Here is a 266,172-nt window from a genome sequence, read left to right as displayed (position 1 = left end):
TTTACAATATAAAAATAAAGCTTTCCTTTTTGTAAGATTTCTCAAACCCCTAGCATTCAGACTAACGAAGTCGGTGTGGTAGCCATTAAACGCGCCAAAGAGCTGATGCAATTAATGAACCTTAAAGAAAAAGAGATGATGAGCATGCTTGACAGTTTTCTAAAGAAAGATAATCTATCTGAAGAAGAGGAGTCTGTATTCAAGTCTACAACTAGAATTAGAACAGCTTTACACGGATCTGGCAAAGGGTGCCTTTGTAAGGTCAAGAGCAAAATGGATTGAAGAGGTGGAAAGAAACACTAGTTACTTTTTTGCACTTGAAAAGAGAAACTACAAAAGAAAATCTGTAACTGCACTCAAAATTGACGATGTTTTATGCAAAGATCCCATTACAATATCATCATTTGTCAATTCCTTTTATGAAAACATTTACAGCTCTCAATTTCAGGAAGATGGTTGTGAAAGCTACATTTGCCACATTCAGAATTATGTCCCTGTAATTGAGGATGATTTCCACGCAGTTTGTGATTCACCTGTGTCAATTGAAGAAATTAGAGAGGCTCTGAATTCAATGAAAAAAGGGAAATCACCTGGCCCTGATGGCCTGTCAGTTGAATTCTATAGACAGTTTTGGGAGTTACTAGATGACCTGATTTTTAATATGTTTCAAGATTGCATTAAAAGTGGGGAAATGGTCTCCACTATGAAACAGGTCCTTATTTCATTGATTCTGAAGCCCGATAAAGACCCTTCTCTCATTGACAATTGGAGACCAATTACTTTATTAAATATTGATTAGAAATTGATTGCTCTGGTTTATGCCAAAAGATTAAAGAAAGGAATAGATACCATTATAAATGAGACTCAAACAGGATTTATGAAGGGCCGTCACATTAACTCTAACATTCGTTTAGTCTTGGACCTAATATATTATTCAGATGCAATTGACTCAGATGTGATGGTCTTATTTTTGGACTTCTGTAAAGCCTTTGACACAATTGAACATGAATTTCTCTTTAGGTCTCTTAAACTTTTTGGATTTGGTGAAAATTTTATAAAAGTAATTTGCATGTTTTACGAAGGTATTAAATAGTTCTGTGTTACTGAACCTTAATACTTCCAAAAGATTCACTATCAACAGAAGTGTATGACAGGGATGCCCAATTTCGCCATTTTTATTCATTTTGGTTGTGGAACTTCTATCTCTAGATATTCTGAATAATGCAAATTTGTATGGCTTAACCATTTTTAACAAAGAAATCAAAATTTCCCAACTGGCTGATGATACTACTCTTTTCTTAAGAGACAAAGACCAGGTCGCCCATGCCCTTAATGCTATAACTGCATTTTCTATAAACGGAATGTTTCTAAATGTGAAATCTTATGTTTATTTTACTCTGATGATAAAGAAATAGAAAATATTCCTGTAAAGGACTGTGTTAAATATTGAGGACTACATCTGTCAAAAAAACACTTAGTCAGACAACATTTGAATTTCTCTCCTAAAATTAAGAAAACCAAAAAATATATTCAGTAATTGGCTACAAAGAGATCTTCCTATACTTGGGAGAGTACTTCTGTCCAAGGCAGAGGGACTGTCTCGTTTTGTGTATCCCTCATTATCGTTAGGTGTAAATCGTGCTACTTGTAAAGAGATCAATAAGACCTTTCTGACTTCATCTGGAAAAATAAGTCTCACAAACTAAAAAAGTCAGTCCTTTCTAATAAAAGAGCTGAAGGTGGTCTAGAAGTGTTGGATTTTGTTGACACAAATAACACTTTTAAGATAAACTGGTTGAAAAGATTTTTGATCAATACGGATTCAATATGGTATTTCATTCCAAATAATGTGTTTAATAAGTTGGGAGGTCTTCAATTTTTACTGAAATGTAATTATATTCCTGAAAGATTACCTGCTAAATTGGCTAGGTTTCACCAACAAGCTTTAATGGACTGGAAAATATGTTTCCTGCACAATTTTTCCCCACATAAAGCTCTTTTGTGGAAAAAATGGGACATAACTGTAAAGAATAAGTCATTGTTCTACTCTAGCTGGCATGAGAGGAATATTGACTTTGTTCTTGATGTTTTCGACAACAAGGGTAATATTCTCACATATGAACAATTTATAACATTAACATTGAAAGAGTTTCCAATACCTTTCAGAGAGTTTATTTCTGGGATCAAAGCCGTTCCCAGTGGTCTAACTACACTAATGAAAACTCATCTTAGCTTTGGTAATGATCACAAAGTTTATCCAGAACTCAGATTGGAAGGCGTCGGCTTACCTGAGAAATCTTGTTGTAATAAATATATAAGACAAATTCTTCATTCACAAAACCAACTTACACTGGAACATGCTTATTCCTGACATTGTCTGGAAAAATGCATGGTTAAGGCCTTACAAATATTGTATACCAAACAAAGTTAAGGAAGCGCACTTCAAAATTTTACATAAGATTTATCCATGTAATTCTATGATATCCAAATTTGTGGCTATTGATGATATCTGTGTTTTCTATGAAAAAGAAGGTGAGAATCTGTTTCACTTGTTCTTTGAATGTAAATTTGTGTCCGAATTTTGGGAAAACCTTGCAAAATACTTATTTACCATTATGAACACTACCCATGTTTTTGACATGAAAGATATAATATGTTACTACTGCAATGATAACAAGACCATTGAAATGATTGTGATTTTTTTTATTCTTGTTGCCAAATACTTCATACAAAAACAAAAATTCCAAAATTCTATAACAAAATTACACTTTTTTAAAATTGAATTTAACTATTTTATTAAAACATTAACCCTAGTGAACAATAACAAGAATAACATTTCCTAAATCATTACAATAAGACTTTTTCAGAGTGATTACAATTGCACTAGAATTGTTTATTTTTTAAATATTTTTTGTTTGTTCCAGTATTTTATCGTTAATACCTGTGTTCTGTTTTGTATGATGTAAGAATGTAAATTGTTGATCTGTATTTTTAATAAAAATAAATAAATAAAATGAGTATGTGGACACCTGCTGGTAAAACATCTCATTCCAAAATCATGGGCATTAACAAAGGCGACCCATCATTCAGCGCAGGTGGGCAGAGATCGACCGGTTTTGAGCCCCACCTGTTTAGCTACAAAAATATATATACAGTATATATGTTTTTTTTGTGTGCCTGTTTTGCATGTTATTTTGGCATTAGTTCATGTCACATATCAGTTTGCAAACAATGTAAAATATAAATAATAACCATTGAGTTAATATAGCTGCATACAAACATGGTCTCTTTTTTGCTTTCTTTAGTAGGGCAGCTCCAAAATGCAGGTGTTTCAGTCTAGCTCAGTGCTTTCTGTGGTGGAGGGGCAGCCAGCTGAATACACGTAGTGTAGGGGTTGGAAATCTCTAAGGGAGAGCTTGAAAATTCATGCCCCTTGAGTACTGCCATGATGTCAACATACTTTCAAAATCGTAGGTAGCAAGCTAGCAGTCATCAGCAAGAAGTAGACAATCTAATGGCAAATCCTTTCCAATCCTTGTCATATGAAGAGAAATTGTAGATAAAACGTATCGGTGCTCATCGGCCATTGGATATAAAAATTACACATCAAGTTGGAAATTGCAAATTCAACATTGAGTGGTTTGAAAGGAATCAGTGGCTAACTGCAAGCATTGCAAAGCAATCACTAGTCTGCTATTCAGTGGAGTGGGTGTGTGGTCCAAGTTGGGTTTAAGGGTCTCTTTTCCAAGCTTAAAAGGATAAACATTCAACATTTGCCATGCTGTCAATCCAGCATGACTTCTGCCGCGTTCAAAACCACCGGAAACTTGGAACTGGGAAATCTCAGACTTCAGTGAGTTCAAGACAACTGAATTCCAAGTCGGGAACTGAGGCATCTTTCTAGAGCTCCGACCTGAAGATCACTGACATCATGATTCAATCTTGTTTTTTTCCCCACAGAGTTCCCAGTTGTCTTGAAAGCACCATAAATCCAGAGAATGCCAGACTTTGATGACAAAGTTTGATGACAGAATTTTCCAACGAAGGACTGCCACGCCACCTTCCTGTTGAAGTGGGCACAGAACAACAAGGTGAGTCCAAAAATGTCTTGTATGCTGCTACATAAATGATGTAATATGCCAGGGAGATATGTGTACTGTAGCTAAGAAAGTAATACTAAGTGTATATTGTGTAGTAAGCTGTGCCTCACCCTAATAATTTGGTCCCTTTTCCCCTCATAACTGGTGCACATGTAGCCTATAGCCTGTTTCAGAGAAATGTCATCATCGAATATTGTAAGAGCTTTCATTGTCTGTGGTATGGTGTGTGTGGTGTGGTGTGGTGTGGGAAGGATTTCCGCAAGATCAAACCTATTTTAAATGTGGTCACCCTAAGCAGGATAGGAGAACTTATGCAGCAGGTTAGGAGACCAAGTTTAAGGTTAGGAAAAGGGTTAGGGTTAGCAAAATTGAAGGGGAATCTTTCCCTTTAATTGGTCAACTATCACATTTACAGCTACCTCAGTAACCACGCCCTTTCCTTAACAGCAAAACGATTCACATCTCTAGTCCCCATTCGTTTAACATGGAGCGCCTGCTCTCTCTGACCAGCATAAACACAATTCTCACAAGACCATTTCTGGTTACCTTCACCGATTCCACTGCACCCATCTCTGTTTTCACCCACCATGAAACCACAAATGGATCAGCCAAAAGGCAAGGGTCCACTTGTCGCAAAAATGTCACTCCTACTGTCACAGACTCATCTTTATCCTGACCCTCAGTGCAAGCCTCGGGCTCCGAGAACTATCACCTTCGATACTTCGCCCTCATTCACTTCCATTTCTCCTCCTGTCTTCAATCTGGCACACAGCTCACTCAGCTTACCAATCTTCTTTAATAAATCATCTATTTTTCCCGCTATTTTTAACCGACTCAAGCTGACCCTCTTCCTCTCTTCGACCTCCTAGGTCTCTCTTTTTCCCTCCATTCTCCTCCGTATTCCAAGTACACATCTCTTTATTATAAAAATTCACTTCTCCTGACATACATCTTGTTCATGCTCTCTCAAAGGATGCCATTTAACCAGCTGTCACAATCTCTGTACAATCAGCACGAACCCCACGGGATGTAGCGCTTAACAGTGCATCCCACTTATAATGCAGTTTCTTTGTCTTGATGTTATTTTTCATCAAAAGCTACCGCAATACTTTTCCATTTCTAAAAAGCGCTCTCTCTGCCTTCCTTCTCCCTTGCCGGTCACATGACAAGTTCCACTTCCTTGAAACCGGACGCTGTCCTAACCTACTACGAAAGTCACTTTTTATCGAATTGGCGAGAAAAGGGTGTGTCCCCTGTTGCAGAGGACATGTTCTACTGCTGGGTCATCACACTCTCAATTTTATTGGAACCAAATAGCAAAAGAAAACATTACATCTAGTTGTTAATTAGTGTTACAAATAGTATTTGCTACAGGTCACAATAAATGTATGTTTATAGCCTATTTTGACAAATATATTGAACCATATAAGTCTATTAGTAGGCATAATAGAATATAGAGATGAATAAGTATAACTTAAACCCAGCTGTTTCTTATCTTTCATTTTAGAGATTAGGCTATTCAACTAGGGACATGAGTCATGACTTCATAGATTACGGCGTGCACGTCTGTCCAGTGAGTCTACCTTCCCCATGACATTCACTATGGCTGCGATGCGGACAATCCTCCTGTCCTGTCTTCTTTTCACATGCGGGAAAGTTCTGGGGCTGTCAGGTGAGTGCATAAAATGGCCTAACAATATACATTCAACAATTTAAATAATGTATTTAATATAGCCTGATCAACAATAGAAAACAATGCAGCTATGTGTTGTTAGATAACCATTCGATAATGCTGTAGTCGATCTATCTGCGCGTCATCAGCACTTATTTTCCCAGGAAACTTTTGGCACATCACGGATATTCACTGGGACCCAACCTATAAACACACCGAAAATCCTGAGCTTGTGTGTGCATCCAGTGGAAAACGTCCTGCGCCCAGTGCGGGAAAATTTGGAGACTACCTCTGCGATGCGCCATGGGACCTTATTAACTCCACAGTGTATGCAATGAAATACATTCTGCCAGATCCGGATTTCATCGTCTGGACTGGGTACAACAAACTAACATTTATTTTATGTAGCCCTTGTGTGTGTGTGTGTGTGTGTGTGTGTGTGTGTGTGTGTGTGTGTGCGTGTGTAAATTTAACTACTTGTCCATTTACCTTCTTAAAGTAAAATGTTCCATTGAAGAACATTGAGGATGGCTCCCATGTACTGTATATAAAGCTACACATGTGATTGACTTTATCTAAAAGAGGCCCCTTAAAACAACCTGACATTTGCCCTACAGAGATGACACGGCGCATGTCCCTAACGAGGATCTGGGAGAAGAGGCGGTTCTCTCCATTATCAGCAACCTCACCCACATCATAAAGCTTGTTTTTCCAAGTGTGTCTAACCTCCATTGTTTTTGAGGGGGAAGTCCCTCTGGGCCAAATTGAAATATATTTTGTTTTCCTTTTGTTGTCCTTTTGGATCTATTCATCAAAGCCATATGATCAACTCATGTTACCTTTCAGATACTAAAGTGTACTCAGCGCTGGGAAATCATGACTACCATCCGAAGAACCACCTACCCCCAGCCCAGAACAACATCTATGAACAGACAGCACAGCTGTGGCAGGGCTGGTTGGAACCAAAGTCTCAAACAACCTTCCGCACAGGTAAGCTACAACATATCCTGCCTAGGCCTGGTCATGTAAAGTCAAAAAAATATATATTGGTCACATGCCCTGAATACAAGTGTAGACTTTACAGTGAAATGCTTACTTATGAGCCCATTCCCAAAAGTTTATAGTTAAAAAGTAAGACACATATTTACTAAATAAAAAATGTAAATAGTAATACAATAAAAACAATATATATACAAGGAATATCAGTACTGAGTCAATGTGCAGGGGTACGAGGTAGTTGAGGTAATACAGTATGTGGATATGGGTAGGGGTATACCACTTGGGGCCAGTTTCCGGGGCACAGATTAAGCCTTCTGGACTAAAAAGCATGCTCAATTGAAATAATTAATTAAAATAACTTTTCAGTTCAGGACTTGTGTTAATCTGTGTCTGGAAAACCAGTCCATGGAGTCTGGAATGGAATCAATCAACTCCAGTCCAATTAGTTGTATTGTCTTTCCCTTTTTTTCTTTATAGGTGGATATTATACAGAGAACCTGCTGAACCGACCAGGTTACAGGGTTGTAGTCCTCAACACTAACCTATACTACGACCAGAACAAGGCCACAGAAGAAATTGACGATCCAGCCGGTCAGTTCAACTGGGCAGACCATGTTCTTACAGAAGCTGCCAACAACAAAGAAAAGGTCTTACCACGCTCTCTATGTCGCAAGAAATAGCAAGAGAAGATAAGTGCCTAGTAACTCTGCCAGTAAAAGCCAGGCATCTGTTAGAAAATATAGAGATAACATACTCCTGTTTTCTTTATATGTAGTGGAGGTGATTTGGAATCAAGCTCTCATGAAGAGGTAGCCCTGTCTGAGACTTGTAAAGCAGATGTTGCATACAGACTTTGAGGATATCCCTTTATGATTTAATCGCAATCCCACACCGATTTCTCTCTTAGGTTTACATCATTGGCCACGTTCCACCAGGGTTCTTTGAGAAGAAGCGGAGTAAGCCTTGGTTTCGACCCAACTTCAACAAACGTTACCTAGAGCTGATCCAGAAGCATCATTCTCTAATTATCGGACAGTTCTTTGGCCATCATCACACTGACAGCTTCCGCATGTTCTACAGCTCGGAAGGTACAGTGTCATTTAACAGATACACATACTACAAACTTTGTTCCATCATCTCAAGACATTCAACATTAGCCAGGGCCATAGTCTGTTTTTGCTATTTTGCCAACATAGCAATGGAGTTGGCAAGAGCACAAACATATCTGGGACCAGGCTAACTCAACATTTGAACATGATTGTTCAAACATTGGATGCAGAGAAAAATGTATGTGTGCTGCCAACTTATAGTACTTGTGCCTCTCATCTATAGTATCTCACCAACTGTCTTTCCCCAGGTTCCCCCATCAGTACCATGTTCCTTACCCCTGGTGTCACTCCCTGGAAGACCACCTTACCTGGGGTTATAGACGGAGCCAACAACCCTGGGATCCGCGTCTTTGAATATGACACCCAAACTCTTCTAGTCAAAGTAAGAGCCGTTGGACTCTTCTTAAAAGCCCCAAAAATCTGTCAATTTAATGGTTGCTCAGAAACAAAATCTTACCACTCTGCCTCCTCCGTTATTGCCTGATTAATAATATACGGCCGAACCAAACCATACCGTGCTGGCTCAGATAGTTTCTTTTCACATTCTTTCCTGTCTACCTCTCTAGCAGCACACACGTGGTCGACAACTGTGCTGGATGTGCTACCCTGCTGCTACCAGCTTTGTGGAGTATTTTCTGCTTTAATAATAATTTCTTAAACTTCTATAGCACTTTTCATAAAATAAAAAATGTCAAGGCGCTTCAAAAGCAAAAACAAAATGGAGAAGGTCCGTTCATGGCATGATCAGATGACATTTGTCAGGGAGATGGTTGATGGAGATGGAGTCTGGTGATTGTCTTGTAGAGGACATGTTGCCACTGGAGTTCTCCTCCTTCACAATGTGTGGCACCCATAACGAGCCGTCGGTCTCAGCACTGCATTCCTCCACTGCATCTCCTATGCCTCTTAAGCTTAAGCTGACTACTCAATTGATGTTTTTAAAAGCAGCCAGATGCAACAAAAAAGCTGGTAGTGTCCAGATGCATCATTCAAATAAAAAAAATTGCCAGCTAGCAGGGGGTGGCAGGTAGCTTAGCGGTTAGAGCGTTAGGCCAGTAACGAAAGAACCCTGGTTTGAATCCCAGAGGTGAAGAATCGGTCCATGTGCACTTGAGCACCGTTAAGTCGCTCTGGATAAAAGTGTCTACTAAAATTGAATGACTAAAATGTAGCTAGCCAAGCCAAAAAGAGTTGACCTGCCAGTCCATCTGCAAAATTTGTGGGTAACAACATATAGAAGCAATAAAACACACAATGTTATCCAAAACAGCTGATTAAAATAACTACACATTTACAGCAGCTCTGTGCTTAGGCTGCTACTATGGTGCCATGGCTTCTCTCTTTTCCACATTGTTCCTCTTACTTCAATGCTGTTCCCTATTGTTCTTTTTAACGATGTAATGTGCGTTGTGAGTGACCCATGTAAAATGCACTTTAAATAAATTCGGACTTGACTTCACTAAACTAGACTCAGTAGTGTGAAAAAGGTATTAGTGTCTCCAATCTGTCTCTCAACCCACAGGACATGGTGACCTACTACCTGAACCTGACCCATGCCAACATGGCCCAGGCACGCTGGGAGAAAGAGTACCGCTTCACTGAGAGCTTTCGTGTGCCTGACGCCTCCCCGGCCTCCATGCACCAGGCCGTAGAGCGCATGGCCAGCGACCGCTGCTACCTGCAGAAGTACTACGAGTTCAACTCAGTCAACTACGACCTGACAGAATGCAACAGTGACTGCCGCGTCGACCACGTGTGTGCTGCTAGAGAGGTAGACTTTGAGAGGTACGAGCATTGTCTGGAGAAAGAGAAGGCATCATCGACTGGTGTTGCCATGTTGCCAGTTCTCTCTGTGGTGATCAGTCTTGTCTGGGCAAGCTGTTAATGATCTCAATGTCCACCAAAGATATGGACCCATTACTACTGGCTGCCTACAATGAAAGGACTGAACGGCTGCTCCAATCTATGGAGTCCTTCTCCCAAATGTTGCGATTAAGGACATTTACCTTGAATGATTTAATCAGATAGATTACTGTATCCTTTTCTAACATAAGATCTTTCATGAATGCCTCTTTTTGAATATAGCAATCAGAATTCACAGATTGACTGCATGCTGCATTTTCCAGTCTGTGCATCTCAATTTCAACCATGTACCATGCTTGTTAAAGTACGTCATGCTATGAAACTTTAGAATAACATTTTTAATAGGAAGATCCACGACCTTTGATTTCCAAAATCTTTTTCTGACTTATTTTAACTCATGTTAATTGGTGTAAACAAAAATGTATACCACCTGAAAATCTTTTTGATACTCTAGAGTTACAGTTAGTTAGTTAGTTAGTTAGTTAGTTAGTTAGTTAGTTAGAGCTACAGTCTACCATCCTTTGTGGTAGACTGTAGCAAGAATGATCAATGGTTTAATTTCTATATAGTCCCTATTTTAATAAATCACTTAATAATGTTTTGAAGATCGAGTTGGACCTAGGGCTGTGGCGATCATGAACTTGTCAGCCGGTGATAGTCAAGCAAATAACTGCCCTCTCACGGTAACGGACCGTAAAAATTAACATAAAGGGGTTTATCTCCTGGCTTCCACGCATGGCCTACAAGCCACTGATGCAGACCTTTGGAACATCTACACAAATCTAATTAAATGTATATATATATAGCCTACACCATCACAATAAATCCACTATTTATTCTAGACCGGTCTAAAGAAACATGATATGAAGAAAATGTAGTCTATTTTGTCCTTATGTTTGGCCCTGATATGGCTGTGGGCTACAGTAGTTCATTTAGCAGACAAGATTTGCTTAGAATTCCATTGCATTATTTTTATTATTTTCCAGTATGAAGAATACAATTGAACATAGCTGAATAAAATAGAAAGGATATTTTCTCAAATATTTCCAAGGAAGTCCGCACATGCAGGTATTCTATCGAGCGGTTAATGAACAGGTCCTCCAATATGCTTAATTTAGAGTTATTTATGCTTAGTTGTTACAAACGTTGGGCTATATGTTTAGATGAATACATTCTAAGGCTGCATGATGCGACTAATGATGATTTGAAAAAAAGTTATATGAAATGCATGATTTGTTTCTTGCGCAGGCTGCACACACTTCATGAAGCTCTCATTCACTTACCAGGCCTCAAATTTCCCGGTGGCATCCCCCTGTGTGGCCATAAAAATCCATGCCTTTTGCAGCCAAAGTGGCGGTTGTGCCCTTGGGCTGAATATAATAATTAAAATTCCCTCCTCCCGGCTGCAATGCTACAAAGCACCTTTCACTCACATGGCTCTCTCAGATTTCTAAATTCTTATTAGCCAATGCTCGTCACGTGATTGTGTCCTTCTCACAGGCATCTCAGCTAAGAAGTAGGCTACAAGTGAAGACAGACACATCAGGGATGCAACTGTGTGCATCCCATTTATGACATTTTTTTTACATTTTAGCTGACACTCTTATCCAGAGGGCATACATTTCATATATATATATATATATTTTTTGTACTGGCCCCCTGTGGGAATTGAACCCACAACCCTGGCGTTGCACACACCATGCTCTACGAACTGAGCCACAGGGAAGCCATAGGCTAGTGTTTTTTTGAATTCCAAAGCACATATTGAAGACGTTAGAAGAACTGTCCACATTTAGCCTAATTTGTCAGCCAACAAGATGAGTAGGTCTAATGAACAGAAAAAGCACTAGCCTGTAGTGCATTCGGAAGTACTCAGACCCCTTCCCTTTTTCCACATTGTTACTTTACAGCCTTATTCTAAAATGGATTACATAAAAAAATGCTCAATCTGCACACAATACCCCATAATGACAAAGCGAAAACAGGTTTAGACATTTTTGCAAATTTATAATAAAAAAATATATACCTTATTTACATACAGTACCAGTCAAAAGTTTGGACACATCTACTCATTCAAGGGTTTTAATTTATTTTTACTAGTTTCTACATTGTATGGAATCATGTAGTAACCAAAATATTTTCTTAGATTATTCAAAGTAGCCACCTTGATGACAGCTTTGCATTCTCTCAACCAGCTTCATGAGGTAGTCACCTGGAATGCATTTCAATTAACAGGTGTGCCTTGTTAAAAGTTAATTTGTGGAATTTCTTTCCTTCTTAATGCGTTTGAGCCAATCAGTTGTGTTGTGACAAGGTAGGGGTGGTATACAGAAGATAGCCCTATTTGGTAAAAGACCAAGTTCATATTATGTCAAGAAAAGCTCAAATAAGCAAAGGGAAATGACAGCCCATCATTACTTTAAGATGTGAAGGTCAGTCAATCCGGAAAATTTGAACGTTTCTTCAAGTGCAGTTGCAAAAACAAACAAGAACTATGATGAAACTGGCTCTTATGAGGACCGCCACAAAAAAGGAAGACCCAGAGTTATCTCTGTTGCAGAGGATAAGTTCATTAGAGTTACCAGCCTCATAAATTGCAGCCCAAATAATTGCTTCACAGAGTAACCGACACAACTCAACACCAACTGTTCAGAGGAGACTGCGTGAACCAGGCCTTCATGGTCGAATTGCTGCAAAGAAACCACTACTAAAGGACACCAATAAGAAGAAGAGACTTGCTTGGGCCAAAAAGCACGAGCAATGGACATTACACCGGTGGAAATCTGTCCTTTGTTCTGATGAGTCCAAATTTGAGATTTTTGGTTCCAACTGCCGTGTCTTTGAGACGTAGAGTAGGTGAACAGATATCCACATGTATGGTTCCCACCGCGAAGCATGGAGGTGGTGTGATGGTGCTTTGCTGGTGACACTGTGATTTATTTACACTTAACCAGCATGGCTACCACAGCATTCTGCAGCGATACGCCATCCCATCTGGTTTGCGCTAAGAGGGACTATCATTTGTTTTTAAACAGGACAAAGGCCCAACTCACATCCAGGCTGTGTAAGGGCTATTTGACCAAGAAGAAGAGTGATGCAGTACGGCATCAGATGACCTGGCCTCCACAATCACCCGACTTTAACCCAATTGAGATGGTTTGGGATGAGTCGGACCACAGAGTGAAGGAAAAGTAGCCAACAAGTGCGCAGCATATGTGGGATCTCCTTCAAGACTGTTGAAAACCATTCCAGGTGAAGCTGGTTGAGAGAATGCCAATAGTGTGCAAAGCTGTCCTCAAAGCAAAGGGTGGAGACTTTGAAGAATCTCAAATATGAAAAATATTTTGATTTGTTTAACACTTTTTTGGTTACTACATGATTCCATATGTGTTATTTGACCTCCAATAGTAAAATAAAGAAAAACCCTTGAATGAGTCGGTGTGTCCAAACTTTTGACTGGTACTGTAAGTATTCAGACCCTTTGCTGTGAGACTCGAAATTGAGCTCAGATGCATCCTGTTTCCATTGATCATCCTTCATATGTTTCTACAACTTGATTGGAGTCAACCTGTGGTAAATTCAATTGATTTGACATGATTTGGAAAGGCACACACCTGTCTATATAAAAGTCCCACAGTTGACAGTGCATATCAGAGCAAAAACCAAGCCATGAAGTCGAAGGAATTGTCCATAGAGCTCCGAGACAGGATTGTGTCGAGGCACAGATCTGGGGAAGGGTATCAAAAAATGTCTGCAGCATTGAAGGTCCCCAAAAACCCAGTGGCATCCATCATTCATAAATGTAAGAAGTTTGGAACCACCAAGACTATTCTTAGAGCTGGCCGCCCGGCCAAACTGAGCAATCGGAGGAGAAGGGCCTTTGTCAGGGAGGTGACCAAGAACCCTATGGTAACTGACAGAGCTCAAGAGTTCCTCTGTGGAGATGTTTGTCCTTCTGGAAGGTTCTCCCATCTCTGCAGCACTCCACCAATCAGACCTTTATGGGAGAGTGGCCAGAAAGAAGCCACTCCTCAGTAAAAGGCACCTAAAGACTCTCAGACCATAAGAAACAAGATTCTCTGGTCTGATGAAACCAAGATTGAACTCTTTGGCCTAAATGCCACCATCCCTATGATGAAGCATGGTGGTGGCAGCATCATGCTGTGGGGATGTTTTCAGCGGTAGGGACTGGGAGACTAGTCAGGATCGAGGGAAAAAGGAACAGAGCAAAGTACAGAGAGATCCTTGATGAAAACCTGCTCCAGAGCACTCAGGACCTCAAACTGGCGCGAAGGTTAACCTTCCAACAGGACCACGACCCTAAGCACACAGCCAAGACAACACAAGAGGGGCTTCGGGACAAGTCTTTGGATGTCCTTGAGTGTCCCAGCCAGAGCCCGGACTTGAACCTGATCGAATATCTCTGGAGAGACCTGAAAATAGCTGTGCAGCAACACTCCCCATCCAACCGAACAGAGCTTGAGAGGATCTGCAGAGAAAAATGGGATAAACTTCCCAAATACAGGTGTGCCAAGCTTAGCGTCATACCTAAGAAGAATCGAGGCCGTAATCGCTTCCAAAGGTGCTTCAACAAAGTACTGAGTAAAGGGTCTGAATACTTATGTAAATGTCAGATCTGTTTTTTCTAAAAACCCGTTTTTGCTTTGTCATTATGGGGTAGCGGGTAAATTGATGAGGGGAAACAAGGCTGTAACGTAACAAAATGTGGAAAAAGTCAAGGGGTCTGAATACTCCTCCCAAATGCACTGCATGTCAGTCTACTATCCCCCATAGTACAAAAGTTGACCTATTCTATTGGTCAACTTGTACTTCTGCGCAATAAATAAATATTACAAACATAGCCTACAGTTGTGGGATGCAATAGAGCCCAAATTAATACAACCCCTCACATCAAAAAAACATTTGAAAGCAATGAGGCTTATGCAACAGGTTAGAACGTTTAGCTTAAAATGTTGATAAACTATTAGGCTATTTCTTGACATTATATGCGCAGCAATACGCACATGGCAGTAGGCTGTAAGCGCAAATGTTCCTAAATGCAATCAATCAGCGGGAAAACACTGTTCTCAAAAATGACCGCAAATGCAATTGTGTGTAATGCTTAATTATATAGGTGCATTTTTAATGGTGAAAATGATCTTCCCTAAACTTTAAACTCACACGCCACCTACGTATGCTTGCCAGTTTGGCTCTACACCGGTTGTAAAGCAAATTAATGTGCTTAATATTAAGAGGTTATTTGGCCACTTTAGTTGTGATACAAACCTTGTAAAAACGCATAGGCCTATGAGCTAGGATACATGAGGTGTGCGACGATGTTTTTAAAAAAAGTCGCAAAAAAAAGGCGTGCTGTTTCTTGCCTTACTGCACATGCTGGGCATCATTCACAATTGATAATAAATCATTCACAAGTGATAAGCTAAAATTGTCACCCATCAGACTATTCTTAATTTAATGTTGTCTTTACATATACTAAATAATGTGTTAAATTAGATTTGATTTACACTGAACAAAAATATAAAAGGCAATGTGCGAAGTGTTAGTCCCATGTTTAATTTGCTCAAATGAAAGATCCCAGAAATGTTCCATATGCACAAAAAGCTTATTTCTCGCAAATGTTAGTGAGCCTTTCTCCTTTGCCAAGATAATCCATCCACCTGACAGATGTGGCATATCAAGAAGCTGATTAAACAGCGTGATCATTACACAGGTGCACCTTGTGCTGGGGCCAATATTTGGCCACTCTAAAATATGCAGTTGTCACAACACAATGCCAAAGATATCTCAAGTGTTGAGGGAGTGTGCAATTGGCATGCTGACTGCAGGAATGTCAACTGGAGCTATTGCCTGAAAAAGTCATGTTCATTTCTCTACAATAAGCCACCTCCAATGTCATTTAAGAGAATTTGGCTGTGTGTCCAACCGGCCTCACAAGCGCAGACCACTCGTAACCACGCCAGCCCAAGACCTCCACTTCCGGCTTCTTCACCTGCGGAATCGTCTGGAATTTGATCATGTGGAACTTGACTGCAGTCATGACTCGTGACTGCCGATGGCGGTAACATGGTCAGTGTAACAGCTCTAGTTGGACCCTGCAGTATTGTTTTTAAAGTAATAAACCTGTCTAATACGCGTCATGATCGTATTTGCTCGTGTCCATACAACAAGTATTTGGAACTCTATAAAATAGCTTAATCTTTCCCAAATGTTTATTAGTGTTTTACCAGAACACCATCTGTTGCATAACCACATTAGCCTGGTCCCAGATCTGTTTGTGCCGTCTTGCATAGTAATAACCATAGGAGTTGCTAAGACGGCACAAACCGATCTGGGACCAGGATATAACAATGTTACCATGCAGGAGAAATAAACATGTAGACAATACATAAGTTGTCAAGGAATCGATGACCATTCTGAAATAATTTCCAAGAACTGTTGTCAGGAAAGATGACTTAAAGTGGTCCTAATAACATATATAGTGGACTTTGAGTCTCTACGGAAAATACATGTGCTTGAGCAATGTTTTTCCGACAATGATGAAGAGGCAGCCTTGGGGCTGCACCCATTGAACGTGCCGGGACTTCGTTTTGTATGCAGGGTCGTATTCAATTAGCACCCAGTGCAAAACACTGTTTCTTATTAGACAAGTCCAGGTAGTCCCTTCCTGTTTCAGTCCTTTTTCTTCCGTTTGGTGCCTAATGAACAAAACCCTGAGAACAGCTGGGAACAGCTGGATCACACGACCAGGACCTGTTTGGCTGAGGTGAACGGCTGCATGGCAGTGTCCAGTGCTTGCCGGAAGTCTTGGAGGCCTACCTCGGAACAGGCAGGTGCGGTCAGTTTTCCCTGGCGGATCAGGGAGCAGAGCTCATCCAGCAGTCCCCGTAAGATCCCCTCATCTGGGGAGACAGAAAGATATATAGAGACATAACATAAACTCAGCAAAAAAAGAAACGTCCTTTCACTGTCAACTGTGTTTATTTTCAGCAAACTTAACATGTGTAAATATTTGTATGAACATAACAAGATTCAACAACTGAGACATAAACTGAACAAGTTCCACAGACATGTGACTAACAGAAATTGAATAATGTGTCCCTGAACAAAGGCAGGGGGGGTGGGTCAAAATCAAAAGTAACAGTGAGTATCTGGTGTGGCCACCAGCTGCAATAAGTACTGCAGTTCATCTCCTCCTCATGGACTGCACCAGATTTGCTAGTTGTTGCTGTGAGATGTTACCCCACTCTTCCACCAAAGCACCTGCAAGTTCCCGGACATTTCTGGGGGGAATGGCCCTAGCCCTCACCCTCCGATCCAACAGGTCCCAGACGTGCTCAATAGGATTGAGATCCGGGCTCTTCGCTGGCCATGGCAGAACACTGACATTCATGTCCTGCAGGAAATCATGCACAGAACGAGCAGTATGGCTGGTGGCATTGTCATGCTGGAGGGTCATGTCAGGATGAGCCTGCAGGAAGAGTACCACATGAGGGAAAAGGATGTCTTCCCTGTAACACACAGCGTTGAGATCGCCTGCAATGACAACAAGCTCAGTCCGATCATGCTGTGACACACCGCCCTAGACCATGACGGACCCTCCACCTCCAAATCGATCCCGCTCCAGAGTACAGGCCTCGGTGTAATGCTCATTCCTTCAACGATAAACGTGAATCCGACCAGCACCCCTGGTGAGACAAAACCGTGACTTGTCAGTGAAGAGCACGTTTTGCCAGTCCTGCCTGGTCCAGCGACGGTGGGTTTGTGCCCATAGGCAACGCTGTTGCCGGTGATGTCTGGTAAGGACCTGCCTTACAACAGGCTTACAAGCCCTCAGTCCAGCCTCTCTCAGTCTATTGCAGACAGTCTGAGCACTGATGGAGGGATTGTGCGTTCCTGGTGTAACTCGGGCAGTTGTTGTTGCATCCTGTACCTGTCCCGCAGGTGTAATGTTTGGATGTACCGATCCTGTGCAGTTATTGTTACACATGGTCTGCCACTGCGAGGACGATCAGCTGTCCGTCCTGTCTTAGGCGTCTCACAGTACGGACATTGCAATTTATTGCAATGGCAACATCTGCAATCCTCATGCCTCCTTGCAGCATGCCTAAGGCACGTTCATGCAGATGAGCTGGGACCCTGGGCATCATTCTTTTGGTGTTTTTCAGATGCAGTAGTAAGGCCTCTTTAGTGTCCTAAGTTTTCATAACTGTGACCTTAATTGCCTACCGTCTGTAAGCTTATAGTGTCTTAACGACCGTTCCATAGGTGCATGTTCATTAATTGTTTATGGTTCATTGAACAAGCATGGGAAACAGTGTTTAAACCCTTTACAATGAAGATCTGTGAAGTTATTTGGATTTTTAGGAATTATCTTTGAAAGACAGGGTGCTGAAAACGGGACATTTCTTTTTTTCTGAGTTTACTATAAGCCTTATTATAAAGACATTATAGAAACTCATCCATATAACAGGTTATAAAGCAACGTTTGATACTGGACATTCAGTGACAAAATTAAAAGTATCATGTGTTTCACTCATAGCTTGGACCCACTATAATGGAATGTGAAGAATGCAGAGCAAAGACCTGTCTCTCCAGACTCCTACATATTTTGTGTGTGTGTATTGTATCTAAATACTCCTGGCTCACCCCGAGAGTGGGTTATCTTCCACTGGGTGACCCAGAACCCTTGCACTTTCACATTTTTGAAGATCAGGGCACTCTGGAAAGAGGACAGACAATCATTTTTTTTGTAAGTACGTACAACACACAAGTGGTTTCCATAGGTATTAGCATCTAAAGTTATCTCATGTCTGTGAGAGGGAGAGTAAACGGTCTGTTGAAATAGTTCCTAGAGGAACATGGTAGAAAAGGGTAGTATTACAGGAAGTAGCAGTCTTACCACAGGAACAGTGACTGGCTCCTTGGCCATCCCTCCATACCTCACCATCGACCCTCCAACTCTGAAAAAGTGTGGGGGGGGGACTATTTACTTGATCAGATATCAAATCCCCTTGAATCTCAGAACATCAAGCTATGGCAACGAAGAAGGTTCAGCTCAGTCACCTGAATACTTACTGTAAGTGATGGAGGAGTTCCGTTGCACTCTTGCCCCTAACTCCGTTCAGTGCCAGCTTAGGCCTTGGACGGGTCTATAAGGAAATGAAATAATGATATTTTCTTGGACGTAAATTCACTATCATATTTTTTTTTACATTTTAGTCATTTAGCAGACGCTCTTATCCAGAGCGACTTACAGTAGTGAATGCATACATTTCATAATTTTTTTTCTCCGTACTGGTCCCCCGTGGGAATCGAACCCACAACCCTGGCGTTGCAAACACCATGCTCTACCAACTGAGCTACACGGGATCATATTTAAGCCTTCAGAGCAGTGTTGAAATCCACAGACCTTGAAAAGTTCCTTCATTTCATCCCATCTCAGGGTCTCCTCTTTGATCACGTGACTGGCGCCCGTGGCCTTCAGCCTATCAATAAGCTGTGTGAGGTCTGGCCTGTGAAAAGGGACACACAAGTACATGCAGTTCTTCAACACGGGCCTTCTTGAATACGCAACCTTGCTTAATATAATCACTGCTCTCCAAGGAAGTTTCTATAGCAGTCTCTCTCACACATAGACATCACTCTATTAGGGTAGTAGGCAATATTATGACAGTGGGTTACTTACAACAACCCTGTTCTAGAACAAGACTCAGTGCTGTTTTCATTATATCAGATTCCCAGCTGATAACCCAGTGTTATCATGAGGGCTGGAATCCTCCCCCTAAATTGTTTTACTTCAGCTGCTGAAAGGTCACATTCTTAAATCAGTCACTAATTCAGATGTTCTCTTTTTGAAATGTAGCTTAGTGCAGTATGCATTGGTTCTATTCACTCGGCATCAAACCGAAGAAATCAGACTGAAACAGGGAGGGAGTCGAGGGACTACCTGGACTTGACCCATAAGAAACACTCATTTTTGTTTTCTGTTGCAAAAGATTTTCAGTTGCGTGCCCTAATGAATACGAAACTGTCCGTTTGGATTTACCTGTCTCTGACCACGTTGATGGTTTGGATCCCCCTTACAGCAGCAATCTGCATGACAGCCTGATCCACACCACTGTTGGCTGCATTCTGGATCACTGTGTCACCTGGAATGAACTCACATACAAAGAGCAGTGCAATACAAAAATTATATAGTGTACTGTGATGAAGGAAGGTTAGGTTCTGTATAAAAGACTGAAGCTAACTTGTATCCTTTTAACACTATTGGGCCAACCCAAACCTACTTTGCTGGCTCTGACATTTTACTTTCATGTTCCTTTTGATAGGTTTGGAATTATGAACTTTAAATCCTTAGTTGTAATAGAGAAATGAGGGGTGCCATACATTTTTTTACATTTTAGTCATTTAGCAGACACTCTTATCCAGAGTGACTTAGAGTACGTAGTGAGTGCATACATTTCATACATTTCTTTTTTTTTTTCCGGGACTGGCCCCCAGTGGGAATCGAACCCACAACCCTGGCGTTGCAAACACCATGCTCTACCAACTGAGCCACACTTTCCTCCTCCTTCAGATAACCATTAACCTCTGTTGTTAATAGCCCCTCGGCTATCTGAAGGAGGAAAGTATATAATGGGGGCAATTAAGCTCGGAATGTACTGAGTGTAGGGAAAGCGATCACATGTGGCAGGCATTGATAAGGGGAGAGAGCCATGGATTAGGGAGAAATAAAAGTTTATGGCACTTAGGAAAGACACAATGTTTGTACAGATGTGTAGGAGGAGACTCGGAGGAAGGGTTAAATATCAGTGATTGTGTGACAAGGTTTTTGTCTAATGCAGCTGTATTGACCCTCTGGGAAGAATAAACTTGGTTAAGCTTTCATAGTGTCCGTAGAGTTTTTACTCTGAGAATTAGAACCTAACACTTTCCAGCAACTTAGGTGGATGCATAACAAGGTCAGAATCATATAGCACTGCTTGGCTTAGCCGCAGTAGTGTTAAAAAGGTATTGGATAAGGGTACAATGGGCAAAAATGTAGATGCTAAGCTAGCTGTTACACATGTTGAAATGGTGAACTTAGCACACCTGGTTTCAGCTCCTCAAAGTCAGAGAGCATCCTAAAGGCAGTGCAGGGGTTAACCCCCAGTGTGGCTGCAGAGAACAGGGGGGTGTCATTGGGCAGCGAGATCACATCGTCTTCAGCTAAAACCGCTGCTGTCCTCCACGTCCCTGCTCAGAGAGAGGGAGAAAAGGACGGGGTCGTATTCATTAGGCACCAAATAGAAGAAAATGGACTGAAACGGGAGGGACCACCTAAACTTGTCCAAGTACTTGTTTTTGTTTTCTGTTGCAAAACATTTGAATACTCTGTACCCCACCCTAATGAATAAGGGCCTGGGGCCTAATTTATAAACATTGTGTGGGTACAAAATATGTCCCAAAACATAAGTATGCCAGTTCATGTAAAAGTTGGCATTTATAAAAACTGGACTTCACGCAAGAATGAGCCTATCCCCCTGCAAACTTTAGACCATGCATATGCACAGTTTCTAGTGGTTGAAATATTGCATTACAAGAAGGCATGAGTAGCCTAGTAGTAGCCTTGTGCAAATGCGTAATATGATGACACTCTTATTTGTAATAAAAAAACAGGTAGGCCTAGCGAAATATAGTAACAAGATGCAATCATTTGCGGTTAGTGAGAAGAGCGTAAACCCAATTTATATCTTTACATGCTAAAATAATTAGAAATAGGCATATACTGTATATCCTATTATTTCATTTTCATGATCATTGCAGAATAAATTCCTCACCTTTTCTGACTGCGATGGTTTCATAGGCTACTTGCAAAATAGCCTATAGGCCTACAACATGTTAGGATAGATGACCATTTGTCCCATCATTTTTTACATTTACATTTTAGTCATTTAGCAGACGCTCTTATCCAGAGCGACTTACAAATTGGTGCATTCACCTTATAATATCCAGTGGAACAACCACTTTACAATAGTGCATCTAAATCTTTTAAGGGGGGGGGGTTAATTGGACACACTACACACTTAATTGGACACACTACACACTGGTAAATAGTACGATAAACTGTGCTTCAGATTGTAATGGTAGAACAGAAGGTTCACCTTTTCTAAAGACGTTTGTAGGCTACGCCTGAGTACTGTAATGTGAAATGTACTGAGGAGACAATTTCATATAAACATAAATCATACACTATATATACAAAAGTATGTGGACACCCCTTCAAATTAGTGGATTTGGCCATTTCAGCGACACCGGTTGCTGACAGGTGTATAAAATCTAGCACACAGCCATGCAATCTCCGTATACAAATATTGGTAGTAGAATGGCCTTACTGAAGAGCTCAGTCACTTTCAACGTGGCACAGTCATAGGATGTCACCTTTCCAACAAGTCAGTTCGTCAAATTTCTGCCCTGCTAGAGCTGCCCCGGTCAACTGTAAGTGCTGTTATTGTGAAGTGGAAACGTCTAGGAGCAACAACGGCCCCATTGAACACCTTTGGGATGAAAGGTGTTAAATGGGGTTGAGCCAGGTCTAATTGCCTAACATCAGTGCCCAACCTCACTAATGCTCTTGTGGCTGAATGGAAGTAAGTCCCCGCAGCAATGTGGAGGCTGTTATAGCAGCAAAGGGGGGGGGACCAACTCCATATTAATGCCCATCATTTTTTAATGAGATGTTCGAAGAGCAGGTGTCCTAATACTTCTGGTCATGATATGTATATCATAACCTTTTCAGAATAAATTCCTCACCTTTTCTGGCCATGATGAGTTTATATTCCCATAGTATCCATATACCAAATTACCCTACACATCTCTCATTTAATTGTGACTATTAGTTAGGCTATTATAATTTCAAGTTTTTGCTCTGTGCATCAGACAGGGTGTGCGGTTGATAACATACAGTAGAATTTAACAGTCATCGGCAGTGCAGCATATTTAGGTTCGGGAAAAAGTGAGTGCAGGTCTACAACAAATTACAATTGTTTTTGTCTTTCAGAAACGGTCAGATACCGCAAATGTCACTGCAAAAGAAAACATTCTGCCAACACCTCCAAAGACATTTGATCAAGCTCACCATTGCTATTTCCTTTAGATACTATCTTGACCTAATTCCAATACTTCCAAACAGCAAATAAAGGCGTTATTGTGACCATAAACGGTGAATGATGGGAATTCTTCAGGCGGAGTTATAATGCTCGTTCACGCGTGCACAGTTTCACGACAGGTCTGATTTATAACGAGAAACATGCGTACGAATGGCGTCATTTATAACCGTTGCGTAAATTTCACACTAAATATCTGCGTGCGCCATTTCTGTAAAGACTGCACACATACAAAATATTGAGATTTATAAACTTGGCGCACGCCTTACATACGCATGTTTCCGTTATAAATCAGACGCGTCCTGAAACTGTGAAAAACGCCCATCATTCACCTTTTATGGTGACAATTATTCCCTTATTTGCTGTACACTTTGGAAGTATTCGAATTAGGCCGATGCATTTTCCTAAAGGAAATAGCAATAGCAAACTTGATGAAATGTCTTTGTAGGTGATGGCAGAATGTTAAACTTTTGCAGTGACATTTACTGTAGGCCTAGGCTATCTGACAGGTAATGTCACAGAAGTCACTGACAAAACAATAAAGATGACAACAGCAACAGTTTTACAGGCTATACAAACGCAATGCAAAAACAACTACCCACAACTCCAAAGAAAAACACACACACCTATATAGGACTTCCAATCAAAGGCAACTCAACACACCTGCCTTCAATTGGAAGTCCCAATCACCAACACAAACATTCACACACACTAAACTGCCACGTCCTGACCCCAAAACGAATAAAATAGCTCCATCTGCTGGTCAGGACGTGACAGTACCCCCCCTCAAGGTGCAGACCCCGGAATGCACCTACCAACAGAAAACACCAACAACAAAAAATCCCCAACAAAAACCCATTAAACAATAACCCCTAAACAATAAGGGAAGGAAGGGAGGGTGGCTGCTGTCACCGACGGCACTGTGCTACACCCTCCCTCCCCAACCCACCTATCCTGGAGGTGGCTCAGGTGCAGGACGTGGACCTCGCTCCACCTTCGGGCGTCGCCCACTTTGGTGGCGCCGATAGCTGTGCCGGGCAGACGGGCCACTCGGGCTGACCCTGGCAGACGGACCACTCTGGCTGGACCGGAAGACCGGCGGGCCACTCTGGCTGGGCCGGAGGACAGGCGGGCCACTCGGGCTGGGCCGGAGGACAGGCGGGCCACTTGGGCTGGGCCGGAGGACAGGCGGGCCACTCGGGCTGGGCCGGAGGACAGGCGGGCCACTCGGGCTGGGCCGGAGGACAGGCGGGCCACTCGGGCTGGGCCGGAGGACAGGCGGGCCCCTCGGGCTGGGCCGGAGGACAGGCGGGCCCCTCGGGCTGGGCCGGAGGACAGGCGGGCCCCTCGGGCTGGGCCGGGGGACAGGCGGGCCCCTCGGGCTGGGCCGGAGGACAGGCGGGCCACTCGGGCTGGGCCGGAGGACAGGCGGGCCACTCGGGCTGGGCCGGAGGACAGGCGGGCCACTCGGGCTGGGCCGGAGGACAGGCGGGCCACTCGGGCTGGGCCGGAGGACAGGCGGACCACTCGGGCTGGGCCGGAGGACAGGCGGGCCACTCGGGCTGGGCCGGAGGACAGGCGGGCCACTCGGGCTGGGCCGGAGGACAGGCGGGCCACTCGGGCTGGGCCGGAGGACAGGCGGACCACTCGGGCTGGGCCGGAGGACAGGCGGGCCACTCGGGCTGGGCCGGAGGACAGGCGGACCACTCGGGCTGGGCCGGAGGACAGGCGGGCCACTCGGGCTGGGCCGGAGGACAGGCGGACACCCTGGCAGATCCGAGCAGGCGGGCACCTCTGGCAGATCCGGGCGGTCGGGCCACTCTGGCAGACCCGGGTGGTCGGGCCACTCTGGCAGACCCGGGCGGTCGGGCCACTCTGGCAGACCCGGGCGGTCGGGCCACTCTGGCAAACCCGGGCGGTCGGGCCACTCTGGCAGACCCGGGCGGTCGGGCCACTCTGGCGGCTCCGGGCAGTCGGGCCACTCTGGCGGCTCCGGGCAGATGGGCCACTCTGGCGGCTCCGGGCAGACGGGCCACTCTGGCATCTCCGGGCAGACGGGCCACTCTGGCGGCTCCTGACTAGCGGGCGGCTCTGGCGGCTCCTGACTAGCGGGCGGCTCTGGCGACTCCTGACTGGCGGGCGGCTCTGGCGACTCCTGACTGGCGGGCAGCTCTGGTGACTTACGACTGGCGGGCAGCTCTGGCGACTTACGACTGGCGGGCAGCTCTGGCGACTTACGACTGGCGGGCAGCTCTGGCGACTTACGACTGGCGGGCAGCTCTGGCAACTTACGACTGGCGGGCAGCTCTGGTGACTTACGACTGGCGGGCAGCTCTGGCGACTGTTGACTGGCGAGGCTGGGCTGACGCACTAGACTCCTGATGCGTGGGGCTGGTACTGGACGTGCCAGCCTGGAGACACGCACCTCAATGCTATTGCGTTTAGCGGGAAACACCGGACCGTAGAGGCGCACTGGCGGTCTTGAGCGCAGGGTTGGCATCACCCCTTCAGGCTCGATGCTCACACTCCCCTGGCACATGCGGGGCGCTGGTACTGCGCTTACCGGCCTGAAAATGCCAGGCCTCACCACAGCACCTACCCCAAAGCACGGGACCTGTCCAGTGTGTTTTCTTCCAAAAGGGTACGGGGAGCTGGCCTGGGTCTCCCATCTCGCCCCGCCAAACAGCCCTTGTGCTCCCCCCCAAAAAAATTTAGCGCATGCATGCTTTGGGGTCTATTTAGTAGATTTGCACGGTTTATAAATGAGGCCCCTGGTTTCTAAGGCATGAAGGGCCATTGAAAGAGCTTGAATGTAAACCTAGACAGATATTTCAGCTCAGTAGTATCTCGTGAGCATTAAAGTATTAACTCACCTAATCCAGCATCTCTTGGGATCACCTGGGCCACCCCCTCGTTTCCTCCTACTGCTGGAAGGTCAGGTAGGATGGCATGGGTACCTGCAGGACCAAATACGGACATTGGCTTTGGATATAAAACAACTATGGTTAGGATCAATTTCATCTCGATCCAGTTCATTCATGACAGGAACTAAACAAATGTAATTGTGTGTGTCACCAGTGTGTGTTTTTTTCTTTCCTTTTTACCTTGGATCATGTTTATGTGAGAAGGATTGACGGGGGCTGCCAACCATTTTACAAGGACACTCTTAGCACCAACAGAGGGAAACTCCATGCTCTCCAACCTGTAAAACACACAAGACACACTTGAAGTCTTCTGGATTCTCTCTTCCGATACATCTGTAACTATGACAGTACGTCACGGCAGCATTGCATTTACATCCAGACTCAATGGTACATAGTACTCAATATTTTAACATAGCTAACATTCTTACTGAACAATTTGAGAAGGCTCCCCGTGGTTTCTGTACAATAGGGCCGTACAACCATTGATTGAAGATTCAGTTGAATACCTACAAATACTACCCCTCACGCTTGATAGCTGTTGTTGTTGAGTGGTGGATCCACTGGTGAAGGTTCTACATACTGTATGCCTCCTCACCTCAGTTCTTTTACATAATAACCATGCGATACTTGACACCTTCATTTTAAAACATAAAAAGCATAAACCCGTAAACCTAGCCGTCTTGGATTAACCCTTGGCATGTCAAGGTCAAGTAGGCGTTCTACCACTTCCAAATTCGCCAGAGAAAGTTCCGCCCCCCCCATTCATTTTCAACAGGAGCACACAGAGCAATGGGTAGCAGCGGCGCTCTGCTCTACTTTATGCAAATTTCACGTTGCCACCACTGCGGTTAACCAAGCAGGTGAGTAGTAGAAGATTGCTCATGAAACACAGTTCAGCCTGTCATTAGTTCTGGGTAAGCGCAACAAAAAAGATGGGGGAAGCAAATCATTGCTATGTCTGGTTTTCCAATTCTATATGATTTGTCTTTGCTAAACTCAGCAAAAAAACAAACGTCTGTCACGTCCTGACCAGTAAAAGGGGTTATTTGTTCTTATAGTTTGGTCAGGACGTGGCAGGGGGTATTTGTTTTATGTGGTTCAGGGTGTGTTTGTGTATGTGTTCATGTAGAGGGGGTATTTGGTTTATTAGTCCAGGGTTTTGGTTATTGTTCTATGTTAGTTTAGTTCTATGTTCAGTCTAGTCGTTTGTATTTCTATGTTTAGTTAATTGGTGTTGGGGCCTTGGAGGCAGCTGTCTATCGTTGCCTCTTATTAAAGGTCCTATAAATGGGTATGTGTTTTGTCATGGGATTTTGTGGGAGATTGTTGCTGTGTATAGCTTTGTGCCTTACCGGCCTGTTCTTTGTCATCGTGTTTTTTGTATACGTGTTTATTTTGGTTTTCCTTCTTTGTCCGTTAATAATAGAAGATGAGTATACATTTTCCAGCTGCGTCTTGGTCTAAACCCTACGACATCCGTGACAACGTCCTTTCACTGTTAACTGCGTTTCTTTTCAGCAAACTTAAGTGTTAATATTTGTATGAACAAGATTCAACAACTGAGACAAACTGAACAAGTTCCACAGACATGTGACTAACATAAATTGAATAGTGTGTGCTGAACAAAGGGGGAGGTCAAAATCAAAAGTAACAGTCAGTATCTGGTGTGGCCACCAGCTGCATTAAGTACTGCAGTGCATCTCCTCCTCATGGACTGCACCAGATTTGCCAGTTCTTGCTGTGAGATGTTACCCCACTCTTCCACCAAGGCACCTGCAAGTTCCCAGACATTTCTGGGGGAAATGGCCCTAGCCCTCACCCTCCGATCCAACAGGTCCCAGACGTGCTCAATGGGATTGAGATCCGGGCTCGTCGCTGGCCATGGCAGAACACTGACATTCCTGTCTTGCAGGAAATCACGCACAGAACAAGCAGTATGGCTGGTGGCATTGTCATGCTGGAGGATTATGTCAGGATGAGCCTGCAGGAAGGGTACCACATGAGGGAGGAGAATGTCTTCCCTGTAACGTACAGCGTTGAGATTACCTTGCCTTACAACAGGCCTACAAGCCCTCAGTCCAGCCTCTCTCAGCCTATTGCGGACAGTCTGAGCACTGATGGAGGGATTGTGCGTTCCTGGTGTAACTCGGGCAGTTGTTGTTGCCATCCTGTACCTGTCCCGCAGGTGTGATGTTCGGATGTACTGATCCTGTGCAGGTGTTGTTACACATGGTCTGCCACTATGAGGACGATCAGCTGTCCGTCCTGTCTCCCTGAAGCGCTGTCTTAGGCGTGTCACAATATGGACATTGCAATTTATTGCCATGGCCACATCTGCAGTCCTCATGCCTCCTTGCAGCATGCCTAAGGCAGGTTTACGCAGATGAGCAGGAACCTTGGGCATCTTTCTTTTTGGTGTTTTTCAGAGTCAGTAGAAAGGCCTCTTTAATGTCCTAAGTTTTCATAACTGTGACCTTAATTGCCTACCGTCTGTAAGCTGTTAGTGTCTTAATGACCGTTCCACAGGTGCATGTTCATTCATTGTTTATGGTTCATTGAACAAGCATGGGAAACAGTGTTTAAAACGTTTACAATGAAGATCTGTGAAGTTATTTGGATTTTTACAAATTGTCTATGAAAGACAGGGTCCTGAAAAAGGGACGTTTCTTTTTTCGGCTGAGTTTAGAATACAGAGACAAAATCAAGGGCATGGAGGAGGATTGCAGAGATTGTTGGTGTTGATGCTGGGTGAAGAGGGATTTGCGCAATGTTTGCTTGTGCTGCTAGCTACCTATGAACATCAAGCAACCTTAACCTCAAAACTGTGATCAAAGCCACCATTTGTGAATGTGTTGAGTAAATACAATTGTGAAATGTGCCCACCAAAGGACAGAAATCACCAGTAACACACATAACATTGTAAATGAAACACTAACCATTAATTTCCCATGTAATATGCTATCAATTGGATTATGGTATCTTAACATTATGATTCTCATATATTTTAGCTTATTTCTCTTTCATTATACTTGTGTCATGACTGATGGTTATAGCTCACTTCCTGTAAAATACATAGGCCTACATGCACATGAATGGATACTTTGAGTAAAGGAAATTGTGGCTTTGCAAATATGTCTTTACTCACCTTCAACACCAACATCTCTGCAATCCTCTATGTCACTGACCTTCTTTTAAATGTAACCTTTATTTAACTAGGCAAGTCAGTTAAGAACAAATTTGTATATACAATGATGGCCTACACCGGACGACGCTGGGCCAATTGTGCGCCGCCCTATTGAACTCCCAATCACGGCCGGTTGTGATACAGCTGGATTCAAACTAGGGTGTCTGTAGTGACACGTCTAACACTGAGATGCAGTGCCTTAGACCGCTGCGCCACTCGGGAGCCCTTCTGATTTGTTCTCTGTATTTTAAAAGAATCATTGGCAAATAAACACACCCTATGCCACATTATTTTCATTTTTTATATTTTCCATTAACCTATGAATTGCCAGCTCCTTATTTCCAGGTACAGTACTGTACCTAGAATATAAGGGTTGGATTTGCATAAACAATTTCATGTCAGAAATCAGGTTTATGGTTAGCCTGATATACATGATCTACTTCTGTCATTTTAAATGGAGAACATATAGCTAGCTTATCAATATGCAAATGATGTGTGAGTTTAGCTATTCTCTGCTTCAGATGTACAATGACAAGGGGCATATTGATTGCACATGCCCATTAGGCCAGTTATGCCATCATACTGTAGGCCTATGGCTGCACTGGTGATGCATATCACTATGATAAGCTGCAAAATGGGTTCACATGGCTGATATCCTGAGACAGAGTGATAATCAAATAAAACTGATTGGAGAGCTCACAACTGGACAAAAAGGTAATGTTCATTTGAGAAAGCAACACAGAAAGACAAATTAGAGACCGATACCCTTCACACCTTCTTATTGCAAAATTGTGATCTGTGATGAATGAACATTGACACTAGTTCATCATTAAATGTTTTTAAGTTAACAATTAAAACAAGTTTAAACACTTCACTTCAATGAATCAAAATTAAATTTCAAAGTGTACAAATAATCTAACTTGTTTGTGAATGTTAGACATCGTAGTAAATAGGCTGTTATTGCTAAAGCATAATTTTTTGGAACAGAAACATCCATACTAAAGGTGGCCAACCTTGATCCACTCCCTAATCTACATGGGTGAGCAGACTTCTATTCCAGGCCAGCAATAATACACATTATTATCAACTCATTAGGTTTGATAAGTTGAATCAGGTGTGGGCTGGAACAGAAGCCTGCACACTTGGCATACCTCCAAGAGAAGGATTGGCCTGCTACAGTTGTATTATATTTGTAGCCTACATTGTGTGTGACTTTTAACTATGTTGTAGTATACAACATTTGCTAACATAAGTACACAAACAACCCATGGCATCCAAGGATGTGCCAGCAGTTTCTTGGGACATTCACTGGGACCTCTTCATCTGCAGACAGGCTTTTGCAGCTCTCCATATCTGAGGACGAACTTTAAAAAAAACAGGCTTCAATTTATTACAATTAGACAATTATCTCTCTGTCTTTGCAGTTTTCCTCTCGAGAAACTAAAACTGGAGAATATTTTCATGTCATCCCACAACCTGCCCTGTCTAACTACTACACCAACTCAGTGGCGACTCGTCATTCACGGCAGGTGGGGCAAATACCCACCTGTTTTGAGCCCAAAATGTTTTTTTGTTGCCTGTTTTGCATGTTATTTTGGCATTAATTCATGTCACATATCAGTTTACAAAAAATGTAAAATATAAATAATAACCATTGAGTTAATAAAGCTGCATACAAACATGGTCTCTTTTTTGTTTTCTTGAGTAAGGCAGCTCCAAAATGCAGGTGTTTCAGTCTAGCTCAGTGCTTTCTGTGGTGGTGGGACAGCTCGGAGCATAGGGGTTGGTAATGTTCTCTAGTTGCGCCATGATTGGTTCATCGTTCTGTCAGTCATGGGGACACTACATCACCGCAAAATCTACGGGGAGAGCAAAAACATTCAAGCCCCTTGGCTGCTGCCACAGAGTTACATTAGAAGTACCCATCCAAAAAGGCTCAAGGTCATTGGCCACAGATGAAATTATCTACCGTAACTTTGATTGGACTAATCATGTCAACATCATACTTTCAAAATCTTAGCTAGCAAGCTAGACAAGCAGTCATCATCATGAATCACGTTGACAATCTACTGGCAAAACCTTTCAATCCTTGTGATGTGAACAGAATTAATAGATAAAACGTATCGGTGTTCATCGGCCATTGGACATAAACGTTACACAACAAGTTGGAAATCGCAAATTCAACAATGAGTGGTTTGGAGGGAATCAGTGGCTAACTGCAAGTGTTACAAGGCAATCACTAGCCTGCTATTCAGAGGAGAGGGTGTGTGGTCCAAGTCTGTGTTTAAGGGTCTCTTTTCCAAGCTTAAAAGGATAAACATTAACATGCCATGGGCCTGAAAAGTTTTAATATATTGGCCACGTTCAAAACAACTGGAAACTCAGAACTGGGAAATCTCAGACTTCAGTGAGTTCAAGACAACTGGGAACTCTGAAAAAAAACTAGCTCTGACTGGGAAAATACGTTTTAAACGGTCATCCAACTCGGAATTCCAAGTCGGGAACTCTGGCCTCCTAGAGCGCCGACCTGAATATCACTGATGTCATGATTCAACCTTGTTTTTTTCAAGTTCCCAGTTGTCTTGAAAGCACATAAATCCAGAGAATGCCAGACTTTGATGACAAAGTTTGATGACAAAATTTGGCCACAAGAAATTAGCAACTTTCCTGTTCAAATGAACACAGCACAACAGAGTGATGTATTGTATGCTGCTGTATAAATTATGTAATATGCCAGGGAGATATGTACAGTGGCAAGAAAAAGTATGAACCCTTTGGAAATACGTGGATTCTGCATAAATTGGTCATAAAATTTGATCTAATCTTCATCAAGGTCACAACAATAGACAAACACAGTCTGCTTAAACTAATAACACACAAACAATTATACGTTTTCATCTCTTTATTGAACACACCGTGTAAACATTCACAGTGCAGGGTGGAAAAAGTATGTGAACCCTTGGATTTAATAACTGGTTGACCCTCCTTTGGCAGCAATAACCTCAACCGAACGTTTTCTGTAGTTGCGGATCAGACCTGCACAATGGTCAGGAGGAATTTTGGACCATTCCTCTTTATAAAACTGTTTCAGTTCAGCAATATAATTGGGATGTCTGGTGTGAACGGCTCTCTTGAGGTCATGCCACAGCATCTCAATTGGGTTGAGGTCAGGACTCTGACTGGACCACTCCAGAAGGCATATTTTCTTCTATTGAAGCCATTCTTTTGTTAATTTACTTCTGTGTTTTGGGTCGTTGTCCAGTTGCATCACCCAACTTCTGTTGAGCTTCAATTGGGGGACAGATAGCCTAATATTCTCCTGCAAAATGTCTTAATAAACTTGGGAATTCATTTTTCCATTGATGATAGCAAGCTGTCCAGGCCCTGAGGCAGCAAAGTAGCCCCAAACCATGATGCTCCCTCCACCATAATTTACAGTTGGGATGAGGTTTTGATGTTGGTGTGCTGTGCCTTTTTTTTCTCCACACATAGTGTTGTGTGTTCCTTTCAAACAACTCAACTGTAGTTTCATCAGTCCACAGAATATTTTGCCAGTAGCGCTGTGGAACATCCAGGTGCACTTTTGCAAACATTTTGCAAATGTTTTTTTTGGACAGCAGTGGCTTCTTTCGTGGTGTCCTCCCATGAACACCATTCTCGTTTAGTGTTTTACGTATTGTAGACTCGTCAACAGAGATGTTAGCATGTTCCAGAGATTTCTGTAAGTTTTTAGCTGACACTCTACGATTCTTCTTAACCTCATTGAGCATTCTGCGCTGTGCTCTTGCAGTCATCTTTGCAGGACGGCCACTACTAGGGAGATTAGCAACAGTGCTGAACTTTCTCCATTCATAGACAATATGTCTTACCGTGGACTGATGAACATCAATGATTTTAGAGATACTTTTGTAACCCTTTCCAGCTTTATGTAAGTCAACAATTCTTAATCTTAGGTCTTCTGAGATCTCTTTTGTTCGAGGCATGGTTCACATGGTTCTTGTGAATAGCAAACTCAAATTTTGTGAGTGTTTTTTTATAGGGCAAGGCAGCTCTAACCAACAACTCCAATCTCATCTAATTGATTGGACTCCAGGTTAGCTGACTCCTGAATCCAATTAGCTTTTGGAGAAGTCATTAGCCTAGGGGTTCACATACTTTTTCCAACCTACTCTGTGAATGTTTAAATGATGTATTCAATATAGACAAGAAAAATACAATAATTTGTTTAAGCACATTATGTTGGTCCCTTGTTTGTGATTTAGATTAAGATCAGATCAAATTTGATGACCAATTTATGCAGAAATCCAGGTAATTCCGAAAGGTTCACGTTCTTTTTCTTGCCACTGTATACTGTACCTTAGGAATTAATACTAAGTGTATGTTGTGTAGTAAGCTGTTAGGAGCCCATGTGCCTCATCCTATTAATTTGGACCCTTTTCCTCTCTTGAAAGGCTGGTCCCGTATGTGGGATCAACATCCAGCGAAAAATCAGAGCGCCATATTCATAACCTAATCATAACCAAATCAAATTATTTCTGTTTCTCAAACATAGGACTATTTTACACCGTTTTATAGATACACTTCTCCTGAATCAAACCACGTTTTCCGATTTCAAAAAGGCTTTACAGCGAAAGCAAACATTACATTATGTTAGGAGAGTACGTCAAAATAGTACGTCAAAATAGCCACACCGCCATTTTCCGACCAACCACATGCATTAAATAACCAAAAAACAGCTAAATGAAGCACTAACCTTTGACAATCTTCATCAGATGACACTCCTAGGACATCATGTTACACAATACATGCATTCTTTTGTTCGATAAAGTTCATATTTATATATAAAAACAGCATTTTACATCGGCGCATGACGTTCTGAAAATAATTTCCCTCAAATGCATCCGGTTAATCAGCGCTACAATTTACTAAATTACTATTCGAAAACAGTTTTTAAATGTAATATTGTCATTCAAAGAATTGTAGATTAACATCTCGTGAATGCAACCGCATTGCCAGATTTTAAAATAACTTTACTGGGAAATCACACTTTGCAATAAAAGGGGATGCTATGCTCAGAAAAATCGGCTAGGCGATACAGGTTAGCGCCATCTTGGAACCATCTAAAATCAAATATACTATTGTATACTATTGTAAATATTCCCTTACCTTTGATTATCTTCATCAGAAGGCACTTCCAGGAATCCCAGGTCCACAACAAATGTAGTTTTGTTCGAAAAAGTTAATAATTTATGTCCCAATAGCTTCTTCTTGTTAGCGCGTTCCGAAGGCTCCTCAAAATGTACTGTAGCGCGCAGGACTTGTCGTCACGAATGTGCAAAAAATATATATTTAAGTTCGTTCAAACATGTCAAACGTTGTATAACATAAATCTTTAGGGCCTTTTTCAACCAGAGCTTCAATAATATTCAAGGGGGACGATTGCATTGTCTTACTAAACGTTTCGAAAGGGGAGGGTAGCCATGGGCGCCCGCGTCATAGTAGTAATGGCCCTCCCTCTATGACCAACTTCCCAAGCCTCTCTTTCGGTCAGTTTGTACCATAGAAGACTCAAACCACTTTGTAAAGACTGTTGACATCTAGTGGAAGCCTTAGGAAGTGCTCAATGAATCCTAACTCACGGTGTGTTTTATAGGCAAAGTGCTGAAGGTGATTCCACAAATCAGATTTCCACTTCCTGTTAGGATCTGTCTCGGGGTTTTGACTGCCATATGAGTTCTGTTATACTCACAGACACCACTCAAACAGTTTTAGAGTGGTTTCTATCCAAATCTACCAATTATATGCATATCCTAGCTTCTGAGTTTGAGTAGGAGACCGTTTAAAATGGGCACGTATTTCTTTCAAAATTCGCTGTAGCGCCCCCTATCCTTAAGGAGCTATAAGAGGATAACTTAGCCTACTGTTCTGACTTGGTGATGCACATGTAGCCTATAGCCTGTTTTAGAGAAATGTAATCATTGATTATTAAGAGCTTTCATTGTCTGCTTATGGTGTACAGGAAGAATACTGTAAGAATGGCCCAAATTCCGAATTCTGTCGCTATACATTTCAATAGTGCTGAACAAATAGTTATATTGACTACGTCCATCCTAGCTCGCTCATTAATGTCTTAATCGGAATTACGGATTGCCTCTTATGCACTCGTCGTCCCCTTATGCCATAGTTTGTACATCTCAATTGTCAGTTGAAACCACATTTGTTTAAGCAAGTGAGCCATATCGTTTATATTTTTTTGAAAGGCAGTAAATGAGGCTGAATGAACTGTTTCGCTGCCAGACAAAGCTCCGCTCATAGCCAGGTTTAACAGCGGTAAGGATTCACTCCATGGTGCTGAAAAGAAAGTTCTGTTGTTGGGACAGCTTTATGTAGGTCCTAACTGTTTGAGGGCACCGTTTGTCACCGTTATAATGCAACTAATGGGGTTAGGGTTAGTGGCTTTGCTAACCCTAACCCCTAATGGGGTTATTGTTTAGTGGCTTTGCTGGCACGCATATAAAACTTTTTTTTTTAAACTCCCCACCAAGATTTACATGCTAAAATCTCCACTGCACCTACTCCCTTTTTTGACAGCTGGAGCAGAAAATACATTCACCCTCTTCCATTGCTGTTATCTACAAATGGATTTGGAGCACGAGTTTTTAATTTACAATGATAAATAGGCCTACATCAAGATAACAAGCTAATATGAAGTTAACTAGCTGATGATATTTCACTTAGCTATAGTATGTAACGTTGGCTAGCTAGCTACCAAGCCGACAACATTAGCCTACACACAGTGGCCTGCTGTAGCCAGCCAGCTAGAAGCTATAGAGAGAGAATGGCGCCGGAGGGGATGGCTGCTGTTTGACGGGGTCCTAACCAACTGTGCTATTTTGTTTGTTTATTCGAATTGCTTGTAAATTATTTTTTTACTTATTTTGTACATAATGTTGCTGCTACCATCTCTTATGACCGAAAATAACATCAGAACAGCGATTACTCACCTCGAGCTGGACAAAGATTTTTTCTTTAACGAGTCTGACGCGAAGGATATATTGCTTTTTTGGGAACAGGCCCAAATCCCCGTCATTTGCATGAAGAAAAGACGGCGAAAAAGGGGTCCGATGTCGGGCTGCCTTCTGAGAATTCGTAGGCTAGTGAATAAACCTCCACTACCATCCGTTGATATACGATCAAGACTATCCTACCAATGGGACATAAAAAACCTGTAATATCTTGTGTTTCACTGAGCCATGGCTGAACGACGACACGGATAATATAGAGCTGGCGGGATTTTCCATGCATCGGCAGAACAGAGAGGCTGCGTCTGGCAAGAGGAGGGGCGGGGGTGTGTGTCTTTTTGTCAATGACAGCTGGTGCGTGATATCTAATATTAAAGAAGTCTTGAGGTATTGCTCGCCTGAGGTAGAGTACCTTATGATAAGCTGTAGACCATACTATCTACCAAGAGAGTTATCATCTATATTATTCGTAGCCGTCTATTTACCACCACAAACCGATGCTGGCACTAAGACCACACTCAACGAGCTGTATAATGCCATAAGCAAACAAGAAAATACTCCTCCAGAAGCGGCGCTCCTAGTGGTCGGGGACTTTAATACAGTCAAACTTCAATTCGTTTTACCTCATTTCTATCAGCATGTCATATGTGCAACCAGAGGAATAAAAACTCTAGCCCACCTTTACTCAACACACGGAGACGCATACAAAGCTCTCCCCCGCCCTCCATTTGGCAAATCTGACCATAATTCTAAAACAATCAACTATTTTACACCATTTTAAAGATAAATGGTAATAAATCTAACCACATTGTACGATTTCAAAAAGGCTTTACAGCGAAAGCAAAACATTAGATTATGTTAGGAGAGTACATAGACACAAATAATCACACAGCCATTTTCCAAGCAAGCATATATGTCACATAAACCCAAACCACAGCTAAATGCAGCACTAACCTTTGATGATCCTCATCAGATGACACTCATAGAACATTATGTTATACAATACATGCATGTTTTGTTCAATCAAGTTCATATTTATATAAAAAAACAGCTTTTTACATTAGCATGTGTCACGTCCTGGCCAGTATAAGGGTTAATTGTCATTGTAGTTTGGTCAGGACGTGGCAGAGGGTATTTGGTTTATGTGGTTCGGGGTGGTGTGTTTGTTGTAGGGCGTTTGATTTAGTATTTCCGGGTTTTTGGTTTATGGTCTATGTTTATGTATTTCTATGTGGAGTCTAGTGAGTGTGTTTCTATGGTTGATTAATTGGGGTTGGGACTCTCAATTGAAGGCAGGTGTTTTCTCTTTGCCTTTGATTGAGAGTCCCATATATTAGGGTGTGTTTGTCATTTGTGGGAGATTGTTTCTTGTCTAGCGTATGTGAGCCTGAGAAGACTGTCTATATCGTGAGTTCGTTTTGTTATTTTGTATGTTCATTTTGAGTCTAATAAATGTTCAAGATGAGCCAACACAATTCTTCTGCATATTGGTCCTCCTTTTCCGACGATGATTTCGCCATATCGTCTGACGACGACGACGAAATCCCTGTACCCCTGCACATTGACTCAGTACCGTTACCCCCTGAATATTGCCTAGTTATTGTTATTTTATTGTGTTACTTTTGAGGTTTTGTTTACTTTAGTTTATTTGGTAAATATTTTCTTAATTCTTTCTTGAACTGCATTGTTGGTTAAGGGCTTGTAAATAAGTATTTCTCGGTAAGGTCTACACATGTTATATTCGGCGCATGTGACAAATAAAGTTACATTTGATTTAATAATACAGCGTTTTATAACATTTCATATTAACATTTACTTAGCCTATTTACTAGAATAGGTTGAGCAGTCTGAAATCCTGGCACTCCATGTCCTTTCCAACGGCTCTCCTAAAAAACACTCTGTGCTCACATGAAAAAATACTGCCACTCCAAATTCGCTACATTCATTAAAATCACCATTTAACACCCATCTATTTTTTTGAATACCATTTGGTTTTGAAGTATTGAAACCAAACCATATGATTTGAATGAAAGTATTTTAATAAACATGAAAAGGTGAAGGTAAGAAGCGCTCATCATTTCAAATAAGATACATGCAGGGTTGGGTTGGTTACTTTCTAAATGTAATCCGTTACAGTTACTAGTTAGCTGTTCAAAATTGTAATCAGTAACGTAACTTTTGGACAGGGTTGGGGAGTAACGGATTACAAAAAACTGATAACTGTAATATGTTAATTACCAGTAAAAATATTGTAAATATTGTAATATTGTAATCAGACAGATACTTTTGAAAAACGAGATGATTACTTCAAGGATTACTTTTACATTCCGAAAGGATGTTTGCGGACAAAAAATCTTTGACACTTCTCTGTTTTCTCAATGACATTCAAATCAGCATTGAAAATAAGGCGCAAATTTAAGTTTGTTCCACCTAAGCGAGTCTGACCACAAGTCAGAGCCCACTATGATGACACACCAAATGTGTTTGATCAATCACGGGTAAAGCACAGGAATAGGCTTTTGTAGTCTACAGTCCAAGGTATGTCTTCCAATGGTGCCACTGCTGTTGGCATCCAAAGATTATCCAACTTGAATAAACGCTTGGAGGTACGGATGACAGCATTGGTATAGTCTACGGCGATAGGGATATCACTTATTATTGATGTCTACATAGCGTATTGATGTGAATAACATACTAATAAACATACTTTCTGAATTTAAAAGTAATCCTCGAAGTAGTCATCTAGTTTTCTAAAAGTATCTGTAATCTGATTACAATATTTTTGCTGGTAAGGTAACGGATTACAGTTACTGTTTTTTGTAATCCCTTACATGTAACATTTTTTTACATTTACATTTTAGTCATTTGAGCAGACACTCTTATGCAGTGACTTACAGTAGTGAATGCATACATTTCATACATTTTTTTCTGTGCTGGCCCCCCGTGGGAATCAAACCCACAACCCTGGCGTTGCAAACACCATGCGTTGCAAACACCATGCTCTACCAACTGAGCTAATACATTACTTCCCAACCCTGGCTACATGTCATATTACACAGCATATAAACACTCTAAATAGGTCAGGAGCCAGACAGGGAGCCTAAGAGGAACGAAAATGTATTATTTAGGCTATATTATTTCAAGGCTTTAGCCTACAAACAAGTACATTATGAAGGATTTTCAAGTGGGACACACTAGGCTGGTAGGGAGTCATGGACATTAAGCGCTCAGCATTTAAACAACATTTCATTGTATTAAATCATTAGGCATATAGTCTATAAATTGGCTTATAGGCTGTGACTTACTTAGAATTAAATACAAATTAAACGAAAAATGCATTATTTGTCACGGGTGTCGTAGGGTTTAGACCAAGACGCAGCGGGAAAATGTATACTCATCTTCTTTTATTAAAGGACAAAGAAGGAAAACCAAAATAAACACGTATACAAAAAAACACGACGACAAAGAACAGGCCGGTAAGGCACAAAGCTATACACAGCAACAATCTCCCACCAAATCCCATGACAAACACACTCCTAAATATAGGACCTTCAATCAGAGGCAACGATAGACAGCTGCCTCCAATTGAAGGCCCCAATCCCCATTACCAAAACATAGAAATACAAACACCTAGACAGAACATAGAAAAACTAACATAGAACAATGACCAAAACCCTGGACTAATAAATCAAATACCCCTCTACCTAAATACATAGCCCGAACCATATAAACCAAATACCCCCTCTACATGAACACATACACAAACACACCCTGAACCACATAAAACAAATACCCCCCTGCCACGTCCTGACCAAACTACAAGAACAAATAAACCCTTTACTGGTCAGGACGTGACATTATTAGGCTCAGTCTACAGCAGTGTATGTGAGCAGGGGTTGAGTGGTCGGAAATCCCGCTCATCATATATGGAGTGGTGTTTACGCACGACCCGCCACATTCTTTCCAAGCGCTCTGCTAAAAACAGCTCCCCTCACAGGAAAAAAACTGTGGCACCAAATTCGCTCCATTCATTAAAATCACATTTTAACCAACACCTATTTTTGTGACTACCTGGACCAACCGTTTGGTTTTGAAGTATTGAAACCAAACTATATGATAAGAATGAAAAGTATCTTAATAAACATGAAAAGGGGAATGTAAGAAGCTCTCATCATTTGAAATAGGCGACACGTTATATTAAACTGCATATAAACTAAATAGGTCAGGAGCCAGACAGGGAGACTAAGAAGGAACGAAAATGAATTATTTAGGCTATATTATTTCAATTATTTCAAGGCTATAGCCTACAAAGAAATACACTGTAAAGAATTTGCGAGTGCGACACTAGACTAGGGAGGGAGTCAGGGACATTAAGCGCTCAGCATTTAAACAACATTTCATTGTATTAAATCAGTATAGTATTTCAATTGCGCATATAGGCTGACTTACTTATAATTAAATACAAATTAAGCGTAAATGCCTTATTAGGCTCAGTCTACAGTGCCTTTGAATTCATTTTTAGAAACACCAGTTTGGCCTTAACCTGTGGCTTCACCCTCATGCGTTGGTGCCTGGAGAGCAGGCCAGAAACGGAGAATATCCCTTCCGCGTTTCATCCTTGTATGCCATGGGTTGTTTGTGTACTTATGTTAGCAAATGTTGTATATAACACACAATGTAGGCTACAAACGTATTGCAACTGTAGCAGGCCAATACTTCTCCTGGAGGTATGCTGGGTGTGCAGGCTTCTGTTCCAGCCCAGCACTAACATCCCTGATTCAATTTATCAAATCTAATGAGATGACAATAATGTCTATTATTGCTGGGTTGGAATAAAAGTCTGCTCAGATCAGGTAATGGAGCTCTGGTGGCCACATCTGGTATGGACATTTTTTCACACTAAATTATTCTTCAGTTATAATAGCCTACTTATGAAGATGTGTAACATTTACAAATAAGTTCGATTATTTGTACATTTTGAAATATATTTTGATTCATTCATTGAAGTGAAGTGTTTGAACTTGTTTTAATTGTTAACTTAAAAACATGATTCAAAATGAACTAGTGTCAATGTAAATTCATCACAGATCACAATTCTGCAATAAAAATATGTGAAGGGGATCTGTCTCTAATATGTCTGTGTTTCTGTGTTGCTTTCGCAAATGAACATGGCCTTTTTTATCCAGTTGGGAGCTTTCCAATCGGTTTTATTTGATTGTCACTGTCTCAGGATATCAGCCATGTGAATCAATTTTGCAGCTTATCATAATGGCATGCATCACCAATGGAGCCAAGAGGCCTACAGTTTGATGGTATAACTGTGCAATCAAAGTGCCCCTTGTCATTGCACATCTGAAGCAGAGAATAGCTAAACTCACACATAATTTGCATATTGATGAGCTAGCTATATGTTCTCAATTTAAAATGATATCAGTAGATAATGTATATGAGGCTAACCATAAACCTGATTTTACATGATTTTTCCGACATAAAATTGTTTACTGCAAATCCAATACTTGTATTCTAGGTACAGCACTGCACCTGAAAATAAGGAGCTGGCAATTTGTAGCCTAATTAAAAATATCAAAAAGCAAAATACCTTGTTTATTTTCTGAGAATGATTTTAGAATAAAAAGACAAAATCAGAAGGTCAGTGGCATGGAGGATTGCAGCGATATTGGTGTTGATGGTGGGTAAAGATATATTTGCAAAGCCACAATTTCCTTTACCCAAAGTACCCATTAATGTTCATGTAGACCTATGTATTTTACAGGAAGTGAGCTATAACCATCAGTCATGACACAAGTATAATGAAAGAGCAATAAGCTAAAATATATGAGAATCATAATGTTAAGATACCATAATCCAATTGATAGCATATTACATGGGAAATTCATGCTTTCTGTATCATTTACAATGTTATGTGTGTTACTGGTGATTTCTGTCCTTTGGTGGGCACATTTCACAATTTCATTTACTCAACACATTCACAAATGGTGGCTTTGATTACAGTTTTGAGGTTAAGGTTGCTTGATGTTCATAGTTAGCTAGCAGCACAATCAAATATTGTCGTGCAAATTTCTCTTCACCCATCACTAACACCAACAATCTCTGCAATCCTCCTCCATGCCATTGACCTTATGATTTTGTCTCTGTATTCTAGCAAAGCAAAATCATATAGAATTGGAAAACCAGACACAGCGATGACTGGTGGGCTCCCTAGTGGCGCAGCAGTCTAAGCCGCTGCATCTCAGTGCTAGAGGTGTCACTACTGACACCCTGGTTTGAATCCAGGCTGTATCACAACTGGCTGTGATTGGGAGTCCCATAGGGCAGTGCACAATTGGCCCAGCGTTGTCCGGTGTAGGCCGTCATTGTAAATAAAAATGTGGGCTGGCAGGTAGCCTAGTGGTTAGAGTGTTGTGCCAGTAACCAAAAGTTTGCTGGATCAAATCCCTGAGCTGACAAGGTAAAAATATGTCGTTCTGCCCCTGAACAAGGCAGTTAACCCACTGTAGGCCGTCATTGCAAATAAGAATTTGTTCTTAACTGACTGGCCTAGTTATACAAAAAAAATGTCCGGCTTTCTTCCATCTTTTCTGGTTTCGCTTGGCCGGAAATAATGACAGGCGGAACTATGTTTCATGAAAGGAAGATTTTCAAGCAAACATCTAGTCCTCACCTGATTGGTTAACGGCAGCTGTGGCGTGCAATTTGCATAAAGTATAGCAGAGCTGACTTTTTTCTATCGCTCCGCCAATCCCCTGCGCATTGCTCTGCGTGCTCCAGTTGAAAATGATTGGGTGCGGAACTTCGTTTGTTTGTCGAGTTTGGAAGTGGTGGAAACCGTCAGCCTCTATCATCTGGCCGCCATCGAAGTAAAAATAGGACTAGAAACCCTATGGAAAGCGTTATTGACCAGCTTTTGTGAAAGGAAATATGCCATCTGCGGTCATAAAGAGAGAAAGTAGTATTCAACATCTACCGAGAGCGCTAAATGGACCAGAAATAATTGGGCTCGTCGCACGGCTCCGAACAGTTTTCGACCATTTAATGCAAATAATCATTGGCCAGACAAAACTTTTATTCTAAAGTGTAAACAACATGTAAATGCATATGAGCAGCATTGTGCATATTGTTGCATTGGGAGAAAAAACTACACCAGGAAACGCATTGAATATTGGCAGATGTTTATTATTAACTAGTAGGAAATTGTATCTTCACAAATCAGTAAACTGTTAGTCACAGTTTTTTTGGAATGCATGCTTTACACCATTTAACGAAATGAGGAAGTGAATAACAAATTCAACCAATCATCCCAGTTTCCTGAGGTGCCTGAGATACCTGAGCATATGGTTCAAGAGCCAAAGGTTTATGGCAGTAAACATTGACACATTCCTCAGTATAATAAATGCACATTCTTTGGAAATGACAGGCAACATCCCCCATAGATACCACACAACTGCATCAAATGGCCTATGATCACAAATTATGTAATAGCACAAAAATCATAAACATGACACGAGTCATTTGTGTACGCAGTAGCCTATATGTTTTTCTGTGGTATCCATGTAACCCTGAGGACATAATAATATACTCAGTCCTTTGCCTTTTAAGATAAATCTAACCCATCTAACAATCAACAATCAAATCACAATGTGACAACAACACATCAATGGGGAGTCAAAATAGGTTGAGGTAAAACAGTTTTGCTCAAACACACATGGTTCAAAAACAACTTTAGCTGTGCCATACAAGATACCAATTTAGCTAATATAGTTATTGAGGTACAACATAGCTTTGTTTACATTATATTCATTCAGTTTGGCACTTGCATTGCTTATTTCTACTAGTCCAGAACAGTAAAACAGTGTTATGATCTAAGCAATGACATCTGCAGAAATGAGTAATATTACTTTTCATCAGTCCACAGTGGAGAATGTGATAGATATTAGAGGGTGATACATTGTGAAACAACTCCGATGTAATTCAACCATCAGAGGGCTTACTAACCAGAGATGAGCAAAATGCACGTTGAGTGTGTGTCTCTTTTTTAATGAGAAGGGTTTAGGTCATTAGTGGCAATCAGCATTCATGGACATTCATACTGCAACATTTTCTAAACCCGGCAAGTACAAATGTTCATTTAAAAAACTTTAATCTTATTATACACAGGTGGTCTATGTGCGCTATAGTGCCCCACATGACTGAATAAATGGACATGTGCTTTCAACACATTTCTTCACATGACAAAATCCTGAGTTAAAACATGTATCACTTCCTTAAACTTGTACGACTTGGAAAATAATCTATCCCATCACCCAATAACAACAATCTGGGAAATCTTTGATAGTCTGAAATACCATGTTTTAGCCACCTATTGAGACGAGACAACCCCAATGTGTATAATACTACTAGCCCCAATCCCTTAATATGGTAACAATATTCTCATAAACTCCCCCATCAACAACGATTATAGAGGGAAAAATACAATAATAGAGGAATATTATAGGCCTGTCATTACATATTATTATGTAGGGCAAAATAATAGAGAACATCAGCAGATGTGGTATTAGATATGTTAACAAAGTATAAGTATATAATATAGTGTGTAATAACTCATATAGTCTCACATGTCAAAACATTTTAAGACTAGTTTTAAGGACACGCTATGAATTTGTTTTATTCTTCATGATTAACTGCCATTTTAAAGCATTTTGTGCGGATTAGAGAAAAAGAGAGTTTTACTGTTATGCCGAGACATTCAAAACTGGACCCAGAGGTCCTCTACCGTTTTCTTGTCATGCACTTTGATTTGGCACCAGAACACTCCCTTGTCTTTCACTGCACACATACAACTAATATAGACAAACATTGCACCCCAATCCCATCCCTCCCCAACTCTCCTCCATCGCCCCTCCAAGCCTTCGAAAAAAATCGGAAGTATTCCCTGAGTTTTCAGATTTGTGATTCCTGAGAGACGAGCCTGAGTGGAGGTTATATATACGTTTCGTTCACCACCTACATTGTAAATAAAAAATATAAAAATATGGAACGCATATTCATAAGATTAAACTGAATAGAATAGAATACAATAATGCATCTCCTACATGATTAGTGCAAGAGTGACATTTGCATTGGTTTTCTCATAGATAAAAGGAGAAGATTCACAACACTGGAACGCTAATTGTGTGTAGCAGTAAATCATACAAGGCAAAGTAAAGAGAACAAAATAATTATTAAAAGGGTCATTATAAACTTTGTCAGATATTTTTTGACCACAAAAGTAGTCTTATGTCAAGATAAATCCACATCCTATGCCATTGGTGGTGTAGATCCATCTATATGCCTCAACTCCAAATTAATGGAAAAGATAAGCACTGCAATTCCATTTTGGATTATGGCATAGCTGGATACAAAATTTGCCTGGGACATGGACTTATCTCAACAGGAGACCCCTTTGAGGTATCTGACAAACTTAGATTTTAGGTGTTACGTCCCTTTAAACTCAAACAGCATTGAACAAGATAAAGGCAGACACGAGTGGCTAAGATATCTGATGTCTAGTATGTCTAGTATGTCATGGAAAACCCACCACAGTTAACCTGGTCCTAGACCTGTTTTTGTTTGGCGTAACAATGACCATGGGAGTTGGCAAGAGAGCACAAACAGAGCTGGGACCAGGCTATCACGGAGTGACCTTAACCTGAATATGAGGAGAAGCTGCAGCGCAATTTAGATACAAATAAATAACAAGGACTATTTTAAAAAGGCTTCATAATAATTCTAAGTATATATTAATTGGATGTTAGAGGTCTGTCTTTCAGCTTCTCCTGTAAAACGGGAGTAAAGGCTGATTGGCTTAGCTAGTTCTACATGCACCTCCATGCAGGGCTGGGTCGATATTCATTAGTGCACGCCGTAGCAGAAACGATTCGCAACAAACGAAAACAAGCATTTCTTATTGGACAATTCTGGTAGTCCCTCCCTGTTTCAGTCCGTTTTCTTCCGTTTGGTGCCTGGTGAATACGACTGTGGTGTTCCTGTATAGTCCTCACAAGCGATTTGGAGGCAATGTCTTAAATATGTACCTAGTAATTGACGACACTGAATAAAAATGTGTTGCTCCCGCTTTTACTCTTGAAAAAAAAAAATTCTCAAAGGGGTTCTTTGTGGTGGGAAAGGGTTCTACATGAGGCCTTTTTAACTCGAAGAACCCTTATGGTTCTAAGCGGCACCTTTTTTCCCAAGACAGTAGACAACGCCTGATGCTGCTGCTGCTTCGACTGCCAAGTATAAACAGGACAAGTATGATTATGTAGATTAATGAATCAACCTCAGTAATCCATTAAAATCTTGCATCTGATATCTACATGATAAATTACTTATGTTTGATACATTTCACAGGTATTGGTGCGATTACTGGAGTCAGTGATTAAATTCCAAATACTGATGTATGTAGTCTAAGCAGAGGATGATCAAGTTGATTATAGAGATGTAAGATCTTAATTTAAGGCAGTTTGCTACTGCACGAAAATAAATCTGCAGCAACAGGAAATGTGAATTATTATGTGGATTATAATTAATGGACATTTTTTATAAGGGTTGATACATATTTCTTTGGGGCAAATCAAGTCTGACATTTTTAAGTAGAAATTACAAACTTTAGAAGCCTTGAATACACTATAAGTTGCATTTCCTGCTGTGAAGGAAAATTCTCAGCAACAAAAGAGTGATCAAATTAAGATCCTACATCTGTAGGGTTCTAGTGGTATGGTTGTAATGTAGCAGCAGCAGATCAGACATGTAACAGAAATGACGCAACCACAACAACAACAACTGAAAGCTGGCCATAGATGCCATACTTTTTGGTTCGACATTCATTTGTCCCCAGGACATCTGGATGGTCACCTACAATATTGGTAGCCGCCAATATATTGCCTATAGCTATTTCCCATTGCCCCGTCCCGTTGGTTCGTATGTACCCGCCCATTACCACCCATAAGACTAACATTCATTGCAGAGGTGTAGTGTCACAACTCTGTCTTTGTCGGATATAGTGGGGTGTAACAATCAGGAAAGTCAAGAGGTTGTAAGGCAGCAAAAGTGTTTAGCTATCTACTTGACACTGTGATTTTAAGCTTCCTGGTGAGTTTAGTATCGTAGCATGCTAGTGTGAGTGGCATGGTTTCTCATGATCTGCTCTGTGAAAAATAAACAACTTTCTATTCTATAAAGACATCAAAATAATATGCGATGTGCCATAACTTATTACAAGTTTAAACCCCTCAATAGCGGTTCCATACATTTTTACAAATATTTCCTGAGTGTTATAATAATACAGCTGTATTTGTGAGTGTTACACCAAAAAAGATTAACTTCAGTAACATTCTTTCTTCATGATCGTTTTGTTTACAAAAACCTGAGGTAGTTCCAAAAGCGTCTTATACAGTTGAAAGGAAACTTAGCGGCCATCTATCCAGTAAAGCTTCCCCAAGCTTCCTTCCTGTGTCTCCTTGTTCAATCGGAGCTCGCGGGAGGCGGGGGCGAGTGGCCGTGTTCCTCCTCGTCCCCTTTCAAGGAGGAGGGCTTTCCCTGAGAATGTGGCGAGGACTGCTGTGCTTTGATTGGGCAGTTTGCGACCATGTGGGAAATGCTCTGGCAGAAATGGCACTTCTTGGGCTGGGGTGGCAACTTGCACTCCTTGGCATGGTGGTCCAGGCCTCCGCAGTTGTAGCACCTAAAAAACAAGACAAAGTGTGTGTTTGAGATTGAAGACACTGCACAGAATCACTGATCTACATATCCCCTCTCAAATAACTACTCGTTATGTGACGAAGATTAGCGATTCTGCACCTCGCCTTGCTCAAACAGATCCCCTGAACCACGCTGATAAATGTAGGACTGGGCCATAGGTATCAAGCGTTGCAGAGTAGGGGTGCTGATTTAGGATCAGCAGCCTTTATATCACAATGAATAGGATTGTACGGACAGTGAGGAATCTTAATTTGATCACCCTGTTGCAGGAGAACTTTCCTGTGATGCAAAAACTTGTAGTGTATTTGAGGTTTAAAAAGGCTTTTGAAGTTTCAGACTTGATTTTCCCTATAGAAAAATGTATCTCAACACCTACAAAAATGTTCAGTAATTGTAATCCACAAAATAATTTACATTTCTTATTGCTGCAGGATTATTTTCCTGCTTTAGCAAACTGGCTCAAATTAAGATCCTACATTTGATAGGAGCGTTGGCCCAGTAACCGAAAAGTTGGTGGATCGAATCCCCGAGCCAACAAGGTAAAAATCTGTCTCTGAGCAAGGCAGTTAACCCCCAACAACAACTGCTCCCCGGGTACCGATGACGTGGATATTGATTAAGGCAGCCCCCCCGCACCTAACCGATTCAGAGGGGTTGAGTTAAATGCGTTAGACACATTTCAGTAGAATGCATTCAGTTGTACAACTGGTTCTGGGGGTGGGGGGGCAAGGGGGGCTAAGGGGGGCTAGTGCCCCTGTGACAACAACTTTGGACCCCCTTGTGGCCCCCCTGAATGTGGAGTATGAAATCATTTTTACATAACAAATTTTTGCTATCGTTCTTTTTTTTACATCCGTTATTAGACAGTGGCAACGATGATGATTATGAACATGGTCTTTTGCCTGCTAATGCCTAATATGCAGTGAAGAAAACGATATGACAACAATAACGTCTAATGTAACTGTACAACTGGCCCCTCTAACAGTACAACTGGCCCCAGCTTGGCCCCCCCAGTTGAAATGGTCTAGAACCGCCACTGCAACTGACTGACCTTTCCCTACATATGGCCCCTCATCTTGTGTTGCGTGAGATGCGCTGTCACCTGCAATCCACAAGAGGGCAGCATATGCCAGTTAGGCTAGTGCTGCAGCAGCAAACCAAGAAATCTGGCCAGTTCCATGCTGTGGCCTATTTATTTATTTTATTTCACCTTTATTTAACTAGGCAAGTCAGTTTAGAACAAATTCTTATTTACAATGACAGCCTACCCCGGCCAAACCCTAACCCGGACAACGCTGTGCCAATTGTGAGCCACTCTATGGGACTCCCAATGTCCGTTTATGATACAGCCTGGAATCAAACCAGGGTCTGTAGTGACGCCTCTAGCACTGCCTATGACCATCCTTTTTATGAGAATAGGATTAAAAGTGGGTTAAAAAGTGCATATGATCTTTGATCTACCCCATGTGCAAATGCAAATTGAATACAGGTTGTACGCTATTTATAAAAGCATGTTTTCTCTGTATGTTTCAGTAGGCTATTTGTTACTTTGAATGGCCTCCTATCTACAAATTGACCACCCTTTTCATTCTTTATCCACAGTACTTTGCTGCAATGAGGTCTTTTTAGCTACATCAATTATATTCCTTCTCCGTAGAACGTACACTGAGTATCACAGTCCATGCAGAAGGGTTAAAGTCAATGTTAGCCATAAGAGTAGCCTTCCTTTGATAGCTTCGGTTTAAGCAGGACCTATAGAATAGCCACGCGTCCAGGGGCGGCTGACAGATGGGCAGTGGGAGTGGGGCTGTCACCGCTGCTGTGCCACTGAGGCGCTATTGAAGACCTCCTTCCCCCAATGATGCAGATGAGGCTTGGTCAGGGGAGGCTCAGGTAGGTCAGTTGCTTGTACTTGTACCACAGTTGCTTGTACCACTGGCCGTTGGGTTGGTGTCAAGGTGTACCAGCACAGAAGCTCTGGCCTGGCCCAACTGTCTCAACATCGATCAGGGAGCGCAAGCAGGAAAAGGGAAGTGGTCCTTTGTCTAAACAGCTGCAGCAATGATCTCACAACTCTGACCTCCGCAGTCCTCTCTAACCCCCGCAACCCCAACCCCCTACATTTTAGTCATACATGGTTGCCATGGTTACAGTGACCTCTAACCCCCTCCCGGGCTCTTACATCTGTTATCAATTAAATGGACAGGTTTTTTTCCCTCTCCCTGCATCATATTTACCTACTAAAGGCGTCAGCATGCTTCGGATGGCAACTAGGCGAAGTGGGCTTGGCGTACCGAACGCGTGTGATTGCATACTCCCTTGAAATACCTTCACTTGAAAAGAAAAGTGGCAATAGTACTGTTTGTCCATTTTGAGTCGCTGTAGCCAGTACACTTCCTCAAAATAGTCCGAATTAATCTAAGATAATGCAAGAAATCTGTCATTAATTTTGACGTTTTGCAGAGGAGATCTTAGTCACGCAATTTTACATCTAATTAAGATGTTTGGTGCAGCATTTCTCAATAAAAAAATGTGCATGAAAACGAGTCGTCTCTCGTTGAATGACAACAAAGGCTTTACTGATGAACCTTTATTGTTGACCAATCACCAACGAAGGGGCGTAGACTTCGGCTACCGACTTCAGCTTGTCTCAAGAAAACATTTCGTATGGCCGAACAACCGAAAAAGCCCTTACCGAAGTCCAAAATGAACAAAAACATCACAAAATGTCATCATAATATATGCACAAACTTTCCCAAACTGTTTCAGCACGGAAGAATGTGGACACCTTAAGGTGGAATCAGAAAATAAATTGTGGCTGACTATGGCCATATAGAGTCCAGATAACACTGTTGAAACGAGTGCCAGGACCCTGTTTCTAATCCCACTGTTTCTAATCCCATGCAAACACCGCCATATAATAAAGAATATTGAATATGCCATTGACAAAAATCATTGACAAAAATCCTTTAGAACCTTAGACCTATGTACTGACTAATCTTCAAGACATACTATAAAACAGTTGATCTTATTCTCCATTGAAAATGTTGGAGTTGGCCCCATATGATTCCTCTTATAAGGACCAGCATAGTCTTGGGGAGTGAATCGTGCGCCACAGGCCTCCCAGGACTCTTTGAGGCCGTAACAATCTCCATTCTCACCCTGACTACACTCTGGGCATAATCACAACTGACAGGAGGCCACATTGATACCCCTGTCTAACCCATCACAATATCCACAACGGACAAAGGACCCACAATGTTGGCCCTCTCACTTTTACTTTACTTTACGGTGAGAAAAAGCGAAGGGGTTTGTGGATTTTAAAAGGAATGCATTATGCAAGTAGTGGGGTATGGAACCTTTTTCATGCAAAAGGTTCTTCGGAACCTTCTCAATGGAAAAAAGGCTTCTAGAAGAGTTCTTTATGGATAAAATGGTTCTACCAAGAAATATTAAGAGTTCTTTTAAAGGGACAAGCCCAAATAACTCTTATTTTTGTAGATTGGTTATTATAACTAACATGAGTAATATTTCAACATCAAACACTTTTTTTTTATAAATAAAAAGACCTAGAATTAAATATTTCATGTTTTACTAGTTCTAAACTGTAATGACAGGATAATTATAATCCACATCTAAAGTGATTCAGAAACATTCATGTTACCAGTTCAGGTTACAACCACAAAAACACATTTTGTGGAAGAGGTTTGTAAAAGATTTTTCAAAAGAGAACCACTGGGTTTAAATCCACAAGGGACGTCCAGAATTAAACAGCTATTGATCCAGGTCACACGCCAAGCCTGCCTGTGTGACCCTAACCACGGCCAGAGGTGGAGGTCAAGGAAAAGAAGAAGAGGACAGAACAGGATAAAACGGAAACACCATTTTGCATCATATCCAAAATGGATGGACTATTGCAGATGTGAGATCCAAGCACAATAAAGAAAATACTTTGGCCCACCATCTTTTAAGTATGTTAGACCCCTACTATGCTATACATAGTGGTGTGTGTGTGAGATGAATAAGTACATTGTTGCTTATCTGATAAGGCATTTTCTGTGCATTTTCATTTTGTAAACCACCTCTTTTTCACCTAACACCCGTGTTATATAGCTTTTTTGAATATTTGCAGGAATTAGTTTCAGTGTATACAGTTTAGTGTATACCTTGTCCCCATTCGATGTACAAAAACAGTGTGCATACAAGGCAGGCACTCACCTATCTCCTTTGGAGTGCCGTTTCTGGACACTCTTGCCTTTGGGTCTCTTCTCGCTGCCCACACAGTGTGTGCCCTCTGGCCCAGTGACTCTCTGGGACTCCAGGCCTTTGGCTGACTTCTTGAAGGTGAACTCGACCGCCTCACCCTCCTTCAAGCTGCGGAAGCCCTCCATGTGCAGCTTACTCTGGATGGGAGAGAAAGACAGCAGAAAGAAACATCAGAATACTATTAGAAGTTTCACCTTCATTCCTGTGGCACTTTCCAAATTAATCTCAGAGTAGGAGTGCTGATCTAGGATCAGCTCCCGCTATCCATATAATCCTAGTCATTATGATCTAAAAGGAAAAACGTATCCTTTAATAGCACTCCTAATTTGAGACTCTTGTGAATATGGCCCAGTAACCTTTTATAGGTCATATCAAACATCACATTTTGAACATAGAGAGGGACTTTCCAAGGGGCATTTCAAACATATCTTGGAGGATTGTTTAGTCGTTACACATCCTTACGAACAGATCTTAAGTCTTGCTGCATGATATGCTCCAAATCAATGACGACGCAATCACAAAAACCTTGCAGCATCAGCTAACAAATCAACTAATAGTCGGTCAAGGGAGACGCTGAGGAGTGACCCTCTGTGAACACTATGCTATCTTCAAACTTTTCTAACAGAGATAGGCGCTATCTGGCATCTGTCCTATGTCTCCTGACTGTTGATCATTCTGTCTCACCTCATAAATAAACAACAACTACAAAGCCCCTTATTGTCAGGCAGACTATTTGTCCTCCCTCCCTAGTCTGCATTGGTCTGTTGCCCAACACTGGCCACAGTGGCCTGTGAGTCTCTTGTGTTTGAGTGGTAAACCTGATGTGATAACCTTCACCCATCCCCCTCTGCCAAAGGACCGGCATTCCGCACTACAATGTCCCCTACCCCCCAACCTCTCTTCCCAACTACATCACAAAGAACCACTAACACACTAACCACCACTGCAGGATTCTTGCTGGGAGGGATAGGGTTGGGGGTGGGGTAGGGTGTGGGGGTGTGGGGGGGGGACATTCTTTGGATGGTTGTTTGGCAGAGACACGCAGCTAAATTGAGAATTAACACATCGTCACTCCAAATGATAGGTACCTGCATGCTTTTGAGTTAATAATCGATTGATTGTTTTACTCAAATGTGATATTTAGCATGGAATCAATATAAACTCAAAGTCTGAAAGCATTCGACAGCTCAAGAGTATGGACACAATCAACACCATGATCCTTAGATTAACGCTAAAGACTATGCTAATATCAAACCAGATTGGTGTTCATAAGGGCACACAACAGAAAACGTTAGAAACGTTATGAAGCGGAAACCTAAAATAGTCCCATCCTGTTTCATTGGTGCCAAATGAATACGACCCAGTACTTTAAGCGACAGTATCCAACAGACCCTTTCTTTGGATCCCATTCTGCTGCCTTCACCTCAGTTGACCCAGGTAGCACTGTTCAGCAGAGAGAAGTTCAGCCATGAGACAAAAACAGAGTTGGAGGATTGGAAAATGAGGGAGGGAGGGATGAAGAAATGGAGGGAGGAAAGGGGAGTAATATGAAAAAGGGGAATGGGCTGTGCATTAAGCGGTAATGCCAGAGGCAGCCTGGGTAAAACAAGAACCCTCCAAAAGAGCTTTTGGATTGGTGGTATGGTATATCTGCAACCAGGCAGCAGATATCATTGATTTTGATATGATTTGCAATGAAACCTGGTGTTTCCTATCAGAAGTTTCAACTAACCTTTGAGAATTTCACCCTTACAGGGTGATCAATATTGAGCTGCGAACAGAATTCCACAATTGTAGAGCCAAAAACACAATTATTTATCTCATGCTCAGGTCAGTGTCAGGACAAGACTGATGGCTATGCCACATCATTTAGGTATTTCCTAGGCACCAAGTACCATTTGTCTAAATTCTTGGACCCAATTTAGGAGAGGAAAGACATCAGCCATGCTCACCACAGAGGATTTCCTCTCCAGAACTGTCAATGGCTGCCATTGTCAGGCTTGGACGATCTTATATTATTTGAGGCAATCTTAAGGATATATTTAAAAGACTAGGGGGTGGATTCCCAGACCCAACCTAGTCCTGGACTAAAAAGCAAGCTCAATACATTGAAAATGCCTTTTAGTCCAGGACTAGGACTAATCTGTGAATGGGAAACTGCCACTATCTGATTTATCCTTCTTTGACAGCTTTCTCTGCATATTGCTTCAAATATCAACAACAACGTGTGTGTAACTGTGCAGCTGCTTTGAGGGGAAGGTTTAAACAGTTACAATTAGGCTACCTTGAAAATAAAAGCATAAAAAAATCATGTGCCATAGTTCGTATTTTAACCAGGACACTAATTCAAATACAAGCCACATGGTCAACAAAGAACTGCATCTATTGTGTAATGAAAACTAGCAATGCAATAGCATCTGTAGGAGGAAAATTACAGTAAAGTGAACCGTTCCTTAATACTTTAATGGTCACTGATGAGCATCTGCTGTGAAGTTTACAAGCAGATCTTGGACACAAGATGGGTCATCCATAACTCCATTTGGGTGACAGAAGTTCCCACTTGAAAAGCTGCTCCATTGTGAGTTGGCCCCAGTGACTGTTAACCCACTTCCCCTCACACGTGTGACCTCCCCTGCTCCACAGGAGTGAGTAGATTCATCCATACGCACCCCCAACACAGAGAACATACCATGTGGAAAGAGGAAGGAGACTCCTAGTATGGCCTTAAACCCTACCAACCTGGTGAAGTGCATTGGAGGGCGATATGAAGCTCTACTGTAGGCTATGTCCATACTAGCTTGAATAAAACAGAGTGGGGTAGATGAATGAAGACATACGATGAGAGAGAGAGAGAAAGAGGACAATGGGAAGGGATTGCTGCTAGGACAAAGAGGGGCTGAGGGGCTCGGTCACGGCCGAGAGGAGCATGCTTCATTGGGATTCGTGGTCCTATTGTTCACCTGCACACTCAGCGACTCATTTCAGGGCCAAAGCCCCATTGCCATAATACACCGTAGCCATAACTACCATCCGTCCATCATGGATGAACATTGGACACACATGATCTCGCCTTCCTAACAATGGCTAGCAGGGTTGGGGTCGCTACCATTTCAATTCAAGATGTAAACTGTAATTCCAATTCCGAATTTTTCAAGCATTGAGTTTGCTTCCTGAATTCAAATGAAATGTAATTGACCTGAACCCTGATGGCTAGGGGAGGAAATCAGTGGAGAAGTCACTATTTAAGATGTCAAAGGACAGGGTTCAGGAGGACATTGTCCCAGTTACATCGTTAACAGATATTGTTCTACTTATTCAAACATATGCTTTAAAAGGCTTGGAATCTAGAGTGGCAGCACTAGAAGAGAGATGTCTGCACTCAGGGAAGAATGAAATAAGTATTTAGTCATACAAATTACTTATTGAGAAATAGATTTATATTAAAGGAAGGTTTTCAGGAAGAAATCATTCATTTGGGGCGTGATTGTAGTCCTGGCCATTTCAACAGATGAAAAGTTCAAATAGCTGAAATAAATGGTCTAAAAAGCAGTGGTTCTGAAAAGGAGGAAAGAGTTATAATTACATGTAATGGCTCAGATACACCAATACCGTTTGCTGGAGTACTTCGCACTTCTGAACGTAATTTGCGTAGCGAGCGTGCACTGATTTTACATGTAGAATCGGATTAAAAAGGTTGTCAGTCAGAGGTCTACAGCTGGTGGTTCCTAAAACACTGCGTGCTAAACGATCGGCAGACAAAAGATGGATCCACTTTCGGCGCAATGTGCGTGAGCCTTAGGACTCTACACAGTCTATGTATTAACAATAAAAAACAGAAATACCTTATTTACATAAGTATTCTGACCGTTTGCTATGAGACCCGAAATTTAGCTCAGGTGCATCCTGTTTCCATTAATCATCCTTGAGATGTTTCTACAACTTGATTGGAGTCCACCTGTGGTAAATTCAATTGACTGGACATTATTTGGAAAGGCACACACCTGTCTATTTCTTATTTTACCTTTATTTAACTAGGCAAGTCAGTTAAGAACAAATTCTTATTTTCAATGACGGCCTAGGAACAGTGGGTTAACTGCCTTGTTCAGGGGCAGAACAGCAGATTTCTCCCTTGTCAGCTCGGGGATTCGATCTTGCAACCTTTTGGTTACTAGGGCTCTAACCACTAGGCTACCTGCCGCCCCACTAAATAAGGTCCCACAGTTGACGTTGCATGTTAGAGCATAAACCAAGCCATGAGGTCAAAGGAATAGTCCGTAGAGCTCCGAGAGAGGATTGTGTCGAGGCACAGATCTGGGGATGTTTTTCAGCCGCAGGGCCTGTGAGACTAGTCAGGATCGTGGGAAAGATGAACGGAGCAAGGTACAGAGAGGAAAAGCAATTTAATCAATTTTAGAATAAGGCTGTAACGTAACAAAATGTGGAAAATGTCAAGGGGTCTGAATACTTTCCGAATGCACTGTAGAACCACAGTATGTAGAGAGCGCCGCAAACAGACCTCCTTTGGCTCCGTTTGGGGAGACTGTGTAGACCCCTTTAAGGAGCATTTATTCCTGGCTATCTTAACAAGCGGTTTGCTGATGTCAGCGTTGTGAACAGAGTGCCCCATGGTGGCTTTGGGGTTATGGTATACCTCAAATCTCCCTCCCTCCTTCACCATTAACATAGATTTGGCAGAGAGGAGAGCAGCACTGAGGCTTTAATCACTTAGATTTCAGGAATCTGAAGTGAATGAGCAGCTAAAGTGGACTTCTCTCAATGAGATGCTAAGCCTTTAACTAGGAGGGATAAGGATGCCCCCTCCCCCCCTTCACTATTGGCCAGGATGGGTTAACCTGGGTAGTTTCCCAATTCACTCATGGAACCTGGACACCGTGAGGATGAAAAGACACTGGTCATGCTCGAGAGCTTCAAATTCTTGATGCGTAGTGGGTAAATTGCATCTGACTGATCAACAAATAATGAGTAGTTATCATTGAAGCAAAGTGATTTGTTGATTAGTCAGTCGGCAACTTCCTGCAATGTCGAACAAGCCCATTGCCTCATAGGTAGGCCTCTTGTCTTCACTTGGAATAAATTACCATGCAATGAACTTTCAAGTGTCAAGACAAAAACACAGTTAAAAGGGAAAATCTGTATTTTAGATGGCTCCTCACCTTAAAACTCGCCTATGGGCCAAAAGAAACTGTAAAAACACAACAAACTTCAGATAACTTCAGCCATCACCAGCAAAACATCAACGTAAGTGAATAAGGCATGCATTACCTGGGTAAAAAAGTGACTAACTCACTTTTAAAGCTGCACTATGCAGAAATTGCGCCGCCAATTGTTGATTGCTAAAATTCTAATAGTTCGCCTAATTTCAGTTTATGTGACAAAACAAACATGTACAGTGCATTCGGAAAGTATTCAGACCACTTGACTTTTCCACATTTTGTTACGTTACAGCCTTATTCTAAAATGGACTAGATCCTTTTCCCCCCTCATCAATCTACACACAATACCCCATTTAGACATTTTTGCTAATTTATTCAAAATAAAAACTGAAATATCACATTTACATAAGTATTCAGACCCTTTACTCAGTACTTTGTTCAAGCACCTTTGGCAGCGATTACAGCCTCGAGTCTTCTTGGGTACGACGCTACAAGCTTGGCACACCTGTATTTGGGGAGTTTCTCCCATTCTTCTCTGCAGATCCTCTCAAGCTCTGTCAGGTTGGATGGAGAGCGTTGCTGCACAGATATTTTCAGGTCTCTGCAGAGATTTTCAATCGGGTTCAAGTCCAGGCTCTGGATGGGCCACTCAAGGACATTCAGAAACTGCATTGTCTTGGCTGTGTGCTTAGGGTAGTTGTCCTGTTGGAAGGTGAACCTTCGCCCCAGCCTGAAGTCCTGAGAGCTCAGGAGCAGGTTTTCATCTTTCCCTCGATCCTGTCTCCCAGTCCCTGCCGCTGAAACACATCCCCAAAGCATGATGCTGCCATCCATTCTTCACCGCAGGGATCGTGCCAGGTTTCCTCCAGACGTGACCCTTGGCATTCAGGCCAAAGTGTTCAATCTTTCATCAGACCACAGAATCTTGTTTCTCCTGGTCTGAGAGTCCTTTAGGTGCCTTTTAGCAAACTCCAAGAGGGCTGTCATGTGCCTTTTACTGAGGAGTGGCTTCTGTTTGGCCACTCTACCATACAGGCCTGATTGGTGGAATGCTGCAGAGATGGTTGTCCTTCTGGAAGGTTCTCCCATCTGCACAAAGGAACTCTGGAGCTCTGTCAGAGTGACCCTCAGGTTCTTGGTCATCTCACTGACCAAGGCCCATCTCCCTTGATTGCTCAGTTTGGCCGGGGGGACAGCTCTAGGAAGAGTCGGTGGTTCCAAACTTCTTCCATTTAAAAATGATGAAGGCCACTGTGTTCTTGGGGACCTTCAATGCTGCAGACTTTTTTTTGTAACCTTCCCCAGATCTGTGTCTCAACACAATCCTGTCTCGGAGATCAATGGACAATTCCTTCAACCTCATGAATTGGTTTTTGCTCTGACAAGCACTGTCAACTGTGGGACCTTATAAAGACAAGTTTGTGCCTTCCCAAATCATGCCCAATCAATTGAATTTTCCAAAGGTGGACTCCAATTAAGTTGTAGAAACATCTCAAGGATGATCAATGGAAACAGGATGCACCTGAGCTCAATTTCGAGTCTCATAGCAAAGGGCCTGAATACTTATGTAAATATAGTATTTCTTTTTTTTTTTTTTTTTTTAATCTTTTAATACATTTGCACAAACAAAATCAAAAAAACATTTGCAAAACAAATGGGAAATATTTTTTTATAAATTAGCAAACATTTCTAAAAACCTGTTTTTGCTTTGTCATTATTGGGTATTGTGTGTAGATTGATTAGGAAAATTGTTTATTTAATAGATTTTAGAATAAGGCTGTCACATAAAAAAAATTGGAAAAAGTCAAGGGGTGTGAATATTTACCGAGTGCACTGTATAGTGTAGAGAATTATTGTACCATCTAAACCGCTGTGAAATTCCTTTTCCATAAACCAAAATATTGTATTTTCAGCTGTTTGAAGCTGAAAGTAAACGATGCAAAAACAAAACTTAAGAATGGGAAGCATAGAAATTGCACACATAGAACTGATCTACTGCTTCTTAGACTTGCTTTTAATGAGAATGACAGATCTTTAACTCACATTTCTATGTGAATTTGTCAGGTTAAACGTTAAACCCAGGCGCGTGAGGCACAGGAGTGCCCAGGCGTACTGGGGAGCCAGGCCCACCCAATCAGATCGAGCAAATATCTCTATTTGGCAGTGTTCCAAACGGACATTATTTGTCTTTTTTACCTATACATGTAAACACCATCAGATATAATTCATAGCAAGCAGTGCACTAGAATGACATTCAGATGAACTGGAATGACATTCACTACCATAGGATTGGTGGCCAAAAATCAAGTATGAACACAATGAGGCATATGTCACTGTGCTTCTATTCCTATATGCACTATGCCACTGCCTACTTCATTTGTTCATTTAGCAAACAAGACAGCTCATAATACAGTGCCTTTATCAGCCAATAGGATCCTGAGTGGCGCAGCGGGCTAAGGCACTGCATCTCAGTGGTAGAGGTGTCACTTTGGGGGGAATGCCCACATGCAGGAACGGCCCGAATTGCGGGCTGCAGTTGCACACTATTGGAAATTGTTTACACCCTTGATAAAGATGAGCAATAATGAATAATTCAAATACTGAGCTATTTTGTACGTACCTACATTTTTTATTTTTATTATATTATTTCATACTAATACAATTGCTCAGAGAAAGAAAGGTAGGGGTCAAAATTACTCTTGAATGAATTGTGAATAATGATGAGTGAGCAAGTTACAGAGGGTCAAAGATCATAACCCCAAGACATGATAACCTCTCACCATTACCAATAACAGGGGAGGTTAGAATGTCTTGGGGGTATGATCTTTGACCCTCTGAAACACAACCAAAACGAACTGCAAATGCATCCAACAAGTTTGTAAAGTCACAAACTTGATGTAGTTATTAAGTGCTAGGGATATGGGACCAAATATTAATATTTTGACTACATGATTTAATTGACACCCAAAAATATTACTTGTTAAACTAGGCAAGTCAAATTCGTATTTACAATGAAGGCCTACATCTGCCAAACCCCTATGACAATTGTGCGCAGCTCTATGGTTCTCCCAATCACGGCTGGTTGTGATACAGCCCAGATTTGAACCAGGGTGTCTGTAGTGATGGCCCTAGCACTGAGATGCAGTGCCTTAAACCACTGGGCCACGGAGCTTCGTTCTTTCCTTGTTTTTCCTCAGCATTCATAACCCTTAGCTAGAAAACGGGGAGAAATCGTTGCAAAACTGATTGATATGTTACGATCACCCTAACCAATTTGATCAATAACCAATAATATATATTTCTCTGAGCAATTGTACTAGTATAAAATAACATAATTTCCCTTTTCTTTTTTGCATACAATATAGCTCAGTATTTGAATTATTTATTTTATACAGTCATTATTGCTCATCTTTATCAAGGGTGTCCATGATTTTGGACCCCACTGTACATGACCACGAGGTCACATGGTAAGCCAGCAACGCGTGTTCGTTTGAGATGAAAAACTGCCTGAAAATGTTATTCTGTGTCAATGTATAGTGGGCCACCATTCACCACATATTTGTTGTGAGAATTAGACGGTAAGACAGTTCATTTTAAAACCAAGGCGCCCCTCTTACCTGATGGACGAACACATCGACCGGAGACTCGAGCGGGACCCCCTCTCGGTTGGTCATGGACAAAAACCCAAAGCCCATGCGCACGTTGAACCATTTACATACGCCGACACCGTGGAAAGATTCCGAGTCCTCCTCGGTACTTGGTGCTTCATCCTCTTCCGTCTTGCAGACTCCTGTAATTTCGAACAATATGTTAAACAATGTTCGTTTTACTATTTACCTGAACACTAAGAAAGGAGTGTGCGCGTAAAATTGCCATTCAGCTTTGTTCTTTCCTTGTTTTTCCTCACGCATTCATAACCCTTAGGTAGAAAACGGGGAGAAATCGTTGCAAAACCGATCGATATGTTACGATTTGATCAATAACCAATCATATCCATAGGCCTAAATATAGACCTATCTACAAACAATTTCAATACATAAACAACAATATTGTATGGGTCCATAATGACAATTATCTAGAATTCAATCTATGGCTCGAATTATTTGTTATTCTCCCATCTTATATTTTAATATTTCACAATTAGGACCTATATGTTTCACACTCATAGTGAGTATATATTAAGTGTACTGGTATGTGAGGAAACAACACAGGCCGACACGAAACGAATGACGAAACCTAGTATATCACTAAATGGCTGGCCAATGTTGAACTGAATGATATGGGCCTCTTGTTAGCTGCGTTTGTGCGACAGAAAAAAGTTACGTTGTGAAAATAAAACCAATTAATTTGCATTTACAAGACTACATTTGAAAATTCGTGTACAAAAATGACATGTACATGTATAAAGTGCCTACTTTGTCAACAACACGAGAGCTTGAGTCGGGTTAGCCTATTGCGAACAAAATAACGCATGTTTTGGTATTGACTAGGCAATTTAAAAAGGAAAATAGTTCCATACTGTACACAATTTTAAAATCGTAAGCTGGTATTCATTCTGTATCTCTTTAGAGACAGAGACTACACTAAACACAATATATCGTCAGATTTTTACTCAACCTGGGAATTCCTGGTTAGAAACAGAACCCATCTTGCCAATTCACGCCTTGATTCAAAGGAAGCACCCAAGTTAATGTTGGCTATCCCTTTCCCCTTTCGAGTAGCGTAATGCCCACGGGTTCCCACTTTCGTGCCAAATGCGCTGAATAGCAAAAGCGTAACTTCGGTGGGAAAGTGGGAGGGCGAAATAAACAAAAGGGTCTGGCAACTTATCGCCCCAAACAATGAGGGGTGGGAGTCACAAGGAAGAATTTGTAGAATAATTACCCAAGATCTAAAAGACAATGCAAGGTAACCCAGCCCCCTAAACCTCTTCATCTATGGCCATCAGAGACTCATTGGCTATAAAGCATCAAACCAAATAACCAATCAAAGTGTTTTAGTCCAAATTATTGGCCTACCTTCTGCCATGTTCGGGCCCGCTTGTCTTCTGCCTATATCAGTCCCTTTTTCCCCGTGTTTTTGCCTGGACGTCTCGGGCCCCGCTCCGCGTTGGATCACGTCTTTATCCCTCCCCTGGTCAGTTTTCACTCTTGGTCAATATAGAAAGGACCAGGGAGCATCTTCTTCCTACCACCAACCAACCCCAACCCTCTCGGTCATGTCTACGTGATTCCCAATTAGCCTACATGATTAATTGCACGTTCTTGATGTTGGAGGGCCCCACATATGCCGAGTGGCCAATCACAAATCAGAGAGACCACCGCACAGTTGCTTATGCAGAGAGACCACCGCACACCACACCACTGCTTATCACTGCGCTAGCCCTGAGCCCCCACCCCCTTCATCTCTCTCTGCCCTGAGTGCGTATTTAGTGGCCATCGACCCCACACAGCCGAATAAAATACAACGCAAATGATCAGGGGCAACTGCAAACCCACCAGACAACATTACACCCGAACATGGTCCATATATGGGAGATGTTGAATTTCAAATGTATAAATCAAATGTGTGCGTAATTTATGTTGAATAAATATCCCTTAAATAACAGAGGATATAATAGGCTATTCAAAACAACTCCATATTATAACTAGGCCTATTTTTATTTCGAAATTGGGTGACGAGATTAGGTGTAAAGTGATTGGGTTAATGTTGAATACTCGATGTGTTCTATCGCAATCAGTCACTTTGCTGTTGTCGCAATGTTGCTGACGGATGCAAAAAGTTGGTTTGGAGAGGTAAGTACACCAGTTGTGGTTCATTTGAGGTGACGCATGGGAGGGGGATGGGACTGGATGGCCACTTTAGCCACGAAGAGGTTTGGATCGGTCATCATCAAACCACTGCATTTTGATGTAGCCAGTGACTAAATCAGCCAAATCTTCAGCAGGAAGTTCGAAGAGTAGCCTAAAGAAATAAAACCGCGACGACTCAAACGAAACAATTGTCTTTAGCGTACACCTCTTCTGGAATTGTGGCATGAAAAGACAGGCCTATCTGGTCAAACGAGTTCCCAGATCGATGATGATTGATCACACAATGTTAAGTTGTTGTTGACTGTTTTCCTTGTAGAATGATTAATGAAGCAAAAATGAAACAAATAACTTCCCCTATTTAATGCTCTCATTGACCTTTCTCTGAGGTGGTATAGGCCTAATAGTTATATAGTAATGCAACATTTGATGGTTAAAATATAGTAAAAATATAATAATACAATATAATTATTTGTATTATTATATATCTGCCCATGATTTAATTAATATACCAATGATATTAACGAAATACTTTATTATAATGACTAAGTTATGCTGTTAAGATAAGCCCTGCAGTGTTAATTAGCTAACTTTTTACAATCGTGTTAAAAACATAATAGTGACAGGGAAACGTGTTTCAGGAAGAGATAAACCATTTTAGCTTCCACATTTGGTTGTGTTAGATATCCTTATCACCACGACCCTCTGTGGGTATTTGAAACAACGTGTTTGAAAAGATAACCAAGGCAAGTGATTGAAACGAAGGAGAGAGGTTGAGGTTGACAGAATTCAATAAACTATGTAATGTATTCTTGATTACAGGACCTAAGAGAGTTTTCTTATGTAGGCCAATGGTTTGTGTATTCCCTTACCGAAAGACTGGAATTAGGAACCAAAACCAAAGCGTGGATGACACAGACAGGGGTGCCATACTAATAAAACTAACGGTTTATTTTTATTTTCTTGTTTTTGGCATAAAGTAAACATCCAGAGAGCCTCTTAGAGATGGATGGGAGTCTCTCCTGTCTGAGGCAACACTGATTGCTATGCAAATGAGGGTTGCACCTCAATTTAGAAAGGAACACAGCTGCCAGAGGAAAAGGAAGAGATTCCATGATGAGACCTCTCAAGAGGAGACAGCTCAGGACAGTGCAGCAACGGTGTTTCAAAACACAGTGTTTTTTACTGATGGACAACATCCTATTGCAGTGGTGTGGACACTAAGTTCTGCAAAAATTGTAGGATAATTTTCTGCTGTTTTGAAAGTTGGGCAGATTAGTGAGGATAAAGTCCCTTCTGTGTGCCAACCACTGATCATGAAGTATTCCAGAGACCTTACACCTGAGTTTCAAAAGGAAGTAAGACACCTGAACACTGTATATGCTGCCACTTTCCCCCCCTAACTTGTCCCCTCTTGGTCTCCTGAATGCAATTTGTAAGATGCAGCTGCAAAGCATTTTTGGAGAATTGTGCATTGCTTTACGTATATTTTACACACTGTCTGTGACTGTTGCTGGTGGCGAGAGAGCTTTCAGTAAGCTAAAACTTATAAAAAAATATATTTGATGTCCACTATGTCCCATGACATGCTTTGCAGTCTTGCCATGCTGTCCATTGAAAGTCAGTTAGCTAGAAAGCTGGACTTCAAAGACTTGATCAGTGACTTTGCTAGCAAGAAGGCTCGGCGCTGGGCCCTTGGTGAGTAAGGCTGAGCAAGGGCCAGTGATAACTGTTAAATGGCATGACTATGGATATTGGATCACTACACACATGATGCACACAGGCTGAGAACAAGACTGAGAACAAGATATGTCTCAAAGTAATGGCTGGATTGCCATAAAGTTTGTTGTGCACAATCAAGACCCCAAGTGGAAGAAACCTATTGATTTGGTGACCACTTGACATTTCCTCTAGCGCCACCATCAGGCCTTTTCATTTCCATTTAGTTTTCCATTTTCCATTTCCACTTTTCCAGCTGCTTATTGTCTAGTTGGTATGTATACTTAGTTCAAACATCTGCTGCTGATTGTATTATTTTGTTTGTTATATCATTCTATAGATGATAATGTTACTTTATTTTAATTGAAGAAGTTAATGTATATTTAAGTTATATTTATTTTAAGTTATTCATTAATGTTAAGAGAATTTTCCATAAAAAAATGTTCCCATTAAAATGACATTTAGACTGTAAAGATGTCCTTTAGCACATTTCTTATAGAGGGTATCAGTCTTGCATCAAATAGTGAATTCCACTGCATGCAGAATGTTGCATGCATGTCTGCACAGTGTTATATTTTCACAGCTCACTGTCAGTAAATATCGTACAGTAAATATTGGACTACAAGAGAGTTGCAAGCCTGCAAAGGTAGAGATATTTAAAGCTTTGAATGGGTCGATTGGGTTCTGGTGGTGTGTGGTTACAGAAACTGCGCAGGGTTGGTGTGGCCTGTGGTGGTGGTGCCCAATGTGATATCTTTTCATGGGGCCCAGAATCTCTGGCGACGCCCCTGGATACAGAGAACGCCATCGACCGTTATCTTTATTGGTTAATAGCCCATGAGCCATATATGGATGGTTCTGTTCATAACTTTAATTCTAGTTGGCAGTTGGTCCTATATCATCCATATAAACTTAGTTGTCTTGTTTATTGTACAACCTGCTGTTTCTTGTTCGAAATAATTGTATTGCTTGATTAGGATGCGTCATACAATTCCGAATTGATTAATAAAATGTAGTTGAAGAGAACAATGGCAATTGCTTCCAGTGGGAATAAGGGGACACCATCATTTCTGCAAAGTTTTAATTCTAAAAACAAAATACAAAAAAAAAGCATGTTAAGCTATAGGTTACAAAGTGCTTATGTTAAATCTCTATTGTAAACAAACGGCTGTATAAGGTTCCACACATCAGTAAGCGTTCATAAATAGCACAGTCGCACATAAGCTCCACACATTGAACTGGTTCACAACCTGTTGCTCAACTAAAGCTGTGTTTACACAGGCAGACCAATTCTGATCTTTTGCCTAATTATTTGCAAAAAAATCTGATCTGATTGGTCAAAATACTATTAGTTGAAAAAGGTCAGAATTGGGCTGCCTGTGTAATGTAGCGTACAACTACTAGGGGAATGCAGACAACTGCACAATAGTGTTGTCAATTACAGCGGAAACCTCAATGCCATCTGCAAAAATAATGATTTACTATTTCAAACCATGGATAAGTCATTTGCCAATATGGTCAAAAATAATATGCACCGCCCCCCCAAAAATGAAGACCATCATTTATAGGCATATACAACAGTGTTTCATCAAATGCTTTTGCAATCCCTTATGGATAAAAAATAAATAAAAAATACACATGGCCAAAAGTATGTGGACACCTGCTCGTCGAACATCTCATTCCAAAATCATGAGCATTAATATAGGCTTGGTCCCCCTTTTGCTGCTATAACAGCCTCCAATCTTCTGGGAAGGCTTTCAAGTAGATGTTGGATCATTTCTGCAGGGACTTTCTTCCATTCAGCCACAAGAGTATTAGTGAGGTTGGACACTGATGTTGGGCGATTAGGCCAGGCTCGTTGTCTGCGTTCCAATACATCCCAAAGGTGTTCGATGGAGTTGAGGTCAGGGCTCTGTGCAGGCCAGTCAAGTTCTTCAACACCGATCTTGACAAACCATTTCTGTGTGGACTTCGCTTTGTGCACGGGGCATTGTCATGCTGAAACAGTTAAGGCCCTTCCCCAAACTGTTGCCACAAAGTTAGAAGCACAGAATTGTCTAGAATGTAATTGTATGTTGAAGCGTTAAGATTTCCTTTCACTGGAACTAAGGGGCCTAGCCCGAACCATGAAAAACATACCATTATTCATCCTCCACCAAACTTTACAGTTGGCACTATGCATTGGGGCAGGTAGTGTTCTCCTGGCATCTGCCAAACCCAGATTCGGCAGTTGGACTGCCAGATGGTGAAGTGTGATTCATCACTCCAGAGAACTAATTTCCACTGCTCCAGAGTCCAATGGTGGCAAACTTTACACCACTCCAGCCAATGCTTGGCATTGCGTATGGTGATCTTAGGCTTGTGTGCGGCTGCTCGGCCATGGAAAACCGTTTCATGAAGCTCCTGACGAACAGTTGCTTACAGAGGCAGTTTGGAACTTGGTAGCCACACCTGTCAGCAACAGGTGTGGCTGAAATATCAGTATCCACTATTTAAAGGGGTCTCCACATACTTTTGGACGTGTTGTGTATATATAAATATGACACAAAGGCATTATTCCAACACCTACATCAAGAGTATGAAGACATAGTTGCATTATTGTGTATTTTATATATTAACTGAAGTTGAAAATGTACTATCCTGATTTGAGTCTTAACCATGCCCTTCCCACCAAATACACATATGCATGTTTTTAGCACATTCACATAGATTGATGAGCAAATCTGAACAAATAGGCTACAACGATATGCAGAACCATCAAGGAACACCCTGGTGTAAGCTACTGACAAAGCCAAACTTTTATTTATTTATTTCACCTTTATTTAACAACTGCGACCTGGCCAAGATAAAGCAAAGCAGTGCGACAAAAACAACAACACAGAGTTACACATGGGATAAACAAACGTACAGTCAATAACACAATAGAAAAATATATATACAGTGTGTGCAAATGTAGTAAGATTAGGGAGGTAAGGCAATAAATAGGCCATAGTGGCGAAATAATTACAATTTAGCATTAACACTGGAGTGATAGATGTACAGATGATGATGTGCAAGTAGACATGCTGGGGTGCAAAAGAGCAAAAATAAATAACAATATGGGGATGAGGTAGTTTGGTGGGCTATTTACAGATGGGCTGTGTACAGGTGCAGTGATCGGTAAGCTGCTCTGACAGCTGATGCTTAAAGTTAGTGAGGGAGATATAAGTCTCCAGCTTCAGTGATTTTTGCAATTCATACAGTCATTGGAAGCAGATAACTCGAAGGAAAGGCGGCCTAATGAGGAGTTGGCTTTGGGGATGACCAGGGAAATATACCTGCTGGAGCATGTGCTTCGGGTGGGTGTTGCTATGGCGACCAGTGAGCTGAGATAAGGCGGTGCTTTACCTAGCAAAGACTTATAGATGACCTGGAGCCAGTGGGTTCGGCGACAAATATGAAGCGAGGGCCAGCCAACGAGAGCATACAGGTTGCAGTGTTGGGTAGTATATGGGGCTTTGGTGACAAAACGGATAGCACTGTGATAGACTGCATCCAATTTGCTGAGTAGAGTGTTGGAGGTTATTTTGTAAATGACATCACGGAAGTCAAGGATCGGTAGGATAGTCAGTCAGATGTTTAGCAGCATGAGTGAAGGAGGCTTTGATGCGAAATAGGAAGCCAATTCTAGATTTAACTTTGGATTGGAGATGCTTAATATGAGTCTGGAAGGAGAGTTTACAATCTAACCAGACACCTAGGTATTTGTAGTTGTGAACGTACACATACACAGGCCTACCAAGACATAGTTAAAAAGAGGAAAAGATCCATTCACAATTCTCCCATTAAAATGCCCCGGTATAAAGGAGTGAAGATTTCGTCCTTGAGTTTGTTTTAGAATTTTTAGAGTTGAGCATACTCTGCTGGATGTTCATGCTAATGACGCACAGTGAGCCAAATATAATCTACCACTAGAGGCCAGTGTAGTTCTTCCACAATACACATAAGGTTTGCCATGTGGAATTGTTGAGATAATATATGCTAATGAACACACAATACACGTTGGTTATACAGTAGGCTGCCCTCTACCATTAAAACGAAAACAGTGTGTAGGTTGACTTTCCAAAATGATCAGATGCACTTTGTAGGAATACCCTACTATGATGCTTGATGAGACTCATTCTGGGAGGATCAAGACTGAAGGAATGCCATGCACTCAAATCAAACGTTATTGGTTACATACACATATTTAGCAGATGTTATTGCGGGTGTAGCGAAATGATTGTGTTCTAATCTTGGTTACCCAGAAGTAAAATTCTCCCACAAGAGATTACACTCTAGGAGAAAAAGGTGTTATATAAAACTTAAAGGTTCTTCGGCTGCCCCCCTTTGAAGAACCCTTTTTGAACCCCCGTAGCTTACTTAATAAACACAACAGTCTTATAAAAATGTTCTACAGCTGGCTTCATGCAGTATAATACAGTAGTCCTAAATCTGCTTTTTTTTTACAATATCCACACACAAATAGTTCAGGAAAGTAAAGTTGTGTACGGCCCAGTACATCACTGGAGCCAAGCTTCCTGCCACCCAGGACCTCTATACCAGGCGGTGTCAGAGGAAGGCCCTAAAAATTGTCAAAGACTCCAGCCACCCTAGTCATAGACTGTTCTCTCTGCTACCGCATTGCAAGTGGTACCAGAGCACCAAGTCTAGGTCCAAGAGGCTTCTAAACAGCTTCTAACCCCAAACCATAATACTCCTGAACATCTAATCAAATGGCTACCCAGTGATTTGCATTGCACCCCCCCCCCCTCCCGCTGCTACTCTCTGTTGTTATCATCTATGCATAGTAACTTTAATAACTCTACCTACATGTACATTTTACCTCAATTACCTCGACTAACCCGTGCCTCCGTACATTGACTCTGTACCGGTACCCCCTGTATATAGCCTCGCTATTGTTATTTTCCTGCTGCTCTTTAATTATTTGTTACTTTTATTTCTTATTTTTTAGGTATTTTTCTTAAAACTGCATTGCTGGTTAAGGGATTGTAAGCATTTCACTGTATGGTCTACCTACACCTGTTGTATTTGGCGCATGTGACAAATCAAATTAGATTTTTGATTTGATATTATGATGCTTTTGAAGTTTTGCAAACCAACGAACAAAAGCAAACAAACAAGCATCAGTCCCTATGAGTTATCAACAGCCCTCGCTTTCTATGTCTACTCTTATGTGCCCTTATTTGACACCCGACGTACTGACGCTGACCGCTGCGCTGCGGTTCATCTGTTGTAGGTAGACGTACGGCCGCTGATGAGAATGTTGAAACGATGTGACAGACACCCTGGAGCCTTTTCCCCTTTCACGAAGGTTAGAAATATGCCAATGAACTAATGAGTTCATACTGTCTGTGTGTGAGTGTGTGAGTGAGTGAGAGAGAGTCGATGTCCGCGCCCCTGTGGAAATCTAATTAGTATAATAAAAATATCCCCATAACAATCAGTAATTTTAAGATAGAGATATCTTTTTTTGTTGTTGCATTGGATGCGTCTCAATCCACCACATCTGCTGATGTCGCAATTCTGCATCTGTGGTGAAAGGTGACAGAGCTAGTGCTATGTTTGTCAGACCATGAGACATCCCCCAAAAATTGGTCTTGTCACAAAATCACCTGTACAGTCCGAACGGTTTGGCCTAGAAACTATGCCCACAGGCCTCACAAGACTAATCTGAAGGTTCCCAGTACCAGTTAAAAAAAGTGTGGAAGTACATATGGAGTTTGTTTAATGGCAAAAAAAAGAAGTGGTTAAATACATGTAAAAATATATACACTACACACTAAAAGCTTGCGGCCACTTAGAAATGTCCTTGTTCTTGAAAGAAAAGCATTTTTTTTTGCCCATTAAAATAACATCAAATTGATCAGAAATACAGACATTGTTAGTGTTGTAAATGACTATTGTAGCTGGAAACAGCAGATTTGTAATGGAATATCTACATAGGCGTACAGAGGCCCATTATCAGCAACCATCATGCCTGTGTTCCAATGGCACGTTGTGTTAGTTAATCCAAGTTTATCATTTTAAAAGGCTAATTGATAATCAGAAAACCCTTTTGCAATTATTGTCACACCTGATCAGTTTCACCTGTCCTTGTTATTGTCTCCACCCCCTCCAGGTGTTGCTTGTCATCCCTGGTGTATTTATCCCTGTGTTTCTTGTCTCTCTGTGCCAGTTCGTCTTGTATGTTCCAAGTCAACCAGCGTGGTTTTCCCCGTGCACCTGCCTTTTCTATTCTCTTTTACTATTCCTCCCGGTTTTGACCCTTGCCTGTTTTCTGGACTCTGTACCCGCCTGCCTGACCATTCTGCCTGCCCTGACCTCAAGCCTGCCTGCCACTCTGTACCTCCTGGACTCTGAACTGGTTTGGACTTTTTGCCTGTCCACGACCATTCTCTTGCCTACCCCTTTTGGATATAATAAATATCAAAGACTCAAACCATCTGCCTCCCGTGTCTGCGTCTGGGTCTCGCCTTGTGCCCTTATAAATATGTTAGCACAGCTGAAAACTGTTGTTCTGATTAAAGAAGCAATAAAACTGGCCTTCTTTAGACTAGTTGAGTATATGAGGCATCAGCATTTGTGGGTTCGATTACAGGTTCAAAATGGCCGGAAACAAAGAACTTTCTTCTGAAACTCATCAGTCTATTCTTGTTCTGAGAAATGAAGGCTATTCCATGCGAGAAATTGCCAAGAAACTGAAGATCTCGTATAACGTGTACTACTCCCTTTACAGAACAGCGCAAACTGGCTCTAACCAGAATAGAAAGAGGAGTGGGAGGCCCCGGTGCACAACTAAGCAAGAGGACAAGTACATTAGAGTGTCTAGTTTGAAAAACAGACACCTCACAAGTCCTCAACTGGCAGCTTCATGAAATAGTACCCGCAAAACACCAGTCTCAACGTCAACAGTGAAAAGGCAACTCCGGGATGCTGGCCTTCTAGGCAGAGTTCCTCTGTCCAGTGTCTATGTTCTTTTGCCCATCTTAATATTTTATTTTTATTGGCCAGTCTGAGATATGGCTTTTTCTTTGCAACTCTGTTTCTCAAACTAGACACTCTAATGTACTTGTCCTCTTGCTCAGTTGTGCACCGGGGCCTCCCATCCTCTTTCTATTCTGGTTAGAGCCATTTTGCGCTGCTCTGTGAAGGGAGTAGTACACGGCGTTGTATGAGATCTTCAGTTTCTTGGCAATTTCTCACATGGAATAGCCTTCATTTCTCACATGGAATAGCCTTCATTTCTCAGAACAAGAATAGACTGACGAGTTTCAGAAGAAAGGTATTTGTTTCTGGCTATTTTGATCCTGTAATCGAACCCACAAAAACAAGGACATTTCTAAGTGACCCCATACCTTTGAACGGTAGTGTGTGTATATATATATATTATATATATATATATATATATATATATATATATATATATATATATATATATATATATATATATATATATATATATATACGTTTCCTGATCTTTCATATATATTTCTCAGATATAGGACAGAACTTCCTTTAGATGTTTTTTGGGGACTATCTGTTGTCCCGTGTAGTGAATATGTTATGTAATGCGTTTATATGGTCTAATAGAAGTTTAGCCCAAAATAATTTAGCATCAATTTTTTTTAATATATATTTTTTGTTATACTTAAAATTCAAAATCAAATAGCAAAATTGTCCTTGGTATGACCTTAAAACGATTCAAATGAGCTTAGTAGACCCCCGGCTTAGACTGTTATGGGTTAAGGCAATACCACTTCCCCCGATGACCACCTCATTGGAAAGGAAGAAGGCATTAAGTATAAGTTATTAGTTAAAGACTGGAGTCTATATGGCTTCATTGTTCATTTGACAGCATGTTCATCGTGTAGGCTACACTGCAACTTTGCAACTCTGGCCTTATTGTGTATGTAACTTACAGTCTATTATCATCATCAATAAGGCTCCAATATCCTACTTTGTGTAGGTACATGCATAGCCTATAGTTGCCATCCATCAGTTCCCTTGCGCCAAACGTAATGTAAAACAAATCTCAGTATAACACCAGGCCGGCCAAAGCTCCGCCTCCATGTAGCAAAACATGGACGGTAAAAAGCAGCCATCGCTGATGGCGAATTGCTACCATGGACAGCGACCACGGAGTGTGCACGTCCAGGATCTTGTTGCATTGAATTTAGAACGTTTTCGTTGCTGTCACAACTTGGGTTTACTTCCGAGCCTAATGTAAAGCATTAGGTAGGAGATACATCGAGCCAAGCAGCGAAATAGCGTAGCAGCGAAATAGTGTACCAGAGTGATGACAATTCAGCCACCAGGAGCCAACATCTAACTGTAGCCTATAGACGATAGAAAGATATCAGAGAGATTTGATCACTTGACATGGAGGCTATTCTTAACTCGAAATGTGCACATTTTCTCCAAGAGCTCATATAATCAGATGGTGGTATAGCCTTCACCATTGCAATTGGGGGAAACTAATCAAAATGTGTCATGTATCCTTATTTCACATTCTCCACTACAACAAGGTAAAGTGGGCTCCTTAAGACAACGATATTCTGTTAACTGGTTGAATTGAGCAAGTTAACTCCGCTTGAGAACCTGATAAAGGGACAAATAATTTCACATCACTGAGATCTAAATGCAATGCCAGATTCCACTGCGTCATGCAACGCGACCATTAGGCTTCGTCCGCAATCATGTAGGCTAATAGTTATTAGGCTATTAATCATAAAGTTGTACATTTTCTGCGTTCCGACAGCGACTGCATTTATGAATAGTCTATATGAAGGCCTGCATTGTATACTTTTCTAGAGTGTGGGTGGTGAACTTGTAAGATAGGCTAACTGTTATAGTATACTGCCTATAGGCTATACGACGTTTGGAGAAAAGCAAGTCTTATCCACATCGCTGACTTCAGCCGACCACGAACCCCCGGTTCACTCCAGCAGGAATCACATCTGAGAGACAATCTATCCGCAATGGCCAGGCTGCGAAAGAAAGCGTGCATAGCTCTGTTTTTATTTACACTCTTCGTTTTTGGAACCATGATGGGTTTGAGAACTCTGAAGCCCAGCGATGGGTTCTCAGACCTGGCCCCGGGGTTGGACCTTATGCCGATGATTGGAGGAAGGATGGACCGGCGCTCGGTGTCCCAAGACGTCGTCTCCTCCCCGGGGCAGGTGCGCGCCAAAGTAGTTTTATCAAACTCGGGACCTGAAGGAACCATATTTTACGACGTCCACATATTTTACAGCGTGTGGTACGGGAACCCGTCGATGGATGGGAAATACATGCACTGGGACCATGTCCTCGTGCCACATTGGGACCCCAAAATCGCCGCCAGCTACCCGAAAGGGAGGCATATGCCGCCGGAGGACATCGGCTCCAGTTTCTACCCCGATCTTGGTCCGTACAGCTCGAGAGATCCCGATGTATTGGAGTCACACATGGAGCAGATTGGAGCGGCTGCTGCAGGTAGAGTGCAAAGGTGCAGTGGTTATTCTATACTGAAACGTACAAACAAGTTTTAACATTCGTATTAGTTTTGTTGCTGCAGTGCCTGTCCAGTTAACTTTAAAGTTGTAACATTTTGTTCAACTTTGAGCACAGCTACAATAGGATATATATGGGCCAACGACTTGAATTACTAACTTTGATGCATATAGGCTATATATTCTGCCAAGTGTATACTGTTATGGCTCATTTGAACCCATTGCTTGTGTTGCATATTGCTCGTGTTGTCTGTCTCCCTTATTCCAACAGACAACCATTCTACTATATCATTAGACAGAATAAGTGATGCCTTATTTCTGAGTGATGAAATATGCCTTCCTACATGCAGTGAATCTTTAGACACTCGGTTTTAATCGTAATAGTGCGTATCTTCCAGTACACGCATGAAGTGACAGCTCATAAATGTATGTTGCAGCCAGATATATTATTGTCCACAACCTGATAGAGGGGAATGTCAAAAACGGTTTTTGTCAAGCAGCCAGTACAGCAGGCCACTGGCACACACAGTATGCATGCAGCTAATTGATCAAGCCATGTCCACTTTGGTCACAAGCTGTGTGGAATATTGGATTACAATATCTAAAAAGCCATGGTCGCGTGTATTAAAAAGTTATGGCCGCACAATTCATTTTATTCACTTCTCTTGCGCTTTGCCGGTTTATTTCAGCACTCATGTAGTGGACAGCTCCGCATGCTCACCTAAACCCACCAGCAGCCTTTTCTCACAGTAGTTTTAGAACGGTGTTAATTTTGACATCCACTTCCAAGCAATCTTGAATGTGAACAATTGAACACTTGAATAATATATGTTTACTGCTTATCTGTATTTCACTGAGATCGAACATACAAACAGATGAACGTCAGGCCGCGCGAATAGGAAGTCCCCTTTTGACTCTAAAAAGTTATTGAAAATCCATCAGTCAGTGGAAGGAGCACGTAAGTCTTATCAGTACGTGGCCATGACAGTCCACTGCAAAGGTCAGCACTGAAAACCATAACCGGAAGTGGCATGTACATTGTCTGAAATAAGGAGCCTATGTTTTCAACGAAAAATGTAAGCTACTTGTATTGACCAAAATGGGAGTGATGATGCCTTGGAGTTGGGTGTGAAAACGACTGATGGGACAGACAATCGAGCCATGCTAATGTTGTCTGCCTTCGGCTGAACTGGTTATTGTACACCATCCGGAAAATGATCGTCCCTTCCCCTTTCTTTCCCCTCCCTTCCCCTTAAACCGAACACTGTGACAGATGGAACACAGAAAGGCCAACTGAATGTGCTTGGTTAAAAGGAGTCAATTTAATTAAAGCCACTGGCACAAAGACCCATAAAAAATTCCAAATAATATCCTGCTTGCAGCGGTGACTGATTCCACTCCGCGAGGAGCCCATAATAAAATGAATAGTGCGGACATAACTTTTTAATACATGTGACAATGGCTTTTTAGAAATTGCAATCAAATATTCCACACAGCTTGTGACCAAAGTGGACATGCCTGCCTTGCTGGCTACTTGACAGAAAGAGTTTTTGATATTCCCCTCTATGAGCGTGTGGGAAACAATTCCTCTGGCTGCAACATAGACATTTATGAGCTGTCACTTCATGTGTGTACTGAAAGATACTCGCTCTTACGATTAAAACAGAGTGCATAAAGATGAACTGCATGTAGGGAGGCATATTTCATCACTCAGATATGAGGCATCACTTATGTTGGAATAAAGGAGACAGACAGCACGAGCAATGAATGCCAAATGAGCCATAACAGTATACAGTTGAAGTCGGAAGTTTACATACACTTAGGTTGGAGTCATTATTAAAACTCGTTTTTCAACCACTCCACAAATTTCTTGTTAACAAATGATAGTTTTGGCAAGTCGGTTAGGACATTACTTTGTGCATGACACAAGTCATTTTTCCAACAATTGTTTACAGATTATTTCACTCATAATTCACTGTATCACAATTCCAGTGGATCAGAAGTTTACATACACTAAGTTGACTGTGCCTTTAAACAGCTTGGACAATTCCAGAAAATGATGTCATGGCTTTAGGAGCTTCTAATAGGCAAATTTTCATAATTTGAGTCAATTGGAGGTGTACCTGTGGATGTATTTCAAGGCCTACCTTCAAACTCAGTGCCTCTTTGCTTGACATTATGGGAAAATCAAAAGAAATCAGCCAAGACCTCAGAAAAAAAATTGTAGACCTCCATAAGTCTGGTTCATCCTTGGGAGCAATTTCCAAATGCCTGAAGGTACCACGTTCATCTGTACAAACAATAGTACACAAGTATAAACACCATGGGACCACGCAGCCATCATACCGCTCAGGAAGGAGACGTGTTCTGTCTCCTAGAGATGAACACACTTTGGTGTGAAAAGTGCAAATCAATCCCAGAACAACAGCAAAGGACCTTGTGAAGATGCTGGAGGAAACAGGTACAAAAGTATCTATATCCACAGTAAAAAGAGTCCTATATTGACATAACCTGAAAGGCCGCTCAGCAAGGAAGAAGCCACTGCTCAAACACCGCAATAAAAAAGCCAGACTACGGTTTGCAACTGCACATGGGGACAAAGATCGTACTTTTTGGAGAAATGTCCTCTGATCTGATGAAAAAAAAATAGAACTGTTTGGCCATAATGACCATCATTATGTTTGGAGGAAAAAGGGGGACGCTTGCAAGCCGAAGAACACCATCCCAACCGTGAAGCACGGGGGTGGCAGCATCATGTTGTGGGGGGGCTTTGCTGCAGGAGGGACTGGTGCACTTCACAAAATAGATGGCATCATGAGGATGGAAAATTATGTGGATATATTGAAGCAACATCTCAAGACATCAGTCAGAAGTTAAAGCTTTGTCGCAAATAGGTCTTCCAAATGGACAATGACCCCAAGCATACTTCCAAAGTTGTGGAAAAATGGCTTAAGGACAACAAAGTCAAGGTATTGGAGTGGCCATCACAAAGCCCTGACCTCAGTCCTATAGAAAATTTGTGGGCAGAACTGAAAAAGCGTGTGCGAGCAAGGAGGCCTACAAACCTGACTCAGTTACACCAGCTCTGTCAGGAGGAATGGGCCAAAATTCACCCAACTTATTGTGGGAAGCTTGTGGAAGACTACCCGAAATGTTTGACCCAAGTTAAACAATTTAAAGGCAATGCTACCAAATACTAATTGAGTGTATGTAAACTTCTGACTTCAACTGTACATCTGGCAGAATATGTAGACTATATATATCGAAGTTAGTCATTGAAGTCTTGAGGGATGTTGGCCCATAGAGATCCTATTGTAGGCCTACAACTGGCAGCAATCACATCAATAAGTCCTTCAAGCCAATCCAGAACCCTTAGGGGATGTAGGCAGCTATCACATATATCAATGTCAACGTCACACTGACCAATACGACTTAAAATGGTGTAACAGGGACATCATGAGGTTCAGGATTGGGTATCAGAGATGTGTGGTAATTGAAATATAATGACTAGAATGGTCAATCCCATTGAAGTCAATGTTCTGTGATAGGTGGACCAGCAGCCATATTGGGTGTATTGTAAAATTGCCATGCTCTGAGGGGCTTTTCCCTTTCTAGTCATTTTATTTCCCCATTCTAGTAATTATATTTTTGTGTGGGGTATAGCCAACCTGAAAGGTCCTGTGTGGAGACTTAGAGAGACTTGCCCTGTGTGGTCTAGGGGTGCTGGTGCTGTCCTGGTATCCTCCGGGCCTGGCCGATGACAACGGGGAGCCCACAGAGGACCTGGTGCCGGCCATCCTGGACGCTGCTCACAGACACAACCTCAAGGTAAGGAACAGAGAGACAGAGAGACAGACAGACGCTTTGCTTTGGAATCAGTTTTTGGGATTCATGAGCGCTGAATAAGAATGTGTGTTTTGGTAAGGAATCTTCGAAAGAACAAAGTTACACAACCAACTGGTAAACATATCCTAATACTGTACAATAGTATTATAATACACAATAGTGTACCATTACTTCAAAAAAGTTGATAGCCAAGTGTGACATGACTTTGAGTAGGCCGAGGGGAAGGAGGATGAGCACATCTCTAACTAAGAGCAGAGGGGACATAATAAAGCTGCCGGCGGGAACTGTTGTTTATGGGACTGGATGAGCAGGGAAACACATCATGACCTATTGCCAATTAGGTCGGAAAATGCGATCCCAGAGATAACGACTGCATCAACGTCGACACGTCGAGTCCCCTCTGCCTGCTGTCACGGACTGCATTGAAGCTCATGAAACTTTTAGAGGGCCCCTTCTTCGTAATTCGATACGTGTAACATCAGATGGTAGATGCACATTAGATGCAGCAGAGACGTAGTAGCTATTCAAGATGTTCAAAGGAAAAAAGATACTTCAAGTGAGCTGTACTGGCTTGATCCGGCAGCATCTTGGATGACATAACCGATATATAAAAACAGCCACACAGCCGTTTAAGTGGTGTGTATCCATTCACCCTGAGTGGTTGGAAGTCTGTGAGAATGTGTCTAAGACGCTTTAAGGCATTTTAAGTGGTGTACATTACGCATGCTGAATTTTGGTATATAGAACTTTGGGTGGTATATCCAGGGGTGAATTTCTCAAACACCTGAAACAGCATTTTCCTGCAATCTAGAGCAATATTCATTATGCCTAATTCTATGTAAAAGCAATGTATATTGTTCTCCATGGGTTATCTAAGCATACCTCTTTATGTGTGTGGCCCCTCCGCAAAATACCGCTGACAGATCTTTTTTTATAAATAATTATGATAAAGCGTAGGCTTAAAAATTAAGTTGAGTATTTCATTTAACATCTGAAAAATAAAAAACAGGACAGATCTGAGGGGGCACTAGGGGCAGGACACTTCTGGGTATCTGTGTGTCAGTAGACAGCTGTGCGGCAGGATGACTTGCATTTGTGTGTGTGTTTGAAAGATCCATTGCAGCCGTTTTTATTTCAATAAAATCAACGTACTGTGATTGTTTTCAATTAAAATGGTCAAAAATAAACAAAAATAGCTTCTTAGCAAAAAGCAATTTCTCAAGCAAGAATATTGCTAGGACTGTCTAGGGGTGGTAGGGAGGGGAAAACCATAAACTACTTGTTATTGGCAAAGGTTTGGAACTCGTTCTTATTTGTCTATTAAGTAATTTACCACCTGGTGATTTATTTTTTATTTTTTATTTAACCTTTATTTAACTAGGCAAGTCAGTTAAGAACAAATTATTATTTACAATGACGGCCTACCCCGGCCAAACCCTAACCCGGAGAGCACTGGGCCAATTGTGCGCCGCCCTATGGGACTCACAATCACGGCTGGTTGTGATACAGTCTGGAATTGAACCAAGGTCTGTAGTGACACCTCTAGCACTGAGATGCAGTGCCTTAGACCGCTGCGCCACTCGGGAGCCTGGTGATGTCACCAGGCAGGCCAAAATTCCATCCTACTGCAACAGGCTGAAATTTCAGGCGGTCTTTTCAAACAGGTCTTACACTAAAATGGCATTATCATGATTTTCAAAATGTCATAATATTATTCCAACCATATAGTATTGAAATATATATAAAACACAGGCAATCACATTTGTGACTGCATTGGGCCTTTAAAGACGGCACAGGGGCATTGCGAGCCTCGTGCCTGTGTGAATGAATGCGGACTGAGTGCAGTGTGACAAGAGAGACAGGCTTGAGCTAGAGTCCCTTTCTCCAGCCGCGTTGCATCGATAATACACACGCTGTTTGCTCAACACACGGTCGCATTTAAAGACAATTGAGAGGGGATTTGTTTTTGTGTTTGCATGAGAATCTCTGCTACATAAAACCATGCAAATAATGCAGGCCGATATTCAAAATTAATATTTATAAGAGCACAAGTACAGAAAATAAATGTCTGTTGTACATGTAATGTTGTGAACGTTATTCCGCAATCCAGTCCGTGTACAGTCGTGGCCAAAAGTTTTGAGAATGACACAAATATACATTTTCACAAAGTCTGCAGCCTCAGTTTGTATGATGGCAATTTGTATATACTCCAGAATGTTGAAGAGTGATCAGACGAACTGCAATTAATTGCATAGTCCCTCTTTGCCATGCAAATTAACTGAATCCCCAAAAAACATTTCCACTGCATGTCAGCCCTGCCACAAAAGGACCAGCTGACATAATGTTAGTGACTCTCTCGTTAACACAGGTGAGTGTTGACAAGGACAAAGCTGGAGATCACTCTGTCATGCTGATTGAGGTCGAAAAAACAGACTGGAAGCTTCAAAAGGAGGGTGGTGCTTGGAATCATTGTTCTTCCTTTGTCAACCATGGTTACCTGCAAGGAAACAAGTGCCGTCATCATTGCTTTGCACAAAAAGGGCTTCACAGGCAAGGATATTGCTGCCAGTAAGATTGCACCTAAATCAACCATTTATCGGATCATCAAGAACTTCAAGGAGAGCGGTTCAATTGTTGTGAAGAAGGCTTCAGGGCACCCAAGAAAGTCCAGCAAGCGCCAAGACCGTCTCCTAAAGTTGATTCAGCTGCGGGACCAGTACAGAGCTTGCTCAGGAATGGCAGCAGGCAGGTGTGAGTGCATCTGCACACACAGTGAGGCGAAGACTTTTGGAGGATGGCCTGGTGTCAAGAAGGGCAGCAAAGAAGCCACTTCTCTCCAGGAAAAACATCAGGGACAGACTGATATTCTGCAAAAGGTACAGGGATTGGACTGCTGAGGACTGGGGTAATGTCATTTTTTCTGATGAATCCCCTTTTCGATTGTTTGGGGCATCCGGAAAAAATCTTGTCTGGAGAAGACAAGGTGAGCGCTACCATTAGTCCTGTGTCATGCCAACAGTAAAGCATCCTGAGACCATTAATGTGTGGGGTTGCTTCTCAGCCAAGGGAGTGGGCTCACTCACAATTTTGCCTAAGAATACAGCCATGAATAAAGAATGGCACCAACACATCCTCTGAGAGCAACTTCTCCCAACCTTCCAGGAACAGTTTGATGACGAACAATGCCTTTTCCAGCATGATGGAGCACCTTGTCATAAGGCAAAAGTGATAACTAAGTGACTCGGGGAACAAAACATCGATATTTTGGGTCCATGGCCAGGAAACCCCACAGACCTTAATCCCATTGAGAACCTGTGGTCAATCCTCAAGAGGCGAGCGGACAAACAAATACTCACAAATTCTGACAAACTCCAAGCATTGATTATGCAAGAATGGGCTGCCATCAGTCAGGATGTGGCCCAGAAGTTAATTGACAGCATGCCAGGGTGGATTGCAGAGGTCTTGAAAAAGAAGGGTAAACACTGCAAATATTGACTCTTTGCATCAACTTCATGTAATTGTCAATAAAAGCCTTTGACACTTATGAAATGTTTGTAATTATACTTCAGTATTCCATAGTAACATCTGACAAAAATATCTAAAGACACTGAAGCAGCAAACTTTGTGAAAATTAATATTTGTGTCATTCTCAAAACTTTTGGCCACGACTGTATTTGTACAGAAAGATTCCAATTCCATGTTTTACACGCAACCGATAGTTGTGCTAGGAAGCCTTGTGAATAAATATGTAATGCCAGCGTACTCTAAGTAAAGTTCAACTAAACTATATCAAACTCCCCGACCTCAGTTGTTATAAGCATAAGTAATCAAACTAATAGTTAATTCCGGAGGATTCAGAATTGGCTATATTTTTTCCACAAGAATATTGCAGTTTTACTGATACAAGAGAGCAGTAAAGAAATAAAGCCAACGTAGGGAAAGATAACTTTAACAAACAACAACCAAGTGGTCTCCGCCACTTTTTTGTAAACAGCTAAGGGATGGGGCCTATATACACTATATACACTGTATGTGGACACCCCTTCAAATTAGTGGATTTGGCAATTTCAGCCACACCCTTTGCTGACAGATGGATAACATCGAGCACACAGCCATGCGATCTCCATAGACAAACATTGGCAGCAGAATGGCCCGTACTGAAGAGCTCAGTGACTAGGGTGCCACCTTTCCAATAAGTTAGTTCGTCAAATTTCTGCCCTCCTAGAGCTGCCCCATTCAACTGTAAGTGCTGTTATTGTGAAGTGATAGGCCACACAAGCTCACAGAATGGGACCGCATAGTGCTGAAGCACGTAGCGTGTAAAAATAGTCTGTCCTCAGTTGCAACACTCACTATCGAGCTCCAAACTGCCTCAGGAAGCAACATCAGCACAATAACTGTTTGTCTGGAGCTTCATGTAATGGATGCCAGGAGAACGCTACCTGCCCCAATGCATAGTGCCTACTGTAAAGTTGGGTGGAGGAGGAATAATGGTCTGGGGCTATTTTTCATGGTTTGGGCTAGGCCCCTTAGTTCCAGTGAAGGGAAATCTTAATGCTACAGCATACAATGATATTCTAGACGATTCCGTGCTTCCAACTTTGTGGCAACAGGTGGGGAAGGCCCTTTGCTGTTTCAGCATGACAATGCCCCCGTGCACAACGCGAGGTCCATACATGGTTTGTCAAGATCGGTGTGGAATAACTTGACTGGCCTGGACAGAGCCCTGACCTCAACCCCATCGAACACCTTTGGGATGAATTGGAACACTGACTGCAAGCCAGGCCTAATCGCCCAACATCAGTGCCCGACCTCACTAATGCTCTTGTGGCTGAATGGCAGCAAGACCCGCAGCAATGTTCCATCATCTAGTTGAAAGCCTTCCTAGAAGATTGGAAGCTGTTATAGGAGCAAAAGGGGGACCAACTCCATATGAATGCCCATGATTTTGGAATGAGATGTTTGATGAGCAGGTGTCCACATACTTTTGGTCAAAGTATTGTATTATTATTTTAAAAGTCCAAAAATTGATGTACCAATCCGAGATTGACCCTTTAATAACCTTGTTATAGAACATTTAGAGTGGTACTCTGCAGCAGTATCCTGTTCAAGTGCCCACTTGCTCCCGACCACATTCTCCCACTCCCACTGCACATAAGGACATCTATTGTTGGAGTGCCTTTAGTGCAAAATCTTCACAAACTGCTGACCGTAGAAAAATAAGTCTTGGGTCTCTAATAATTTTGAGCTACGACGCAATTATTATTATTTTTTCGAATGTAAAAGAGGCCCTCTTGCATTACAATCTTCCTGGAATTTTCTGCAAAGACAAGGCAGATTACAAGGTATAATTGTGCCTCCTCTTTCACACCAATATGTAAGACGGGGTATTAGCAGTAGAATGCATTATCGCTCTGGGTTGAGCCCTAACATAAGATCCATGGGCATAACTTGTCCCATTGTTATCAATGCATGGCTTATGCAAAAACATGTAAGCGTATGGATTTCAAGTTAGGATTCGGCCCTTTATACTCAGTGGCAGCATCTCACCATGCATTTCACTTCATCATGGGGCTCTTTGACTTGCATATACATTCTAATGTACTCCTTCTGAGGGATCCTTAGGGGCAAAAGTGAGCAATAATTTGAGGTCCCAATGTGTGTAGCCTCTTCAAAGGAAATGTGAATGCGGTACATGAAAGATAAATTATGTTATATTTCATGGACACAAACAATGTTGTCAAAGAAAGAGACTAGAAGAGAAAGTCTTTAGGGGCCACCAGCGTGAAGTGTTTGTCACTGTTGCAGGTGAACGTCTGACACGGTACCTGCTCAGTCAGTCCATCTCTCTGTTTATCAGTCTTGTCATCCCTCTCCTGTCAGATCTGTCGTGACGGAACTTCTCTTTACAGTCTGACCTGAGGTGATCACAATGAGCGGAGGCTACAGAGCCTTCATAACTTGCTGCTTGACAGAGCAATCTAAGGGAGCTCTGTGTGTGACGTGGTCTGAATAACAGCAGACAGTCCCGAGACAGTCATGCTGAATCTTCAGTCTGAAAAAGCCTTAGAAACACAGGCCAGAACAAGTCTAGACTAGTCTAACATGGATGTGGGGTCATCAGCAATTGGATTGTCTCAAACCAATCAGAGTATCAAACCCACGTGTGTTCTGGCTCTGGCCCAACCCATCAGTTTCTGGACCAGTCAGAAGGCCAGAGTGTTCACATTCGGTGAAGAGTTGAGGAGGTACTCAGATCCAGACTCATTGCGGAAAAGAAACTAACCTCTGTGGCATAGCATTTGGCCGGAGCGAGGAGTCTGGGTAGCCAGGCAATACTACAATGGCACTGACTTAGACTCCTAAATCTGTGACCTTACACTAGATGACACTGCAGAAAACAGACCGTTTTGTTTATATAAGAATAGTATTAGAAAAAGACCCTAAATCAAGTCTGGGCACCCACACAGCTTTTGTATTATGTATGTAGGGTTGGAGTTTAAGAGCAGATCCTCTTGCGGTTGAAGGCTTCAGAGCTCCACTGAGTAGGAACAATCGTGGTCACACTGCTTGCTTGGAGAGTAGCTCAGGCTGAAACTCCCCTTTGGACCTTGAGGGGCTGTGTGTGGGCTCTGGGGGGGGGGGGGGTGACGGTCCCATGACTCAGTTTTCCTCCCTGAACAATCCGGGTCCCAAGGGGCAGAAAAGTAGGGCATGTTGCACAGCAGCAGTGCAGAGTTGCCCATCTGTGGGCAGGCCATGCTGTCAGGCACACTTCCCCATCTCCAGATGCCCAGCACAGCATGCAGCTTCCATCTCACAAGACTTTGACTGCATCCCAAATGGCACCCTATTCCATTCATAGTGCACCAATTATGATGGGCCCTGGTCAAAAGTAGTGCACTACATAGGGACTAGGGTGCCATTTGGGGTGCATGGTTAGTGTGCCTGCAAGACTTCGATGTTGATGAGAAGTTGACAACCATAGCGTGTAGAACCCTACTGAAATCGAACTAATATAACCGAAAACGTTCTTGGAAGTACGAAGCGGCAACATCTCATGATACGTTCAATACTGTATGGTGTTGACTCTTTTGAAATGCTGTCTGGGTAGTTTAACGGATGGTTGAAATCCCCTCCTAAGGGCCTGTTACAGTGCATTACGTTGTATTGTACTCGATTCAGCCAATTCTATGCTCTGGTGATGGTGATAGGGCTGGGTCTGTCTGTGAGAAATGCTCTTGGTTTGCTTGGGTCTCTCATTTCCATCTAAATTGCTGCTGTGTAATGGCCTTATGTGTCTCGGGTGGAAAATGAGCGGGCTATTCCAGAAGCAGCAGTCATCTGTGGTGAGCGGAGTTGAGATGGTGACAGCTCTTTTTCTTAGGGAGAAATAATTAGACAGTCAGTGAGACGGCAGGCTTTAAAAACTATAATGACTTTTTTTTCCGGCCGAGTCACTCAGCTTTCAATCTAAGTTATTAGCACAGAAAGAGTTGTAACTTTCCCTCTAATGATACCTTGCCTCGAGACATTAATCAGATTACGGAGAGTTGTTCCTGCATTTATCGCCCTTCGACACTGATTTCAGACGAGTGGCCTACACAACCATAGTGAGCTACCCTGCCACGGGTGCTCCAAATTAAAATATATTTTCATCCGACACTGAAGCACTTAGCTGCCACCATTAGCGACAACAATGATTTTCTCCCCATGACCACATTTAACTATACAGGACAACAGTTTAAAACCGCCTTGCCTCCCATCCCTAGCCAGCACAACTCCTATCCATTAGCGCACTTCTGTCCCAATGTCATGGTGACACTTTGAGCCCTTGGTGTCACCAAATTACATCACCACGGCAACTGGCTAGGAAGACCCAGTAGCCACTCACTTTCATTTCAATACTGCCATACCCCCTACTCCAACCTATCCCAATCTAATGCACTATACTTGGCTAGTCCCTCTCCATAATAAGACAAAGACAATTCCCAGTCATGAAAACTACAAAACATGCATAGCCTAAGAACGTGTAAAATGTTTAGCACTTTATTCTCCATAGTGAATGGTATCCGAACCGCATCATGAAAAGTATTTTTATAGCATAAAAGACAATTCTCAGTCATGAAAAATGCACAACATGCTAAACCTACATGTTTAGCACTTTATTCTCCACAGCCCATGGTAAACATTAGCTAACCCCATAATGACAAGAAAGTATTTTATAGGGTAGTGCTATTGTATCTGGCAGACAGAACCAGGTAGTGGCGAGGCAGAGCTCAGACAGGAATTTTATCGAGCGTCAGGTGGGAATGATGGATCTACAACAAAAGCAGCAGACTTATGTTAGCAAACTGGCGAGGTGTTGCTGCTTCCATTCTGCTTATGGCTCTATCCATCCAGTTTCCTTCATGCTGGGTCCCTGGGGAACCAGTTGTGGGAGAAGAAAAGTGGTCCACTTCGATCATATATAATTCAAAGTAGTGAAATTCTCCACGCTTACTCTTAAAAATTCAAGTTAAACATTTTTGTATTTGTTTCATAGCTGATCCATATTGTGTTCAGCCACTCTGTTCCTCATTGAGGAATAGTCAGCTGGAATAGAACTATGATTTACTGGATGACAAATGAACTTGGGATAGATGTGTCAGGTTATTTGTCATGGCACAACACCAGTGCTGAAACAGTCATCGTCTGAGACAATCCTATAACACAGTCTGTAAAGGTTGTACAACATATTAACACCACCACTGTGTGCTTTTATTGTCTCTTATGAAGACATTTCTGGGCACCAACTTTGTCCACTTCTTTTGGCCGAGAAATGTGACTGTTGCGAAAGCCGCAGCTACTCTTACTGGGGTCAACACTTACTTACGTACAGACTTTATTGTCCGCATGGGGAAATTTTGTTGCAGAGTCATGAACACATTTAAAGTGGCATTAAAATACAAAACAAAATTGACAATACAACTTTCATAACAGTTACATACCAATACATTTTTTAAATTATAATAATTATAATAAATAAAGAAATAAAACATTTTAAAAAAAAGACTAGCCTGCTGGCCTTACTGGGTCGATAGGAACATTAGCCTGAGCTATTTAGGAGGGATATCACACCTGGCACAAATGATTGTCTATTTCTGTTTTTCCTGCCGAGGGGTGCCCTATACCTGCGCCCAGAGGGGAGTAGTTCAAAGTCCGAGTACAGGGGGTGGCTTGGGTCTAAAAAATGTTTGTGAGCCTTACGGAGGGCCCTGACCTTAAAGATCACATCCAGGCCTGACTGTTTGACTCCAAGTACCTTGCTTGGAGAACATGAAACATGAGATAATACAGAACATTAATAGACAAGAACAGCTCAAGGACAGAACTACATACATTTAAAAATGTCACATAGCCTACATACAGTATCAATACATACACAAAAAATATCTAGGTCCAATATGGGAGAGACGTGGTGTGGGGTGTTGCTTTATCTGTTTTTTGAAACAAGGTTTGCTGTTCATTTTAGCAATATGAGATGAAGGGAGTGCCATGCAATAATGGCTCTATATAATATTGTACACTTTCATGAATTTGTTCTGGATTTGAGGATTGTGAAAAAGACCCCTGGTGGCATGTCTGGTGGGGTAAGTGTGTGTGTGTCAGAGCTGTGCGTGAGTTGACTATGCAAACAATTTAGCATTTTCAACACATTAATGTTTCTTATAAAAACAAGAAGTGATGCAGTCAGTCTCTCCTCAACTCTTAGCCAAGAGAGACTGGCATGCATAGTATTTATATTTGCCCTCTGATTACAATGAAGAGCAAGACGTGGCGCTCTGTTCCGGACCAGCTGCAGCTTAACTAGGTCTTTCTTAGCAGCACTTGACCACATGGCTGGACAATAATCAAGATAAGACAAAACTAGAGCCTGCAGGACTTGCTTTGTGTGGTGTCAAAAAAGAAGAACATCTCTTTACCACAGACAGACCTCTCCCCATCTTTACAACCATTGAACCTATATGTTTTGACCATGACAGTTTGTAATCTTAGGTAACACCAAGAAATTTAGTCTCCTCAATGTGTCAAACAGCCACAGCATTCATTACCAGATTCAGCTTAGGTCTAGAGCTTAGGGAATGATTTGTACTAAATACAATGCTCTTAGTTTTAGAGATATTCAGGACCCGTTTATTACTGGCCACCCATTCCAAAACCGACTGCAACTCCTTGTTAAGGGTTTCAGTGACTTAATTAGCTGTGGTTGCTGACATGTATATGGTTGAATCATCAGCATACATGGACACACAGGCTTTGTTTAATGTCAGTGGCATGTCATTGGTAAAAATATAAAAAAAGTAGGGGGCCAAGAGAACTGCCCTGCGGTACACCACACCTTACATTAGAGAAGCTAGAGAAGCTTCTATTTAAGAAAACCCTCTGAGTTTCATTAGATAGATGGTTCTGAGTTCACAATATGGCAGAGGTTGAAAAGCCTTTAAACATAAAAAAGTTCTCTCAACAGGTTATGGTCAATAATATCAAAGGCTTCACTGAAATCTAACAGTACAGCTCCCACAATCTTCTTATTATCCATTTAGTTCAACGTACATGTTGAGTGCCTATCTCTATAAGCATACTGAAAGTGTGTTGTCAATTTGTTTACAAAGAAATGGAATTGTATTTGGTACAACACAATTTTTAGAACCAGTAAAGGCTGCTTTACCACTCTTGGGTAGTAGAATAACTTTCTCTTCCCTCCAAGCCTGAGGACAAACACCTTCCTCTAGACTCAGAATAAAGATATGACAGATAGGAGTGGCCATAGAGTCAGCTACCATCTTCAGTAGCCTTCAAATCTAAATTGTCAATGCCAAGAGGTTTGTCATTATTCAGCGCAAAAATGTTTCCACCTGTCACACACGAACTATACACAATTCAAACTTTCAATGCTTTTCTTTCATTATTAGTTTTTTTATGCATGAATACGATGGCTCACTGTTCATTGTTGACATATCCTGCTTAAGTTTGGCCATTTGCCAATTAAGTAATCATGAAAATAATTGGCAACATCAATGGTTTTGTGATGAATAAGCCATCTGCTTCAATGAAAGATGGAGTTGAATTTGTCTTTCTGACAATAATTTAATTTAATGTACGGCAGTTTTTTTCCCATCATTCTTTATATCATCGATCTTGGCTTCATAATAGTTTCTTCTTCTTTTTGTAAAGTTAAGTCACATAATTTTTCAAATTGCTGTAAGTCAGCCAGTCAGATGTGCTGCCAGACTTATTAGCCAATATTTTTGCCCCATCTCTTTCAACCATACAGTTTTTCATTTCCTCATCAATCCATGGAGCCTTAACAGTTCTAACAGTCAGTTTCTTAACAGGTGCATGTTTATCAATAATTGGAAGAAGCAGTTTCATATATTCAAGTGCAGCATCTGGATGCTCCTTATTAGTCTGTTCAGACAAACAAATATCTTTACATCATCCACATAACAGTCACAGCAAAAACTTTTGTATGATCTCTTATACACTATTTTAGGCCCAGCTTTTGGAACCTTGGTGCTCCTAGATATAGCCACTATATTGTGATCACTGCATCCATTGGGTACGGATACAGCTTTAGAGAAGAGTTCTACAGTATGAGTAAACATTTCATCAATACATGTGGATGATCTACTTCCTGTAGTGTTTGTAAACACCCTGGTAAATTGATTAATAACCTGAACCAGATTACAGGCACTGGTTACAGCGAGAAGCTTCCTCTTGAGCGGACAGCTTGATGAAAACCAGTCAATATTCAAATTCCAAAGAAAGTAGACCTCTCTGTTTACATCAAATACACTATCAAGCATTTCACACACATTATTTAGATACTGTTAGCACTTGGTGGCTTATAGCAACACATCAAAATAATAGGCTTTAGATGAGGCAGGTGAACCTGTAGCCACACTACTTCAATAACACTTGACATGAGATCTTCTCTAAGCATTACTGGGATATGGCTCTGAATATACAGTACCAGTCAAAAGTTTGGAAACACCTACTCATTCCAGGGTTTTTATTTATTTTTACTATTTTCTACATTGTAGAATAATAGTGAAGACATCAAAACTATGAAATAACACATATGGTATTATCTAGTAAGCAAAAAAGTGTAAAACAAATGAAAATATATTTTATATTTGAAATTCTTCAAAGTAGCCACCGTTTGCCTTGATGATGGCTTTGCATACTCTTGGCATTCTCTCAACCAGCTTCATGAGGTAGTCACCTGGAATCCATTTCAATTAACGGGTGTGCCTTGTTAAAATATAATTTATGGAATTTTCCTTCTTCATGCGTTTGAGCCAATCAGTTGTGTTGTGACAAGGTAGGGGTGGTATACAGAATAAAATCGAATTTTATTAGCCCCATGCGCTGAATACAACAGGTGTAGACCTTACAGTGAAATGCTTACTTACGAGCCCCTAACCAACAATGCAGTACAAATAGGAATAAGAAATAAAAGTAACAAGTAATTAAAGAGCAGCAGTAAAATGACAATAGCGAGACTATATATAGGGGTGTACCGGTACAGAGTCAATGTGCGGGGGCACCGGTTAGTCAAGGTAATATGCACATGTAGGTAGAGTTATTAAAGTGTGGCAGTTGGGGGGGGGTGCAATGCAAATAGTCTGGGTAGGCATTTGATTTGATTTTAAGGAGTCTGATGGCTTGGGGGTAGAAGCTGTTTAGAAGCCTCTTGGACCTAGACTTGGTGCTCTGGTATCGCTTGCCGTGCGGTAGCAGAGAGAACAGTCTATGACTAGTGTGGCTGGAGTCTTTGACAATTTTTAGGGCCTTCCTCTGACACGCCTGGTATAGAGGTCCTGGATGGCAGAAAGCTTTGCCCCAGTGATGTACTGGGCCATACGCACTACCCTCTGTAGTGCCTTGCGGTCGGAGGCCGAGCAGTTGCCATACCAGGCAGTGGTGCAACCAGTCAGGATGCTCTCAATGGTGAAGCTGAGGAACCTTTTGAGGATCTGAGGACCCATGCCAAATCCAAGTCTCCTGAGGGGGAATAGGTTTTGTTGTGCCCTCTTCACGACTGTCTTGGTGTGCATGGACCATGTTGGTTTGTTGGTGATGTGGACACCAAGGAACTTGAAGCTCTCATCCTGCTCCGCTACAGCCCCGTCAATGAGAATGGGGGTATGCACGGTCCTCTTTATCCTGTAGTCCACAATCATCTCCTTTGTCTTGAAGATAGCCCTCTTTGGTAAAAGACCAAGTCCATATTATGGCAAGAACAGCTCAAATAAGCAAAGATAAACGACAGTCCATCATTACTTTAAGACATGAAGGTCAGTCAACCTGGAAAACATCAAGAACTTTGAATGTTTCGCAAAAACCATCAAGCGCTATGATGAAACTGGCTCTCATGAGGACCGCCACAGGAAAGGAAGACTCAGAGTTTCCTCTGCTGCAGAGGATAAGTTCATTAGAGTTACCAGCCTCAGAAATCGGAAATTAATTTCACCTCAGATTGCAGCCAAAATAAATGTTTCACAGAGTTCAAGTAAACAGACACATCTCAATATCAACTGTTCAGAGGAGACTGCATGAACCAGGCCTTCATGGTCGAAATGCTGCAAAGAAACCACTACTAAAGGACACCAATAAGAAGAAGAGACTTGCTTGGGCCAAGAAATATGAGCAATGGACATTAGACCGGTGGAAATCTGTCCTTTGGTCTGAGGAGTCCAAATGTGAGATTTTTGGTTCCAACCGCCATGTCTTTGTGAGAATGGATGATCTCCGCATGTGTGGTTCCCACCATGAAGCATGGAGGAGGAGGTGTGATGGTGTGGGGGTGCTTTGCTGGTGACACTGTCAGTGATTTATTTAGAATTCAAGGCAAACTTAACCAGCATGGCTACCACAGCATTCTGCACAGATACGACATCCCATCTGGTTTGTGCTTAGTGGAACTATCAGGCTGTGTAAGGGCTATTTGACCAAGAAGGAGAGTGATGGAATGCTACATCAGATGACCTGGCCTCCACAATCACCCGACCTCAATCCAATTGAGATGGTTTGGGTTGAGTTTGTCCGCAGAGTGAAAGAAAAGCAGCCAACAAGTGCTCAGCATACGTGGGAACTCATTCAAGACTGTTAGAAAAGCATTCCAGGAGACTACCTCATGAAGCTGGTTGTGAGAATGCCAAGAGTGTGCAAAGCTGTCATCAAGGTGGCTACTTTGAAGAATCAAAAATATATTTGATTTGTTTAACACTTTTTTGGTTACTACATGATGCCACATGTCATTTCATAGTTTATGTCTTCACCTTTATTCGGCAATAATAAAAATGAAGAAAAACCCTGTGTCCAAACTTTTGACTGGTACTGTATATAGCAACACCTCCCCCATAAGCATTCCTGTCTCTTCGATAGATGTTATATCCTTGTACTGCGGCTACTGCTGTATCATCAAAGGAATTATCTGAGTCTCAGAATTGGCTAATATATGAACATTATATGATGTTAGCAAGTTATTGATTTCATGAACCATATTTCTAAGCCTACATATATTAATATGGGCTATTTTCAGCCCTTTTCTTGGCAGCTTCTCAGAGATAGACACAATATGGAAAAGAACAAAAAGAAAGAGAAAAAAAACACATTTAGCAGTCCATTAATCAGTTGGTGTGTGTAAGTGTGTTTGTGTGTGTGCTGTGGGGTTGAAGCTACAAATCCATAGGCTTGGCTCACTCATCCCTTTCAGGCTTTTGGGAGGGAGGGTGGACAATGAGCCTGTCATATTGGATGGAAGCATGTCCCCACGCACTCTGGCAGCTTTCATGGCCGGGATAAGTCATTTTCTCTTCAGGTGCACAGTTTCAGGATAGTCCTCGTTACGGAAGATGTACATTCCTCTCAAGTTCATGGCTCTTTCCAGAACCGCTACCATGTCCTTGAACCTCAGAAACTTGATGACTATCGGCCTGTGCCTGGCACCTGGGCTGGTGGTGGGTTTTCCAGTCCTGTTGGCGTGCTCCAACTCAATCTTCCTGTGGTCCATCTTCAGTTTCACCTTGATCATTTCCCTCACTTTGTCCTCAGACTCTGTCCAGGTCATGTGGAGATTCCGCAATTCCATCTACAACAATGTTGTTCCGCCTCGACTGTCCTTCGAGATAATCTGATTTCTCTGTCATTGTTATCATGGATTCACATACAGAACTAATGTCCTCTCTCAAATGCTTACAGATTGTTGTCATCTTGACGTTTTCCTGTTTAAACTCACTGAGCAGACGCTGGGAGAACTGCAAACTGTTCTTCAGGTCCTGAACCTCTCTGGTCAGATTATGTTATTAGTTGACTCCACCAGTATTTGGACACAACAATTGAAGCTATTTTCTTGTTGTTGTAACAACTGCTTATTATAATGGCGGCATAATAATGGCTGTCATGCTCCTCCTGCATCCTTAGGCTTTGAATAGCTCTCAATTAGACCCAAGGGGCAGCTGAACACAGCCCAGCTCCTGTCACCTTTCCAAATGTGAATATTCTCTAGAGTTTGAGTCAATACAAACTCATCACCTTAGATGGTTGGGTTGGCTGCATAGGCACACTTACAAATATGTGACAACAATGCAATGAATGGAAAGCTGTGGACTAAGATGTTTTTCATTTTCTTCCCAGGTTGCATTTCACCTCCAGCCTTACAGAGGGCGGAGCGACCACAGTGTCCATGACAATATCAAGTATATCATCGACAGGTAGGTGTTGTCTTTGTTTAGAATAACTTTAAACTGAAGTGGACACAAAGTAAAACCTTGTTGAACTTTCCTGTTGAAACAGTAGTTTTCAGACAACGTAGACCCTTTTAAAGGACTGAGACACAGTTCACTTCAAATCAAATTCTATTGGTTATTTACACGTTTAGCAGATGTTATTGCGGGTGTAGCAAAATGCTTGTGTTCCTAGCTCCAACAGTGCAGTAATATCTAAAAATACACAGATATCTAAAAGTAAAAGAATGGAATTAAGAAATATAGAAATATTAGGACGAGCAATGTCGGAGTGTGTGTGTAATATATATATATATATATATATGTGTGTGCATATATATATATATATATATATATATATATATATATATATATATATATATATGCACACACACACACATATATATACACTCAGCAAAAAAAAAGAAACATCCTCTCACTGTCAACTGCGTTTATTTTCAGCAAATTTAACATGTGTAAATATTTGAATGAACATAACAAGATTCAATAACTGAGACATAAACTGAACAAGTTCCACAGACATGTGACTAACAGAAATGGAATAACGTGTCCCTGAACAAAGGGGGGGGGGGGTCAAAATCAAAAGTAACAGTATCTGGTGTGGCCACCAGCTGGATTAAGTACTGCAGTGCATCTCCTCTTCGTGGACTGCACCAGATTTGCCAGTTCTTGCTGTGAGATGTTACCCCACTCTTCCACCAAGGCACCTGCACATTTCTGGGGGGAATGGCCCTAGCCCTCACCCTCTGATCCAACAGGTTCCAGACGTGCTCAATGGGATTAAGACCCGGGCTCTTCGCTGGCCATGGCAGAACACTGACATTCCTGTCTTGCAGGAAATCACGCACAGAATGAGCAGTATGGCTGGTGGCATTGTCATGCTGGAGGGTCATGTCAGGATGAGCCAGCAGGAAGGGTACCACATGAGTGAGGAGGATGTCTTCCCGGTAACGCACAGCGTTGAGATTGCCTGCAATGACAACAAGCTCAGTCCGATGATGCTATGACACACCACCCCAGACCATGAAGGACCCTCCACCTCGATCCCGTTCCAGAGTACAGGCCTCGGTGTAACGCACATTCCTTCAACGATAAACGCGAATCCGACCATCACCCCTGGTGAAACAAAACCGCGACTCGTCAGTGAAGAGCACTTTTTTCCAGTCCTGTCTGGTCCAGCGACGGTGGGTTTGTGCCAATAGGCAACGTTGTTGCCGGTGATGTAAGGCAGGTCCTCACCAGACAACAGGCCTACAAGCCCTCAGTCCAGCCTCTCTCAGCCTATCGCAGACAGTCTGAGCACTAATGGAGGGATTGTGCGTTCCTGGTGTAACTTGGGCAGTTGTTGTTGCCATCCTGTACCTGTCCCACAGGTGTGATGTTTGGATGTACCGATCCTGTGCAGGTGTTCTTACCCGTGGTGTGCCACTGCGAGGATGATTAGCTGTCCGTCCTGTCTCCCTGTAGCTCTGTCTTAGGCGTCTCACAGTACGGACATTGCAATTTATTGCCCTGGCCACATCTGCAGTCCTCAAGCCTCCTTGCAGTATGCCTAAGGCAGGTTCACGCAGATGAGCAGGGACCATGGGCATCTTTCTTTTGGCGATTTTCAGAGTCAGTAGGAAGGCCTCTTTAGTGTCCTAAGTTTTCATAACTGTGACCTTAATTGCCTACCGTCTGTAAGCTGTTAGTGTCTTAACGACCGTTCCACAGGTGCATGTTCATTAATTGTTTATGGTTCATTGAACAAGCATGGGAAACAGTGTTTAAACCGTTTACAATGAAGATCTGCGAAGTTATTTGGATTTTTACAAATTATCTTTGAAAGACAGGGTCCTGAAAAAGGGACGTTTCTTTTTTTGCTGAGTTATATATACACATACAGTTGAAGTCAGAAGTTTATATACACCTTAGCCAAATACATTTAACTCAGTTTTTCACAATTCCTGACATTTAATCCGAGTACAAATTCCCTGTCTAAGGTCAGTTAGGATCACCGCTTTATTTTAAGAATGTGAAATGTCAGAATAATAGTAGAGAGAAGGATTTATTTCAGCTTTTATTTCTTTCATCACATTACCAGTGGGTCAGAAGTTTACATACACTCAATTAGTATTTGGTAGCATTGCCTTTAAATTGTTTGCTTTGGGTCAAACCTTTCAGGTAGCCTTCCACAAGCTTCCCACAATAACTTGGGTGAATTTTGGCCCAATCCTCCTGACAGAGCTGGTGCAACTGAGTCAGGTTTGTAGGCCTCCTTGCTCGCATATGCTTTTTCAGTTCTGCCCACACATTTTCTACAGGATTGAGGTCAGGGCTTTGTGATGGCCACTTGTGATGGCCACTCCTCTCATTGTCCATTTGGAAGTCCCATTTTTGACCAAGCTTTAACTTCCAGACTGATGTCTTGAGATGTTGCTTTAATTTTTCTTTCTCATGATGCCATCTATTTTGTGAAGTGCACCAGTCCCTCCTGCAGCAAAGTACCCCCACAACATGATGCTGCCACCCCGTGCTTCACGTTTGGGATGTTGTTCTTTGGCTTGCAAGCCTCCCCCTTTTTCCTCCAAACATAACTATGGTCATTATGGCCAAACAGTTCTATTTTTGTTTCATCAGAACAGAGGAAATTTCACCAAAAAGTACGATCTTTGTCCCCGTGTGCAGTTGCAAACCGTAGTCTGGCTTTTTTATTGTGGTTTTGGAGCAGTGGCTTCTTCATTGCTGAGCGACCTTTCAGGTTATTTCGACATAGGACTCGTTTTACTGTGGATATAGATTATTTTGTAACTGTTTCCTCCAGCATCTTCACAAGGTCCTTTGCTGTTGTTCTGGGATTGATTGGCACTTTTCGCACCAAAGTATGTTCATCTCTAGGAGACAGAACGCGTCTCCTTCCTGAGCGGTATGATGGCTGCGTGGTCCCATGGTGTTTATACTTGCATACTATTGTTTGTACAGATGAACGTGGTATCTTCAGGCATTTGGAAATTGCTCCCAAGGATGAACCAGACTTGTGGAGGTCTACTATTTGTTGTCTGAAGTCTTGGCTGATTTCTTTTGATTTTCCCATGATGTCAAGCAAAGAGGCACTGAGTTTGAAGGTAGACCTTGAAATACATCCACAGGTACACCTCCAATTGACTCAAATGATGTCAATTAGCCTATTAGAAGCTTCTAAAGCCATTACATTATTTTCTGGAATTTTCCAAGCTGTTTAAAGGCACAGTTAACTTAGTGTATGTAAACTTCTGACCCACTGGAATTGTGATACAGTGAATTATAAGTGAAATAATCTGTCTGTAAACAATTGTTGGAAAAATGACTTGTGTCATGCACAAAGTAGATGTCCTTACCGACTTGCCAAAACTATAGTTTGTTAACAAGAAATTTGTGGAGTGGTTGAAAAACGAGTTTTAATGACGCCAACCTAAGTGTATGTAAACTTCTGACTTCCACTGTACACACACACGATGGGATGTATAGACCAGTGACGCCTTTAAATCCCATTTTTTCACTAGCATGGCCTTATTTCTATTACATGTTATTGCATGACTCTCATTCATATTCCATTCACCCAGTTCAATGTAACAGTGTTAGGTTTAGGCTACTACATGACAATTTTCCCTATACAGATCATGAGGTTGCTACAACCTAGCTTTTGAATGAAAGTTTACAACGTAGGTGCACACAGGTTGAGAGACAAATTTGTAATCAAAGTGACCGCCTTGCACACTCTTGCCTCCATCTAGCTGATATAGTTTGTAATCAGTAGTTTAACAGTTGCAAACGAGAATTTCCATTGGACAAATTCAGGTATGTTTATCCCCGTTTTGTTCCGTTTGCTAGTGACAGTGACTAAGTTCAGGGCAGGGTACTGGGTGGAGTCCAGCTAGTGATGGCTATTTAACAGTCTGATGACCTTGAGATACAGACTGAAAAACAGCTTCTCAGACCCAGCTTTGATGGACCTGTACTGACCTCGCCTTCCGGATGTTAGTGGGGTGAACAGGGTATGGCTCGGTGGCTGAGGCCCTTGATGATCTTCTTGGCCTTCCTGTGACACCGGGTGCTGTAGATGTGCTGAAGGGCAGGCAGTGTGGTTCCGGTGATGCGTTGGGCTGTGGACGATGCAGTTGTCATACCAGGCGGTGATACAGCCTGACAGGATGCTCTCAATTGTGCATCTGTAAAAGTTTGTGAGGGTCTTTGGGGCGAAGTCAAATGTATTCAGCCTCCCGAGGTTGAAGAGACAGCGTTGCACCTTCACCACACAGTGATGTGTATGCCGAGGAACTTGAAGCTTTTAACATTCTCCAATGCGGCCCCATCAATGTGGATGGGGGCGTGCTCCATCTGCCGTCTCCTGAATGCTAGATTACATGTACATAAATCTAGAATATGCTTCCTATCTTATTAGGTTACTTCTAGGTAATTTTTTCCATGCAAATATTCAAATCTGTACCAATAATCTCCTGTCCATTTATTTGTGTTTGAAGGTACGGGGACCACGGAGCCTTCTACAAGTTCACCTCTAGCACGGGGAATATCCTGCCTCTGTTCTACATTTATGACTCGTATCTGACGCCACCCGAGAACTGGTCCGACCTACTCCACCCCACGGGCTCCCACAGCCTGCGTGGCACGCCGTATGACAGTGTCTTCATCGCCCTCATTGTGGAGGAGCGCCACAAGCACGACATCCTTGCCGGGGGTTTCGATGGCATGTACACGTACTTCGCCTCCAACGGGTTTTCTTTTGGTTCGTCCCACCAGAACTGGATCGCGGTCAAGGCGTTCTGCGACGGTAACAACCTGTTATTTATACCTAGCGCCGGGCCGGGCTACATCGACACCGCGGTCAGACCGTGGAACAACCACAACACGCGCAACCGCGTCAACGGCCGCTACTACGAGACGGCCTTGCAGGCGGCGCTGAACGTGCGGCCCGAGATCGTCACTATAACGTCGTTCAACGAGTGGCACGAGGGCACACAGATCGAGAGGGCTGTGCCAAAAAAGACGGTGACCAGGTTGTATTTGGATTACCAGCCGCACCAACCTGAATACTACCTGGAGCTCACCAGGAGGTGGGCAGAGCAGTTCAACAAGGAGAAAGAGACATGGCTTATGTGAGCTGGCACTGTGTGTGTGAAAGAGAGAGAAAAAGCATGAGTGACTGTAGAGGTTTATGAATGTGTGAGAGACGTGCGTGGGAATTGGACTGGCAAAAAAAAAAAAAAAAAGAGAACAGGGAGAAATCCTCTTGATTTAACTTTTTTGGTAGCGAAAAATTGCATTTTGTGGTACATTTGGGATATTCTACAGTTGACACTTATGTGCAACAATAAGCTCCCCATCCTGCTTGCCATATCTCTGCCCTGGATTCTGTCTCCTGATAACCTCCAGACAAACCCCATCCCTGCTACAAGCATGGATGGACACATCAATAGTCCAATATACTGTATACAGTACACTCTGTCCTACTTTGACAAACCACTGCAACCATCTGTTTGATACAATGCAACCTGGCATGACTTCTCTTTCTGCACAATCCTTTTAAGTTTTAAAATGATAATTCCAATAAAATAGACCGGGTGCCATTTCTAGGATTTGACTTTCATCCCCAGGCCATCTCTTTGTTGGAAAGTGAGAGTGTGAGTGAGTGAGTGAGTGAGTGAGAGAGAGAGCTAGTGGAGCTGGACGATTATTTTTTCCTCTCCATTAAGTAGTCTTTTCTCTTCACTCAAATCAAGTGTGCTCGGTGCCAAGTAAAGGGGTATTTCCTGTGTGGCTGAACAAGGATGTGGAGCTCAAAGATGTAGGGTGAAGCTGCCCCCTAGACACTGATCTTGGGTCAGTTCCACATTTCCCCCACTAATGGCTAAGGTTTAGATTGGGGGAGCTGATCCTAGATCGGTACCTAAAGCAACTTAGGTACTGATATAAACATAAGTGTAAGGGAAAACGGCATGTTTGACCACCAAATTGTTTAATGTCAGTGCACTAGGGAGAGTCTAAGTGGTTCCACAGAGATTTTGGGGTATCGGAGCGTGTGATTGCAGCCAGACCAATTCAGCCAAGAGGAAACGCCATGTCCACAGCAGTTTACGTTTATCTGAAGACAGAAAACAACCACCACCAGAGAAACTACATTCAACAATTTCATAATTTAAGTCGAGCACAATTACCAATCTGTTCAAAACAAGTTTTTCAGATTCATTCAACATCACAGTTGGGACATCGTCCTTTAAAATATTTTGACATTTTATAGAAATAAACGGTCACTCTTATATGCAGGCAATGTAAATGTATAGTCAGGTCTGGCTGGGTACTGGAACATGAATGATAAATGAAGTGTGTATGACCAATTTGTACCTAGGCTTACTGAAATCTTGCTGTCCATCACTAAAATGAAAACAGACATTTTAGGAATAAAAGGATGTGCCCTCTGACTTATCTTTAAAACAAAGACTATCCATTCTATGAGGCAAAAAAAACAACTTACAGCTGCAGTGTTGTGTGAGCCATTGCGCATTAACGAGTCATCTGATCCAGCTTGGCAGTCCACACAGCCACTGTTCGTCATTCACTAACTAGCAGAAACTAGTAGGGGAAGGGAAAACCTACTCAGTTGCACAACATAATGCATTCAACCAAATTTTGTCTTCCACATTTAACCCAACCCCTCTGAAGCAGAGGTGTACCGGGGGGCTGCCTTCGACATCAACGGCGCCCGGGGAGCAGTAGATTTTGGGAACTGCCTTGCTCAAGGGCAGAACAGCTGATTTTTCCACCTTGCCGGCTCAGGGTTTTCAAAACAGCGACCTCTCGGGTTACTGGCCCAACGCTCTTAACCTCTAGGCTACCTCCTTAATGTATATGCATTGCTGAATACTGACCATTTACATTCCCAACATGTGAGAAGACACAAAAAAAAAAAGCAATTGAGAGTGTTCTGTTGACGGGAGCTTCTGCAGTAGTTCATCCACCACACTGACATTAACCCAGTACTACAGGCGAGGAGAGAAATCCAACAAGCCATCAGGATCAGCATAATGCATGCTATTTATTCTCAACAACATGCTCTCATTGGTCCATTAAACAAACCATTAATCAAGTACTCATAACCGTCAAGCAATAATACACTAGATCACGGCTAACAGGCTGCGTTTACACAAGCAGCCCAACTCTAATATTGTTTTTAACCACCAATTGGTCTGCCCAATCACATCAGATCTTTTCACAGCTGATCTGATTGGTCAAAAGACCAATTTGTGAAAAGAATATAAAAAATTGGGCTGTAAGTTGTAAATGCAGCCTTAGTCTGAAATTGGTTCCAAACCATGTTAAGTAAATTCTCTATGAAAATAAAATGCATTTAAACAATGTTCACATCCCTGAAACTCCAGAATCAGTTCATAAAACACAGACTTGATTTAGAAATGCATGAAATAGACACTTGAAATATCTCAATAAAATAGAAGCTTTGCTTAACCTAGCCATAGCTCAAAATGACAGTAACAGGGTAGAACTCCAACTGTTACTCTGTGCCAAGTCTGCCATTTTGACCCAGTAGAGAGGAGGCAAGAGTGGGGTCTTCTGTTGGGTGTAAGCATGCTTGAATAAAACAACCTAGTTTCCACACAATAAAGTCAATTTGTAAAGCAAAGACCGAGTTCAGTTCCCTGGGTTTTCCCATAGAAACAAGAATGCTTGGACAACTAATAACCCAGAATGACAAAACAAATCCCTTAAGTGAAACCCAGAGCTTTCCACAATAGCCTGCAATGTGCAAAAGGACAGTCCTTCCTTTAGAAAGATGAGCGAGCTCGATTTCGTCACTCGCCTCAGCGTTGCAGGCATTGCCATCATTCATAGTTGTATTTGGCCATGGTAAGCACAGGTTCTTGCTGGTTGTACATTTCAGCATGTGGTATGAATTTGGAGCGGGCAAACCTCACTGATCCCGTGTGTCTTCTGACAGTCCATATTTGTGCTCCAGCACCTCAACTGTGGAAGAGAAGGCACTGAAAGAAAAGAGCAGGGGGTTATCACTTCCACAGGTCATTTTCACTATACTGCATGTTTAAACTCCCACTCACCAAATGTGCTCATGTACTTTTAACTTTGATAAATTAACAACACAGAATTACCTGAACATAACTTGATTGAAATGTATTAGGCAGTGGCCTATAATCTGCTGAGCAGGCCAGTATCACTACTCACCAGCCAGGTCTGATGATGCGGTATTTGCCGAGCACCGATAGGTCGACCACTGTTGACCCCAACCGACTCTTGTCTCCTATTGGTCCGCCATCCACCACCACTGCTAACCGGGGCCACAGATCCTGGAACTCCTGTGGAGAAAATCCCTGTATAACTACTTTTGCCAAAGTCCTTTTAAGCACCAGTGGAAAAATGATGCAGTGATAAACCTTGGTTGGTTGTAGATGATGCAGTCCCACCTCCCCTCCAGTTCATGTTCTAAAAACAGTTCACACACACACACGGTGGGTTCTCTCTACATACATGTACAGCCACAGTGCTGGAGTGTGAGCTGATGTTGGCGCTGGTGAGGGCAAGAGGTTCCCCGCACATCTGGCAGAGGCGTCTCATGAAGGCATGGTCCGGGATGCGCACTCCTACTAACTGGAAGGAACAGGTAAACAGATCATCAACAGCCCAATACATGCAATAAATTAACTTATGAAGTGCCAGACCAAAATCTAGCATGCAGAAAAGCAACACACATTTTCAAATTGAGTGGTTTATGAATTCTAGTATATTTTGTCATCTTTTAGGGGCAGTGAATTGTCCGTGTCTGTGTAATGGTCCGTGTCTATGGAAGTCTTACCGGAGTGAAGGGATTGAGGTCAGTGTTGAGTACTTCAGCTCGTTCCAGAACTAGAGTGACAGGGCCAGGCAACAGTTCCCCTATCAGCTCTTCCTTGACTGACACCTTACAGTACCTGCCACCACAAGGAAAAAGGTCAAAAATAGAACATTTAGGCTAGGTTGCAATATTGCCTTTGTCACATTATAGGGCCGACCCAAACCTTTCTGTGCTGGCACCGATATTTTAATTTTGTCCTTTCCAGCAAGGTAGATTTTAATCAACTACGGTGGATGCGTAACAAGGCCAGTCCAGCTCAGCTTGGCTCTATAGTGTGAGTCAGGCATGTTGCAAGACATTGAGCCACAAGGACAATGATATGAACACCATCAAGGCACACTTACTTGTAAATGTCTTTGATTTCTCCAACACAAATGGCCAGTGGTTTCTGACCATTACGTCCTTTGATGTCATACACCTTTTTGATGGCATTGGAATTCTGAGCCAAGCAAGCCAGGCCATATATTGTGTCTGTTGGCACAGCAACAACTTGCCCATCCTTTAAAGCCTTCACTGTTGAATTCAGGATTTCAGCACCATCTACACTTCAAAAGCAAACCATTAGGAATGAATGGTCTTATGCAAACAGCTTACATAGATTGATGTATGATCTCATGTCATCACGAGTAGACATTCGACAACCTCCCCCACAACAGAACGTGGCTAATGCAAAGCATTTGACAAAAAGTTTAAGATTTATTTATTGCAGAATACATCAAAAATTTAAATGTAACCTTTATTTAACCAGGCAAGTCAGTTAAGAACAAATTCTTATTTACAATGACGGCCTACCCCAGCCAAACCCGGACAACGCTGGGCCAATTGTGCGCCACCCTATGGGACTCCCAATCACGGCCGGATGTGATTCAGCCTGGATTCCAACCAAGGACTGTAGTGATGAGTCTTGCACTGAGATGCAGTGACTTAGACCGCTGTGCCACTCGGGAGCCCTAACATGCTCATCACACTGCTCGCGTGTTGCAAAATGAATTTAAACATACATGTTATTAAATTACTCAAAATTAGAAGAGGGCCTTGCCTTGCCCCCTTATAATTGCCTTAATTTGGGGGCTAGAGTCAAATACTTTCTATAAAACAAACTTCACATTAGGATAGGCAACCGGAATTAATAATTCATGTATGCGTGCTATATTAAACAGAGGGAGTAAAATGTAGGCAAGCAATAAACATTTCTGAACAACTACAAGATGAATAAGACATGGGAGAGATGACGAACTTTGGCAGAGATGTATTTATAGACTAATACACTTGAAACAAATAGCCAACCGAAAACTGCAGACATTACTAGTGCCTCCCCCGCGATCAAACCGACAAATTAAACGCAGCCTAACGTGATCAGAAATCTCAACAAGCAAGTCGCAGCAATGAAGAATGGAGTGCGTGCGCGTTCAAGCGAAAGGGGGGGGGGGCGTACAATTCTGTCAGGGGGGAGCTTTTCGGCACAACACCGGTGTAGGTACGGTGTAACACGTGCACTTAGATGAATCCATGAGAATAAGATAGTTAGCTTCTCATATGGACAATCATGACCTCTATTCAACTTACAATATTTTCACTGTAGAACCTTGGCGTTTGAGTTTGAATGGTGACATATTGAACCTACCTTGCAGTCTTTCCTCACACTGGGCAGATGGTCCATTCATGACGGACTGCGGTGACAAGCGCAGCATTTTAGTCATCAGTTCTTTGTACCTAGCTCTTCCGTCTCGGGTCGCTAAGGCTGACTTATAAACGCGTCTTAATATCATGAAGTAAGAACTAAACTTAAAGGGATTCATAGAAAGTGTTGGTGCTACATGCTGTGTCGGCTGATGAAATAACGTTGACCGTCTTCCGGGTAACGCCCTCAAAACAATGACACGCATTTCCTTAAAGTGAAAGCACACAGCGTTAAACGTTTATAAAATTCCAGTTAAATTAGTATAAACAAGGTCAAAATGTTATTTGTAATTTGTATAACAAGTGGGTGATATTCATCCAAACTAATAACAAAATAGTACATGCCCATTACATCAAATGAACAAGGATAACTTCAGTTATTCAACTTGAACAATGCCTCCAATCAATTACTAATTAGTACAACTATATCACGTGTAACAGAGAAGTGTACAGGCCAGGGGTTTTCAAGAGAAACAAAAATTACGTCGGTTCCAGGTAACAGTTTACTACACAAATAACCATATATCTGTTTAATTGTAATGTAATTTCCATTGTAGATAATATGGTGAGGGCTCCAGCTCCCCAAAATGATGAGACAGACTCTTTAAACACACAGGTTGGCAATGGGACTTTAATTTATTCTTCAAAAAGTACCTCTAATTGGAGGTAGTAAACTGAAGGTATCCAGACACTAAATCTAAATAAAATTCATAACCTTATTTATGGTCAACTACATTTATGTGCTTTACTGAATTATGAGGTTTTACATTCTATTGGTTTCTGGTTTGTAGGGTAACTTTTAATTTTATTACCAAAAAGTCAACTCCTTGTTTTGGTCAGCACAGTTTACTTGAAGACCTCCAAGACCAGTTGGTCTCCCTGAAGGAACAGATGGATCTCTGCAACACTGTTCTGAAGGACTTGGTGGACATGCAGGGTATTTTAAGGGTATGTTTCTCCATGCTTCAAACTCTGAAAAAATGTGTCAACCACCAAACCGAAGTATCTCTCTGAACCCCACAGGAGAAGAACCTTAGTGATGGATCATTCCCTGCTCCGAAGTGACTGATTTTACTCATGGTGGAAATGTGAATCATTTGGTATGTCAATAAAATCTATCATGGTTCATCTAACTTTTTCGCTTGGGCAAAAATGGGAGACACGTCCGATAAGATTTCATCACTATTATATTGCTCTCAATTCAAAAAGTAATTGCTTTATTATACAATACTACTTCATACAAAACAAACGTAAGCAAACCAATTTCACGATACATTCTTTTAAAAATAGAAATCCTTCACAACTTCTCACTCTTTGGGTGTTGAAGACATTCCTCTGGAAGCATTAAGTTTCCCCCTCATTTTACACATTGAGTATTAAAACAATCATGTGTACTTAACTATGAACAGAATTCCAAAATACAAACTGCTTTTTCAAAACCTCAACTGCCAGTGTTTTGCACCCATGAACTCACCATTCTAAGCATCTGACCAATGGCTACAAAAAAAGAACAAAATCCCGATTTGAGCTGTTATTCGCCTGACAATTGAACCTACAGGTTAAGTAAAATGTATTCCATAAAGGCTGAACATGACAGACTCAACCCTTGTTTACACAGCTCTACTGGGGGTCAGAACCATGGTTACGTTTACATTTTAGTCATGTAGTAAACGCTCTTATCCAGAGCAATTAGGGTTAAGTGCCTTGCTCATTGGCACAGACAGATTTTTCACCTGGTTGGCTTGGGGATTCGATTCAGCGACCTTTCGGTTACTGGCCCAACACTCTTAACTGCTAGGCTACCTGCTGCTCTGGCCACTGTGGAGCTGGCGCGAGATGTGTCGGAAAACGTACCTCTGGGATATTCTACTGCACTCAATTTTACCTTTACACAGATCCATAGAGAAGATTGAAATACTGCTAGTTTTCCCTGAAAACTATAATTTTTGTGCTCCTGCTAGCTAGCAGTATTCACCGTAGCCATTTTGGAATGGCAGTGTCAGCCAATCAGCTAGCTTCTTTGTTCAATGTGACACACCCTTGGTCATCACTAGCTGCTACAGACATAGACCCTGCCATTTCTCTTCTCAAAATGTGATTTTAAACCTAATCACATTGCCTACCTTAACTAAAATTTGCTTTTCTTAATTTTTCATGAATTCAGTCATAAACCCCACCTATTTCTTCCATTTCTCTCCTCAAAATATAATTTTAAAACTAACCTTAACTGCACTGCTAATCTTATGCCTAACCCTTTCCTTAAATTAAGAAAGCTTGTTTTCATGACGTTTTACAATATAGCCAATTTAGACTTTGTGGTAACTAGTGGATATCTGTGCCATTCCATAATGGCTGCTGTGGCTACTGCTAGCTAGCATGAGGATTAAAAGGGCAGTTTTTTGGGAGTACAGTGGCATATCCCATCCCTGCATTGAGGTACGTTTTCCCACCCATATCTGGTGCCGGCTCCAGTGTCTTAATGTAACATGATTGCGTTTTTAGCCTAGTGCAGCTCAGTGTAAACAAGCATAACAGTAGGGTCAGTATCTTCTAGCAAAGGTAGAACCAGCACTTTCAATTCTAACAATTGGTCTAAACTGTTAAATTGGGTTAACAAATCGGGTCCAAATTTGTATCACCCTTACAGATTAACATAAAGTTAAATGAGATGACTTGAGCAAAAACAGCACATACAGTATGAGAACAAGAAAAGATTGTTTTTCACCCAAAACTTTTAAAAAGATGCAGCGTACAACATTTGACACAAATAATTCTTACAACAGAATCATATATTGTAATTTTTTCCCGAAGCAAATCCAGTTAGTGTTTAACCAGGTAACTCACATGGGAGGCAAAACAAGTACATGTAAAAAAAAAAAAAGAGACACGATTCAATATTCAATGGAAAGCAATGGGGGTAAAAAAATAATTAAAAAAAAAACCTTTCAATGCCCAGGCTCACAGCCCCACCTCAAACATCACACATAATAAATTGGACCTTCACATAAAATGGATGATCATGGTGATCAAAATAGGATGCCAAGTTGGTCATACCGCTAAGTTGAATACTGAAAGATTGGTGAGCAAAAATGGTTACATACATGGAGCTTCGCAAATGAGAAAGTTGAGCCTTGAAAGTTGACATTAGCAAACATGAATATTGATTTAACAGAATTACTTAGACCAAGACATTGATGTAAAAGGTTGGTCATGATTTGTTGTTGTTGCATTTTGTACTTTAAGGAATACTGCAGTCAAATCATTGCATAGATATTTTCTTTAAAAAGGTATGCATCGAATTGGATGTGAACATGTTGAGGGCAGTAAGAGGGTGGGTCAGGGTTCATATTTACAATACATCAAGTTATTGACCAGCATTGTTGGGGGAATACCTATACTGAACAAAAATATTAATGCAACATGTAAAGTGTTGGTCCCATGTTTCATGAAAATAAATAAAACATCCAAGAAATGTTCCATACTCCCAAAATACTTCTCTCTAATTTCGTGCATAAATTTGTTTACATCCCTGTTAGTGAGCATTTCTCCTTTGCCAAGAGAATCCATACACCTGACAGGTGTGGCATATCAAGAAGCTGACTAAAAAGCATGATCATTACACAGGTGCACCTTATGCTGGGCACATAATGCCACAGATGTCAAGTTTTGAGGGAGCGTGCAATTGGCATGCTGACTGCAGAAATGTCCACCAGAGCTGTTGCCAGAGAATTGAATGTTCATTTCTCTACCATAAGCCACATCCATCGTTTTAGAGAATTTGGCAATACGTCCAACCGCAGACCACGTGTTACCACGCCAGCCCAGGACCTCCACATCCAACTTCTTCACCTGTGGGGTTGTCGGAGACCAGCCACCGAGACAGCTGATGAAACTGATGATTATTTAGGTCTGTAATAAAGCCCTTTTGTTGGGAAAAACACATTCTGATTGGCTGGGCCTGGCTCCCTAGTGGGTGGGCCTATGCCCTCCCATGTGAAATCTATAGATTAGAGCCTAATGAATTTATTTCAAATTTACTGATTTCCTTTTCTGAACTAACTCAGTAAAATCTTTAAAAAATGGTTGCGTTAATATTTTTATTTAGTATAAATATCAATAAGAAACTAATTATTTAACATTTGATAATTCACATTCTAGTGGACCCAATTTTAAGTGCTAACTACATGAATCAATATTCCAGGTTATCATCAAGTTTTGATATCGGTTAAATCTCAAAACAGGAAAAGGGCAAAGCCCATGTTAGTTTACACATTTCTCCTACTCAGGTCTGCCAGACAAAGATTTCCTGCGTACTCTGTTATCCTATGATACATGATGAGGCCTAGGTTGGATCTCAGCCCCTCTTTCCATGCTAAATAATAGAACATGATAGCTGCTGTCCATCAATGCCTGTGAAGTAGCAATTAAAATGTTGATGTAATTACAATTTCCAACTACAACATTGATGTAGTGATCTGTAAAATAAAGTATTAAGTTGTCTACAATACAGTACTACAAAAAAATCAAGAGAAACAATTTCAGTCTACAGTATATTTCTGCAGTAACATCTTCACATAAAAAAATTAAAACAGAAAAATAATAATTGGGGGATCATTTGATTTTTTGGCACATTTATCCGTTAAATCTTCAAACCAAAAATGAAGCATTTCTTTTCAATGTAATTTTGTCCAGGTGTAGACAGCTGCTAAAAGGCATTGAACAAGACTAGATGAACAGGAGGAAGTAGTCAGGCAGCGTGTCCAAATCAAGCCATAGGCAAAGATTGACAAGACAAGGAGCCAGCTCAGTAAGCCACAGCAAGTGAGATATCCTGTAGTAAGGCAAGGTTGCTCTACACATGACATTTAGGCATAGTGCCTTCTCTCCAATTTTTTATTTCTTTGTTGTAATCATTGCATTATGTCCCATGTGAAACAATATCGTCATATACTCTAAGAAAGTTACACTTGCATTTGAAAATAAATACTATGTTGACTGCACAGAAGCCAATGGCCCTAAAACTAACCATTATAAGGCTTCATTTTAAACTCTTCTGCATAAGATGTGTGAGCATCTGCATGGGGGCAGAATGCAAAGACAAAAGGGCAGCGCAGGGGCTATTTTCTTTAGTCTCCAAGGTTCAAGTCTACATATTCAAAATGTATATACAAAACAAATACATTCTAAAAACAATCTGAAGGAATAAGTGTTCATATATTTAAATGTATTTACACCATCATCAACACCCTTCAGAAACCCCTTCTGACAGCAGTGGTATTTAAATATTGTCATAGTAATAACGCAGATAACTAGTCATATTAGACAGTGCACAAAGAGGGGAGAGTGCAGCCGAAAAAGGGGGCTACTACAATCGATGGGCATCCGGGCAGTTGACTGCTAAAATGTCTAAATGGACAATCTCTTATTAAATAAAAGGAAAATCTCAAGCTGTATAAATTAGATATGCCATGATGCATCCCTGAGTGGGTCATAATTCATAGAGAAACAGTGTTGTGAGCTATTATTTTCATAATTGATTCATGATTTCACTGTGAAGAGGTTTTGCAGACCAAAACTCAATTTAGGACCTTTGACAACCTTGATATACAATTAATTGCAATACGGTGCAGTGTTGAAACAGCTTTCTGAAACAGATTGAGAGGGGCTCCATAAAACAGAAATCAGTAACGGGGGGGGGACTAAAAAAGAAAACTTGGGCGAAAAGTGGAATAAATTAGCAATGATGATGAATAAGCTGTGACTTGATAACAGTCTAAGGTCAGAGATTTAGATTTTTTTTCTCCAATAAATAAAAATAATTGACAAATTAAATATTAAGTTATAGGCTTATTACTAATGTATTTACTTCTAAATTATATTTAAAAGGCAAGCAACTTCTGTCACAGGCAATTTCTTTTTCAATTAGTAAATATACCTGTAAAGAAAGACAAAAACGAACAAAGCGAGACAAGACAAAACAATGATCTGGACTACAGTAGCTAATTTAGGTAAAACACTGGAAATTACTCTTCACATTATGGCATTAGCAAGACATTGCTTTTAAGGGAATGGCAACACTGCCACACTAATTCCTTGTAGGAAATATAGTTGATGAAATTCCAATTCACTTCACATGCAGTGCATTCTGGTCAATCACTTACCAACTAATCATAATAGTTACAGTTAAGAACTATTGTACAGTACATGGATATAGACAATGTTTTGTTGCTCTCAGGAATCAGCTTCACGCCATATTAGAAGCACACAATAGTTCCTCGGGCCTTTCAAATGATCAGTGCTTAGGACCTTGTCTTGTTTGATGGAGAGCCAGCCAATTAAGAACACTTTTCTAGACTGGCATTGCATTTTGCTGCTTTTTCAAAATAAGCCCCCTCATTAAGTTTCACTTACAGTAATTGAAAAGCGGATGCGTAGTGGGTAAATCAGCAGGTACGGCTGCGTCCTGATTCTATATCCTTCTCCTAAAGTGTGCATATGCACACTCCCTTTAATTTAACAATGGTAGAAACTCCCTCTGCCCAATGCTTACACAAAAATGCTTTTAAATCCATGACTGGGAGTATGCAAGAGAAGAGTGGAGAATAGGAACGAAGCCTGAGTGTCCACTAGGGGTTGGTGGTAGTGCTAGTGCCAGCGGTGGCCATAGTGAAGTCATCACTGCTGGTCACCAGTAGCAGAGCCTCGATGTTGGCCGTGCTCTCGGGGCTCTGCAGGGACAGGAAGTCCGACACGGATGGTTTGGCCACCATGGACGTGATAGGAGGGGGGTTGGTTGCCGTGGCCACCCCTGGGGGGGACGTCTGTACAGAGGTCGAGGGGCTACCCAGTCCTAGTACCGCTCCTGTTTGGGGAAGAGGAGGGGACTCATTCACTTCCGAGGTGAGCGGTGGGAGGCAGCACAAGGGGGAAGAGGGTGCCGGGGGGAGTACGGGGGGAAAGGGCAGTGCCACGAGAGCGGGGGGTGGTAGAGGAGCGGAGGCCACTGCGGGCTGTTGTTGTGCTGCTGCCGAGGCGTTGCTGCTCTTGTTGGAGAGCTTGTCTTTAGCAGAGTCCCTGCAGGCACACTGGCACTGGCAGGACTCCTCCTGTTTGATGATGATGACGGGCAGGCTGAGGCCGATCTGCTGGACAGAGTTGCCTGTAACACATTACAAAACAAAGGTTGTATTTCATTAGGCACGAAATGGCTAAGGGCTGTTCTTATGCATGATGCAACGCGGAGTGCCTGGACACAGCCCTTAGCCGTGGTATATTGGCCATATACCACAAACCTCCGAGGTGCCTTATTGCTATTATAAACTGGTTACCAACGTAATTGGAGCAGTAAAAATAAATGTTTTGTCATACCCGTGTTATACGGTCTGATATACCACGGCGGTCAGCCAATCAGAATTCAGGGCTCGGACCACCCAGTTTATAATTAAGCAATAAGCCCCGAGGGAGTGTGGTATATGGCCACTATACCATGGCTAAGTGCTGTTCTTAAGCAGGACGCAACGCGGAGTGCCTGGACACAGTCCTTAGCCATGGTATATTGGCCATATATCAGAAAACCCAGAGGTGCCTTATTGCTATTATAAACTGGTTACCAACATAATTAGAACAGTAAAAATAATTTATTGTAGTATCACTGTAGTGTTTTTTTGTGTGTGGACATGACTAGTATACCGTAGTATTTGCATAAAGTGGGAGCTTTCTCCTTGAGGAAACCTACCGGACAAATACTAAAATAGCACATTTTCCATAACCTGTAGGTAGGTAGGACTGTGGTCTGAACAAATAGTTCAGAGCTTCTGCTCTTTTCTAAAACCTGAAGAGAACACAATATTTGTAGGTTTCTCACTTATGGGTGGCACAAATTGGGATATGGGGAAGGGGAACGGGCAGACTATATGCAAATTAAATACAGCTGTATTGCTATAGTTAAAAACGAGTGTTTTTGCAAACTGTAGTGTTTTTGCAGACATTACTGTAGTATTTACTATAGTGTTTTACCATATACTACAAAATGATATAGTGAGTACTGTACATGATCAAGGAATACTACAGTGTGTGGTATATTATTCTACAGTATACTATAGTATTTTTTAATGTGGGTCAGTGTAGCATTATTGCTGTTAATAATCACACTGGTAAAAGTACAGGACAAATCTCACCTGAATTTCCTCCTACTGGTATGGCTGTGGTAAAGAAGACCTTCTCCACTTTTGGACCTCCGTGTGGCTGAAAACAAACAACATTGATGTCCACACAAATGCATCAGCACCCACCCAAACTATCAATTCAATGTTAACCGGCATGTCAAACCGGCACTCTTACCGCTTGCTCTGGGTTCTGTTGGCTGTTGGCAGCGGTGTTAAGGATCCACTGCAGGTTCTGGTCAGACATGACGATGCTGGGCTGCAGCAGGCTCTGGGTGTGGCTGTGGCTTGGGGCGATGGTGGGGGCAGAGGCTGGGGGCGCCAGGGCAGGGTTGGTGTTGCTGGCCAAAGGCACGGTGTGAGTGTGAGCCACGGCCGGCAGCGGCACAGTCTCTGTGGGGGTGGCAGCGACTACAGCGCCCAGAGCCGCGTTGGCGAGGGCTGGGCCTGGCACCACTACTGGCGCAGCAGAGGGCACTATTGGAGCGGTCTGGGCGGGCAGCGCCACGTAGGGGGCAGGCACATCTGGTGTCTGCAGGGCAGTGGGTAAGGGTACGAAGGTGGTGAGGGGCTGGGTGGAGCTGATTGCGGTAACATTACTAATGGTGGCAGGAGATGCTGGCGGTTGGGAAGAGGGGGTTTGGCTAAGAGGGAGCTGGGAGGAAGTCTCCAGGACAGTGGTGGAGGTGGTGTCGGAGTGAGGGTGAGAGTGTGGGTGGGAGTGGGAACAGGAGGATGAGGAGGAAGGGACGAGGGAGAATGAGAAGGAGATGGGGGTGGATCCATCGCCCATGGTGGACTGACCAGTCTCCTGGCCAAAGGCTTCGACAAGGCTCTCTGAAAAATATTAACAAATACAAAGAGCAAAAGTTAGCTTGAAAATGCACTGAAATCAACCCGAGTTACAGTTTATAGATTGTGATGGGTACTTGCCGTGAGGATGTGCATCGTCTTGACTAACACTGTTCTCCGGACTCTGGAACATGAGCTCGAAGATCCTCACGGGGGTAACACTGCTCAAGTCCAAGTTCTGAGACTGTAACACAGATGTAACAAAGCATTACACGATAATACATGTCTGTCTTACAATAAGCCTTTATTGATCCTTTATACAGAAACAAAACAAATATGGTTGTTTTTGCTGTCATAGTACCCCACCACAAAATAAATTGTTCATACATGGACCTATAAAGTCAAATAAGGGCTGATGAAATAATGCGCGCACACTCACATTGTGGATGTTTTCTCTGAGCTCCGAGTCAGTCGAGATGAGGCTCAAGTCACTGAGGCACAGTGAATGGTTTGCATCCTGTAATTAGAGAGGAATAGGCCCAACTTACATTTTCCAGTGCCTAGAAACATTAACAGAACGAGACATTGGAGAAGCCAAGAAGCCTTCCATTATTGAGCAAAAGCCATCTAAAGTCATAAAGATACATAAGGATAGAATGTAGATCATAAAAACAATCAAAACAGACTGTACTGATTGCAGGCACAATGTTGTAGGTACAAATAAATTACTTTACCCATGAAAAACACCCCAGATATATTAAAATGAATACTAACAATACACTCTATTCAGCCACTTTCATCGAACAGTGAGTGCATACTTCTTTTTAAATTGGTGGCCGTAGCAGGAATCGAATCCACGGCTATGACGTTGCTAGCGCCATGCTCTTACCAAAAATGAGCCACACGTGACCTGTCTGAAATAGATGCTTTGATTTACGTATGGCTCACCTCAGACAGGGGGTGAGTGAGGGTGACACTGAAGGGCTGGCCCTTGTCCCCATGGCCCCTGACGTGACTCTTCAAACTGTACTGGCTGCTGAATGCTTTCTCACAGCCGTTGCTGGGACAGTTGAAAGGCTTCTCCCCTGATGGAAGGAAGGATGGAGGGGGAAGGGCGGGGGGAGCGAGACGAGAGAGAAGGGAGGAAGGAAGAGGGTCACCTTCACTGTATGCCAAGGGAAATGACTGTATGCCAAGGGAAATGACTATTCGGTCTGCTTGACAAACATTTTCCAATCTAAAAGTAATGTTAAATCAAACGCTATCATTTCCTAATATAAAATATTAGAAAATGTTAAAATTGAGATATTAAGCGCTACTCTCTGTCTCTGAGGTGTGGAATGTGGATTAATGATTGGTTGACTGTCATTCTGAGATTTGACAGAGAATTTATTTTCCAAACAGAAGTAGTAGTAAAGCGTACCTGTGTGTGTCCGCACGTGCGTCTTTAGGTGATGGCTGGCAGCAAACGCCTTGCCGCAACCATCATGGTCACACCTAGAGGGAAGATCACACAAATGATCGGTCAATGTAAGGCAAACAGCAATAGAGAAAAACATGTGGAGATTAAGCTGACGAAGAATAATAAAAAAATGCGGAAATTAGAAAACCTGATGCATAATATTTTTTTTGTTTGTTGTTGGTGCGCCACAAAGCAGTGTCATGCCCCTCACCGTTCTTCCAAAACCAAAACTAATCAGAACAGATGAAAGATATAATTTCCTCAATGTGCATTTTCCCCCACTCCTTTAGGCTACATTTGTTTATATGCAAAGAAGATCTCATATCAAGAAAAAGGCATCCTCATCCAAACATGACCAGATAATGTCCTTGCTTTATATCCAAGGCAGCGGTCTTTCCTCCCCTTGTGAAACATAAACCACAGTGGGTGCGTGGAGTCGGAGAACTCACCGGAATGGTTTCTCCCCTGTATGAGTGCGAATGTGCTTCCTCAGGTCACTGAGCGTGGTAAAGTACTTTGTGCATCCCTCCGATTCACAGTTGAACGTCTTCCCCGTGTGCAGTCTCTGGTGCGCTTTCAGTCTGCCGAGAGGAGATAATTACAATCAACCACGGGGAAGATTTCAAAAGGAGCTACGTGTCACGTTTGGGGGATAAATTCAATTTCCTTGTCGTTTTGGAAGAATACGTCTTAGAGATAGATAGCTTATTACTGCTTTCTAACCGTGTCATAATCCCCCCAAAAAAGTTGCATGGACGTGAAGTTGTGTACTATTGTTTATGTTTTCAACCTCAGCCAACGAGAGCCAATCGAGAAGCAGGAAGCAGTGGTCCGGACCGGAGAGTTACAGTATAAAATCAAAAACTTAAGGGTGAAAAATTATGTGCTCCTTTCGTCAAATTTTATTCCTTTACCTCAAATATAATAATTGACATTTAAATGGTAGGCCTACTTCCAAGTGGAAATGTAGCTCTGTTAATAAGAGCAAAAATACTGAGCTGCTGAAAATGTTCTCACCGTCTTGAATTAAATAAACATTCCAAAAACATTAGAACACAGACTGTTAATGTGCAAACACTCGGGCCTAGAAGATTAGGTAGCACTCCTTTCTCTGGAGAAAGAGACCAAATTGGAAAATAACAACCTAAACTTGCTTTAAAAACTTTTAAGGACACAATCCAGGGTCATGTTGATTAGGGGAAGCAATGGAAAACCAAAATTAGCAATTCTTATTCGGCAAGTGTAGGTAGTCCTTCCCTGTTTCAGTCGGTTTTCATCTGTTTGGTGCCTAATGAACAGGACCCGTAGCCTAGTAGAAATGTAGTGCCACCGTGTTCCTTATTGGAGAGGACAAGGCAGCATGGTTCTGATAAGAGCAAAGTAATGTGTTTAGGGGGAAACAACACATTGGCTTGGCTGTGCTGATAAATGGACCCTGACAGGGGAGTCGATGGTGGCACGCTTCCACCACCGCCTGTCTCAGTGGCCTTCGGTTCAATGTCACAACACTAGAGCCACTGGCTGACTAGCCTACTACTGGCCTGGCTGAGGGCCTCCATTTATAATGCCTTCATTGAGTGCTAAACCGAAGAAGCTAAATGCAGCAGACACTACAAAACAAAGAACTCAGTCAAATTAGAAAACTAAATTGGGAGATAAAACAAAGTCCATATCACTGTAAGGTCTACTACACCTGTTGTATTCGGCGCATGTGACTAATAAAATGTGATTTTGATTTGAAATTAGGCTAGAACACCCAACAATGCATAAAAGCACTCACTGTTCAGTACTTGGACTGACAAAACGCTTGGGGCTTGTCGTGGAAAATTGCAATATTATGTTATAATGCTTGTATTGTATAATAATGGTTGTTTTATTCGACAGAATAGAGTATTCTGTTAACTATTGTGTGTGTGTGTGTGTGTGTGTGTTTTACTGAGGATGGGCCTCTATGAGATAGCACTGAGAGGAGATTTACGATGTCTTTGGGTGATAAAACCTAAAGAGCGTTCCAGAATAACATGAGGTAATGTTTTTGTGCTATGAAGTACCAGGAACGAGATTAGAACCTCGTCTTAGGGACCAAACTGAATGATAATTTATAGCGAATGCATCTGGCTATGGGATACTCCTCTCTCAAGTAAAAGTCTTTCTTTGTGAACTGTTCCTAAGATCTGTGGTTCGTCATGTAGGTTGAGAAGGGTGTATCTTGGCTATAAAAGATCTTTGTACTTTTGTGTTGTCACTTTCAATGGCGCATCATTGAAAGTAAAGTGCTATTGCAAAGCTCTTATTATTAAAGATGTAGTTTAAGTATAACTCTGACTGGTGTGTGAAGTTTGTAACTCTCCTCATTTGCTAATGCAGAAATGAACCACCACAGCCTACAGACAAAATGTGCTGTAGATAAGAAAAGCAAGCACATCCTCTTTTTGATACATCCTTCTTTATGCAATCTCAGACTGAATGAAGAAACTAGGCCTAGGGCTGGCACGATTACCATATAACTGCATAATTGACGGTTATGGATGAAGACCGTCATAAAAATAGCCGTTTTTTTTTGTGGAACTAACAGCTGACTGAGGATGGGAAAGGTTTTGCTATTAGAACAGCTATTACTATGACATCGATAAATTAGCTGACCAATAACAGTCAACCAAAAATCCATGACTGTTACAGCCCTAAGCAGTGTTGCCAACTTAGCGACTTTGTCGCTATATTTAGCGAGTATTCAGACCACTCTAGCGACACATTTTCAAAAAAGCGACTAGTGACAAATCTAGCGACTTTTTCTGGTGTTATTGGAGACTTTTGGAGACTCTGACGTGAAAGCACGTATTGTTCTTACTCTTCTCAACGAGCAGCGGGTGCTGCCGTGGGCCCCACCTCCGTCCCAAAGCACTCACAGGCGGCCCAGTCCTTGCGCAGCAGTCCCTCCCAGCTACAGTCAGAACAGGAGATGTTCACCCCTCCGCGTCCAGACTGCAAATTAATTGTGCATGCGGGAAGCCGCCGCTGGCTGATCCCGCCCTGGCTTACATTCAGGGCGGGATGTAAATGTAAAAAACTAAACTAACAAACAAAAAAATTTAATAAAAATCTAAGTAACTCTGGTCCCAAGCCCGGATAAAGGAGGAGGGTTGGAATTGTGACAAAAAAAACAAAAAAACAAGAATCGACAGAAGTTCATTTGTAGTTCTAAACATATTTAAGGTGTTTTTTACTCACTTTCTGTCTCTCCCACAACGTTATTCCTCTCTCCTACAGCGTCCATCACAATTACATGCACATGGCCAATTATGCAAATTAGGTGATGACGTCATTTGGCGACTTTTAGGACAGCCAATAGCTACTTTCCTTACTGAGGAGTTGGCAACACTGCCTAAGCCTACACATTGTTTGCTAACCTACTATGGAAGAATACCTCTGAATGGGTGTAGGCAGGGCATAAAATGAACACCTGCCACATGCAAGTAGATTTAGGTATTGGCGGGTAAGAATGTCTATTTTACCAACAACTTGCACGGCTCTACAGTGAGAGCGTTACATTCGCAAATAAAAATAGTAAAAAGTCAAGTATGAGCATGTGCGGGTTAGAAAGATGTTGCAGTAGCGTTTCCAAATTATTTGTGCTGTTTTGTTTCATAACTACTAATCATACAAATAATGACGAATCTTATATCCCACCTCGCGTAGCAACACTGCCTGGCAGGGGAGCTGTGCGCCCTGAGTGAAGCGCTGATAGATTCATTTTTGGAGGCGCTGCAAACACACTGCCAGCACGCTCATTAGGCAGGATTAGGCGTCCGTTTACGGCGGCAGATTGACGAGGGCGGCATTTTCTAAGCCAAATTGGCCAAGATGCACCTCCAACAACACATAAAACCTAACTTAATTCTTAAAATAATGACAATTTCTCTCAACCAGTGGCATATTGGCTTTTTAGGTGAGCACTGATGCCGCCTTTTGATAAGCAGTGAGTGCCCCTTTTTGAAGGAAGGCCGCAAGATATTTTGCCTGTCCATTCCCAACACGCCGTCTATGTTTGGTTCAGATTTTGTACCGTCTAAACCAGCCTTGATTTGGGGCCAAACATAAGTAATTTATAGTTGTCTATTTTTAACTTTCAATCAGAACCCAAAAATTTGCCTGATTTCAACATCTGGAAAATACATTTTCAACATCAGGAAAAGAAGTATCTTTTCACCTTTCATTCAGAACCTAATTTGAACATAACTTCAATGTCTGGAAAATAGGTATTTTTTTCAACGCCATTTTGCTTAATGGGACGGGGGGACGGGGTAAAAATGAAAAAAATGTGTCTAATTTAGTCTTTGTCCTCGTGTTTATAGGCTATTCACATTGTTTTGTTCACAAGCTCGGTTGTTTTTCAACGTTAGTTGAGTCTGCTGCTTCAACTGATACCGACGAGATGTCCTAGTCTGATCCCAAATCACAGACACGTGTGACACGACTCAAGTGGCCCCATTACTACTGTAACCTCCCACCCTTAAAGGGGCTGCTGAACATTTTGGATAAAATAATGAAATTGAGTAATATACCACATTACTTCTAATACATTTCTTGTTTAAGAAAATTAACAAGCATGGTCATCTGTTGTTTTGTGTTTTTATTATGGTAAAGAATCTGAGTGGCATTTTAGGCCCCAAGTGTAGGCTAGATATGTCACTTTACATATTTTTATATTGTATCTATTATCTTAGTTATTATCTATTTTACATATCATTTATTACCTGTTACCTTTGATCTATTATCTATCCATCTTTAGTATAGGCCTACATATACAGGTAACTGCCAAAATAAAAGAGTAAATGAGGGATACAAAGTATACTGAAAGCAAGTGCTTCCACACAGGTGAGTTAATTAAGCAATTAACATCCCATCATGTTTAGGGTCATGTATAAAAATGCCCAGTTGCCCATTATTTTGGCTACCATGACTACAATAAGAGATCTCAGTAACTTTGAAAGAGGGGTCTCAAAAGAGCTTAAAGGGTGTGTGTGTGTGTGTGTCTCAGTCACCAGCTCTCAACCCAATTGAACACTTATGGTACATTTTGGAGCGGCGCCTGAGACAATTTTCCACCACCATCAACAAAACACCAAATGGTGGAATTTCTGGTGGAAGAATGGTGTTGCATTCCTCCAATAAAGTTCGAGACACTTGTAGAATCTATGCCAAGGTGCACTGACGCTGTTATGGCGGCTCGTGGTTTCCCAACACCCTATTAACACAATTTATGTTGGCGTTTCGTTTATTTTGGCAGTTACCTGTAAATAGATAGTCATCCGATTAGTCAGCATGTCTGGGAATATTTCGACATGCAGCTGGTAAACTTTGTGTTAGTCGAGCCTCACCTGTATAGAGTATTGAAGGCCTTCTCGCAGCCCTGCACGTCGCACTCAAAGGGCTTCTCCTTGGTGTGAACGCGCACGTGGATCTTCAGGCTGTAGGAGGTGAGGAAGGCCTTGCCGCAGCCCAACTGGTTGCACACAAACGTGTACTCGCCCCGGTGGGTCTTCTGGTGCGTGCGCAGGTTGCCCGCCGTGCTGTAGGTCCGTGTGCAGCCCTCAAACATGCACTGGTACCGCTTCACCTAAGTGACAAACAAGAAGACAATTCCTTTTTCTTAATTAATCTTTCCTTGATTCTTTGCGACATCTCTCCTCGCCTCTCAAAAGACTTTGGATAATAAGGTTCGAGGGGAGGGACCTTGGACCTTCTCCTCCTCCAATATGGTTGAGAAGGAGGCGAGGCGATAGGATGAGAGCCAGAGTGAGAAACAAACGGGGTATGTTTGCACAGGCAACAATGACACGGCGCATGAGCGGGTAAGCGCACATGACATCAGTGACTTGACCCCCCCATCCATTTCCATCGGACTGATTTTGATGTGCACCGTGTTTCAACTCAGCAGTCTCCGCATGCAGCGGCCGTGGCAGTCAGTCCTACGGCTCTGTTCTGGTCTCACACAAAAGGCCCCGGGGAGAGAATAAAGCTGGCTCCTTTCCCCTCCTTCGTATACCCATAGAACACACTAGCTTACATTGTCATAACACAAAGCCTTCCCATCCAAGCTTTATCCCCCCCCACCAAACAAATCTATTTTCAGAGCTTGCGTTATACCCCATAACTTAATGCCTTGATCCTGTTCTAGACTGGGGGTAAAAAAAAAAAAAACGCTTTGTTACACAAATTTCAAGAGAAAGTCAACCAGCCCTGACCGCGTAAAAACAACACTCTTTTCCCTTAATAAATAGTCAACAATGGCTTACATCCCCTTACGTAACTCCTGGATCGCCACATCGCACCCTACTAGACACAATAGTGAGGCAGCCTGTCCAATTCAAGTTATTTTTTAGAGCTAGAGGTCTTCTATTATTTCTCCAAAAGGATGGATTCCAGCCATGATAACTGGTCCACTAGCAGGCTCCGCATGACCCTACAAATCACTGGAGCCTAACAGAAACGCAGCGCGAGATGGCTAAGACAACTGTTGGCCTATGTTTAAGGAGGAGATAGAAGGAAAACCCCCCAGCCGGAGGTCATATTCATCAGGGTCCAAACGGAAGAAAAGTGACTGAAATACGAAAGGATTACCTGAACTTGTCCGTTGCGAAACGTTTTGCTACATTGTGCACTAATGAATACGACCCAGCATAACGTGTCCCTTGGTGATACTAGGCCTAATGACTGACTGGTTGTGCTATTCATTCAAGTTTCAATGTCATGTGCACAAGTACAGTGAAATGCTTTTCTTGCAAGCTCTAAACCCAACAATGCAGTAATCAATATCAATGTAGTAAAAATAACACAAGGTAGCGCAAAAACACACAAGAAATAGAACTAAGAACATGAGAAAGTAAGAAGGTATATATAGGATCAGTTCCAATGCCATATTTACAATATGCAGGGAGTGTACTGGAGTGATACGTATAGGGGCAAGGTGACTACGCATCAGGACATATGATAAACAGAGTAGTAGCAGCGTATTTGATGAATGTGTGTGTGCGTGTAGAGTCAGAATAAATGTGTGCATATTATGTGTGTGTGAGCAAATTAAGTGATTATGTGCGTGTGTGTGTGTTGGAGTGTCAGTGTGCGTGAGTGTGTAAGGTCTTATGAATGTGCATAAAGAGTGCAATTATATATATTTATCTAACACAAGAGAGAAGGAAGGGAAGTAAGAAGTATGAACATGCACCCCACACAGTGAGGAGCCTGGCTGCAGTGCTGCTACAGCGGATCAGCTGTACTGTGTTGTTATTCAACCCCCACAGCTTCACGACCGACTCCCCCACTTCTGCAGCATCACTTCAAATCACACAGGTTAACTAGATTGGCATGCCATTGCCTCCCACATGCACAGCGGGGAAAGAGCACTCCAGTAGTAAGCAACACAGAGAGTGTCTAATGCAACTAGATGCTGCAAAGCCTACTGAAATGGTATGTAAGAATGCTGCAAGGCCTACTCAAATGGTATGTAAGAATGCTGCAAGGCCTACTGAAATGGTATGTAAGAACGCTGCAAGGTCTACTGAAATGGTATGTAAGAATGCTGCAAGGCCTACTGAAATGGTATGTAAGAATGCTGCAAGGCCTACTGAAATGGTATGTAAGAATGCTGCAAGGCCTATTGAAATGCTATGTAAGAATGCTGCAAGGCCTACTCAAATGGTATGTAAGAATGCTGCAAGGCCTACTCAAATGGTATGTAAGAATGCTGCAAGGCCTACTGAAATGGTATGTAAGAATGCTGCAAGGCCTACTAAAATGGTATGTAAGAATGCTGCAAAGCCTACTCAAATGGTATGTAAGAATGCTGCAAGGCCTACTCAAATGGTATGTAAGAATGCTGCAAAGCCTACTGAAATGGTATGTAAGAATTCCGCAAGACCTACTGAAATGGTATGCTAAAGACTGCTTTGTGTTGCATTGAGACATGTATAACACCTAGGCTAGATAAACATTGAAAATAACATCTGCAATGTTTGGCATCCACATCTGCAATTATGACAAAAGTCAAAAGAAAATGAGGACAGAAATTTTGGAGAAGCAACATGAACGGATGCCAAATCATGAGTTGGGAGAGGAACAATCGTTTGGGGTGATTGCATCTTTGGCTCAGAGTCTGTAGATGAGATTTCATAAATCCAATTGTAAGTAAGCAAAACACATTTTCTCTCCCTCAATGACATCATGCAAGTAGCTAGGCTAGGAGGAGGAGGAGTGGTCTGACTCCAGCAGAGCACTTCAACACAAAGACAGCACAAGGACCCTAATGGCACTGGCCAACATGGTGACAAAGGGGGACCTGGTAACAAACAGGAACTTTGTTGCATTGAGGGTGCAATATTTGGCCGGGCCTCATCATGATTGGTTAGGAGTAGTTTTGAACTGACCACTGGTGTGACCCTGAGCTAGCCTGTTGTTACGGTGCTGCTTTGCATTTTAGGAAGAGATAGCCTAGAGGTGCAACCCTCCAACAAGCTCCATTGTACTCTTCTGCACACCAGCGTGCCTTACACAATGATTAAGAACTAGGCGTAAAGTCTGAAGCCACTAGACCTGCCATCATAATGACACTGCACAAGCTTCAGATGAGTCATTTACTATGTGTGCTGTACGGTACACAGGGGAGGAGGGGTTAAACATGTATCATATAAAACAACGCAGTGGTAGAAAAAGTACCAATTGTCATACCCATGTAAAAGTCACCCAGTAAAATCCCACTTGAGTAAAAGTAAAAAAGTATTTGGTTTTAAATATACTTAAGTATCAAGAGTAAAAGTAAAAAAGTATTTGGTTTTAAATATACTTAAGTATCAAAAGTAAAAGTAATTGTTAAAATATACTTAAGTATCAAAAGTTAAAATTATTTCAAATTCCTTATATTAAGCATGATTTTCTTGTTTTTTTTAATTTACGGAGAGCCAGAGGCACACTCCAACACTCAGACATAATTTACAAACAAAGCATGTGTTTAGTGAGTCTGCCAGATCAGATGCAGTAGGGATGACCAGGGATTTTCTCTTTTCCTGTCCTGCTAAGCATTCAAAATGTAACGAGTACTTGGGTGTCAGGGAAAATGTATGGAGTAAAAAGTACATTATTTCCTTCAGGAATGTAGTGAAGTAAAAGTAAAAGTCGTCAAATACATAAATAGTAAAGTAATGTACAGATACCCCAAAAAACTACTGAAGTAGTACTTTAAAGTATTTTTTTACACCACTGAAACCAGGTGGAAGCAGAAAGGTCTTGAGGAGAACGTAGCTCACTAGGCAAATCAAAGCATTTCGTTCACCCAGTGAATTTACTCTCCCTGCTCACGCCTCTCGTTGCTCTCTCTCAACATGGGGTCTCTAGTATTGTTACTTAACACAACACACTAGGCTAATTGTGTGTTGAGATCAAGTACATTTAATTCAGGCAGTGCAATATCCCTGATCTACAAACCACCTTGGATTCTGAATGACTACTCATTATGTGATCAAGATTAGTGATTCTGCGCCTTGCCATGCCCAAACTAATCCCCTCAAACACGCTGTATGACCTCCACACAGCGTCACACCACGCATTTCATTGGTGAGGGGGCACGTAAGCCAACATACCTCTCTTTGCTTGGTCTCCGGACACTCCGAGTGCAGGGTGAGGGTGGCCCCCTCGATGTTGCGCGGCATGGCCATGGACCCCGGGTTGATGATGAACTGGATCTGGTCAGGCGAGATGGTGTGATGCACGTATCCCTGCGACATGCCGTCCTGGTCGCCCATGAAGGTCATAGAGCCTTCCTCCTCTTCCTCCTCCTCCTCATCCCCGTCCACCAGGAAAGCGCCCCCGTCGTCGTGGTCCCCCCCAACGCAGTGTCCATGGTCCTCCTCTCCCTCCTCGTCCAGCCGGATGGGGTCCTGCTCGATGAGCACCGTAGTGCGGTCGTAGACGCGGGAGCCCGAGGGTGCCGACATCAGGTCGTCGTCATCTTTGTCGTCGTCGTAGTGCGCCATCTTGTCTTCATCGTTGTCCTCTTTGTCATCGCGCTCGAAGTGGTCCACCTCCACCTGCAAAAACATGGAGGCCTCCGTGCGAGGGCCACGCTCGCTCATGGTCCCAGCTGGGCTGGCCGCCTCTGGTGGATGAGTGTGCACAGAGGACGGCGTGCTCACTTGTTCCTGCACAGTGGAGGATAGACAGGAAAGTGTGAGGGTGGTGGCTATTAGGAGTTGTGCTGTGCCCCTTCAAAAATCAAAGTGTTCATTTTAAATGCAGGGCTGTGAGTGCTGACCTACCTCTTCCTGAATTTCAAAACAATTCTGTTAACAGAAACAATCTCTCTGCTTGCTACGTCTAGAGCCATTGAAGTAAAGAATATAACAAATTATGATTCCTTGCAATGAAAGTAGCTAGAGCCTAGCTTCTGACAGTGACCTGGGCAAACGCAGTAGCTATTTGGCCAAAAGGGGAAGGCCTACATGACTCCAAATAAAATACTGTAAACAGGAAATTTGAGGGGAAAAACAAAAAACAAAAAGGCTTTGACACTTGAGGCTAATTTTTCCACCTTCCAAGAGCAGAATATAGATACTTGGAAAGTTATTTGGTTGAGTATTGCAAAAGTTAGGTAAAGTTGGACAATGCAGAGCAGCTATTTTTATGCCAAAGACAAGCATGGCACACTTGCTCTAGAAGCAAACACCTAACTGTTGAGAATGCAGCTAGAGAAGATACCTGAACAGTTCTCTGGCAGTACCAGTTAAAAACCATAAAATCTATAGCCTAAAGTTTGGTTACTAAAGTGGTATAGTGTAGGCTACTCGTCATCTTCAAACATGCCATGCATAGCGCCATAACACTTGTCTAAAAGGTAGACAGTTATACCTATTCCCTAATGCTGGAGTGAAATTATAAAACTCATCTATTCTCTACGATGCATTGGAATAAGGTCTAGATGTAGCTATAAATGGAATTTGTTGTATGAATTAGCCTGAGTATGACTGTTACATGGGTAGATTTGAACCATTTCCAATAAGGAGCCAGCTCAACTGCAGAAGGCTACTAATTCGATGTAGAAAATGTGTCAGAGTGGCTAACAAATAGCAAATAAATCCAATAACACCCAAATGGACCTCTATACCAGGTGGTGTCAGAGGAAGGCCCTAAAAATTGTCAAAGACTCCAGCCACCCAAGTCATAGACTGCTCTCTCTGCTACCGCACGAGAAGCTGGACCGATGAACAAAGTCTGGAACCAACAAGAGCCTGAACAGCTTCTACCCCCAATCTATAGACTACTAAATACTTTAGTTAAATATTTAACCAAATAGCTACCCAGAGTATTTGTATTGACCGTTTTTTACACTATTTTGACTAATCCCATACGCTGCTGATACAGTTTATGATCTATCCTGTTGCCTAGTCACTTTATTCCTACCTACACACACTTTTTGTTTTATTTCTACCTATATTATTATCAGTTAAGAACAAATTCTTATTTACAATGCTGGCCTACCCCAGCCAACACCGGGCCAATCATGGCCAGATGTTATGCAGCCTGGATTTGAACCAGAGACTGCAGTGATGCCTCTTGCACTGAGCTACAGTGCCTTAGACCTCTGGGGAGCCCATATATATATATACTGGTCAAAAAAATAAAGGGAACACTTAAACAACACAATGTAACTCCAAGTCAATCACACTTCTGTGAAATCGAACTGTCCACTTAGGAAGCAACACTGATTGACAATACATTTCACATGCTGTTGTGCAAATGGAATAGACAACAGGTGGAAATTATAGGCAATTAGCAAGACACCCCCAATAAAGGAGTGGTTCTGCAAGTGGTAACCACAGACCACTTCTCAGTTCCTATGCTTCCTGGCTGATGTTTTGGTCACTTTTGAATGCTGGCGGTGCTCTCACTCTAGTGGTAGCATGAGACGGAGTCTACAACCCACACAAGTGGCTCAGGTAGTGCAGCTCATCCAGGATGGCACATCAATGCGAGCTGTGGCAAGAAGGTTTGCTGTGTCTGTCAGCGTAGTGTCCAGAGCATGGAGGCGCTACCAGGAGACAGGCCAGTACATCAGGAGACATGGAGGAGGCCGTAGGAGGGCAACAACCCAGCAGCAGGACCGCTACCTCCGCCTTTGTGCAAGGAGGAGCAGGAGAAGCACTGCCAGAGCCCTGCAAAATTACCTCCAGGAGGCCACAAATGTGCATGTGTCTGCTCAAAACGGTCAGAAACAGACTCCATGAGGGTGGTATGAGGGCCCAACGTCCACAGGTGGGGGTTGTGCTTACAGCCCAACACCGTGCAGGACGTTTGGCATTTGCCAGAGAACACCAAGATTGGCAAATTCGCCACTGGCGCCCTGTGCTTTTCACAGATGAAAGCAGGTTCACACTGAGCACATGTGACAGACGTGACAGTCTGGAGACGCCGTGGAGAACGTTCTGCTGCCTGCAACATCCTCCAGCATGACCGGTTTGGCGGTGGGTCAGTCATGGTGTGGGGTGGCATTTCTTTGGGGGGCCGCACAGCCCTCCATGTGCTCGCCAGAGGTAGCCTGACTGCCATTAGGTACCGAGATGAGATCCTCAGACCCCTTGTGGGACCATATGCTGGTGCGGTTGGCCCTGGGTTCCTCCTAATGCAAGACAATGCTAGACCTCATGTGGCTGGAGTGTGTCAGCAGTTCCTGCAAGAGGAAGGCATTGATGCTATGGACTGGCCCGCTCATTCCCCAGACCTGAATCCAATTGAGCACATCTGGGACATCATGTCTCGCTCCATCCACCAACGCCATGTTGCACCACAGACTGTCCAGGAGTTGGCGGATGCTTTAGTCCAGGTCTGGGAGGACATCCCTCAGGAGACCATCCGCCACCTCATCAGGAGCATGCCCAGGCGTTGTAGGGAGGTCATACAGGCACGTGGAGGCCACACACACTACTGAGCCTCATTTTGACTTGTTTTAAGGACATTACATCAAAGTTGGATCAGCCTGTAGTGTGGTTTTCCACTTTAATTTTGAGTGTGACTCCAAATCCAGACCTCCATGGGTTGATAAATTGGATTTCCATTGATTATTTTTGTGTGATTTTGTTGTCAGCACATTCAACTATGTAAAGAAAAAAGTATTTAATAAGATTATTTCATTCATTCAGATTTAGGATGTGTTATTTTAGTGTTCCCTTTATTTTTTTGAGCAGTGTACATAGGGAGCCTATATGTACATATATACACCTATTACCTCGCACATGGTACTGGTACTGCCTTCGTCCCGCACTATAGAACATTCCGGATTGATAACTTTTTCTATTCTCTGCATTGTTGGGAAGGGTCGTAAGTAAGCATTTCACAGTTATTCTGCCTGTTGTTTACAAAGCATGTGACAAATAACATTTGATTTGGTTTCATTTGAATGGTCTGTATGTTCCTAGGCACTAACCATCTCGCCACCCATATAGTTCTAGAACTTCCTGATTTCGTTTGACAGCACAGTGGTGCCAGCACTAGCGGTTCTGGGGGGGGCAGTGCCCCTGTGACAACAATTTTGGACCCCCTTGTGGCCCCCCTAAATGTGAAGTATAAAATAATTTTTACATAACTAATTTTTGCTATTGTTCTTTTTTTACATCCATTATTAGACAGTGGCAACAATGATGATTATGATCATGGTCTTTTGCCTGCTAATGCAGTGAAGAAAACGATATGACAACAATAACGTCTAATGTAACTGGCCTCTCTTAACAGTACAACTGGCCCCAGCTTGGCCACCCCAGTTGAAATGGTCTAGAACCGCCACTGGGTGCCTGCCAAAGTTGATTTATCATGGACAGTGAGTATTACCTTAGCTAGGATTACACACCAACGATATTTACAAACACATTCAGGAGACAAGTTAAAGATGGCATGTCACACATCTGTGATTTCGCCTTTTGACTAAAGGCTCCATACAACGCGACGACATCACTAGTAGCTAGCTAGAGCGTTTGTGAATAGTTGTAATTATTTGGCTAGGTAGCTAACGTTCGTTGGGCAACTAACTTTAGCGTTGCAAGGACAACCAACTTCCATCCTGATAACGTTCGTAATAACTAGATAACCTTAGGTAAATAAAGATATCAATAGTTAGCTAGTTGACTTCGATCGACATGACAGTTCAATTAACTAACTTAGCAAACTAGCTAACGTTAATATGTAAATGTCTCGCTAGTTAAACACTTTTACATAGCATGTTAACTCAAATGAAAACATGACAGCTATTTTTTGACGCTATTTTGCTAACGTTTAGCTAACGTAACGTTGGCTTGTACGATAGTGTTAGTTGAAAATAATGTCAATCTAGCTAACGTTAATCATCAACGTTTCAGACTAGCTATAATACCAACGAACAAGTGCATGATAAGCAGCTACCAAGCATGCAGCATAAAACAACAAGCAGGGTATGTTATGCTTAGATATCGAACGTTACTAGCTAACTAGTTCGGCAACGTTACCGCTAGCTAAAAATCTGTGAACTAACGTAGTGCTAGCTTGCCAGCTAACGTTAGTTTGACTGGCTGTCTATCGATAAATCTCCCGTCGAAGCAGATAAAATTGGCAAAGTAAAAGTTCAGGGCTCCACTAGAAACAAATATACAACACAGAAAACATTTACCGGTGCAGCGCAAATGCCGACTTGGTTTATGTTTCGGGTAGCTTAGCACTTTCTTCCCATCCCCTCCCTAGTGGTACCATGATTAAATATAAACGTCATATTTCAGCCTCTCCTCGTGTTGTATTCTGGGAAATATACCCCTCCCATGTACACCAGTCCCCCATAATGAAATCGAAACTACTGAAATGAAATAAGCGATCTAGAATCATGCAAAGCTATCATTTGATTTGTAATTCCCAAACAGTACTAACAGCCAAAGGACCACATTGGATAGGCCAAGGGCAAATGTGACAGTGGGTTTATTAAATAACAAACCAACCTTTTCAATTTGCTTGATAAATGGGAAAGAAAAAAAAGCCAAACCACAACTGTTTGAAATACTTTCATATATAAAATAACGATCCGCTGTTTTGCCTTCACAAAACAGCACAACAATTTTTTTTTTCTTTAAATAAACTGGTAAATATACATTAAAAATGGTCAGTTTACTACAGCTGCTCAGTGATATAATAAAAGCTGTGCATCAACAGCTTACAGGTTAAACATAGTTTGTCAAAACATAGTTGATTTCAAATCAAAGGAGCGTAAGCCTAATCAATTTGACTGACTGTACCTATACAAAGAGCCATTTATATGAATAGGAACTTATTACATGTATTACAAATACTGAGCTGTACATTAAACTACAAATAGTGTCTAAAATAGTTTGTAGCATGTAAGACATGGCAGGAAAACACTTCTATTCAAGAGAGGTCCTGGACTAGGAAATGCTGAAAAAACTCTTGGGTCTTCCTCTTCTCTGCAAGGTCCTGCTTTGTGGGTGACCTCAGTAGCAAGGCAGCAAAAATGGTGGCTGTGAGGGATGACACAGGGCATAATGTCAATAACATAATAATTACTAACTGGCACTTGAAGTAAGATTAAATAACTGCTTTTTTATTTTGTATCATAAAATATTAAATAAAAGGAGAACAATGAAAAAGGAACCAAATCCAGAATCTGACCCAACATTATTACAGGAAGTTTATATACACCTTAGCCAAATACATTTAAACTCAGCTTTTCACAATTCCTGACATTTAATCCAAGTAAAAATTCCCTGTCTTGGGTCAGTTAGGATCACCACTTTATTTTAGGAATGTGAAATGTCAGAATAAGAGAGAGTGATTTATTTTAGCTTTTATTTCTTTCATCACATTCCCAGTGGGTCAGACGTTTACATACACTCAATTAGTATTTGGTAGCATTGCCTTTAATTTATAAACTTGGGTCCAATGTTTTCGGGTAGCCTTCCACAACCTTCCCACAATAAGTTCCTCTCGACAGAGCTGGTGTAACTGAGTCAGATTTGTAGGCCTCCTTGCTCGCACACACCTTTTCAGTTCTGCCCACACATTTTCTATGGGATTGAGGTCAGGGCTTTGTGATGACAACTCCAATACCTTGACTTTGTTGTCCTTAAGCCTTTTAGCCACAACATTGGAAGTATGCTTGGGGTCATTGTCCATTTGGAAGACCCATATGCGACCAGGCTTTAACTTCCTTACTGATGTCTTGAGATGTTGCTTCAATATATCCACATCATTTTCCTTCCTCATGACGCCATCTATTTTGTAACGTGCAACAGACCCTCCTGCAGCAAAGCACCCCCACAACATGATGCTGCCACCCCCGTGCTTCACGGTTGGGATGGTATTCTACAGCTTGCAAGCCTCCCCCTTTTTCCTCCAAATATAACGATGGTCATTATGGCCAAACAGTTCTATTTTTGTTTCATCAGACCAGAGGAAATTTCTCCAAAAAGTACGATCTATGTCCCCATGTGCAGTTGCAAACCGTAGTCTGGCTTTTTTATGGCGGTTTTGGAGCAGTGGCTTCTTCCTTGCAGAGTGGCCTTTCAGGTTATGTCGATATAAGACTCGTTATACTGTGTATATAGATACTTTTGTACCCGTTTCCTCCAGCATCTTCACAAGGTCCTTTGCTGTTGTTCTGGGATTGATTTGCACTTTTCGCACCAAAGTACGTTCATCTCTAGGAGACAGAACGTGTCTCCTTCCTGAGCGGTATGACAGCTGCGTGGTCCCATGATGTTTATACTTGCGTACTATTGTTTGTACAGATGAACATGGTACCTTCAGGCATTTGGAAATTGCTCCCAAGGATGAACCAGACTTGTGGAGGTCTACTATTTTATTTTATGAGGTCTTGGCTGATTTCTTTTGATTTTCCCATGAAGTGAAGCAAAGAGGCACTGAGTTTGAAGGTAGGCCTTGAAATACATCCACAGGTACACCTCCGACTGACTCAAATGATGTCAATTAGCCTATTAGAAGCTTCTAAAGCCATGACATTATTTTCTGGAATTTTCCAAGCTGTTTAAAGGCACAGTCAACTTAGTGTATGTAAACTTCTGACCCACTGCAATTGTGATACAGTGAATTATAAGTGAAACAATCTGTCTGTAAACAATTGTTGGAAAAATTACTTGTGTCATGCACAAAGTAGATGTCCCAACCGACTTGCCAAAACTATAGTTTGTTAACAAGAAATTTGTGGAGTGGTTGAAAAACGAGTTTTAATGACTCCAACCTAAGTGTATGTAAACTTCCGACTTCAACTGTATAGCTAGTATTACATTACTAGGCTATATTTTTAACAAAGTAAATAAATGATAACTGATTGCCCTAAGGTGAAAAAGGGGGGAAAAAGCATATGCACAGTATCACAGTACAGAAAGACGACAATGGCCTTTCTGGTTATTTGGAATATAAAACCCAAACAAGCTTGCATAACCATTTGCATGCAGTGGAATAAATCAGGCATTTTATCACAACAGTCCCTGGTGCTATTGTTTCATTGCATATTGTGACACATGGAAATGAACAACTAGGTAACCTTGTTACGGCTTCTGATCTTAAACTTGCACAGCTCGACTTTGTAAACATTGAACCTCTTTGGTACTGGTCAAGAAGAGCATGAAGTTTCATTTAACCCTTTCAAAACACATTTCAGGCAATTGTTTGTGTTAGACAATTCTTCCATTTCACCTTACCTAAAATGTTGACATCCAGGTTATTGTGTGTAGAATGCTTCAACAACTCACGGAGAAAAGCCGCTATATAGTTAAACACGTTTTTATGGCACTGAGGTAACAAGGATACAACCTGAGGATGAAGAAAAACATCACTCAATAGCAAATCAACACCATAGACAAGCTAAAACACCACAACATGAGAGCAAATCACAGACTAATTCCCCACGACTGGGTTGGGTTCATTAGGGCACGCAACAGAAAGCGTAAAAAAAAAAAAAAAAAAGTGTATATATGTTAGACCCTCCCTATTTCAGAACGTTTGAAGCCTAATGAACAAGACCTAGTACAGTAGACAATCATTACATACAGAGTATCCTACTATAGGGGCACTGAGAAAAGTAACGTCTACTTTTAAGAGTGAGTTGCATTGGTACTGACCTTTTTACACTGACTGGTGTTGGAGCAGCACTCCAGGCACTGCTGGTACAGGGAGAAGGGGACCACAGGCTCAGGGAGGGCATCGAGGAAGAGGAGCAGTGCTTCTGCCACAGAGTGGTTACTGCCAGCTAGGGGTCAACATGGGTCAAGGGGCACCACTTAAAAAAATACAGAGTAGACACTAAGACTTAATGGACACAACCCTGGATAAACTAAGGCACAAAATGGAAAACTTTTGCAAAAGAAAAAGAAATGAGCATTTCTTATTGGACATGTCCAGGTAGTCCTTCCCTGTTTCAGGCCATTTTCTTCCGTTTAATGCCTAATGGACACAACCCAGGTGTATATCAGTTGTTAAGGATACGGAGCGAGTCTGGCATGCCAGTGTCAAGGCAATCTCTTATCTCCACAAATTCACTGCGGAGCCCAGGTTGTTGAAATAGTTCCCCCTTGAAATAGAGGCAAAAAGTTAGTTGTACTGTAAACACATAACTTCAAAGCGCACAAAAGGTAGCCGGCAAAATGAGCAGCATTTCAACTGATCGGGGATTAGTAGAACTGTATTCATGTCAATATTGTAGAGTATTATGCATTTTCACTTTTTTAATTAATCAACTAATAAATCTATTTATTTTACCCTTAACATTCAAAGCCAGGTTTTACAAAAAAGCGAACCGGCATCACAGAGACAAAATCGTTCTGTTGAGTCATTCCAGCCTGTTGGTGGATGCCAGAGACAAATAATGTTTCCAAACATTCCTATTTTCACTCTGCTGGTTTGCTGTGGTGAAAAAGACTAATATGTCTGTCCTTGTTAAAAAAAAATTTTTTTTAAAAAAGCACACAGCTGGGAGGATGCCAAAAGCTGCCCAACTCACTTTGAATTATTTGAGGCTGTGCAACCAACTTGCTAAAGGGGAGTTAAGTAGGCAAAAGGTACTAGCCAATGTCCTTGAAAACTAGTGCATTGTCAAGAACCGAATGCCTGATTCCGACCCTGTACTGGTTCTGATTTTTTCTTTTCACATTGTCCTTTCCAGGCAGCAACAACAACGATTGTGGAGGCATAGTACAGCTTAGGGCCAGTACAGCTCAGGGCCCGTTCTCACAATATTTTGTATTTAACTATACAAGCCAGTTAAGAACAAATTCTTATTTACAATGACGATGTAAAGCCCCCCTCCAGATCACAGGCCGGTTGTGATACACCCCGGGATCGAACCTAGGTCTGTAGTGATGCCTACTAGCACTGTGATGCAGTGCCTTAGACCACTCAGGAGCCCCTAATAGCCATGCAACTTAGGCTTACGAGTGTGTTAAAGATGCATTGTTCTGACAACGGCCGAAGATGGAACATGCGTTTCCCCAAAACACCACTCAGAAAGAACTTTCACCACGTGTGCCGTTGGAGCATGAGTTGATACTGATAGGATTGAAAGAAAGGCAGCGCTTCTCTCCGATTTAGCTTTCTCCATTCAAATCTTACCTTAACATTAGAATTATTCTACAATACTGACAACAGATAAGCTCCTTGAGAGATCACCTTACGCCTGCTAATTCTAATCCTTACCCTATAATAATGCACATCATTGCGCACGTTACAATTCATGAAAATTTCCAGAGTGTAGCCTACAAATAGAACTCAATTGACTGTACATGAAATTGATTTCAATAGGTTTGAAATATAAAAGGCCTATATAGCCTATTGTAGGCCTATTTATTAAATAATGCAATCTCAGTTTCTATTTGAAGCATCTTTTGCTTGTTCAATTGTAAAGACATTGGCAACTTTGTATTTGTAGTCAACTTCGTTCTGTTAGAGGTCACAGAGAGACAGATAAACAGCTTAATTCTATGTTTAGAGGAGATTTTCTGTGTATAAAGTGAGGGGCAAAAAAAGCATCCAATGACGCACCTAGATGTTCTAGGTTTGGTTCAGTAGTGCGTAAATGGTAAAAGATTTCTGTGAGTCCTGACCTGTTTTAGAGCATTACGGTATAGGTGGTCCACCATCTGCCATATCTCTTTAGGGATATCCATGGGCTTATCGATGATTACGGTTCTGGTCTCATCGCCTGATGACGTCTTTAGAAAGAAGACAAGAAGAATTGACAATTGAGTGAAATGGGTTTAAATCCTGGACCTAACCTTTAACAACATATCCTGAGAGGACAATGTGTTGTAGCTATTTATGCTGCCTGTATTAATAACTAGACATTTTTGGCCTTGTTTATTCTCAGAATCTATCATCTTTTGATCTGGTCAGTTTAAGCATAACACTGACTGAAGATCAAACACAGGAGCTTCTGGAGAGGGTTGCTCTAGCGTACATGACAGCCATACTGTTTTGCAACACTAATGACCCTGTGGATATTCTCCCCTGGCAACAGTGTGTTCTGGGCCAATGGGTGATTTGATTCCCTGTTTGGAAACCCACTTCAGACACAATCTCCTATTTGGTTCACACAGTGCAAAAAAACAATACAAACAGTTTCTGTTTTTACACACGACGTAGGCTTAGTAAGACAAAAAGGAAATGGGGGGCTATAACGAAAAGCTTACGAACAGAATTTCCTTTTAGCTTCTGTCTTTAGTGCAAATGTGTCTAGTCTCTTGTCTCAATGAATTTGGGGAATATAGACTGCAGCTAGTTCAACATTCACACTTCCTGGTCATTTTTAGATGACTGTGCATTTACATACAAAACAAAATCATACAAAAATTATCCGCAGGACAGAATCCCCCCAGAGCACTTTCACTTTTAATTGTTTTTACTCTGGGCAAGGCCTTTCATATAAAATGGCCCTGAAGAGGGCGACATTTCCATGCCACGGTCAGGTGTTGTGATTCCTGATTCTCCACCCTTTTCCCAACGTGTGCACTTTCATACTCCATATTTCACAATGGTGGAAACTCCCTTTAGGTTACACCAATCTAATACTTTTAAATCCACGATGGGGAATATACCAGACCACTGCACACTTTTGGAGAAGTGTGAAGAATGGGAAAGCAGTCTTCTGAGTCAGACTGCACCTGGGTCGTATTCACTCAGAACCATGAATTTGTCCAATAAGAAATGCACATTTTTGCTTTCCATTGCAAAATATATATACAATAATGAACACACTCCTTGCTGGCTATAATGAACTCACCAGCTCCCGGATGGTCTCCAGGGGCATTTCCTGGATGGGGTCCCTCAGCTGACACAGGGTCTGGATGGACGAGCCAAAGCAGCTGGGCAGGTAGTTGCCTGTCACAGAGAGGAAGTAGTCCTTGCCCCGCTCCAGGTGGAGCACCAGGATGTCCTCGATTTGCTGGCGGCCTGCGTTGAGCTCCGTGGCGGTGGAGCGGTTCACAAACACCTCCAGGTCGATGTCCATGTTGCCGCCTTGGTGAACAGCGCATTGATGGGATCAGGTATATTTCAATGATTTATCAAATGGAAGAAAATTTAAGAAAGCCACCAATTCCTGATGATCAATTCCCTGAGACACAGATGAACAGGGTTGTGTTCATTAGGGATCAAATGAAAGAAAACTCCACTGACAAACTGAAGGAGGGACTACTTGGACATGTCCAATAACCCAAAAGATTCCGTTTCAAAACGTTTGAAAATGTTTTCTGTTGCATGACCTAATGAACATGACCCTGCTCTATGTAAATGTGCTTTGTGGAAACTTGTTGACTAACCACAAGCAAAGGTTGTACTGTACACTAAGCATTACTAACTGCATGTGAATGTGTGAAGGAAACCCTATTCATTTACATCTGCATCACTACATTGACAACTCCAGAACTAAATGAGACAAACTGTTAAAAACACAGACTATCAGCAAGACCCAGAGAGGCAAAGAGCACTGAGGCACATCCACCACTCCTTCCATCCTAAGCCTTGAGATCTCTCCATTATTTACAAGTCTCTTGTGCTAGACAGATCTGAAATTGCTTCCCTACCATCAAACACTGAGTTGAGAAAATGCCTCTATCAATTGCAGTCACCGGGAAAATTCAAATCTAATCATTCACTCAGAATACAGAGCTATGATGTGGTCTCTCGCGTCATATGTCATAGAGCTCATGACATTACGTCAAACATAGCGGGGAGGCCAGGTGTTTATATAGATTGATATCCATTCCTGAATGTAAGTCTTAGGCCCTGTTCTAATACTTCAGAAATGCCTTCCGACCTTCCTTGAAGTACTCAGGTTGAAGAAAGTAATGGGGTGGCAACCTTGCTTTCACCCAGCTAAACTCTTGATCTGGGGCTGTATGTATCAGACGTTTTAGAGTAGGAGTGTTAATGTAGGATCAGTTTTACATTTGAGATCACAATGAATTGGATGGACGGGAATGGGGGGGGGGGGACCTGACCCTAGATGAGCACTCCTACTCTGACACACTTGATGCTTACCTCAAGAAAACACAGAAGAATAGGACCACGGTCCTGCTATACTCACCCTGAGCGATGAAGCCCTTGGCCGGGTTGGCGGTTAGCCAGGGCTTGCAGTAGGTGGGCTGATCCAGCTTCTGGATGAACTCAAACTGGCACGGGACCTGCCCGTCATTGAAGAGGGTCAGAGTCTCTGCCTGGTGCTGCATGAACTTCACGTTTTTGAACTGTAACTGGGGAGGGAGAGTGAGTTGGATTAGGTTTCACAGGTAGGGTGTAGGGGTGTGAAAATCACAGCGCTGATTACAGAAATGATTGCAGTTGATATGCAGCCATTGTCAATGGTAGAGGATGTTGGCTTCATTACCCTAATGATATATCTAGAATCAGACTACAAGATGACATGTCGAAAAACTGTGACGGCCCAGATGGAGAAATTGCATAATGATTTTTCTGCAAGTACAAGTACAAAGCGCGAGCTCTCAAACACCATACGTGGCATTAACAACAGATTGTTGGACGTCTATGAACAGGCTGTTATACATCACTGCAATGAGCAGTGGGACATGATCTCCGTACTGACAACATGGAGAGGCACACAACAAAGAACCTAAAATGACATTAATACCATTGTGAGTGGGGGCGAGCGCCGTCTGGTAGGATTTCCTCTAGTTACCGCAGACAAAATTGTCAATATTGTAAAAATTCATGAAAACTTCATGTAAGGTTAGGCTTAGACTAAGGTTAGCAGTGTGGTTAGGTTTAAAATCCCATTTTAAGAAGATAAATTGTAGAAATAGGCGGACTTTGTGGCTGTGGTAACTAGTGACAACCAGTATGTAGCAATTCCAGGACCGCGGTAGTTTGAACTGCATTGACCCCTAGCCGTCCTACACAGAACCACATCTGAATTGTGAATTCACGTCACTTGAATTATTTTTCTTTGAACGTTCAATTAATTAAACAATAAAAAAAGTGCAGTTTAAATGTGAAGAGAAAATGTAAATTTGTACATATAGCACATTTCCCTCAATTTTAATCCTGTTCGTTAAGAGCAGAGCTCAATTGATACGCGTCGTTCACAAGGTCCTGCTGCTGTCAATGTTCACTGATAATGTTGTATTGTGTATTACGAAAGACCAGAGCAATGTTAACATATTCTTCACCTATAACAATTCAAGTAGAATCACTTAACTCTTGACCACTCACCTCTCGCCTGGATAGGGTTAGGGATGGAATGCACTCGTTCTCCATCTTGTCCAGCGACCGTACAATTTCCTCAAATGTCTTTTTGTAGGACTCTTCGTTCACCAGCTTTATCTGAGGAAGCAGCAGAGTAGGGAGGTTAGAACACAGATTAATAGGGGAAACTAGAAGCATATCGTTATTTGAACATTCAAAAAAAATACCATGCAACAGAATATCTAGAATTACAATCCAAATACTTGTCATGAATGGATAAATGAAATGCTCAAATGCACAATGCTAAAAAAGTTGTCTGAACTCTAAATATATGGCTCTGGGGGAAACTCAGACTGGTCACAAGAACCAAAAATTTAAATAAAACTCACATAAAACTCATTTCTAATACTTGGTAAACTGGTAAGGCATTGGGAGAGGATGAAGCAAGATGAAACACCTCCTTGCTTGCTCTGCCCACCTCCTTGCTTGCTCTTGCTTGCTCTGCCCTATAGTGTGACTAAGATCGTAAAAGGCCCACCTGAACAACCTCGGATTAGCTAGCTATAGATTCTTTGGTTATGACCCCCAGGGTAAACCAACCAAAACCTCATGGTCTCTAAGAGGTCTAAGGACAAATGGCGGAAACTAATTCTCACCCCTATCTCCAGAAGGGAGCTGACTGGCTTGTGGTCGCTGGTCTTCAGGGCCATGTGACTCTGGTAGAGCAGCTGCCGCACATTCTTGCCTCGCCACAGGATCCGGTCGCACCACGCCGGCACGCGACACTTTTCACTGAGGGCGTGAAACATGAAACTTTAAGACATTTCAGAGACGAATTCCACGCAATAAGATATTTAAGAGTTTTGCAACACTTTATTCTGCAGCTATAATGCTTTAAAACGTATTATAAGAATGTAGGAGCCTTTGTAATGCATTATAATAAGGATTATAATATATACTGTCTCCCTATGTATCAATATTCCAACTCAAAACGCCTTAGGCTCATAATGCGACAACCATAAGACATTATAAGGGGTTCATACATGTTCTTACGAGGCATTATAATGCAATATATCTGCAGGCTTTTAGTAAAGTGTTATTGTTTTCTCCATTGACTTTATAGATAATACTAGACACTTAGAGAGGAGAAGTTACCTTGTGTCCCATTGGTCGGAGCCGGTGTCGTATTTGTAAGTGGGCAGGAAGCCGATTTCTCCCTCCACAAAGCCCACGAAAACAGCCTTCTCATCGATCTGCCTCTTCAGCTGAGGACCACAGAGCCACAAGACAGCTTGACAATTACCACACTCATCAGGGTGTAATGTGACTGGCACTGAACACAGAGATTAGCAGAGTTATTCATTAGGGCATAATGTTGCAAAACGTTTTGCAACGGAAAATTTGTGTTTCTGATTGGACAATTTCAGGTAGTACCTCCCTGTTTCAGATCAATTTTCTTCTGTTTGGTGCCTAATAAATATGACCCTGGGAACAATGTTGTGGAACTTTCAGATATTATGTAGAACAAACCTCCCTGTCTGACAAGTAGAGTAAGGAATCATGTCAGCTCTATTCATGACATTTCTATCTGCAGCATTCTACAACATTTGCCTACTGAACACACCCCAGAAGTAGACATTTAAATGGCTTGAAGTTAAGCGGCTTGAGATTACCTACCTGGTCATAACTGTGCAGCGTTTCAAAATCCTTCTTGGCGATTAAGTCCTTCACATTGTCGACATCAAGGTCACTTAGCCTGTAGTTGAGATCTCCCAGCCATAGGACCACACTGTAAGCAAGGAAAATATGACGCATTGAGAATATGGAAAATCATAGAATTATAGAAGAGTAGTTATACACTGCTCAAAAAAATAAAGGGAACACTTAAACAACATAATGTAACTCCAAGTCAATCACACTTCTGTGAAATCAAACTGTCCACTTAGGAAGCAACACTGATTGACAATAAATTTCACATGCTGTTGTGCAAATGGAATAGACAATAGGTGGAAATTATAGGCAATTAGCAAGACACCCCCAATAAAGGAGTGGTTCTGCAGGTGGGGACCACAGACCACTTCTCAGTTCTTATGCTTCCTGGCTGATGTTTTGGTCACTTTTGAATGCTGGCGGTGCTTTCACTCTAGTGGTAGCATGAGACGGAGTCTACAACCCACACAAGTGGCTCAGGTAGTGCAGCTCATCCAGGATGGCACATCAATGCGAGCTGTGGCAAGAAGGTTTGCTGTGTCTGTCAGCGTAGTGTCCAGAGCATGGAGGCGCTACCAGGAGACAGGCCAGTACATCAGGAGACGTGGAGGAGGTCGTATGAGGGCAACAACCCAGCAGCAGGACCGCTACCTCCGCCTTTGTACAAGGAGGAGCAGGAGAAGCACTGCCAGAGCCCTGCAAAATGACCTCCAGCAGGCCACAAATGTGCATGTGTCTGCTCAAACGGTCAGAAACAGACTCCATGAGGGTGGTGTGAGGGCCCGACGTCCACAGGTGGGGGTTGTGCTTACAGCCCAACACCGTGCAGGACGTTTGGCATTTGCCAGAGAACACCAAGATTGTCAAATTCGCCACTGGCGCCCTGTGCTCTTCACAGATGAAAGCAGGTTCACACTGAGCACGTGACAGACGTGGCAGAGTCTGGAGACACCGTGGAGAACGTTCTGCTGCCTGCAACATCCTCCAGCATGACCGGTTTGGCGGTGGCATTTCTTTGGGGGGCCGCACAGCCCTCCATGTGCTCGCCAGAGGTAGCCTGACTGCCATTAGGTACCGAGATGAGATCCTCAGACCCCTTGTGAGACCATATGCTGGTGCGGTTGGCCCTGGGTTCTTCCTAATGCAAGACAATGCTAGACCTCATGTGGCTGGAGTGTGTCAGCAGTTCCTGCAAGAGGAAGGCATTGATGCAATGGACTGGCCCGCCCGTTCCCCAGACCTGAATCCAATTGAGCACATCTGGGACATCATGTCTCGCTCCATCCACCAATGCCACGTTGCAGCACAGACTGTCCAGGAGTTGGCGGATGCTTTAGTCCAGGTCTGGGAGGAGATCCCTCAGGAGACCATCCGCCACCTCATCAGGAGCATGCCCAGGCATTGTAGGGAGGTCATACAGGCACGTGGAGGCCACACACACTATTGAGCCTCATTTTGACTTGTTTTAAGGACATTACATCAAAGTTGGATCATCCTGTAGTGTGGTTTTCCACTTTCATTTTGAGTGTGACTCCAAATCCAGACCTCCATGGGTTGATAAATTGGATTTCCATTGATTATTTTTGTGTGATTTTGTTGTCAGCACATTCAACTATGTAAAGAAAAAAGTATTTAATTAGATTATTTCTTTCATTCAGATCTAGTATGTGTTATTTAAGTGTTCCCTTTATTTTTTTGAGCAGTATATTTCTACTTCAACATGGAAAACGGTGGCGGTGGCTTTGCATGTGGCGGTGGCTTTGCATGTGGTTCTAGAACTCATCCCATTCTACGACTGCATCAAAACACTGCATTCATTTCAAATGTTCATGTAAGCCATTATAAAGTTATGTGAAATTGGCAAGGTGCACTGGTCTTGTGATCAAATGTTTACATAATACATTCGCTCATTTTGTTCCCTTGAGAAAATGGCACCATGCTGGAATAAATACAAAGGATGATGTACCACCACAACTATCAAATCCAGGGTCCTGTTCATTAGGCACACAAAAAACAAACAAAAAAAATACTGAAAAAAGGCAGGGGTTATCTGGACTCGTCCAATAAGAAACACTCTTGTTTTCCTTTGCTAAATATTATCGACGTGTGCCCTAATGAACACAACCCAAAACATATCCAATAAGAAATGCTCATTTAAATGTTTTGGTTCCAAAACATGTAAAACATTTAAAAAAATCATGCCCTAATGAACACAACCCTGAAAAGTGGAAATACTGCTTTGTACTAAAGACTTGTTCATACTCATGCTTCATGATGGCGAGTGGGGCCACGGCGGGGTCGTGCTGGCGGAAAAGCAGCCTGCTGCAGATGTCCTTGTAGTCCTGGTTGCGCCTCTCGTACTCCTCGATGTGGGCGGCCAGGTGGGAGTTGACCACACAGATGTCAGAGTTGTGGAAGCGGAAGCGGATGGCCACAGCACCTTTGTTTCCCTGAGAGGTGTTTGTAAAACATTTTACATTATGTGCCTTTATAGAACAAACCATTTCCCTGCTGTGTCATGAAAAGTAGCACACGCAGTACAGTTTCAGAAAAAGCTTTGTTTATCTAGCAGTGGATACGATCACATGCAACTTCAAATGCAGCTCGTGTAAGTTATTAACAAACATGAATCAGATGGTCATTGTCAAAAACATTGCAGATGTCAGAGGATTGGATAGCTAACAAGCCTGTGAGGCAAGGTAAACTATCACAAATAGAGCTAGATAAAGCCAGAAGAATAATCAACTGGTTGAACATAGCTATAGCCATCAGTCTGTTTTCATGGTCATCCCTCACTCACTGTTAAGTTTGTCAAGGTCCCGACTTTAGCGTTAGCTATCCTGCTACAGAGCTTTTTGGTACCGGGATGTGAGCGCGTCACTCGAACGCGACGTCTGTATACAAAAAAATATAGCTCTATGAACAATAGGAAATCTAATATGTTTTCCAAACATACCTTGGTTCCAAGTCTGGTGTATTTGGGGCTACAAATGTGAGGAAAACTGGTTTTCTAAACCCTGGTAAAAGCTGAGTTTGTAGGTAGAAGGGGTTGTAGAGCAATATAACGCCTTATCTAACTGTAAAATGGAAGGTAAATGAAACTAGTGGACGCCACCCAACCTCCTGCTACTCTAAACTTCCAAGACTGCTAAGCAATTGATTACAGCCCGCTTAGCGGCCAAGGATAAGTACTCCTACTATACCCTCACTGGACACACACAACCTACCATTCTACCCATGATGCCGGTGCCCACGGTCTCTGCCTCCATCTCAGAGATGTGCTTGGCGTGCTCATTCCTCACATAGAACAGCAGCATGATGCCCACCAGACGAACCAGTTTCACCTGTAGGGATACACAGGGGTCATAGGTCACAGACAGGACAATACAAGCATTAGCTATTAGCCTGATCCTAGATGTGTTTGTGCTGTTTACGAAACACCTATGGTTGTTCACGTAGCGTTAGCGGAAGGAGTAAACAATAGAGATCTGGTCAGGAGGACCGCAGTGAAGTGGAATACAGGACGACGCAATATTGTTCATGTCAACACTGCAGGAGCAAAAATGCGAAATTGCTAACAGCAAGACTGTTCCACATTCAATCCTGTCAAGGGTATAAACCTAAGTAGGATTTAACACAACATTATCATATTCATGTGAAACCAGCCATTTCACAGACTCTTGACCTATGCTATGTCAATTACGAAGTGACCAAGTGTGCTAAATTCACACCAGTGACAGAGGACTGACAAATTACATGTCATCATACTGGGCGATTGAGTGAGAAAATCTTTACGAGCCTTCAAAGAGGAAGAAGCAGTTTGGCTTGAGTCTGCAATTTATAAAAAGGGGAAATAAGCCTAGATAAAAAGAAGATCGGAAGAGAGAGAAGCTCATGTACAAGCTATCACCAGGTTAACAAAACCACACTTTACAGTATAAAGGGAAGCAAATAAGTCATTACAACATCATAACACTTTGCTTTGGAAACATTTGTAGTACAGAGACACTCAGTTGTACAAACTGTGACCACATGCATCCTTCCTTCCTCACTGACTTGAGGTAATCACTGACATGCATGTGCTTGGACAAGTGAAAGCAAGATTAGCACCCCGCTTCTTTAACCAATCCAACCCTCTCACATCGGTGATTATTTTATTTTAAGGAAGGAAGGATGCGTTTTTGGCGTATTCAAACAGGGCCTCAGTTATAAAGAAGAAACATGCAAGAAACCTTCCCCACAGGACCATTAGGGTGATTTCTCCCCTTCTCTGCTGTCTGTTTCAGCCAATCAGCGTGCCCAAATGGACATTTGGACTCTGGCCCCTCCCACTCTAGCTCAGAGTGGTTATCATCTTCAGCCGATGAGGACGCAAAGTTTGGCTGGGGACCAAGTTTTCAGTGTGTTTTCTAGACGTGTTTGTGCGTGCATCCACAATGAAAATTGGGGCCTTCTACTGTTGTGGATGTTTAATGCATGCTACTGAAACCTTGCTAGAGTTGGTTATCTTGTTACATATGTACATTTGTTCTGTCGCCAGCTGGTAGCATTGTTTACCTCATGCATGTCGTCTAATTACAGAACTGCCAGCCACTGTAACTATTGCATGTCTGCAGCTATTATCACAAGAATTAAGTGCATGTTTCAACTACTGCAAGAGAGTGTGTTATATTCAAGCTAAAGTAAGTTGTGGAAGATTCTAGAAAGCCTGGTGCACTCGAGCATGTGCACTTGATTTACAGCCTTGGCCCAGTAATTATTATAATTTTTTTACCTTTATTTAACTAGGCAAGTCAGTTAAGAACAAATTATTATTTACAATGACAGCCTATACCAGACTATGCTGGGCCAATTGTGCGCCACCCTATGGGACTCCCAATCATGGCCGGTTGTGATACAGCCTGGATTTGAACCAGGGTGTCTGTAGTGACGCCTCAAGCACTGAGATGCAGTGCCTTAGACCGCTGCGCCACTCGGGAGCCCCAAATTAAGCAAAGGTGCCTCCTAAAAATCAGATAAGATCTCTAGCTGGTTGGAGAGACATGGCCATAAATCCTGACTGTCAGCTAGCCTCATCAGTGATTAGCTCCTCTCTCAGCTGATATGCTTCTGTAGTAGGCCTACTGTGTTAGTGTGCCTAATGTGTGTGTAATGCTATGTTATGTACAGACCTGACTATATAGCCGCATTACCAGTTAACTTCCTTTCTTTGTGGATATGGACACGTGCCTGGTTCTTCCTGGACCGCCTGTAGTGGGTCAGACTAAAGTGGAGTCGGCATTAAGTCACTAGCAGATGAGGGCGTCTACAGCTAGATGTTTTTACATTGGTATTAGGACACACAACCTTGTGGCAGTAGCAAGACTGGGCATGCCAAGTGGCCAGTGGTTAACTGAAGGAGAGGGAGGTTCTTACTAAGGCGTACTTGGCGTCTGGATGCAGCCCCTCAGACACAGCCTTCATCCACTCGGTCTCCTTGGGCGTGTCGTTGAAGAAGAAGGCCTCCTTGCTCAGGTCCAGCTCCTGGAACCTGCAACACAGGCTCATGTTCAGTAGGCACGGAACAAAATGGGGGAGGTACTATCCGAAGGTAACCAATTAATAATTATTTTGGTTTTCCGTTGCTAAGCGTTTTGAGACAGCGTGCCCTGATAAACATGATCAAGGAGAGCGTGAGTAAACTCTTCTCAACTGACTGTCTCTTCTACGGTTGAAAACCTTGTGTTAAAGTTCCTAATTCGCAGATTACATAAATGTTTTTTATTTTTATCATCTGCAACACCACAAGACTAGTCGTGCACACTGGGAAGGAGACACGATTCATAGAGGTTTGGCTGAATTGGCTCTGTTGCTGCTGTAGCAACAACGACTGTCTTCCCACTGCACACAATCTATGACTTAACTCACCCTCTTGTAGTGGGGTCTCAGACGGTACAGTCAGTGTCTATGTGGGCTATGGATTTAGAGGGGAATTGATTTGTAATGCCTGGGTGGATGGGATGGGACTTACCCCACACAGTACATGTCAGGGGGAGTGGATGTGGAGCCCAGCCAGGGACGGAGGCCTTCTTTGGGGGTTTGGCCGTTCACATTGTACGTGCCTAGGAAGAAACTGAGAGGAGTGGTAAGTACAAAGTAAGAGAGTGGGAGCAAAGCCTAACACTGCCTAATATAGGCGTAACTGGTGAACTGTGCGGGTGTCTGGCAGACATGACCTTAGCAAGCCCCTTCAGATGGTGCAATGGGCGTTAAGAACCTAAACACTTCACAGAGCTATGTGTGTGTCCACCACCAGAGGGCATTGTAGTATAAATCACTTGTCATCATGACACTGTCCATGATCTGTACTTGTTATCATGGCATCTGTACAAACCTCCTGCATCCTTATAATCTTTTCTTCCTCCTGAAGTGTGTACTTTTCCACTACTGCCCACAAATGTAAAAGCATTGGATTGGTGTAGACATGGGCTAGACGGAGTTTCCATATACCAGTCACTTTCAAGTTCGTAAAGGTATTTGTACAAGTGGGTGGAGAGATTGGGATAGAACCAAACGCTTGTTATCACCAAGACATTTGTAAAACCCTTTTGCTTAAAACCTGCATTAGAAATGAATTACTATGAGTATGGATAGTAATTCGAGAGCAACCATTTCCTTCAACATTACATGGAAATGGACAATTCTTTAATTCGTCAGTTATAGCTATGAGATGCTTTCTCACAACTCTACACTGACATCCTGTTTACCGCAAAATGTGTCAACCCTGTAGCTTGCGTTTTGACTGCTGTTCCTGATAATTGTGATGAGTCATCGATGTTGGTTTGCATAGAAGTTGGATACTACAAATACAAAAACTGGGTGGGTCGAGCCCTGAATGCTGATTGGCTAACAGTCGTGATATCAGACCGTATACCACAGGTATGACAAAATATTTATTTTGACTGATCTAATTACATGGGTAATCAGTTTTTAATAGCAATAAGGCACCTCAGGGGTTTGTGATATATGGCCAATATACCACAGCGTTGCGTCATGCCTAAGAACAGCCATTAGCCGTGGTATATTGGACATATACTAAACCCCATCCGGCCTTATTGCTTAAACATACCTTTTTCACACTATTGTGCCAACCCGGAGCAAATTGTGGTAGGTGGGATATTTAATTTAACAAGGTCCTTTCCAGCAACTGGATGTGTTACCAGACCAGCACAGTACCAGTCGGCTTGGCTTGTGAATAAAGTAATAGAGTAGCGGGCTAGTCACTGGTCCAGCAATGGTGGATGCTTAACCAGCCCAGCAACATGAAAAGGATATAAGAATACATGTTACAGTGACTTTGATAGGGACAGAGGCAGTGGGGTTACCTGAAATTCTCCAGGTAGGTGTAGATGTCCTCGTTCTTGAGCAGCTCACAGCGGACGAGGTTGTCGCGCAGGCCAAACTGCGGCATGGCTAGCATTGTGGCTTTGTTGGACGCTGTGTGACTGGACTGACGTACCAGGTCATCCCTGCCCTCGCACTTCAGCTCATCCCAGCCCTCACGCTTCACTTTCCCTTGGCTGCGGGGCCCCCAAGATGGACGTTTTTACTTGCAATGATTGTGCTATGTGGAGGTTTCAGCTACCTTAGTTGAATGCACTGATGGTAGATTGCTCTAGATCAGAAAGTCTGCTAAATGACAAAATGTGAATATAAACACGGTCTGGGTGGGGGGGGGGGGGGCAGGAGGGCCAGAAATGTAGTTGCACTCCTTTACTACTGTATAACATCTACTACCACTACACATCTCCTTTCAGAATAAACCAACTAAAGGTATCACAAGAGTGTGTTTGCACTCGGCACCAAGTTCTTTCCTATGCAGAGCTACAATTAGGCTATCATTATTTAATGTCTAGGATGGTTTGTGTTGTGGATGTTTTTTTTTCTTAAGTCATGATGTTCATTAGCCTGGACGGAAGCTAATGTTGTGAGAGACATTATATAGTGATTTTGTAATAGGGTCAAGGCGGGCTACACATGCAGTATAGCTTCCAGCCGGGCTAATGAACAACATGGCTAATGAATAATCGCAACATAAACATTTCAATGTCATCAATACAGGACCGGGGTTAGAGGACGAGAGCAGAAATGCAACATGGCACACTCGTCCATTTTATCCTTCGTCAAGCGCCAACCATTTGCATACCACTGTCAGAGAGAGGAGAGTGGTGTTCAGTACTTACCTCTCTGGGCTGGACTCCACTCTGGGGTGCTCCACTCCACTGTTGACCCTTTTGTTTCCTTCTACTGGGGATCTGCTTACTGCGTTCAATGAGTTCCCTGTTGAGTGAGAGACAGACAAAGCAAGAAAGAGAGCGTGGGAGGGAGTTGAAAGAGCAGGAGATAAAGAGAAAGAGTGAGCGAGCAAGAGAAAGGAAGAGAGACAACAGGAGTTGTAAACCAAGTCATTCTAATCAGGCAAATACATTGCCATGTGCAAACACTAATCCTATAAAGGCCCCTGGAGCTAGCAATGCAAATGCTTCGCCGGTGAAGAATCAAATCAGCTCATGCCTGAAATAGACCACACAGGTCAATAGTGAAGTCGATTTGGTCCTTGCCAACTCGGATGTATGTAAAATGGACTGAGGCTGTCTTCAAAGGCATTGCATTAGATATAGCATTTTATAATATTCTATAGTGAAACATATAAAAAAATATATAAAAAAACGCAACATGTAAAGTGTTTATGCCATGTTTCATGAGCTGAAATAAAAGATCACAGAAATGTTGCATACGCACAAAAAGCTTATTTTCTCGCAAATGTTGTGTACAAACTTAACATCCCTGTTAGTGAGGATTTCTCCTTTGCCAAGATAATCCATCCACCTGACAGGTTTGACACATCAAGAAGCTGATTAAACAGCATGATCATTACACAGGTGCACCTAATGCTGGGGACATTAAAAGGCCACTCTAAAATGTACAGTTGTCACAACACCATGCCACAGATGTCTCAAGTTGAAGGAACGTGAAATTGGCATGCTGACTGCAGGAATGTCCACCAGAGCATTGAATGTTAATTTCCCTACCATAAGCTGCCTCCAAATGTTGTTTTAGAGTATTTGGAAGTACATCCAACCGGCCTTACAACCACAGACCACGTGTAACCACACCAGCCCAGGACCTCCACATCCGGCTTCTTCACCTGCGGGATGGTCTGAGACCAGCCACCCAGACAGCTGATGAAACTGTAGGTTTGCACCACAAAATGATTTCTGCACAAACAGTCTCAGTGAAGCTCATCTGCATGCTCGTCGTCCTCACCAGGCTCTTGACCTGACTGCAGTTCAGTTCAGTGGGCAAACGCTCACCTTCGATGGCCACTGGTACGCTGGAGAAGTGTACACTTTATGGATGAATTGCGGTTTCAACTGTACCGGGCAGATGGCAGACAGATGGTATGGTGTTGTGTGGGCGAGTGGTTTGCTGATGTCAACGTTGTGAACAGAGTGCCCCATGGTTGCGGTGGTGTTATGGTATGGGGAGGCATAAGCTACGAAAAACAAACTGCATTTTGTCAATGGCAATTTAAATGCACAAAAATACCATGACGAGATCCTGAGGCCCATTGTCGAGCCATTCATCCGCCACCATCACCTCATATTTCAGCATGATAATGCACGGGCCCCATGTCGCAAGGATCTGTACACAATTCCTGGAAGCTGAAAATGTCCCAGTTCTTCCATGGCCTGCATACTCAGACATGTCACCCATTGAGCATGTGGAACATTCTGTACGGCAGTGTGTTCAAGTTCCCGCCAACTTCGCACAGCCATTGAAGTGGAGTGGGACAACATTTCACAGGCCACAATCAACTCTATGCGAAGGAGATGACGCACTGCATGAGGCAAATGTTTGTCACACCAGATACTGACTGTCTTTTTCAAGGTATATGTGGCCAACAGATGCATATCTGTATTCCAAGGCATGTGAAATCCATAGATTAGGGCCTAATTAATTTATTCCAATTGACTGGATTTCCTTATATGAACTGTAACTCAGTAAAATCTTTGAAATTGTTGCATATCGCGTTTATATTTTTGTTCAGGCATAACCTTTATTTATCCAGGTTAATCTCACTGACATCAAATCTCTATTGCAAGATACCCTAGACAAGACATTGCATTTTAAGTTGTTTAAATCAATGGAAGTGTGAAAGCCTGAGTCTAACACAATAAGGCCACTGTCTGCTACTGCTTGGCAGAAGAAACTCTACGAACATGGCAAGTGTATTAAAGAGGAAATTGCTTTAGAGGGAGTATCGTTTTTTTTGTTTAACCACCAACCGTCTTACATAGCTGTATCAGATTGCGAGTTGATTGTTTATTGCATACTGTTTTCGGGAATCAACTCAATACAAGCTGCTGTGCAAGAAAATAGCCAACATGTTTTCATGCAACAGGCCTACAAGCTTTTGAGATTTCTTATCCAGTATGAGGACAAGATAGCAAAAACAAATCTGGGACCAATGGTGTATTCACTAGGAACCAAATGAAGCAAACAGGAATGAAAACTGGGAGACCTAACTGAATTTATCCAATAGAAACTCTTGTTTATTGCTAAATGTTTTCCATTTGCAACGGTTTGGACTAATGATTACACCCAAGGCTAAGCACAAAATGTATTGAGTTGCTTCGTGAACTAGACCTAACAACTTCAGGAACCAATAGCTTCCTGCAATAGGATAGGACTTGGGCCAACCTTTCCTTAGAAAAACAGTTGGAAGTTCACATAGGCTAATACAACGTAAACATAGGCTCATCCTTTAGCAAAGCCTAATTCGAATCACACACACACACACACACACACACACACACACACACACACACACACACACACACACACACACACACACACACACGTTCTTACCATCTCAGGGTAATTCCTTGCATACTATACACTCTCACAAGACCGTCAAGATAAATGTTAGCTTTATCTATTGTTTATGGAAAGTGACTGCAAACCAATACCAGAGGAAGAACACAAAGTTATGTAGTGCAATGAAATCGCTTAGAAATCAGAGGCTACAGCTACAGCAGTTACAATTCCTGATAAAGACTGCAGAAATAATGGAATATATTGTTTTAACAGCTAACCAAGAGTGAGAGGGTGAAGTATAGGCTATTGAATGCTGTCTTTAGGCATACTGGTGTCCAAAACAGGGGCATTAGAGAGCCAGTACGCTATTTTGAGTAAACAAAATGGCGGTATCAATTACAGTGTAGTGGGGGGCTGTGGCACAAATTTCCATTTGTAGTGTGTGCGCGCGTGCTATTGGAACACAGGAAATGGAAACAAACTATGCCCTGTGAGATCAGACGGAAACTCCCAGAGAGCTGTGAGAGGCCAATGTGGAGGAGGAGTAAGCCCCAACACACAAGATTCCTAGTTCCCAACTCCCTAGACAGCTTCCCAGTCACCAAGCCAGGCTCATGTTGAAAGTCAACATCTAGACCAAGGACTACAGTGGATCTCAGCTATTTCCGAAGTATGACTTACTGCATTTCACCTGAGTCCTAAATAATACACAAGATTCCAACTCCCAAGGGAGCTTCCCAGTCCTTGACCTAACCTAATATTGAAAGTAAACATCTACGCCTACATTGGCTTTCAATTGACCTATTTGAGAAGAATGAGTCACTGCATTTTACCCTTGTCCTGTCCACAGAGAAGGGAAAATGAGCTAGCCTATAAAGTGTCTTATTAGCAGGACTTACAGTAATCCGCTGCATGCTTTATACTCCTCTGTGGTCATTGTAAGGCTCTTTAAGCCTGTTAAATGCTACACCAACAAACAATCCACTGTAAAGGCAAAATTACAGTGCATGATCAAACCCTATGAGAATTGAATGGATAGCTTTCAGACTTCTGCATACATATACCACACATGAATTATTATACAAAAATGTCAGTGAGACCAATCCAACGGTTGGAACTATTGATAGCATGCCTCCACTATTCATTCTATACAGCAAGCTCCACTTTCACCATTCAGTCTTGCTATCACTTATTGCAGTCTTAAAATAGAAACATGAAAAGTGAGAGTCAACCACTTAGCTGTAGTATACTAGAGTGTGGGTGCACAAAAGTCGGTGCAAAGAAGTCAGAGCTCATCACAAAGTTCAGCATTGCATATAATAACCCTTTCTATCTAGGAATAATAAAATGGGCAGAGACATTTAATGTTCTTATCTGCAGTCTACTAGTATGGACACTTTCCAAGATACAAAAATAAAGAGAACCCAAGACAATCACAAACTACAGTGTCCATCCATTTCCAATGGAAAATGGTAAGTGGCTACTAATTGCCCGTCTAGCTTTACACGTTCAGTTGACAGATACTGCGACAGGTAAAACAGTGAAAATCCCAAAGCTGCTGGACGTCAGGTTTGCATGGTGCATTACCAAACCCAAATCAGGACACAATGACAGATGAACTGTCGCAAACGTACAGCATATGCCCTAGTTTAGCTAGCTTACAAATATAGATGGCGAACCTTTACAAACCATAATATTGACATGGTAATTACTTAGCTAGTGCGCTTGTTCCAAACCACAACTCTGCTCAACACATACACATAAAGAAAGCCACTTAGCTAACTAGAGTATATAGTTATTTCACCTAATACGCTGGCTAGCTAGCTAGCTACATATCATTTTGTCAATGTGTTAACATGAACCAAGGAATGACAAGTAACGTTAATCTGTGCATATTTAGCTAGAGGCAGAAAGTAGAGCTAGCAACAAAAGCTAACAGAAGTTAGCTTCTTAGCTAAGCTAGCTAACGTGAAAAAGCACTGCTGCATAAAAATAAAAAAGTTACTTGCGTTTCAGACTGCGGTAGCAAATATACCATCTAAATATACCAGTAAATCATAAACATGTCCCCATACCAGTGTCTTTAATCACCCTAGACATCTCCAAGTAGTGCTTCCACGCATTATGTGCAGTGCAATGTCCAAGGACCTGTTCGTGCAAGGAATGTTGAGAATACATTTTTTTTCACGCGCACTCGCGCAAGTGAAAACGTGCCACAGACCAAACTAATCAACCATGAAAACATTGGACGGTCTCTGGTAAGTGGCAAATGAAAAAAAATCTTCAGTACAAAAGTTTACACAACTATAAAGCGTTTATGTCGGCCAAATACAGTCTTACAATTATTTCCATGTCAACCAATGTTTGAACTAATGTGAAATGATATGCATTACACATGCATAAAGAAATTGCATATGGGTAGGCCTCGCATGAAATAATGAAAATTATGTTTCAGTTGCAGGAGAAAATCTAACGAGATACAACAACAACAACAACAACAACAACAAAATCAACATTGCAAATAGCATGTAGATGTACAGGTTTGGGCACTTTGCTTATCAATGGGAGTGCCAGAGGAAATAGCTTCCTTTGACATTGGCTGACACTGACAGGCACACCAGTGCGATAGCTTTCTCACAGTGTGAAGATAGATCCATTGTGAAATAATTTTTCTAGACTTAAAGCCAACATGGAAGATAATGTTGTGACTCTCCCCAAGGTTGAACAAGACCAACTAACATCAACTTTTTTTTTTTTAAACAATTTGTAAAATAAATAGTCTACATCTAAAGCCACGACCTAGATTCGCCCCAATGTCTTAAGTAGCTGTGCATGTTATTACGACAACCTCTTGAACGTGACAAACTGTCCCGTTTTCATTTTCATCAAAAACAACTTTATATCGAAGGAGCGCCTTTGATTTGACGAAATGCACATGCCCAGTTCGGTGCGAGACGACCGTTAGACCTGGTGAAGCGTTTCTGTGCATGAGCTTAGCTAGCCAACGTCGCCATCACATCGCCTACAAGCGCGATCGGGGATTTCTATTGGAGAAGCAATTACTACATACACTATGTGGACACCCCTTTAAATTTGTTAATTCGGCTTTTTCAGCCGCACCCGTTGCTGACTGGTATAAAATCGAGCACACAGCCATGCAATCTCCATAGACAAACATTGTCAGTAGAATGACCCGTACTGAAGAGCTCAGTGACTTTCAACGTGGCACCGTCATAGGATGCCACCTTTCCAAAAAGTCAGTTTGTCATATTTCTGCCATGCTAGAGCTGCCCCGGTCAACTGTAAATGCTGTTATTGTGAAGTGGAAACATCTAGGAGCAACAACGGCTCAGCCGCGAAGTGGCTGACAGAACGGGATTTTGGAATGAGATGTTCAACAGGCAGGTGTCCACATACTTTTGACCATGTAGTGTATCGTCATTCGAAACCATATTTGGTTAGGTTGACAGTAAGAGATTTCCGTTTTTTTTAAGCAGTGTTAAACCACAGTATTTCCTCATTAGAACTTTGTCATATCATTGGGATGATTATTTTGGGATGGTTTCTTTTCTTTTTGCGAAAAAGCCCGAGTGCCTGCCCGTAGGTATTTTCCCTTAGCTCATGTAAAGTGATAGGTCACTACAAAATCAGCGTGGACTCCACATTTTAATATTTGAAAATGTCTGAAAATTAACATTAAGCTCAGTGACCAAAATAACTATGTAAAACAAGTCCTTTAAAAGAATGTGGTTAAGAAAATCACTTGTTTAAGGTAAGCCACTCGAATTTGGTGAAACGTATAAATGGAACACTAGTCACTTTAATAATGCCACTTTTGGCTCAGTTGGTAGAGCATGGTGTTTGCAACGCCAGGGTTGTGAGTTCGTTTCCCACGGGTGACCAGTACGGAGAGAAAAAATGTATGAAATGTATGCATTCACTACTGTAAGTCGCTCTGGATAAGAGCGTCTGCTAAATGACTAAAATGTAATGTAAATGTAAATGTAATCAACAAGAGACATGTCACACAACCATAGATACAACAACAACAACAACAACAACAAAATCAACATTGCAAATAGCATGTAGATGTACAGGTTTGGGCACTTTGCTTATCAATGGGAGTGCCAGAGGAAATAGCTTCCTTTGACATTGGCTGACACTGACAGGCACACCAGTGCGATAGCTTTCTCACAGTGTGAAGATAGATCCATTGTGAAATAATTTTTCTAGACTTAAAGCCAACATGGAAGATAATGTTGTGACTCTCCCCAAGGTTGAACAAGACCAACTAACATCAACTTTTTTTTTTTTAAACAATTTGTAAAATAAATAGTCTACATCTAAAGCCACGACCTAGATTCGCCCCAGTGTCTTAAGTAGCTGTGCATGTTATTACGACAACCTCTTGAACGTGACAAACTGTCCCGTTTTCATTTTCATCAAAAACAACTTTATATCGAAGGAGCGCCTTTGATTTGACGAAATGCACATGCCCAGTTCGGTGCGAGACGACCGTTAGACCTGGTGAAGCGTTTCTGTGCATGAGCTTAGCTAGCCAACGTCGCCATCACATCGCCTACAAGCGTGATCGGGGATTTCTATTGGAGAAGCAATTACTACATACACTATGTGGACACCCCTTTAAATTTGTTAATTCGGCTTTTTCAGCCGCACCCGTTGCTGACTGGTATAAAATCGAGCACACAGCCATGCAATCTCCATAGACAAACATTGTCAGTAGAATGACCCGTTTCAACGTGGCACCGTCATAGGATGCCACCTTTCCAAAAAGTCAGTTTGTCATATTTCTGCCATGCTAGAGCTGCCCCGGTCAACTGTAAATGCTGTTATTGTGAAGTGGAAACATCTAGGAGCAACAACGGCTCAGCCGCGAAGTGGCTGACAGAACGGGATTTTGGAATGAGATGTTCAACAGGCAGGTGTCCACATACTTTTGACCATGTAGTGTATCGTCATTCGAAACCATATTTGGTTAGGTTGACAGTAAGAGATTTCCGTTTTTTTTAAGCAGTGTTAAACCACAGTATTTCCTCATTAGAACTTTGTCATATCATTGGGATGATTATTTTGGGATGGTTTCTTTTCTTTTTGCGAAAAAGCCTGAGTGCCTGCCCGTAGGTATTTTCCCTTAGCTCATGTAAAGTGATAGGTCACTACAAAATCAGCGTGGACTCCACATTTTAATATTTGAAAATGTCTGAAAATTAACATTAAGCTCAGTGACCAAAATAACTATGTAAAACAAGTCCTTTAAAAGAATGTGGTTAAGAAAATCACTTGTTTAAGGTAAGCCACTCGAATTTGGTGAAACGTATAAATGGAACACTAGTCACTTTAATAATGCCACTTTTGGCTCAGTTGGTAGAGCATGGTGTTTGCAACGCCAGGGTTGTGAGTTCGTTTCCCACGGGTGACCAGTACAGAGAGAAAAAATGTATGAAATGTATGCATTCACTACTGTAAGTCGCTCTGGATAAGAGCGTCTGCTAAATGACTAAAATGTAATGTAAATGTAAATGTAATCAACAAGAGACATGTCACACAACCATAAGAAATGACATAGCTTTGTGATGTCACTTTGGAGGGCACCTCCTAGGCTTTGGATCAGATACAGTTATCATGATCCAAGAATCATGGTTAATTATCAATCATGTGCTTTCTTAGTGTAGGCCTGTAATTTCTTTCAGCTGCCAGCAACACGAATTTGCTAGATATTACCACACTGAGAGGGATATGACTGAGAGGGACACAAAGAGGGCTGTTGGCTTACCTGTTTTCTTATGCTGGCTGATCTTGGTGTGTGTCGTTCCCAAGGGTGCAAGGGTCTGTTTGACGCCACCTTGGCCTTTGGAGGCTTTGCGGTACTTGTGGAGCCACTCAAACTTTGGCGCTTCCTTGGGAGACTTGCAAACATCTGAACGAGGAAAAAGGGAAGCATGAAAAAGGCACTTACATAAATCAAAAATATGCCATTTCAATTGTAGGCTATAAACATACTTTGCTATTCAAATGGTTTATATTTGTTGCTCCAATGCTCCATAGAAGTGGAGAAGCTGGAGGAGCATCAATGATAAGGAAACAATTCCAAGAGATCCTCAGCAGCGATTCACAGAACACACAATGAGGATAATTATCAATAATACAGTAAACTGAAAATGACCCACAGCATTTGCTTCATTCAAATAGGTACTCAAAAGTAGAAAGTGATTCAGGGGCAGGTTACTTCACATTCTCACGAGCTGGTTGTCTTACAATTGTTTGTTGACTAAAAACTTTTGTTACTGTGTGGTTGGAAAAAGGTGTTCAGTTATGTTCCCTCTTTCATGTGGTTCACACACACAAACACACAGACACTTCCTCTTACACGTACATCTGAGCTTCCTTGAGAATATTATCGCACCAAAATCACTCACTCTGCTATTTTACTTTCAATAAGACGACACACTTGTACAAAGATGTTACTTTTCTGCTTACCTTGCGAGTTTCTCACATTCTTCCTGTTCACAACAATAGCTGCCAGGTTACCAAACCTTTCCATCACTGTTTCCTCTCACAGAGTAAAAGTGAGTGTGGCCCTTTTTAAAAAAGAACTTTAGTCCTCCATCTTAAATTTAAGAGCTCCATTTGGTAAAGTAGTGAGCTAATGCCAAAAATGACACATGCATAGCAAAGTGGACTCTGTCTCTCAACGAATCCAGTGGCTCATCCGATTGAGATGAACAGGAAAAAAACACGTAAAAGCCGAATGCAAATATATAATTCAAATGGAAGGAAATATTAAATAGCAACAGACATATACTACACAGGAAGAGCACACAGCACTAAAACTCTGAGCCTCCACAGTCTCTTTTCCTTCTTTCACTTGCTCTCTTTCTCTGATGCCATCTCTCTCTCGCTCGCTCTCTCTCTCTCTCAAGTATGCATCACATTTGGCTGTTGTCTTATAGGTGAAGTGAGAACTGGTTCCCTTCTTTTTAGAGTTTTGTGTAACTTGTGGTGTGTCTTTGCCCATCTATTACATCACTTGTGCTTTTATCAACTTGAATTAAGGCTATTGTTGTCAACTGAACATTTTCTGAACCATCTGCCATTTTTCTGAGTAGCAACAAGTACATACAGAACACAATATACTTATGGTTAAAAAATATGTGATTGTCAGGGTTGGGTATGTTCCTTTCTAAATGTAATCCGTTACAGTTACTAGTTACCTGTCTAAAATTGTAATCAGTAACATAACTTTTGGATTACCCAAACTCAGTAACGTAATCTGATTACATTCCATTACTTTTAGATTACTTTCCCTTTAAGAGGCATTAGAAGAAGACAAAAATGTATGTTACCAATTGAACGACATCTATTGCTGGATAAATCAATGTTAAAGTTTACATAGCTGGCCATATATGGATTTTACTTTATGGGTTGGTTATTTAGGCTTCATTCTAAACCATTGCTTTCTACTACATATAATAATACGATTAAATTATATCTTTACATTAAAGACCAAAGTTTTTTAGAATTCCAGTGATTCCAATAAATGTTATACCCCTTGATCTTCAAGAATAGGACTTGGAAATATGAAAGTATAGATTAGCCAAATAATTCTTCTGTTGTTTATGATTTTGTTGTCATGGAGGACTGATTGGGCTCATTGAGTCAAATGCCATATGCTGCATTTGCTATAGGCCTATTGTTTACCTGGATATTATTTTTATATTTAACCAGGAAAGTCAGTTAAGAACAAATTCTTATTTACAATGATGGCCTACCCCGGCCAAACCCAGACGACACTGGGCCAGTTGTGCACCGCCCTATGGGACTCCCAATCACGGACGGATGTGATGCAGCCTGGATTCGAAACAGGGACTGCAATGACACCTCTTGTACTGAGATGCAGTGCCTTAGACCGCCGTGCCACTCAGGAGCCCTACTAGTAGTTCATGACATGAAATAAACTTACTGGCAAAAAAAAAGAAAAGTGTTTTATGTGATCCGGTATCTACCGAATGACTAAAATTGAGAATAAAATTTGAATCCATTATTTTAGGGCAGTTCACTTGCAACTGCACTGAAATGATCATATATTAAGTGGCATATATTAAATTATATGTCATACAGAAATGAGCACACATCTCAAATTACTGGCCAGATTTTATTATTGCAACATAAACAAGTAAACCACGGTCGTGTTCATTAGGCCCCCACCAGAGGAAAACAGACTGAAACAGGGAGGAACTACCTGTGCTTGTCCAATAAGAAGATTTCGTTTTTGTAATGGTGTGCATGACCCTTTACTTGGTTATGTCCCAATTATTTATCCTTCCTTCTAAAGTGTGCACCTGTTCACTTCCCCTCACTGATTTGAAAGGAAATTACTGGTTTAAGAAATATGGTGGAAACCCCCTCTTGCCCATGCCTCCACCGATCCAATGCTTATAGATTTGTGGTAAGTAGTGACCAGGTGTATACTTCAGGAGAAATAATTTGGATGCAACACTTGTGATACATTTATGGAGAAGTAAGTCATGTCTTACCACTCCAGGCTCTGTTGACCTCACTGAGGAAAAGGCGAGAGTGGGAGCCAAAGGGAAGCCTCACCTCCAGCTCCCCATCCTGGAAGTTCAGCCTCACTCTAGTGTCTGCACCTATATAAATATCATGTAACATATATTTAATAACTTGGCCCTATGAACATACCAGAGGGAAATTGACCCAGGGAAAAAAAGAAATCTCACCCACAAAAGAGGGTTCATCTGCTGAGGACACTGAGGAAAGAATAACATATTATTACAATGCATTATGAGGCCCATGCCTTCACCTCAGTGCATATTATAATAATCAAGTTAAAACCAATCCATTAACTTTTTCATACCTTCCACAACCGCAAAGTCATTAGAGATGGGAAAAATGTCATACAACGTGACATCTTCACCAGTTATCGCCATTCTTCTATGGGTAAAAACAAACAGCCTATAGGAAACAAAGGTGGAACATTACTATGGGCAGGTGTAATGCATTTTTCAGAGCATTTATATTTCATAAGTCTGGTGGAAGAGCATCAATTTCAACTCACGCATGTTCCTTGGTGCGCTCCACCAAACCCAATAGTCTGCTTTCAGTGACATTGTCCACATAGACAAGACATTGAACAGCATGTTTACAACAATCTGGTTAAGGGAATTGCATAGATTTTTGCACAATGTCACACTTGAAAATAGGCCTACACAAGTGTTGATATCAAAATGAAAAGCGTTTTTTTTATATATTGGGAAAAACATTATGCATCATGTACCTTCAAAGAGCAGAGGCCTAGTCATTGCTATAAAAAAAATCTCATGTCTGGAAAATATGTAGGTCTACAGTAGGCTACAGTTAAGGATTCGGCCCATGTGACAAATACAATTGAATTTGATTAGCTTGTATAAGATTGCCACCCAGTGGAGGACCTATCATATTGTACACAAAAAGCTCAAACTGTTCTGTTTCCATCTACTTAGCCAGGGACCTGTGTCTCATTGGCCATGGCTCCAGCAGTCCTGCTCTCACTTGGGGCCAAAGCCAGGTGACTGGTACTTTTCAGTTGTCATTTACATAACAATGGCTAACTGTGAACTTTAACACCTTCTTATGCAGAGGTTGTTGATTCTGCTCTTCACAAATCCCCAGTCAGCCCTAGCTATTGAAACACAATGTCCATAGCATAACATAAGGGCGTATACTAGTGTTACACTTGTTTTACAATCGAAAAGCAGCACCAATGTCTTCATTAAGCAATTAGCAATAACTTTTCTTTATACTCAAAGCCTATTAAATCCAAACAATTGTACTATTGAATAAAATATATAAAATATCACCACATTAAGATACACACACGTATAGCCTATTAGGCCTTGACAAACAAACTCCACGGCCTCGCCTTGGGTGAACTGCCGGTAGGCTACGTCGGAATGAAACATTGTCTTCTTCCAAAGTAAGTCAAACATCAGCCTTTAGATAACGCACTCGTAACATCGGAGTGATACAAAAAACATTTAGTGTGCACTATAAAGGATACTATGACGCAATTTTCGTCTTGTGGCAAAATCTCTTGAATTGCGAAGGATTGATCCATTTTTTAAAACCGTTACTTTCGTGCAAACTCTCTCACTCCCACAAAATACAGATTGAAGCGAGAATAGACACAGTCCAATCGTTTCTCTCACAAAGTTGGGCTAGACCACCTACTTATCGAGAACACAAAACAACAAATCCGACCACATTTTTGCTTTCACAGTGCGTAAAAGTGTATTGCCGTGTTCTGACATGATTCCATATTCTTTTAGACGTCCTTATTCCTTTTTTTCCGAGATGTTTGTGGACCTGCCACGCAGAGATTTCAGCAACTAAAACTGACGTCATGTTTTGGCTGTCGTTTGAGGAAATATTAATCGGATTACTCACTGTTTAATCGGACAGATGCAGTTGTAATACTACATTGTAGATGTGCTATCTACTTCATACACACCGGGGTTGGATAGGTTACTTTCTAAATGTAGTCTGTTAAATTACTTGTCCAAAATTGCAATCAGTAATATCATTTTTGGATTACCCAAATTCACTGTCATTTTAATACTTTCAGTTGCTGTTGGATTACTTTAATTTAAGAGGCGTTAGAAGAAGACAAAAAGGGTGGTCAAACGCATTTGGTGTGTCATCATAGTAGTGGTCTCTGACTTTTGGTCAGACTGGCTAAAGTGGAACAAACTAAAACTTGCACCTTTCTTCAAATCCTAAATGTAATGTCATTGAGAATACATAAAGGTGTTATAATGTATTTGTATGCAAACATCCTTGCTGAATTTAAAAGTACTAATCATCTAGTTTTTGAAAAGTAGCTCTAATACGATTACAATATTTGTTGGTGTTAATGTAATTGATTACAGGTAAAAAAAATAAATAAATCAGATTACATGTAACTGGATTACATGAAATGATTTACTCCCCAATCCTGATTCACACACATATCAAAAGCTTATTCATCAGGCAAAAGAAAGATAAATTATTATATCATTTGGACAGTATTGTGTAGCCATGCCTAGCCAACAATCATTTTGTAGTTTAATCGGAAAAAACATTGACCTTTTTATTAAAATAATCCTGCATTGGATTGAAGTGTTGTAGTTATTGTACTGGATAGCATTTCTCAGGAAGAAATCTAAGGAAAAAAATGTCACAATATTTTATTATGAATGTCTTGTTGTACTGTGGCCCAGCTCTATTCTGGTGCCTATTTTGTGTTCTATTAATGTGCCTCATGGCCCCATGAGAGCCAATTGGACATTCATTCCTGGCTCTCTTGCTGGCAGGCCAGTCCTCTGCATCACACCCCAGGCAGTGGCACCTCTTCCTATTGTTGGACTGAGACTCAACTCTCAGTCTCTTGAAGGAATGCAGAGATCTCAACTGGAGAGGCAAAGCCCATCTGAAGTCCTGGGCTGAGGATCACGAGGGACAAAGTGTTAGATGATGAAAATGAAGAAAACAAAGCAGTACACAAATGTAAGGATCTCTAAACAACAACAAAAAAGTACTATAAGTGAATGGACAGTATGTTGCCTATTGTGTGCATATATTATTTTATTTTTAATTTGCAGAGTCTTATAAGCATATGTGGGCTGGGCATCCTGAAGATGCAAGACACTATAATAATAAATGAAATCATACTACACTACACCCTAAGAGCCCTTACGTGTATCTGTGTTCCAGAGGTGCCATAGGTCCTCCTTAGTGAATGCAGAGCATACATACATCTGAGATCCACATATTTCTCAGTTCCTCCTAAGTAATATTTTTATTTAACTAGGCAAGTCAGTTAAGAACAAATTCTTATTTACAATGAGAGCCTAGGAACAGTGGGTTAACTGTCTTGTTCAGGGGCAGAACGACAGATTTTTACCTTCTCAGCTCAGGGATTCGATCTAACAACCTTTTGGTTACTGGCCCAATGCTCTAACCACTAGGCTACCTGTAATAGTAGAGCATACATTTCAGGTGGCTGTCTCAGAATGCTTGCTGTGGGTGGAGCCAGAGTATCGGGAAATATCCCGGGACTCCAGGAAGGACCTGGTGGTTGTTGACATGTAACATTTTATTTAACTAGTACAACACATCATCCTCAGGAGTTAAAAAGCAACGGGGACTGTCCTGGGGAGTCCAAGCCCTCTGGTTAAGAGTCTCCCTGGGGCTGTTGGGCTGCTCAGGGCTCCCTGCTCTGCTGGAGTCAGGAGTCCAGACACAGGGTGGCTCTGTGGATCAACAGGGACAACGTGAGAGTGAAACAATACTCAAACAAACCAATCCAATGCAAAATCAAGCCAATTAGACAAATTAAGCAAACTAGCACACGAGACAGAGGTAGAACTCGTAACTGACAGGTAGCCAGGGTTGAAATAGTGATCATAACCAGACTGGAACGATTGGCTCCAGGCATTCAAATGAGGCAAGACCCAATCTGTAGATCAAGAGGGGAAAACAATAGCTCGTAAAGAGAGTGGATCAAGCAATTTACCAGAAAAATTAATTTACCAATATTCAAAGTTTAGCAGACTAAGCAGCATGGATCTTACCCAAGAGGGGGTTTGAGCTACTTTGGAGCTCCTTGTTCCTACTAGGGGAGCAGACATCAGTGGTCTCAGACCAATAGGACTGGGTCAACCCAGAGTGGCGAAGACGTTCCTGGGGAGTCAAAGCCCTCTGGTCAGGAGACTCCCCGGGTCTCCAGAAGCAGGGTAGGTATGTGGATCAACAGGGACAAAGTGTCAGATGGTAAAGAGAGTGGAACAACACACTGAAACAAACCAATTGTTAAGTTCCCCAGTTTCTGTGTTGTGGTTTTGTTTGTATGTGTGTGTTTCAGGATGGCTTCCGGAAATTCTAAGCAGCTGATTGGTCGGCCCCATCAACGATTGGAGATCTGACCCTGCCCTCTCGTCAGGAGATACAGCTGTCTTCAATTATCGACCTCTTCTGAAGCTATAAAATCCAGTGTTCCTTTGTTAGGAGAGAGAGCTGATGGTTATGTCATTGTCACGGGTGTCGTAGGGTTTAGACCAAGACGCAGCGGGAAAATGTATACTCATCTTCTTTTATTAACGGACAAAGAAGGAAAACCAAAACAAACACGTATACCAAAAACACGACGACAAAGAACAGGCTGGTAAGGCACAAAGCTATACACAGCAACAAAATCCCATGACAAAAACACTCCTAAATATAGGACCTTCAATCAGAGGCAACGATAGACAGCTGCCTCCAATTGAAGGCCCCAATCCCCATTACCAAAACATAGAAATACAAACACCTAGACAGAACATAGAAAAACTAACATAGAACAATAACCAAAACCCTGGACTAATAAATCAAATACCCCTCTACCTAAATACATAGCCCGAACCATATAAACCAAATACCCCCTCTACATGAACACATACACAAACACACCCTGAACCACATAAAACAAATACCCCCTGCCACGTCCTGACCAAACTATAAGAACAAATAACCCCTTTTACTAGTCAGGACGTGACAGTAATGTGTTGGTTGTTGCTCAGAGACAGGTTTTTGTTAAGTATTTTGTAGCTGCTGCTTCTAAGGTATGTGTGTCCCCATAGGACGCAGTGTTTTTGATTATTGAAATTGTTTGTATTCGGTTTCATTTGTTCCCAGGGGGGAAGGGGAAGGCACCTTGGGAGTGCTTAGGCAAGAGGCCTGCGGGCATAAATATACCAGAGTATGTACTTTGTCTATGCACACTAGGTAAGACCTGGCCGGACCATCCCCTGTATTTTGGTTAGTGCGCTAGGTAGGTAAGTTGTGGGTAGGTAAAGTAGGAGAGGGGGCTCTTTAACTTGAACTTTCTTTGCTTTGGTTCCATCCAGCCCTTTTTCCAAAATTACCGTGTGACGGAATAAATTCCCTGTGAACGGTAAATTCTCTGCCTTTGTCATCCTTACCCGCACCTACAATCCCATTCATCTTTCACTCCACGGGGAGTTGAGTTGTAGCAGGGTGTTGCGTTCCCTCTTCCTAGAGGCATGCGTCACACCAATCCAATACCAAATTCAGCAAATTAGATCAAGTACCACACTAGACAGAGATGGAACTCATACCCTTTAGGTAGTCAATGTCTTCGGACTGAGAGTACTGGTCTCTATTGGATAAGCTGTCCTGAGACATGTCCAGGAAGGAGGTTGGCCCATAACTCTCCCAAGCTGATTACCACATAATTGACATCCTCATCAACTATTGATTATGCAACAAACTGAACCAAATCTTCAGGGGTACTCATATAATGTCAGGAATCAAAATAAAATGGAGCAACCTACCGGAAAAAATAATTTACCAATATTCAAAGATTAGCAAAGATCTCTATTCGTAGAGCTGTGTTTAAAAAAATAATAATTCTTAGCTCTTACCCGAGAAGTGGTTCACAAAATTGGTTGCATGGATCACATTGTCATCCTCATCAACACCAGGGTTGGAGGGAATGGAGTCATCTATGAACTTAACAAGATCTACAGGGGTCCTATTGGAACCCAAGCCTGGTGTTGAAAAGGATGGGTGAACATTTGCATTCATAGTTGCATCCATAGTCACATCTGCACTGTATGAGCAATATGTCTGTTCTGAATTCATTGTGTTAAATTGTGTCTTTTGTTTCAATATGACATTTATGCTGGTAAGATGATGCAACCTTTACAATTGTATTGATATTTCAACAACATTGCTTTAGCCATAGACAATATACCAATAGTGTTTTATATCTATGGCTTTCGCCACAGCTACAAAATAAATGTTTCTATGTGGTTTTAACAGCCATCTCCATGGTAATCAAATTCTAATGCATGGTGCATAGAGGCACGGAATACAATGTTTTGCCATTTAAATGTTTTACTTTATGTATGAATTCTGAATGGCCAATACTTTATAAGGTACAATTACTAATTAAGAGCAAGTCCACAAGGACCTGGCCTGTTCCCTTGTAGATAATCTATTTATTTTGACGCAGTATTTGGTATATAAGTCTAGTTGACTCAAATACAGTTACATCAATCTCTTAACAGGGGAGCTCTGCAGACAATTTCAAAGAAAATATTAATCTTTTGTTTTGGTCAAACATTTATTTAATTCATATGACTTTAAAAGCAGTTGTTACAGTTTGTACACTATACACAATGTAGAACGTATCCAACATGACATTTCTTTTAGTAACTTTTCTCAAAATATTATATATGACATATCAGGTGTTGTATGCCAACTTTCCATGAAACTACTGCAAAAATATACGCTTAGACATGTTGATAACCCAATTTTATAACCCATTTTTATGAATCAATTTCCACATTGTTATGATGGTCAATTATGAATACAGCTAAATAGTAAAAGGCGTAAAACACATATTACAGTTGTACAGTGTATGACTACGTTCACAGATATGAATTACACCTCAATGCGTCAGCAGAAATATTTCAAAAACCTTCTATAGCCAAATATATGTTTAAAAAAAGTGCATAAATTGTCAATCTGTCCTTCACAATATGCTAGTGAGGACTAGGTAATAACTGAGTTATTATGCAATATCTGTAAAGAACAGATGTTTGCTTTTGTATTGGAGAAAGTCTTTAGCCTGAGTGCCAGTCTGTTTGTGCTATCATGCCAACTCCTTGTCCTGGGCATGTTTGGTTTGTCAATGAGCAATTGAGTTAGCAAGAGCACAACCAGATCTGAGACCAGGCTAGAAGGTCTTTGCAAGAGAAAAATCAAAGAAAACATGCAAGTCATCATGCAAACCACTGGCAAAAGAAAATGTGCCTAAAAAAATAGGATATTTATGAAAATGTCATAATTGTAAACTTCATCTTACAGAAATCTCAATAAGTAAGAAAAAGCAGATAATTAATTACCGTAGGATACATTAGGTGAGTCATCTATGATCGTAATTAGCTATCATCTTCTGTGTATTATGTTTTACGCAGTACTGATTTATACATGGGTATGATAGTATGGTCGAATAGCTTTCTGTAGCCATATTATTCGTCATATTCTTCAATAAATCCCTTTAAACCCATTTGGTTTGGACTCACATAGGGGAATCATTATCACTTATTAAATCACCTAAATCTCTCAAAAGCACATATGAGCCCTCACATACAGTATCTCAATACATCTCATATACAAGCAAACAAACAAACAAAAACAGCGTAGGCTAGACCTACAACCAGTATAGTATTCATGTGGAATGGAAACCAGGTTTTGCTGCGCTAACTACTACCGCTGCTGTTTAAAATTCAAGCAATGGCCCAGTGGGTCGACACAGGGTTGTGTTCATTAAGTCACACAACAGGCAACGTTTTAAACCATTTTACAACGGACAAGTCAAGGTATTTCCTCCCTCTTTCAATACATTTTCTTCCGCTTGCTACCCACTGAACACGACCCAGTTTAAACCAGAGAACCAATGCTGAGCAGACAAACCAGCAGAGCAGCAGTGATCAATGCTAAAGGGAAGTGAGGACCTCTAGTGGCAGAAGAAGGAACGTTCAGAGTACCGTCCAGCTTGAGGCAGGATGTTATGGAGGTGTTGCAGCACTCTTGGTGGCATGTATCTGTTGTGGTCGTACACCAGGTGTTTTTTGTGCAGTCGGCATTGCAGCCTCCCATCCAGGTCGTTGTTGAACCAGTTGTGATCTTTTTCAACTGAAAAGAGAAAGGTGGATTGAGAATGCATGGAGTTTGATAAGTATAAGGATGTACGAGATTGGCGAAAGGAAATTCTCTCTTGTCTGAGTGATGTTATTGAGATTATAACAGATAATCGTTCTTGTCGTGGCCAAATGTATTTTCCTTCTTTCGTTATAAAATACTTAAAGTGTACATTTGTATCCTACAGCATTTACAGTTCAATGAAGCATGTCTAGTTTGTCTACTATGGGTATAGAATGATGAATAGAGTGGGGGTGCACTATTAAGCCTACCTCACAGTAGGGCTGGTTGAGGGGACAAGGCATTGGGTCTTTGGTTATCCAAGTCTTGTAACAGTTCTGCTCTGTGCACTGAAACATCTGGCACTTCTTAAGTTTCTGTAAACAGATGGATGATGTTAACAAAGGCTGGTAAACTCACAGACATTGAGCCCTTTGCACGCACACACACACACACACACACACACACACACACACACACACACACACACACACACACACACACACACACACAGACACACGTGTAACTGACGATTATAGATGAAGACAGTCATGAAAATAAAATAAACTTTATAACAGTTGTAAAAAACAAAGTATTCCTACTCTTTGACTTTTTCGACATTGTGTTGTGTTACAAGTGGGATAAAAATGTATGTAAATGTAATTTTTTGTCAACGATCTACACAAAATACTCTAATGTCAGAGTGAAAGAAAAATTCTAACAAGACTAAAGAATTTACAGAAAATAAAACGCTAATATGCAGTATCTTGATTAGATAAGTATTCAACCCCCATAACATGATGCAGCCACCACTATGCTTGAAAATATGGAGAATGGTACTCAGTAATGTATTGGATTTGCCCCAAACATAACACTTTGTATTCAGGACACTAAAGTGCCTTGTTGAAAACAAATGCATGTTTTGGAATATTTTTACAGGCTTCCTTTTTTTCACTCTGTCAATTAGGTTACTATTGTAGAGTAATTGCAATTAAACTCATGGTGAAATCAGACCAAATGACAGATTTCAGACTAATCAGACCAAAGGACAGATTTCCACCGGTCTAATGTCCATTGCTTGTGTTTCTTGGCCCAAGCAAGTCTATTCTTATTATTGGTGTCCTTTAGTAGTGGTTCATTTGCAGCAATTTGACCATGAAGGCCTGATTTAACCCAGTCTCCTCTGAACAGTTGATTTTGTGTCTGTTACTTGAACTCCGTGAAGCATTTATTTTGGCTGCAATTTCTGAGGCTGGTAACTCTAATGAACTTATCCTCTGCAGCAGAGGTAACTCTGGGTCTTCCTTTCCTGTGGCGGTCCTCGTGAGAGCCAGTTTCATCATAGCGCTTGATGGTTTTTGCGACTGCACTTGAAGAAACTTTCAAAGTTCTTGAAATGTTCCGTATTGACTGACCTTCATGTCTTAAAGGAATGATGAATCGTCGTTTCTCTTTGATTATTTAAGCTGTTCTTGCAATAATATGGACTTGGTAATTTACTGAATAGAGCTATATTCTGTATACCACCCCTACCTTGTCACAACACAACTGATTGGCTCAAAAGCATTAAGAAGGAAAGAAATTCCACATATGAACTTTTAACAAGGCACACCTGTTAATTGAAATGCATTCCAGATGACTACCTCATGAAGCTGTTTGAGAGAATGCCAAGTGTGCAAAGCTGTCATCAAGGCAAAGGGTGGCTACTTTGAAGAATCTCAAAAACACTTTTTTGGTTACTATATAATTCCATGTGTTATTTTATAGTTTTGATGTCTCCACTATCATTCTACAATGAAGAAAATAGTCCAAATAAATAAAAATGAGTAGGTGTGTACAAACTTTTGCCTGGTACTGTATTTATACAGTGGGGTGCTGAATAAGTGGATCCCTTGATAAAGATGAGTAAAAAAAGACTATAAAATAAATAATGCAAATACTGAGCTATATTGTATGCTCCCTTTTTTAAAAACATAGAATTATTTTATACCAATACAATTGCTCAGAGAAAGAGATTTTGTTTTAACAAGTAATACAAACAATCTAAAAAAGATAATGGTCAAAATGACCGGATCCCCTGTTTTCATTAGTTCCCTTGCGACGATAACGACACTTCTCTAAAATGTTAGGAGATTTGAGAACACACTGGGAGGGATCTTAGACCATTCCTCCATACAGAATATTTTCAGATCCTTGATATTCTACATCTGCACTTATGGACATGCCCTCTTCAATTAAAACCACAGGTTTTCAATGGGGTTCAAGTCCAGAGACTGAGATGGCCATAGCAAAATAATGATTTTGAGGTCAATTAACCCTTTCTTTGTGCTTGGGGTTATTGTCTTGCTAGAAGATTCACTTGCAGCCAACCTCCTGTCAGAGGCAACCAGGTTTTTGGCTTAAATGCCCTGGTACTTGGTAACGTTCATGATGCCGTTGACCTTACAATGGCCCCTGGAACAGTGGAAGCAAAATAGCCCCATAACATCAAAGATCTCCTGAGTCGCGCAGCGGTCTAAGGCTAGAGGTGTCACTACAGACCCTGGTTCGATCCCGGGCTGTATCACAACTGAATGTGATCAGGAGTCCCATAGGGCGGCACACAATTGGCCCAGCGTCGTCCGAGTTAGGGGAGGGTTTGGCCGGGGCAGGCCGTCATTGTAAAATAACAATTTGTCCTTAACTGACTAGCCTAGTCAAATAAAGGTTAAATAAATAAAAATCTACCACCATATTTTACAATAGGGACGAGTATTTCCTGCCTAAGCATTGTTCTTTTCAAAGGCCAAACCCACCGCTGGTGTGCGTGGCCAAAGACAGATGGTCAGAGGACATGAAAATAGACCTCTTTGGCCACACCAGAGAGAGTTACAGAGGGTCAAAGGTCATACCACCAAGACATGCTAACCTCTCACCATTACCAATAACAGGGGAGGTTAGCATATCTTGGGTGTATGATCTTTGATCATACACCCAAGATATGCCTTCATGAAGACAAACAATGTACACGAAACGCTTCAGTCTGGTTTTAGACCCCATCATAGCACTGAGACTGCACTTGTGAAGGTGGTAAATGACCTTTTAATGACGTCAGACCGAGGTTCTGCGTCTGTCCTCATGCTCCTAGATCTTAGTGCTGCTTTTGATACCATCGATCACCACATTCTTTTGGAGAGATTGGAAACCCAAATTGGTCTACATGGACAAGTTCTGGCCTGGTTTAGGTCTTAACTGTCGGAAAGATATCAGTTTGTCTCTGTGAATGGTTTGTCCTCTGACAAATCAACTGTAAATTTCGGTGTTCCTCAAGGTTCCGTTTTAGGACCACTATTGTTTTCACTATATATTTTACCTCTTGGGGATGTCATTCGAAAACATAATGTTAAATTTCACTGCTATACGGATGACACACAGCTGTACATTTCAATGAAACATGGTGAAGCGCCAAAATTGCCCTCTCTAGAAGCCTGTGTCTCAGACATAAGGAAGTGGATGGCTGCAAACTTTCTACTCTTAATCTTGGACAAAACAGAGATGCTTGTTCTAGGTCCCAAGAAACAAAGAGATCTTCTGTTGAATCTGACAATTAATCTGGATGGTTGTACAGTCGTCTCAAATAAAACTGTGAAGGACCTCGGCGTTACTCTGGACCCTGATCTCTCTTTTGAAGAACATATCAAGACTGTTTCAAGGACAGCTTTTTTCCATCTACGTAACATTGCAAAAATCAGAAACTTTCTGTCCAAAAATTACGCAGAAAAATTAATCCATGCCTTTGTTACTTCTAGGTTGGACTACTGCAATGCTCTACTTTCCGGCTACCCGGATAAAGCACTAAATAAACTTCAGTTAGTGCTAAATACGGCTGCTAGAATCCTGACTAGAACCAAAAAAAATTGATCATATTACTCCAGTGCTAGCCTCCCTACACTGGCTTCCTGTTAAGGCAAGGGCTGATTTCAAGGTTTTACTGCTAACCTACAAAGCATTACATGGGCTTGCTCCTACCTATCTTTCCGATTTGGTCCTGCCGTACATACCTACACGTACGCTACGGTCACAAGACACGGGCCTCCTAATTGTTCCTAGAATTTCTAAGCAAACAGCTGGAGGCAGGGCTTTCTCCTATAGAGCTCCATTTTTATGGAATAATCTGCCTACCCATGTGAGAGACGCAGACTCAGTCTCAACCTTTAAGTCTTTACTGAAGACACATCTCTTCAGTAGGTCCTATGATTAAGTGTTGTCTGGCCCAGGGGTGTGAAGGTGAACGGAAAGGCTGGAGCAACAAACCGCCCTTGCTGTCTCTGCCTGGCCGGTTTCCCCTCTTTCCACTGGTATTCTCTGCCTCTACCCCTATTACGGGGGCTGAGTCACTGGCTTACTGGTGTTCTTCCATGCCGTCCCTGGGAGGGGTGCGTCACTTGAGTGGGTTGAGTCACTGACGTGGTCTTCCTGTCTGGGTTGGCGCCCCCCCTTGGGTTGTGCCGTGGCGGAGATCTTTGTGGGCTATACTCGGCCTTGTCCCGGGATGGTATGTTGGTTGTTGGAGATATCCCTCCAGTGGTGTGGAGGCTGTGCTTTGGCAAAGTGGGTGGGGTTATATCCTACCTGCTTGGCCCTGTCCGGGGGTTTCATCCGATGGGGCCACAGTGTCTCCTGACCCCTTCTGTCTCAGCCTCCAGTATTTATGCTGCAGTAGTTTATGTGTCGGGGGGCTAGGGTCAGTCTGTCACATCTGGAGTATTTCTCTTGTCTTTTCCGGTGTCCTGTGTGAATTTAAATATGCTCTCTCTAATTCTCTCTCTTTCTTTCTCTCTCTCGGAGGACCTGAGCCTTAGGACCATGCCTCAGGACTACCTGGCTTGATGACTCCTTGCTGTCCCCAGTTCACCTGGCCGTGCTGCTGCTCCAGTTCCAACTGTTCTGCCTGCAGCTATGGAACCCTGACCTGTTCACCGGACGTGCTACCTGTCCCAGACCTGTTGTCCCAGACCTGCTGGAACCCTGACCTATTCATCGGACGTGCTACCTGTCCCAGACCTGCTGTTATCAACTCTCTAGAGACAGCAGGAGCGGTAGAGATACTCTCAAAGATCGGCTATGAAAAAGCCAACTGACACTTACTCTTGTGTTACTGACTTGTTGCACCCTTGACAACTACTATGATTATTATTATTTGACAATGCTGGTCATTTATGAACATTTGAACATCTAGGCCATGTGCTGTTATAATCTCCACCCGGCACAGCCAGAAGAGGACTGGCCACCCCTCATATCCTGGTTCCTCTCTAGGTTTCTTCCTAGGTTTTGGCCTTTCTAGGGAGTTTTTCCTAGCCACCGTGCTTCTACACCTGCATTGCTTGCTGTTTGGGGTTTTAGGCTGGGTTTCTGTACAGCACGTTGAGATATCAGCTGATGTAAGAAGGGCTATATAAATAAATTTGATTTGATTTGATCCTCTAACTTTCTCACACATCAGTATTCACGGTTTATTCAGGATTATGTGTAATCATACTAGCATCCACTTTAATGTAGAAGTATTTAAAATATATTCTATTCTTATTTACAATAAAAGTGATTCCAAAATGACAATACATTACTTACATTGGGCATATAATGATCTGAAACACAACCAAAAGAGTCACAAGCTTTATGTAGCCATACTAGGAATATGGGACCAAATACTAAACCTTTGACTACTTTATTTATAAAGATCTTTGGTAACACTTTACTTGACGTCCAGTGTCATATGTTATGACACGGTCATAACCATGTCATATGTCATAACATTTTTGCAAATGTATAAAAATATATAAACCTTATTTACATAAGTATTCAGACCCTTTGCGATGAGACTCAAGTGCATCCTGTTTCCATTGATCATCCTTGAGACGTTTCTACAACTTGATTGGAGTCCACCTGTGGTAAATTCAATTGATTGGGCATGATTTGAAAAGGCACAAACATGGAATTGAGGGAGAAGGGTCTTGGTCAGGGAGGTGACCAAGAATGCGATGATCACTCTGACAGAGCTTCAGAGTTCCTCTGTGGAGATGGGAGAATCTTCCAGAAGGACAACCAAGATTCTCTGGTCTGATGAAACCAAGATTGAACTCTTTGGCCTGAATGCCAAAGGTCACATCTGGAGGAAACCTGGCACCATCCCTATGGTAAAGCACGGTGGTGGCAGCATCATGCTGTGGGGAAGTTTTTCAGTGACAGGGACTGAGAGACTAGTTACGATCGAGAGAAAGATGAAGTCCTGAGCGCTCTGGAGCAGGTTCTCAGACTGGGGCGAAAGTTCACCTTCCAACAGGACAACAACCCTAAGCACACAGCCAAGACAACGCAGGAGTGGCTTCGGGACAAATCTCTGAATGTCCTTGAGTGGCCCAGCCAGAGCCCGGACTTAAACCTGATCGAACATCTCTGGAGAGAGCTGTGCAGCAACGCTCCCAATCCAACCTGACAGAGCTTGAGAGGATCTGCAGAGAAGAATGGGAGAAGCTCCCCAAATACAGGTGTGCCAAGCTTGTAGCGTCATACCCAAGAAGAGTCAAGGCTGTAATCACTGCCAAAGGTGCTTCAAGAAAGTACTGAGTAAAGGGTCTGAATACTTATTAGGTATTCAGACCCTTTACTCAGTACTTTGTTGAAACACCTTAAGCTTGGTGATATTTCAGTTTATAAAATGTTTATATATTTTGCAAAAATGTCTAAACCGGTTTTTGCTCTGTCATTATGGGGTATTGTCTGTAGATTGATGAGGGGAAAAAACTATTTCATCCATGTTAGAATAAGTAACTTAACAAAATGTGGAAAAAGTCAAGGGGTCTGAAAACTTTCCCGAATGCACTGTTTATATTTTGGGGGGGAGGAACGAACAGCTGACGACCGGGCATTCATGCAGTTGAGCCCGTTTCCGCGCTAACATGGACTCATTACAAAGTGATTAAGCTTTGTTCCTCATTGCTGAAACAAGCAAGGTGTCTTTGGTTGCCTAGACAACTCCCCCTCTCTGCAACAGCAGCACAGGAGCGGTGGAGAGGACAAAATGTGCGTCTTTAAAACTATTATAATGGTGACCGCTGTCCCTTGGCTGAACAATAACAACTGTCATCCAAAATTCCATGACCGTCACAGCCCTAACACACACACACAGTCCCAGATTGCCCCTTCAATGTGTATAGAAATGTACCCTAACATATTGGGAAATTTACTGTAGTAGGCCTACATCAACCTGAGAACTTCAAGTTGCCGCCCAGAAGCTAGTTCTTACATTGGTTGGAATAGCAGTTGTAGTGGTGGTGGTGGCTGCTGCTGCTGTTGTTGTTGTGGTGGTGGTGGCCATCATCACTGTAGTCACTGGAGGAACAATTCAAATAAGTTTTTTTGTGATGACTCATGTCTCAATACTGTATATAGCACTTTCATGCACATATAATGCAGTTCAGATTTATTCAAAGTAAATAGCATGTTTTACAGATGTGTTGAAATGAAAGGAATCGTGATAAGATACTATGTATTGTACTTGCACCCCAGTATTTCTACCTGCACCTTCATCTTCTGCACATCAATCACTCCAGTGTTTAATTGGTATATTGTAATTACTTCGCCACCATGGCCTATTTGTTGCCTTACCTCCCTTATCTTACCTCATTTGCACACACTGTATATATACTTTTTCTACTGTATGTTTGTTTATTCCATGTGTAACTCTGTGTTGTTGTATGTGTCGAACTGCTTTGCTTTATTCTTGGCCAGGTCGCACTTGTAAATGAGAACTTGTTCTCAACCTGCCTTCCTGGTTAAATAAAGGTGAAATAAAAAAGTAAAAAAAAAAAAAAACATTGTCAGAACTAATAGTTCAACAGACCAACAGACATAGCTCAGCACCATACAGTAACAGTCTCCCAATGGTTGTGGTGGTGATACATGTAAGCATTAATCTCTCACAGTAAAAGACAGGGTTTTTACAGGTTCACCAACTCCAACACTAAGGACACCATAGTACGGTTTGACTGAGTCTTGCACACAGTTTACAAGGAAACTGAAGAAATGCAGAATAGCATAGAAAACAGTCATTATACAGGGCACTTAGATATCAAATCTAGGACATGTATTTTTTTAATGAGTGAGCTAGTCCCACTCCTTAGGTATTTTTTGTGTTTATTAGACAGGATGGATAGAGGAAAGCAAGGAGGAGAGAGGGTGCTTGAGCAGTGGGATGGATTTGAACCCATGCTTTCAGAGATACACAGTGCGTGTGATCCAGAGGCAGCGGTTTAAACCAGTGGACCACTGCAGGCCACAGGACATTGATTTTCTTTATTGGAAAAAATATATATATATTGGAAAAACGAAAAAAGGTTTACCTGTTGTAGTGTTTGCGCGAACCATGGAGGCCAGAGTAGAGCTAAGACAGCCAGTGGAGTTGCAGCATCCCATGGTACAGTTGGTCTGAGTGTTATTGACACAGGCATTCCTGCAGGAGGAACTGCAGCCACCGGTGTAAGTCATGTCTTCCTGTCTCTTCAGCTGAGAAGGCATCACACACATTTTGTTAGCACACTCTTAAAAACAAATACCATTACATTTAAATGGTGTGAAACTTTTAGTAGTAGGGCCAGGAAGATTATATCTAAAATAGGTGTGACACGAATTAATGACAGCAGATGCAACATGAACTATAGCATGCAACAAAAAAATTCTAGTTGTGTAGGAAATTGTAAGTACATTTGTATTATTCAAATTCTAAAAATCTGCAATTCAGGCATAGCGTATACTGTACCTCACAGAAGGTGATATTAGCGTTGCATGAAACAGAAGTCATATTCATGTACACATCGTAGCAGTCTGAGTAGTTACAGGAGAACTGGCGACAGGATATCTATGAGAGAGAGAGAGAGAGAGAGAGAGAGAGAGAGAGAGAGAGAGCGAGAGAGAGAGAGAGACGATCAGAGCACCGCATCTATCTATGCTTTCTCTAAACAATCAAACAGCAATATCGGTCCGACTTTGTATGAAGTACAACTTAGAAAATCTATACAGCATACATAAAGTCTACACTACACAGATCAACTGTACTTTTATGTCATACTCTATAATAAAGGGTGCATAAAGGCTGCCATGACCAATGTAGAGGGCATTGCTAAATGTGACATAATTGGCTAATTCCTCCCAAAACTGTGCTTTATAAAGGGCGACGTGCTAATTGATGTGAAATTGCTTGTCTTGAGGAAAGCTCCCAGATACGGCATTAAAAGGGCTGGAAAGCGGACTACGTGTATCATGAAATAATCTCTCCCACCAAGTTACTTCATTCCTCAGTGCCAACATGCACTGACACAAACACTGACCCAGTCATCAGCCCCTCAACCCCCTCACCCACACCCAAGCACTGTGGTGATGTACACTCAGTGGTTGAAGTGGACAGAAAAAAACGGTCTGTATTCACTTAGTTTTTTCTCCAATCAATTTGGCACATTTTTCAGATGTAAGGGGGTGTATTTTCAAAACACTGAGTAATGCCCATTATCTTATATTCAGAACCTGTCACGTCCTGACCCTAGTAAGATGTAATTTTCTATAGTAGAGTAGGTCAGGGCGTGACAGGGGGTTGTTTGGGGTTGTTTGGATTAATCTCCAATTGGAGGCAGCTGATCCTCGTTGCCTCTGATTGGAGATCGTATTTAAGTAGGGATTTTTCTTCCTGGGTTTTTGTGGGTAGTTGTTTTCTGTTTAGTGTATGTCACCTGACGGAACTGTTGTCGGTCGTTTTTGTTGTTTTGTTAAAGTGTATTCATTAAAAGGAAATATGAGCACTTCACACGGCGCACCTTGGTCCCCTTTATACGACCAATGTTACAGAACCTTTCATTGTGCATTAATTGGAGTTGAATACATATTTAACCCCTGAGTCATACATGCAAAATCTAAGTTTTTCATGAAATACCATAACATTTAGTTTAGTCACCTATACATCAGATAATGATAGACTCGTCATTTAACTAACATTTAATCCAACATAAAAAAATACTAGATACAATTTTCGAAACTGTTCTTTTTAGTAGATGGTAAATACCATTTTCCATACAGTATTTAGCTATAACTTGATGGCAAAGTTTACGGCAAACCAATTTTTTTATCAGTTTATCAGTATCCTTAAACAGTACATAAGTAAAATAAATAATCAGATGTAAGGGTAGTATGTATTGTAAAGCTGATGCAGTATAACCCGTCTCTCTGCTTGACAAAATGAATCATGTCAGGAATTCCGCTTCCTGAGTCTGTTTCTGCCTGAGCTGACTGTTTTTTTGTTTGGAGTGTTGTCTAAGGTTCCTGAATGCACCCTGTCTGGTTGCTAGGCAACGAAGTTAGGCGGGAGATCTAGTGATTACCCGCACCTGCATCTCATCAACCTTCTGCACACCTGGTCCTGATCATCACCTCTTCTTAAGCCCTGAGCTGACATCCATTCCCTGCCGGATCGTTAGCAACGAACAGTATGTTGTGCCAGCGTATCAGCCTAATGTTTCCTGAGCTTGTTTTGTTGTTTTGTACTTGTTGCTGGTTACTCACTCCCGTTTACTCTGTCTACAGTCATTCTCCCGGAACATTCAACTCCCTTGCCTGGCCGTCGGTGGATAAAGTGACGTCATTGGATCAACCCATTTACTCTCATCAACTCACCTCCGCTGCCGCTCCGTCTCCTGGATTACTCAATATACACATCAAGACTACCAATAAATACTCACTTTCATTTTACTCACCTTGTCCTGGTCTGCTTCTGGGTTCTGTCTTAGAGAATCGTGACAAATCAGGTGTATCAATTACATTTAGATAAAGAGTGGAATATATTGTTATACAATATATAAAGGGTTTATTGTTTCATTGGTTTGTTTAAGCTTGTAGCCTACACATTTGCAGCTAAAAGCTGAATTGCAGTAAAGGTCAACAGATAAAAATGTAAATTGACATTAAGTTAGGGTGACCAGACGTCCCCGTTTTTGGTGGCCTGTCCCCGGCTGGAGCTGTACCCGGAAATGTCCCTGTTTTTAACTGTGCGTTAAAAACAAACTGCAAAGTGAAATAATATTGTAATGACCCGGCTGGGTCATAAAGGAAAAAGAGACGGACTCTAGGTGTGCAGGTCAGAACACAGGTTTATTCCTAAACTGGGCTATTGTTCAGTCCACAGCCCACGCCGCTAAATGCCGAATGTACACAACTATAGCAAGTCTAATTAATGTTTACTCCCATAGGAACAGATCAAGGCCCCGAACAGAAAGAGAGAGAAGATGAGACAGTAATCCCTATTTATCATTTCCAAATCCCGCGGGATTACCCATCATACCCCCCCAGCCTTTCCCTCTGTCCTGACATATTTAACCCCTGCTAGTAGCCATGAGAACCATAACACACCCACAAACACAGAACACAATACCGGGTCGTTACATAGCCCCCCCCTTTCTAAACCCTAGCCCCTAGGGTTACACAACAAAATCCTTAAAACGACCCGGAGGTCGCATCAGTCTCTTGGGCCTCCCCGTGGCTCTCACCGGTGAACCCCCAGAACACTCATCTGCCCCAATGTCATTTCCAGCGCCCTCCGAAGAAGCAGCCCCCATCCCAGGCTCAGGTTGCGCTAGAGTCTCCTCGTTAGACTGTTCCCGTGGGCTCACATCAGAGACCTCACTCCCATTTCCTACCGTTTTCCTCCCTCTGTAGGGTGCCAATCGGTCCCGGTGGACCACCACCTTCCTGCTCCGTGGGGGGACCTCCACCCGGTACGTCACCTCCCCCACTCTCTCTATCACCAGACACGGCCCCACCCATGCACTGTCCAGCTTTGGGCACCGCCCCTTCTTGCGCGTGGGGTTGTGAAGCCACACACATTCTCCCGCTCCAAAGTGCCTCCCCCTAGCGCGCGAGTCGTAGTGGCGCTTTTGGCGCACCCCTGCGTTCTCGAGTTGCTCTCTTGCGAAGGTGTGAGCCGCTTCTAACCGGTTCTGCAGACGACACACATAGTTCAGGCCAGGCAAAACCCCGTCGTCATTATCAGGAGGCCGGCCAAACGTCAGTTCGGCTGGGGTGCGCAACTCACGACCTAACATTAGTAGCGCTGGGGAGCACGCAGTCGATTCTTGAACAGCCGACCTACATGCCATAAGAATAAACGGTAAGTGGGTGTCCCAATCTCTCTGGTGTTTTGAGGTAACGATGGCCAGCTGCTGTGCTAACGTTCTGTTAAATCTTTCCACCAGCCCATCACTCTGGGGGTGAAGCGGAGTAGTGCGCGTCTTCTCCGCGCCTAACCGTCTACACAACTCTGAGAACACCCGTGACTCGAAGTTTCTCCCCTGGTCGCTGTGAATAGACTGTGGCACCCCAAACCGACTGATTATTCCCCCCACCAACGCATCAGCTACTGTCTCTGCCTCCTGGTCTGGGAGAGCGTAAGCCTCCGGCCACTTGGTGAAGTAGTCCATAGCGGTTAGAATCCACCTGTTACCTCTGTCTGTGGTTGGAAACGGCCCCACTATGTCTACCCCCAGTCTCTCCATGGGCTCCCCTACTGGGAATTGTTGTAGGAGGGCGTGTGACTGACCTGGAGGTCCTTTTTTAGCAGCACACTCGTCGCACTGCCTACAAAAGTCCTCAACATCCCTCCTGTGCCTGGCCCAATAGAAGCCTTTACGCATGCGCTTTAACGTTTTGGAGACCCCAAAATGCCCTGCGCCAACTCCCCCATGAAGCTGCTGTAACACGCTCCCCTGCAGCCTTTTGGGCACCACTACCTGCCACGTAATTTCTCCAGTCGCTGGCTTTTTCCACCCCCTCTGGAGCACTCCCTCAGCCACTCTAAGGACTGTGAATTTAGCCCACAGTCCCTTGGTGACTGGTGATAGAGGGGCTACTTCCCCCCATGGCGGTCGTCTTCTCTCTTCCACCCACCGCAGCACAGGACGCAGCTCTGCGTCCTCCTCCTGGCGACGCCTCCACTCCCCAACGTCCACAGCCTCAAGCTCCCGGCACTCTGTCACACTCAGCTGACTCACCGTGGCGGTGACTCCCTCCTCCCTGCACAGTTCTCTCTCTCGCTCCACCCGTTTGGCGCAGTACCCACAGCCATCCTCAGCACACGGGCGGCGGGACAAGGCGTCTGCATTGCTGTGGCGAAGGCCGGCTCTGTGCTCCACCTGGAAGTCGTAGGGTGGCAGCTCCTCCAGCCAGCGGGCAATCTGACCCTCTGGCTCCTTGAAGGAGAGAAGCCACTGCAGGGCGGAGTGATCCGTCCGGACCACAAACGGCAGGCCCCCCAGGTAGTACTTGAAATGGCGTACTGCTGCCACGACAGCCAAAAGCTCTCTCCTTGTCACGCAGTAGCGTTTTTCAGCCTTATCAAAAGTCCTGCTGTAATAAGCTACTACGTGTTCCCCATCAGGACCACGCTGAGCCAGCACAGCCCCCAAACCCTCATTGCTTGCGTCGGTGTCCAGGATGAACGGACGGTTCGGGTCTGGTGAGGCCAGGACAGGGGCCTCCATCAGGGCACGTTTGAGAGCCTCAAACGCCCGCTGGTGCTCTTCGGTCCACTGAAAAACAGTGTCCTCCTTGAGAAGGTGGTTCAACGGAGCCGCTACCCCCGCAAACCCCTTCACAAACCTACGATAGTAGGATGCCAGCCCCAGGAAGCTCTTAACCTCTTTTTTCCCCCCTGGAACTGGCCACCCCCTCACAGCCTCTACTTTGTCTGGCATCGTGCTGATGCCCTCACCACCCAGCTGATGCCCCAGGAACGCCACCTCCCTTTGCATGAAATGGCACTTTCCCGGATGTAATTTTAGCCCCGCCCCCGAGATCCTCTCTAACACTCGCCTAAGTGCCCCCAGTGCCCCCTCAAACGATGTGCCGTGCACCAATATGTCGTCTAGGTACACAACACACTCGTCTCTCGGAACCCCCGCCAGCACTCTGTCCATGAGCCTCTCAAAGGTGGCAGGAGCATTACAGAGCCCGAAGCACAGCACCTTGAACTGCCAATGGCCCCTATCTGTGGAGAAGGCCGTAGCCACTGCGCAGATCAAGGGAGGAGAACCACGAGGACCCTCTCACGTGGTCTAGCGACTCATCAACCCTCGGTAGGGGATAAGAGTCTTTAGTGGTGACAGAATTTAGGCCCCTGTAGTCAACACAAAACCTAAGTTTACCCCCTTTCTTAGGCACCATGACGACCGGCGCGGACCATGGGCTATCTGATGGCTCAATGAAATCAGCCCGCAACATGTCAACAATAGCTGTGTCTGCTGCTTCCCTCCTGGCAAGGGGAATACGACGGGGCCGAATTTTAATGGGTCGGGCGTCCCCAGTGTCTATTTCGTGCTGAACTAGGTGCGTTTGTCCTACCTCATCTTCCCCCCAAGCGAAGCTATCTTTAAAGTCCAACAGCAGCTGCTTTAACTGTCTCTGTTGTCTGTCATCCAGACCCTGACAGTTCTTCAGCCACACAGCCTCGACGGCGTCGATAGCTTCCTCCTTCCCCCCGTCGGGCTGATGGGGTGAAGGAGCCAGTGTGTTTTGGGCTACTGAGCTGCCTGTGCTTGCACCATGATGGGGAGTGAAGGCCGTCGCCGCCGGAGACAGCTGCTGGAATGGCACAACGACCAAGGGAGCAGCCGGGATGACCGGTGGAGTTTCTGCAAGCTTGGAGGAAGACGGAGGGACAGCCCTGCCCCCAGCTGGCTCTCCCGAAGGCGACATTCCCACTGTGGGCCCCCCCGACAGCCTCAAAGTGCCCGACGCTAAGTCCAACTGAGCCCCACAGTTTTTCAAAAAGTCCATTCCCAGTATACAGGGGTCCTGCACCGCTGCTACCCACGCCAGACACCCCACAGTTCTCCCCCCCACAGTCACAGATAGCTGACACTTCCCTAACATGGGGGCTAGCTCCCCCGTGACAGTCCGTAGCTGGACAAGGGTCGGCTCCACCCGCACCCCAACAGGTAGTATGTCTGGTCTCACCAGGGTTACTGTAGAGCCCGTGTCGACCAGGGCCAAACATTCCACCCCCTCTACCTTGACGATGACATTGCAGAAGTCCCCAACGGTGGTACGTCCCACCACAACTACCGGACTAGGAAACACGGCGGCAGCTACACCCTGGGGGAGCAGGTCCCCACCCTCTTGTCTGCGCTGCTGGGTACCTCTTTTGCTTACAGTGGGTTTGGGGGCGGGGGGGTGGGTCCGCGCTGCCCCCTGCGCGAGAACCCGCCGTCGTTTCCCTGGTGACGGAGGAATCTGCCACACTCCCGCTGAATGTGGCCAGGCTGGCCACAACCCCAGCAGACAATAGGAGTTGAGCTGACACTGCGACGCTGCCTGGAGCCCCTCTCCATGACAAGCGAAGCAGTCTTGACTAGCCCGCCCAACTCGTCGACCCACTCTGGTTTCGTGACCCCTGGCACCCCAGCCACCACTGCTCTCACCTCTGGTTGACTGGCGACTTCCACTCCCACTCCCTCACCCCAGATCAGCTCCCTCTTCCTAGCTATCTCCACTGCAGCCCGCAGAGATGGTGGGTCCGCCATCTGAACATGCTTACCCAGTTCGGTGGAAGAGAGCGCTCTAATAAAACTGTCCCGTGCCAGCTCGTCTTGCACCCCAATCGGCATAGTTGCATAAGCCCGCCTGGTCAGGCTCAGAATACCACTTGCCAACGCCTTTAATGATTCCCCCTGAAGTCTCTTTTTGTTACTCAGTTCAATCCGCAGCATGTTGGGCTGCGCGTCGCTGCCGAAACGACCCCCCAATGCCTCCACTAGCGCACCGTAGTCGCCCCTCTCGTCCGGGGCTAGCGTTAACAGGCATTCCGACGCCTCCTCTGTCAGGCTCAGGGCAAGCTGTAACGCTTTCGTCTCGTCAGACCACCTCCCGGCTCTAGCCAACAACTCGAATTGAGTGAAAAAAACTTCCCATTTACCTTGTCCATTGAACTTTGGCAGTTTAGCCGCTACCGTGGCTAATGGCAATAGGCCGCTGCCATCTCTGTTTACATAAGCAGGCCCCGCCATTTCCGCACCTGGTGACGTCGATATCCCCGTCGCCGTGACGTCTGCTCTCGAGCGGCGTGAAGGAAAACCCGCCAGTTCTGCCATCTTGCTGACTGACAATTTAACTCCCGCCATGTGGCCCTCCAGTTCTTCCACGGCAGTCGCCGCCCGACCCTCCCGACCGGGTACCCCCGAGCCCACAACGGACACATTGTCCGACACTTCCTTAATTTTCCGCCTCGCCCCAAGCATCATGACCGTAGATGCGAGTCACGCTAAAGCTAACCCAGCCTATACTAAACAGCTAACTCGCCTAGTCTTGGTCCCGTAGTTCGAAAGCACTTCTGACACCAATGTAATGACCCGGCTGGGTCATAAAGGAAAAAGAGACGGACTCTAGGTGTGCAGGTCAGAACACAGGTTTATTCCTAAACTGGGCTATTGTTCAGGCCACAGCCCACGCCGCTAAATGCCGAATGTACACAACTATACCAAGTCTAATTAATGTTTACTCCCATAGGAACAGATCAAGGCCCCGAACAGAAAGAGAGAGAAGATGAGACAGTAATCCCTATTTATCATTTCCAAATCCAGCGGGATTACCCATCATACCCCCCCAGCCTTTCCCTCTGTCCTGACATATTTAACCCCTGCTAGTAGCCATGAGAACCATAACACACCCACAAACACAGAACACAATACCGGGTCATTACAATATTTTAGGTGGCAAGAAAGACCGGGCAGCAGAGCCTACCGGTTGACGTCTCAATCGCGTTCTTGTTTTGTCCAGCAGAGGGGGCTGCTCGCTATAGCAGCTTAATTCACTCTTCTACCTACTTGTTCGCGCTAATTATAGAGAACTGCTGTGGAAAACTCGTCCAGAAGCTAGCAAGTGTCACTGGAATCCACAACATCACCACAAACGTATTTTTAAGCCATATAAATTACAATCGTTTGAGATACTAGCTAATGATGTTATAATATCACAATTTATTATATAGATAGATGATCTGCATTATAAGGTTTTAAATAGGTTATCCTAGCTAACATTAGCAATGTCGACTAAGTTATCTAGCTAGGTTAGCTAGCTACTGTCATGGTAGCTAGGTTAAAACACGTTCACATGTAAACATGCAGTGGACGGGCTAATTTTGAAAATATGACTATTAAATTAATGCACAATTAATTATGAGAATATTTATTTGTAGATTACAATTTTAATGGTTTGGCATAATAAGTAGTGTGAAAATATATTTTGAAATTTTCATGGATAACATTAGCATAATGTTTTCTGTTAGAGAGTGGAGAGGACAGAGACTGGATAGGAAGAAGAGTGAAAGAGAGAGAGGAGGAAAGGTAAAGATATGATTACAGAGCCTGACAATTTATTATTCCAAACAATGTTTTTGAGATAAAATACTTTAATGACCTAAAACATGACATTTCTACCTTTAGATTTTGTGGCATAGAGAAAGTCAAGATATCAGACAGGGGAGGTGACATTAATAATACTCTGAGCAGAACAGAATGTTTTTGGATTTTCACCCTCCAGACATTATTTCCTAAAGGACTTAATGATGAAATGCCCATGTATGTTATGTTGTGAATTTGAACATGAATTATGTGCCTATTTAATATTACTCATGTTTTTCGTATGATGTACCCAATGATTAATGAAAAATTGCTATGTCCTCATTGTGGTTTTATGGACGTGTTTAATGCGTCTTATTTATACACGTTTGAAGTGTTTGTGAAATACATATTGTTATGTTTGGTAGCACTTATTTATTTTTCCTTTGCCTCCAACCCCTTTCCATGCGTGGAACGGATGTGGGTGGGGCTAGGTCTACATAGGGGTGCTGATTTAAAAAAAATCACAAAAGCTCTGACGAAGGCCATGAGGCCGATACGTAAGCTTATTAAATATCAGTGAGACTATCAAGAGCAGTGTGCGGTTTCCTTTTTCCTTCATCCTGTTTCAACTGTTGCCATGCACCTGCAAAAAGATTGCTCAGATGTGCGAGTGCCTTTTGAATTTTGAGATAAAATAAAAATAAGCAATGGGAATCTGTTAATAACTAAAGTATTTTATCTAATAGTGTACTCTTTATTATTAAAGATTGGAGAGGAAGGAGAAGGAAAAATTAAGGGAGTAAAAATAGTGAACCGAGGAGAGTGTGGAAGAGTGAGGTGGAAAGGTAAAGAGAAGGAAAGGAAGAAAGAGCAGGAAGACGAGTGAAGAAAAGAGGAGAAAGATAAGAGTGTGAAGAAGAGTGACACAAGGAGAGTGAAGAAGAGCAGACAGAGGAGGCACAATGGCTCTTTCCAAGAAACGGAAAATGCCATTTTTAATGACAACATGATGAGAGAATTTCCATTTATACGCTCAGGTCAAGACGATAGAATGGTTAACTGCACCCTTTGTAATTTTTATTTTTCAATTGGCAGCGAGAGAAGAACGGCAGTGGTAGAACATCAACAGACGAAAAAGCATAAAGCCTCTCTGATTGCCACCACATTCTTCATGAAGGTAGAGCCTTCCCAAGAAGATTATGATTTAGCTGTGCAGGAGGGTGTCTGAATACCACACTATGCGACACAATCATAGTTACAGATCTATGGACTGCACAGCACAACTGGCACGGAAGCTTTATGAGCCAAAGTTTACATGTGCTAGGACAAAATGTGAAGCCATAGTGAGTAACGTGTTAGCAACATGGGAAACTACTTTGGTAACACAGGACCTAGACCAGGTTGAATGTGTGTCCCTATCCATTGATGCGTCCAATCATGGACATGTAAAGCTGCTGCCAATAGTAGTCAGATATTGTAAGATATATGATGGCAGCACGTCTGTGGAAACAAAACTGCTTGATTTTGTTGAATTGAAAGGAGAAACAGCAGAGGAAATTGCATCTGAAGTCCTGGTGGTCATCCCAAAATTTAACCTGGAAAACAAAGTTGTGGCATTCTCTGCCTAAAACACAAATACCAACTTTGGAGGACTGAATAGGCTGGGGAGGGTCAATGTCCATACCAAAGTTAAAAATGCTCTGCAGCGGGAGGTGATTGGCTTAGGTTTTCTTGCCCACATCATTCATAACATGGCCAGAACAGCTTTGGATATGATTCCCCTTCATGTTGAGTACTTGCTCACAAAGATATTTGGATTTTTTCACCGTCAGAGTAGAAAGACTGAAGAGCTTTTGTGAGTTTGTTGGCCAGCAGTACCATAACATTTTAGGACACAGAAATGTTCGCTGGCTGTCCATGATCCCTGCTCTAGAAAGAGTGCTGAAAATGTATGTGCCATTTGAAATCCTTTTTTTTCTGAAGACAAATGCCCTGTTGTCCTGCGAACAATGTTCGAAGATCCACTGACTGAACTTTGGCCTTTGTCCATGAAAACCTCACCGTATTCAGTGACACGATCAAGATGCTTGGAGGCCAGGACTACTGTGCTGTGGAGTCTGCTGCAATTCTGAGAAACATTGAGGCAAAATTGACTGTAAGACGTGATGACAACTTCATTCCAGTTTTGGTCAGAGGACTTCTGAGCTAGAGGAAAATGGAGCCTTGTCTAAAGAGAGCTTTCTCAAAACATTCCAATCATTCTTCACTATGGCTGTGAACTACTTGCAAGCATGGGGAAAGCACACAGATAATCTAAAAGATTTACATTGTCTCCTTTTAAAAAGGAAACCTCAGCGTGAAGAGATCCAGAAGGCAGCAGCCACACTGCAGGAAAACTGTGACCATCAATGAGGATGCATTGTTTGACGAGGTTACTGGCCTGCAAGAGTTCCTAAAGGGGGGAATCGCTTGAAGAATGGAAAACATCTGAGACACCGCTTAGTCAGAGATGGAGCACGGTGGTTACCCACTTCAAAGAGAACGACATCCCACACACTAACCTGGCTAGATTAGCATCTGTTGTCATGTGCTAACCTGGAAGTAATGCACCAGTCGAGAGAGTGTTCTCCCAAATTAATGATATATGGACAGCAGCAACAAACAGGTTCACTGTTCCGACCGTCAAGGCCATGCTTATTGTGAAGACAAACTTCAACCTCCCCTGCCAGGAGTTCATGGAGAAGCTGGCAAAAGACAGAGCAATCCTGAAGAAGATACGTTCTTCTGAGAAATATACAGATTAGGTTGGTATAAGTATATTATGTAGTTACCAATCTCATCGTTTTATTTCTTTATTATGTTGTTAAGTATTTCACATATACTATTGTCTCTGTTTTTTCAATTTTGCTCATGTTCTCTTCTGCTCTTATTCTACCCAGACTACCAGGACCACTGAATGGCTGTTCAGATTGGACAGTTCTGTCTTGTCTGTAGTGTTTCTGTAATATAGTTGTTTTCTCTATCACAGTGTGCCTGTTAGACTAAATACATGAAACCGGAATTTTCCCCCATTTTTATTTCATAGATAATAACATTGGATATTTTAATGATATATTGACTGCCGAACTGGAAATGTCCCCGGTTTTAATTTCAGAAATCTGGTCACCTTAAATTAGGTAGATTAACAAAACAAAGAAATTGATGTTGATGAAGCCAGCTCTGTGTCACGTTCTGACCAGTAAATGGGTTATTTGTTATTATAGTTTGGTCAGGACGTGGCAGGGGGGTATTTGTTTTATGTGGTTCAGGGTGTGTGTTTATGTAGAGGGGTGTTTGATTAGATTAGTCCGGGGTTTTTGGTTAGGTTCTATGTTGTGTATTTCTATGTCTGATCTAGGGTGTTTAGTTCTATGTTTAGTTAATTGGGATTGGGGCCTTCAATTGGAGGGAGCTGTTTCTCGTTGCCTCTGATTGAAGGTCCTATAATTAGGGGTGTGTTTGTTATGGGAATTGTGGGAGGTTGTTATTGCATAGCTGTGTGTCGTCCGCATTACTGTTTGCCGTCCGTTCGTTTTTTTAGTTTTTGTTTAAGTGTTCAATAAATGTTAAAAATGAGCACTCAACCCGCTGCGCCTTGGTCCACTTCCTACGACGGCCGTTACACTCTGAGAGTTCCTTCACAACAGAGTGTACCCGCTTATGACAGAGACTGGTGCTTCTGACAACCCACTGGAGTTATGCTAGATGATTTGATGATGGTGATGCCAGATGATCGATGCCAGATGATGCAGTTGAATTGTTTTCTAAGACAATTTGTAATAATTCCAAGCACTATTTACTTAGTGGCCTCATGAATGATGTTGAATAAAACATGTGTAATGAAGGTTGCTATTAATGATACTGCAACATTCACAAAGGTGTCATGATTGGCTTCATAAAGATGATATAGAATCATTATGTATACCCCCTTCAAATAAAGTGTTAACGTAATATCATATCATATATTAAATCTACTAGACGACTAAAGTATTAGACTCACCATGGTCATGCCACTGGTGCCCCATGAAGTAGTATTGTCCGTGCTTGTGGTTCCACTACCTGTGTTAGCAAGGACAAAATGTAGTGTGAGAGCACAGTGGCAAAAAAAATATATCTACCATATATCCTGAATGTGAATTCATAAAACAATCAGTATTTTGTATTACCCGCCACTGTATTCCCTGAGTTGTCAATGGTTCCACTTCTTGAAGTGGAGGTCATGGCTGTTGTCATTGACTTGGAGGTAGAGGTAGCCGTATTAGCAGCACCTTGAACCATGGTAGCTGCCTTTGTAGTTGCTGTGTCCGATGTCACTGTAGTATTCATAGAAGAAATGCCAGACAGGGTTGGGGAGTAACGGATCAGTTACATGTAAGGGATTACAAAAAACAAACTGTAACTGTAATGCCTTACGTTACCAACACAAATATTGTAATCAGATTACAGATCCTTTTAAAAATTACTTCTACGATTACTTTTAAATTCAGAAAGGATGTTCGCAAAAGAAAATCTTTGACACTTCTGTTTTCTCATTGACATTCAAATCAGCATTGACAAACACTGGTAGAACAAAATAAGTTTGTTCCACAAGAGCGAGTCTGACCAAAAGTCAGAGACCACTATGATGACACACCAAATGTGTTTAATCGATCGCGGGAAAAGAGCACAAATAGGTTTTTCTAGGCTACAGTCCAAGCTATGTCTTCCAATGGTGCGACTGCTGTCAGCATCCAAAGATTATCCAACTTGAATAAACGCTTGTAGGTAAGGATGACAGCAGTGGTGTAGTCTACGGCGATACAGATATCACTTATTATTGTTATCTACATAGCTCATTGATGTGAATCACATTGCTGCTCTCTCATTTAGCTACTTGCACCTTACGCATTGTGGTTGTTGTGCATGGCTGTTCACAAATCTAAATGTGTATTTGAATCCAATAATGGTTGAATTCAAGAAGTTTAAGCTGCCTATCAATCATTGTTTTTGAAACCAGTGGACAGCCAGTGAAAATGTGCTTTTGCAACAGCTGCATAGTGCGGATCCCAGCCTATGGAATAAAAGTGGGGCTTTTATTGCTAAATTTGGTTGAGGCTTAACCAAATTGAGATGGTTTGGGATGAGTTGAATCGCAGAGTGAAGGAAAAGCAGCCAACAAGTGCTCAGCATATGTGGGAACTCTTTCAAGACTGTTGGAAAAGCATTCCAGGTGAAGCTGGTTGAGGGAATGTCAAGAGTGTGCAAAGCTGTCATCAAGGCAAATGGTGGCTACTTTGAAGAATCTCAAATATACAATATATTTAGATTTGTTTAACACTTTTTTGGTTACTACATGATTCCATATGTGTTATTTTATAGTTTTGATGTCTTCACTATAATTCTACAATGTAGAACATAGTAAGAAATAAAGGAAAACCTTTGAATGAGTAGGTGTTCTAAAACTTTTGACTGGTAGTGTGTATATATTGTCACACTCCATGAGAACTCAAAATATAAGCTTGTTTTTCTCCAATGTTTGTATACATTGTAAATGGAAACACACTGTATAGCCAATCATTTTGATATCATGATTGGTCAGTCACTGTATTCATAGCTCTGTGTATTAATCTGAGAGTGGTTACATTTCTCCAGGCCCATCCCTCAGCTTTTTACCAAAACAGGTGGGGCGACCATTTTGGAATTGTTTCATCTGTGGATTTTCCCTTTTTTATTTTCCCTTTATTTAACTAGGCAAGTCAGTTAAGAACAAATTCTTATTTTCAATGATGGCCTAGGAACAGTGGGTTTACTATTGTCCAGGGACAGAACGACAGATTTTTTACCTTGTCAGCTCAGGGATTCAATCTTGCAAACTTTCGGGTATTAGTCCAACACTCTAACCACTTGGCTACCTGCCGCCCTGGTGGATTTGCCCTTTAAAAGGTTGCATATTATCACGATATCAAAGTGTCACCAACAAAAAGGTCAACAATAGGCCTATAGCAAATGCAGCATATGGCATTCATTTTTCACATGTAAATAGCACATTTCAGTAGTGCTCAAAGCATGCCATTTCATGAGCGCAGCATTTATTTTTCAACGGGAATCAATGAGCCCAATAAGTCCTTAGTTTTGGGGTTATGCTCAGGTAAAACAATTTGTCTAATCTATACTTCCATATTTCCAAGTCCTATTCTTGAAGATCAAGGGGTATAACAATTATTGTAATGACTGGAATTCTGATAGACGTTGTTTTTTTTATGTAAAGATTTACTGTACTTTAATGGTATTATTATATGTAGTAGAAAGCAATGGGTTAGAAGAAGCCTACATAACCAACCCATAAAGTAAAATGTAACATCCATATATGGCCAGCTATGTAAACTTAAACATTGATTTATCCTGCAATAGCTGTGGTAGTTGTCACGGTAGTTGCTGTATAGACTGTACTCATGGCAGCTGACGTAGTTGATGCATCCACCGTGGTTGTAGTATTGGAAGTTAAGGTTGTGTTTTGTCCTGAAACAAATGACGATGGCTGCAGTCCCAGTAGTAAGAAGAGCAGGAGGCCTGTTCAGAGAGAAAAGAGAGGCATACAGCTGTCATCATTTAGCAGGTCCTGTATATTAAACATAACAAGCTCTTAACCATGCGTTTGCTTTCAGAGTGCAGTATACCTGCAGGACACTGCAGTATAACTCCAGTAATTTTGCAGTTTAACTGCAGTTGCAGGTACGGTCTGGAATCTTAAAGATACAATCTGGCATCTGAAAATCTGTCCATTTCAATTATTGATATTTACCCACTGATTCTTGAATAGTATAACTTCTATAACTTTGATTCACGTTATATAAGTTATATTCTTCAAGAATCAATGGGTAACTTATGTAACTTTGATTAAACTTATGTCATTCAAGAATCAGTCGGTATGTGTCTATGCAAATTTTTTAGGCAATGGGCATACTTAGAAAGTAAACATACCCGTGCCTTTAAAAAAAGCAGTTAAGGCCATAGTCTTCTGGAGGGAGTAGGAGCCCTTAGTCCAGTCTAGAAAGGAAAAGAGAAGTCATGATGAGTTCATTTCGACCCAGTATATGTTTGAACATGATATTCATTCCCTCCAGCTCCATACCACTATCTACAGTACATACAGTATGTGACTATGATGATTTTGTACAAACAATAAGAAGAAAAGTTCCTAAGAAAATGAACCCCTATAATCTTAAAACAATATAAGTAACGATTGTGTCCCTTTAACGATTAACACTGCTACAGTAGGACTTAGGCACAGAAGATCTTACATTTAGAAATAAACTGAGAAACAGTGAAATGTGACACCCTGAACATGGTGATATAATAGTTCCTTATTGTCTTCTAGCATCGTGGTTAGCTGACTATTGAATAATGCTACCCGGAGCATGAAGAGGACAAAAGTAATACCACAAACCACATAAGTAAAGACCCAAACCCATAGGTCTATTATGCCTTTGCTGTTGACACATGACCCAAGTCAGATTCGGTAGAGCAATCAGACTGTTTACACATCTCCATTCATTATGTCCCACCTGGATTTATCCGTTGATCTTATGCCATCATCTATCTGAGGGCTCCTCCGCAAACAATTCCCTAATTGTTCTATGGGGAAACTGATCTGATGGTTTGCATTGGCCGCAGCGCCTGATTTGTAAGTCACATTTTGTTAAGTGTAGGAAAGAGAGGTAGAAATGAGAGTTAGGAATAGAAAGATGGTGAACTGTAAAACAACCATCTACTCACAACAACATTGTGGCTGGTAAATTATAATATTGACCATTGCCAAAAAAATCTGACACAAACGTGTGGCATCAAAGGACATGATTTTGTTCTGTAGTGTCGGTTGGCAGCCGTTCAGCCATGAACACAATTAAAATGTGTTTATTCCTCATGATGTCCCCGGTGCAATATCACTAAGCACCGCATGTTTTTCATCCCTCCCTAGGAACCAACCACAGTCTCCTTTGGGCTCACCACCCTGGATACTGAGGGTCAAACAGTTGCCAATAGTGTCATGTTGTATAAATGATTGGAGACAGGCGCAGGAATATGTAATAGGGGGATTTAATACTCCACCCAAAAATACAACATTCCATGAAAGGCACGGGGACGAAGCCCAAAACAAATACATATACAAAAACACAGGGATGTAAACCAAACAAAAGAGCGAGGTTAAACCTCTAATAAATACATGAGACAAGACCGGCAATACACAACACGGGGCGAGACCCGTAATAACAAATGCACAGCAATACACGGGACGAGATCCGTAATAACAAGTGCACAATACACGCAGCACGAAAGCCGAAATAACAAAGCACAGGTACTCACAGACCAACGGACATGGGAACAATAACCGACAAGACAATGGTGAACAGAGGGCACATATATACAATTACTAATCAGGGGAATTGGATGTGCGTAATGAGACAGTTCAGTGACGCCGAGAGGCATGTGACGTAGACCTCCGGAACTGGTGCACAGAATGAGCAGGAATACCAGGGAATCCGTGACAAATAGTACCACTTTAAAAAAAAGTAGGCCAAGTTATAGGTGTGTGTGTAGAGGAGAAAGTTCATATTACTTAAAGTATATCAAATGTAATATACGATGCCATCGGAAAGTATTCACATTTTTCTACATTACAGCCTCAATCTAAAATGGATGAAATAAAAAATACCTCATATTGACAAAGTGAAAACAGGAGTTTAGAAATGTTTACAATTATTTTCTAAAATAAATACAGAAATACCTTATTTACATAAGTATTCAGACCTTTGCGATGAGACTCGAAATTGAGCTCAGGTGCATCCTGTTTCCAATGATCATCCTTGAGATGTTTCTACAACTTGATTGGAGTCCTCCTGTGGTAAATTCAATTGTTTGGACATGATTTGGGAAGGCACACACCTGTCTGTATAAGGTCCCACAGTTGACAGTGCATGTCAGAGCAAAAACCAAGCTATGTGGTCGAAGAAATTGTCCATAGAGCTCCGAGACAGGATTGTGTCGAGGCACAGATCTGGGGAAGGGTACCAAAACATTTCTGCAGCATTGAAGGTCCCCAAGAACACAGTGGCCTCCATCATTGTTAAATGGAAGAAGTTTAGAACCACCAAGACTCTTCCTAGAGCTGGCAGCCCGGCCAAACATGGAATCGGGGGAGAAGGGCATTGGTCAGGGAGGTGACCAAGAACCTGACGATCACTCTGACAGAGCTCTAGAGTTCCTCTGTGGAGATTGGAGAATCTTCCAGAAGAACAACCATCTCTGCAGCACTCCACCAATCAGGCCTTTATTTATCATGCTTTGGGGATGTTTTTCAGCGGCAGGGACTGGGAGACTAGTCAGGATCGAGGCAAAGATTAACAGAAAAAAATACAGCGAGATCCTTGATGAAAATCTGCTCCAGAGCTCTCAGGACCTCAGACTGGGGTGAAGGTTCATCTTCCAACAGGACAACAACCCTAAGCACACAGCCAAGACAACACAGGAGTGGCTTTGGGACAAGTCTGAATTTCCTTGAGTGGTCCTGCCAGAACCCGGACTTAAACCTGATCGAACATCTCTGCCGAGACCTGAAAATAGCTCTGCAGCAACACTCCCCATCCGACCTGACAGCTTGAGAGGATCTGGGAGAAAAGAATGGGAGAAAATCCCCAAATACAGGTGTGCCAAGCTTGTAGCGTCATACCCAAGAAGACTTGAGGCTGTAATCGCTGCCAAAGGTGCTTCAAGAAATTACTGAGTAAAGGGTGAATGCTTATGTAAATGTAATATTTCCGATTTTTTATTCTTCAATAAATTAGCAAAAATAAATAATTAACTTTTTTTGTTTTGTCATTATGGGATATTGTGTCAAAACATATTGTTGATCATTGCTAAATAGCCATGTTCATCTCTTGCCATAGATTTTCATGCCAATTTAAGACAAACTGTAACTAGGCCACTCAGGAACATTCAATGTTGTCTTGATAAGCAACTCTAGTGTGTACTTGGCCTTGTGTTTTAGGTTATTGTCCTGCTGAAAGGGGAATTTGTCTCCCAGTGTCTGTTGGAAAGCAGACTGAACCAGGTTTTCTTCTAGAATTTTGCCTGTGCTTAGCTCTAATCCCTTTCTTTTTATCCTAAAAAACTCACTATTCCTTGCCGATGACAAGCATACCCATAACATGACGGGGCCACCACAACACTTGAAAATATGAAGAGTGGTACTCAGCAGAGGTGGGACCAAGTCACTATTATTTGAGTCACAAGCAAGTCTCAAGTCACAAGGTCCAAGTCGCAAGTCGAGTCCCAAGTAGAACGGCTCGAGTCAAGTCCAACTTGTGCATTCTAAGAGCAAGTCAAGTCGAGTAGTCACACGTTTTTTCAAGTAAAGTCTCAAGTCAAGTAAAACAAATCTATACATGCAATGAATTGCAACTACAAATCTTTGCCTATTTATTGAGTCTTCCAGGCGGCCCTTTTCATTATTTTATCTACAACACATTTGAATTTTGTAATTGTAAAATAGGGTCCTTTTAGCAGTCATAAGGGCATGAAATCAGCAGAAGACAAGGCAGGTTGACTGCTCAGAGTGTAGATTTATTTACAGGTCCTGGTGATCCAATGGTGAAAGTGCCTTATCATACAAAATATACAAGCAGATTGACCAAATATACACTGGCAATAGCCCAAAAGAAATAGCCTCGGTATCAGGCTTAACCTAGCCTATATGAAAGGACACAGGTAGAGGGTAAGACTGCACAGCCTCCGCTTGAGAAAGCAAATTGAATCTGTGTAACAGGAGCTCAAACAGGTACATATAAGCACTTGGCTCCTCACAGGACCATACAATTAACCAATTGCCAATTACAACACAAACACTGGGTTCTCCGATGTAAAATGCCATTTCCACATCAATTGTTACATAGGAACCTTCGTGTTAATGAGGCTTAATGATTAGTAGCCTAATGACATTTCATCACCATTCATTCATGGAACAGTAATTTTCTCTTATTCAATGTACTGACTGCAAAGTGTGGCGCATTTCTATGCGCACTGAGGCATGTGCTACTATTACTGACAACCAGAATGACAGACCTAGGACCATAGAAATAGATAGAGGACTCATCTTTGTATCTGTGACACTTCAGTGTTTGTGACAGCATGGGGAGTGGGGCAGCACCATTGAGGCAATCTCAATTTTGAAGTAGCCAATTTTGATCTGGTTTGACATGACTCCAACAGGGTCAACAGGAGGGATCAGCCAATAACATTGGAAGTCCCACCCAGTTGACTACATTAACCTCTGAAGGATCCACCCCTTATTTTAATTTTCACCTAAAATAACATACCCAAATCTATCTGCCTGTAGCTCAGGACCTGAAGCAAGGATATGCATATTCTTGATACCATTTGAAAGGAAACACTTTGAAATTTGTCGAAATGTAAATGAATGACTACATTAAAATGGTGGAAGCACTCAATGAAGCTACCCATGCTAAATAGCCTTTTGGCCACTAGAGAACTCTATCATTCTCTATGCATAGGACACAGACACTTGGAACTCCGGCATAACCCAGTAAATATGAACAAAGGAAACCAATTGAATTAAATAACATAGCTTCTACCTCAGGAGTCTTGCAAACGTTCATGTAAACAATAAACATCGCCCCCACTCAGAGGGTAAGACATGCTAAATTAAAATGTATCTTATTAAACGTCATGAAACATAAATGTATAAGTGTTGCAATAAACGCTACGGGGAAGGAATGACGAAACCCTAGCAATTATTGTAGGATTGAATGGAATATAAATGTGCCACATATTCATTAAAACGTGTGAAAGCAACAGCAAACATTTCAAAAAGAGAACAAAGTGTTCTCCACTGGCGGGAGTTTGTAGAGCACAAGTGGAAAGACGCGCCTATGGTGCATATTCTCTGCAGTAGGCTAATAATACATTTTAACAACACATTTCAAATGTAAGCTTCATGAGTAAATTATCAATTTCAATACATTTTGACATACTGAAAGACCAATAGGAGAAAACTGAGATGGATAAACGTTGTAGTTACTCCACAATATTAACCTAATTGACAGAGTGAAAAGAAGGAAGCTTGTACAGAATAAAAATATTCCAAAACATGTTTGCAATAAGGCATCAAGCTTACTTTAGTGTCTTATTGCAAACAGGATGCATGTTTTGGAATATTTGTATTCTGTACAAGCTTCCTTCCTTGTGGAATAACTACAATGTTGTTGATCCATCCTCAGTTTTCACCTATCACAGCCATTAAACTCTGTATCTGTTTTAAAGTCACCATGTTGAAATCCCTGAGCGGTTGCCTTCCTCTCTGGCAACTGAGTTAGGAAGGACGCCTGTGTCTTTGTAGTGACAGGTTGTATTGATTCACCATCCGAAGTGTAATTAAATACTTCACCATGCTCAAAGGGATATTGCATGTCTGCTTTTTTTTACCCATCTACCAATAGGTGCCCTTCTTTGCAAGGCATTGGAAAACCTCCCTGGTCTTTGTGGTTGAATCTGTGTTCGAAGTATTTAGGCTTGCCATTACTAATGGGTTGAAAACTTATTGACTAAAGACATTTTTGCTTTACATTTTTTATTAACTTGTAAAAATGTCAGAAAAACATAATTCCACTTTGACATCATGGGGTTTTGTGTGTAGGCCAGGTACAAAAACATCTCAGTTTAATACTTTCAGAAGGCACTGCACTATGTGAAAATATGAAAGCATTCGATGCCAGTAACATAACCTTATATTTATTGTTGTGAAGTAAACGTAAGCAACATTATTCTCTACTCTATCATCTTTAAGCAACCAAGGCAACCCTCCTTGTTGAACTGAATCAGTCTGAGATAAGCAGGTAATGGCACAGAATAACGCAAACAAATGTTGAACTAAATGTTTTCCCGGAAAAACAACAACAAACGCTTACCCGTGTGTAGCGTTGAGCAAAAGTCTGAGGATGAAACGGTCTGTATCAGCTGTGGATGATGTGTAGAGCCTCTCTCTCTCCGTCTAACCTCTTTCCTTTTCTCCTAGTGCCACTACCCTCTGTTCTTCCTAGTGACAGCACAGGAGAGACAACCTATTAAGTGGAAACTCTCACCTGCACACCCACTCAATTACTAGTAACAACTAGCAGAGAGGAGGAGACTACAGGCAGAGAGCTGGGTGGGTTTAAACTACCATACAAGGGCCCAGAGATCAAATTAGGGTAAACTTCTGGCCCGCTAACTTAATACACACCTATAATCTCAGGAACCAGGACCAAATCTGGAGTGCGCTGGCCAGTTGACAGATGGTCATGGGAGACTAATTAATACAATTATGTAATCCGACATATTTATGAAACAAAATGTCAATGGAGCAAAGTGATACAACAGGTCATAATCATGTCATTAACATCTGCAACCCAAAACAATCTTAGAAAAATTCTACATCTCTTTATAAAAATCATACATATTTACCTATCACCTCATTTTCTTTTTTTTTTGCAAACAAAATGTTCCCACAGTCTTCATCAACTTAACAGAAAGCCCTTCAAAATGGTCATCTACTGTATAGGACTACATTTAAAAATGTTTGTCTGAAAAGAAAAGCAACAGGATTGTAGTGAAGCCCTTGCTGCCTCATGGGTTTCTTGTGAGATAATTCCCAGACTGGTGAGGTGATTTTGGGGAACCTTCTGGTTTCTGTTCAACACAATGAGAAATCACCCCCTCCCCCCTCTCTGCAGAATAAACCCCCTTGACAACAATTACCTCTTTGTGGCATTGTGGCTCTTGGAATGTGGAATACCTAACCTGGGCACCACACAAAGGCACCTGGGCCACTCAGGTGACCAAAAAAATCCCTCCTAATAAACCTGAACGTTTTGTGAGAAGAACACCTAAAAGAAAAGACACACATAGGCTGGTATAGCTTTTAGTTCTCTCATGGAATTGTACCTACTCCAACCACATACAATTATTTGCACAAATCCATTCCGTGTTAGTTTTCATGGTCAAAGCTATAGTTGGCACAAAGCCATTACTCATGGAAGTGTCTATCATTGTGAAATTGTAAGAATTACAAATATTTAGTTACCTACTGTATTTATATTACAAATACATTATTTCATATTAGTTTAAACGTATTTTGTAATTGAAAAACGTTAAGAAAATGTATGTGTGTGTGTGTTGTTAACATAAATATTATCCATGGAAATCCCTACACCAAGCTATTGAAACTACAAGGATATGTGATATAAACATGCTTTACATTTGATTTGATTCCATCACACCCTATGTGTTGTTTCCTTTACATTTGTTATATGTTCGTTATATATGTTTCCTTTACATTTGTTATATGTTCGTTATATATGATTCCTTTACATTTGTTATATGTTTGCTATATATGTTTCCTTTACATTTGTTATATGTTTCCTTTACATTTGTTATATGTTCGTAATATATTTTTACTTTACATTTGTTATGTGTTTGTTTAAAATGTTTCCTTTACATTTGTTATATGTTTGTTATATATGTTTCCTTTACATTTATTATATGTTCGTTATATATGTTTCCTTTACATTTGTAATATATTTGTTTCAAATGTTTCCTTTACATTTGTTATATGTTTGTTATATATGTTTCCTTTACATTTGTTATATGTTCGTTATATATGTTTCCTTTACATTTGTTATGTGTTTGTTTAATATGTTTCCTTTACATTTGTTATATGTTTGTTATATATGTTTCCTTTACATTTGTTATATGTTCGTTATATATGTTTCCTTTACATTTATTACATGTTCGTTATATATGTTTCCTTTACATTTGTAATATATTTGTTTCAAATGTTTCCTTTACATTTGTTATATGTTTGTTTCATATGTTTCCTTTACATTTGTTATATGTTTGTTTCATATGTTTTCTTTACATTCCCAGCCGGGATTTTCATCAGTTATCACCAAGTATCATCATGCAAAATGTTGCCTCGGTGTAAAAGACAACAATAATAAGAGCTTTACCAACAAGCCAATAGCCAAATGAGGTAGGCATACACTGTGCATGACTGAGCTGTGATGATAACTCTCTAATACAGATTCACCCTACTTGTCTGTGTTTCATAATAGTGAGAGGGGTCAACTTTACCAGGCAATAGGGTTGCCAAATTTGAAATTTTGCACCACCGACCGAACACTGTACAAACTCTTTAAAAACCGGCCCGTCTTTTGGAAAATTTGAAAATCTGGCAACTCTACAAGGGCAAGTGAAGCCTCACAGTTTCACTTGAAACAGGGAAAAGTAAGTCATAGTTACTGTAATAGTAATAGCTAGTGATGCTATACCATTAAAGAGATGATTCACAAGTGAATAGAGTAAATACTTTATTGTCCATTTTATGAGAACAACAAGCACAATCCTACATTGTGCTTCAGCACATCCTCCCATTTGTCCAGCTATTGACAGACAAGGACATGCCTTGTAAACTAAAAGTGGATTGTTTTTCCTTGCTGTGTGTAAGCAATTATATGATTTGCATACATTATACCTTAGTGGGGGGTGAGTGTGTGAGGGCTACAATTATATGAACATTCAAACACAAAACAGTCACCCTCCCAGATATTACTTACAGGCTCACATTTCATCTGAATGCTGTGCTTTACTTTGAAACCAAAGACAATTCTTCTCCACAATGGAGAGAACAGGAAACCAGGTGAAAAATAATGCTGTCATGCTCGATGCCCCAATAGTATGATGTGTGATGCAAGTTGCTATGGGCTGAATTACAGGCCACTTGTAAATAAATCTCTCGTTCCAAGTAATGAATGCATGAGTGACTTATTTCAATGGGGATTTATTGTAAGTACTGTACAGGTAACGAATGTGTAGAAAAGGTTGAAATTGTCACCACTCGGAAAACAGTGTTATCCGTCCCTAAATAATATTTCTCCACAACAACAACCCACCACTTCTCTTCAGCAGCAGGCAGGTCAATAATTTGGCTACACCATTAGTAACGGTAATGACCTGTGACCTATCTCCTTTTCTTGAGTTGTGTTAGCCAGGCGAGACCTGTTCAATGCAAAACCAAATTGAGCTATTCAAGGGAGACAAGTTTACATGTTTGTGTTTACGTGGTATACTAGCAGTCATTGACAACGGAAGCAAAGTGAAACAATAAAGTATGATGGTCATTGTTAATATGTTTGTAGGACAAAATATGCATATTTTCTAATGAAGATGGGTGAAATTAGTATACAGCATATTTTATGATCTAATGATTTTCTAATGTTACACAGTAGTCATTCAAATCAGGAGTGTATACAGTATCCGGTGCCTATCAAATGTACTTTATTATAAATCTGTGTAAGTGGTGTTGTACATACAGAGAAAGTGTAAAAACATACAAAAGATCACACATGTAGATAGCAGAGTTGAAGAACATTACATCCGAATTCCTATCACTTTAATTTCTCCTTGGTCACTAGAAAATGTGATCATCGAACTGAGATTCAATCATATTGCAATGTCAAGTGAAGATGGGAATGTTGCCGAAACTATAAAGTGTGTATTGTAATATTTTTGATTATGATTGGGTATTATTGCTCATGTAAAAGTGACACAATATACCATACGCTCTTCAGATGCAAATAAATTAGGATGGAAAAGAGAGAGATCCTGCAGAAGGTATGCAAAATGGCAAGATGTTGAATCAAAGAAAATAACTTGTTTTGCATTGCCATTCAGAGCCATGACCATTCATTTATTTACGGCATAAACAAAGGCCATCAATGCAAAATGATATGCAAACAAAGGGCTGTGTTTCAGAGTGACAGGATGTCTGTGCTTAAAGCAAACGCATGCCGTTGACCTTTAGGTCATTATTTTGTACGGTGTCCATATTAGGACAACCTAAGCATGTCTTGGCTGTCCGAATATTGATACCATAAATATAATATAACCCTATATAATACAATGCGTTCTGCATGCCTATCAAATATTAAGAGAAAATATCAGCCAGTACAACAATTCAGGACTGTTTACTCAAATATGCCATTGAATGGAAGATTTCCCCACCAGCTCATCAAGATATGCCTACAGTAGTTTGTAAAATGATTGGAATTGACAGTGGCCAGCATTAAACTGCATCAACAACACCACCCACCTACTGTGATTTTATGAGGAGGCTCGGGAGGCAAAATTAAGCTGCTGTCTGGAAGGACATGGCCCGGGACGCAGCCTGACTAAGAAGATTAGATAAGATTTACTTGTCAGCAACACTGCTCTCACAGCACTGGACATAGCAACAGGTCAGTGGGTACTGTATGGTGTTCTAGCATTCACCATGGAGTGTGACGGCATTGACCTGAAAAGAGCAGAGCTATTTTCATTCTGACATTCTGACTTTCATTCTCTTCACCTTTATTCCTACCATCTGGCTGTTGGGAAAGGTCTGTATTTAGCCTCCTATTTGTCTGTATAAAGGGTAGTGCTATTACATGTTTGCTAGTGCTATTACATGTTTGTTAGGGCTATTACATGTTTGTTTGTAATGGTTTGTTGAAGCTCTCAGTGAATGAATCTCCAGAACTGCTGTATTACAGAGACATCATCCGAATGGAGGTGGTAGAATTGTGGATGCAGTACTGATATCAAATAGCCTGGTCCCAGATTTCTTTCTATGGGCACACCTCAACAACAACTTTCTTTTCTCAGGTAGGATAGGACAATGTGAGGTGATACTACAACAACATGGTGACGCACATCCTGTGGCGTGCGCTTGAATGGACATTCAAGGGTCTGTTATGTACCTGCAGGTTCTTCTGGGTGAGTGTGTGTCCAATAGCCAGGTCGCAGATCTGTTTATGCAACTCTTTTCCAAGAATGACAATTACCATAGGAGTTAGCTATACAGTACAAACTGGGCTATGTGTCCTATCTGATAATTATAGCTTTGGCAACCCTCTTGCTCTGGAAATACTGTATGACTGTCATTGATTTTTGATGCAGGTGAGCCCATACTACTCAATCAAATACATGCCCAATGAACCTCACAGAACGGGGAAGGATCAAGTGGAACAAAAAACAGGTAACGGATGAGGGTTGTCCTCAGTAAATAATGAAAACAGAACAAAATGTAGACTACTGTGATACAGACTGGCATAGGATTGGTGTTCTAAAGGACTCTACTCTAATCCTCTCATCTATGTGTGTTATAAACTCAGCAAAAAAAGACACATCCTCTCACTGTCAACTGCGCTTATTTTCAGCAAACTTAACATGTGCAAATATTTGTATGAACATAACAAGATTCAACAACTGAGACATATACTGAACAAGTTCCACAGATATACGACTAACAGAAATGGAAAAATATGTCCCTGAACAAAAGGGGGGGGGGGGGTCAAAATCAAAAGTAACAGTCAGTATCTGGTGTGGCCACCAGCTGCATAAAGTACTGCAGTGCATCTCCTCCTCATGGACTGCACCAGATTTGCCAGTTCTTGCTGTGAGATGTTACCCCACTCTTCCACCAAGGCACCTGCAAGTTCTCTGATATTTCTGGGGGGAATGGCCCTAGCCCTAGCCCTAGCCCTAGCTCTCACCCTCCGATCCAACAGGTCCCAGACGTGCTCAATGGTATTGAGATCGGGGCTCTTTGCTGGCCATGGCAGAACACTGACATTCCTGTCTTGCAGGAAATCACGCACAGAACGAGCAGTATGGCTGGTGGCATTGTCATGCTGGAGGGTCATGTCAGGATGAGCCTGCAGGAAGGGTACCACATGAGGGAGGAGGATGACTTCCCTGTAACGCACAGCGTTGAGATTGCCTGCAATGACAACAAGCTCAGTCCGATGATGCTGTAACACACTGCCCCAGACCATAATGGACCCTCCACTTCCAAATCGATCCCGCTCAGAGTACAGGCCTCGATGTAACGCTCATTCCTTCAACGATAAACGCAAATCCGACCATCACCCCTGGTGAGACAAAACCGCGGCTCGTCAGTGAAGAGCACTTTTTGCCAGTCCTGTCTGGTCCAGCGACGGTGGGTTTGTGCCCATAGGCGACGTTGTTGCCGGTGATGTCCGGTGAGGACCTACCTTACAACAGGCCTACAAGCCCTCAGTCCAGCCTCTCTCAGCCTATTGCGGACAGTCTGAGCACTGATGGAGGGATTGTGCATTCCTGGTGTAACTCAGGCAGTTGTACCGATGCTGTGCAGGTGTTGTTACATGTGGTCTGCCACTGCGAGGATGATCAGCTGTCCATCCTGTCTCCCTGTAGCGCTATCTTATGCGTCTCACAGTATGGACATTGTAATTTATTGCCCTGGCCACATCTGCAGTCCTTATGCCTCCTTGCAGCATGTCTAAGGCACGTTCACGCAGGTGAGCAGGGACCCTGGGCATCTTTCTTTTGGTGTTTTTCAGAGTCAGTAGAAAGGCCTCTTTAGTGTCCTAAGTTTTCATAATTGTGACCTTAATTGCCTACCGTCTGTAAGTTGTTAGTGTCTTAATGACCGTTCCACAGGTGCATGTTCATTAATTGCTTATGGTTCATTGAACAAGCATGGGAAACAGTGTTTAAAACCTTTACAATGAAGATCTGTGAAGTTATTTGGATTTTTACAAATTGTCTTTGAAAGACAGGGTCCTGAAAAGGAGACATTTCTTTTTTTGCTGAGTTTAGAATAGAATAGAATAGAATGCTCTAATTCTGGTCTCTGTATGTGTTGGATTGTGGATTTCCAGGCTCTGCGAATCAGGAAATACCAGGAAGTCATGATAGCAGTGCCATGCAGAGGAGACTGTCCAAAGCTGAGAGGGAGATTCAGGCCCTCAAGACCCAGATCACCTTTGAGAGGGCAACATGGGAGAGGAAGTTTGTGGAACTGCAGGTGAAACAGCAGGACCTACGTTATCAGGTTTGTGTGTGTGTGTGTGTGTACCCAGCTTGAGAAAGCTGCAGTAAGGGGCGAGTTTTGTCGCTCTATTGCTGAAGGGCTGAGGGAGACTGAGCCTCTTCTGAGCACAGAGGACACCATGGACCAGAAGTGGTCATCTATTAGCTCAGTGCTCTATCAGGCAGCGGCCCACTCCATTGGCTACAGAGGTAGGAAACATCAGGACTGGTTCAATGAGAACTCTGACACCACAACAACCTTATTGGACATTATGCACAAAGCACACAGGGCTACTCTCAACAGCCCCACATCTGCTACCTTCCGCCAGCAATAGCGTGCATCACTCAAGGAAGTGCAAACAACCTTGCATGCGCTGCAGAACGAATGGTAGACGAATAAGGCACAGGAAATCCATATTTATGCCGAAGAAAACGACATGCACAATTTCTACAACTCAGCTAAAGCTATCTATGTCCCTAGAAGTTGCTCCATCACCCCCCTGAGAACAACTGATGGTCTGACTCTCTTGAAGGACCAAAATCAGATCCTGATGAGGTGGGCTGACCACTGTGAAGCACTACTTAATCAGCGTTCTTCTACAGACCCCTCCATCCTGGAAGAACTGCCTGTCCGTCCACCCATTCAAGACGTCCACCATTCACCAACCTTCCAAGAGGTGTTATCAGCTATCCGTTCCCTCAAGAACAACAAGACTCCTGGCACTGAGAGCATCCTGGCAGAGCTACTGAAGAAGGGAGGTTACTTGTGCACCAGAACGCTCCACCATTACATCACTGAGGTTTGGGATGGGGAGATCGTCCCACAACAGTGGTGGGATGCAAACATTGTCACCATCTATATGAACAAGGGTGCCAAGTCCATCTGTGACAAGTCCGGCAAGGTCCTGATGCGCCTTCAGAAAGAACAGGAGTACGGTCGACATGATATTCACTGCACGGCATCTCCAGGAGAAGTGCTGTGAACAACATCAGGACCTTTTCATGGCCTTTGTCGACCTCTCCAATGCCTTTGACACAGTGAGCAGGGAACTACTATGGGGCATTCTACTGAAATTTGGCTGTCCAGACAAATTTGTCAACATCCTTTGCCAGTTCCATGATAGGATGATGGCTCGGGTGGCCATAGTAGGGCAGGAGTCAGTGCCCTTTGGAGTAAGCATCGGTATGAGGCAGGGGTGTGTGCTGGCACCTGTACTATTTAACATCTTCCTCCTATGTGTCACCCAGCTTCTCCACAAGGAGCTTGAGGACAGCAGCGGGGTTGCGGTGGACTTCAGGCTAGATAGAAACCTATTCAACATCAGGAGGCTCCAAGCAACCACCAAGGTTTTGACGGAGCAGGTTCTTGAGCTGCAGTATGCTAATGACTGTGCTCTTGTGGCCCACACTCCAGAAGACCTTCAGTCTGTGAGGGTATATAGCAGGATGGGACTGTCTAGCAACACCACCAAGACAGAGGGGGTCTGCCAATGGAGCTCCAGCCCTCCACCCACCATGCCTGTCTTCACCATTGAACACAAATCACTGGCAATAGTCACATCCTTCAAATACCTGGGCAGCATCCTCTCAGAGAACTGCAGCATCGACCTCGAAATTCAAAATAGGATCAAGCAAGCATCAGCTGCCTTCAGGAAACTCAGACGCAGGGTCTTCCAAAACAGGGATCTCCACCTCCACACCAAAGTCGCCATCTATCAAGCCGTCTGCATCACCACACTTCTTTACAGCTGTGAATCCTGGGTCACTTACAGTTGCCACAACAAGCAGTTTGAGCGATTCCACAGAAGATGCCTGCAGTTCATCCTGGGAATCACCTGGTGTGACCATGTGCCCCATACAGAAATACTTGCTACTGTAAGACCAACTGCAAGAGTATGGAGGCCATGGTCACTCAACACCAACTGCACTGTCTCAGGAGCGCTCGCAGCGGAAGATCCTGTATGGCCAGCTACATCTTGGCCGGCAGTCTATAGGGGGGGCCAGCTACATCTTGGCCGGCGGTCTGCAGGGGGGCAGATGAAGCGCTACAAGGACCAGCTGAAAACATTGCTGAAGAAGTGCAACATCAAACCCACAGACCTGGAGGATGCTGCTGCTGACTGTTCCACCTGGCGGCAGCTCTGCCAGAGCGGTGTACAGAGGTGGGAAGAGTGGAGCACAAAGAGACAGCAAAAACAGTTCAGGAGACATACAACCACGCCTGCCCCCGCCAACACAGACTGCATATGCCCCACCTACAATAAAGTTTGTGAATCTCGGATTGGACTCTACAGTCACCAAAGAATTCACCGTTAACTCAGAAGTGGAAGTCATCATCGGATACGATGAACTAACGTAGCGTAACGTGTGTCTGAGTGTGTGTGTGTGTGTATGTTTGTGCGTGCCTGTATGATTATGTGTGTATGTGTTTCATAATTTAGCCATAATAATAATTTGATGACAGCTTTGTTTCATTTTGATCAGCTGATCTCTGAGACTGTAGCCAGGCCTGGAAGTTTACTTCAGGTGGGCAGCTTCGAGGACCTTGGCGAGTCAGAGGTGGAAAACAGACAGTCTTACGATGGAAAGGACCAGGACAGCTCAAGTAAATCACATGATCAACAGTACTTGATTTGCTGTAATCATCATATGGGATTTAAAGGGACATTGCACTCCAACATAAAAGTTTGTCAGATGTTGCCATACCTCAAAAGTAGACTAGTGTTCAGATAGGTCCACGTCACAGGCCATTTGTTGCGTTGATCAAGCTGTATGCTTTAATCCCAAATTAATGGAAAAGATAAGTGTTTTCCTACTTGCAGATTTTATTCGGTGCTCATCTTTTCCATTAATTTGTGTTTAAGGCATATAACTAGATCTACACACCCAAAGTCTTGGAACATGTATTCATCTTGCCATTGGACTAGTTTTGAGGTCTGAAAACATTGGACAAATGTTTATTCTGAAGTGTAATCTCCCTTTAATATCTGCATTTTGAATAGCAAAGAATAATCTTAACCATTACTTAAAATAACAGGCAGCTTGAGCCATTCCAACCGAAGCAAAGGGTCTGTGAGGATGTCATCAACAAGCGACACATGCCAAAGCAGCTTGTCTGGCAGCCAGGTCTCATTGAACTCAGCATTTGGCTCCAGACCCATTTCTGCTCTATCTACAGCCACCAGGTAGAGCCATTTCTCTTCACCTGCTCCCAGCTGTGTCAAAAGGCCATTACACTTAAAAATCTGTTTGACACTTGTTTTCAGACCTCAAAGTTGGTCCATGGAAAGCACCATGTAATTTCCAGATTTGCAGTGCTTATCTTTTCCATTAATTTGGAGTTGAGGCATGTAGCTGGATCTACGCCCAAAAAATTACTACTTTTGAGGTCTGTAAGGCTGTCTACACAGCCAGCCCAATTCTGATATTTTTTACACTAATTGGTATTTTGACCAATCACATGAGATCTTTTTCAAAGCTGATCTGATTGGTCAAAAGACCAATTAGTGAAACAAAGATCATAATTGGGTTGCCTGTGTAAACATAGCCAAACAGACCTGGGTTAAAATACATGCGTAGTTAAGTATTTGTAATTTAAATATTTATTTGAATATTTTAAAATAATGTGGCTAAAATCAACCACTTTGATTTGAAGTATTTAAAAGTATTTTTTTTAAATAATCTTATAGCCTACTATTTAAAACAATTTTCTAATATTTGTTTCCAAATTCATTATTTCAAACACCCCTAGGACCAAACAGACCTGGGTTTAAATGCATGGAGTATTTAAATATCAATATCAAAATCCTTACTTCAAAATGTCTTTGAAAGTGATTGAATAGTATTTGAACCCAGGTCTGATCTGAAAACTTTGATTTTAGAGTGTAATGTCCCTTTAAATCCTATTCATTTTAAGCCATCTAAAAAGAGCAAACCTTCCGTCCCCCCAGTGGGAGCTCCTGGAGGAGCTACACCGGTCCACACCGGGTCTTTGTGCCTCACTCCCCCCTGGACCTGCAGACGGGACACCGGGTTCGAGTCCTGCTGCCCTCGGGACGGATCAGCACAGGCACGGTTCGTTACCTGGGCCACCTGGAGGGGGAGCCAGACTTCCATATGGGAGTGGAGCTGGAATCACTTGAACATGGGCAGCAAGATGGCACACACATGGGACAGTGCTACTTTGAATGGTAAGTACTCTTCATTTACCAATAATTTTTTGTCTTAAATCAGTTATTCTGTAAATAAGGGATGTTTCATCCTTACATTTTTACATTGGTAGAATTGCTAGAGATCTGCTGTCGAGTATAAATATGTCTCTATTTTTAGAGGTGACAGGAAAAGGTTCAACAGTGCTTTTAGTTATAACTGAAGGGCTTATTTACTTGAAATAAGTTATCCACTGAATCTTGTTGTTTACAGTAGTAGGGCCTCCAGGCTGCTCACACACACAAGTAACAATTTGAAATAATTGTTTATTGAAAAATCTATTTATTTTCTAAATGACATTGTGGACATGGATGGAAAGTTGTTTGATTTTGAAACAGTGTTTAGAGCCTATGGGGATGTTTGTACAAAACATATGTATGCTCAATTGCTCTCTGCTATATCCCCCACATGGAAAGCTAAGATGAAGAAAGTAAAGCATAATTTAACTGTATGTAATCCTACTATAAAAAAACAAAAGAATTGATTCAAAAAGCTAAAATCAACTCTGAAATATACCAACTCACTTTCCATCACCTATCTGCAATTCCATACAAATTTCAAATGTTTTGGACAGATCCCAATACCATGGAACCCAATACCATGGAAGCAGGTCTTCAATTTCACATACAAAACATCAATAGATACTCAAGAGACTTTCAGTTACTTTTGTATTTTTCTTAGCCAGTAGTTCTGAAAGTAGTGCCCACAAGCAAAAAGTGGTACCTGAAAATTGCATACTACATCACATATGTGGAGATATTCTCTCTCTTGCTCTGCTGTGTGTGATTCTTTCTAGCTGTCAACAAAGAAAATGTTGTCCATTTAGTGTATTGAGCAAGACTCTAAATTAAGGTTCTGTAATGAAGAGGAGGAGGACATAATGCATCTGTTTTGGTACTGTCAGACAGTGAGCTCATTTTGGCTACAGTTTCACTCCATCAAACTACGTATTAACCCCCAATTTATCATCTTGGGTGACGTCAATGTCCATATCCCCTCAATTAATGACACAATACTTCTGCTAGGTAAAATATTCATATTCAAAACACAAAGTTATACATCTCTAACACCCAACCTGATTAAACAATTAATTAGAAATTCCCGGGGCCACCCACACATAAAATGATTGCACACGACTGTAAGTCGCTTTGGATAAAAGTGTCTGCAATATTATATTATTTGGGTAGTCAGGCAATATTTATTTGAGAAAGTCCACAACATTGTTATTGAACAATATAAATTCAAATGAACATATGCTACTATAAGGGTAAAATAATCCATATGCCATGGAGTGTAAGCAAACAACGTTTTTCCTTATTTATTTTTGTATTAGAATACTACACCATGGCATTGCTGATAACTGTCTTGTCCAAATGTGTTGCATCGTGTGCTTTTCATTTTGAGTATTGTCATGATTGTACATCATCCTCCGTTTTTATGCTTGTCTTGTCACTGTATTATCGACTTGTTTGTATTTTGTAAAAAAAAAAAGAATAACAAATATGGTTCCGTGCTCAAGACACACTTTGACATGTGCTGCTGACGTTGTCATTGTTTGACTTAACATGCAAATATCAACCTCAAAGAAAACGTGAGTAGCACGTGTTTGTCAAAAGAGGAGAACAAAATGATATGAAATACTATGTACATGTATACAATGTAATATGTGGGATGAGTACTAACACTGTTTTCTTTGTGTTCGGAAATACAATAATAGTCTTGTAGCATCAAATAGTAATTGCTTATTATGCATTTCGATAAAAGTACTCTATACATACAAATGTATGTGGACACCCCTTCAAATTAGTGGATTGAGCAATTTCAGCCACACCCGTTGCTGAGAGTAAAATAAAATCGAGCACACAAGACATGCAATCTCCATAGACAAACATTGGCAGTAGTAGAATGGCCTTACTGAAGAGCTCAGTGACTTTCAACATGGCAACGTCATATGCCACCTTTCCAACAAGTCAGTTCGTCAAATTTCTGCCCAGCTAAAGCTGTCCTGGTGGAAACGTCTAGGAGCAACAACGGCTCAGCTGCCAAGTGGTAGCCCACACCAGCTCACAGAATGGGACCGCTGAGAGCTGAAGCGCGTAGCGTGTAAAATCGTCTGTCCTTGGTTGCAATACTCACTACCGAGTTCCAAACTGCCATTGGAAACAACTCTTCATCGGGAACTGCGCAATGCCAAGTGTCGGCTGTAGTGGTTTAAAGCTTGCCGACATTGGACTCTGGAGCAGTGGAAATGCGTTCTCTGGAGTGATGGATCACACTGGGTTCGGCGGATTCCAGGAGAATGCTACCTGCCGCAATGTATAGTGCCAAATGTAAAGTTTGTTGGAGGAGGAATAATGGTCTGGGGCTGTTTTTCATGGATCGAGCTAGGCCCTTTAGTTCCAGTGAAGGAAAAATGTAACGCTATATTATACAATGACATTCTAAACGATTGTGTACTTAGGGAAGGGAAGGCCCTTTCCTGTTTCAGCATGACAATGCCCCTGTGCAAAAATCGAGATCCATTCATAAATGGTTTGTTGCGATCTGTGTGGAAGAACTTGACTGGCTTGCACAGAGCCCTGACCTCAACCCCATCGAACACCTTTGGGGTGAATTGAAACGCCGACCGCGAGCCAGGCCTAATCACCCAACATCAATGCCCAACCTCACTAATGCTCTTGTGGCTGAATGGAAACAAGTCCCAGCAGCAATGTTCCAACATGAAAAGTGAAAAGCCTTCCCAGAAGAGTGAAGGCTTTTATAGCAGCAAAGGGGGGACCAACTCCATATGAATGCCCACGATTTAGGAATGAGATGTTTGACGAGCAGGTGTCCACATACTTTTGGTCAGTTAGTGTAGTTATTCTCTTTATCGGGAAATATGATATTTAATAGGGATATTTTTATAACACTGTGTTATATTACCCAATGGTCTGCCTAATTCTTACTCTAAGGTATTGAAATCTAACTGCCATGTGGTGACTGTCTGTTTCCCTTCCCTTGCAGCAAGGCTGGCCACGGTGCCTTTGTGCCATTCACCAAGCTGTTGATGGCCTGGGAGTGATGACATCACAGTCTCTATGGTGGAGGGTCACATCTGGATGAATCATATGGACTCTTTGGCATCAATTACGAATGGTCTCTGAAAGTAAACTTACACTACTGGTCAAAAGTTTTAGAACACCTACTCATTCAAGGGTTTTTCTTTATTTTTACTATCTTCTACATTGTAGAATGATAGTGAAGACATCAAAACTATAAAATAACACATTAAATCATATAGTAACCAAAAAAGTGTCAAAATATATTTTATATTTGAGATTCTTCAAATAGCCACCCTTTGCCTTGATGACAGCTTTGCACACTCTTGGCATTCTCTCAACCAGCTTCACCTGGAATGCTTTTCCAAAAGTCTTGAAGGAGTTCCCACATATGCTGAGCACTTGTTGGCTGCTTTTCACTTACTCTGCGGTCCGACTTATACCAAACCATCTCAACTGGGTTGAGGTCGGGGGATTGTTAAGGCCAGGTCATAATGTAGCACTCCATCACTCTCCTTCTTGGTAAAATAGCCCTTACACAGCCTGGAGGTGTGTTAGGTCATAAATCACAGACAGTGTCACCAGCAAAGCACGCCCACACCATAACACCTCCTCCTCCATGCTTTACGGTTGGAAATACAAATGCGGAGATCATCCGTTCACCCACATCGTGTCTCACAACGACACGGCGGTTGGAACCAAAAATCTCCAATTTGGACTCCAGACCAAAGGACACATTTCCACCTGTCTAATGTCCATTTCTTGTGTTTCTTGGCCCAAGCAAGTCTCTTCTTCTTATTGGTGTCCTTTAGTAGTGGTTTCTTTGCAGCAATTCGACCATGAAGGCCTGATTCAAACAGTCTCCTCTGAACAGTTGATGTTGAGATGTGTCTGTGAAGCATTTATTTGGGCTGCAATTTCCGAGGCTGGTAACTCTAATGAACTTATCCTTTGCAGCAGAGGTAACTCTGGGTGTTCCATTCCTGTGGCGGTCCTCATGAGAGCCAGTTTCATCATAGCGCTTGATGGTTTTTGCGACTGCAATTGAAGAAACCTTCAAAGTTCTTGAAATGTTCCGTATTGACTGACATTCATGTCTTAAAGTAATAATGGACTGTCGTTTCTCTTTGCTTATTTGAGCTGTTCTTGCCATAATATGGACTTGGTCTTTTACCAAATAGGTCTATCTTCTGTCTAACACAACTGATTGGCTGAAATGCTTTAAGAAGGAAAGAAATTCCCCAAATTCACTTTTAAGAAGGCACATCTATTAATTGAAATGCATGAGGTGACTAACTCATGAAGCTGGCTGAGAGAATGCCAAGAGTGTGCAAAGCTATCATATATTTTGATTTGTTTAACACTTGTTTGGTTACTACATGATTCCATATGTGTTATTTCATAGTTTTGATGTCTTCACTATTATTCTACAATGTAGAAAATAGTAAAAAATAAAGAAAAACCCTTGAATGAGTAGGTGTTCTAAAACTTTTGACCGGTAATGTATAGGCACAAGTTTACTGGGAATATGGCACCCCTGATGTAGCTACTGTACAACCAACATGCTTCAAAGATCATAGAACTGTCAATATCGGCCCTGTATTAAAGACCAACATTGGCAAAAGAAAAAGAGAACAAAATTATAAATACTATATACAGTAGTGTATGCTGTACATGTATACAGTGGTGTATGTGGGATGAGCACTAACACTGTTTTCTTTGTGTTCAGAAATAAAGTAACACTCTTGTAGCATCAAATAGTAATAGCTTATTATTAATTTCGATAAAAGTACACTATACAGTATATCTTGTTCATGACATGGCCAATAGAAATATTTGGAATTATGGATGTGCAATAAACATTTAGAGTGCAATAAACATTTAGAGTCTCCCAATGACAAATACTAGAACATACAGTGCCGTGAAATAGTATTTGCTCCCTTTTTGATTTGATCTGTTTTTGCATATTTATGATACTGAATGTTATCAGATCTTTAACCAAAACCTAATGTTAGATAAAGGGAACCTGAGTTTACAAATTACAGAAAAAATATATACTTATTTGATTTACTTAATTAACAAATTTAAGGAGCACCCAATTCCCCTGTGTGAAAAAGTAATTGCCCCCTTACACTCAAAACTGGTTGTGCCACCTTTTGCTGCAATGACTGCAACCAAATGCTTCCTGAAATATTTGATCAGTCTCTCACATAACTGTGGAGGAATTTTGGCCTACTCTTGCGTGCAGAACTGCTTTAAGTCAGCGACATTTGTGGGTTTTCAAGCATGAACTGCTCGTTTCAAGTCCAGGTCTGGACTTTGACTAGGCCATTCCAAAACTTCAAATTTGTTGCTTTTTAGCCATGTTCATGTGGACTTGATCGTGTGCTTTGGATCATTGTCTTGCTGCATGACTGAGCTGCACTTCAGCTTCAGCTAACAGATGGATGACCTGACATTCTCCTGTAGGATTCTCCGATACAAAGCAGAATTCGTGGTTCCTTCTATTAAGGCAAGTTGACCAGGTCCTGAGGCAGCAAAGCATCCCCAAACCATCACACTACCACCACCATGCTTGACCGTTGGTATAAGGTTCTTACTGTGGAATGCAGTGCTTGGTTTTTGCCAGACATAATGGGACCCATGTCATCATTAAAGTTATACTTTTGACTCATCTGTCCATAGAACATTCTTCCAAGAGTATTGATGATCATCCAGGTGCTTCCAGGCAAACATGAGACAACTTTTTGGACAAGATGGGTCCCATTATGTCTGGCGAAAACCAAACACTGCATTCCACAGTAAGAACCTCATACATGGTGAGTGGTAGTGTGATGGTTTGGGGATGCTTTGCTACCTCAGGACCAGTACGACTTGCCTTATTAGAAGGAGCCAGTTCTGCATGGAAGAGATGCAGAGAGTGGTCCAAAATTCCTCCACAGCGATGTGAGAGACTGATCGTTGCAGCTAAAGGTAGCACAACCAGTTATTGAGTGTAAGGGGGCAATTCCTTTTTCATACAGTGGAATTAGGTGTTGCATAACTTTGTTAATTAAATAAATAAAATAAGTATACATTTTGTTATTTGTAAACTCAGGTTGCCCTTATCTAATATTATGCTATTAAATGATATCAGTTGACCTGTGAATGCCTTACAATGAGAGATTTACACGAATATATTAAAAATCATGAATTATGATACTGTCAAAACTGCTGGATCATGTGATTAGCATTTATAATTCAGGACTCCAAAATAAAAGCTCACCCTCACGAGGTGTCATAACATACATCGATTCTGGAGATATCCAAGCATTAAAGTGATAATTCACTTTTTTTTGTTGAAGTTCTTGTTTATTTTTGTGAACTATCCCTTTATCTATCACTTTAACGCAGATGTCAATGAAAGGACTTATTGAATGACCAATACGAGTTTCATCAAGCTGTTGTTATTACTGGATTATTGGTTATTGTACTGGGCATTGTACAAATGTTTGATAATAGGGATCGCCAGAGTTCGCATGAAGTGTTTACACATGGAACAACAGGTGCAGTACTATAAAGTGTGTCAGAACTAAGTTATGTGGTATGCTATGCATCATCTATTCATTCCCAGCTTCAATTAATTCAATTCTTCTTCCCTGCAACTCTTCCCCAGGTTGTTGCTGTAAACGAGAATCTGGTGAAATAAGGGTAATATATATATATATATATTTCAAAATGTGCATAGTGTGTACAAATGACTCATATCTTGGGTTGTATTTGGCTGATCATTGCGAAATAAATTCGACCCATTTCCTCAAGCAGAACATCTTTATGAAAGAGTTATCCTCATTACCTGTAACTAGGTTGTGCAACTATTTATGAACTATCTTTGAGTCACACTGTACCTTTATGAGTCACACTGTACCGTACCTTGGCCCGGTTTCCCACGAGTATCTTATGGCTAAGTTCATCTTTATAACCCTCGTAGGAGCATCGTTAAATCTACGAGCTGTTTCCCAAAACCATCGTTTCTAAAGCTGCTCTTAAAAACGATTGTTATTTAATGATTGCCTCAGACCGCACGTAGAACAGCTATGTGCGTCTTTAGAGGCTTTTTTTACCCTTCCGCGTCACTGTATTCACAGGTCTACGCTAAACACAAAATCCAGATGTTTATCTGTCTTTCTGTGACCGCCGATAACTTCAAAACGAATGTGATTCCTACAATTACGTTTCTAATTTCTTTGCAAATGTTACTAACAAGCGAAGAATATACCGATGCTTCAAATGAGATGACTGTATTAAAAGATAAATACAAGTCTTTCATGTTCATTTATTCAAGTTTTATTTAGCTATTTGTATGCTACTGCCTGTTATTTTTTGCCACAATATATTTCATGATATGTAACGTGCGCAATAATGTGCTCCACGTTGATTTAGTTTATAATTATAGGATAAGCATTAGAATAAGTCTCCTAAATATTTGTAGCTGTAGGTGATAATATTTCTCTAGGAGCTGATCTGTCGTCAATATTGTGGAATAATTCTAATGTTAAGGTAAGATTTGAAAGGGAGAAAGCTCATCCGATAGTGAGAGCCGCTGCCTTTTCTCTCTCTCGGTCCTATGAAATGCCTCAACAACGCACTTGGCGAACGTTCTCTCTGTGTGGTGTTCCATCTTCGGCCGTTGTAGGAAAGATGCCTTGTTTAAACATTCCTAAGCCTAAATTCCAAAGTGGACTATTGTTTTTATCTATCGGAACGGATTGCAAAAATCAATGAAGCTGGAGACATATCTCCCTAACTAACTTTAAGCATCAGCTGTCAGAGCAGCTTACAGATCACTGCACCTGTACACAGCCCATCTGTAAATAGCCCACCCACTCAACTACATCATCCCTATATTTATTTTTGCTCTTTGCACCCCAGTATCTCTAATTGCACATCATAATCTGCATATCTATCACTCCAGTGTTAATGCTGAATTGTAATTATTTTGCCACTATGGCCTATTTATTGCCTTACCTACCTAATCTTACTACATTTGCACACACTTCATATAGGAGTTTTCTATTGTGTTATTGACTGTACGTTTGTTTATCCCATGTGTGACTCTGTGTTGTTGTTTTTGTCACACTGCTTTGCTTTATCTTGGCCAGGTCGCAGTTGTAAATGAGAACTTTTTCTCAACTGGCCTACCTGGTTAAATAAAGGTGAAAATAAATAAATCATTTCCTCATAGCTTTTCATGCCCCGATGATGCATACATGTGTCTTTCCAAGAAGTGCATCACATTACAAATGACAGTGAATTGCATTTCCTTATTGATTCCATCAAGATTTCATAATCTGCTCTCACACGTACCACATACGCGCACACACGTGTGTGTACACACACACACACACACAGTCTTGTACAACTAACCTTGTGGGGACACACAATTCAGTCCAATTCAAAATCTTATTTTCCCTAGCTCCTAACCTTAACCCTAATTCTAACCATAGATCCTTACCCTAATTCTAACCATAGATCCTAAACCTCTAGGAAATAGCATGTGAGCTTGTCGGGACTAACAAAATGTCCTCAGTTGGTCACATTTTTGTTTGTTAACTATTAAACACGTCCACCCACCCACCCACCCACCCACCCAATAACTGTCCAGGGCTCTAATAGTTCCCCAGCTGATCTGAAGGCTCAGTAACGTAGGCTGACATTGATCCCAGACAAGTGAACACATTCAACTGTAAACAGTGGAGAGCTGTTCAGGTGGATAACATTAGTCCTCACATAAATAACGAGTCATAATGACTGTATTAATAAAGCAGGAGTGAGACACTAGAAGGACAACAGCACACATAACATCGAGATAATATAATATATGCCATTTAACAGACACTTTTTCCCCAAAAAGGGACTTACAGTTGTGCTTGCATACATTTTCACATGGATGGCCCAAGCGGGAATCGAACCCACAATCCTGGCATGTAGCGCTGCAGGAAGTGAGCCACACAGGATCCCAATTTCTTCGATTTCACATTCTATACATGTACAGTCAGACATATCACATCTGTTTGTTTCCACAAAGCCTTCACAGTCTGACAATAAAGCAGCCCCTTGCCCTGAGACATGGCTGCTTGCCCCAACACACAGCTGACTTCAATAAGGTCTACAGTCATGTCTCAGGGCAAGTAGCCTTGTGTCACTTAGGGCAAGGCAGCCCCCATCTTGGTATCTCTATAACTCAGAATATGACATGAAAATGCACTACAGTCACATACCTGTGCAGATCTGACAGGGGAATATTAGTGGGAGGTTTTCAAGTACCTACACTAGCATTCCTTAAAATAAAGGGCAAAGGGAAACCCGTAGGGCTTCGGAGTTGAGGCTTGAGATCTGAGGCTGCATGTCACCGGCTTAAAACATCAGAGAAAACTGTCGGGAATTCAGTTTGAGTGTTTTGCTAAAGCTTGCATTGTGAATCATAACCGCACAAAGATCAGATTTGAAAACCTATGCTGGATTTTCAAAGAATATAGGGTGTGTGTATGGGATAGAGTGAGGAGGCCGATGTGCGGAAGAGCATGAGCATGATAGATGTTAGCTTGGCATATTCAATAACTAGCTTCATCAAATCTGGCATGAGTCTAAGCCTTAAAAAGGCACAATTTTGCTACATCCATTTTTGGATTTATAAATTAATGATATACCCAGTGATTCTTGAAGAATATAACTTATTAATGCCTCATAATTTCAACTGTAATACTCGCCAGAACCCAAAATAAAATACTTTACTCCAATGTTTGTAAACAAAGTAAACGTAAACACTATGTAGCCCCAAAACATAGTTGAAGCTATCATTTTGATATCATGGATTGTCAGTCCTTGCCACCATAGCTCTTTCTCTGAATTTGAGAGTGGTTATATTTCTCCAGCCCCGTCCCTCAGCTTTTTAGCAAAACAGGGGCTGGGAGGACGCTTTGTTAAGGTTTCAACTGCTGATTGCCCCTTCAAAAGGAGACTTCCAGCTCTATCCAATCAGATCTGCTTTAGCCGACATCTGCATAGCGGTTGTTTTGGTCCGAGGTGGAACTGCGTTAGAGCTGTCAAATCCACAAGCGGCTCCTGGCATTATACCTAAAGCGGACATTGCCATTGGTTGCACTGAGTCGCATTAAGAGAAATCTTATGCAGCCTTGTTTACAAGTTCGAACACTGGAATGTGATATGTAATCTACACCTAGATTAGGCTGATAGAAAATCATTAAACGAAATAATGAGGATTTCTATTTGAGTGACATTATTTCTATTTAGCCTACACTTCCTCATTCTGAACTTCTAACGTGAGTGGAACGTGTGTCTTCCTGACAATGATCAAGAGCAGCTGCTCACTGATTTGACATCTCCAATGCAGTTACACCTCCGACACCGTCAAAAAAATAAAATAAAAATCAGCTATGCAGATGTCGGCTATCGCCGGTTAACGCTTGATCTGATTAAATCTAGGTGTCACACCACATTTTACCCTCCTGTTCAGCACCATAATGAACATGAGGTTAATAAAATGGTGGAATTACACTTAAAAAGGTAACTCTGTACGACATTCAATTAAATTAAGATTCTTTGTTACACTGTGGGCCTAATGTATATTTACAGAATGACAGGGACATGCCATCACGTCTCACACCATGTCTAAAATATCTACATGACATGGCATATTTAAATGTTATTTAGCTAATCTATCGCAGCAGGCGTAAAACACCTGAGCGGGACACCCCACATCGGGTCATGACGAGAGAAAAAAAAAGAACTGTTTGGAGAGGTTCTCTTCTGCACTGTTCAACCAATCCAGGAAATGTGGAGGAGTTAAGATAGTGTCGCTTTGCTAACATTTTGGATGGAAACATCTTCAAAGAGCAAGCTAGCTAGCAGACATGACGTAGCTAGCTGCTAGACAGATATTAGCTAATGTTGTCAAGCGATAATGGAATATCCAGGAAAGTTGACACGAACGAAATTGGTATGTAGTTTGTTGACTTTGTGGCAAGAACTTAATCTTGCTAAAACCTAAATGAGGGTGGCTTTCCAGGAACAGGTGTCACGCCCTGACCATAGAGAGCCCTTGTTTCTCTATGGTGTAGTAGGTCAGGGAGTGACGAGGGGGTGTTCTAGTTTAAAATGTCTATGTTGGTGTTTTGGTTTAGTCCCCAATTAGGGGCAGCTGGTAATCGTTGCCTCTAATTGGGGATCATATTTAAGTAGCTATTTTTCCCCACCTGTGTTTGTGGGATATTATTTTGTGTTTGTGCACCACGTAGTCACATTTTGTTGTTCGTTTATTGTTTTGCTGAAGTTTCACTTGATATTAAAGATGTGGAACTCTACGTACGCTGCACCTTGGTCCAGTTCTTACGACAACCTTGACAACAGGGTTGGAGAGCCCTGAGCTATGGTCATCATCAGATCCTCATCATGGAGCATATGACCGTCTACACTCTCAGGCACTGAAACAATAGAAACAATGGACGTGCCATATCATAGTGCAGTAGCTTGAAACAATACAGAGACATGACATTAGAAAATACAGACAGGTATATTTCAAACCTTTCATTTTAGTGTGACATGATTTCCCAACATTCAAAGGCAGTGGTTAAGTGCTATATAAAATGAATAGAAAATGAGTGAGTAACCCTTTATTACAGATAAGTACTAGGTACTGGTAAATACTTGGCAACAAATTGAACTATTTGGTATAGTAGCTATTTGTAGTCTGAAGAAACAAAGTGGCCTACTCTAAAAACATATAAGAATTGCTGAGAAATAAAATGCCTAGTGTTACCTGTTAATTATTTCAAGTACCATGTAGTTATGACTGCATTAACACTAATAACCTGATATGAAGCTGGTGGTACCATGAGATGTCAGAATGTTATTATTATGCTTTTAAAATACCTAGCTAGTACTTACCGTGCTGTTAAATAAAAAGTATAAAATAAAAAGTTTAACAATTTGTTTAGACCAAGAACTCTACTCCAAATATCCATGATAATAGAATGATACATTTGACATATTTAGGCACTTAAAAATCTACAAAAGTGGATAGCCAACAACTATCATAGAAACATTGTTAAAGTAATTGTCCAGTGAAAATCTCACTTAAAAAAAAAGTTAATTCTGTTAACTCATACCAAAATAATGTTGTTGACTCATATTATACTCGTATGTGGCCAAAGCATAAATTGCAGAAACCATAATAATAAAAATAAAAAAAGACCCTTAAACTCAAACAAACAGCAAGCATTTTATGAAATATTTCCTCAGAGGATGATGTCATCCTCCTGAGGAGCTTGAGCTGGCCAATCAGCAGTCTATTCGCATGAATATTTAAAAAAAACGATACACGCCCACACCATTCCAACACAGAAAAGCTGCTTTTTAACATACTTAAAACATTTTGGAATTAAAACTATTCACTCATACTGTATTGTAATTAATTATAGGTCATATTTCATAGAAATCGGGAAACACTGGACAGTTACTTTAAAGATCTATTGGATTTAGTGTAGTGTAGTCAGCTCAGCTTCCCCCATTGAGACCGTGTCTGTGCCTCGATCTAGGTTGGGCAAAATTAAAAATGGCGGTGTTCGCTTTAGCAATCTCACTAGTATAAAGACCTCCTCCATTCCTGCCATTATTGAAAGAGATTGTGATACCTCACATCTCAAAATTGGGTTACTTAATGTTAGATCCCTCACTTCCAAGGCAGTTATAGTCAATGAACTAATCACTGATAATAATCTTGATGTGATTGGCCTGACTGAAACATGGCTTAAGCCTGATGAATTTACTGTGTTAAATGAGGCCTCACCCCCAGGTTACATTAGTGACCATACCCCCCGTGCATCCGGCAAAGGCGGAGGTGTTGCTAACATTTACGATAGCAAATTTCAATTTACAAAAAAAAAAACAACAATGACGTTTTCGTCTTTTGAGCTTCTAGTCATGAAATCTATGCAGCCTACTCACTCACTTTTTATAGCTACTGTTTATAGGCCTCCTGGGCCATATGCAGTGTTCCTCACTGAGTTCCCTGAATTCCTATCGGATCTTGTAGTCATAGCAGATAATATTCTAATTTTTGGTGACTTTAACATTCACATGGAAAAGTCCACAGACCCACTCCAAAAGGCTTTCGGAGCCATCATCGACTCAGTGGGTTTTGTCCAACATGTCTCTGGACCTACTCACTGCCACAGTCATACTCTGGACCTAGTTTTGTCCCATGGAATAAATGTTGTGGATCTAAATGTTTTTCCTCATAATCCTGGACTATCGGACCACCATTTTATTACGTTTGCAATTGCAACAAATAATCTGCTCAGACCCCAACCAAGGAGCATTAAAAGTCGTGCTATAAATTCTCAGACAACCCAAAGATTCCTTGATGCCCTTCCAGACTGCCTCTGCCTACCCAAGGACGTCAGAGGACAAAAATCAGTTAACCACCTAACCGAGGAACTCAATTTAACCTTGCGCAATACCCTAGATGCAGTTGCACCCCTAAAAACTAAAAACATCTGTCATAAGAAACTAGCTCCCTGGTATACAGAAAATACACGAGCTCTGAAGCAAGCTTCCAGAAAATTGGAACGGAAATGGCGCCACACCAAACTGGAAGTCTTCCGACTAGCTTGGAAAGACAGTACCGTGCAGTATCGAAGAGCCCTTACTGCTGCTCGATCATCCTATTTTTCCAACTTAATTGAGGAAAATAAGAACAATCCGAAATTTCTTTTTGATACTGTCGCAAAGCTAACTAAAAAGCAGCCTTCGCAAATGGAGGATGGCTTTCACTTCAGCAGTAATAAATTTATGAACTTCTTTGAGGAAAAGATCATGATCATTAGAAAGCAAATTACAGACTCCTCTTTAAATCTGGGTATTCCTCCAAAGCTCCATTGTCCTGAGTCTGCACAACTCTGCCAGGACCTAGGATCAAGGGAGATACTAAAGTGTTTTAGTACTATATCTCTTGACGCAATGATGAAAATAATCATGGCCTCCAAACCCTCAAGCTGCATACTGGACCCTATTCCAACTAAACTACTGAAAGAGCTGCTTCCTGTGCTTGGCCCTCCTATGTTGAACATAATAAACGGCTCTCTATCCACCGGATGTGTACCAAGCTCACTAAAAGTGGCAGTAATAAAGCCTCTCTTGAAAAAGCCGAATCTTGATCCAGAAATTATAAAAAACTATCGGCCTATATCGAATCTTCCATTCCTCTCCAAAATCTTAGAAAAAGCTGTTGCACAGCAACTGACTGCCTTCCTGAAGACAAACAATGTATACGAAACGCTTCAGTCTGGTTTTAGACCCCATCATAGCACTGAGACTGCACTTGTGAAGGTGGTAAATGACCTTTTAATGACGTCAGACCGAGGCTCTGCATCTGTCCTCGTGCTCCTAGATCTTAGTGCCGCTTTTGATACCATCGATCACCACATTCTTTTGGAGAGATTGGAAACCCAAATTGGTCTACATGGACAAGTTCTGGCCTGGTTTAGATCTTATCTGTCGGAAAGATATCAGTTTGTCTCTGTGAATGGTTTGTCCTCTGACAAATCAATTGTAAATTTCGGTGTTCCTCAAGGTTCCGTTTTAGGACCACTATTGTTTTCACTATATATTTTACCTCTTGGGGATGTCATTCGAAAACATAATGTTAAATTTCACTGCTATGCAGATGACACACAGCTGTACATTTCAATGAAACATGGTGAAGCCCCAAAATTGCCCTCGCTAGAAGCCTGTGTTTCAGACATAAAGAAGTGGATGGCTGCAAACTTTCTACTTTTAAACTCGGACAAAACAGAGATGCTTGTTCTAGGTCCCAAGAAACAAAGAGATCTTCTGTTGAATCTGACAATTAATCTGGATGGTTGTACAGTCGTCTCAAATAAAACTGTGAAGGACCTCGGCGTTACTCTGGACCCTGATCTCTCTTTTGAAGAACATATCAAGACTGTTTCAAGGACAGCTTTTTTCCATCTACGTAACATTGCAAAAATCAGAAATTTTCTGTCCAAAAATGACGCAGAAAAATTAATCCATGCTTTTGTTACTTCTAGGCTGGACTACTGCAATGCTCTACTTTCCGGCTACCCGGATAAAGCACTAAATAAACTTCAGTTAGTGCTAAATACGGCTGCTAGAATCCTGACTAGAACCAAAAAATTTGATCATATTACTCCAGTGTTAGCCTCCCTACACTGGCTTCCTGTTAAGGCAAGGGCTGATTTCAAGGTTTTACTGCTAACCTACAAAGCATTACATGGGCTTGCTCCTACCTATCTTTCCGATTTGGTCCTGCCGTACATACCTACACGTACGCTACGGTCACAAGACGCAGGCCTCCTAATTGTCCCTAGAATTTCTAAGCAAACGGCTGGAGGTAGGGCTTTCTCCTATAGAGCTCCATTTTTATGGAATGGTCTGCCTACCAATGTGAGAGACGCAGACTCAGTCTCAACCTTTAAGTCTTTACTGAAGACTTATCTCTTCAGTAGGTCCTATGATTAAGTATAGTCTGGCCCAGGAGTGTGAAGGTGAACGGAAAGGCTGGAGCAACGAACCGCCCTTGCTGTCTCTGCCTTGCCGGTTCCCCTCTTTCCACTGGGATTCTCTGCCTCTAACCCTTTTACAGAGGCTGAGTCACTGGCCTACTGGTGTTCTTCCATGCCGTCCATGGGAGGGGTGCGTCACTTGAGTGGGTTGAGTCACTGACGTGGTCTTCCTGTCTGGGTTGGCGCCCCCCCCCCCCCCCTTGGGTTGTGCCATGGCGGAGATCGTTGTGGGCTATACTCGGCCTTGTCTTAGGACGGTAAGTTGGTGGTTGGAGACATCCCTCTAGTGGTGTGGGGGCTGTGCTTTGGCAAAGTGGGTGGGGTTATATCCTGCCTGTTTGGCCCTGTCCGGGGGTATCATCGGATGGGGCCACAGTGTCTTCTGATCCCTCCTGTCTCAGCCTCCAGTATTTATGCTGCAGTAGTTTATGTGTCGGGGGGCTAGGGTCAGTCTGTTACATCTGGAGTATTTCTCTTGTCTTATCCGGTGTCCTGTGTGTATTTAAATATGCTCTCTCTAATTCTCTCTTTCTCTCTTTCTGTCTTTCTCTCGGAGGACCTGAGCCCTAGGACCATGCCTCAGGACTACCTGGTATGATGACTCCTTGCTGTCCCCAGTCCACCTGGCCGTGCTGCTGCTCCAGTTTCAACTGTTCTGCCTGCGGCTATGGAACCCTGACCTGTTCACCGGACGTGCTTGTTGCACCCTCGACAACTACTATGATTATTATTATTTGACCATGCTGGTCATTTATGAACATTTTAACATTTTAACATTTTGACCATGTTCTGTTTTAGTATCCACCCTGCACAGCCAGAAGAGGACTGGCCACCCCTCATAGCCTGGTTCCTCTCTAGGTTTCTTCCTAGGTTTTTGGCCTTTCTAGGGAGTTTTTCCTAGGGAGTTTTTCCTAGCCACCGTGCTTCTTTCACATGCTTTGCTTGCTGTTTGGGGTTTTAGGCTGGGTTTCTGTACAGCACTTTGAGAATATCAGCTGATGTACGAAGGGCTATATAAAAATAAATTTGATTTTGAAAATTTGAAATTTGATTTACCCAGTCTTTGACGATACAAGAGACCCTCACAAGCCATACAGTACATATTACAGTACGCATATTTTTATACATTAATCTTGCTGAATACATTACATTCTGGTCTATGAGGTAATTAGAACATTTGGATCAATGACAAAGTGCTTCGCCAACATTAATTCAGTTCTTTGGCAGCTTCTTCCACATATACTCTTGGTTAAAAGGATACTGTATAGTGTTTGGGGCTCTTTGGGCGTAGCTTTATACACAGAAAAAGGTATACCATTGCATTCCACACTGCATAAAGAGATGGAATACAAAATATTTGTCAATGAGACAAGAAATACATTATGGCCATCAGAACCACAATATTAAAAAGGTGGCATTTTAGACAAGGACAATATTTTAGACAATTATTTCTTATTGCATGAGAGCTGAATTTCGGACAAACGAGAGATCACATACCATATATCTCAAATGATGATACAATATGCATCAACAGTCAAACACTCTAGATTCACTTTTGCCGTGGTACTGAGTCTAGAGGCAAGATTTGACAACACTGTTATAAATGTATACAACTTCAATAAGTCAAAATCTCAAATAATCCAGTTAAAACACGACAGGGGATTCATCCCGATTCTACACACTTCTCCCAAACTGTGAACACACTACCTGTCATGGATTTCACATAAGTTATGCAAGCACATGACCGCGAAGGAAGGACAACATCAACAACAAAAATGTTGCCCTTTCACTTTCAAACAGCTCAAACCTTTAGAGTAAATGAAAGGAAAAGCGCAAGAGAATTACCCAAGGCACATTTTCACCCAAGTATCCCATTGACATCAATGAATGATTTACGTGGAAGTTAAACTTGCACAACTCTATCTCAACCCTGAAATCAACCCCTTAGACAAGATGCTTAGAGGCATCAGAAGGAACCTCTCTGAGATTTGAGGTTGAGGATCTCTGCAGCCAGCTTCTGGGCATCCATCAGGTGAGGGAACATCCCCATGACCGTATCCACCTGGTGGGGGTTGAAGATGGCCTGCAGTTTCTTACGGAGCTCCTCTCTCTCTGTGTCAAATGCAGAAGGTGGCTGGGCCCAGGAGTCGTGTTCCTGATGATCCCTGTAAGAGGAGCATGAGTGGGGGGCTCCATGCGGGGTAGGGGGCTGATGGAGATGGGGGCCGGGGGGGAGGCTACAGGACGCCCTAGCCTGGGGGACCCCGCCATGGAAGGGGTCTGACCAGTACTTCTGGGGGTGCTGATCGGGGTGGAAATGGTGTGGCCCCACTTCGTCTTGCTGGAAGTTGCAGGGGAGGCTGTAGTGGTGCATGTTGGGTGGGAACAGAGGAGGCGAGTAGGTGTCATACCTCGGCTGGGATTGGGAGTCGAGGTGTGGGTTGCTGTGGTGCTGCTGCTGGGGACCTGAGGAAGGAGCCAAATGGAAACAACACCTGCAGGGCTGGGGGCTGTCCTGGGCCAGCCTCTCTGGATGCATGCCTGGATGTCTGGAACCAGAGGGGAAGCCCTGCTGTTGCTGCTGCCTGGGCCTGAAGGCCTTGCTGTGGCCTTGGGACACATCCGAGTACTGGCTCTGGCTCTCATAGGAGCCAAAACCAGAGTCCAGGCACTCATGGGAGATGCTGGCATAGGGGAGGTCAGTAGCAGTGGAGGGGGAGAGCATACTGGGCATACTGGGCCAGTCCATCTGTCCTTGGCCTACTGCTGTGGGGATGCGGGCCTGCTGGTTCCTACAGGAGCGTGGCCCATCCCAGTATAGCAACATGTTCTCAGTTACCTGGCTCTTGGGACCCTCCCTCAGGGAACCGCGGTGCTCCAACGTCAGCCTGTGCTCCAGGTCATTCTCCAGAGAAAAGGAGGGAAAGGATCCTGGGTCAGACTGGGGGCCCCTCAGGTGTGACATCATGGGATTCCGGTCCTCTTTTACCGAGGAGAGCCTTGCCTTCTCCCTGAGCTCATCAGCCAGCGAGGAGTGGGATTGGTGAGCGCGCTCAGGGTGGTAGAACTTACACTTTACGCCGTAGGTGCACTTTTTACCTGAAATAGAAAACATAAATGACAGTTATTACAGTATTACTACCTAAATCTAAAATAATACTGTTAACTCTACAATTCTACAGGAGAAAGTATCTGGACTCTTCACAACGAGTCTCTGATTAGAAGTGCTGATATAAAATCAGATGTGCCTAATGGAGACCTGATCCTAGCTTAGTACTTTGTTTCAACAAGACAGGTTTTAAACTAAGCTTCAGTGTTCAGACAATCAAATTAGAACCCTATGGTACCTCACACACATATTTCTATGGTTGATATCTTACCATAAGGACAGAGTTGGCGCTTGTGTTCCGGCAGCAGAGGCTTCTTCCTAAGGAAGTTCTCCAGACTGGGACCATGACGACCAAGCGGGTCATCTGGGGGCATGAATCTGGGCCGGGAAATGGGTAATATTGATCAGAAAACCATACAGGTAGAGAAGTGACAGAGGATCTAATCTATATCGATAAGAACAATAAAACCTGGTGCAGTCAGAGGGAATGTTCGCTTTTCCTATCTGAAATAATGACATGAATACATGTCTCATTAATCATCCTTTAACCATACAGGAGTGGTCACCAACCTTTGAGTCAAGATGCAAGCTGAGACCTACAGATATTTTTTTAGAAGGTTACATAAAAAACAAAGCCTCTGCAATATTAACCTATTAAAAACAGTACTGTAACAATTAGGCTTATGCTGTAGGCTATAGGCCCAATACATTATCACCGCATATTGGCTTTGCTTGAATTGTCCTGCAAATGTATTGTTGTTCGCACTATTTTTATACATTTTAGGTAGGCTATACAATCACACCGGCAATAGATCAGTTGTATTACTTGTGAGGCACAGCTGAGAGAGCTACATTTAAATAATAATGTATTTTACTGGGCTGATGGTGCCTGCATCTGATGGTCAGTCTCAGTAGAGGGAGAGAGCAGCAGACTGAAGGTTCGCCTCTTAACGTCCCTACGCTTTCCCTTTCCGCCGTAGACCAAAAAGGGACACTGTCTTCCAGCTGATGGCAAAACTCGAGTCCCACAACATTATTTCTGCCTCTGGACAAATACATGTTGTTACTCCTTTGAACAGAGAAAGTGAAATATTCCTCGATATTAAAAAAGACCCAAGCCGCTAATAATAACAACAACGCAAGCCTATCGATACACCTTCCTACTCATTCATTACAGCTGCAGTGCTGGTTGTAGTGCGAGTGGAAGTAGGATGAACGTGCATTTTATGGCTTATAAAAGTGTTGAATAAAAAGCGTTGACAGTGCTGAGCAAGAACTTAAACATGAACACACTCATAAAAACACCAGCTCGTCGCTGTATTTGTTGAGTCATGGTTTTAAAAGTTCTGAAATCTCAAAATATCAACTTTGCTGTATCTGAGCCATCCGATTGGCCGGCCTATAGTACACTTGATTTACTCTCCGGGCCCGCCAGGAAGGCAGAGTTTGTACCTTCAGACACATGAAGCGGTTTAAAATGGAACACTTCACACCTATCTGGCACGCAGGGCAGTTGAATCGGGTGCACCTGCCACAAACAGCGGAACGCAAGGCTTTATCTTTGGGTTTTCTTTGGGGGGGGGGGGGGTGTTGAATCCCGTCCCCGCCTCTTTACCATTGCATCTTCTCTATCTCCACTTAATTCATGCCTGCCACTGTCAACCCCCCAGTACTCACTTGTCATTGACGAAAGAGTACATAAGCAGCCTCTCCTCGATACAGCGCTTCCACTCCGGACGCTCTCCCTGCAGGTCCCTATAGGTGTCGTTGGACACGATCACGCCGTCCGACTCGTAGGCATGCTTCACAATAAAACGGTCGTCGTAGCAGACCACCCGTTTACCACCGACGCGTCTCGAGGGAGTGAAGACGACTATCTTCTTCTTCTCCAGCTCCATTAGAATGTGTTGGTCTGGAAATAAAACGTGCAGATGTTTCACCAAGTGTTTTACTATGGCCCAGTCTAGGGCCTGTACTCATAAAGCTTCTCAGAGTACGAGTGCTGATCTAGGATCAGTTTTGCCGTATAGATAATAATCAATGAGATTACATGGACAGCTGTTGTTGGTGATGTAAGAAGCAGAGATGGTTCGCTTTATGTTTGGTCTTTCATCATATTGGAATTCTGTTTGACAAATTATTTCCACTGCCTTAACGGTTAATGTCTTCTTAGTACACATTAACATGACTAATATTCCAAAACAAAAACATATTCTATACCTTTACATGATGAACAAGCCAGGTGACACTATGATAATAAAGGGTTGCATAACATTGCTTCAGTCAAATATGGTATAGGTGTCCCAAATCAAAACAGGGGACACTGAAAACAAATCCATCAACTGCGGAAATAGAACCCCTGAGACAAAACATACAGAGTACAAATCCATCAATCATTTAAAACAAATATTACATGACTGGCTAATTATTACATAAGCTGTTCAAACTTCACAACCCACATCCCCAATATCATATAACATGGAAACCTCCCAGCAGACTAAATTAAAGCATTGACAAATACATTCAAAATGAATGTTGAATAAATGGACCTGTGTGTACACACAGTGTGAAAATGGACAATGGAAATTGTCCTTTAAATAAACAAAATGGGCAAGCTAAAGGCAAAAATGTTCAGTAATCCAACTTTGGAAAGAACTGGCGCCATATTCATATGGTGTCTCAAAGTAGGAGTAGCGATCGAGGATCTGTTCCCTCCTGTCCAGGTCATCTTATTCAATAGGACCTAAAAATAATGGTATTTTTGTCCTAGAACTGCACTCCTAATGATACACTTGAATATGGACCCTGACTTAAATAAGTGAGAGACATAGGGCTCCATATTGAACCATTTTCTTGAGGTTTTTAGAGACTACTATTGACTAAAGCCTGAAAAGCACTCACAAATGTCAACTGTCTGTGTCAAAAATGCTTTGATTGTTACCTGAACGATTACTTAACACTTAAACCTTAACGCAATGCTTGATTGGAAACAGTTAAAGACACAGACAGTAACCTGGGTGTGTGAGAAAAACAGTTGCACTTCCTGGTTGGGGATTTCCCAATTCCTAGATAGGACTGACTGTCGTGTCATTTTTACTTCCTGGTTACTGGGATTGAAAATAACTTTTGGCTTGCTTGCTCCACCTCAGACAAATTCACTGAACCATGCAAGCAGCGGGTACTAGGTGATGATGCATCAGCTTCAAATAGTGGTCCGCCCTACTGCACACTGGCTTTGTACGCTAGGTTAACACAAACACCTAACAACTGATAACCGATTGCCTTCAGGTACATGGACAAGAGTCACTGCTGTGTTCGACAACATGTGGGTTGAAGCAATCACAATTGGGACAATTTAGAATTTTTTTCAGAAAGTCTAGAGAATGACATCAGGCAGTAGTTCTGGATTTCAGTATTTCAACATTTGTCCAACAATACCCTCCGGTGGAGTTTCCCAATGCCTTTTGCCTCAGTCTCATATTACAGACACATCACATGACTGGAAACATACTGTAGGTGCAGTGAGTGTACTTACCAAACCTCTGCATACCAATGAGATAAGGGAATGTATTGCATTATTTTAAAGCAACAGTCACAATGAATACTGTACTTTATTGTAGTGTGTTGATTTTCTGTGTCTAGTATTTGTATGTATTGCTGACCTCAACAAAATGTATTTCCAGAGTCCTGAACTAAAAAGAGAGAGATTAATCTCTGTCCCGGAAACTGGCCGTAAAAGCATTGTTTCATATTGTACATGAACATAGTTTGTTTTTAAAACTCCCTGGTATTAAATAAGTATTAATATTCAGAAAGAGAGACTAGTTTAATTTGAACTACAGTGCATTCGGGAAGTATTCAGACCCCTTGACTTTTTCCACATTTTTTACTTTACGGCCTTACTTCTAAAACGGATTAAATGTATTTTTTCCCCCTCATCAATCTACACACAATACAACATAATGACAAAGAAATGTAAATAAGTATTCAGATCCTTTACTCAGTACTATGTTGAAGCACCTTTGGCAGTGATTACAGCCTTGAGTCTTCTTGGGTATGACGCTACAAGCTTGGCACACCTGTATTTGGGGAGTTTCTCCCATTCTTCTCTGCAAATCCTCTCAAGCTCTGTCAGGTTGGATGGGGAGTGTCGCTGCACAGCAATTTTCAGGTCTCTCCAGAGATGTTTGATCAAGTTAAAGTCCCGGCTCTGGCTGGGCCACTCAAGGACAGAGACTTGTCCTGAAGCCACTTCTGCGTTGTCTTGGCCGTGTGCTTAGGGTAGTTGTCCTGTTGGAAGGTGAAGCTTTGGCCCAGTCTGAGGTCCTGAACTCTCTGGAGCAGGTTTTCATCAAGGATCTCTGTACTTGTTTCCCAGTCCCTGCCGCTGAAAAACATCCCCACAGCATGATACTGCCACCACTATGGCTCACTGTAGGGATAGTGCAAAGTTTCCTCCAGAAGTGATGCTTGGCATTCAGGCCAAAGCGTTCAATCTTAGTTTCATCAGATCAGAGAATCTTGTTTCTCATGGTTTGAGAGTCCTTTGGGTGCCTTTTGGCAAACTCCAAACGGACTGTCATGGGCCTTTTACTGAGGAGTGGCTTCAGTCTGGCCACTCTATCATAAAGGCCTGATTGGTGGAGTGCTGCAGAGATGGTTGTCCTTCTGGAAGGTTTTCCCATCTTCATAGAGGAACTTTGTCAGAGATGACCATTGGGTTCTTGGTTACCTCCCTGCCCAAGGCCCTTCACCCCCAATTGCTCAGTTTGGTCAGGTAGCCAGCTCTAGGAAGAGTCTTGGTGGTTCTAAACTTCTTCCATTTAAGAATGATGGAGGCCACTGTTCTTTGGGACCTTCAATGCTGCAGAAATTTGTTGGTACCCATCCCCAGTTCTGTGCCTCGACACAATCCTGTCTCAGAGTTCTGCAGACAATTCCTTTGACCTCATGGCTTGGTTTTTGCTCTGACATGCACTATCAACTGTGGGACCTTATATAGACAGGTGTGTGCCTTTCAAAATCATGTCCAATCAATTGAATTTACCACAAGTAGACTCCAATCCAGTTGTAGAAACATCTCAAGGTTGATCAATGGAAACAGGATGCTCCTGAGCTCAATTTTGAGTCTCATAGGAAAGGGCCTGAATACTTATGTAAATAAGGTATGTTTTTTATTTTGAATACATTTGCAAAAATGTGATATTTTTTTTTATATTTAATTAATTTTAGAATAAGGCTGTAACGTAACAAAATGTGAATGCACTATAAATCTGAATGCACTATTTGTGAATCTCACCTGTGATGGGGACATCAGGCCTGGGCTGCTCCTTGCGCCATGAGGGCACAAACACAATGACAGTTGAGTGACCTCTATCCAGGAAATAGATCACTGCCAACTCAATTCCCCTACAGGAGAACACTTGTTTGTTACCATGACTGGAAGGGAGACAAGAGAGCAGGAAATGGGATAAATAAATATGTCATTACTTTCGATGAATCAACAAACATTTCTAGTGAAGAGGGCAGAGAGGTGAAGGTGCAGTTTTATGTCGATCTCTGATTGTTTCATTGTTTAAAAAAAAGGTAGAGCAAAGCTAATTTGACCAAATCATTTCTTGTCTGTCTACAATGCATTCGCTTCACAGTGGCAATGCAAGCGAATGACAAGGTTTGCACAGTTTTAAAAAATTAAATACAGGAACACAGGCACGCAGCTAAACAAGTACTCTTTCTGAGGAGTAAAGTAGCACGACATCATTAAAGTAACATATCTGTTAAAAGATAACATATGACAGAATGACAGCTATACTGTACATCAAGGTCCTATTTTACGCATAGCAGAGCTAAATAACACTTGCAGAGAGACCTTTGAACTTCATTGGACAATAAATATAAAACACCAGGTAAAAAAAATATCTTTGGCAAAACATAAAACCATCACATGGTAGGATGATTGGGTGACAACAAGCTTTGGTGAAGACATTTTACCAAGACAAATATGATTCTTTATGTTTAAAATCATTCAGTCGGGTCTCTCCAACATATCATTAACATTATATCCAAAAAGTCCGATTTTGCACCCTAATGTATCCAAAAATAAGCACTGAGCTCTGTTGACAGAGCGTTGACGCTCCTTGCAGCAACTTTTTAGGATTTGACATGTTGTGCTCTTCTGCAAAGTTGTTTCTGTGAGTCGCAAAAAGCGAAATAAGCACGACACGAGTGGAATTAAGCATGAAAGTCTTAGGATCAAGTGCCTTGCTCAAGGGTACATTAACAGACTTTTCAGCCAATCGGCTTGGGGATTTGGACCAATGATGTTTTGTTTACTGGCCCAATGCTCTGAACTGCTAGGCTACCTGTCACCACATGTGAATCTGACATTCCTTTGAACATACACATGGATTGTGTCTCCTTATTGGTTTATAACTTGAATAGAGTACAAAACACACACTGTATACTCAAATAGCTAGGTAATCAAAAAAATGTTGGCTTGGGTCCATCCATGTAATAAGGAGCAGGCAGTTAAATGGTCGTATATGCAAATACTTGAACTAAGAAGACATAAGACTTGAGTGACAATGTCGTCTGGCCTGTTCAATATGAACTCTATCCTGACAATATAAACACCGCCTTGACACATAGCGATCACTGGGAGCCAGTGCGAGGCAGAGACTTGCATAGGAGATTTGCATATAGTACAGCATTAACCTTAGCAAAGGCATGCACAGGCATGGCTAACTACCTCTTCAAACCCAGCTGACAAAATTGCATTAAGGTGTATGAGAAGAGCGTGCGGTTCTTGTGTTGAAGGGTCATAGTTCATCAGCTGATAATGAGTAGTTGTACACCTGTAGTTTTACAGGCATTTTTCACATAGCTGGCTGTCATTATCATTGTGATGTACAACCAACCACACGAGGAGAACATAATGCAGTACAGCTGCTTCATCTAATTTCTCAACCACAATAACACCTTAACCCTTACAGGACAGGACTGTCATGAACATGACATACACGTGCGCACCAACACAGCTGAACTCATTGAAACACTTCAATTGAATGCTAGCTCTTACAAACATAACGAGACAAATCACTTCCTCTCTTTTCGACTCGCTCACCTCATGGCCACATTGCTGCCGTCAATAACGATTGGTTTCAGTCCACTGTCTGTGTCCCTTCTGTCTTCCAGCGATGAGACTGGTCTGTCTCTCTGGAGGCCATGGGTCCTAGAGGAGGCCATGCTGGAGCCTGTGTGGCTTGTGGGGCCAGTAGTATCGTCACCACTATCGGGGATGGTTGAGTTAGAAGTACTAGTGCTGGCTCCGCTGCGGACCAGCTCCCCCAGTACAGAGTTGGTGTCTGTATTCAGGCCTAGCTTCAGCAGGGCGGTCCGAACCTCCATCGGGGAGTAGCCCAACTTTCTGAAGAAGTCTACCCTGAGCTGGAGCTCTCCTGGGTTGGGTTCAAACGGACCAGTGGCTGGGGTCTGGAGGCTGGGAAAGGCCTGGTCCATGCTCTACTACTGTCTGTCTGGGCTTTCTTGTACAGCATGGGAGGGTTATGACCTATTTTTCATGTTGATACTGTTGCCTGGATTGAACAGAGAGAGACTTCAGTTAAATTCAAGACAATGTTATGCATATATACACTGAACAAAAATAGTAAAAAAATAAATAAAAATAAAATAATTATTGATGAACATCCAGGTGCTTTTTGGTAAACCTGAGTCAACTTTTTGGATAGCAGTTCTCCCATTATGTCTGGGGAAAACCAAACACTGTATCCCACTGTAAGAACCTCATACCAACGGTCAAGCATGGTGGTGGTAGTGTGATGGTTTTGGGATGTTTTGCTGCCTAAGGACCTGGACGGCTTGCCTTAATAGAAGGTAAAAGGAATTCTGCTAAGTATCAGAGAATTCGACAGGAGAATGTCAGGCCATCCATCTATAAGCTGAAGTGCAGCTGGGTCATGCAGAAAGACAATGATCCAAAACACACAATCAAGTCTACATGAAAAATTGCTAAAAAGCCCCTAAAAATTTGTTTTGGAATGGCCTAGTCAAAATCCAGACCTAATCCCAATTGAGATGTTGTGGCAGGACTTGAAACGAACAGTTCATGTTTGAAAACCCAAATGTTGCTGAGTTAAAGCAGTTCTGCACGCAAGAGTAGGCCAAAATTCCTCCACTGCGATGTGAGAGACTGATCAACAACTACAGGAAGCATTTGGTTGCAGTCATTGCAGCTAAAGGTGGCACAACCAGTTATTGAATGTAAGTGAGCAATTACTTATTCACAAAGGGGAATTGGGTGTTGCATAAAATTTTACATTTACATTTTAGTCATTTAGCAGACGCTCTTATCCAGAGCGACTTACAGTAGTGAATGCATACATTTCATACATTTTTTTCCCTACTGGTCCCCCGTGTGAATCGAACCCACAACCCTGGCGTTGCAAACACCATGCTCTACCAACTGAGGCACACGGGACCATGACTTTGTTAATTAAAAAACAACAAAAAACAAATAAGTATCCATTTTTTGGGTTATTTGTAAACTCAGGGTCCCTTTATCTAATATTAGGTTTTGCTTGAAGATCTGATAACATTCATCATAAAAAATATGCAAAAACAGAGAAAATCAGAAAAGGGGCAAATACTTTTTCACAGCACTGTATAAAACGGCACAATTTCTAATATTTTACTGAGATACAGTTCACATTAGGAAATCAGTCAATTTAAATAAATTCATTAGGCCCTAATCTATGGATTTCACACGACTGGGAATACAGATTTGCATCTGTTGGTCACAAATAGGGGCGTGGATTCGAAAACCAATCATTATCTGGTGTGACCACCATTCGCCTCATGCCGTGTGACATCTCCTTCGGATAGAGTTGATCAGGCTGTTGATTGTGGCCTGTGGAATGTTGTTTCACTCCTCTTCAATGGCTGTGAGAAGTTGCTGGATATTGGAGGTAACTGGAGCACGCTGTTGTACACGTCAATCCAGAGCATTCCAAACATGCTCAACGGGCGACATGTCTGGTGAGTATGCAGGCCATGGAAGAATTGGGACAATTTCAGCTTCCAGGAATTGTGTACAGATCTTTGCAACATGGGGCCGTGCATTATCATGCTGAAACATGAGGTGATGGCGGCAGATGAATGGCTCGACAATGGGCCTCAGCATCTCATCAATGTACATCTGTGCATTCAAATTGCCATCGATAAAATGCAATTGTGTTTGTTGCCCGCAGCTTATGCCTGCCCATACCATAACCCCACCGGCACCATGGGGCACTCTGTTCACAACTTTGACATCAGCAAACCGTTCTCCCATACGTCTGCCCGGTACCAGGGGCGGAAATCCCGGGGGGGACACAACCACCCCATCCTGGGAAAAATATGATTTGTCCCCCCCAATATATTACTGAAACATAACTATGTCATTTAAATAATATTAATAATACGCAATGAAAGCAATTGTGCTGATTATAGACACTTAATAGCTCGTTTTTAAGTTTCAAAAGATTGCGACCCCCCCACCCTTTGCCTCACAATGGTTTGATCCACTGCCAGTTCCTTAGCTTGCGAGATAACGTAGAGGTCGTATCTACTGTCTGAAAGGCACTCAATGCACGTAACTGATGTGAGGTTAATCCAGTCAATCGCGCACACACACTAGCTGAATATGCAGAGCTAGCGCGCAAATATTAACTATTAAGCTAGCTAGTACCTATTCCATTTATGTGGCGTCGTCAAAGATGGAATCTTTGCTATCGTCAATTTATTCCAAGATCAGCATGCATGTAAGTTAGTGCTTCAAAGTCCCTGTGATAAGGTTAGCGATAAACTGAACAGAACTACACTCTCTTCTACCGTTGTTTTAAATATATTTAATGGTCTCGTTGCAAAAGCTAAATTGTCGCAAGGGAACTTTTATTTATACATTTTATTTCACCTTTATTTAACCCGGGTAGCAAAGATTATAGCAAACACCACTGAATTGGTGCTCGCTAGCTTTGCAAATTCAGCTATTGTTAGAAGCCAGCCAATATGAAACAAACTATTAAAATTACAAAAGGTTGCAGCATATGTTGTGTAAATGGTGAACTCATACAGCTGTCAACTCTTGTCACTGCAATCCGTTTCACATTTGCTAGCTACCTTTTAGATCGAAGACCATATAGAATGACAGAAGATAAGATGATAGAAGCCCATCTCCTACTGTAAATAACCTACATACTGTGTGTGTGTAGCCAACCAGGTAGAAAAATGGCAGAAAAATGGCAGAAAAAAGACGGACATCAGAGTATTTTTCAGTACACCAAAACACAAAGTAAGAACCCTAGTAGCCTAATATCTCAAAGACTAGTTGATAAAATGTTCATAAGAAAGAAATGAAATTCTAATGGAAATGTTTCACAATGATGTCATTAGGCAGAGCAGGCAACAGATGGCACACAGACAGCAGAGTTGGGGACAGATATGCAGGGACAGACTGGCAGAGACAGGGAGTCTCAGGTAAGTTTGTTGAGTCTTTGTTTGGCAACATTATGAAAGGTTCTCAATTTTTTTACTTGTAAAATAGGAACATAATTGGAAAATGCCACTCTCAACTTAAACTGGTGACTGAACTAAGATTTGTTAAAGGCAATGGTATTGCTGTTGTGATTAGTTGTGTAGTTTTGGGTACCGGTGGTTAGGAGTACGGCAAACACCTTATTTCTTTGGTTCCTCAATATACATTTACCATATTAAACGTAGGCTATGTGTTACAGCACTACTTTTGGTGTCCCCCTCAGGAATTGCTCTTGAGAAAATGTAATGTAATTGTCCCCTCCAAAGTTGATATCAGATTTTCGCCCCTGCCCGGTACAATTGAAACCAGGATTCATCCGTGAAGAGCACACTTCTCCAGCGTGCCAGCGGCAAGCAAAGGTGAGCTTTTGCCCACTGAAGTCGGTTACGAAACCGAACTGCAGTCAGGTCAAGACCCTGTTGAGGATGACGAGCATGCAGATAAGCTTCCCTGAGGCGATTTCTGACAGTTGAAATTCTATGGTTGTGCAAACCCAGTTTCATCAGCTGTCCGGGTGGCTGGTCTCAGACGATCCCACAGGTGAAGAAACCGGATGTGGAGATCCTTGGGTGGCATGGTTACACGTGGTCTGCGGTTGTGAGGCCGGTTGGAAGTACTGCCAAATTCTCTAAAATGACATTGGAGGTGGCTTATAGTAGAGAAATTAACATTCAATTCAGCTCTGGTGGACATTCCTGCAGTCAGCGTGCCAATTGTACACTGCCTCAACATCTGTGGCATTGTGTTGCACATTTTAGAGTGGCCTTTATGGTCCCCAACACAAGGTACACCTGTGTAATGCTCATGCTGCTTAATCAGCTTCTTGATATGCCACACCTGTCAGATGGAAGGAATATCTTGGCACAGGAGAAATGCTCACTAACATTTTTACATACGCTCTGGAGTGATTTACAGGTGCTATTATGGTTAAGTGTCCTGCTCAAGGGCATGTCAGATTTTTCACCTAGTCGGCTTAGGGATTCGAACTAGCAACCGAAACCCAACACTCTTAACCTATCTGCCACCCACTAACAGGGATGTAAACAAATGTGTGCACAACATTTGAGAGAAATAAGCTTTTAGTGCATATGGAACATTTCTGGGATCTTTAATTTCAGCTCATGAAACATGGGACCAACACTTCATATTTGTGTTCAGTGTAGTTTGGCTGACATACTGTATTATGTTAGAGTAATATGCAAATTATTCAGTTGACAACTTGACATAGACTTTACTGCATTACATTTGTATTACGTTGCAGGCCTAATATGATTGTATTCACATTAGGCTACAGTGTCACAAGTCTACAGCAATTGCAAACGGTTCTTAGATTATTGCAATGTATCACAGAAACCACACAATTAAACTGGTAAACTTCCCAAATGTAACATTACCATAGCCTGAAGCACCCTGGACGAATCAAAGAACTAGATTAATCCCACACGAATATTAAGTATTTACCCATGTAAATAATAAAATAGCATATACAAAAACTACATTACAAAGGCCGACAATGCATTCACTGTCGTGAGAAAAACACGGCGCCAGGCTCTCCTGTACCAACGAATACCTTAATCCAAGGACAGGTGACACGTAAATCAGATTCATGTGACGTTTGAGTGAAAATAAGAGTAAATCATGATCTTTGTACAAATACACAACGCTGACAATAGTGTTTAGAATTTACCTTAACTTTCAATTAGTGTTCCTCTTCGTGGTGCTCCATTTTCACCTCGACCATACGTTTAGCATTTCCGATTTACGCTATGACTTCGCAACCGCAGCACCTCCCTCTCGTACTCAAAAGTGTCTTTCCTTTATTCCTGTGCGGCCACGGGCCCAATTTGTTGAAGTCCTCCCAAGTTTCCTTCAAATTATAGCCTACACTACTGTAAAGCTACATTTTTTTCAGTCCTAGCCTTGAAGTCAAATTCAATTCTTGAATTTCTGAAACTGAAACTAACCGTGCCCTGTTAACTTGAGGTAAAGTCTGATTTCTAAATCACTTCACCAAAATTATGGACATGTTATACCTGTAGGTATAGCAGCAGTAAGTAGGGGTGCTGCATCCATAAAGATCTGAATAAAAAATAATAATTGAAAAAAAGAAACGTTTATTTTTTTCTCACAAAAGTAGTGCACTGGGCCTTTACTAGTCCTGTATTAGCGGACCAGCTCCCCCCTCCCCCCCCCCTTCCCCCCACGGCAGCTCCACAACCCCCAAACCATCTTCCTGCAGCTATGCCTGTAGGCCTATTTCATTGTCTGACTGGATTTGCTCTCCATGAAAACTTTAGAATATTTTAGACATTAACAATGGGCTACAGTGATGATCTAGGCTTAACCTACAGTGTAAATGTATTTACAGTGATAAGTATCTGCCCTTGTGAAATGTAGGCTCTAGTTCACTATTGATATACTCTATGGTACAGAACAGATTTTCCCACTAGATGTCATGCTTTACATTGTCTCATGCTGGGTTGATGCACTCTTAGGCCTACCTTGTTAGGGAATACCAATCCAAAGCCATAGTGTGTGTGTGTTTTGAGTATGTGAATAGGTGGCATGTGGGTTTCAAGTTTGGGGGAAGCTAGATTTTTCACAAAAGTATGTACCTTTTATAATAAAGCATTGCATGGATCTATCATCGCATTTGCAGACTAATATAAAATAGCCTACTATTGCTAAAGTGATGAGTAGATTGGATAGTCAGAAATTAAGCTAATAATATAACTCACTGTTCACAAAAAACACCGTTCTGCTTTTCTTCTCCTTTCTTCGCTCACATCCAGAGCTCAGCCCCAGCTAGAGGGACATTCTTTAGCAGGATCCGAGAAAATATAGAGTTTTATAAACACATTTCGTGCAATTCTACAACACTTACTTGCCATGACTGGAGACATTGGCATAATCTTTAATACCACAAAATGACAGGATAGGCTGATCTGCTGACAATGACAAACTGAGATCAATAAAAACAAACTTGTCTTCAATGCAACCGTCTAATTGAGGCCTTTGAAAATTGGAGACATTGTAGGCTATGACGTCCATCTAGCCTGGATGAGGAAATTATTGTCCCAAAAAAAGGATAAAGACAGTGAATATGTGAATATGCACACTCACCAGGGATATGTCAATCAGCTCTGATATTTGCTGCACTCCTGCCCAAACTGCACGCTTCCCTAAATTGCGCACTTCCCGGCTGTATGTGCTTGTAATTTCAAATAATCCACAGCAATTAAAAAGAAATAAGCTAATAAACCTCTGTGGCTAAATCATGTTCTCTGGTGAAGTTATTTAAAAAATATATATATATATTTTTAACTTTTATCCCCTTTTCTCCCAAATTTCATGGTATCCAATTGGTAGTTAAAGTCTTGTCTCATCGCTGCAACTCCTGTATGGACTCGGGAGAGGGAAAGGTCAAGAGCTGTGCGTCCTCCGAAACACAACCCAGCCAAGCTGCTTCTTGACACAATGCTCGCTTAACCAAGAAGCCAGCCTCACCAATGTGTCAGAGGAAACATCATGCCCCTGGTGACTGTGTCAGAGTCAGAGTGCATTGCACCCAGCCCGCCACAGGAGTCACCAGAACTGATGGGACAAGAATATCCCTGCCGGCCAAACCCTCCCCTAACCCGAACGATGCTGGGCCAATTGTGTGCTGCCTCATGGGTCTCCCGGTCGCGGCCAGCATGTGGACTCAAACAAGGATCTCTAGTTGCACAGCTAGCATTGCGATGCAGTGCCTTAGACCACTGCGCCACTCGGGAGGCATTCTGGTGTAGTGTTTTGAAGGAATTTATTTGTGTTTAGACAGGGGTATATCATTTTGGCAAGTTCCATTCAATTTACTTTAAGGGAAGCTTAGCTTATTGGACACGCTGCCTATGAGTATGTGTAAAGTTTTGCATGTGTAAGGCTATGCATGTGTTTGATATGTTACAACAAAGGTGAGGTTAGGCAAGTATGTGGATGTGGCCAGTTTGTCTGTGCATTTCAGGTTAATGAATTTGTTTGGTTGGTACCCGGGTGGTAGCACTTTAGTTTAGAGTGCTAAAACAACAGGGTAACATCCGGAAAGTACTAGGAAACAACAGCGAAATACGACGGTAACGACCAGGTAAGAACATGGTAATAACCCGTTAATAGTTACTATGTAGCTGCTAAATACTGATATAAAGATCTATACATTTCTCTGGTTGTTATGTAGAAACAATTATTCCTTACTGAAGAATTATCAATAATAGAGGCTAAGTAGCAAAAGTTACATAGTAAGTATTTAAGGCCATTTTCCCTCTTCTCAGCAGCACCGTCTATACTCATTAAGAATGTACTTGGAACTCTCGTAGAAAGACTATTTATTTAACAGAAACATTTGAGAAATGACATCATACTTATACTGTACAAAACATACATTGTGTGTCTTTGGTTATAGCTGGGTAGTTACCTTGTTGTTGCCGTCTTGTTTCGCTGTTGTTTCCTATTATTTTCCGTGCATCACCAAGTTATTTCGGCACTGTACTTAAGTAACTATTATGTAACTTACTGGTCATTTCTTTATAGTTTCACCATAGCTTCAGTATACAATGCATTTAAAAAGTATTCAGACACCTTCCCTTTTCCACATTTTGTTCCGTCACAGACTTATTCTAAAATTGATTAAATATTTTTTTTCCCTCATCAATCTACACTCAATACCCTATAATACCCCATATTTAAAATACAAATCAGAAATACCTTATCTACATAAGGATTCAGACCCTTTGCTATGCGTCATGAAATTGAGGTCAGGTGCATCCTGTTTCCATTGATCCTCCTTGAGATGTCTCTACAACTTGATTGGAGTCCACCAGTGGTAAATTCAATTGTTTGGACATGATTTGGAAAGGCACACACTTGTCTATATAAGGTCCCAGAGTTGACAGTGCATGTCAGAGCAAAAACCAAGCCATGAGGTAAAAGGAATTGTCCGTAGAGATCCGATAAAGGGTTGAGTTGAGGCACAGATCTGGGGAAGGGTACCAAAACATTTTTGCAGCATTGAAGATCCCAAAGAACACACTCCATCATTCTTAAATGGAAGAAGTTTGGAACCACCAAGACTCTTCCTAGAGCTGGCCGCCTGGCCAAACTGAGCAATCAGGGGAGAAGGGCCTTGGTCAGGGAGGTGACCAAGAACCCGATGGTCACTCTGACAGAGCTCCAGAGATCCTCTGTGGAGATTGGCGAACCTTCCAGAAGGATAACCATCTCTGCAGCACTCCACCAATCAGGCCTTTATGGTAGAGTGGCCAGACTGAAGCCACTCATGAGAGCCCGTTTGGAGTTTGCCAAAAGGCACCCAAAGGACACCCAGACCATGAGAAACAAGATTCTCTGGTCGAATGAAACCAAGATTGAACTCTTTGGCCTGAATGCTAAGCGTCACGTCTGGAGGAAACCTGGCACCATCCCTACGGTGAAGCATGGTGGTGGCAGCATCATGCTGTGGGGATGCTTTTTAGCAGCAGGGACTGGGAGACTAGTCAGGATCGAGGGAAAGATGAACGGAGCAAAGTACAGAGATATCCTTGATGAAAACCTGCTCCAGAGCGCTCAGGATCTCAGACTGGGGCGAAGGTTCACCTTCCAACAGGACACAGCCAAGACAATGCAGGAGTGGCTTCAGGACAAGTCTCTGAATGTCCTTGAGTTGCCCAGCCAGAGTCCAGACTTGAACCTGATCGAACATCTCTGGAGAGACCTGAAAATAGCTTGGCAGTGACACTCCCCATCCAACCTAACAGAGCTTGAGAGAATCTGCAGAGAAGAATGGGAGAAACTCCCCAAATACAGGTGTGCAAAGCTTGTCAAAAATCACTGCCAAAGGTGCTTCAACAAAGTACTGAGTAAAGGGTCTGAATGTTTACGTAAATGTGATATTTATTTTTTATTGTTTGCAAACATTTTCTGAAAACCTGTTTTTGCTTCGTCATTATAAGCTATTGTGTGTAGATTGATGAGGGGGGAAAAAACTATTTAACCCATTTTAGAATAGAATAACATAACAAAATGTGGAAAAAGTCAAGGGTCTGAATACATTCCGAATGCACTGTATCTCCTGTACATAAGTGTGGAGGTATCATTTATTTAACCAGGTAAGCTAGTTGAGAACAAGTTCTCATTTACAACTGCGACCTGGACAACCACCTCAGTCTCCTGAGGGGGAATAGGTTTTGTCGTGCCCTCTTCACGACTGTCTTGGTGTGCTTGGACCATGTCAGTTTGTTGGTGATGTGGACACCAAGGAAGTTGAAGCTCTCAACGTGCTCCACTACAGCCCCGTCAATGACAATGGGGGCGTGCTCGGTCCTCCTTTCCTTGTAGTCCACAATCATCTCCTTAGTCTTGATCACGTTGAGGGAGAGGTTGTTGTCCTGGCACCACACAGCCAGGTCTCTGACCTCCTCCCTATAGGCTGTCTCGTCGTTGTTGGTGATCAGGGTTACCACTGTTGTGTCATCGGCAAACTTAATGATGGTGTTGGAGTCGTGCCTGGCCGTGCAGTCATGAGTGAACAGGGTGCACAGGAGGGGACTGAGCACACACGTCTGAGTGGCCCCGGAGTTGAGGATCAGCGTGGCGGATGTGTTGTTACCTACCCTTACCACCTGGAGGCGGCCCGTCAGGAAGTCTAGGATCAAGTTACAGAGGGAGTCCCAGGGTTTAGTCCCAGGGTCCTTAGCTAAGTGATGAGCTTTGAGGGCACTATGGTATTGAACGCTGAGCTGTAGACAATGAACAGCATTCTCACATAGGTGTTCCTTTTGTCCAGGTGTGAAAGTGCAGCGTGGAGTGTAATAGAGATTGCATCATCTGTGGATCTGTTAACTGAGTCACTGGTGCTTCCTGCTTTAATTTTTGCTTGTAAGCAGGAATCAGGAGGATAGAATTTTGGTCAGATTTACCAAATGGAGGGCGAGGGAAAGCTTTGAACGCATTTCAGTTTGTGGAGTAAAGGTGGTCTAAAGTTTTTTTCCATCTGGTTGCACATTTAACATGCTGGTAGAAATAAGGTAAAACTGAGTTAAGTTTCCCTGCATTAAAGTCACCGGCTACTAGGAGCGCCGCCTCTGGATGAGCATTTTCCTGTTTGATTACGGTGGAATACAGCTCATTGAGAGCAGTTTTAGTGCCAACTTCACTCTGTGGTGGTATGTAGACAGCTATGAAAAATACAGATGACAACTCTCTAGGTAGATAGTGTGGTCTACAGCTTATCATGAGATACTCTACCTCAGGCGAGCAGAACTTTGAGACTTCCTTAGATATCGTGCACCAGCTGTTGTTTACATAAATGCATAGGCCCCCGCCCTGTGTCTCACCAGAGGCTGCTGTTGTGTCTTTCCGATTGAGTGTACAGTGGTTCCTCCTTTAAAATTTGTGTCATACTGCAGCATACCTTGCGGGCTGCTGCAGTATTCTGTGGCACATTATTGAATTGTCAGCCATTTTGTCTGTTAATGCAAGTTACTGCTAGTTTGACCACCAGAGGGTATCTTTGAGAAGCATTTGATATTCTTCCATATTGGCATTACCAAAGAATTTAAAAGCTTTTTTGTAATAACATAGTATATGGGATTGATTTTAAGAAATTTGGCTTAATTAATTTGATTAATATTATGGTGTTTCTATTCCGATAAAAACGAAAAACGAAACCGGTAGGATGGAATGGACAATATGGTGCTGTACGTTGTGATGGTCAGGAGTAGGCTACAGCATAAGAGGATTGGAGGATTCTAAATTAATATCTAAGGGGCATAACATTTCCACCCCCAAATTGTAGTGTAACCAATACCCCAAAATCTCATTGATTTGTCAAGACCAGTCCCCATGCTTGACTCAGAGCAGCGTGAAACCACCTCCATTTGTTTATTAAGCTACTGTGCAGTCTGACAAGTAAACATAGCCTACAATACATGCTGTAGTAAACATGGGAAAGTGCCTAATTCCTTACATAAGGGAGAGCAGGCCATGTCCAGACATTCTCTGTGACCTCAAGTACCTTCAATAATGGCTGTACTAAAGAATGTGGGCACGCGGGAGACTGGTGTTCAATTCCCTGACGGGGAGGGGATGAAGTATATCTGTGCTTGTAAATAAATAAGAATTTGTTTTTAACTGATTCCATATGTGTTATTTCAAAGTTGTGATGTCTTCACTATTATTCTACAGTGTAGAAAATTGTGGCTCAGTTGGTAGAGCATGGTGTTTGCAACGCCAGCATGGTGTGTGCAATGCCAGGGTTGTGGGTTCGATTCACGTGGGTGGCCAGTATAAAAAAAAATGCATGAAATTAAATTAAATGTATGAAATGTATGCATTCACGGCTGTAAGTCGCTCTGGATAAGAGCGTCTGCTAAATGACTAAAATGTAAGTCGTGGAATGAGTAGGTGTGTCCAAGCTTTTGACTCGTACTTGCTAATTAATTTGATTCATTTTATGGTGTTCTATTCCAAGAAAAACGAAAAACCCTCTGGGTTTTCTTAAGCATGTAACGGAAAATATGGCGCTGTACAACGTGACGGCCGGCAGTACAGTACTGGGCTATTTAGCTAAAGAATCCCTGTGTCGTGTGGCCAGAGTACGCAGGAGACCGGGGTTCAATTCCCTGATGGGAAGGAAGGAGTAGGCTGTCCTTGTAAATACAAATTTGTTCTTATCTGATTTGCCTAGTTAAATAAAGGTTACACTAAGAGCATAACATTTCTGCACCCTCATTTTTTTAATTTTAGTTTAACCAATACCCAAACGGAGATTAAGTGAGAATAAAAATCTCATTGATTTATCAAGACCAGTCCCCATGCTTGTCTCAGAGTAGTGCAAAACGTTGCTAAAATAGTTGTAGGCTTTTGCTTCAAATCCTATTGCTTCTAACTTCAATATGCTCTTTAAATAAATAAGACCTACACCACTTTTAACAGCACATTACTCAACACTAGTGAGACTCATGCCGCCTACGGTAGGCCTACAGTATATTGAAAAATATGACGTGACTCTCCGCCAATAATTACATATAGAGGATTGGAGGATTCTAAATTAAAACCAAAAGCCACCTCATTTTATTTAACTAGGCAAGTCAGTTAATAAGAACAAATTCTTATTTTCAATGACGGCCTAGGAACAGTGCCTTGTTCAGGAGAAGAACGACAGATTTGTACTTTGTCAGCTCAGAGATTTGAACTTGCAACCTTTTGGTTACTATCCCAAGGCTCTAACCACTAGGCTACTTGCCACCCCGCTCATGGGTCTCTGCTCTTGAAAATGAAATGTTAGTCTAAAAGAAATGTGAGATAATGTCTAAATTCTTTTTACAGTGGAGATCAAGTTTATAAAGTGCTTGGCTGGGCTGATGAGACGGAACAAAGTAAATAGGCACTTTAACATCATAGATTTAGCCGGTGGTAACTTGTCGAATAGACACGGCTGGAATGCGGTTTCAACCAAACAGCATTCAGGATTAGACCCACCCGTTGTATAATTAAGCAATAAGGCCCGAGGGGGTTAATTAAAGCAGTACAAATACATGTTTTGTCATACCTGTGGTATATGGTCTGTTATAAACTGGGTGGTTTGAGCCCTGAATTCTGATTGGCTGAAAGCCATGGTATATCAGACCGTATACCACGGGTATGACAAAACATTTGTTTTACTGCTCTAATTACGTTGGTAACCAGTTTATAATAGCAATAAGGCTCCTCGGGCGTTTGTAATATTATTGCCAATATACCACAGCTAAGGGCTGTGTCCAGGCACTCTGCATTGCGTCGTGCAGAGAACCATATATTGGCAATATACCACACATCCTTGGGCCTTATTGCTTAAATATACCACGGCTGTCAGCCAATCAGCATTCAGGGCTCAAACCACCCAGTTTATAATATGCTATTAACTGTCTCCAGAACCACCGAATAGTTTTCAACTTTGAAACCACCCAAGTCCCGTTTTGTCCACGGCAGGCAGTGATTGGCCCCTTCGAGCCATGACTCATATTGCCCTGCTGCCGAGGGTATAATACGCACTGCCCTGCCAGAGATTGTCACTCTAGCAACACATTCAGCCCCCGTAAATACTGACAATCGAGATGTACAAACTATGGCATAAGGGAACGACGAGTGGATAAGAGGCAATCCGTAATTTCGATTAAGACATTAATGAGCAAGCTAGGACAGACATAGTCAATTTAACTATTTGTTCAGCACTTTTGTAATGTATAGCAACAGAATTCAGTACATAGGCCGTTCTTACAGTGTTCTCCCTGTCCACCAAGTCAGAACCATAGGATAAATGAATGAGGTATATAAGGACACAATGAAAGCTCTTACAATATTTGATAATTACATTTTACCAAGTCAGAACAGTAGACTAAGTTATGAGGGGGAAAGGGACCAAATTATTTGGGCTACTAACAGTTTACTACACAACACAGACTTGATATTACTTTCTTAGCTACAGTACAAATATCTCCCTGACATATTACATAATTTATGTAGCAGCATACAATACATTTTTGGACTCACCTTGTTGTGCTGTGATCACTTGAACAGGAAGATGGCGTGGGGCTCCTTCTTATGGGCAAATTTTGTCATCAAACTTAGTCATAAAAATCTGTCATTCTCTGGATTTATGGTGCTTTCAAGACAACTGGGAACTCAGAAAAAAACAAGGTTGAATCATGACATCAGTGATCTTCAGGCCGAAGCTCTAGAAAGAGGCCTGAGTTCCCGACTTGGAATTCCGAGTTCGATGACCGTTCAAAACTTATTTTCCCAGTCGTAGATAATTTTTTTCCCGAGTTCCCAGTTACATTATCTTATCCAGAGCAACTTACAGTAGTGAATACATACATTTCATTTTGATTTCATGCATTTATTTTTTTTGTACTGGCCCCCCGTGGGAATCGAACCCACAACCCTGACGTTGCACACACCATGCTCTACCAACTGAGCCACAGTTGTCTTGAACTCACTGAAGTCTGAGATTTCTCAGTTGTTTTGAACGCGGCAGAAGTCATGCTGGATTGACAGCATGGCCATTGTTTTCAATCTTTTCTGGCCCATGATGTGTTGCAAGTGAATGTTTATCCTTTTAAGCTTGGAAAAGAGATTCTTATTTTTTTTGTTTTTATTTATATTTTTTTTATGGGGTTCTTTTTTGTGATATCCAATTGGTAGTTACAGTCTTGTCCATTGCTGCAACTCCCATATGGACTCGGGAGAGGTCGTGAAGGTCAAAACACTATCCTGCCAAGCCGCACTGCTTCTTGGCACACTGCTCGCTTAACCCAAAAGCCAGTTGCACCAATGTGTCGGAGGAAACACCGTACAGCTGGTGACCAAAGTCAGCGTGCATGCGCCCAGCCCACCACAGGAGTCGCTAGAGATCGATAGGACAAGGAAATTCTGGCCGGCCAAACCCTCCACTAACGCCGCTGGGCCAATTGTTCGCAACCTCATGGGTTTCTCGGGTCGCAGCCAGCTGCAACACAGCCCGGAATTGAACCCGGATCTGTTGTGACACACAGCCTAGACCACTGCACCACTCAGGAGGCGGAAAATAGATTCTTAAAACCAGACTTGGACCACACTGAATAGCAGGCTAGTGATTGCTTTGCAAAGCTTGCAGTTAGCCACTGATTCCTTCCAAAACACTCATTGTTGAATATGCGATTTCCAATTTGTTGTGTAATGTTTATGTCCAATGGCTGATGAGCACCGATACATTTCTGTAATTTGTCTTCATATGACAAGGATTGAAAAGGATTTGCGAGTAGATTGTTGACTTGATTCATGAGGATGACTGCTTGTCTAGCCTGTTAGCTAAGATTTTGAAAGTGTGACGTCAACATGATCAGTCCAATCAAAGCTACGGTAGATAAGTGATTTGATAATTTTATCTGTGGCCAATGACCTTGAGCCTTCTTGGATGGGCACTTCTAATGTAAATATATGGCAGCCCCCAAGGAGCATGACATTTTTAGCTCTCCCCATAGATTTTGCAGTGACGTAGTGTCCCCATGAGTGGCAGAACACTGAGCCAATCACGGCCTAACTAGAGAACATTACAACCTCTATGCTCCGCATTTTCCACTAGCTGCCCCGCCACCACAGAAAGCACTGAGCTAGGCTGAAGCATCTGCATTTTGGAGCTGACTTACTCAAGACAGCAATAAATAGACCATGTTTGTAAGCGGCTTTTGTCACAACTGTAGAGGAGTAGGCAGGAGGCAGTTGCAGGTTTAGAACTACTGAATTTATTAACGCACCATATGTAAAAGCGGGACGAAACCCAAAGTGCAAAATAATAAAGTACTCAGGAAATAGTAGCAGAGATTCCCCTCAGGAAAACAAGCAACATTTACAATGCCCAACAAAGACAAATGACAGAGGGAGTATATACAGTTGAAGTCGGAAGTTTACATACACTTAGGTTGGAGTCATTAAAACTCATTTTTCAACCACTCCACAAATTTCTTGTTAACCTACTTTGTGCATGACACAAGTAATTTTTCCAACAATTATTTACAGACAGATTATTTCACTTATAATTCACTGTATCACAATTCCAGTGGGTCAGAAGTGTACTAAGTTGACTGTGCCTTTAAACAGCTTGGAAATCTCCAGGAAATTATGCCATGGCTTTAGAAGCTTCTGATAGGCTAATTGACATCATTTGAATCAATTGGAGGTGTACCTGTGGATGTATTTCAAGGCCTACCTTCAAACTCAGTGCCTCTTTGCTTGACATTATGGGAAAAATCAAAAGAAATCAGCCAAGACCTCAGAAAAAGAATTGTAGACCTCCACAAGTCTGGTTCAAGCCTGGGAGCAATTTCCAAACGCCTGAAGGTACCACGTTAATCTGTACAAACAATAGTACGCAAGTATAAACACCACGGGACCACGCAGCCGTCATACCGCTCAGGAAGGAGACACGTTCTGTCTCCTAGAGAATTAACGTACTTTGGTGAGAAATGCAAATCAATCCTAGAATAACAGCAAAGGACCTTGTGAAGATGCTGGAGGAAACAGGTACAAAGTATCTATATCCACAGTAAAACGAGTCCTATATCGTCATAACCTGAAAGGCCGCTCAGCAAGGAAGAAGCCACTGCTCCAAAACCGCCCCAAAAAAAACAGACTACGGTTTGCACCTAAACATGGGGACAAAGCTCGTACTTTTTGGAGAAATGTCCTCTGGTCTGATGAAACAAAAACAGAACTTTTTGGCCATATTGACCCTCATTATGTTTGGAGGAAAAAGGGGGAGTCTTGCAAGCCGAAGAACACCATCCCAACCGTGAAGCACGGGTGTGGCAGCATCATGGTGTGGGGGTGCCATGCTGCAGGAGGGTCTGGTGCACTTCACAAAATAGATGGCGTCATGAGGCAGGGAAATTATGTGGATATATTTAAGCAACATCTCAAGACATCAGTCAGGAAGTTAAAGCTTGGTCGCAAATGTCACGGGTGTCGTAGGGTTTAGACCAAAACGCAGCGGGAAAATGTATACTCATCTTCTTTTGTTAAAGGACAAAGAAGGAAAACCAAAACAAACACGAATACAAAAACACAACAACAAAGTTCAGGCCGGTAAGGCACAAAGCTATACACAGCAACAATCTCCCACAAAATCCCATGACAAACACATTCCTAAATATAGGACCTTCAATCAGAGGCAACGATAGACAGCTGCCTCCAACTGAAGGCCCCAACACCAATTAACTAAACATAGAAATACAAACGACTAGACTGAACATAGAACTAAACTAACATAGAACAATAACAAAAACCCTGGACTAATAAATCAAATACCCCTCTACATACATAACCACCCCGAACCATATAAACCAAATACCCCCTCTACATGAACACATACACAAACACACACTAAACCACATAAAACAAATACCCCCTGCCATGTCCTGACCAAACTATAATAACAAATAACCACTATTACTGGTCAGGACGTGACAGTACCCCCCCAAAGGTGCAGACCCCGGATGCACCTCACACATAACCAAAAATAACCCCCAAAACTACATGGGAGGGAAGGGAGTGTGGCCACCGTCACCGACGGTGCTCCTGCAACACCCCCCCCCCCCTTTCCCCAATACTCCCCCCTCAGGAGGTGGCTCAGGAGCTGGACGCAGACCCCGCTCCACCCCTGGCTCACTCCACTCACATAACGTCTCTACAGCGATGTCCCTCTCCGTCGACCCCGGACTGTAGGGCGACTCTGTGAGCTCCGGACCGTAGGGCCGACTCGGGGAGCTCCGGACCGTAGGGTCGACTCTCCTGGTTCAGGACAGTGGGCCGTCTCTCCTGGTTCCGGACAGTGGGCCGTCTCTCCTGGTGCCGGACAGTGGGCCGTCTCTCCTGGTGCCGGACAGTGGGCCGTCTCTCCTGGTGCCGGACAGTGCGCCGTCTCTCTTGTTGCCGGACACTCTGGACGAGGCACTGTTGCCGGACACTCTGGACGAGGCACTGTTGCCGGACACTCTGGACGAGGTACTGTCGTCGGAAGCTCGGGTCTGGGCTGACGCACTGAAAGCCTGATGTGTGGGGCTGGTAGTGGAGGTACCAGACTGGGGACACGCACATCAGGGCTAGTGCGGGGAGCAGGAACAGGACGAGTTGGACTGGGCTGACGCAATGGAAGCCTGGTGCGTGGTGCTGGTTTAGGAGACGCCAGACTACGCACCTCAGGGTCAGCACGAGAAGCAGGAACTGGATACATCGGGACATGGGTAAGCACTGGAGGTCTGGAGCGCACGTCTTGCACAACCCGTCCTGGCTGGATGGAAATAGCAGCCCTGCACAAGCGGAGTGCTGGTACAGGGCGAACTGGGCTGTGCAGAGGCCTGATGGTTGCCGTGCGTAGAGCAGGAGTAGGGTAGCCTGGGCCTAGGAGGCGCACTGGTGGCCAGATGCGCTGTGCAGGCATCCTCCTTCCAGGCTGGATGCCTACTCTAGCACGGCACTTGCGAGGGGCTGGGATCGCTCGCACCGGACTGTGCGTGTGCATTGGCGAGATCGTGCGCACTACCGCATACTCCGGCGCTCTCCACTCCAAATGCTTCCCATAATAAACACGGGGAGCTGGCTAAGGGCTCACCCTTGGCCCAGCCAAACTACCCGTGTGCCCCCCCCAAAAAAATTATTGGGGGTGCCTCGTGCTTCCCCGTCGGCGCATACAAAGCTTCATACCGGCACCTCTCCGCCTTGGCTGCCTCTATCTCCTCCGGTGGGCGACGATATTCCCCAGCCTGGTGCCATGGTCCAGCCCCGTCCAGAATTTCCTCCCATGTCCATGATTCCACTGGGCTCTGTTGCTGCTCCCTTCTCCGCTGCTTGGTCAGTGTTTGGTGGGAGATTCTGTCACGGGTGTCGTAGGGTTTAGACCAAGACGCTGCAGGAAAATGTATACTCATCTTCTTTTATTAACGGACAAAGAAGGAAAACCAAAACAAACATGTATACAAAAACACGACGACAAAGAACAGGCCGGTAAGGCACAAAGCTATACACAGCAACAATCTCCCACAAAATCCCATGACAAACACACTCCTAAATATAGGACCTTCAATCAGAGGCAACGATAGACAGCTGCTTCCAACTGAAGGCCCCAACACCAATTAACTAAACATAGAAATACAAACGACTAGACTGAACATAGAACTAAACTAACATAGAACAATAACCAAAACCCTGGACTAATAAATAAAATACCCCTCTACATACATAACCACCCCGAACCATATAAACCAAATACCCCCTCTACATGAACACACACACAAACACACCCTAAACCACATAAAACAAATACCCCCTGCCACGTCCTGACCAAACTATAATAACAAATAACCCCTATTACTGGTCAGGACGTGACAGCAAATGGGTCTTCCAAATGGACAATGACCCCAAGCATACTTCCAAAGTTGTGGCAAAATGGCTTAAGGACAACAAAGTCAAGGTATTGGAGTGGCCATCACAAAGCCCTGACCGCAATCCCATAGAAAATTTGTGGGCAGAACTGAAAAAGTGTGTGTGAGCAAGGAGGCCTACAAACCTGACTCAGTTACACCAGCTCTGTCAGGAGGAATGGGCCAAAATTCACCCAACTTATTGTGGGAAGCTTGTGGAAGGCTATGCGAAACATTTGACCCAAGTTAAACAATTTAAAGGCAATGCTACCAAATACGAATTGAGTGTATGTAAACTTCTGACAAACTGGGAATGCAATCACAGAAATAAAAGCTGAAATAAATAATTCTCTCTACTATTGTTCTGACATTTCACATTCTTAAAATGAAGTGGTGATCCTAACTGATCTAAGACAGGGAATTTGCACTAGGATTAAATGTTATGAATTGTGAAAAACTGAGTTTAAATGTATTTGGCTAAGTTGTATGTAAACTTCCGACTTCAACTGTATACAGTGATTGAGTGGGGATTGGAACCAGGTGTGTGTAATGATGACGAGACAAGTCCAGCGTTGATGAGTGAAGGGCGTTTGCCAGCAGCAGGTTCGGCAGCAGCTAGAAGGCCAGCGACGCCGAACACCTGAGCTGGGCAGGAGGGGGAGCCAAAGCAAAGGCTGGTGTGACAGCTTTCTTAACCCAATGATTTATTGTTGTTTGCAAACTGATATGTGACACTCATTAACACCAAAACAACATGCAAAACAGGCAACAAAAAACACACACATATATATATATATATATATATATATATATATATATATTCAGTACCAGTTAAAAATTTGGACACACCTACTCATTTAAGGGTTTTTCAATTTGTTTTACTATTTTCTACGTTGTAGAATAATAGTGAAGACATCAAAACTATGAAATAACACATATGGTATCAAAATATATTTTATATTTTATATTCTTCAAAGTAGCCACCCTTTGCCTTGATGACAGCTTTGAACACTATTGGCATTCTCTCAGCCAGCTTCATGAGGAATGCTTTTCCAACAGTCTTGAAGGAGTTCCACATAGGCTGAGCACTTGTTGGCTGCTTTTCCTTCACTCTGTGGTCCAACTCATCCCAAACCATCTCAATTGGGTTGAGGTCAGGTGATTGTGATGGCTAGGTCATCAGATGCAGCACTCCATCACTCTCCTTCTTGGTCAAATATCCCTTACACAGCCTGGAGGTGTGTTTTGCGTCATTGTCCTGTTGAAAAACAAATAATAGTCCCACTAAGCGCAAACCAGATGAGATGGCGTATCGCTGCAGAATGCTGTGGTAGACATGCTGGTTAAGTGTGCCTTGAATTCTAAATAAATCACAGACAGTGTCACCAGCAAAGCACCCCCCCACACCATCACACCTCCTCCTCCATGCTTCATGGTGGGAACCACACATGCATAGATCATACGTTCAACTACTTTGCGTCTCACAACAACACGGCGGTTGGAACCAAAAATCTCAAATTTGGACTCATCAGACCAAAGGACAGATTTCCACTGGTCTAATGCCCATTGCTCATGTTTCTTGGCCCATGCAAGTGTCTTCTTATTATTGGTGTCCTTTAGTAGTGGTTTCTTTGCAGCAATTCGACCATGAAGGCCTAATTCACATAGTCTCCTCTGAACAATTGATGTTGAGATGTGTCTGTTACTTGAACTCCGTGAAGCATTTATTTGGGCTGCAATGTCTGAGGCTGGTAACTCTAATGAACTTATCCTCTGCAGCAGAGGTAACTCTGAGTCTTCCATTCCCGTGGCGGTCCATATGAGAGCCAGTTTCATCATAGCGCTTGATGGGTTTTGCGACTGCACTTGAAGAAACTTTCAAAGCTCTTGAAATTTTCCACATTTACTGACCTTCATGTCTTAAAGTAATGATGGACCATCATTTCTCTTTGCTTATTTGAGCAGTTCTTGCAATAATATGGACTTGGTCTTTTACCAAATAGGGCTGTCCTCTGTATACCACCACTACATTGTAACAACACAACTGATTGGTTTAAACACATTTAAGTTGGAATGAAATTCCACAAATTAACTTTTAAGAAGGCACACCTGTTAATTGAAATGCACTCCAAGTGACTACCTCATGAAGCTGTTTGAGAGAATGCCAAGAGTGTGCAAAGCTGTCATCAAGGCAAAGGGTGTTTACTTTGAAGTATCTCAAATATAAAATATATTTAGATTTGTTTAACACTTTTTTGGTTACTACATGATTCCATATGTGTTATTTCATAGTTTTAATGTCTTCACTATTATTATACAATGTAGAAAATAGTAAAAATAAAGAAAAACCCTTGAATGAGTAGGTGTTCTAAAACTTTCTATATATACACTGCTCAAAAAATAAAGGGAACACTAAAATAACACATCCTAGATCTGAATGAATGAAATAATCTTATTAAATACTTTTTTTTTTACATAGTTGAATGTGCTGACAACAAAATCACACAAAAATAATCAATGGAAATACAATTTATCAACCCATGGAGGTCTGGATTTGGAGTCACACTCAAAATTAAAGTGGAAAACCACACTACAGGCTGATCCAACTTTGATGTAATGTCCTTAAAACAAGTCAAAATGAGGCTCAGTAGTGTGTGTGGCCTCCACGTGCCTGTATGACCTCCCTACAACGCCTGGGCATGCTCCTGATGAGGTGGCGGATGGTCTCCTGAGGGATCTCCTCCCAGACCTGGACTAAAGCATCTGCCAACTCCTGGACAGTCTGTGGTGCAACGTGGCGTTGGTGGATGGAGCGAGACATGATGTCCCAGATGTGCTCAATTGGATTCAGGTCTGGGGAACGGGCGGGCCAGTCCATAGCATCAATGCCTTCCTTTTGCAAGAACTGCTGACACACTCCAGCCACATGAGGTCTAGCATGGTCTTGCATTAGGAGGAACCCAGGGCCAACCGCACCAGCATATGGTCTCACAAGGGGTCTGAGGATCTCATCTCGGTACCTAATGGCAGTTAGGCTACCTCTGGCGAGCACATGGAGGGCTGTGCGGCCCCCCAAAGAAATGCCACCCCACAACATGACTGACCCACCGCCAAACCGGTCATGCTGGAGGATGTTGCAGGCAGCAGAACGTTCTCCACGGCGTCTCCAGACTCTGTCACGTCTGTCACATGTGCTCAGTGTGAACCTGCTTTCATCTGTGAAGAGCACAGGGCGCCAGTGGCGAATTTGCCAATCTTGGTGTTCTCTGGCAAATGCCAAACATCCTGCACGGTGTTGGGCTGTAAGCACAACCCCCACCTGTGGACGTCGGGCCCTCATACCACCCTCATGGAGTCTGTTTCTGACCGTTTGAGCAGACACATGCACATTTGTGGCCTGCTGGAGGTCATTTTGCAGGGCTCTGGCAGTGCTCCTTCTGCTCCTCCTTGCACAAAGGCAGAGGTAGCGGTCCTGCTGCTGGGTTGTTGCCCTCCTACGGCCTCCTCCACGTCTCCTGATGTACTGGCCTGTCTCCTGGTAGCGCCTACATGCTCTGGACACTACGCTGACAGACACAGCAAACCTTCTTGCCACAGCTCGCATTGATGTGCCATCCTGGATGAGCTGCACTACCTGAGCCACTTGTGTGGGTTGTAGACTCCGTCTCATGCTACCACTAGAGTGAAAGCACCGCCAGCATTCAAAAGTGACCAAAACATCAGCCAGGAAGCATAGGAACTGAGAAGTGGTCTGTGGTCAACACCTGCAGAACCACTCCTTTATTGGGGGTGTCTTGCTAATTGCCTATAATTTCCACCTGTTGTCTATTCCATTTGCACAACAGCATGTGAAATTTATTGTCAATCAGTGTTGCTTCCTAAGTGGACAGTTTGATTTCACAGAAGTGTGATTGACTTGGAGTTACATTGTGTTGTTTAAGTGTTCCCTTTATTTTTTTGAGCAGTGTATATTGTTTTAGCTAAACAGGTGGGGCTTACCTTGAATGACGGGTTGCCATTGTGTATAGGGAATTCCCCTGATATAACATACTCAATACTTGGATAAGACAGGCAAAGCCTGCAGGCTATGTGATACAATTAATAAGAAATAGGTAACACAGGCCATTGTAAAGAATAACTTACTCCTACGGTTATGCATTGGTATAAGGGATTATATTGTGGACATGTAGGGCCTAAAGGGATGTGTACAGTGCATGTTTTGTGGGAACTAACATCAGTCTGCAGCCTATACTGTATGTGACAACAAAGACTCAGTCATGTCAAGACTTTAGAACCTGACAAAAGTGTGAGGTGTAGCCCAAGAATCTACCGCGCATACATCATCCAATGTAACCCACCTAAGTAGTGCCCAAGATGTTGCCACACCTCTAGTAGAGGGAGCTTTCCCTGCAGAGGAGTATACCAAAGAGATAGCTTCAACTATCCAGCAAGATAGTCATTCTCTGGACAAAGCCTTGCCCCGTGCTTGTATACCAAAGCACACAAACAACTGGTCAGAGCGGTGCAGGCTTCTTGTTAGATCAGCATAAGCGGAGAGTGTGTAAAAATGTTCCTCATCTTCTGAGCGGAAAGGAGAGGGGGTGGGGGGGGGGGGGGGAACAATAACCAAAGATTTACAACCAGATGTAATGATCTTAGGCAAATAAACGGGGTTAGGTGTCAACGTAACCCCCTGCTTGTCCTCCGAGAATACCATGCATGAAAGGTGGATGGAGAGGGCCGCCAAGTCACCTACCCGCTTTGCAGAGGCAAGGGCTAATAGTAGCACCATTTTAAACGAGAGGAATTTTTATTCTATTGTGTCTATTGGCTTGAAAGGAAGGATAGTTAACACATCCAGAACTGTGACCAAATACCGTCTAGGGAATAGACAACGTGTAGGTGGGTGTAGACGAGCGGTGCACTTCATAAAGTGTGGCTTTCCGTGGGCTTACCATCTATATCAGCATGGCACGCCAATATACCAGCCACATAGACCTTCAATGTAGAAGGAGAAAGGCCTTTATCAAACAGCTTGTGAAGGAAGCTCAGTATGATACTGATACTGCAGTGCAGTGGTTCTTCACTATGTGCCTCACATCAGCACGCAAACTCTTGCCACCTGTATGCGTAAAGGGAACGTGTTGAAGGAACCCTAGCGCTCTGTATAATCTCAATAACCGCCAAAGGTAAACCGTCACTAAGAAGACGTTCCAGGTCAGGAACCAAGCGGCCATCCCATTTGTGTGAGGAGGGGTGGAATATATCCCCTCCTGCCTGACACATAAGGTCTGTACATAATGGGAGTGTCCAAGGCACTCCGGACACCATTGAACTCAGGTCTGCAAACCATGTCTGTGAAGGCCAAAACAAGTCCACTAGTATCATCTCCAGTCTGTGCTCCCTCACTCTGTCCAAGACCTGTTGTAGCAGGGGAATTGGAGGAAATGTATATAGACTAGCTTGGGGCCATTGGTGTGTCAGGGCATCGTGACCCAACGGTGGGTTGTCATTGAGAATGGAATACTAAAGAGGGCAGTGTGTTGCGCTTCGAGATGTGAACAGATCTACATGGGCTCATCCGAACTGGCGCCAAATTGACAATATCACCTGTGGGTGGATACGCCACTCCGCAGGTTTGAGGCTCGCCCCTCGGTAATAGGTCTGCAACAAGATTCAACCGGCCTGGAATGTGCTGTGCTGACAGTGAGCGCAGGTGTGTGTGCCCACAGATGTATCCGTGATGCCACTTGGTACATGGCCAGTGCGCGGACTCCGCCTTGGCATTTGACGTACGTGATTGAGGTTGTCAGAACGAATCAGAACATGATGCACCTCTATCTTGGGGGAAAAATGTAATAGAGTCAGGCGAATCGCTTCCAGCTCCAAAACATTTATTTGGTGATTTTTGTGTTCTTTCTACTGACTGTTTGTTATGCGTCTGTTGTAAACTGCCCTCATCCCTTCAGGAGGTTTCAGTCTTTATGACAACCCGCAAGGCTTATGGACCCAGCTGGATCCCAGCTGAGCGCATGCTCGGGTTTTGCCAGAAGGATAGGCTGTGGCGACATTGCTGCGTAATGGTTATCGGCTGATAACGGTTTCTTTTCAGATGAATGCGTTGGCTGACAAACCATTGTTGGAGAGGTCTCATGCATAGTAGGCCGAGTGGTAAGATTGTTAATGCTGCAACCATCAGCCCCAGTAAAACCATAACCCAACCAGTCCTGACTGTCTGGCTCCGGTTGAGTGCATGCGCTGCAGTCAGAATGCATCGCTGTCTAGTCGACTGTTAGACGTGCATGCATAGACAGAGAGTTCAGTACCACAATGGGTATGTGAAAGAACGCATCCTTCAAGTCCACCGTGGTAAAATAATCCGCCTGTCTGATTGCTTTGAATAGGCACTATAAAATATTTCTGATAATGACCTGTCATGATTACAGGTGAGGATCACAATGGGTCAGATCAGCTTGACAATGGCTGACAATCACCAGACCCTCTTCCATGCACAAAGGGGGGGGGGGGGGGGCGGTGGGGGCCTTGGTGGGGGCCTTGACACCTTCACACACCCGGTCGTACATTTTATGCAGCAGAGGACTCTCTGGCTCTCTAGCTAGTATGAACCAATGGAATGTCTTTGTTCACAGACTTTTGCCAGCCAAAAACTCTAACGTCCAAAAAGTGAACTTTGGAACAATATTTCTAACATCCGAATGTGGGAAATGCATATTGCTTTTCATTTGTATGAACCAAATACTGTAACTTAGGAAGGAAACCCCCTTTATGTATTAAGTTTCCATCCAATACGTTGTCTATGTGATATGAAAATGGATGACATTATTTTTGTTAAGATAGGAATGTGATTTTAGGAGTCATACTGTAAGTCGCTCTGGATAAGAGCGTCTGCTAAATGACTAAAATGTAAAATGTAAATAACTTCTAATCATATCCTTTGCACATTAAGTAGCCATGCCCCGAGTGAGGTCAGAGAGCTTGTCAGCATGCCCTTTAAGAGAAATTGTCAGCAGACCAGAAAAGCATGGAGCGTTAGCTACATGTGGGAAATGGTTGAAATGTTGAACCAACACGAGGTGAAGACATAACTTCACCTTCCTTTAGACCAGAAAAGTCTGGAACGTTAGCTACATGTGGGAAATGGTTAAAACGTTGAACCAACACCAGCTGAAGAAATAACCTCACCTTCTTTTAGACCAGAAAGACGTGAGACCGTGGTCCACACGTTGAAATGGTTAGAAACTCTGAAACTCTCAACATGAGGTGAAGAAAATGAACTTACCAGACCAGAACATTGCCGGTTTCGGCTAGCGTGTAAAGTGGTCGGCAGCCGAACCCTGAATAATCCATTTTTAGGCCAGAAAGACAAAGAGCTGCAACTCACGTCCATCGTGGTCCAAATCCTGAATGCTAACATGAGGAGGAAGAGAGGAGAAGCTCACCTCAGACAATCACTGGTACAGTTCATTAGCTATGTTACACGGAACCCAAACCGGCTGCGCTCGTGTGCCATTGTGCATGAATTTATTTTGTCCCCCTACACCAAAAGCGATCATGACACGCAGGTTAAAATTTCAAAACAAACTCTGAACCAATGACATTAATTTGGGGACAGGTCGAAAAGCATATAACATTTATGGCAATTTAGCTAGTTAGCTTGCACTTGCTATCTAATTTGTCCTATTTAGCTAGCTTGCTGTTGCTAGCTAGATTGTCCTGGGATATAAACATTGAGTTGTTATTTTACCTGAAATGCACAAGGTCCTCTACTCCGACAATTAATCCAACCATAAAACGGTCAACCAAATCGTTTCTAGTCATCTCTCCTCCTTCCAGGCTTTTTCATCTTTGAACTTATATGGTGATTGGCATCTAAACTTTCATAGTATTACTACACCGCCCGGCAACACAGTTCGTCTTTCAATCACCCATGTGGGTATAACCAATGAAGAGATGGCACGTGGGTACCTGCTTCTATAAACCATTGAGGAGATGAGAGAGGCAGGACTTGCAGCGCGATCTGTGTCAGAAATAGAAAGGACTTCTATTTTAGCCCTTGGCAACGCAGACGCTCGTTGATGCACGCGAGCAGTGTGGGTGCAATAATTGAATAACATAGATTTCTACATTTATTTTGCAATGCTTGCGCACGCAATGCGAGCGGTGTGGTCAGCCTGTTAAGTCAGATATTGAGAAAAGCAAATTGAAGTGAGACTATCCTACTACGCTCATCACCCATGTGAATCATTGAAGCCACAAACAACTAAGAAGAAGGACATAATAACCTTTGGTGGACAATCAGAGACTTACACCCATGGGAGAGCCCACCGAAACAACTTTTCGAGAGGGCTTGGTCCTGACTGAGATAGACGACGAACGAAAGGCTTTCAACACGTAAATGCATTCATTATTCTCTTATCCCAAACGGGCGGTGGTTCGTGTGCAAGGTATATGATTAATGTGAGGACAGTTCTAGAATGTAAACCCACGATAAATGTCCCTTTTTCTTTATCTCTCCATTTTCCCCACCCCCTTCTCCATCTCTGTATAATAAGCCGCCATATCTTGTCAGTCCACTAGGGACCTTTGTCTCATGTAAGTGTGTATGTGTATTCTGTTTTATTATTTAGTTAGTAAATAAATAATTAAATCAATTTGTGTTGTACTGAATAAGGCTCAAGGTTGGGGTTCTTGCGGATCCAAGGTTGCGACTGTTCAGAATGAGACTGATATGAGGAAAAGATTAATAAGTGACTGTTATAGATATATAACTTATACATCTTCTAGAGTTTCATTCGGGAGATGGTAACTCATTAAACAACTTCTTCTGTGGTGCCCCAAATTCCTAATGAGTTAATTGTTACATGATTAGTGTAATCGGATAACAATTAAACATAGTTAGTAGTCGTCAGATTAATGAAAGTCACGTCACGACAGACCTGTATTGTTGTCTGCTTCCCTCATTGGGTCAATAGCTCCTTTTCCTAGAAGGGAGATTATTTCCTGTTCTAGAATAGAGGCTGCTTGAGCTGAAACTGTCTTGGGTGTGACACCAGTGAAACCCGGTGGCCTGCGAGTGTAAGTGTGTATGTGTATTCTGTGTTATTATTTAGTTAGTAAATAAATAATGAAATCAATTTGTGTTGTACTGAATAAGGCTCTACAAGGCGTAACCCTTCAGAATTGTATTCAGTACCCAAGGGGGAGCAGTAGCCAGCGCATTCGTACGTAGGCCCAGACCGGCTACACTAACAATAAATTAAGTTCCATTAATGAACATAGTAGCTTAATTACTTGCGATTGTGTTCATCTGTATGTGGAGAAATTGCATGAAATTAAATCTGATGTACCTAAAAGTAAAGTTATAAAGAAAGTAACAGTAAAGTACATGGTAACAGGAACAGATGTTTGCTTTAGAATAGTGGCAAGGACCCCGTGGGTACACTGGAACTACAGTATAAAGAAATGACCAGTTCCTCAAACGTCCTTCTACAAAAATCCCAAGTACATTCTTAATAAGTATAGATGGTGCTGCTGAGAAGAGGGGAAATTGCCTTAATTACTTACTACGTAACTTTTGCTTACTAGCCTCTATTATTGATAGATCTTCAGTAACAAATAATAGTTTCTTCATAAAAATCAGGAAAATTCATATAACTTTATGTCAGAATTTAGCAGCTACATACTGACTATTAACAGATGATTACAGGGTTCTTACTTCGTCGTTGCCGTCTTATTTCCCTATTGTTTCCTATTACTTCCTGGACGTTACCCTGTTGTTTTAGCACTGTAAACTAGGTGTTACCGGTAAGGGTATAGTTGTTTATGTGTGTGTGCATGTGTGTCTGCACACACACACACACACACACACACACACACACACACACACACACACACACACACACACACACACACACACACACACACACACACACACACACACACACACACACACACACACACACACACACACACACACACACAGGGTTAATGGCACGGTCCGGTTGGAGGTCATTCTGTCGTGTCCTAGGTTAATGGCGTGTACTGAGAGGAGTTCCGGAGACTGGAGAAACTAATCAGGGCCAGTTGCCAGGCCAATGCCTTCATAGAGGTCCCATACCACTGGTCCCATGTCTCTGCAGGGAGGGTTGATATTACTGCAGAGCAATGAGCTATAACCAGACAGGATGACTTCCCCCAGCCCCCACCCCTCCACCCAGCACCACTGTCTGACCCAGCCTCCAGCTCCTCTACTGCCCCTCAACTAAGCCCCTCTCTATCCCTCAACTAACCTGGCAACCACAGGGAGAGTGCAGGCATTTTAGTATGTTTCATGAGCAGGAGAGATAATATAATGATACAATGTTAGAGATTAACACACTGGTAGGAAGCCTATGTAATACTGTAAACATATTTGTGAAGCATGTAGACACTATATACTATTTGGAATATCTCCTGTATTGCATCCAATGATTCTAGATATTAAATGTATTGGCCTGTAAATAATAGTAACCTTGTAAGGGCATGATATGTATCATCAGAAGTCAAGGCAGGTTGAAGTGCTCAAAGTGTAGATTTATTTATGTGATCCAACAGTGAAAATAATACAAAATATACAGCACATCTTCATCTTAGATTTACAATATAATACACTGGCAACAGAAAAAATAAATAGCCACTGAATCAGGCTTAACCTGTCCTAAACTGAAAGGACACAGTGTATGGGTAATACTGCAAAGCCTCCCCTTAAGAAACCAAATCAGATCTGCCTTACAGGTACACAAACAGGTAGGCCTAAAATCGACACATGCTCAACTATGGGGTAAAACGTAAGGACTTGGTTTAGATTGTTGACAACATGTAAACTATGTTTTGTCTCCTAATGTTTAATGAAAACATAAATACATTTGCACAATGAGCTCTTGTTGTCTCTCAAATACATTGTTACAGTTGTTAGTTAGCTAGATAGAGGATCTTTGCCATATTAGCATAGACATGACATGAGACAAACCACTTCGAAACAAGACATGGTATCAATAACAAGATACAACGAGCTGAAACTAGCCACCTAGAATTCCCCACATGATAGCTTCTTGTCATTGTTGCTAGCTATTTGACCATTCAGAATAACATCACAAGGCCTTCTACCTCATCGATGCACACACATCATTTTCATGACGTTATCAGACTAACCATCTGTAAGCCCCACCCAGGATCATACCATCACCAAATTGGCATCAACCAATAAGCTTGTGCTAAAGGCAATTTCCTAT

General features: G+C 42.2%; 10 protein-coding genes and 1 long non-coding RNA gene across 17 annotated transcripts; 3 read left to right on the top strand and 8 right to left on the bottom strand.

The window, feature by feature from the left end:
• Positions 1–5,538: 5,538 nt before the first annotated feature.
• On the top strand, positions 5,539–10,584 carry smpdl3b (sphingomyelin phosphodiesterase acid like 3B). The gene is made up of 8 exons (XM_014167262.3): positions 5,539–5,772; positions 5,937–6,150; positions 6,390–6,487; positions 6,619–6,762; positions 7,249–7,418; positions 7,679–7,859; positions 8,129–8,262; positions 9,403–10,584. The coding sequence occupies exons 1-8, from the start codon at positions 5,691–5,693 to the stop codon at positions 9,763–9,765; spliced, it is 1,386 nt and encodes a 461-aa protein (XP_014022737.1). The 5' UTR covers positions 5,539–5,690; the 3' UTR covers positions 9,766–10,584.
• Positions 10,585–18,363: 7,779 nt separating this feature from the next.
• Positions 18,364–19,409, bottom strand: LOC106581738 (enoyl-[acyl-carrier-protein] reductase, mitochondrial-like). Its single transcript, XM_045713255.2, has 4 exons — positions 19,174–19,409; positions 18,840–18,913; positions 18,664–18,724; positions 18,364–18,483 (listed from the first exon to the last, which is right to left on the bottom strand). Exons 1-4 carry the CDS (start codon positions 19,300–19,302, stop codon positions 18,364–18,366), a joined length of 384 nt encoding a protein of 127 aa, XP_045569211.2. The 5' UTR covers positions 19,303–19,409.
• A 23,803-nt stretch (positions 19,410–43,212) lies between these two features.
• Positions 43,213–62,557, bottom strand: lin28aa (lin-28 homolog Aa). Of its 2 annotated transcripts, none has more exons than XM_014167241.3 (4): positions 62,255–62,557; positions 60,854–61,026; positions 52,015–52,199; positions 43,213–47,779 (listed from the first exon to the last, which is right to left on the bottom strand). In XM_014167241.3, exons 1-4 carry the CDS (start codon positions 62,262–62,264, stop codon positions 47,560–47,562), a joined length of 588 nt encoding a protein of 195 aa, XP_014022716.1. In that variant the 5' UTR covers positions 62,265–62,557; the 3' UTR covers positions 43,213–47,559. The 2 variants fall into 2 exon arrangements, with proteins under 2 accessions (XP_014022716.1, XP_014022707.1); XM_014167232.3 differs by lacking the exon at positions 62,255–62,557 and adding an exon at positions 61,854–62,082.
• Positions 62,558–72,880: 10,323 nt separating this feature from the next.
• On the top strand, positions 72,881–99,518 carry LOC106583256 (glycoprotein endo-alpha-1,2-mannosidase-like protein). Its single transcript, XM_014167207.3, has 4 exons — positions 72,881–74,281; positions 78,017–78,126; positions 93,829–93,905; positions 98,438–99,518. The coding sequence occupies exons 1-4, from the start codon at positions 73,786–73,788 to the stop codon at positions 99,072–99,074; spliced, it is 1,320 nt and encodes a 439-aa protein (XP_014022682.1). The 5' UTR covers positions 72,881–73,785; the 3' UTR covers positions 99,075–99,518.
• Positions 99,519–100,982: 1,464 nt separating this feature from the next.
• Positions 100,983–104,695, bottom strand: yrdc (yrdC N(6)-threonylcarbamoyltransferase domain containing). Its single transcript, XM_014167218.3, has 6 exons — positions 104,459–104,695; positions 103,179–103,374; positions 102,796–102,910; positions 102,471–102,590; positions 102,168–102,298; positions 100,983–101,968 (listed from the first exon to the last, which is right to left on the bottom strand). Exons 1-6 carry the CDS (start codon positions 104,631–104,633, stop codon positions 101,899–101,901), a joined length of 807 nt encoding a protein of 268 aa, XP_014022693.1. The 5' UTR covers positions 104,634–104,695; the 3' UTR covers positions 100,983–101,898.
• Positions 104,696–105,710: 1,015 nt separating this feature from the next.
• LOC106583245 (metal regulatory transcription factor 1) lies at positions 105,711–129,734 on the bottom strand. Its single transcript, XM_082969267.1, has 11 exons — positions 129,611–129,734; positions 124,563–125,120; positions 120,309–120,547; positions 115,380–115,511; positions 114,892–114,965; positions 114,417–114,553; positions 113,908–113,985; positions 113,572–113,712; positions 112,855–113,523; positions 112,692–112,758; positions 105,711–111,673 (listed from the first exon to the last, which is right to left on the bottom strand). The coding sequence occupies exons 2-11, from the start codon at positions 125,052–125,054 to the stop codon at positions 111,141–111,143; spliced, it is 2,562 nt and encodes an 853-aa protein (XP_082825393.1). The 5' UTR covers positions 125,055–125,120; positions 129,611–129,734; the 3' UTR covers positions 105,711–111,140.
• A 159-nt stretch (positions 129,735–129,893) lies between these two features.
• Positions 129,894–161,610, bottom strand: LOC106583242 (type II inositol 1,4,5-trisphosphate 5-phosphatase). Of its 4 annotated transcripts, XM_014167185.3 has the most exons (23): positions 161,303–161,609; positions 160,322–160,401; positions 160,121–160,218; positions 159,984–160,013; positions 159,783–159,893; positions 157,022–157,165; positions 148,590–148,686; positions 147,732–147,926; positions 146,378–146,479; positions 145,783–145,897; positions 143,595–143,711; positions 142,630–142,817; positions 140,335–140,446; positions 139,813–139,922; positions 139,314–139,449; positions 138,685–138,795; positions 137,543–137,708; positions 136,238–136,473; positions 135,063–135,170; positions 133,450–133,534; positions 133,086–133,213; positions 132,666–132,777; positions 129,894–130,463 (listed from the first exon to the last, which is right to left on the bottom strand). In XM_014167185.3, the coding sequence occupies exons 1-23, from the start codon at positions 161,357–161,359 to the stop codon at positions 130,354–130,356; spliced, it is 2,748 nt and encodes a 915-aa protein (XP_014022660.2). In that variant the 5' UTR covers positions 161,360–161,609; the 3' UTR covers positions 129,894–130,353. The 4 variants fall into 4 exon arrangements, 3 of the variants coding, with proteins under 3 accessions (XP_014022660.2, XP_014022662.1, XP_014022664.1); XR_006761158.2 differs by lacking the exons at positions 133,450–133,534; positions 135,063–135,170 and having other exon boundaries at positions 161,303–161,610; XM_014167187.3 differs by lacking the exons at positions 159,783–159,893; positions 159,984–160,013; positions 160,121–160,218; positions 160,322–160,401; positions 161,303–161,609 and adding an exon at positions 157,726–158,156.
• Positions 161,611–163,193: 1,583 nt separating this feature from the next.
• On the bottom strand, positions 163,194–164,421 carry LOC106584642 (uncharacterized). Its single transcript, XR_001323793.3, has 3 exons — positions 163,854–164,421; positions 163,660–163,738; positions 163,194–163,532 (listed from the first exon to the last, which is right to left on the bottom strand). It is a non-coding gene; the product is annotated as an uncharacterized LOC106584642 (long non-coding RNA).
• Positions 164,422–166,368: 1,947 nt separating this feature from the next.
• On the bottom strand, positions 166,369–198,827 carry LOC145861160 (uncharacterized). 2 transcript variants are annotated; one of them, XM_082963159.1, is made up of 11 exons: positions 198,709–198,827; positions 198,395–198,522; positions 192,396–192,461; positions 191,865–191,984; positions 189,602–189,748; positions 189,436–189,494; positions 176,783–176,881; positions 176,367–176,529; positions 175,271–175,356; positions 168,261–168,365; positions 166,369–167,982 (listed from the first exon to the last, which is right to left on the bottom strand). In XM_082963159.1, exons 3-11 carry the CDS (start codon positions 192,424–192,426, stop codon positions 167,728–167,730), a joined length of 1,065 nt encoding a protein of 354 aa, XP_082819285.1. In that variant the 5' UTR covers positions 192,427–192,461; positions 198,395–198,522; positions 198,709–198,827; the 3' UTR covers positions 166,369–167,727. The 2 variants fall into 2 exon arrangements, with proteins under 2 accessions (XP_082819285.1, XP_082819279.1); XM_082963153.1 differs by lacking the exon at positions 198,709–198,827 and having other exon boundaries at positions 198,395–198,582.
• A 3,892-nt stretch (positions 198,828–202,719) lies between these two features.
• On the top strand, positions 202,720–214,472 carry LOC106583212 (uncharacterized). The gene is made up of 8 exons (XM_014167128.3): positions 202,720–202,900; positions 203,166–203,276; positions 203,460–203,538; positions 205,208–205,380; positions 207,843–207,963; positions 208,396–208,543; positions 209,309–209,548; positions 212,574–214,472. Exons 2-8 carry the CDS (start codon positions 203,202–203,204, stop codon positions 212,629–212,631), a joined length of 894 nt encoding a protein of 297 aa, XP_014022603.1. The 5' UTR covers positions 202,720–202,900; positions 203,166–203,201; the 3' UTR covers positions 212,632–214,472.
• Positions 214,473–226,264: 11,792 nt separating this feature from the next.
• On the bottom strand, positions 226,265–240,920 carry zc3h12aa (zinc finger CCCH-type containing 12Aa). 2 transcript variants are annotated; one of them, XM_082963144.1, is made up of 7 exons: positions 240,601–240,920; positions 239,407–239,541; positions 235,446–235,917; positions 233,622–233,761; positions 230,000–230,234; positions 228,594–228,700; positions 226,265–228,312 (listed from the first exon to the last, which is right to left on the bottom strand). In XM_082963144.1, exons 3-7 carry the CDS (start codon positions 235,838–235,840, stop codon positions 227,180–227,182), a joined length of 2,010 nt encoding a protein of 669 aa, XP_082819270.1. In that variant the 5' UTR covers positions 235,841–235,917; positions 239,407–239,541; positions 240,601–240,920; the 3' UTR covers positions 226,265–227,179. The 2 variants fall into 2 exon arrangements, with proteins under 2 accessions (XP_082819270.1, XP_014022589.2); XM_014167114.3 differs by lacking the exon at positions 239,407–239,541 and having other exon boundaries at positions 240,601–240,913.
• Positions 240,921–266,172: the final 25,252 nt, after the last annotated feature.

Source organism: Salmo salar, chromosome 02, assembly GCF_965601325.2.
Source record: "Salmo salar chromosome 02, fSalSal1, whole genome shotgun sequence".
In the NCBI taxonomy this organism is placed as follows: Eukaryota; Metazoa; Chordata; class Actinopteri; order Salmoniformes; family Salmonidae; genus Salmo; species Salmo salar.
The sequence above is the reverse complement of the archived record's forward strand: the minus strand, read 5'-3'. Positions and strand labels throughout refer to the sequence as shown.

Coding starts and splice junctions, on each gene's coding strand:
- LOC106581738 (XM_045713255.2), bottom strand. CDS start 19,302: ATGTACTTGTGTGTCCCTTTTCACAGGCCAGACCTCACACAGCTTATT. Junction 18,914..19,173: donor AAATGAAGGAACTTTTCAAG/GTCTGTGGATTT, acceptor ATTTCCTTATAG/ACCCGTCCAAGGCCTAAGCT. Junction 18,484..18,663: donor AGCCAGTCACTGTTCCTGTG/GTAAGACTGCTA, acceptor TCCTCTTTCCAG/AGTGCCCTGATCTTCAAAAA.
- zc3h12aa (XM_082963144.1), bottom strand. CDS start 235,840: ATGGACCAGGCCTTTCCCAGCCTCCAGACCCCAGCCACTGGTCCGTTT. Junction 233,762..235,445: donor GGCAGCAATGTGGCCATGAG/GTGAGCGAGTCG, acceptor TCTCCCTTCCAG/TCATGGTAACAAACAAGTGT. Junction 228,313..228,593: donor GCGCCAACTCTGTCCTTATG/GTAAGATATCAA, acceptor TTTCTATTTCAG/GTAAAAAGTGCACCTACGGC.
- yrdc (XM_014167218.3), bottom strand. CDS start 104,633: ATGAATCCCTTTAAGTTTAGTTCTTACTTCATGATATTAAGACGCGTT. Junction 102,591..102,795: donor ACCTCAATCCCTTCACTCCG/GTAAGACTTCCA, acceptor TGTTCCTTCCAG/TTAGTAGGAGTGCGCATCCC. Junction 101,969..102,167: donor CGCATCATCAGACCTGGCTG/GTGAGTAGTGAT, acceptor CTTTTCTTTCAG/TGCCTTCTCTTCCACAGTTG.
- LOC106583256 (XM_014167207.3), top strand. CDS start 73,786: ATGGCCAGGCTGCGAAAGAAAGCGTGCATAGCTCTGTTTTTATTTACA. Junction 74,282..78,016: donor GATTGGAGCGGCTGCTGCAG/GTAGAGTGCAAA, acceptor TGTGTGGTCTAG/GGGTGCTGGTGCTGTCCTGG. Junction 93,906..98,437: donor ATCAAGTATATCATCGACAG/GTAGGTGTTGTC, acceptor TTGTGTTTGAAG/GTACGGGGACCACGGAGCCT.
- LOC106583212 (XM_014167128.3), top strand. CDS start 203,202: ATGGTGACGCACATCCTGTGGCGTGCGCTTGAATGGACATTCAAGGGT. Junction 207,964..208,395: donor AAAGGACCAGGACAGCTCAA/GTAAATCACATG, acceptor TTAAAATAACAG/GCAGCTTGAGCCATTCCAAC. Junction 209,549..212,573: donor GGACAGTGCTACTTTGAATG/GTAAGTACTCTT, acceptor CTTCCCTTGCAG/CAAGGCTGGCCACGGTGCCT.
- smpdl3b (XM_014167262.3), top strand. CDS start 5,691: ATGACATTCACTATGGCTGCGATGCGGACAATCCTCCTGTCCTGTCTT. Junction 7,860..8,128: donor CATGTTCTACAGCTCGGAAG/GTACAGTGTCAT, acceptor GTCTTTCCCCAG/GTTCCCCCATCAGTACCATG. Junction 8,263..9,402: donor CCCAAACTCTTCTAGTCAAA/GTAAGAGCCGTT, acceptor CTCAACCCACAG/GACATGGTGACCTACTACCT.
- LOC145861160 (XM_082963159.1), bottom strand. CDS start 192,426: ATGGCCTTAACTGCTTTTTTTAAAGGCACGG. Junction 191,985..192,395: donor TGCTTTTTTTAAAGGCACGG/GTATGTTTACTT, acceptor CTCTCTGAACAG/GCCTCCTGCTCTTCTTACTA. Junction 175,357..176,366: donor TCGCGCAAACACTACAACAG/GTAAACCTTTTT, acceptor TTGTTCCTCCAG/TGACTACAGTGATGATGGCC.
- lin28aa (XM_014167232.3), bottom strand. CDS start 61,884: ATGGGTTCTGTTTCTAACCAGGAATTCCCAG. Junction 52,200..60,853: donor TCGATGTGTTCGTCCATCAG/GTAAGAGGGGCG, acceptor TCTCCCATCCAG/AGTAAGCTGCACATGGAGGG. Junction 47,780..52,014: donor CGGCACTCCAAAGGAGATAG/GTGAGTGCCTGC, acceptor CTTGTTTTTTAG/GTGCTACAACTGCGGAGGCC.
- LOC106583242 (XM_014167185.3), bottom strand. CDS start 161,359: ATGGATCAATCCTTCGCAATTCAAGAGATTTTGCCACAAGACGAAAAT. Junction 148,687..157,021: donor CAGCCAGCATAAGAAAACAG/GTAAGCCAACAG, acceptor CTCACTCAACAG/GGAACTCATTGAACGCAGTA. Junction 138,796..139,313: donor GCTCCCTTCTGGAGATAGGG/GTGAGAATTAGT, acceptor CTGCTTCCTCAG/ATAAAGCTGGTGAACGAAGA.
- LOC106583245 (XM_082969267.1), bottom strand. CDS start 125,054: ATGAGCGAGCGTGGCCCTCGCACGGAGGCCTCCATGTTTTTGCAGGTG. Junction 114,966..115,379: donor ACAGGGGAGAAACCATTCCG/GTGAGTTCTCCG, acceptor TCTTCCCTCTAG/GTGTGACCATGATGGTTGCG. Junction 114,554..114,891: donor GCACGTGCGGACACACACAG/GTACGCTTTACT, acceptor TCCTTCCATCAG/GGGAGAAGCCTTTCAACTGT.